This window comes from Adiantum capillus-veneris, chromosome 4 (assembly GCF_014529385.1).
Source record: "Adiantum capillus-veneris isolate H3 chromosome 4, ASM1452938v2, whole genome shotgun sequence".
In the NCBI taxonomy this organism is placed as follows: domain Eukaryota; kingdom Viridiplantae; phylum Streptophyta; class Polypodiopsida; order Polypodiales; family Pteridaceae; genus Adiantum; species Adiantum capillus-veneris.
The window spans coordinates 137,481,943-137,770,300 of record NC_140934.1 but is presented as its reverse complement, the minus strand read 5'-3'; the positions used below and the strand labels follow the sequence as shown (position 1 = coordinate 137,770,300).

Genomic DNA, 288,358 nt, shown 5'->3' with positions numbered 1-288,358 from the left:
CTAGTCGTACATTGCAAACTTACCTTGGTCGCGCAACCCCGAGAGTACTCCCACTCTTCCTTAGTCACTTCGTCACCGCATTGTTGTGCGCTTTTCAATTGGTTGTGCAACCATCTTAAGCTCATGAATGTTGGTAGGCTCTCCAGAACCTTCGGATAGTGCATCGGTGGTCGTCTTCCCTGTCTCCACTCGATTCGTGCCCTTTGTCGCTCTTGCTTTGCATCCTCATATTGTGAAATCCACTTTTGCATCACTGGATTGTGAAGCATGCAAAATCGGTTGATTTTAGCCTCTAGATCTTCCGTCATCTTCTTCTCAATACCGAGATTGCACATGACAATCCCAGATATGCGCTCATCATCTATGGTTTGCCATAGTGTGTCCCGGGCTTTATCAAATCCGTCTAGCCACTCTCCAATGTACACTAGGGACTCTGATACCAACCAACCTTCTGCCATGCTACCCTCCGGACGTGCCTTTTGACGCACATATCCCTTAAGCGTTTTCATGAAACGTTCTAAGAAGAACATCCATCTGGAATGAACTGTGCCAACTATTTCCACCTCATCAACTATGTGAACAAGAACATGCACCTGAATGGTTAGCATGGTAGTAGAAAAATGTTTCTCAAACATGCACACAAGCTCCGCAGCATTTAGTTCGGCGAATGGTATGGAGTCTACGTTGATCTCCTTTTGTGAGATCCATTGCACCAGCTTTGCAAGTTTGTAGATTGTGTTACGGATGTCGAGAGACAAACATCCCTCAATGGCAACCGGTAAAATAAACTGTAAAGTATGTGCAGCAATGATATTAAAGTCCACATTTTATGCAATGATATTAAAGTCCACTATGAACGTACCTGACACATTTTATGCCAATCTTGTGACTTCAAACCGGTAAGCTTTCCTTCTTTAGTAAAACACCTTCGGAGCGAGTGCATTACGCCAGTGGGGGTCCGCAAAGATCGAATGGTCTCTTTTACTTTGCGTTCTTGGGCTCCTGTGAAAATCCATGGTGCTTTAGGGAGTTTTATCGATCCATCAGACGCTGTTTGCGGCCAATATTGCTCCATATGATCCACATTTCTAAGGTCAACTCTGGCTCCCAAAGTATCTTTCTTGCCGGTCAGATGGTCCCATAGTAGATTACCCACATTCTTGAATATGTACATTGGATCGAGCAAGTGATTGATCATGAGTCGGGGCTAGTATGGTAACTCGTACCATAGAGATAGTCTCTTCATCCCTGGAGGCAATCCGTCATCGCACATCTCCTTCTACTCTAACCATGCTTGTGCAGACATCCTTGGTGGCTCTCTTCCCAAAAAGCCGTCGCGTAACACATGATTCTCTGGAAGATATGCTTGATGACCTTCGTAGATTTGCTTCTTCAGTGAGGGCGCCCTACATGCATTCAGTCTAGGTCCACATGTGACACATGCTCTGTATCCGCTTGTTTGAAGCCCTGCATGTATACACATGATAATAGATCAACTATGGGAAAAAACAAGATTTACAGTGTCTGAGTGAGGAGTGTCAATAGATCACCTGAGCATTCTGTTAGCCCGGGATAGTCATGCATGGTCCACATTAGAATTCCTCTGATCAAAGCATTCCGTCGTCTTGTGTGTCGGCTCATATCCACCACCTCTATGCCAATCCACAATTGTTGTAGCTCTTCCAATAGTGGACGAAGATACACATCCATATTCTCCACTTTATATCGCCCTGGCACAATCAAGCTTAGCCATAGGTGCCCCTTCTTCGTAGTCAACCACGGGGGAATGTTGTAGTTGACGATGACAACGGGCCATACACTGTAAGATGTTGATCTTTGACCAAATGGATTTACGCCATCCATAGCCAAGCCTAAGCGCAAATTTCGAGCTTCCCTGGCAAAATCCGACCATGTTTCATCTATATGTTTCCAGGCTGCGCAATCTGCAGGAATTCGTAGCACACCATCCGAAGATTTATTCTCCTCATGCCATGATGCTAGGGCGGCCATGGACTTACATTCGAAGAAATGCTTGATGCGAGGAAGCAGAGGAAAATGTCGCAAAACCTTTTGTGGAATTTTTGTCCCGTGGAGATCTACTCGATATCTTTCGGAATCACATTTCAGACACTTCTCCATGTCTATGTATTCCCCTCTGAAAAGAATGCAGTCATTAGGACAAGCGTGGATAGAATTGTAATCCATCCCCAAGTTTCACAAAATCTTTCTTGCTTCATCTCGGGAATCTGGCATCACATTGTCAGCTGGTAGTATGTGCTCTTTAAGCAATCTACACAACATAAAAATACGATACAGTCTTGTAAAAATCTATCAGATCATTATACATTTAGAGTCTTATTCAAGTAAACTAATTGTAATAGATCACCTGAAAAGCGTTGTGACGCTAGTGTCACTCCATCCAAACTTTGCCTGCATGTTGAGAAGAACCAGGAGTGCTTTCAATCTAGACATACGTGCTCCATTATACAATGGCATATCGGCTTCACTTTTCATATCATCATAGATAAGCCTTTCTGAATCCATGATCGTCTCGATCATTTCATCAATCTCGGGCTCAAACATTGCCTCGTTGGGAATGTGCTCTGCATGATCATCCCCCGAGCTGTCAGAGGCTACATCTTGTGGCCTCACATATGCTGCTTGACCAAAGCGCCTGCGAACACGTCTATTGGGTTGCAAGATTGCTGCTTGTTGGCCAGCGTCAGAGTCCGACGAGTTATAATTGGCAATAACTCGATCTATAATAGATGGATCGAACTCGCCAAATTCGCGAACGTGCTGCAAAGAAACACGTCTTGTTCGTCGCACAGCATGCTTGCATTGATTACAAGGACATAAGACCCTCGTTGAGAGATAGGTGTTTCGGTTGGACGGTCCCACATCCTCGTCACTACTCATAATGAGGATAAAAATCTTATAACCTGGACAACAAATTTAATATTCTATTGGCATTCTTCGTCTTATCTCTCTCTCTCTCTCTCTCTCTCTCTCTCTCTCTCTCTCTACCTCACATTCTCTAGTCATGTCCAATCCCCGCACACCTCGGTCTAGAGGTGCACGGAGATCAGAACCACCGGGTTATAATCTCGTCTTTATTGGTCAATACCTATATTTGTGGGTACAAGAAATCTACAGACCCACGTCTACATGATACTGCATGTAGTGGACAAAACCCCTTTGCCTCTTCTCTAGCTGTACCACTTCACAACATCTTAACATCTTTTCACAGTAGATCTTTTCACTGTTCGTCTAACTCTAAACCCTAAACCGTAAGTAATTCTTGCGTGGACTCGATCTAACGTAAATAAGCGTAAATCTAAATAAACGTAAATCTAACTAAAAATAAACCTAAATCTAATTTAACGTAAGTCTACATCTAACCTAATCTTTAACGTCTTTTGGGATAGTTTCCTACGACGTTAAAACTCTCTTCTTCTTGTGTGTGTGTGTGTGTGTGTGTGTGGGCAAACCTAAATAAACCTAAGTCTAATCTAATATAACATAAATCTAAATCTAACGTAAATTGTGTTATATTAAAAACAAAGAACTAAACTAACAGGGATTATAAGAACCTTAAAATTGATTTAACACATAATTTTTCACATAACTCGGCAAGAGTTGGCATTCTCATCACTAAAGATGTGAGAGTTAACTTCCGACGGTGACGCTGTCTCATCTCCATCCACATCTGACGACAGCAATTGGCCCTTTGGACCGTTCTTGCTCTTGTTACTAACTTTGAAGTTGCTGTTGAATGACTAGAGGTTGTCTAGATGGTCATTGTCGGGGATGTAGTGACTCTTGTCGCCCTGAAGATCCACCTTCTTCCCTATCTTCTGAAGACATTTCACCAGTACTTTTGGATCGACGGAGCCCACCATGAGTGAAGGCAGCAATACCCTATATTCCATTGAGGGCTTTCTTCACCCGCTTCATGCAGGCATCGCAGTCTATGGAGACCTAAATCTAATCTAATATAACGTAAATCTAAATCTAGCGTAAATAAACATAAATCTAACTAAAAATAAACCTAAATCTAATCTAATTTAACTGAAATAAACATAAATCTAATTTAACGTAAGTCTACATCTAACCTAATCTTTAACGTCTTTTAGGATAGTTTCCTACGACGTTATAACTCTCTTCTTCTTGTGTGTGTGCGCGTGTGTGGATGTGTGTGCCAATAAAAAGAGATAAATGGTATAACCTTTCTATCACCCATGCCAAGTATGATAGATTGGTTATGCCATTTCCCTCTTGAATAATAGGTCTTGAGTTCAACTCCTCGTCGGCTAGATCTTTAGGTCTTTTAATTTTAATTAGTTTCCTACGACGTTAAATTAGTTTCTCTCTCTTTCTCTCTCAATGTGTGTGCGTTTTTTTGTTTATGCATGTTTTCTCTCTCTTTTCCTCTCTCAATGTGTGCGTTTTTTGTTTATGCATGTTCTCTCTCTCTTTTCCTCTTTCAATGTGTGCGTTTTTTGTTTATGCATGATCTCTCTCTCTTTTCCTCTCTCAATGTGTGTGTGCATTCTTTGTTTATGTATGTGTGTGTGCGTTTTTGTTTATGTTTGTACTCTTTCTCTCTCTCTCTCTCTCTCTCTCTCTCAAAAACACTATGTGTGTGTGTGTGTGTGTGTGTCTGTGTGAGAGAGAGAGAGAGGGAGAGAGAAAGAGGGGAAGGGAACATGAGAGTGAGGAGAGGGAAGGAGCATACCTGGCTCTCCTTCCTCTCCTCGTGTGTGTGTGTGTGTGTGTGTGTGGAGAAGAAAGAGAGAGAGAGAGAGAGAGAGAGAGAGAGAGAGCGTTACCTGCTCCTTGCTTGAGGGCGTCGAAAAACTCAGATCTAAGATCTGAGTTTTTGGGCGCTCTCTGTTATTTTTTTAGCCCAGCCGGCGTCGCTATGAGCGTCGCAAATTTACAAGTAAATTTGCGACGATTATAGCGACGCTCATAGCGATGCTCATAGCGACGCCGGGAATTTTTTTTTGAGCGTCGCTAATATGAATAACCTCTTGTAGTGATGTCAGCGTCTTGCATAGTGCCACATGCCTTCAAGATGCAAGTATAGGTGATTGCAACTAAAAATAGCCCAAAGCTTCCTCGCCCTCATTCTATTGGACATATCCGAAAATGAGTGCACTCCAAGAGACAACCTCCCAAAACAGAAAGCTCGTGATGCACTTTCTGTGCTTTTTGAAGTGCACCACATATGCCATACATGTTGACCAAGGCAGTGCCAAGTACTATGATTTTTCCAACGGTCCCCAATGGCTCTATATGGTTTTTGAAGTGTGTGTGTGTGTGTGTGTGTGTGTGAGAGAGAGAGAGAGAGAGAGAGAGAGAGGCAACAATCACCTGAGGTAAGCATATCCCTCAAGAACAAAGCTTAGGTGATTTCATATGGAGAGACGTCCTCACTTTGCATCATTGAAAACAACCTAGAGTTTTGTGGTCCTGCCTCTGTTGGACATAGCCAAAAATCACTGCAATCCAAGAGACGACATCCGCATAGGGGACTCCTTAAGCATCTTTGGGGTACATGTCGACTAAGGCATTGCCAAGCAGCATGATTTTTTCTCAACAACCCCCTGATTAACAAATATCCAATGCATCAAATTCTTTTGCACATGTGAGCGTTTTGGATAGTGCCACACACCTTCAAGATGTAAGCATAGGTGATTTCAAGTCGAGAGATGCCCTCAGTTTGCATCTATTGAAAACAACCCAAAGCTTCCTAACCTTGTCCCTTCTGGGAACATTCGAAAATCAGTGCCCGTCACTAATAATATGATCGTGAATTGCTGCCCATATTGGTGTCTTGCATAGTGCCACATACTTTGAGGAGGAAAGTGTATATGATTGCATCTAGTATTTCTTTTAGTAGCCCTTGACTAACAACATCATCGTGAACTCTGCTGCTCATATTTGCATCTTGAGTGGTGTGACATAACTTCAAGATGCAAGTCTACGTGATTGCAGCTAGAGAGATGCCCTCAACTTGCATCTGCTGAAAACAGTCGAGAGTTTCTTCGCCTTGCCACTGTTCGGCTATCAATGAAGTCCAAGATAAAACATCCTAGACTAGTAACTCTAGAAGCGCTTTCAAGCATGACCTTTTCTTTCAACAGCACCACCCCCCCCCCCCCCCCCCCCCCCCCCCCCGACTAACAATATCATAGTGAGTTATTTTGGTGATATCAATGTCTTGTGTAGTGCCACATGCCTTCAGAATGCAAGCCAAGGTAATTGCATCAGTACGAGAGATGGCCTCACTTAGCATCCTCTGAAAACAGCCCAGAGCTTCCTAACACTCTCCTTGTTGAGCATATCTTGCAATTAGAACACTCCCACGAGACGGCATACAGGGTGAAAACAACCCAAAGATTTTTGGCCTTGCCTCCATTTTGCATATCCTGCAACCAATGAATTCCGATATACAACATCACAGAAAGGTAGCTTCTCAAGCAATTTCTGTGTTTTTTGAAGTTTAGTACATTTGTCATACATGTTGACCAAGGCATTTCCAAGCACGTAGTCTTCTTAAAACAGACCCTGACTAACAATATCATGGTGAATTCTTTTGCCCATATTTTTGTCTTACGTAGTGCCAAAGGCCTTCAAAATGCAAGCGTAGGTAATTGCATCAAGAGAGAGGCGCTCACTTTGCATCCAGGCTAGTAACAGGCCCAACGCTTCCTGGCCTTGTCTGTGTGGGCATATCCCATAACCAAAAATCTCCAAGAGAAGCCATCCTATACAGGCAACTCCTCAGATTAGCCTTGATCAGGTGTTTTTGGCTGAAAAACAAAAATGGATGCATTGATTAGATAGCCGATGTGCAAGATGATCTTTATGTATGCTTTGACAAGCTTCAAGTTCCTTCAAGTTGTTGTAACTGGTGTGATTTTGATCTCAAGCATAGCATGGTTTTCAGTTTGTGGATGGGTGTGCCATATGGGTTGCACATTGTGAATATATGTGGCTATCATGGTATGCAATTGTCAGAGCTTGTTTTCCTTAAAGAAAGGCGTATAGACAAAGGCAAGAGAGGTAGATGCCTATGTCAAGTAACAATTGCTGCTAGACCGGAGTTTTAGGAGCGGGTGTGACAAAGATACAAAATACTTTGTTGCGACCCAATGTACAGAATAGGTGGGTGCTCGTGATGAAAAATTTCTCTTCTGTATAAATTTTATAGAGTGTGGCTTTTTGAGTATTTTTCCATTGTTGAGCATGAATGTTCTAGCACACTGGGGGTTTGGAAAACTATGATGGGAGTTATTTGGAAAGCGTTTTTTGTGGTTTTATTTCATGGTTGGATAATGAAGACCAAGAGTCACTATTTGATTTTCAGCCTACACTCGTTACTCTCATAGTACAACTTTCAATATCTGTGGTCATCAGAGTTTTTGAGTAACTACTTATATGTGTTTTGACATTGCATAATCATAAGGATGATGTTAATGGTTTGAAGGATATGTGTTGAATCTCCCCCATATCGAGTATTGATCTCATTGTTTTGAGTCTCCTCACCTACTGTGCTATTGGAGTTTGCTGGTGAACTTAGCTTCATATTCTTGCCGATGATTGATGCCATGTGAGATGTTTTGCATGATCACGATTCATTTCTTAGTGAATACATTAGTAATGCTGCAAGTATTTGATTTTTTATGAAAAGATGATGTCGTCTAGTATGAAGACCATAAGGGTGTAGTGATTGTAAGAGAAGACGAGAAGAGCCATTTTTAGAAAAGAATCTCCTTCTCCTAGATGTCGCAAGAGAGGCCAGCGGCCACTCAAGGACTTGAAGGTGTGTTGGTTGCTCCTGGGGAGAAAAGCAGCATGCCTAGTCCTAGTAATGGGGGGAGAGAGAAGGGCATCAACAACGAGGTCATATAAAAATCAGCAGAGGGAAAATGCAGAGAAAATGGAGCAGAGGAGGCTGCCCAATTTGGGGGACACAAATGCGTGTCTCTGTAGGCTCTGGTGTATGGCTACAGATCAGCTGATGCCTTCAAAAAGCATGCTAGTGGTGAGAGTGTACATGAGAAAGAATGTCAAGGGAGGAGACAACAATGAGAGCTAGCAATTAAAGGTAGCAGTGCAAAGATCAAATGAAGACTGAGGGAGAGAAAAGAGAGCGCCTCAGTGCTTGGATCAATGCCAAGGGTTTAAGGTAGATAGATACATGCACATTATGCAAGTCTTGAGGTGCTAGTGAAAGACCCATTATACTTTTATTGACAATAGACGAGTGTGTGAAGACATGGATCGCTCGTGTTGAGCAAGAAATGGTGCATCTTGGGATTGAGAAAGATAAGACAAAGGTGATGTATGCTACACAAGGTCTATCTAGCCACAAATTTATTTTCTTGCAAATCTTGCCTAAGGACTGGCTATACAGTTGGAAGGAAGTAAAAAGTTTCACTGCTTATGTATTATCATAGACTGCCATACCCTACAAATTTCAAAGAGAAATCATTGGTTTTTGCATTCCAACCTTTGCAGTGTGGGTCCATATTATGTTACATGCTCCATTTGAGCATTGTGATTGGTACGATTATGCATGTGATATCCATGTTGAGACATGTGCTTCTAGGGATGACATAGTGAGGGATGTAAGCGTCATAGATGCTTGTTCTGAGGAGATGCGTGTTGCAGATGAGGTTTTAGAGAGTGACTATGGTAGTGATTTTGAGCTTGTAGCAGTAGTGATGCTTCATGGTTTGAAGATGCTTTTTTGGATGGATATTGGTGTGATGAGGCCTCTTCTAAAGATGGATCCTCTCATAGTGACAGTGATGTATGATCTTACTCCATTCATGCTAGATGGTAGATGTATTTTTGAGACCCATGCTAGCAAGGACTTTACTAATTTTCAAAAAGATGAAGCTGAGAGTGTCGATGCTGATAAGCATGCATTTATGGCAGATTTTATGCCAAGTGTTGAACATAGTGATGCAAATTCAGCTTTTTTCTATGAGCATGCTTTCTTTTGCTGCGGCTGCAGGTGATGGTATTAAACAAGAAGGTCGTTCTCATACAAGCCTCGATCAATGTGAGTTTTTGTTGCATCGTGATCATCTTGCATTTGATTGCCATCAATTGGTCATTAATACAAGGTATGAAGAACATGATGGCAAATGAAGACCTGAATAATGGCATCTCAGACTTAGGAGTGCTTGTTGATACTTCTTGACAAAGATTGGGGCTTTGATAAGCCCACCCTTCAAATGGAGTCTAGTATGCTTGCATACATAGAACGTGCACAAATTGGAATAACAACATTAAGTCTCCAACAAGATGCCAATGATACTAGAATGATGAAAAGCCTTGTCTTGATGATGGTTGATTATGTTCTTGGATCAGCCTTGATCAAATGTATTTGGCCGAAGAACAAATATGGATGCACTGATAAGATAGCTAGTGAGAGGTTTACATCCAATTTGCAAGATGATCTTTATGTTTGCTTTGACAAGCTTCAAGTTCCATCAAGTTTCTATAGATCGTGTGATTTTGATTTCGAGCATCGCATGCTTTTCACTTTGCGGATGGGTGTGCCGTATGGCTTGCACATTGTGAATGTATTTGGCTATCATGTTATGGGATTGTAAGAGTTGGGTTTCCTTGAAGAAAAACATACAGACAGAGGAAAGAGAGGTAGATGCCTATGTCAAGTAACAAATTGGATTTGGACCGGTGTTTTAGTAGCATGTGTGACAAAGATACAAAATACTCTCTAACTTGTCGAGACCCAATGTATGAAATAGGTGGGTGCTGGTGATGAGAAAATTCTATTCTCTATAAATTGAATAGAGAGTGTGGATTTTTTAGTATTTTTCCACTTCTGAGCATGAATACTTTAGCAGACTAGGGGTTTGGCAAACTATGTTGGGTGCTCTTTGGAAAGTTGTTTTTTGTGATTTTATTTCATGACTGGATAATGAAGACCAAGTGTATCTATTTGATGGCTCTTGAATTTTAGTCTACAATAGAGCTAATAGAGCTGTTTTGTCAGTTTTGGGTGTCTCTGTTGCTAGCAGAGTTGTTTTGTCTATAGATGAGCAGTCTTGTTGGGGTGTTAGAGATTTGCAGGCTCATGCATGAATTGCATTATCTATGAAGCACACCATTACCACTCACATTTGCTCAACTAAATAGGCATGGGATATTCGAATTGGCCTTCATATATGTCGCAATGAGACTAAAATTTCATTGCTGTGTAAAGAGCTGGAATCAAAGATTATGCACGAGGAAGATGACATGAACCCTTTTGTTGCTGGTGTCAAGGATATTGATGAGCAACTCATTTCAGTAGGTGAAGTCATTCTCGACAGTTCACTTATGAAACTTATAAAGACTTTTCTTGATGGATTGCCATATTCTAACAAAACGTTTTCTAGTACTTGGAGACTTATGACCCAAGCAAGGAATCTTGATGTTGTCAAGTTTGATGCAATATGCACATTGTTGTTGCAAGAGTCAGTTTTAAGAAATAACATGACTAAGCAACATACACTTGAATAGGATTTTATTGCTGATCAAGGAAAAGGTAGTAATAGCAATGTAGTCACTTCTCATGGTTCTTTAGTGAGTGGCAAAGCATATGTTTCCAATGCTTCTGCTACTGGCAGTACCTCGTCTTGGAATCTTGGTGAAAAGGGCAAGAAGAAGATGTGTTTTCATAATTACAAAGCTAATGATCACTTGATCAAGCAGTCTCATAAATTGAAGGAAAAAGTTGCCAAGAAGAAAAAGGAAGGTTTCAATCCAAGTGCAACTATTTTAGAATCTTCTACAAAATGAGATTGTGATGCTAATGTAGATACATGCATTTTAATGTAGAGTGCACTTATGTTCCTTCTGTGCATGATGCATGTTTCTTAGTTTCTAATGATTCACATGTGTGGTACTTTGATAGTGGGGCTACAAAGCACATTACATCACATCATGACTTGTTTACATCTCTCAAGGGTGTCCCTCATGGTACTTTGATAGTGGGGCTTGCACATTGTGAATGTATTTGGCTATCATGTTATGGGATTGTCAGAGTTGGGTTTCCTTGAAGAAAAACATACAGAGAGAGGAAAGAGAGGTAGATGCCTATGTCAAGTAACAAATTGGATTTGGACCGGTGTTTTAGTAGCATGTGTGACAAAGATACAAAATACTCTCTAACTTGTCGAGACCCAATGTATGAAATAGGTGGGTGCTGGTGATGAGAAAATTCTATTCTCTATAAATTGAATAGAGAGTGTGGATTTTTTAGTATTTTTCCACTTCTGAGCATGAATACTTTAGCAGACTAGGGGTTTGGCAAACTATGTTGGGTGCTCTTTGGAAAGTTGTTTTTTGTGATTTTATTTCATGACTGGATAATGAAGACCAAGTGTATCTATTTGATGGCTCTTGAATTTTAGTCTACAATAGAGCTAATAGAGCTGTTTTGTCAGTTTTGGGTGTCTCTATTGCTAGTAGAGCTGTTTTGTCTATAGATGAGCAATCTTGTTGGGATTTTAGAGATTTGCAGACTCATGCATGAATTGCATTATCTATGAAGCACACCATTACCACTCACATTTTCTCAACTAAATAGGCATGGATATTTGAATTGGCCTTTATTGGTGAAAGCATGTTAACCTGTCATGCTTTTTCATGTCCCGGACAATGCTAACTAGCACAATTTTGACATATGCTAACTAGTACAATAACTTGAGCTACATCTCCAAGATCTATGACATATGATATATCAATAGAAAGCACTTGAAACAAGGAATCCAAACCGAATGCACAACTTTTTGAAGATGTGCTAACTTGAAACTGCTAACTAGCACAAAAAGCGCGACAGGTTAACATGCTTTCACCCTTATATATGTCGCAATGAGACTAAACTTGCATTGCTATGTAAAGAGCTGGAATCAAAGATTATGCACGAGGAAGATGACATGAACCCTTTTGTTGCTGGTGTCAAGGATATTGATGAGCAACTCATTTCAGCAGGTGAAGTCATTCTTGACAGTTCACTTATGAAACTTATGAAGACTTTTCTTGATGGATTGCCATATTCTAACAAAACATTTTCTAGTACCTGGAGACTTATGACCCAAGCAAGGAAATCTTGATGTTGTCAAGTTTGATGCATTATGCACATTGTTGTTGCAAGAGTCAGTTTTAAGAAATAACATGACTAAGCAACGTACACTTGAATAGTATTTTATTGCTAATCAAGGAAAAGGTAGTAATAGCAATGTAGTCACTTCTCATGGTTCTTTAGTGAGTGGGAAAGCATACGTTTTCAATGCTTCGGCTACTACTGGCAGTACCTCGTCTTGTAATCTTGGTGAAAAGGGCAAGAAGAAGATGTGTTTTCATAATTACAAAGCTAATGATCACTTGATCAAGCAGTCTCATAAATTGAAGGAAAAAGTTGCCAAGAAGAAAAAGGAAGGTTTCAATCCAAGCGCAACTATTTTAGAATCTTCTACAAAAGGAGATTGTGATGTTAATGTAGATACATGCATTTTAATGTAGAGTGCACTTATGTTCCTTCTGTGCATGATGCATGTTTCTTAGCTTCTAATGATTCACATGTGTGGCACTTTGATAGTGGGGCTACAAAGCACATTACATCACATCATGACTTGTTTACATCTCTCAAGGGTGTCCCTCATGGAAATATAGTCACTTATGTGAACAATGCCTCTTATCCGGTCAAGGGAGTTGGAGAGATTACGTTGACTGCTACAAATGGTAGTTCTTTCACACTCTTTGATGCAATTTATGTACCTAGGATAAAAAAGAACCTTTTGTTTGTATCTCCACTTGTTAGACTTGGTCTTGTCTCCAAATCTTTGGATGACATATGCACAATTCATGATCTCAGTTTTGGTGATGAAATTGTTGCATATGGCATTTTTTGCCATGGTTTGTATAAGATCACTTTGTATGACAAGTGTGGGCAAAATTTTGAAAATGCAATTGTGGATTCAAAGGATGTTTGAGATGCAAAACTTTGGCATGCACATCTTGGGACTTTGAATTTTGCTAGTTTGCTATGTTTGAAGAAATTGGATATAGTTTCTTCTTTCCTGCCTCAAGAAGCACATGTGAAGCATGTTTGTGAAGGTTGTATTTTGGTTAAGATACAATGTTCAAAGTTTCTAAATGATGGTTTAATTAGGGTTACATGCAAATTGAAGCTTGTGCATAGTGCTGTTTGTAGGCCTATGCAAACTCAGTCCTTAGGTAATTACCTATACTTCATGAATTTCATTGTTGATTACTCTAGGCATGCATGGGTGGATCCGCTTAAAGCTAACTTCGAAGTGTTTATTTGCTTCAAGCAATTTTTGGTTATGGTTGAAAATGTCTATAAATGTACTATGGGAACCCTCCATTCACATCAAGGGGGAGTATAGGTCTCACTAGCTTAATGCATTTATGGAAATCATGGGATAAAACAACAATTTATAATGCTATATACATCACACCAAAGTGGCGTTGCGGAAAGCAAAAACATGTTGCTTACGGAGATGGCATGATGTATGATCAAGAATCAAGCTTTTCCACTTTTGTTTTGGCTTGAGGCCATCATGTGTGCTACTTATGTACTTACTAGCTGTCCTACAAAATCTTTGCAGTCTATGACTCCTCATGAAGCATGGCATGATAAAAAGCCATCTATCGATCACATGCATGTTTTTGGTTGTTTAGATTATGATTTGGTGCCACAAAAGTAGCATAGAAAATTGGATGTTAAGATTGTTAAATAATTTTTTGTTGGTTACAATACTGAAAGGAAAGGTTACATGGTATATAATTTGCAAACAAAGCGTACCTTGGTTTCACAAGATATGTTTGTGGACGATTCTATTTAGCCTTTGTTGTCATGTACTACATATAGTAATGTAAGCCCATAGGACATTTACACCACAACACAACATGGAGATATCGACGCGCGTATATCGACTAAATTAGCGGGCATCGCTATACGCGTCGATATACGCGTCTCAATGTACGTCGATATACGCGTGGAAAGGCTTTACTTCCCACGCGTATATCGACGTCTATAGCGACGCGTATATCGACGCGTATAGCGACGCAAAAAAAATTGGGGGAAAAAAGCGAAACTCGCGAGCAGCAGGGGCCATTTTTGCCTGCGCTCTGCTCAAATCTTGGCCTCCACCTGCTGTGCAGGTATTATGCCCCCCCCCAACCCCTCTCTCTCTCTCTCTCTACATCGTGTGTGTGTGTGTAGGAAAGAGAGAGAGAGAGAGAGAGAGAGAGAGAGAGAGAGAGAGAGAGAGAGAGCGGTGTGTGTGTGTGTAGGAAAGAGAGAGAGAGAGAGAGAGAGAGAGATAGAGAATTAATGTATGCTTAGGTAATTAAAATTAAAGAAAAATAATTAAAGAGAGAAATGAAATGAAATGTTATATTAACGTCTTCGAAAGGCCAAAGTGACCTATGAGACATGAGACAAGAAAGTTACAATGTGATGGATCTGATACAGAGTAAGAAGATGACAAAATAAAATATTATGGAATCCTAAACTGCTGGGTATGGACTAAACGGTTAAACCAGCTAGCTGGAATAGGTAGATCATAGGAGATCCAGTAGTTGTTGCTGGCGGATCTCATCAATCTCCTCCATGGTCAGTAGTCTGACTGGGCGTTATGCATGTCGAGCCAAAGTGACCTAGCTAGATCCTCTGATGCAGCCTCTATCGATGTTGTGTAGTCCTCCGCAGTCGTGGATGTCTAGATCTCCCTAGCTCAGTCGCTCGTTCGATCAGTAGAGAGATAGGGAAGTAGAGAGAGAGAGAGAGAGAGAGGTAAGTAGAGAGAGAGAGAGATAGGAAATAGAGAGATAGAGAAAGAGAGTTATATATATATATATATATATATATATATATATATATATATATATATATAGAGAGAGAGAGAGAGAGAGAGAGAGAAAATAGAGAGATAGAGAAAGAGAGTTATATATATATATATATATATATATAGAGAGAGAGAGAGAGAGAGAGAGAGAGAGAGAGAGAGAGAGGTAGGGAAGTGAAGAGCGAGACAGAGAGAGAGATAGGAAAATAAGGAAATAGAGAGAGAAAGAGAGATAGCGAGAGCAAGATCGAGAGAGAGAGAGAGAGAGAGAGAGAGAGAGAGAGAGAGAGAGAGAGAGAGAGAGAGAGAGAGAGAGAGAGAAAGAGATAGCGAGAGTGAGATCGAGAGAGAAAGAGAGATCGAGATCGCTTTTTTGAGCAAGAACCATGCAAGGCTTTTGAATCTTTCTCAAGTTGCTCATCCATCTCGACATTATCTTCTGGCTTGGACATGGAGGCCCCGTCCGGTTTACAATCAGGTAGAAAACTTTCATTGGGCTGAGAACTTCCATGGCTTGTGCTTTCATCAAGTGCGGCATTGGAAAGCTTTCTCTGACAGGCTACCTCGGAATGGAGGCAGGTGGGTTCGTAGACAGAGAAGAAACTATGGAACTAAAAGAGGCAAAGGGGTTTTGTCAGCTACATGCATTGCCATGTACACCTGGGAGTGCACGTATGTGTCTACCCATATAGGATTTGACCAATAAAGACGAGATTTTGACCCGGTGGTCCTGATCTCCGTACACCTCCGGACCGAGGTGTACGGAGATTGGGCAAGACTAGAGAATGCGAGGTAGTTTACATTGTGAGGAGTATATATATATATATATATATATATATATATATATATATATATATATATATATATATTAAAACAACATTCATAATCATCGTAGATGGCAACGTCATCAACTAACATGGAGGAAAAGATTGCATGCTCGTGCACGCTCTGCAAGTATCAAATCCTACGCAAGCGTAGGATATGTAATGAGCATGTGCACAAGTACAGAGAGTTTGCTAGAGAAACCGTAGAGAATCTGCGATACGACTCCTACGGAACGGGCATTGATTTCTGCGACATAGCACCTACATCTGAGAGAGAGAGAGAGAGAGAGAGAAATAAGATTATGCGTGAAGGCCGACCAATATAGAGCCACAGATGGAAGCAGAAAAGGGCTTACAAACAAAAGACGACGGCATGGAGGAGATGCTGGATGCCTTCTTCCAAAAAGCGCGTCCAGAGGGGAGCATGGCAGAAGGATGGCTGGTGCAAGAGTCTCTTGTGTTGACGACCGAATTTCTATCCATTTCTGACCCAGAAATGCCTCGACTGTGGAGCGATGAGGAGGATGCAAGACTGGTGGGAGAGGAGCCGCAAGGGCAAGGGGTGCCGAAGAAAATGAACCTGGCCATGCAAAAATGGCTTGAAAGGTACGAAGAAGAGAAAGAGAGACGCAATCTAGAGGGACAGAATTTCAGGCGAAGTCGAACGACTAGAGGCTTACCCTTGCCAGACTATCTCGCTCCTCTACCTGAATTCCCTACAATGGCATGGTTGGACAAGACAGTGAGAGCAGCTCGACAGATCGGAGAACCCATATCTCTAGAAGAGGAAGAGCTGGCTATTGGATGTGACTGGAAGTATCATACATACATGGCACTGTGGTCGCATGGAAATCATTTCAGAACACAACAAATTGACAGCAGAAGAAACACGTTTGACAGTGGGGTAATGGTTAGTTTCATGCAAAAGAGCAGGGCCAGTGCTAGAGACACGAATGAGAGCACTAGCAACCTGGATTACTGTGGTCTGGTGTCAGATATCCTGAAAGTAAGCTTCAGGCGGTTTGAGATGTTTTTGTTGGATGTGAAGTGGTTCAAGGTGATTACTTCTGGTCGCAATGCAACGGTACGCAGAGATGGAAACAAGCTTGTGAAAATAGATTCTACAAAGACTTGGACAGATGCGAGCGACACATTTGCTCTCCCCGAACATTGCGAGCAAGTGGTCTTTGTACCGGACCCTCGAGAGCGACGATGGTGGTTTGTGGTTCAGGTTGCCCCAAGAAATAAACAAGTATTTGAAGGGCAAGATCTCCTGGAGGAAAGTCAGTCAGACGACGTCCATACTACTGTGACATTAGATGAGATGGACGAAGGTATGGCAGAGGAAGCTGACAGATATACGAGGGATGACACAGACGATCCAGAGTTGACACTTGTAGATAAAGATGCAATGGATGAAGAAAATTTTCCAGAACGAGTTGGGGCAGAGTTATGTTTGCAATTAGAGATAGACGATGATACAGTGCAAGATTTTATCGATGATGCCTCACTCGTCGAGGCCTAGGCCTGTAAGTGTTTGTGTGAAGACTTTGATTTAAAATTAAGCTTAAAGTTAATTTAAACAACTGTGTTCTGATGCTTTATTTTACTTTCTTTGTGCAGTAAGAGCTGCCAATGCACATAGAAAATGCCCAGTTTTTCATACGACAAGTGGGAGAAAAAATCTCTTCATAATCTATGCCTTTTTTTGGTGTATAACCCTTTGCAACAAGTCAAGCCTTATAAGTTATAGTGATCAATCTCACCATCCAGTTTGCGTTTCAACTTGTAAACCCACTTCGTACCAATTGCCTTTTTGCTAGGAGGCAACTCACACAAAGTCCATGTGTCATTTTTTTATAAGTGCATCATATTTTGATTGCATGGCAGCCATCCAATTTTTTGAATTCTGTGCTTCATCAAAAGACAGAGGTTCCTCAACATCATGTAAGCTAGACACAACCAAAGCATAACAATTTGATGCATAAGATGCATGGTGAGAGCCTGAACGAGTATGACTAGACAAACATGCATCCAATTTACTGTCACACAATGTATGCACAACCATTTTGGCATACCTCTAGCCTACTCATTTCGAGCCCTTTCCTCATCAAGTACATCATGTACATCTACATCAGTAATAGGCTGATATGTAACGTTTTTGGAAACCCCCATAGGCTGTACATCTGCCTCATTGGAATTTACATTCAAACTTCCACCACTCAAAAGAGGCAAAAAAGTGTCATAAATTTCCTCCGAGCTAACATTATTGATCTAGTACATGACAGCAAGGGGTAAACATAATCTTCCACAAATACGACATCCCATGAGACCAAGATACTTTTTTGTGGCAAATGATACAACTTGTAGCCTTCGCTTTCAGCACTATAACCAACAAACGTACATTTGATAGCCTTATCATTCAATTTTTTGCATTATGTTTGTGGCACCAAAGCATATGCCAAACAACCAACAACACACATGTGCTCAATAAGAGGGTTTCTATCATTCCATGCTTCATATGGAGTAATAGACTAAAATACCAAAACTAGATACTATAGACGATGAGACACACAAATCTGCATACCTGGCAACCATCCTTGCACATAATCAAGATACACGAGCAGAGAGAGACAGAGAGGGAGATAGAGCGAGAGAGCACGTGCAGGCGCACCTCCTAAAGCGGAGTGCTACGCCGGCACGACGAGAGAGAAGAGGGAAGGGGAGAGAAGAACAACGCAAGCACTGGGTGAAATCTCCCCCCGTGCAAGAGTGACCATTTCCCTCTTGCACGTATTTAATTTATAGATTCTTGAATGGTCAAAGTGAGTACAAACTGGCCGGCCGGTCATAAATGGCCAAAGCTCATAAAGAGCACTTGAATAATCAAATATACATAAAATATAATATCCTTCTGCATAATCACTATCTGCTAATGATTTTGCCACTTGTCAGCTGTAATAAATGGATAAATATGAATTCCATAACATACCTCTCCGTTGGAAAGCAATTGTCCTCAGTTGCGAAGATAAAAATCTACAAACAATACTTGTCAAGAACAGTGATTAGTATGTTGTGTCAAAAATATCACATAATAAAATAAAGATTTATGAAACTAAACAACATTAGCTTATGCCTGCTGACATCCACATACTACCTATTCTAGTGTCCCATACCACTAGAATAAGCAGTATATGTCATACCCTGATGAATAAGGATATCATTGGTCACACTCATCATTCAATAATCATTTCTCATCAATCTCAAATCCAATTTCATAAATACTGTCATGACAGAAAAGCATCGACATATACCAATTTTCAATCCAAATCCAAATCCAAAATATCTTTCATTTTCTATACCCAGGTAACAAAATCATACCAGTTACAGTGGTGGCCAGCCACTGCAGCATGATTTCGTGATTGGTGTTGCCTAAATCGGTGAATCTACACCAATAATACGTGCTGCCTAAATCGGCGAATCTGCACTAATGCTACCTAAATCGGCAAATCTGCATTTGGTAAAAATCATGAATCTGTAATTTTCCATGTGCTGCCTAAATCGGCGTATCTGCACCAAGATGAGTATCGACACACTGCCTAAATCGGCAAATCTATGTGTTGGTGACCAACGGACTAGGCTAGACATAAAAAGGACAAAAAATGTACTACCTGTGTGACACCACATTGAAGTATAGTTGAGTAGCAGAGTACTTACAAATTGTTGTTCACTAACTCAAAGTACCGCGGCTCATATGAGTAGTTGCATAGCTTAATGCAAAATCCTCTCAATAGAAATTACATGCAATGCAACCACAAGCCAGAACTTTAGGGATTCTTAATTTGATATGCCATAAGAAAATGCAAGGAAGTAAAAGATCTTTTTGCTTTCAAATTTTCCAATGGTATTATCCTTATTGCAAACTGCTTGACGTTGTGTCCTTAAATATATGCACCAACAGTATAAACTTCCAAGCAAGTAGAGAAAGCGAGTATTATTGTAGGCATATTTTAAGGGATGTCATTGCAGTATAGGCAGACGAGATATGTTGCATAAGTGATGTGATCTAAAGAAATATGATAGACGTAGATATATATAGGAATGGATTCATTAAGGAGAATTTAAAATACCGTGGAAAACAACGAGAAATTACGTACCTGGAGGTGGTTTGCAAGTGTGACTAGTATCCAAATCAGCAAATGCTAAACAATTTCTTGAAAACAAACAACAAAATTCATCATGTGAGTAATGTTATGCAATTTAGAACAAACCAAAATTCAAGTCGTACAAATGGATGTCAAATATCGGTGAGGTGGACTGTACCATTGATTTTTGTCGCAAGAAAATTAGTAAAATTTGACCAATGTTATTGAAACTAGTTAAAATAGCAAAACATCGGCTAGATTTCATGCTTTCCTTCACGTAAATCGGCAAAGTTTTATAAGTTTTAGAGTGAATACTTGAAAACCTTTGAGTTTTGACCTAAAAACAAAAAATCTTTAGGTGTGCCCTTATTGTCTTTAGTTAGAAAAATTGTTTTTGGCAAGCCCTAATTCGATCAACAAACATTGCTATGAGTACTCTGATCCAAAGAGAATTTCTCATGAGAAATTTTGTAGGAACTACTTTCGATGGTCATCTTTGAATGGATACAACAAACACTAAAATACCAAGAGACATAGCAACGCTTATTGCCACCTGAAATATAATCACACAAATCTCACACCGTGTAGCCACAAACATTAACTTCAAGCTATGAAAGACCATATAGAACACGTACACTATGTGTGTGTGTGTTTGGACGTATATCATTCGAATTGACAAGTGTGTGTGTGAGTGTGGGTGCGAAAAAAAAAAATCATCGACTTATGCCAATTGAATACAAGGGTAGGGCCCGCAGTTTGGTTACGGGGAGAAAAGAGAGAGAAAAGAAAATGAAATGTTATATTAACCGTCTTAAAAATGTAAAATTAAGTGTGAGAACAACTGATACAGTCTTTGTGTATCTATTCCGATGCTTGGGTACAAATAAAGATAAAACAAATTGAAGTACACTTGAAAGCATAAAACCTAGAGCCTAATATTGTGATGAAAATCAGTATCATCATCGCCAATGCGTGAGAATGCTCAGTAATGGGCGTGTGTCGGATAAAATATTGCAGCAAGCACTGAAGAGCGTCGTTAATGTCCACCCCTATACGTAGGCGTACTGGAGAAAGAGAGTGAAATGAAATGAAATGTTATATGAACCGGCTTTACAAGGGGGATGGGAACTCATAGAATTTATGGATTTTATACCATGTCTCAATACAAAATGAAGTAAAATAAAAGTTGAGGATGGTTGACGTGGTCCGAGGATGTATTGCATCGATCGCTGCTGCAGAGATTCGTCAATATCCAGGACTGTACGCAGTCATAGTGGAGGAGAGAGAGAGAGAGAGAGAGAGAGAGAGAGAGAGAGAGAGAGAGAGAGAGAGAGAGAGAGAGAGAGAGAGAGAGAGAGAGAGAGAGAGAATTTGTTGTCCGGTCAGTGTACAGGCCGATGTTGCAAGGTAGTGCATGTAGAGAGTTGAGGAAGACGTAGTGGCTACATGGCCGCCACTGCTGTGTACCATATCTAATGTGAGGTGGACCATATGGCGCTGCAGTTTGGTGCATGGAAGAGAGCTGCATAGCGAAATGAAGCTGCCTAGACTAGGGCGAGGGGGGTTGCATGGTGCGTTCTGTGCTACAAAATTGGAGGCTTGGTTGTTGATCTTGCAACCGCTGAAGGTAGAGAGACACGGTTGATGAGTGAAGGCTTGATGGTGCCAGAGCAAAGGATGTATCAACCATCGGTAGCGGGCAACGAGGACACGAATCCCTTGGCCTGATCTAGTGCTAGTCGAGTCATGAGGTGACCAGGAGGAAGAGTTGTATGAGACTTTGCAGGTTATTGGTTTGTGCACATAGAAAGAACGGGTTCAGGCTTTGCATGCGAATGTGGTGGGTAGCCCACCCCTCGTAAGATGTTGTTGGAAGCTCTAGCTGATTGCGACGCCACTGCTGGGGGCGGGGGGGGGGTTTGCTCGACATCAGGGCAGATAGAGTGAAGTGGTTGAGAGACAAGAGGCTGAGATCAGATGGAAGCAGCTCTATCTCTTTCTTTATATTGGTGGCATGCAGCAAGCCTTAAATTATTATTTTTTTGGCTATGGACGTAGGCGGGTGGGCAAAACAACTCGTGGAGGATGATCAGTGGTTGACAGAGATCTCGGGGTACTTACTGTGTAGAGAGAGAGAGAGAGAGAGAGAGAGAGAGAGAGAGAGAGAGAGAGAGAGAGAGAGAGAGAGAGACCGAAGGAGCTTAGCGCCGACATGCAAGAGAGAGAGGGAGAGAGACTAGCTGATGTTGCTTGTGAAGTGACCACAACCACAAAACTGCATGGCGGTAACTGGTGCAAGGAAAAAAGCAACTAGACGGGTAAGGGTAAACCAAAATAGTGTGGAGGAAAAAGGAACGAGAGACGAGAACTGCAGATAGCAAGTTCGAAGCCGCCAATTTGCTAATGGTTGGAAAGCCATTGGGTATGCATGAATGTGGGGTGTGGTCGAGAGTTGCTTGCAAAAACACAGGTGGGGGACAGGGTTGGAGGGTTCGGTGATTGGGAAAGTTCAGTCGAGTTGATGGCGCATGCAATATGCTACATGGAGAGGAGTGAGTGTCCATTTGGCTCAGAGAAAGAGAGAGACACCGACTCCCAATGGATTGAGAGAGAGAGAGAGAGAGAGAGAGAGAGAGAGAGAGAGAGAGAGAGAGAGAGAGAGAGAGAGAGAGAGAGAGAGAGAGAGAGAGAGAGAGAGAGAGAGAGAGAGAGAGAGAGAGAGAGAGAGAGAGTGAGTGAGAGAAGATAAAATTGCCGTGGTTTCTGAGCAGATGGAGAGACCTCCGCCATATGGGCTTGTTCGCATGGTGGGCGATTCTGGGAATCAGTTGGTAGGAGAGATAAGCTGGTCGGCACAAGCTTGGCCGCTAAGAAATAGAGAGAGGGTGGGTGGGATGATGGTGTCACCAGAAACAGGGGGGAAAGAGAGAGAGAGAGAGAGAGAGAGAGAGAGAGAGAGAGAGAGAGAGAGAGAGAGAGAGAGAGAGAGAGAGAGAGAGAGAGAGAGAGAGAGAGAGAGGAGAGAGAGAGAGAGAGAGAGGCGAATGGTTTCTTGCATTATCAGCTGCTACTGTTGTTCATAGCCAATACCATCAACAATGTCAGCATCGCTCTTGCAGATAGTGACATGATGCACGCCTAGCTGCTCGATGTTGATCCATGTCACCAGCTAATTTTGATTTATTAAAAAACTCCCGTTTGATACTATGTGGAAAGTCTCTATGGTTGTCCATGATGCCCAATCACCAAGTGTGGTAAATGGGTTTTCCAGTGGGGCTCCAATTCGAGAATTATTATGCAGGTCTTTGAGCTCTCTTATAGACACCGAGAGCTTCTTCTTCCACTCATTACATCAATTGTCTCGATCTTCTCGACTAGCAGGTCACGAGTTCAAAACTCACCAAATAAATCTTGGAAGTCTCTCTTGATATCCTTGTTCTGGACAAAAAACACTTCTCTATTTCTTCTTCTCTTATCTTTGAACTACTTCAAAAGAGCATCTTCTACTTCTTCATCATCATCTCGAGGCCACTCTCTCCTATTGAGTTTCTTCTGATCAAATTTTTAATATTGAATTATGCTATTACATCAGCCATTTGAGATCAACTATAGACCTAAATCAGCATGCAACGTCTATATTGCGCATGTTTGTACACCAATTATGTATCTCTTTTTTTTATCGGAGAGAAAATAAACACACCAATAATTTTCACTTAAGTACGCATAGTAATTTTATTCTTAAGTACACATATAAGAAAACATTTTCACCATGTAGGAGTAAAACTAAGACACAAGAAGAAAAAGGAACTTATCTCTATCCCTTGGAGCTCTTCATAGATGTACTTGTATCGTTTGGAACGTAATCCTGAGCTCTGATACGACTGCTACAAACGGGAGCGCGGAGAGCCCTGCAAAATACCAAAACTAGATACTATAGACGATGAGACACACAAATCTGCATACCTAGCAACCATCCTTGCACATAATCAAGCTACACACGAGCAGAGAGAGAGACAGAGAGGGAGATAGAGCGAGAGAGCACGTGCAGGCGCACCTCCTAAAGCGGAGTGCTACGCCGGCACGGCGAGAGAGAAGAGGGAAGGGGAGAGAAGAACAACGCAAGCACTAGGTGCAATCTCCCCCCGTGCAAGAGTGACCATTTCCCTCTTGCGCGTATTTAATTTATAAATTCTTGAATGGTCAAAGTGAGTACAAACTGGTCGGCCGGTCATAAATGGCCAAAGCTCATAAAGAGCACTTGAATAATCAAATATACATAAAATATAATATCCTTCTGCATAATCACTATCTGCTAATGATTTTGCCACTTGTCAGCTGTAATAAATGGATAAATATCAATTCCATAAATTTCCATCTCCCAGAACCGGATAAGAGGCATTGTTGGCACAAGTGACTGTATTTCCATGAGGAACAAACTCAAGAGAGGTGAACAAATCATGATGTGAGGTAATGTGCTTTGTAACACCACTATCAAAATACCACACATGTGAATTTTCAGCAATTGACATGCATGCATAATGGACATCAAGATTATATGTACATGTTGAGAGAGAGAGAGAGAGAGAGAGAGAGAGAGAGAGAGAGAGAGAGAGAGCACAGAAATAGAACCCCAAAGTGTGTAGAATACACACATGAGATTATGTATATATAGCGGGGACCTGGGTGCCATATATAGAGAAGGCATATATTGAGTAGCTTCATATATAACCTCAACACCCCCACTCAAATAAGGGTCCCTAACTGTGGATGAAAAAACCCTTGGGGGATCAAGGGAAAAACCCACATCTCTATATACACCCACCATTATATTATAAAAATCATTGAATATACAAATGTTCATGAGGAGCTACATCACTCCTTTTACAATGAATATTTTATGAGGAGCTACATCACTCCTTTTACAATGAATGTTTTATGAGGAGTAACATTACTCCTATCCTATCAAATACAATAATGAATACAAAGGTTCAATAAAGAGGTGTAAAAGTTGTCGATTAGCTCGTAATCAAAAGTGTCTCCATGAATCTGCTGTGTAGCTTGTCAACACTATCGCATCACCAAACATATCTTCATAAATCTTTTATTGTTACCAAGTTTGTCTTCATGAAATCAATTCTTTGATCAATCCTACATAGATCATAGACTCAAAAAACATAGTCATGAAAATTATTAGCATCGTTAGTGAAATAATTACGTTCACAATGCCATAAGAGATGGTTCGCGATGCCACTCTTTTGACGACATATATACGCACGACAGCATATGTGGACATAAAGTATGAACATAAAAAGTACAAGATGCATGATACGTGATGCAAATGACATGTGTATATACTACATAAAACCATATTTATCAACGTAGTGATATCAATGAGTATCATCAAAGTATTAACAAAATATTATCATTGTATCAATAAAAATATATAAATCATCATGGTATCAACAAAAAGCATCATAGAATAATCATTGTATCAATGAAACAACATCATGGTATCACCGAGAATAACCATGGTATCAACGAAACAACATCATGATATCACCGAGAATAACCATGGTATCAACGAAAAAACATCATGGTATTACCAACAATAACCATGGTATCAATGAAACAACATGATGACATCACCAAGAATAATCATTGTATCAACGAAACAACATCATGGCATCACCAAGAATAACCATGGTATCAATGAAACAACATCATGGTATTACCGAGAATAACCATGGTATCAACGAAACATCATCATGGTATCAACGAAAATCACCATGGAATCAAAAAAATATCATCATGGTATCACCGAGAATAGCCATGGTATCAACAAAATATCATCATGGCAACACTGAGAATAACCATGGTATCAATGAAATATCATCATGGTATCAACGAAAATCACCATGACCAAAGTACTAACAAAACATCATCATGGTACCATCAAAATCACTATGGTATCAACGAAAAATTATCAATAAAATGATATAATCTATATCTCTAGAAGAATAATTATACGAGAACCAATGAACGAGTATATCATATAACAAAAGATCATGTACCAACAATAGCTCGATAGAATTTGGACGATCATCAACTGCTCGACTGAATCGGAACGATATGTAACTAGCTTCTGCAGCAAAGTTACGTCAGTAACAAATATATGATTAATGAAGAAAAAAATATAATTGAGAAGTTTTCAATTATGAGAAAAATCAAAAGCAAAAAGTAAAATTTTGCTTTTCAAGCAGTCCAAGACGATAACCCAAAATCGGTGCAGAATTTAGAGAAACTTTCTTCTGCAAAGTTGTAGACCACATCGATTCCGATGGCTCTAGCAAATAGTTTCTGCAAAATCATTCTCAATTATGAGAAAAATCAAAAAACAAAAAATGAAAGTTTCTTTTCAAGCATGTATGCAATCCGCCAACGATAACTCAAAATCGGTGCAGAATTTGAAAAAAAAAACTTTCTTCTGTAAAGTTATAGACCACATCCATTCCGATGTCTACAGCGGCTAGTTTCTGCAAAATCGTTTTCAATCAAGAGAAAAATCAAAAACAAAAAACGAAGTTGCTTTTCACGCATGTACGCAGTCCGCGAACGATAACTCAAAATCGGTGCAGAATTTTGAAAAAACTTCTTTTGCAAAGTTGTAGACCACATCAATTCCGATGCCTGCTTTGCGTAGTTTCTGCAAAATCGTTTTCAATTAAGAGAAAAATCAAAAACATAAAATGAAAGTTACTTTTCAGGTATGTACGCAGTCCGCGAACGATAACTCAAAATCGGTGCAGATTTTGAAAAAACTTTCTTCTCCAAAGTTGTAGACCACATCGATTCCAGTCCTTCTCAAGAGTAATTTCTGCAAAATTGTTTTCAATTAGAAGAAAAATGAAAAACAAAAAGCGAAAGTTACTTTTCAGGTATGTATGCAGTCCGCGAACGATAACTCAAAATCGGTGCATAATTTGAAAAAACTTTCTTCTGCAAAGTTGTAGAGCACATCGATTTCGAAGCCTCGTGCAAGTAGTTTCTGTAAAACTGTTTTCAATCAGGAGAAAAATTAAAAACAAAAAGGTACTGCTATGATACCATGTTGAGAGAGAGAGAGAGAGAGAGAGAGAGAGCACAGAAATAGAACCCCAAAGTATGTAGAATACACACATGAGATGATGTATATATAGAGGGGACCTGAGTTCCATATATAGAGAAGCCATATATTGAGTAGCTTCACATATAAGCTCAACAGTACACTCTACACTAAAACCCCATTTTGCATCAACATCAGCATCACAATCTCCTTTCACAAGAGACTCAACACAGAAGACTCAGCAAGTGGAACCATCATTTGCAGTGGAACCACCCTCTTTCTACTTAGCCTCTTTGGCCTTCAACCTAGGACATTGCTTGATCAAGTGATCGTTAGCTTTACAATAATGGGAAGGCATCTTCTTTTTTCCCTTATCACCAAAATTTCCAAACGAATTTCTGCTAACAAAAGCATTAGGAACATGTCATTTTTCAGTTTTTCACTCGCTGAAGAACCATGAGAAGTGGCTGCATTACTGTTACCACCTTTTCTTTGAGCAGCAATAAAGGCCTGTTCAACTTCACGGTGTTTAGTCCTGTTTTTTCTAGAAAGGGACTCTTGCAACAGCAATGTGGACAATGCATCAAACTTGAAAACTTCAAGACTTCCTTGGGTCATAAGTCTCCAAGTACTAGCAAAAGTCTTGTAAGAATCTAGCAAGGCATCAAGAACAGTCTGCACAAGGCTACTGACTGAAATGACTTCACCTGCAAAAATAAGTTGCTTATTGATATCCTTGACGCCAACAAGGGAAGTGTCCATATCATCTTCCTCATGCATAATCTTCGATTTCAACTCACTACTCATCATCAATGAAATTTTAACCTCATTGCGACTTGCATAAAGACCGACTAGAACATCCCAAGCCAGTTTTGTAGATTTTGTTGAATGAATGTAAGCAGTAATGTGCAGTTCAGAGACAAAAGACAATCAGCGCATGAGCCTGCACATCCTTTACATCCCAACGAGCTTGTTCTGTTGTGGGCAAAACAACTCTAACAATAGCAATTCTTGAAAGACCTGCAACATCCTCAACATTGCCTACATTCTTAGAACTAGGACGTACATCAATGCCCTGCACAATATTCCAGACGCCCTTAGACACAAGAAATTGTTGCATCATATAAGCCCACATAAAGTAATTTTCCCCATCCAATCTGTCCTCAGCAGAGCAAACATCTTGAACACATCTGTGTTGTTGTCACCCATGATAAATGCTCCACCTGATATGAAAACTACCTGAAAAGAGGAGAAAACGAAGCGGGAACAACACGTGCTATTTAGCAAAAACCTTAGATGACAGTAAGGGACCTATTACAACACTGACAAAAATTTTACACAAAATGATGAAATAGCCTATGCAGTACTGCCTGTAGTGGAAACGGAAGCCAAAATGAAAAAATAGCATCATGTGCAATACTGTCTGTAAAGGAAACGGAGGCCAAAATGAGCCCTAATAAAAAATTGGAGCAGACCAAGCTCTTTGAGCTATCCCAAAATTTTTGTCGACATGCGAACGCTCGCCAAAGCTCACATAAATCGGAGAAAGTGAGCAGGTGTGTGCTGAAGCTCCTTGCAAGTAATCCTGGGAGGACGCAACCTACTCCGATACCAATTGTTGGAATAGTAGGGCTTCACGAAAACACACATAGCTTGGAGAAGACAAAGGAAGCTCAAGGCACACAAAACTGAGTGTATTAGTTAGTGTGCAATGGAAAGATGGATAGCCCTAGAATGATGGGCATATATACAATGCACAGGGGGAAAAACCTTCTACTGAGGAAAAAAATGCCCCCGTGGTCCTAAGTGTGTTCACACACGTCACTACCACATGTATATAGTAACAGTCATTGTTCCATGCAGGTAGGGCCCGATGGATAACTGTGCAGTGGCAAGGTGCCTTGTGGGTTTTTTGAACCTCTATGTACCCAATCATGTGAGCGCTTGGGTATAGTTTTGGTCCCATTTGCTTGATGCACTATCACAACAGAGCAATTGTGCATTGGGGGCGACTTCAATATCCTTGAGAAACCCTTGGATCGGGTAGGAGGTAGCCATATTGCAATGCATGGAGCTGAGTGCGATGCTTGGGAGAGGTTATTTATGACCTTAAGGGTCACTCATGTATGCCACCATGGATGCTTTACGTGAGCTTAGGAGAGCCTGTTTTCTCTCAATATGACATGCAAGTAGAAGGGGTGAACCTTGCACATATTGACCATTTCTATGTTAGTGAACAACATATGTGTTGTGGGAGGTTAAATGGTTATCCTAGTAGGGACCACATTCTTTGATCATGCACCAGTGATCTTGTCCTGATGGACATCTTGAGGAGCACTAGCTCTATGCTCAGGATCCCAGAGAGAGCGCTTTTGGATACATAAGCACATATTGAGTTGATTTGGTAAGGGAGGACAAGCATCAACTCAGATGAGGGATAACATCTCTATAGAGGATGTAAGAGAGATACCTAGAAATCCCTTCGATGGAGGGATAGTTATGGCAAGCCAGACAAGAGCTAATAGCCATCAAGAAGCAATGACATGAGCTTGCATTTCATTGTCAGGCATCTCACTGATCCTAGGTAGGGGACTTAGTGACTGCGGAGTTTTTTGAGATTTTAGGACCACACTATGTCCATACTAGTATACGTTAGTTTAGGAGACCTGATGGGAACCTCTTCACTGATCCCGAGGTCATGCATTCAAAGGTTTCAAAATTTTATTGAGGGCTTATCTCAATTGATCCTCAGACAGAGTATAGAGAGTCCTTGCAAAGAGAGGGCCTGGGCTCATATGCCTTGCTTGCCTTTCCTAGTGGATTTGCGAGATGCATTATAGGATTTACCTCATGGTGGCAGCTTCCCTAGTGAGGAAGGTTTGACACCCCCCTTCTTTCTAGGGTATTGGTATGCTATGGGGGAGGGACTATGAAGAGATTTTCATTAAACTCATGGCCACAAGAGACAAGCTTGACAACTTGAATGAGTAATTGATCTATCTTACCCCCAAGAGGAGGCCTACAAGATTGGCCCATTATGATTCGCAATTCAGCCTATAAAGTTATGGCTAAGAGGGAGATAGTTGATGGATCCTTATTAGGAGCTTCACATTGTGGTTCGTATGGAGAACCCGTTTCTTTCACATCTTTGAGGCTCGAGCAATCCCACCAGCAGAGACAATATAGGATATCTGGCTAGAGCTTATACACACCTTGAGCGGCCAGTTTGACCAGCTCTAGGGGTGGCTCAGACAACATGAGGGAGCATCAACATGCGCTCGTATGGCTATGGCGTGGGACTTGGTGCTGGCACTATCGGCCACCTGTATGGTTGTTTACCCCTCCCATATCTTGATTTAGCCCACAATTGTACATATCTTTTCATTTAGAATAGTCTCTCCCTTTGCAGCCTTTCCCTTTTAGGGGCGTTTTAGCCCAATGGATTGAATATGAACTAATTGAAGGCATTACGGGCTCCTTAGGTCTCTTGGTAGAAATTGTGTACCATTTGATTAAGGTTGATAATTAGTGTCCTATGTGGAAAATTTAATCATGGCAGACAATCCTTTTTCTTATTTTTGACCCTCATCATCTAGTCTTATGTAGATCAAATTTACTTACCACTTTGTCTTTTGGGATAGGAGGGGTGTCCAAACACACATATACTCAAACTGGTTGTGCACGATTGAGCGGCTAGTCTTTACAACACCTAAAACCACTACAAAAGAAAAGATAACTCCACTCACAAATTTTCTCAAGCTGATATACACACAACTTCAACTAATATCGACTAGCTTCCCCTTGCACTGTTACAACTTTCACTTAACTCAACTACACTCAAAAAGGCAAAACGGTCAATAAAATCAAAGAGAAAACTTGAGAAAAAAATGTAAACCTATGCATATTTGTGCGATTTGTGAATTATCAAGACTTTTTTTAGAATAGAGATAGATGGTTTTAGTGTAAACAACCATGCCGAACAAAGGTGCATCTACTAACATAATATGGCAGAAAGGGGAGCCCTTTACACGTGTCGCAATCTGCGACCTGAAGGCTAAAGTTCAAAACTAAAAAAATCCCCCTTGCACATGAGAAAGAGGGAGAGAGGGGGAGAGACAGAGGCCGCCGAGGGCGGCCACCCATACTAGTGTTTAGAATGTGTGTCGAGATTACGAGAGAGAGAGAGAGAGAGAGAGAGAGAGAGAGAGAGAGAGAGAGAGAGATCTGGGTACTTTGACAAAAATAGGACTGGAGTTGGGAGCAATGAGAAAAATAGAGTGATGAGGGATGAATATGGCTACAGTGGTAGTTCTAAGGTGACAAGTGGGAGGAGTACTCACTTGAAAAGAAGTGTGCCCATTGAACAGTGCGGTCCTTTTGTTAATGGTAGTCGACGTCTGCCCTTGCGGCCAACTACGAAGATCAATTCAGAACATTAGCGTGGCAAACAAGGAGGGAAATATGTATGGCTCCTTCAACACGTCTATGCAGATATTTAGAAAGCTCTCCCCTCCTCCAGATCTCTCTCTATATATATCCACACTTAAGTAGCTCTCCCTCTATATATAAATAAGCACCTTACACTTGTTGATTTAGCCATAGTGCCCTCATCACCACATATATATCCCCTCATCAGATTTTCCCAAACAATCCTCCCTGTATTATATCTATCTACATACAGCTTGTATCGCTACCTATAAACTGGCAAGTTAAACACTATAGAGGAAAATTCGACATATTTCAAGGTTAATCTCGCACAACCCTCCCACGGTGGTCCTTACAAATGGTTTCAAATGGCCAATGTTATACAGTTTCTCAAGCTCAGTCATGAGCACACATGAAAACGCTCACACTACATATCTCATTTTTCTATTCTTTCGGATGTCTTTATGCATCATGTATGCATGTACATATGTATATATGCGTGTCTGTACAAAAGTGCATATACATATACATTTATGACATATGTCACATTCTCTCTATCTCTTCCGAGCTTCAATTCAACATCCCAACTTCTACCTTTCCATGATCCTAGTAAGCATGACATGAATGCCTTTAATTTTTGAGCTTAATAGTCTTACATGTACGTCCACTTTGCTCGAGGTTGACGACGCTGAAGCGGTCCGGGGCGGGCAACAAGAAGAGCAACCTCTAGACACCCTTCAAGGCTCCCGTGCTGCTCAATGGGGCTGGGGCACAACACAACACAAACCAAAACAACAAACCCCCAGACAAATCCCAACTACACAAGGGGCACCACCTAGTTTAAGAGCGAACTAGGACGCAAAAGAGGAGAATCGTTAGAGCAACCCACAAACAAGCAAGGAATTTACACTAACCCTAACACCAATGAAATACTCTCACACACTAAAACACGAAAGAGAGAGAGAGAGAGAGAGAGAGAGAGAGAGAGAGAGGTGGGGATGATGAGTGGAGAAGTGTGTGTGAAAGAGGAAAATGATAAAGTGGAAGAGAGAGTGTGGTTGCATAGCATGGGAAAACTGGGGTCCACTAATAAAATCATAGCTCACAGCTCGTAGCTCAAAAAAATATGAAAAACTTTGAGGCAAAAGTTCAGCCCACGAGCTACACCTTTTGTTTGTATCACCTTTTCAAATTCGGAGAGAAAGTGAACTTTAAAAATTCAGCAAAACCGACCGTTTTTTTCCACTGCACAAGGTCCTTGTGGGGTCCTTCTTTGGATGATTCTTTTGAATACCTCCAAGAGTGAGCCCTCCATAGTGCATGTATGCATGCCACCTACCCTTGACCTTATTTGGTAGGTCTATAATTGAAGATATTGATGAGATCATGATATAAGTGAATAGTAGAACTAAGTAAATCAAATATTGAGGGGTCTAAAAAATATGTACATGTCAAATATAAATAATATAAGTGGAAAAAATATAAAGGGGTCAAAAGAAATCTCTCTCATTATGAGGCTACCATAAAAAGATAAATATTTTTGGTGTTCTAATTTTTTTAGAAAAAAAAAACAAAATAGATGTAGGAAGGGAAAAATCACAATAGTGAAAAAATATACACATAAATAAAACTAGTTTTTTTGGATTTTTGTTGGGGTGCAGTTACACCAAATATAAGAGAAGCTTACATGAAAATATTTCTATATGGAATAAAGAGTATGAAAAATGGTAAGAAAAATTGTGGTAATGGTGAGGCAATGTACAGAGCATAAATAACACACACCTAGGTAGAAATATTTAAATAAATACCAAAATAATTATGAAAAAATATTTTATTTAGGCCCTATATACAAAGAAATATTTACATATGCATGGGCCATAATATACTTATATTTTTTATTTTTTTTATTTTTTTGGCTCAACTAGCCCAATGACTAGCTAATTGAGGGTTTTTTATTTCAGTAAGGAGATATAGGAAAAGTCCCCTAACTCACACGCACCTATATACAGTGAAAGGGTGAGGGTAACCACAGTGTTTGAGTGATTTGATAGGGGGGGATAACTCACTATGAAAATCACAAAGAGCCGAAAAACGGCTATCATTAGCCCTCCCCCAGGATGATGGTATATTCATGTACCATCATAAAGAATCTTTTCCAAAGAGAGTGCTTCAGAGTCCTTGACAAGATCTTCATTGTTTGGCCCCTTGGAATTTTGGTTTGTGTTACACTCATGCTTCATGTAACAATACTTACATGAGATAGTTGCCTTTTGCTCTGGTAGATCCTTTGGTAGAAGGCGACTCAAGTAAGGCTTCAAGCGATAGCCGTTTACCTTCCTGGAGTGCTCTTTCCCATTCAAGTCCATAAGTTGATAGTAACTTGAATTGAAAGCCTTCTTAACTATGTATGGCCCTTGCCATCTTGTTTCAAATTTGGTATCAAAACGATTATCGAGTCGATTGTCATATCTTAGCACAAGATCTCCTTCATTGATGCCTTTGTCCTTCAGTTTCTTGTCAAGCTTCTCCTTTGTCTGTGTGGCTTTCCTCTTATAGCACTCGTATGCTGCTTCTCTTTTCCACTCAAGCTCAGCTAAGGTAAGAAGTCGATCCATCCATGCTTCTTGATCATCTTGTGCTAATTTTCCATGAAGTCGCATTGTTGGAATGTTTAGCTCAATTGGCTGTAAAGCCTCTTGACCATAGACCAAGTGAAATGGTGTGAACTCCGTGGCTTCCCTATATGTGGTTCGATATGCCCACAAGGCACCATCCAAGAAGTCATCCCATAATTTTGTCTTGTTTTGCACCATCTTTCTAATGATTTCTGCAATGACACCATTAGTCTTCTCCACCAAACCATTTGACTGTGGGTAGTATGGTGTGCTATGACGATGTAGAATGTGAAGCTCTTCACAAACTTCTGTGAGCAAGCCTTTCCTAAACCCTGGACCATTATCAGAAACAATCTCCAAAGGTGTGCCAAATCTACAACAAATGTGAGTGTAGACGAATTTGCTCACTGTCCTCTCATTTACCTTTGCCACACTTTGTGCTTCCACCCACCTAGTCATATAGTCTACAGCCACTAGAATGTAGAGTTTACCATTTTTTGTCCTAGGCAGAAGACCCATAGCATCAATGCCCCACTTTTCAAAGGGTCCATTTGCAAGCACGGTTTGCCTTGGACCATAAATCAATCTTCTATTCCCATTTACCTGACAATTGTGACAACTTTTACACCAATGTTGGACATCCACATGTAGACTTGGCCAAACATACCCCGCAAGCAAAATCTTCTTCACAGTTAATTCTTGGGAAAAATGACCACCACATGCCTCTTCATGCAAACCTTTTAGAATGGCTGGAATTTCCGCGATAGTTGGTACTCTTCTGCACACTTTATCCTTCCCTCTTTGATAGAGGGAGCCTTCTAGGAAGAGATACATGCTTGCCTTCTTCATGAGTCTCCTCTTCTGAGCTTTCGTGAAGTCTGGTGGAAACTCACCCTCCAAAATGTAGCCAATGATGGGAGCCAATGACTCCAATCCCTGGTACCTCGGTTGCTTCACAGCTGCTACCACCATGATGACCAGCACTTCTCTCTCAACACATGTAATTGCTTGTTGTGCAAGTAAATCGGCATCTTCATTTTGTTTCCTCGGAATATGATATAGTTGCACCTCCTCAAATTGATTAAATAGCCTACGGATGGTATGAACTTTGGCCCTTAGTCTTTCATTTTTGCATGCCCAAATGCCTAAAATCTGCTTCACAATGAGAAGTGCATCCCCTTTTACCATGAGACGTTGTATACCATGGCCAATGCATATTTTTAAACCATGAAGTAGTGTGTCATATTCTGCTTCATTGTTGCTAGCTGAACTTGGTAGATTGAACTTCTCTTTCATGACCACCTCTCCACTTGGGTTGAGCAACACTAGCCCTCCCCCTGCTTTTCCTGTGGCTCGACGAAAAGCTCAATCAAAGAACAAGGTAAAAGCATTAGGAATACTTTTTGGTGGTGGCAATGGTAGGGTCTTTACTTCAGGCATCTTAATCTCCTTTTCATGCACCCTATAAGTGAGAATCCCTGCCAATTGTGCATGCAAACTATCTTCTACCTTGAAAGAGTATTGAAACTCTTGCAACTCCATAATCCACTTTGAGATCCTAGTACTAAGATTCATTTGAGATGACACCCAAGGGAACAAATTCTCTGCGGTGAGGATTACAAAAGGTTTTGGGAGCAAGTAGGATCTAAACTTCCTTATCGCAAACATGAGAGAAAGCATCATGAGTTCTGCCTCCGTGTAGCCTCTCTCTAAAGCATTCATGACCCTACTAGCAAAGTAGATGGGCCGCATCCTGGTACTATAGGGATCTTGTTGTAACAAAACTGCACCAATTGTTTCTTTCCCAGCACTAGAGCTAACAAAGAATGTGTACTCCCAACAAGGAGGCATGAGTGTTGGTAGCTCTGACAAAATGGCTTTAATGTTACAAAAGTACTCTTCAAGCTCATCAGACCATGCAAATTCTACTTGTTGTGTTAACTTTTGCAAAGGGTGAAGTAACTCCGAGGCTAAGTGAATGAAGCGTGACATATACTTCACCTTTTGAATGAATGAGATGACCTCCTTAAGACTCTTGGGTGATGGTAGCTCAATAAGAGCCTTTGCCTTTGAAGGATCCACTTCAATGCCTTTGTAAGAAACTTTATGACCAAGCAAGATTACTTCATCCTCACCTATATGGAACTTGTCGGGGTTGAGTTGACCTCCCATGTCGTAGAGCTTCTTTAAACCTTCTTCTACCCTTTGTAGATGCAATGATTTTGAGCTATAAATACAGAAATCATCAATGAACACCCTAATTGACTTTCCAAAGAATGCTTGAAACACCATATTCATGAAACGTTGGAATGTTGCAGGAGCATTTGTCAGACCAAATGGCATGACTTTAAAAGCATAACAACCCCAAGGAGTGATAAAGGTTGTTTTCAATTGATCTTCCAATGCGATACCTATTTGAAAGTAGCCTGAGTAGCCATCAAACATAGTGTACTTCTCATGACCAGCTACCCCATTTAGTATCTCATCCTGAAATGGGAGGGGAAAGTGATCTCTTTTTGTTGCCTCATTGAGTGGACGGTAATCCACACACACCCGAATTCTCCACTGGATAAATGAAACCTGCTGTTAGAAGCTTTCTTACCTCCTTGAGTAGAGCCCGCTCCTTTATAACTCCTAGCCTTCGTAGCTTCTGAGCTTTAGGTGTGGCCTCAGGCTTTAACTCAATCTTGTGTTGAACAACATCTACCCCACACACGTCGGTGTAGTCTTTAGCAAAAAGCCTAGGAAAATTCCTTAGCACACATTTGAACTCCTCTCTTTCATCCTTTGTAAGTGTTGTTGATAGCATACCTTCCAGCATCCCTTCATCTTGAACACCTTCGTTCTCTTGAGGGCCTACCTCCTCCAAGCCTTGACAAGAGGTCTCTTGGTTGCTTGGCTTAAACCTTACCCCCATGACTTCGATGGAAGACTCCTCTTCAGTAATGCTGCCGCTACTTTCTTCTTCTGAAGTGCTATCGGTCCAACCTTCTTCCGTCTCACTTTGAGATGATTCTTCATGGAGCTCCTCTTGGCGTTGCTCCTTCATGTCAAAAACAACCTTCTTATGATTTTCATTCCTGCAAATTAATTTCCCACTCTCCCAATCCTGCAAAGCTCGCATTTTCATTAGCCATGGTCTTCCTAGGATAAATGGATAACCACTTCCCTTGGTCGACATAACATAAAAATCCACCGCTTTCTTAATGCCAAAGGCCTCTACAAAGACATTTTTACAAACGCCTACACACCTAGCCTTGCTATTGTTTGCCATCTTGACTTTGATTTCAGGTGTCTCATGGATGTGCATGCCTAGTTTTTTCATGAGTCCCTCTGTCATGATGCAAATTTGTGCACCCCCATCCACTAGACCTTTCCTAACCAATCTCCCTTTTATGTAACAATCTAGCACAGGTGTAATATCCTCATCCATTTCAGCTTGTGCAATTTTTACAACAGGCACACTCTCTTTCACCTTTCTCCTAGTGCTAATTGCCCTTGTTAAATCCCTCCTAACTTGTGGACATAATGCAAGAAATTGAGGCCATGAAATATCAGAACCCTTACCTCTCATGTCTTCCAACAAGTTGTACGAAGCCATACCATGTCCAAGAGGGAAGTCTTGGAGGTTGATACGACGTCGAGTCCTCTTGGTTTCCTTGGTTTCCTTTGCCTTCTTGCCTTGTCCATGGTCACTCTGTGATGTGACTCCTTCTTTCTCTTTACCTTTTCCTCGGCCACGCTTAATGCCATTGGCTTCCATGTCAACCTCATTTGAATTTGTCACCTCTACCACATGCACATTTGGATCTGGCAAAGGTGGAACTCCTTCTACCCCTTGTGGAGGTGGTCTTGGTCCATTTGGCCTTTGTAGAAGCCTTGGTTGTTGACCAGCTCCTTCTCCTGCATTCATCACTGGGTAATTCAAGTTAGGTCTCCCTGGCTCTCCACGAGGCCAAGGACAATTATACATCCCATGTCCAGACTCTCCGCAATTCCAACATTGCAAGACTCTCCTAGTTCGTGGCTCTCTCTCTTCTGACTTCTTTGCTTGTCCCTTTGGACCTACAGCTTGTGCAAAGTGAATTGACAGGCTGCTTAAAGATTCATTAAACTTCTCAATCACTTCAGCCGTTACCTCAGGAAGCTCCCTAGATGTTGATGCTTGTGACTTACCTTTGGGTCTAAGACCTTCTATTGGAACCTCTCCCCTTAAGCACTTGAGTTTCCTATACTTCTCAGCAGCCCTAGTTTCAGCTGCATCAAAAGTAGTAGGTGCACACGCCTCAACTTTTACCTTAAGGTCAGGAAAGAGTCCGGCTATGAACCTCTCCTTCTTTAAAAATTATGCACCATCACCAGGGTTAGCAACATTTCGTATCCATAGAGCCCAAAGACGTAGAAAATCTTGCTTGTACAAGTAGTAGTCATCTAAGTCTTTTTGCTTATGAGAAACAATGTCTTGCCATAGTTTTTGAGTGTTTTGGGGATCAAATAAGTATCTCTTAAAACGATTCAAAACTTCTGTGTAATTCCCCTTAACTTCCTCAGGCAAAGAGTCAAACCAAGTACTAGCATCTTTCCTAAGGACCACCTCAAACATTTCTACACGTTCTTGATCGGTTACTATCCTCTTGATACGGCAAGACATCTTGAAATTTGCTAAAAATAATTCTGCATCCTCTCCAGGCTCTCCAAAGCAAAGAGGATATCCAGACATTTGGCGTTGGCTCTCCATTATTATGAAAGATTACAACACGAGTTACAATAAGGGATACAATAAAGATTTAGAACCACTCGCCTGCAAATGAAAAAGTAAGAAAATACCACTCTAGGTTTTCTTCTTCAGCTATCCAAGCTTCAATGAGGTCTCGATTTGTTTGATCAAAACAAAAAGGTAGACTATTGATGAGCTCTAAGAAGGGTGAAATTCTTCAAAGCTAAGGTGATAAATAGAAATCTCTAGAACTTCATTTTCTGGATCCAAAAGAGCAACCACGTCCCAAGTGATAAATTGCACTTGCTCTACAATTCCCAACGCACAAGCGGTTTGTATAAAAACTAGATCTTCATGCTCGACGAAGGCCGTGAGAAAGTAGCAATTGACTAGGAGCTCCTTTCCTTCGAGTTCCACACAATCGGAGTGAGGGAACCTTCTCACAATTTCATAAAGAACATCCTCATCAAGTCCAATCAAGTTTGCAAGATTTAAAGACTCCACTTGTGCTACAAAATTCCTGGACAAAAACTCCTTAGGATTATGGTTAAATCATTCAAAAGCATAAAGAGATTTACAATGTCTCTATGAACAAAGTGTCATAGAAAGTAGAGAAGGATGAGAATTTATACAAATTTGCAATCTTCTCTATGCTCTCTTTATTAAGACAAGCTCTGAATAGCTCCCTATCTCCTTTGTTGAAAGCGAAAGGAAGACTATTAATAAGACGCAAATGAGGGAAAAATTCACCAAATGTGAGTCTATGAAGCATGATCTCTGGCCGCAAGTTTCCTGAAGAGTCTTCCTCAATGGTGAAATGCACTCGCCAAACGTCAAATTTCACTCTATTTACCAATCTTAGGGCACACACTAGTTGGATGAATGCACGGTCTTCCTTAGTGCTCAACAACAAGAGGAAAATGGAATCCACGCGTAGGACCTTCCGTCTTAACTTCACCACCCTCTTGTTATGAGGGAGACGCCTTACTACTTGCTCCTGCAACTCAATTGGTAATAGAGCTAGATCTCTAAGGATTGAACTTTCACTGCACACACATTCCCAGTTAGAACAAATGATCGTTTTTTTGTTTCTTGTAACAACTTGGACAAAGAAAAAACAAACATACACACTATTTTGTCAGGCTGCACTTCATTTTAAAATAAAATGAACACATGTACATCAAAAGAAGTGTGGTAGTTGATGAGAGGTAGAATGACAGGGTTTGGTGATGCAAGAATTTCTCCTACTCTTTGGGCACCAAACATGAACACCATTCGTTGTTGAAAATGGATCTTTCTACTAATTGCAACGTTTATTCTAATGTGTGGAGTAAAATGAAAGGAAAAAGCCTCTATTCCTGGGCCATTATCCATGGCCTATGCATGTCCTAATGCTTAAAATAACACAAAAATATAGACGTCCAAGCTAATATCGTACCTAATGAGAGGCAAAATAAAAGGATTTACCGAAGTGTTTATCTCGGCTAACCTAAAAGGATCTAAAATTCTACAAATTACTCGCTGAAATTGCAACTTAGTACTAACAATTATGTGTACCTTTTGCCTTGCAATGGGAATGAAGGGATCATACAAATTCTCGTGATTCATGCAAGCTACTTGATTATGCTAAAGGTTGAGCCTTCACAAAACATACACAAGCCTGTCCTCAGTGGGGGCACCAATTTGAAGCGGTCCGGGGCGGGCAACAAGAAGAGCAACCTCTAGACACCCTTCAAGGCTCCCGTGCTGCTCAATGGGGCTGGGGCACAACACAACACAAACCAAAACAACAAACCCCCAGCCAAATCCCAACTACACAAGCGGCACCACCTAGTTTAAGAGCGAACTAGGACGCAAAAGAGGAGAATCGTTAGAGCAACCCATAAACAAGCAAGGAATTTACTCTAACCCTAACACCAATGGAATACTCTCACACACTAAAACACGAGAGAGAGAGAGAGAGAGAGAGAGAGAGAGAGAGAGAGAGAGAGAGAGAGAGAGAGAGAGAGAGGTGGGGATGATGAGTGGAGAAGTGTGTGTGAAAGAGGAAAATGATAAAGTGGAAGAGAGAATGTGGCTGCATAGCATGGGAAAACTGGGGTCCACTAATAAAATCATAGCTCACAGCTCGTAGCTCAAAAAAATATGAAAAAATTTGAGGCAAAATTACAGCCCACGAGCTACACCTTTTGTTTGTATCACCTTTTCAAATTCGGAGAGAAAGTGAACTTTAAAAATTCAGCAAAACCGACCGTTTTTTTCCACTGCACAAGGTCCTTGTGGGGTCCTTCTTTGGCTGATTCTTTTGAATACCTCCAAGAGTGAGCCCTCCATAGTGCATGTATGCATGCCACCTACCCTTGACCTTATTTGGTAGGTCTATAATTGAAGATATTGATGAGATCATGATATAAGTGAATAGTAGAACTAAGAAAATCAAATATTGAGGGGTCTAAAAAATATGTACATGTCAAATATAAATAATATAAGTGGAAAAAATATAAAGGGGTCAAAAGAAATCTCTCTCATTATGAGGCTACCATAAAAAGATAAATATTTTTGGTGTTCTAATTTTTTTAGAAAAAAAAAACAAAATAGATGTAGGAAGGGAAAAATCACAATAGTGAAAAAATATACACATAAATAAAACTAGTTTTTTTGGATTTTTGTTGGGGTGGAGTTACACCAAATATAAGAGAACCTTACATGAAAATATTTCTATATGGAATAAAGAGTATGAAAAATGGTAAGAAAAATTGTGGTAATGGTGAGGCAATGTACAGAGCATAAATAACACACACCTAGGTAGAAATATTTAAATAAATACCAAAATAATTATGAAAAAATATTTTATTTAGGCCCTATATACAAAGAAATATTTACATACGCATGGGCCATAATATACTTATATTTTTTATATTTTTTATTTTTTTGGCTCAACTAGCCCAATGACTAGCTAATTGAGGGTTTTTTATTTCAGTAAGGAGATATGGGAAAAGTCCCCTAACTCACACGCACCTATATACAGTGAAAGGGTGAGGGTAACCACAGTGTTTGAGTGATTTGATAGGGGGGGATAACTCACTATGGAAATCACAAAGAGCCGAAAAACGGCTATCAACGCCGATACCTCCTTCCTTTTGTCCCGAGTTCTCCTATTCACATTGCAGGATGTACATCCATAGGAAAATATGCTTAGTAGTTGTAGTATGAGGTATCCAATCTTTTGTCATGTGTCATTGGATGCGCCAAGAAGGGGCCTCAAACTAAGTCAAGAAACCAAAACCACTACTCAAGATGAAGCGCCTCCAGGGTTGATCCAATGCATCAATGAGATCCAGCTAAATGTGGGTTGCATATGGCCACCAAGGAAAAGATCTTGGGCTGATTCACATAGTCAATATGAGTGGAATCAAGGGTTGAACCATCTATTGGGACAATGACACGTCGTCAATGTGAGGTAGAAGACGCATACAAGAAGAAGAGCCAAAGATGGCATGATTGGACATAGAGGATTGTGCGAGATGTGCAAGAGCATCCAGACATGTTCCAGTACAGTGAGATGTAGCTAGAGCATACTAGAAGTCTGTAGGATCTTCTCATCTTGGGAGTGGAGGCTACAAAAATCTCCGACATGAGTTTGTAAGTGTCATACACTATTTAAATAGTGTGTGTACATATTTTTCTCTAATGTTTATCTTATGATTAAGTGCTTATATTACAAGATATTTCCATGAAGCATCCTCTGGCCGATATGTAGAGAAGAGAAACATGGATTCAACCATAGACTATCAGCTCTTCTCCTATAACTTCAAGACAAGGGAGAGGTTATCAACTGGGAGGCCTTACCTTGAACAATATGTTCTATGTATATGTTTTCATCGATACATGTTGATGTATAGCTAGTTATGTTTATGCTTTTGGTTCATGTATACTTTTAGATGGTAGCCCCAAGGGGGTCACCTAAGAGTTTTGTGACTCATCACGTGAGTGCAACAGAAGGGGTTATTCAATTTCATTTTTTCTCTCATTTTCATATACATATACAAGGGTACCATAAAATAAAACTAGAAAAAAAGATTTACAGATTGAATAGAAAAAGGGTATATTTTATTTGTAAAAAATTCACACATAAGAAGTTTTAAAAATAGTCTTTGAGTGCACACAATATACACAATTTATACATCATAACCTCCCCAAGATGGTAGTCATGGTTCTTGATATATTCATGTATGTTTAGTTTTGGTTTTGGCTTTGATTATGAACATTGTTATGTTTATGGTTATGTTTTTAATCATGTTATGGTTTTGGTTAAGGTTTTGACTTTGGTTATGGTTATGGTTTTGAAATCATGTTATGGGTATGGTTGTCGTTTGAGCATTTGGTTATGGTTATGGCTTTGAAATTTTCTTAAGGCTATGATTATGGTGTGAGAATTTGGTTGTGGTTATGGTTTTGGAAATTGCTTAACACTAGAATGGTAACCTAACAGGACATAAAAGTGTCCTTTCAAGGTTTTGGGAAAAATTTCCAAAACCATAGTAGATCCACTCATTTTGAAAAATCCTTTCATGAGCTTATAGTTCAATAACCACTACATATAGAAAAAATGAGAAACTTGTAATTTTTCTCATCCCTTGGTCACTACAAGCCTCCAAAGTTGATGGACCAGTGCATTTTGCCCAAAACAGCAACTTCTTATGGTTGATTGCATATAAATAAGAGTGGAGATTTTTGTAGGACATGAGATAAAATGCCCCGTTAACTTCAATGGGTTGGTGACCAAAACATATGGTTGCTTTTACCTCACTTATGTTTTTTTGGGCAAAACAATAGGTACAAAAAAGTTGCATTTTTTCCATTCTGCGGACCTATTATCAAAGTTTCTATAGTCATGCTCAATACAGATACTATATATATGTTTTCTTACTTCCCTTTGGGCCTCTGGATTCAAAAGGAGCCATGGAGCATGTCAAAAGGATAATGGATCTCTTACAATTGGAATCTTGGGGGCAATGATAAAGTGCTAAATACAGCAAACATGAAAAAATTGGGTTTAGCATTATGACCTCTAGAAACCCATAGAAACTACTCAATATCTAGCCAAGTTTGTAGCCTATGATTAGATATGGTCACTACCTACAAAATACACACAATTGGCCTAAGAAACTAGCAATATTGAGAAAGTTATACTTGCTACTCTAAAATGTATCGTATTCTTCAGCAATCAAAAAACTTAACCATCATTATATACTATGCTATATAGCATATTCGGTCCCCCAAAACTCAAGGAAGATTAGCTTTATGTTATACATTACACTTACACAATCAAAATTGAATTTGGATATCAAGAAAGCCACCAAAAAAATCATAAAAGTGCTAATTTTGGCCAAAAAACAGGATTATGCAATTCTTATAAATTGGTCAAAACTTTCAATTTTAACACTTAGCTCTCCCTACAAGCATCAAAACATGTTGAGAACTATGAAGGCCTAACGTGTAGCCATCTAAACCTAATAAACATGAAGTTTAGAGTGGTATAGTTGCCAAAAATTGAAAAAAAACCAAAAACAGGACCCGTTTTTTCACACAGTTTAGGTTCAAAAATGTTGTGCAAGAGTAAAGTTAATGGTGAGATCGATACTTCAAAAAAAATGCTAAGTTTTTTTCAGATCATAAGGCAACTTTGTGGATATATAGCACCTAGAAATTCATTTTCATACTCTTCAAATAATTCAAGCAAAATGGTCACTTAACAGCACACAAAAGTGTCGCTTAAAGTTATGGTTATGGTTTGAGAATTTGGTTATAATTTTAGTTTGGAAATCCGCTTAAGGTTATGGTTATGGTTTGAGAATTTGGCCATGGTTATGGTTTTGGAATCCACTTAAGGGTATGGTGATGGTTTGAGAATTTGGTTATGGTTATGGTTTTGGAATCTGCTAAAGGTTATGGTTATGGTTTAAGAATTTGGTTATGGTTATGGTTTGCACTTTTTATGGTGGTTATGGTCTCGGGGGGTCACTATGATAACAAATTCATATCATATGGGTTCAATGATAGGGATTATTTTATTCTATATTTTCTCGTAGATTTATATACAAAAAGGATGTTGAAAAAATAATCTTGAAAGAAAAATACAGATTGAACAAAAAAAGGATTCCTTTAATTGATGAAAATTTCACAGCTAAGGGGTTTTAAAAATAATCCTTGAACACACGTGATATATATTGAGGCTATGGTTTGAAAGTATTGTTATGGTTATGTTTTGAATCTCGACATGGTTATAGTTCCAAAATCTTGTTATGGTAGTGGTTGCATTGTCAATATGTACTCACACATTTGCTCAATCTTCAGGTAAAATGAAGGTGGAGTGCGGTTGCTTTTGCATCCTTTCCTTTGAGCAGAGAGGGTTTTTTTTTGGTGCTATGGTATATACAACACCAATTCCCAACCCTCTCTATTCAATTTTCTTTTGCAGGTTTTCACATTGTTATACATACCTGTATGGGTGTTTGTATGCCCATCAATATAAGCGTCGATATGTGCAGTTTATAATTTAGTGTGTGTACAGATGTCTATATTGATAATACAATATTGACGTCTATATCGATGCCTTGGATCTTTATAAGCTGTTTATTTATTGCATTATAGTCACCCATGTCAGGCGACATGTTGTAGTGTGAGTGAGGGATGGAGAGTATGATTGGGTGTGTGTATGTGGAAGTATATAAGGAGTGAAAGAGATTATGGTGACTCCTTCTATGAGCGTATGGAGAGACTGGGATCCATCAAAGACCAGAGGGGAATAAACCATGCAAATCTCTATTCAATCTTACTATATATAGACTCATAGCCTGCTAAAATATAGCACCCCTTGATCGCATGTCCGTCTTGGCCCTTGGCCTGCCTAGTCTTACCCTAGGCATTACATTACTTCCCCTTGGAGAAGCGTTTTCTTCTTTGAAAACAAAAGTGGTAATATCTTCATAAGAAGACTAATGTTTTGTAGAATGGCATCCTTCATGGATCCAACTCTCCATTTAACCAAAATACAATTCAGTAGGAGGTACAATGGAATCAAGAAGAGTATCTTAATTTTCCACATTGTTCCCTTTGCAACTGTTGTTGGGCAAAAGAAAAAGTGGGACACCTCTATAGCTTTATAGCACCAAAAAGTATACCAAAACCACTTTTAGTAAACCCCAACCAAAAGGGCCTATTCTCCCTTGGGAATTTACAAGCACACTCCCACCTAAACGACAATAGCACACATGAGAAAAACCCTGTCAAAGCACGTATTTATAGCACATGCTGACCAATGCATATGAATACAAGGCCTCTCTTTTCATAATTGAACATCATAGACCTAAAATTTCAACATCAACTCCATGATTCATAGATACATGCCCTCCCAATGTGTCTACACATAATTTTCCACTAGGTTTCCATAGCCATGACCCTAAAGAGAACTAGTCATAGCTTCAAGAGAAAAACTCCAATTGGGTCACTTTAAATCTTGGAAGAAATCCTGCAGAATGGCTGACAAAAAATGTGAATATGATAAAGATTGATTCTACATGCCACTATGCGAAAAATTGAAGCGAACAGAGAGCTATCCCGGTATGACTACATGTATAGAAGGCAAGGCAATGGCAAAAAACTACATTCAAAAGCATCAAGGAGACACAACAAACTAAAACCTACAATTTTTTCAACTTTGTCTAAAGAAAATTGAGTTTGTGCATGAGTTTTAGTTATATACAAGTCTCCCTTCAAAAAACTCACTTTCGGGCACTTCATCCACCTGATAGCTGGTACTACCCTAGCAACTTGCCCTGCATGTATTTGTGCTTGCTAAATCAAGCTAAAAAACCCACAAAAATAAATCCCACACACCATTTTTACATTTGGCATCATGTCCATATGTACAAATTTACAAAAAACAGGGTGTCAAAAGTGTGCCCAACATAGTTTGCCATACCCCAAATTGCTAGATCATTCATGATCAGCAACAACAAAAAAGAGATCGTTTAAACCGCATGAGGGAGTCTTTATTTCATATTTGTCATTATCCACATGATCATCAAACTCCTTGAAATAAGGCTCATCCTCAGTTACAATCATCAACCTTGCAATATAATTCTTCAACCTATAGCCATTAACATGTGCTTTATGTGGGGTATCATCCAAGTCAACAAGCTGATATGTGCCATTGGGAAACTTGTTTAAGACCAAGAAAGGACCTTTCCACTTGATTTGAAACTTGTTGAAATTTTCTATCAAGCTTACTATCGTAAAAAATCACCATGTCACCCTTCTTGATGTCTTTGTCCTTCACCTTCTCATTTAGTTTTGCTTGATTGTTCTTCAAGACCTGCTCATAATGCTCAAAATCCAATTGTACACATTGAAAATATATAAGCCTCTCCTTGAGTGCATCATTAGGATCTTCTTCAAGATTTAGCATCAACCTAAAAGCTGGTATCTCCACCTTAATGGGAAGTAAAGCCTCTTTGCCAAAAACTCGATGAAAGGGAGAGAAACCAACACCTTGTTTGATGGAAGTCTTGTAATCTAACAAGGAAGCTCTAAATCCCAAGTCTTCACATTATTTCTTGTCATATTTGTAAGCATCCTTATGATTTCTCCATTAACACTAGGTTGGTAATGGGACACATTTATGTCCTGGGACACTTTTATGTCCTGTTAAGTGACAATTTTCCTTGAATTATATCAAGAGTTTCAAAATGTATTTTGAGGTGCTATCTGTCTAGAAAGTTGTCTCATGAGCTGAAAAAAACTCGACATTTTTTTGGAATATCAATTCCATCTTTAACCTTGTCCTTGCACAACATTTCACAACCTAAACTGTGTGAAAAAATGGGTCCTGTTTTTGGCTTTTTTCAACTTTTTGCAACCATAACACTCTAGAATTCATGTTTGTGAGGTCTATAATGCTAGAGATCTATCTTTAGTAGTCCTCAATATGTCCTGATGCTTCTAGGGAGAAATAAATGTTAAAGTTGTAAGTTATGACCAAATTACAAAAATTGTCAAATGCTGTTTTTTAGCCAATTTTAGCTCTTCTATGATTTTTTTGGTGGCTTTCATGATATCCAACTGCACTTTTGATTTTCTATGTCGCATATTGTAACATAAAGCTAATATTCCTTGAGTTTTGGGGAACCTAATACCCTATTTTTCATAGTAGACAACGATGGTTGATTTTTTCAATTATAGAAGAAAACGAAACATTCTAGTATATCAAGTATAGCTTTTTCAATATTGTTAGTTTCTTGTGACAACTACATGCATTTTGTAGGTAGTAACCATATCTAGTCATAAGGATCAAATTTGGCTAGATATTGAATAGTTTCTATGGGATTCTACAACTCATAATGCTGAACCCAGTTTTTTCATGTTTGCTGTATTTAGCACTTCATCTTTGTCCCCAAGATTCCCCTTGGTAAGAGATGTATTATTCTTTTGACATGCTCCATGGCTCCTTATGAGCCTAAAGGACAATAGGGAACTAAGAAAAGATGCATATATTATTTGTATTGAGCGTGGCTATAGAAACTTTGATGATAGGTTTGCAGAATGGTAAAAATTCAACTTTTTTGTACCTATTTCTTTTGGCAAAACAAAAAATAGTGAGTGAGAAGCAATCATATGTTCTGATCACCAACCCATTGAAGTTAACTAGGGAATTTATCTCAAGTCCTACAAAAATCCCTAATCTTATTTTTATGCAACAAAACGTAAGAAATGACTGTTTTGATGAAAATGTACTGGTCCATCAACTTTGGAGGCTTGGTGTGACCAAAAGATGAGAAATTTTACAAGTTTATTATTTTTTCCATGTGTAGGAGGCCTTGAACTATAATCTCATGAAAGGATTTTACAAAATGAGTGGATCTACTATGGTTTTCGAGGTTTTTTTCAAAACCCTAAAAGGACACTTTTATGTCCTGTTAGGTTACCAACCTAGTGTTAAACCTCTCATTTATTCCATTGAATTGGGGATAATATGTAGTAGTAAACATGCGATGCATATGAAGCTTCTCACATAGATAATCCAATAGGTCTCCTCTAAAACCTAGATCCTTGTCAGAAAGTATCTCCAATGGCATGATAAATTTACATCAAAAATCTTCATATAGAAATTGGTAAATATCTCTACTCTTGATTTTCTTGATAGCTTTGGCTTTGACCCACCTGGATAAATAGCCGACAATAGTAAGTATGTAGCATTTGCCTCTCACTATCATAGGTAGAGGACCTATTGCATCAATACCCCATTTGTCAAGAACATCATCAGACACAATGGTTCCTCTAATTTTGGATTTGAGAACCCTAGTTTCCATGCTTTGGAATTTTTTACAAGACTTGCACCAATGATGAACATCATGCATGTTGAATGCTTGCCACACATACCCCTCCTGCAAGATTTTATGCAAACTGATCTTTGAAGCAAACTGACCACCACAAGAAACCTCACGATATTCCTCTAAAATTATATAAATTTCCTATTTCCAAGGAACTTTTCTCATCACAAGATCAGCCCCTTTCCTATATAAGGCATCACCAAGTAGCACATACCTTTTGGCACGACGTACTAAGACATACTTCTTTGACTTATCCAACTCTGATGGAAGCAAATCTATTTGTAGCAACTCTTCTTCAATATCCAAATCTTCCCTTCCCAAATAAAGAGGAGAATTATCTCTTATCACATACAATTGGCAGGTTGAAGCTTGTGCTACACCATGTGCTTCTTCATTTTTGAAGACATATCCACATGCCTTAAACTCCAAGATTCAAATTTTTAAGCAAATTCTCACTTGAAAACACATATTTTCCTCTAAAATTCTATAAATTTTCTCTTTCCAAGGCACTTTTCTCATCACACAATAAACCCCATTCATATATAAGGCATCACCAAGTAACACAACTTTTGGCACGACGTACGAAGACATACTTCTTTGACTTCTCCAAATTTGATAGAAGCATACCTGTTTGTAGAAACTCTTTTCCCCTCTCCAAATCTTCCCTTCCCAAATAAAGAGGCGAATCATTCCTTATCACATAAAATTGGCCAATTGAAGCTTATGCTACACCATGTGCTTCTTCGTTTTGAGACATGTCCACATGTTCACATGCCTTAAACTCCAAACCTCAAAATGCTTAAGCAGATTCTTCATTTGAAAACACATATCTTTTAGCCTTGGATTCTTACTTTTCCACACCCCAAGTACTTGCTTAACCACCAAAAGAGAATCACCTCTTACCCTCACATGATGGATGCCAAGCTCAAGGCAAAGGTTGGGTCATTTCTGCAAAGTAACATACTCAGCTTCATAGTTTCTTTGTGTTGTAAGCTTCAAAAAAACATTATTTACTAAGGCACATTGAGAAGCATAAATTACAGCACCTCTTGAAGATTCACCATGCGCTTTCTTGTAAGAACCATCAAAAAACAATAGATAGGCATTGTGTATGTCAGAAGCTTCCATGTGTTGCTGCTTCACCATAGACTCCTTACGAAGAAGAGGGGTTTCCTTATAAGGTAATCAAATCATACAATGTGTCCCTTGCACTCTCCTCAACAAGAAAAGAGAATTGGAATTATTGTAGCTTGAATCCACTTCATGAGCCTCTTTGACAAAGTACGGCTATTCACCAATTGAGGTAGAAGAGTGTAGCTAGTGAGAAACATGAATGGTTTGGGGAAAAGGTAGTTCCTAAACCTTCTACATGCATAAATAACACTTGCAATGATGAGATTCACCTCAATATAGATATCTGGAAAAATTGAAGAGCCAAAAAGTGAAGCGAAAGCTGGATTTGGGTTTGCTGAAGCCTGCAAATTATGTGCCTTTTACAAAGATAGCAGATTATACTATGGTTCAAATGAGGGTGGTTCCAATTACTCAAAATTCAAAGCGTGTTGAGGTTAGGCCCATGGTCAATTATGCTCCTTGGAGGTTTATGGTTTCTAGAGTACCTGTGCTAGTGGTGAGCGAGATTGTCAATGAGGATGAGCCCCTTGTCAAAGAGAACATGTGTGCAAACGAGGTAGCTGATATCGCGTGGCAAGAAAAGCTTGAAGAGGTAGAGCTTCTTCTTTTGAAGCAAGTGCATGATGTGGTAACAGAGTGCAATTAGGTTGTCGATACCAAGAACTTGGAGGGAGGTGAAGAAAGTGTGCAAATCCTAGATGATGGTCAAGCTTTTGTGGAGCGACAGGAGAATGAGGGTGTTGATACAGAGTCGGAATGTAGTCCTGATGAAGATGAAGATACAAGATTAAGTCTTTGAGAAGAAGGTGAAGAGGATAGAACGGATGAGTCCACATCCTATGGCGAGGAGACCGAGGCTGATGAGCAAGTGCTAGTAAAGGTAAAGCTGCCTAAATATGTGTCTAATGATATGGTGATTTCCAATGTGAGAGAAGATCAAGTTGAAGTGCCAAAGAAAATGAAAGAGAATATGCTACCAATTAGGGCATGCAATGCTATGTTGGTAAAGATGTTGATGGGAGTTGCGGTGGCAAGTGTTGGTGCAGTGCAAATGGTTCGGAGCTATGCGGAGAAGGGCAAAGTTGCACTTATGGATAGCCAAGGTGGCCCACCAAGTCGATAAGAGGATGATGATGAGGTGGAAACCAAAGGGGTTGGGCATCTTTCTGATGCTCATGATGTGATGGATGTTGAACAGAGGGTGAAGCAGCTGGAGGTGCATATGGATTGTATGGACAATGCTATGGACACAAGACTTTTGGACTAGGTATCCAATGAAGATGAAGTTTGTTGGGGATATTATAATGCAAAGTATTCAATGGATGAAGATATGAAAATTCTTGTGAATAAAGGTTTGACTAGGATACATGTGATGCAAGGGCTAGCCCCTCCAAAAGAAGAGATTTTGATGGATGGGCTCTGCCATGGTTATGCTGGTAGAGGCCAATGGGGGAGTGTTTGGATCACCTGTAGTTCTACCTTGAGAAGGTTTCTTGCATGGAGGCCTCTACTTTCTATGGATGGGAGGGAGGGTCAGAGAAGTGAATGCATGTGCATAAAGAGCTAATCATGTGGGTCTTGGTAGTATTTTTAAATTGGCAATCTCAGCCATGGATGCCAAGTTACAGTGGTTTGAAGTTTTGGCGAGGACTAGAATTGTGCTAGTTTTCTTGCTTTGGACCCGCTTTGGAAAATGTGTCATTCGGGTTTTTTGGATCCCAATAGGGTTTGCAAGTATAACATGCATTGTATGGGTCTCATTGGAAAAAACGACATGTCATTTGGAGCTATGGATTCCAAGATAAGCTCTGCTAAAGTGTATGGATGATTTGTGGAGCATGGAAGTCTGACTGTTTTTTCCATTTTGGGGTGCGTGGTTCGAGGCCATGTGGAGGTCAAAAAGTGGAGAGCACAAGTGGATTTGAAGCCTGATATGTAAGCTTAGAAATGGTTTTGATGGCTCAGTCATAGGGGCTTTGAGAAAATTAAGAGAAAAAGAGGCTTTTTTCGGATTAAGTTAGGGAGTTTTTTGGTTTGGTGAACTTTGGAGGCTTTTAGAGGAGATCTCGTGTAGGCTGCCATGTGGGGAGGCTAAGAAAACCCACATGCACATTGACAGATGATGGGCACATAGTATAAGTCCGGGAGGGAAGTGCCATTGAGATGCATCTTGGAGCTAGAGAGCTCCTTGGCTATGGCAGATGAGGCTCTGCTCTACGTGGGCATTCTCGCTATCGGGGATGATGGTGATGCTACCGCTAATTGACAAGGCTGCTATTGGTGAGGTCTACCGTCTGTTGCCATTGATAGCGTGCACGAGTGACAATGTGTCCAGCTTGGTCGGTGTCCCCACGGTGTCTTCAATGGACATTCCTTTTATATGGGGGGTGCTCCCACTGCCTTGTCACACCGCCGTGACAACGGTGGTGTCCCTTCCCAGATGACTTGGAGAGCACGTCAAGCCAAAAATGGCTAGGGTGCATGCGAGCTTGAGCCGTGAAAAGAGAGGTGAACTCAAAATAGACAAGGATGCACATGCCCTTGATAAGGGCCAATTTTTTTGGGTTTTGGAGAAGGAGAAGCTCGGAGGAGCTTTGGAGAAACAACTCGGACCCAATGAGGGAATCAACAACATTGTTTTTTTTCATCACTCTCAAAGAGGAGGGCCGCACAGAGGTGAAGCCATCGATTGATAAGGTTTTTTTACGCTCATTGTGCTCATGCCAACGGAGCCTTTGTAGCAAGTTTCATGGTTGTTGTACATGATGTTCTTTGCCACAGTTGAAGCAAAACATATCGAAATTTTGTGCCGTTTCTTCTCCCTTTCCCCCTTCTTCTCTTTGCTCTATTCTGATCATCTAGTGCCGATTGTTGATATGTGTGTGCCTCCTCGGACCTCTGGGTGTGTGAGTGAGAAACAATGAGTAGTGTCTGTTGTGGCATGGTCGTAAACGGGAAAAACTGGTGTGGGTTAATGTCGATTGTGTGAGTTTTGAACGTGCAGTAATTATCATGGGCTATAGAGAGGCGTGTTTTTTGTGTTTCGGGTGTGTTCCCCTTTCCCCATATCCAACATTAGAGGTGTTTCATTAAAATAACTATAAGGCTAAGTATCTTACATAAAAGTAAATTAAATGAGAATATTAAATTAGGAGCTTTTTGTATACAAAGAGATGATGTAAGAGGTGGCCTAGAAATCCATAGCAGGATCATTTAATTTTTTTAAAGGATAATATCACATCAGTGTACTAGTTACTTAAAAGAGTTGTTCAATAATGAGTGATTAATAAATTTACAAATCCACAAATGTTTGGAGCTAGACTAGCATTGGGTTAGTTTTAAAAGAAAAACAAAACCTTGATGTTCACAAAAGTGATAATGGGTAGCCCATTTGAGGAGAAATTTTCTAAAGTTGATTGCTTGTGGTTATGTTGTGCTTCTTTGGAATGGGAAAAGGAGTCTAGTCTACTAGAGATATAGTACACACAATAAAATTCATCTCTAAAATAGTAAATGAACAACAACCAAGAGATTAATGGAATAAACTAAACAAATAGTATCTAGAACTTCAAACAATTTATTATAAGTAAAAGAAATGAATACCCATTGGTGAATGTCTACACTAGCCGAAAGATGTTCGACGTGAGAGAGAGTTGAAAGATTTATGAGTAGTATCACACAAATAAATAGTGAGAGGATATACCCAAAAAACAAAATCCTTCGTTATTAGAAAATAGCACTAAGGAAAGTATAAAAATGGGTGACAATATGTTCATAGTTTCAGGCTTTAAGGTAAATTGGGTAATGGTACTACCATTTCCTAGCTACATCTTTTAATGTTTGTGGAAAATATTTAACCCATTCATCTTGATCTATGCCTTTTAGTTCAAAATACTGTTCAAAAGCTTGTATAAGAACATCATGATTATCGTTCTTTCTTCCTTTGAAAATGGGAAAGAAGATCACTAGAATGCTCCTTGGCTGTGCTGCTTTTAGCTTTACCTATTGGTTTCTTCCCTCTTGGCTTCTTCTTGTCGTAATGATAAATATTAGCCTCACAGTCCTCCGTTTCCATCTCTCTCACCGTCTTCTCAATTGCTTTCTTGGTTCCCTTGTGTGTTGAGTGATGAGTTCTTCGGCTCCTATCACTCTCATCAGTCTATCGCTAACTTTTGGATCCTTGAGTCCTATTGCTTCTAGCTACTATTTTAGCTCTTCGATGCCTGGAATGACTAGAATGTTGTGAATCTCTTGATTCCTCAGCAGTACCACCCCCTTTTGGAGCATCCTCAGTTTCATTCCTAGTTTGTGGATAAGTTTCAGAGCCTACTTTGGTCTCTTCTAAATTGGACTGACTCTATCTTGATTTTGCAGTAAAGAAAGTTGTTGGCCTACGACCTCTTGTGCTTGTTCTTGGTGGCATTGTGGACGTACAATAGCTCTAATACCAGCTAGGAGATAGTTCGTCTATCTCAGAGCCTCTAGTTCAAACCACCATGATTGCCAAAATGGAATGAGCTAGATATATTCACATCTATTCTAGGCTGGTACATAGAACTAAAGATGTTAGAATCAGAGATTTGATGATTACTGAAAAACAAGATTGGAATTGGAAAACACCAGAAGACTAGAAAGTGAAATGCTAGAACTGACACTGAAATTGTATTTTAGATATACGGAGTACACTGGAGCATTTGATAGTCTAGAAGTTGACTTTGTCGTAAGAGAGAGAGAGCACCAAAATGATACAAGAGCATAATCATCTCTAGACAGAGATTAGTGTAGATTCTAAAAAAACAAAAGCTATACAAAATGAGTAATGGGTCCTATTTATAGGCTGTAAATCTGACTAATTGTGTGCTATCAATTAGTGTGATAACTCACTGGTTACTACTTCTAGGAACTTCCTTCATCCGCCAGTCCATCTTGGAGTTGGTTCGCGCCTTATATAATCACTTGGGATTGATTCTTTCTTCTTCTATCCTTTGTTCTTCTTTTTGACTTCTTCTCTACTCTTAAGGTCCTTCTGATTGGTTGGGGTTGTCTAAACCGTGTTAAAAAATCATTTACATCTTCTACTCAAATCCACTACACATACTTGGCTATTAGTTAAAACTTCTCTTAGATTTCTTCTTTGTCAGGCACCATTGCGTGAATTTCACACCCCATATTCTTTCTTGATTAAAAGTTATTAGCAAAACTACAATCACATACAATCTATTTACATATGCTCCTTCTTAGTAAATTACAACATATGACTATCAAAGCATGTATAAGAAATCAACTACAATGAAACAAATCAATGCTACTTAGCTTTCGTTTTGCCAGTAGATCTTATTTGATGCAAATATACCATTAGGAGCATGACCATGAGCTCTGATACCATTGCTACAAATAGGAAATGTGGCATCCTTGGAAATATACACAAAACAACATGTTATAAGAAATAAAACCAACAATTCTACATATCTAGTGAATAACACATGCACCATAATCAAACTATACACAATATGAGAGATAGCGAGTGAGCAAGAGAGAGAGAGAGAGAGAGAGAGAGAGAGAGTAGAGAAACATGTGCAAGTGTATCTCCTAGAGCGGAGTGCTACACTGGCCCAAAGAGAGAGGGGAGATGAGAAGAGAGAAGAAGGACACAGATATTGGGTGCAATCTCTCCCCGTGTAAGAGTGAGCATTTTCCTCTAGCACATATTTATTTATAGATTTCTTGAATGCTCAAAATGAATACAAACTATTTTCCTATACATAAAGTAACCATAGCTCATGACAAGCTCTTTAATGATACAATATCGATAAACTTAATATCCTTTTGTAAATTCCATTGATGGCTTATGATTTTTCCACCTACCAGCTACAATAAATAAATATTTTATAATTTTCATTACATATGAGTGGAGAAACTTCTATATCAAACACCATTTTTGGAAAAGTGAAAGCTATTGAGACCCTTTCGATGTCACACATGCTAGATTTTCTCTTGGAAGCAGCTATTGAACTCATTTTTTTGCACTGCATGATTCTCATGGAAAATTCCTAATATACATATAACATGTGCCATAATGTTGAGATGTAGAGAGAAAGAGAGAGAGACGAGACAAGAGACACACCATATACGCTCCCAAAGACTGATTCATATTGAGGACAAGATACAAATATATAGGTGAGACCAAGTTGAGTAGAGTGAGCCATATATAGCTCCAACACCCCCACTCAAACAAAGGTCTCTAGCTTTGGATGAAAAAACCCTTGGGGAGTTCAAGGGAAAAACCCAAGCCCCTATACAATGTAAAAATATGAACCAGTGATGATGATGTGAAAGTGAATTGTGCATCTATGTACAAATATTCAAGTGACTCAGAGATCACAATGTGCAAATGTAGAGTGTGCATAGTGCATGGTACCTAAAATATTACAATGTCATATGTACAAAGCTATTACAATAGCAAAGAAGCTAATCTAGAAAGAGTGAGGCGGAAGAAACTCCAAGCTCCGAGCGCAAGAGGATGAAACGTGACTCGTTGAGGCCTTTGGTCAAAATGGCTGCAATCATCTCGTCACTCGAACACTGTTCAACCATAATGGTTCCTTTGCGTACTTCATACTAGACATAATGATAATGGACAGCAATGTGCTTTGACTTATTATGTTGAACATAATCTTTTGTAATACTAATATCACTTTGGTTGTCACACCGCAAGGGTGTGCTAGAAAAAGGAGAGTGACCAATATCAACAATCATTTGTCGAAGCCAAATCAACTCACGAGCTGCAAGTGATGCCGCAACATATTCTGACTCAGTTGTAGAAACTGCAACACAATGTTGTTTCTTGTTGGTCCAAGAAACAAGACAACCATTTATAAAGAAGCAATTTCCACTAGTAGATCGCATAGATAAATGTGAGCTTGCTCAGTCTGCATCTGTGTAACCCAAAAGAGAAAGATATTGCATAGAATCCGATGTGAGTTGACGTCGATAGACTAAACCAAAATCTGTAGTGCCTTTCAAGTATTTCAATACACGCTTTGCAGCAGACCAATGCTTAAGAGAAGGACATGCAAGATGTTGTCCAAGATAATTAGCAGCAAACAGAATATCAGGACGAGTGTTCATGCCAACAAACTGAAGACATCCAATCAAGTTAGGATAAGGTTGATTTGTAACAAGTTGACCTCCATTGTCAGAAGTGTTCTTCGTAGAGCTCGCAAGACAAGGTGTGTTGGCTGAATGTGCAGATTCCATATCAAATTTTTGAATAGTATCTGCAATAAACTTTGACTGTCGAAGGAATAATATACCTTTTTTACGGTTCCGTTGGACTTGAATGCCAAGACACGAGTGAATCTCTCCAAGATCCACCATATCAAATGCAGAAGACAATAACTTTTTCACTTGTTGAAGAAATCCCAAACCATTGGAAACAAGGATGGTATCATCCACATAAAGAGCAAGAATCACAAAACTGCTACCTTGGCGTTTTATGTATAAGTTGGGGTCTGAAGAGCAAGAGATGAATCCTTTAGAGGTGAGAAAAAGATCAAATTTTGTATACTAGGCTCGCGAAGCTTGTTTGAGACCATATATTACCTTATGGAGTTGAGCAACAAGGTCTTCTTTACCTGGAATAACAAACCCTTCTGGTTGTTCCATATAGATTTCCTCTTCCAAGTCACCATTAAGAAAAGCAGTTTGCACATCCATTTGATAAGATTCTAAATCAAATTGAACAGCAAATGCCAATAAAACTCGAACACTTGTAATGCGAACAACTGGTGAAAAAGTCTCTTGAAAAAGTCTCTTGCAACTAAACGTGCCTTGAACTTGTCAAAAGATCCATCTGCTTTTACTTTTGTCTTATACACCCACTTACATTTAATAGTTGTACGACCACGAGGTAATTCAGTTAGTATCCATGTACCTTTAGAGATAAGAGAATCGTACTCTGCTTCCCTAGCCTCCTTCCATTGATCCTTCTGTGGTGAAGAGACAGCTTCATCATAAGTAACGGGATCTTCAGAAGTAGAAAAAGCATTATCAGCAATATCGTCATCATAAACATGACATGAGCCATTTTCAAAATCAATAGGAAGATCAACAAAAATATCAATATCATCATTGGAAACATTCAGAATGGATGGTTGTGAAGAGGAAAGTTGATCTATAGGAAGAGTTTCATCATCTGAAAGAAATGGAAAAGCCTGAAGCAATGGCTTGGTATCATCAGAATCATCCATGGACCATGAGCCTCCCATAAGCTGTTCGTTAAAAGTAGCATCACGATTCACAATTACTTTCTTGGAGGAAGGGTCATAGAATTTGTAGCCTTTGGAAGCGTCAGAATATCCAATAAAAATAACTTTAAGACCAGGAGCATCAAGATTTGTTCGTGTTTATTTGGGAGCATGAATATAAGCAATACATCCAAAGGTTAGAAAATGAGATACAGAAGGAATGTCACCTGTCCATGCTGTGATGGGTATCTTACCAGAGGGTGCAGTAGTAGGAAGATGATTCTGAATAAATACTGTTGTCAAAGTAGCTTCAGCCCAGAAAACACAAGATAAGCCAGAATGAATCAACATACATCTTACAGCATTGAGAATAGTGCGATTCTTTCGTTCAACAACGCCGTTCTGTTGAGGCGAATATGGAATAGTGTGTTCATGATGAGTTCCACTGTCAGCATAGTAACTCACAAATTCTCGAGAAACATATTCGCCTCCATTGTCACTACGAAGCTTCTTAAGGTGACGACTAGTTTGAAGTTCCGTAGCCTTGTGGAATTGTTTGAAAACAGATAAGGCTTCAGATTTTTGTCTAAGTAGAAATACAGTCGTATACCTTGAGAAATCATCAATGAAAGTAATGAAGTAGCGATATTGTGATCTCGAAGAAGGTAGAGGTCCACATATATCCGTATGAACAAGATCCAATATGTCATGAGAATGAGTTGTATTTGAAAGAGGAAAGGGTTTATGATTGTGTTTTCCAAAAGCACAAAATTCACAAATTCCCATATGGGGATGGGCTTTAAGATCCATGCCATGAACAAGATCACGACGCTGAAGATCAAGGAGTTTTGAGAAATCAGCATGAACAAAACGGTGATGCCATACTTTGCAATCATGATCACCTGGAGCAGTGACAACATTTGCTACAGCATCGTTGAGAGAGAGTTCAAACAAATTACCGTTTCGAGGAGCAATGGCTATAGTCTGTCCATCTTTCTCAATTCGGAATTTGGTATGATCGAATCCAACAAACAGACCAAGATCAACAAGTCTAGCAACTGAAAGAAGATTATGTTGAAGATCTGGTACATGTAATACTCCTCGCAAAATTCGAGTGGAAGAAGATAAGGTACCAAGATATAAGTCTCTAATACCCTTTACTTGACAAGTAGTATCATCAGCAAGATAAACAACACGTTGAACTGGTAGTGGATGATAGTTATGTAGACACTTAGACTGATATGTCATATTTTCTGTAGCACTAGAATCGACAATAAAAAGTGATTCGTCATGTACATGAAGTATTTTTTCTGGAGCAACTGGACAGAGGAAGCATCTCAACGTTTGTGACACTTATGGAGAATCAGAGTGGCAAGAAGCTTAAATGCTTACGCACTGACAATGGTGGAGAGTATGTTTCAAAGGCCTTTCAGGACTTTTGTGAGTCAAAAGGTATAAAATGTGAACTTACTGCTCCTTACAATCCTCCTCAAAATGGTGTTGTTGAGAGGATGAATAGGACCATACAAGAGAAGGTCAGAAGTATGTTGTCTAATGCACAACTGCCAAATGGGTTTTGGGCTGAAGCTATATCAACAGTTGTTCATCTTATAAATAGATCTCCTAGCAAGGTTTTGCAGAAGGATTCAGTGGCAGAGATAGGGCAAAAAGGCTCTACCTTGTAAATGGGTTTACAGGTATAAAATCACCGCTCATGATAGTCAGCCAAAGTACAAAGCAAGGTTTGTTGCCAAGGGCTTTAAGCAAGAACAAGGCATTGACTTTGATGAAGTCTTCTCTCTCGGTGGTCAAGATGACTACATTGAGATGCTTTCTTGCATTGGTTGCCATATTAGATTTGGTGTTGCACAAAATGGATGTCAAGACAGCGTTCTTGCATGGTGATTTAGATGTGGAAATTTACATGCAGCAGCCAGAAGGGTTTGTTGAGAAAGGCAAGGAATATTTGGTATGCCAGTTGTTTAAGAGTCTTTATGGCTTAAAACAATCACCGAGGGCATGGTACCATAAGTTCCACAAGTTTATGCTTTCTCAAGGCTACAAACGTAGTGAGTTCGATCACTGTCTATATACAAAGAAGGCTAAGGATGGCAGTTGGCTGATCCTTATTTTGTATGTGGATGACATGTTGATTGCTGGAAAGCACTTGGAAGAAATTTCAGCTTTGAAGTCAAGTATGCGCATTCAGAGGGACAGATCAAAGGGACAGATCAAAGAAGTTGATTTGGTTATCTCAAACAGAGTATATTGACAAGGTTTTGCAACATTTCAATATGGAGAAGGGAAAGGCATTGAGTGGTCCATTGCCACCATATGTGAAACTTAGCAAACAAGATTGTCCGGTGTCTGAGGAAGAACAGGATGAAATGGATAAGATTCCATATGCGTCTGCAGTGGGTAGTTTGATGTATGAAATGATTGCTACTCGCCCAGACATTGCATTTGCAGTGGGAGTAGTAAGTCGATACATGTCAAACCCAGGCAAGAAACATTGGGAGGCAGTGAAAGGAACATTGAGATACCTGAAAGCTACAAAGAGTATGCGCATATGCTATGGGAGTCAGGAGCTAAGTGTAAAGGGTTTTACAGACTCAGATTATGCAGGTGACTTAGACAACCGAAGTTCTACGTCACGGTATGTCTTTACATTGGCTGGTGGAGCAGTATCATGGCGTTCTAGATTACAAGATTGTGTTACTCAGTCTACTACAGAGGCTGAATATGTTGCAGCATCAGAGGCATGGAAAGAATCAATTTGGCTTAATCGACTAGTAACAGATTTGGGAATCAAAGAAGAGATGCCTCTGTTATATTGTGATAGTCAAAGTGCTATACAATTGGCTCGCAATCTAGTTTATCACTCAAAGACAAAGCATGTGGATGTGAAGTATCATTTCATCAGGGAAATGCTTGAGGATAAGCAACTTTATCTTGTCAAAGTTCACACCACAGAAAATCTTGCTGATCTACTTACAAAAGGACTTCCCTCAGAGAGCTTTGCGCATTTTTGCAAGCAGTTAGGTGTAGGGTAGTACATCACTTCTCTACATCTCTTGTATATTAGCTTGTATAGTAGCTTCTCTCACACTTAAAGTACCACATTGGACTTTAAGTGGGAGGTTGTTGGGGTATAAAGCCCAATGTGGTCGCCTAGGTAAGTGGGCGGGCCGCCAGGTATGTACACATATTCTTTTGTAAAAACCTAATAAGAACTCACTATGCTCTACACATTACAACAGAGCGAGTTCACCATATCGTCGTGCTCTTCTTCTCGCACTCTCTCTCGTGTCGCACTTCCGCTCTTACTCCTTCAGGACTTGAGTATCCCAGACTTCGGCATCATATCCATTCATCATTGCTACCTTGTAGCGGTGGGTACTCGGAGTTTGAGGCAATTAGAGTTTTTTCACCAATCCATAAATGATAAAATTGTGACTAGCACCGTCATCTACAAAGATGCGCACCTTGTGCCCTTGCAAAGATCCGTGCATATTTACTAACTCATGTGGAAGCTGTGAGACAGCATTCATGCACCACCTTGGTGTGTGTTACTTCCACTGTAGCGAATCATGAGGAAGACTCAAGAGACAGCAGTTGAACTGTGTGCATTGCTTTCTCCTTGCCATGAGCAATAGATTTCCCCTTGGGACAATCCTTTTTGCCATGACCGCTTCCCAAGCATTGGAAACATAATTTCTCTCTCTTAGCCTTATCTTAGCCTTATCGATGCTTCTGAATTGGCTACTATAAATTTCCATTTATTGTGCCCATATGGTGTGCGTGTCTTACCATGTGTATTAGCAGGCACGTGATTATTATGTGATTTCTTTTTATCTGGATCATCATGAATGCGTGCTTTCACTATGGCTTCCTCAAGTGCTTTAAGTTCTTGAGTCTTGATGTGCTTCTTAATCTATGGCGTCAGACCACAGATAAACCCACGTACTTGCTGAAAGGTGTCTAATCCTTCCAACTTGAGGATAACATCCTGATACTGAGATACATATTCAAGTAATGATGGGTATTGGTGCACGGAACACGTGTCCCAAGCCATCCAATTCCGATCTACCTCATTTGTAGGCAAGAATTCTTTGCAAACCATAGTTTCAAAAGCTGTCCAGCTCTGTAGTATGATATTCTTCTCCTTCAGAGACATCCACCATTCATAGGCCATGCCTTCCAGAGTTAAGCTTGTTTGCAGTGCTCTAACTATGTTCAAAGTACACCGTAAGGCATGAATTCCATCCCACTTGCTGAGAAAGATATTCACTGCATCCTTATTGCGATCTCGATCTTCTCCCTTAAAAGTCCGTGGTTTGGTGTTTTTTGACAACTCATCCACCTCTTTTATAGTGAGAGTGTGCAAAGCATCGGCACATGGACCTTGTCCATGATCAGAAGGGCCTGACCCTTGTGTAGCAACGTGCTCATGCATGTGTATGGCAATAGGGCCCTTGGCCTAGTGCTGTGTAAGTTGTATCATTAATGTAGATAATTTAGTGAGGTTTTCATTTAAAGCTGCAAAATTTCCTTCCATGACTAGTATGTGTGTCTGAAGTGCACGAAATTCTTGAATATCAAGCAGTTCATATGCGTCGTCACCCGTCGTAGCGTCGTGGACACTCTCCATGAGGGCATCCGTGGTCGCGATCCATCACGGGCAAGATCAGGCGTATGATGCTCGAAATCAAAAGTCATATTGATATCCGAATCCATGGCGACACACTACAGTCAAAGGAATAGCAAGAAAAATACCTCATGTTGAGAAGATGTCACGTAGATGTTGAATGCAACGTAACCGGTAATTATCAAGAAAGAATCCCGTAAACACCGGTAATTATCCTTGCTAATTTCGTTCGTTCTCCAAGCTTGAAGTAACCGGAAATTTTGTTGGTAGTCCAAGCTGCTTGAAGCGACCGACAATATTGTTGGTAGTCCAAGCTTTATTAAACTGTAAATATACCTATTGAAGGGCACCAAGAAGATTTGACGCAGTCGGTGGAAGGTTTCAAAGCCAATATTTGTAGTTCTACACCATTATGACGTTATCACTAACGTGTAGTGCCTGGAAAACAATCCCACCTCCTCAGGAGCAAAGGGGGAGAACCCTACTGTGGGTACCCTCCCTTAAGCTTCAAAACAATTTTGATATTCCAATAACCCTAAGTTTTGGGCGTCCACAGTATGGAGAAAACTCAACTGCAGTGCTCTGTCGCGATGGGAACAAGCAGGGGAGAGATGTAGCATGCCCGGCGTTGCTCGGTGGGGCTCGGTCCTGTGTCGAGTTCGCCCCAGCAGGCCAGCACGACCCCAATCGGTTAAAACTCGGCCTGTTTCGGCGTGGTCGACCTCTGTGTGTTTTCCTCGCTAAGATCTCTTGCACACTCCCGTGAGGGTCATCTCCTTTTTTGTGTAGAGATCTTCATGGCCTCATGCCCCCATGCACATGCAAAAAGCTCTCCCGCCTATTTTTGTCCTCCCAAAAAGTAGCTGGTTTTTTATACCAATGTAAGACTAGGGGAACTAGTGACTTGGAGACCACCTCCCAACCTCCCACTATATAGCAAGCTCCTAGCTCTTTGCCCTAGTTGGACTCCCTTTCGACACTGCCTAGTCCGGCCTTGCCCTTGTCCATACAGGAAAGAGGAACACACCCGAAACACAAACAACACGCTTCTCTATATCCCAAGATAATCATTGCACCCCAATCCACTAGAGCTCACCTTCAAAACTCACACAACGAATAGCAATCCACAATGATTTTACCTGCTCACGACCACGCGACAGCACACACCATTCTCTCTTTCTCTCACACACACACAGAGCTGCGGGGTTCAATCGTGGCAAAGAACATTATCTACAACAACCATGAAACTGCTACAAAGGCTCTGTCGGCATGAGCACAACAAGCGCAAAAAATTGTGTGGCCCTCCTTTTTTAGAGGGGCAAGAAAAAAAACAATTTTCTTGATGCCCTCGTTGGCTCCGACCTATTTCTCCAAAGCTCCTCTAAGATTCTCCTTCTCTAAAACCCAAAAAAATCGGCCCCTATCAAGGGTGTGTGCATCCTCCTCTATTTTGGGCTCGCCTCTCTTTTCTTGGCTCAAGCTCGCATGCACCCATTCTATTTTTGGCTTGATGTGCTCTCCAAGTCATGTGGGAAGAGACACCAATGCTGTCAAGGTGGCGTGATAAGGCAATTGGAATCCCCCCTCATATAAAAGGACTAGCCCTTGGAGGCACCAGGGGAACACCGACCAAGCAGACCACATCATCACATTGGTGTGCACCGTCAATGGAAACAGATGATAGACCTCACCGGTAGTAGCCTCGTCAATTAAAGGTAGCATCATCATCATCCCGGTAGCAAGAACGCCCGCGCAGAGCAGAGCCCTGTCTGCCATAGCCAATGAGCTCTCTAGCTCCAACGTGCATCTCAATGGCACTTCCCTCCCAGGCTTATAATGTGCACCCCTCCTCCGTTAGTGTGCATGTGGGTTTTCTTAGCCGCCACATGGCACGCCCGCATTAGATCTCCTCCAAAAGCCTCCAAAGTTCACCAAACCAAGAAACTCCCCAACTTAATCCAAAAAAACCCTTTTTTTCTCTTGATTTGCCCTACTACCAAGGAGTGCTCAGAGATCCTATCACCAAGCCATCAAAACCACCTCAATGCTCCCATATAGGGCTTTGACTCCAACTGGGCTCTTCCCTTTTCAACCTTTTCATGGCCTCGAACCAAGCACCCCAAATGGAAAAAAAATTGTCAGACTCTTGTGCTTGGCAAATGGCCTAAACTTTAGCAGGCCGTATCTTGGCGTCCATAGCTCCAAATGACATGTCGTTTCTTCCAACCAAACCCATATAGTGCATAATATACCTACGAACACTGTCAAGATCCAAAGAAAACCCAGTGGCACATTTCCGAAAGCAAGCAAACTGACACAACCCTGGCCCCCGGCAAAATTTCAAACTATTGTAACTCGACATCCACGACTCAGATTGACAATCTGAAAAGATCGCTAGGCCCACATGATTATCCCTTCATGGACATGTATTCACTTTACCTCTAATGCTTCATCTGCAACTTCCCAATCCGGTACGGATCTGCAAACACTCCCATATTCAAACCCAAATATCTTGCACTATGTAGCTCTGCCCTTTTTTTCTCTTGATTTGCCCTACTACCAAGGAGTGCTCAGAGATCCTATCACCAAGCCATCAAAACCACCTCAATGCTCCCATATAGGGCTTTGACTCCAACTGGGCTCTTCCCTTTTCAACCTTTGCATGGCCTCGAACCAAGCACCCCAAATGGAAAAAAAATTGTCAGACTCTTGTGCTTGGCAAATGGCCTAAACTTCAGCAGGCCGTATCTTGGCGTCCATAGCTCCAAATGACATGTCGTTTCTTCCAACCAAACCCATATAGTGCATAATATACCTATGAACACTGTCAAGATCCAAAGAAAACCTAGTGGTACATTTCCGAAAGCAAGCAAACTGACACAACCCTGGCCCCCGGCAAAATTTCAAACTATTGTAACTCGACATCCACGACTCAGATTGACAATCTTAAAAGATCGCTAGGCCCACATGATTATCCCTTCATGGACATGTATTCACTTTACCTCTAATGCTTCATCTGCAACTTCCCAATCCGGTACGGATCTGCAAACACTCCCATATTCAAACCCAAATATCTTGCACTATGTAGCTATGCCCTTTTTTTCTCTTGATTTGCCCTACTACCAAGGAGTGCTCAGAGATCCTATCACCAAGCCATCAAAACCACCTCAATGCTCCCATATAGGTCTTTGACTCCAACTGGGCTCTTCCCTTTTCAACCTTTGCATGGCCTCGAACCAAGCACCCCAAATGGAAAAAAAATTGTCAGACTCTTGTGCTTGGCAAATGGCCTAAACTTCAGCAGGCCGTATCTTGGCGTCCATAGCTCCAAATGACATGTCGTTTCTTCCAACCAAACCCATATAGTGCATAATATACCTACGAACACTGTCAAGATCCAAAGAAAACCTAGTGGCACATTTCCGAAAGCAAGCAAACTGACACAACCCTGGCCCCCGGCAAAATTTCAAACTATTGTAACTCGACATCCACGACTCAGATTGACAATCTGAAAAGATCGCTAGGCCCACATGATTATCCCTTCATGGACATGTATTCACTTTACCTCTAATGCTTCACCTGCAACTTCCCAATCCGGTACGGATCTGCAAACACTCCCATATTCAAACCCAAATATCTTGCACTATGTAGCTCTGTTTGATGAGCCGTCTAGACCTGCTCTTTTAGAACTTGAAGCTCTACATTTCCAAGAAAAAAATAGCACATTGAACCTCCTTCACATTTCATCATAATTGGCCATTTTCTAGAGTCCTCTTGGCCTAAGAAACCCATAAAGCATACATCTCTGCTGCAACTTGCCTGGCCACGCTCTTCCTATTTTCTCTAGGAGTCTTCCATGTACTTGTCATCATATATATCACTGATTTTTCCCTCTGCTAGGGTCAACGCACTTTGGCTACACCAACGTCATGGCTTGTACTTCCACTAAATGCAATTTCTACTAAGATGATCGTCATTCAGCTATACATATTTCCACATGCATACTTTACTATTCCAACCTACACCAATTTGGTGAGTAATAGGTGGTAATTCTATTGTCTTGTATACCTTGCATAATCATCGGTCACATCCACACAGATTCCTTGATTTAGGCAGTGTGTGTATGCTCATCCTAGTGTATATTCGTCGATTTAGGTACCATCAATTAGCCTTACAGATTCACTGATTTAGGCATTAAGAGTATAGATTTGCCACTTTAGATAGCACACAAAAAATTAATAGATTCACTAGTTTGAAGAATATTAGTGTAGATTCATCTTTTTAGGAAGTACGAGTGTAGATTTGTTGATTTAGATAGCATGCCTCATTGGTGTCAATTCATGAATTTAAGCAACATCAACTAAAAAATCTTGCTGCAATGGCTAGCCCCCATTGCCCATAGTATGATTTTGATATATATATATATAGGGTTTGGAGTTGGAGTTGGATTTGGTTTTGGTTTATGATGATTGGTTTTTGACGTTGTTTATGAAATTTTACTTGAAATTTATAAATTGATTATTATAGGATGATTATGATCAATAATATCTCGATACATTAGGATATTACATATACTACATATTCTTGTGGTATGGGACACTAAAATATGTAGTATGTGGATGACAATAGGCATAGGAAAATACGTTTCTTTAAGTAAATGATTTTTTGTTTTGATACATGATATTTTTTACACATAATTTTAACCATCGTTTTTGACAAGTATGATTTGCAGATTCTTAACTTAGCAAACTGAGGACAATTGCTTTTCTAGCGGAGAGGTAGATAATGGAAATGGAAAAATACATATTTATTGCAGGTAACAGGTGGCAAAAGCATAACCGGTCAATGGAAAATGCTAAGGATATCAAGTTTATTGATATTTTATTATTAAAGAGCTCATTATGAGCTATGGTCACTTTATGTCCAGGCATATAGTTTGTGTTCATTTTAAGCATTCAAAAAATCTATAAATAAATATGTGCAAGAGGAAAATGCTCACTTTTGCATGGAGGGAGATTGCACCTAGTATTTGTGGTCGTTTTCTCGCTTCTCATCTCCCCTCTCTCTTTGTGTTTTTGTAGAACTCTACTGTAGAAGGTGCACTTGCATATGTTTCTTTGGTCTCTCTCTCTTACTGTATATCTCTCAAATTGTATATAGCTTTATTATGGTGCATGTACTACATGTCAGCTAAGTAGATTTGTTGGTTTTATTGCTTGTAGCATGTTGTTTTGAGTATATTTGCAAGGATTTGGTGTTTCCAGTCTGTACCATTATCTCTCTCAATGCTCAATGCATCAGTGTGCTTCAAACTCTCTTCTTTACTTCACCAAACTTATAATGCATAGAATTTGACTCTTATGCTCACGTATACTAGCATGAGCAACACAACTTAGTTAAGCTAACTCTTTCACCTTTAGCAATATGTAGAATAATTAAGAATCTTAAACCACCAAGCATATTACTTGAAGATTTGGGACTAGTGCCCTACTCATTTATTGGCTTGGATTTAGGATTCTAACTATGCTGAAGTATGTTCTTTGTATTATAGCATCTTGATTCAAATTCTCAAGCTTACCACAAACATGTCATCAAGAACTTTTAAGCTTGAATCCTCAAAAGGAGGATTGGGGAAGGACAAAACTCTCAATAGGTTTCTTTTTTTATATTTGTTTGACTATTTGCAAATATGTCACTTGCATGGTGGTATGAAACTTATTTTGCGATTGCAAGAAGAGGAGGTGGAATTTTAGAGCACCATAAAACTTTTTAGGACATAAGCCAACTTTGAGGATACAAAACACTTCAAAACACATCATGTGTTTCTTGGGATAATTCTAAAACTTTGCTCAATCAAGAGGACATAAAAGTGTTGATCCTATTCTTACATGTCTAGTGTTAAGTCAAAGCCAAAGTGAAAATTCCAAGCACCCAAGTTATGTTATTTTCCATGATTAGGACCATATGCTACTCTAAATGAGGCAATGATGTGTGTGTGTGTGTGTGTGTGTGTGTGTGTGTGTGTTGCAAGAGGATGCCTCTATTCAATGATTTTTATTATATAAGAACATGCTTATGATTGTTTCATACCTATGCCAGGCCGTTGTTTCTTACCCAACAGGTAGGTCAACCTAATATAGGGTCCTTCACCAAGTGTTAAGAAGACCATAATTTTAAGCTTTTAAGGAACCATTCATCCAGTATTTCCGGAGGCTACCCTCCTTCAATGTTGAAACAACCCAAGCTAATGACAGGACCATATATATGCATCGACAGAAAAACCCTACTGCTGGGAGGTGTTGTACCAACAACCTAATCGCAACCCACACAAAATTATCAATCCATGGATCGGCAACCCGGCTAGGGCTTGGAGGCACGAGCATCATAGGATGCATCGAAATAGAGGATTCAAGATAATACCTCACCAATGAAAGTAGAGATTATCCATGGCAAGACTAACTCTAATCATACTCTAATCACTAATCAATCAACTCCTACACACATCAAACCCATTGCAGTCCGACTTACCATAGATTAGAAACCCAAAACACACTAATGATAAGCACACACTAATTGCATTGATGTTGGTCTCTCCAATCACCACATGCCACTCAAGGCACTTCATCAATAGCTACACACACGAGGTGAATGGTGCTAAAGTTTCATAATTTCATAAAACCTATCCACATACAAGCAAACAATAGGGCACACACACTAATTACAAGATTAAGCACCAACTTAATCAACCTAATTAGTGATACTAAATATCACAAAGCGAATGCTCAAGGATAAGAGTGGTTAATAGCAAGAAGTCATCACACAAACTCAAATCTAGAATAATGAAACCAATGAAACTACTTCATGACATAATGGATTAGAGAAGAAGTAGACTAATGAGAAAGTGGATCCATAGAGTGAATACGAGAGAGAGAGAGAGAGAGAGAGAGAGAGAGAGAGAGAGAGAGCTCAAAGTGGATCCTCAAGAGTGGATACTCAAGAATGAAGCCTCCTTGCATAAAGGCTTCCTTATAAAGGCTTTCACCACAATCCCTTCTACTATGGGTTTAAGTTTGAGCCCTCTAGCTAGCATATACAACTTTGGAACTCCCAACGAGCCCAAGACTTATACAAAGTAAGTAGGAAATAGTGAGTCACATCCATAGCAGATCTCCCTCTTGATGCATATTCATTGTAGCCTGTGTTAGCCGTTTCTAACATTCTCCCCTTCTTAATTTGGCGCACATCCTCGTGTGCCGGTGAACCAAAATACGGTGACATGATAGAAAGCCAATCCATGGAAGAAATATTGACCTACAAATCATAAGAACAGGTATTGAGCATCAAAGACCAACAAGAATGAATAAAACTTGAAGTACAATGAACAATCGTGCAAAGTGGTTTTTGCTTCTAAAAGATGGGTGAATCATAGTCAAAAACTAAACAACATAAAGGAAAAAAACACCTAAACTATTGTGAAGATTAAACCACTTGAAATTTCAATTTTATGCTTGAAACACAAGTAATCAATTAAGAGCTTAGGCTAATGCAAGTTCATAAACCTACTAGCCTAAAAACTATGTGACAAATCTTAATAAATCATTCAAGTCTATCATGTTTATGGGCTATAAAAAATCTTTTAATCTATTAGTACATTGTTACATCTTTTTTGAAGCTCATGGAAGTTTTTTTTTTGTCATTCATAGAAAAACGTAAAGTGCAATACAAGGTTACCACCCCAAGGCAAATCTAGGTACAACTCTCGGCTCCTTGAACCCTCAAGAAGGTGTTCCGAAAGCCTACTAGTCCACCAAGGTGATGGCTAACCCCTATCAGCCGAGGGCATCGGTTTAGGGCCTTGACCAAGCGAGCCAAGGTGATTCTCTTGCCTTCCAAGTGCCAATAAGGCGCTAGGCCTCACAAAGACACAACATAACATAGAAATTTTCTTTTCATGTATCTAGTAGCATTTTTGCTACTTTTTTGGACACTTTTTTGCTTCATTGATTCATTTTTTAGCACTTTTTATTTCTTCCATCATGAGATGTTTATGGAAAGTGGACTAAAACACTAAAGCCTAATCATAGCCCTAGGTCATGTTAAAAATGAATGGAGTATTAAGACTATCATTAAGAGTCTAGGACTAATGAGAAATGAACCTACATTAACCTAAGGTCAAGGCCAATTACCTATGATTAGCACACATAAAACCTAATTTTTTTATGAGCTAGTATTCACAAAGCAAAGTGTTGAAACTTTAGTATGCCTAGCTTTTTAAAAATAAAAGAACCAAAGCTTAAAAACAAAAATTACTTAATCCAATCATACAGAATGGAGAGATGAACAAAAGAGCAAAATTATGGAAGGATTATACCTATTCATACTCTTTTGAGCATCCTTGAGCAAGCATCCCCTTTGTAGAGAAGTCTCTTGATCCTTTTATTCAAAATCCAAGCTTCTTGAAGCTAAGTGTAAACACAAGCTCCAAAGGGCTTTTATTTAAAGCCAAAAAGCACACAAAAAAAACATTATTCATGAAAACATAAAGCTAGGGTCTTGCATACCCGAATTTGCCAAAGTAAAAAAACCCAAGGGAAAAAAGTGCCTTTGGTTATGCACATGATGCTCTTTAATAGCAAATTTATGCATACATGACTACCATGAGAGATAAAATGCTTCTACATAAGCACATTTTGTAATTTTAAGTCTCTCATGCATGATTCAAAACTTGATTAGTTTCTAGCTCACAGTATGGAATTTAAAACAAGCCAAGAGCTTAAAATAATGCAACTTTGGTGAAATGAAGTGGCTCTTCAAAGCCAACTTTTACATTTTTAAATCTTTTCAAAAAGTTGGCTAGACACTAGCTCAAATGAAGTTTTACAATTTTAGAGCAAGCTATGAGCTAGAGATAACTGCAACTCTCAATAGCCAAATTCTGTACTTGAAAGCTCTCAAAAAAGTTGGGTAAACACTAGCTCAAATGAGAACATTTTCACTGTTAGACCAAGCTATGTGCTAGCATGTATACAAATTTTAGTCAAAAGAAGTGGAATGGCTCTAACTAGCCACATTTTGCAATATATTACAATGATGACCCCTTCTTGGATCAATGAAAGTTCTTGTTTCCCACAACCCTTCAAAACAACTCAAATCATTAGTGCTTTTAAGCATTTGAAAATTAAACACAAGCACTAAAACTCATGCTCAATCACAACTCAAATTTTAATTCTTTCTCTTGGCCATCAAACAAGATCAATTTTAGTGCTTTGCATGGTTTTCACATTCAAAGCAAGCTTTGAATTGCAATAAGCAATACCAAGCCCAAATTTTAATGTCTCGATCAAGCATTATTGCATGTGCAATGTAGCTCTCAAAAGATGCCCAAATGCATATCACAAAGAGTTTTTTTCATTTAGTGCAAAGAGAATTTTTCAATTAAGCCAAGCACTTGATCATGCATAAGCCAAAAGCAAATTGCGTACTCATGTTCATTATGCATGGAAATCCTCACACCCACTATCCGTGCCCACACCTTTTTCTTGCATAGAAAATATGGTATTCATAGCATAACTGAAGAGAGAGCATAAGATGAATTGAAATGTAAGGTCCCTCTAGGCATCATAACATGATTTTGTGTCATTGCCCATCACCCCTTCAAAACATCTCTTACTAGTGTATGAAAAATTTAACGTTTAAACCAAGCACTAGACTATGCATAAGCCAAAATCATTGATGTTCAACTATGCATAGGAGTGCTCACATGCAATATCTTCATACACATGACATACATATAAGAGAAACAAGTATACAAAACTCTTTCGACTGGGCCCAAATAGTGATTGATAGAGTCACGTCGATCATGGTTATTGCTACTTCAAGTGCTTTTCACAAGATCCAAAAATTATTATGTCTCCTTTCTAGACTCTCAAGTTTGAGCCAAGGCATTGTTTCCCCACTTAAACTGCCCGATTTTGTTTTTTGGTTTTCTTTTTAAAATTTTACTCATGCTCCCGCTCCCAATGGGCTCAGGCACAGACATGGTGGGAACCTCTTTGTGAGAAAAATACAACCACTTTTTTTATTTTTCTTTCTTTTTAAATGTCTGCTACGCACATCGTCGGCAGATGGGGCTGTAATGAGCGGGAAGGATTGGGAACATGGATGGGGTAGTGTACTAGTAGGGTGGGCATTCATGTGTGCTGAGGTTCGCTACTCTTGGGGACTCTACAGGGATTAGGTGAGCGCATTTCACATGATTTCCCGAGAAGGAGGGTGATGGGGGCATCATCTGAAGCATGAGAGAGGTCCTTGCTTAAAATAGAGATATTGATGGTGGGTCAACAAGGTAGGGCCGCAAGAGGTCAAACTATAGCAAGCTGAGGTAGAGACTCGGGGGGTCCACCTCTATGTATGTAAGTATACCATGAGAGTTCAATAGGAGGGGTAAGTTCATAAAGAAAGAGGGGTTGTTATATTAGTTTAAGATTCACTAATAAGGGGTTTTTTAAATACCCTTTGAACGCACGTTGTATAGATGGTTTACATATAGTGAACCCCTCGAGGGTAGAGAGAGGAGGATATAGCTGTAACAATCCAGCCTGGCAAGATTGTTGACGGATTCCAGGCGAGAGTTGTTGGCTGAGAGTTTGGATTTATTAATGCGGCCTTATTGAGTGCACGCATGTGTGTGTGTGTGTGTGTGGATTTGACACTGCCAAAGTGACAACGTGTGTAGTAAATGCAGCCCATATAGCGTAGAGCAACAGCTAGTAGCTTGGAAATGAGGCCAAGCAATTAGCATCACGACTCACTCTGTGTGTGGTGTGCAATGCATACTTAGTAGAAATGTCCGAACGAATCTGCTGAAAGCATTTGAGGCGAGCCATTGGTGGGGGCGGGTCAGCTATGAACCTGAGAAAATGTGTGTGTGTTAAGTGAAGCTGCGGGATATGAGGTCAATAGGACTCGAGGTTGAGAGCCCGTCCAAGGCGGCCTTGTTTTGTGCCTTTTCAAAGTGTTGCGGGCCAGGCAAGTGGGCAGAAGGTGGGCATGTTTGTGTGTGTGCATGCGCCAAGCCAGCAAGGTCAAAAGACACATGGCCACTAGAAAGGTGCGAGCAGTGCCAAAAGATGTTTCTCTTCTTCTTTTCTGAAAAAAACCTCACGTAGGGGGCATTCCCATGGTGGATCACGAGAGAGAGTGTGTGTGTGTGTTTTTTGGTCTTGAGCCTTTGGTGCCAGTACCCCAAGAAATGGAGACGAGTAAGCGTGGCGATTTAGTGGGAGAGTAAGAAAGAGAGTTTTCGATGGAGAGGTATACAAGGCTACGGAATTGTCTCCCTAGACAATATGTAAACCTATCTTACATTAGGAAAGCAGAAAACCAACATGGGTCTTCGTAATTTTGTTCTCCATACACATAAACGATTGGCAAGAAATAGACTACATCCCATTTTTCATTTCTCTGGTAAAAAATGATGGAAAACTCTATAGATTATGGTCATTCCTTCAATTTCAATGCACTTTTATGCCCAGCTTGATCACTCATATGAAATCGAATGTACAATTACCCCATTTCCATTTTGAAACTAATGCAAACTAATGCAATCTACATACACAATTAAATGTACAAGTCCATACATTCTCTCTTTTGCCATCCCATCCCCTATTATCATCATTGCAACTTGGGTTGCTCAATTTCAATATCCCCAATCATTCAAACCCAATGAGGCTTGTTATTTTGGTTTTTACAAAGCTTCACACTCGTGATTATGGCACCTTATGGACGCACAAATTAAGAAATTCTTACCATATCTAATCATATAGACATACACGACAATGGTATTACCCAAAATCATCCCCAATTGCATATCAATTGAGTCATCAACAATGCACACACCAATCTTTTGTTGGTCTACTAATTTTCATAATTGGTGACCGAGACCAATCATTCATCTTCAATTTGGATATCTAATGCCATTGAGTAGGCACACACATTAGTGCATGTTTTCCATGTTCATCAAATTGATTATTCATTAGCATGGCAATGCACTAAAAATCTACACCATTGAGTATCAATTTTGTGATCCATCTCAATCCTCATGCCAACTTGTGATAGACATATCAATTATTTGGCCAATCCATCATCATAATTGATAAAAATACCAATTATTCATTCAAAAATTGGATTGTACATGTCATTGATTGGCACACACACCCAAACTTAGACCATAATTTTATGCAAATAATCCATCAATTTCTCATTGCAATGTTAAAATTTGCACACTCGATCAAGCATAAATGAATGCAGCTCTACAAGTTCACTTCGATAAATAAATGAATGCATGCAGCTCTACAAGTTCACTTCGATAGGATTTCAAAATGGTATGCTACCTAAAGAATGTCCTTTCTGATAGAAAATGTAGGGTATTGAACTATATTTGTCTATCTTTGAGTTTGGCATTCATGATTGTTGTTTCTTGAAAGCCTTTGTATGACTCTAAGAAAATGAGATAGATGGGGCTCCTTGAAAAGGTTCTACCCATCGATGATGCTCATTCAAAAGAAAAAGGTTAGTAAAAAGTACTTGAAAAATCATAGCAATAAAAGTAGACATTATTGTCAATAGGATCCTATCATCCATTTATAAATAGATAGGCACTACCTACAATGTTGCTTGTGTCAAACGTTAACCAAGGTTGACAACTAAAATGTGCCATCAAAATCTAGACATATAAAGTGTCAATAATAAGGACTTACCAAGAGTGCATTGATTTCTAACAAGTGTTCTTGCTTTTTCCCAGATCTTAGATGACATGCGTCCGTTGGCATAGATGCAGTTGAGCTTTTATCATATTGTTATTGCAATCCTTATCGATGATCTAAAGTTTGGGTATAGCTGATGGTGGCCCCTTCAATTTTTTGCAAAATCATCAAAAGTTTGATATTCTATGTTCTTGATTACTCTATGAGTTACAAGTGTCCTCATATATTATGTGCAATATCTTTTTTTAGGCTATCAATTTCAATTTAATGAAGAGGTTTGTGATGGTAATCAGTAACTACACTCATGAATCACCAAAATAAAAATATGGTATGTTGAGAGTAAAAGGGGAAGAAAATAATCAATTAGGAAGTTTAAATTTTTTTATATATAGCTTGAAGTTAGGATGTTTGAATTTTGCTACTAAAGGGACCAAGAGAAATGACATCTCTTTGGAGAATCCACTTCTCCTAAATGCTGACTCAAACAATAGTACCAAGGGCACCAAGTTTGGTTTTGTTGTTTTGCCCCTTTGCTAATGGGGTCATAATCTACTAGCTAAAGAGTATCTTGAAGTTTTGGGTTGTCAAAAATAAAGGCACAGGTTTGATTCCCATTGACATCTCAAGCTCCTCCATATTAAACTAGAGTGAAATCACCTAAGAAACTTGCAAAATGGATATGCTCTCTTGCTATCAAAAGCAAACACACTTTTTGTACTGTTGTTGATCTATTATAATTGAATTAGTAAAATCTATCTAAGGTAAATCATTTTACATGAAAATCCACTTGAATCCCTTGCACAAAAAATTTAATTATAGATTATATTACAATTAATTTCACACAAGGTAAACTCTATGCTTTATATCCTGCTCATTAGTCTGCACATTAGCCATCGTCGAAAATAGTGTTTGGACATAAATATTTTCTCAAATCGATAGTATTTTTTTTACATTTATTACTTTCACGCCATGAACATGCAATAAAATTGACCTAGTTTTCCTTTTCCCTTACTGTGAAGTAGGCATTATTGAATTTCTAGCTAGCATGGTTGTCAGCCTCATGAGATACACTTTTCTTAACCATATTTGATAAGAAAAACTTGATTATTTTCATTGTAATGTATGAATGTGCATGTACTGCACCCTCCCAAAGACTTTACCAACTCAATTTTAGCCTTGAAAACATGAAAAGGTAGACTGAAATGGGCGATCTATGTGGTGCTCCATCCTTCTTCGCTAAAAATGGGTATGGCTAAATGGGCATTGCTTGGAAAGAACCTAAGTTTAGTCGAGGGTTTAATGTAATCCCATCTAAGGGTTGAAATTCACCTCTAAATTTGAAAGGATTGATTAGTGTGCAAACCTTCACATATAGGCAGCTTTACCTCTAAAAATTTTGATATGTAGGTTTTTGAAGTTGTTAGAAAATTAATAGTTAATGTCTAGTTGTGGTAAGGGGGCTGAGTTGCACTCATTTAAGGTGGTGGGTTCAAGTTCTAGGGTTGTTTTATGATGGGCGCCCTTGCCCTTGGAATTTCCAAGATTTTATGATTTTTCAAGCATTTTAGTGTATGTTTTCTCATGTTTTCACTGTTAAAAAATGGACAAAATACCCCAAAACGGTTAAAACGCATGGCCGGGGTTCAACCCTCACCTCAACCATCTACAATGCAAGAAAGCTGGAAAGGTAGAGAAGGAGGCGGGTAGATGCGGATAAGAGGAGGTGCTGCCCCAACATGCAGGACGAGTTATGGATTGAAGGGGGGATCGAAATGCACCTGGTTGCGTGCTAAGCGGTCAAAAATATGCAGCTAGCGACAAGTTGGCCACGTTACGACGAGGCCACTTTTTGTGAGGTGAGCTAATCAGCAGACGCCTACTTTTGGCGGAAAAGCTACTCTCATGTCGTGAGCCCGCAGACTTTTTGCTCGTGTCTTACGCTCGCACTGGCCGAATGTTCTCAAAGCTGGCGGGTGCGAAACCCTATACTCTTAAACAAACCCTTGGGCCATTTTTTTTTTTAAAAAAAGGGGCAGCCTTTGCAAGAATGGCCGTCTCGCTTTCACACCTGCCTCCTGCTCTTCCTTTTTATCTTCACACTCCACACTAAAAAGCACCTTAACCCCCTCTCCTACAAACGTAAAGCCATTCCTCCCCTTAGCCTCTAGCTAATGCCATCTCCCATTCCCATACAAGACACCTTACTCCACACCCTCCCCCCTAAAGGCACATGCCTTGCAATGCAAATTCACACTCCTAAGGACGCAAGACAAGAATGTGGTGGACCCCTCTCCCCATCAATAATGCAACATTCTCCTTCGGTGGCTCAAATACTTACCTTCGACTCATCCTATTGTAGACAAAAGTTGTCCTCGCGTCACACGAGAGTTCTCCATACTCTTTGTGCTCTAAATAGATCAATGATCTACATCTTGGCATAATATGGACTATGTAAGAGTTAGCCAATCTTCCAAAACTAAGATACAGGTCTACCTACTTGAAAAAGGAGCAACGCCCACAATTACTAGTCATTACAAGCTTAAACTGGCTAATTAAGAAGCCATGTGGTAGGCTTCCCCCCACTGCAGAATGGCAATTAACATGGCCTTTTTTCCTCACAAACATACTGACCAACCACCAAGTTGCTAACACTATTGCTAAAGCAAGAGATGCCGATGACGTGGAGACAGAGTTTCTCCTCGTCATTACTCACTAGTGGTCATGTAATCTGATGTAGCTTTTGAATATCCATCCACAAAGCTAGATACAAGCATTGAGCATGTTAAACTAGTTGGTTATGGGACCACAAACTATCCCACGAGTCTACCTATTTGTTTAAAGACCAACTTGGCATTAATCATTCTAAAATCATACAACAATAAGGAGAAAGATCGGTGCCAAGTACTTTATGGCCAAAAGGTGTGCATTATGGCTAACCTTTGTGTATACATTTTTTTTTTCGCAATAAACCAAAAGAAACCATAAATGTTTTTGCACAAAGTGGAAAAAAAGCATGATGGGCTCATCATTTGGTATGACTTCTTAGTAAAATCTAGCAGGGCTTTGGTGACTGGTCGATGTCATACTAAGGAAACAACAAATCTTTCACTTTGTAAACAAGGACTTTGGCCTTGTCATCTTCCATGAATTTTGAAAGGTTTTGGATGCTTGCATTGTCATCACCAAGTAGCGCCGTGCTTTCAACACCTTTACATTCTTTTGTTCCAGTAGTGTCTTCAAATAAATTCTCTCTCTCTCTCTCTCTCTCTCTCTCTCTCTCTCTCTCTATGTGTGTGTGTGTGTGTGTGTGGTTTGTGTGTGTGTGTACGTGCACACACGTGCATGCGTGCGTGCATATATATATATATATATATATATGTATGTATGTATGTATGTATGTATATACATATAGTTTTGTGTGTTTGTAGTGCACTAATCAATCGGGAAAAAAATTGAATACAATCAATGCTTCTGCCAAACATTCAATTAGAGAGATATTAAGCATATGATTGCATGTTTTCTCACTTCCACTTTGAATTTAGAAAGTAAAATTCAAATTTTGTAGGTTTTATTAGAGCATTGATGATGTGTGCGAGCATGTGTGTGTGTTGATGTGCCCCCACAAGGATGCAATCAATCAATGAAGGTAGCTAAGGCTTTACAAATGTGTCCTTCTTGTCCCACAGACAAAGGAGTTTCTTGTCCTAATACCTCATGTCACTTATTTGAAAGGCACTTTCCCACATTCTCTTGGCTAGATGTTCCCTTTGCATCATCCTTCCTTATCAATGGTCCTTCCTTATCAATGGAGATAATTTTTATTTCAAAAAAACCATAAAACTTCCCTGCTAATGTTAATCAAGGCACTTCAAGAGAAAGGTTATAGGCTAGGTTTATGAGGCATTTCGAACGTCCTCAAGAATGAGTCGAGATTAGGCACATCAAGTATAATTGCATCGACAAAAGATTCTAAACCATTATTGTCAATAGACATTTCAAATCTCTTTGATGGACTCCTTAATATATTTTAGCCTCTCCTGCACATGTTTTTGAGGTGGCTCTTTTTGGTCCAAGAGATCTAAAAGGGTTTTAATGATATGATGTATTTTTTAATATCATATTTTGAATAAGTATGGTATAGACCACAGGGTGCACTATTGAAGAGACCTCCCTCTCACCTAAGAAGCTTATATTTCCTTTGATCAGGGAATCATTTTGTCCTCGTCCAGTTATAGGTTGTGCAAATAGTGAAAAGATGCCAATAATATGCTATTTGAACACTTTTGAAGGACTTGCATAGTGAATGGATAGGCCCGCCTATTTAATTTTGTCCCATTGACACAAAGGGCTCAAAGAAGGTGTCCCACAGGTCCAAATCTATACAGACACAAGATGATATGACAGCTTTAATGAAGGAGAACACTTGGATTTGTGCACCCGTGATTTGTCTTTAGAAAAAATAATATGTACGTCTTTTTGCAACTATGCCAAGTTTGGCATTGATTTTATTAGTAACAGATTACTGATAACTGGCACATAACTGACCACATCCTTAGTTATTCCATGATTTGATCCAATTTTTCTCTAAGCAAGCAGTAAGAGAGATGGTTTACCATATAGTTGGCACTAAGAGAAATACAACTTTTGAGGCTTAGTGATTTTAAAGAAAATATTATCTATTTTAAATAATTTTTTCACATCATCTTGTGAAAGCTAGATTTAGCTTGATTCATGAATGGGCCAACAATGCAATGTGTCCTTCTCGATTGGCTTTCGCTAAGGTTTATGAATAAAATTGTTGTATGCAGAGTAAGGCTATATATGGTAAATTCTACATTTTTTCATTTCATGTTGGTTTTATCAAAACTGCTTCACCTTCTAATTCTCTAAACCATAGATTCGCCATAATTAATTGTTTGCACAATACTAATTAGCAATAACTATAGAAGAAGTTTGTAGCATATTTAATCTAAAGCCCTCATCACCATAAGTGGTTAGAATTAGTGGGGTCATCTCTTTAGATGCTTCTAATGTGGAGTGGGACAAGACGGGCCACATCTAAGATTGAAATGTTGTACACTCTTGATTTCATGACAATGGTGGTTTGATATTGAGATGCTCTGCCTACATCTAGCATAGGAAAGCACACTCCTAACTACAAGGTTAAATGTGGTAGAAGCTTGTATAGGATGTAAGTGTAAGAAGTGGAGTCCATTATATATCCATATATGGTCGAACCTTCATATATCATAGGTAACCGTCTCACTTTTCGATCAGACTCCTCACTTATAGAAAATCGGGATGACTTCCAAGAATGCTTTTAGCATATGGGATCGAATAACTTAAAACAAGATCTATTAGATTTTTGACATAAACAATGTAGAGAGCATCATAATTTTGTATGTGGAGGTTCTAAAAGGTTCATGTGAGCTTTGTTAGAAGTTACAAGTTACCAAGATGCCAAAATTAGCATACTAGGGCAAACAGGAGGTGTGACTGGGGACTCGTGCAATCTGGGTCCCTCAAAGGGCCACATGGTATGTACGAACGTGAGAAGAAACCTTTATTCCTTCCTTCCTTAGTGTTGTCCTTTTGTAAAGGTGATAGTAATACACATGAAAGAAGGTTCTTGGGACGGTGTAAAGAAAATAAGGGAAGTAAATTTCTCCAAAGGGGGGCTTATATTCATATGGCGCCTGAGGTAAGGGAAAAGTAGACTTCGACCAATAATGCCCCTTCGTGGAAGGAAAATGGTCAAATTGGGTTTGCAAGCTTTGGAGAAAGGCAAAGCGTGAATTAGGAATTATTAATGAGAGAAAGGGGCAAGATGCTCTTTCATTTAGCCAATAAGCATATAAGCGCAAAAGCTAATGTGGTGGCTATAAATACTTGAAGCTTTGGCTATGGTTGCTTCCTTCCCTTGCTAATTATTTTGAGTTTTGTGCTGTGCTAATTATCTGCATGCGCTCTCTCTCTCTTGTCATCAAATATTCACTTCCCTTTGCATGATCAATACAACAATACTAAGCTTTGCATGCATATCCATGAGACAGTAGTCTCAACCTCACTAGCAAGTGATGCATCACTTCGACATGCTTTGACAAAACCATTCCAACCCATTGATCACCTCCTTTTCACTTGTAGTGATCAAATTAGTCAACCGTTAGCAAGATCACGTGTGCCGTTGTTGGGTAGGGTAGCTAGGGTGAATGATCCGCTTGCAGACAAATTAGCCCTAAATGCATTCAGCCCTAACAATCCAGTGTGTGTGGATGCTTCTAAGAGTATCAGATACCAGTTGCAGAGGCGCCATAGCTTAATCTTCTTAAGCTAATTGCAATCCAACCTCATTCCCATAGCACTGCAATTACTACTTCATACATGCGTTAGTACAATATATTGGTTATAATCTGTTGCAATATAATCAAGTGACTCTTCACTGCAACGCATTCTCATAATTAATTCAAGCTCGCAATGCTAATTACATTACTGAATCAAGGCAGCCTCTCGTGTTGCATGCTCTTAATTACATTATATTGCTGGAGGGCTAATTATTAGATGGATATCGTGTGTGACCATTGATTGGCCGAAGCGGCTGTGGGTTCAGAAATAACGTGCTGTCAGAGCGAAGACAATTACAACGCTGATTATTACACAATTAGAAGAGAGCAGGCTCGGTAGATAGGGATAACGTACATGCACCAAACGACGCTAGTTACTCAATCGGGAAACTAGATCTGGCCATCCGCCAACTTTCCCAACCAGGAAACTGCAACGGCCTCCTCTGCACCATATATTTTATTGCTGGCAGCCGCCTCCGTCGGCACCCCTCAAAAAATTCTATTCGGAACCAAGGCTCAGTCGTTTTGCAGCTGTAAGTTCTCTCCTCCTACTTACTCAAATTCTCCACTTATATTTATATCACAACCTGTGTAATTTTGGAAAATTCTTTTTGCAACCACACATATTCCTTTTTACTAGTGTGTGAGAGAATTAGTAGGAAAGAAATGCTAGATAACTGGCGATTAGCTTCAGCAAGAGTGAAATCCTCTCCCAAAGCTACTCCCATTTCAGTTATTGAAACATCCTGGTCCAAAATATTAACCCCAATATTAGGAAAATTTAATAATACGATGAACTTAGTTAGATGGAAACGCTTAATTGTTAGAGGGTGGAGATGCATTAAAAACAGAAGAAGGGATTGAAAATTAAGGTTTAGAACTTTCTTAATGTGTGTGTTAGGGGCCCGAAGTTGGTGTGTGTGTTTGGGGGTGGAGGGGAGAGAGATAAATAGATAGATTGAATTATCGTCCTCGGAAGTCATATATGATCCATGTGACCAAAAACACAAAACATTACAATGGTTCCATCTAAACAGGGCGTGACGATAGAGTTAATTAGGACTGAGGGTCCATCAAGAGGGTAAAAAGAAAAAGGGAAAACAAAACCTAGGGAGGGTCAGTTGTGAGTGGAGAGAGAGAGAGAGAGAGAGAAGAAGAAGAAGAAGAAGAAGAAGAAGAAAGAAAGTGTGTGTGTGTGTGTGTGTGTGTGTGTGTGTGTGTGTGTGTGTAGGAATGGGTACCACTCTTAACTGACCATTACAAGTGATATAAATTAGATAATATATAGGCTTTCCAAGTTGTTGGAAAACAGCTTATGTCGAGTGGCTGAGTTGCACCCTTGTCTATCAAATCTCCAAGATTTTATGAATTTTCAAATGTATTTTTGAAAGTTAAGCTCGCGTTTGCATCGTAAAAAATGGGCAAAACTGTTAAAATGACCGACTGAGGTTCAACCCTCACCTCAACCTATTGAATGCATCTATGGTTGCTGGGAGACGTCATGGCTCGGCATGAGCATGATTAGAATTTGTAATTTTTTGGTTATGCCTATATAATTCACACAATATTGTGAGTTTTGCAAAAAGAAAAAAGGAATGATTTAAGTGAGAGAAAGGGCCAAGATGATCTTTTATTAGCCTATAAGCATATAAACGCCAAAATCTAATTTGGTAGCTATAAAGTCTTGAAGCTTTGGCTATGGTTGGTCCTTCCCTTGCTAATTATTTTGAGGTTTCTGTCGTGCTAATGCGTAGGATCTCTCTTATGGTCAAGTATTTATTTCCCTTTACATGAATACAACAATACTGAGCTTTGCATATCCGTGAGACAATAGTGTCAACCTCACTAGCAAGTGATGCATCAATTCAACATGTTTTGAGAAAACCCTTCAACCTACTATTCACCTCCCCTTCACATGTAGTGATCAAAGTCCCTAGAGTTTTCATGGCCGGCTATAGCAAGAATATCACGCCGTTGTGTGGTAGCTAGGGTGATTGATATATGGCGATCTGCTTACAGGTGCATTAGCCCTAAATGCATTTAATCCTAAGAATGTAGGGTGAATGATCCACTTATAGGTGCAGTAGCCCTAAATGCTTCAATCCTGAGAATCTAGTGTGGATGCTTCTAAGAATATTAGATACTAGTTGTAGGCACCATAGCTTAATCTTCTTGAGCTTGCAGGCCACTACCTTGATGCAGCCTTGTTATCATAGTACTACAATTACTAGTTAATGCATGTGCAATATTATGTAAGATATAAATATACTCTCAATACTTACTACAACTTGGTAATATATAATGTTAGTCTGCTTCTAATTAGACTAATTGAAGTTATAACTTGTACCTCATTAATTACCATAGTTAGTGTATGTATAACATTGCATTCTAAGACACATAAACTCATCAATCATTATTGAAATCCAAAGACAATATATTGGTCATAGGCTAAAAGCACATTAACATTGTATGCTATATAAGCTTTCTAATATCATATAATGTGATATGCATATGTATAATAAGCATATCATCGAATCCAATTAGCATATTTCCATTTTATGCTAATTAACATTGTCCACGGACATGGTTTTTGGTAAAAGTTAACATGCTTTCACCTTATAGTCTGTTACGTTTCACAATCAAGTGGCTCTTTACTACAGTGCATTCTCATAGGTTCACAATGCCAACTACATCACTGGGGCAAGGTAGCCTCTGGTGTTGCTACAGCTTCTTCTCGTATTGTTGGTGGGCTAATTATTAGATTGATATTATGTCACAACTAGTGTAATTTTGGAAATTTTATTTACATTTACGTCACAACCACTATAATTTTGGAAATTTTAATTTTGCAACCACACACAATTCCTTTTTATGAGAGGAAAATTTGAAACTTTGAGCTAAGCTTTACAGTACACTGATTTTCTTGAAATTTAGGCAAGATTCTTCTTCCTCTCAACCTGTAATTTTTTTATTTGCAAAGCGGCACAATGGTAAGGAAATTATAGAAAATTTTCCCGCACTCTAATCACAACATTTTCTAGGCCAAATAATACTTGCATTGAACTCTTGCAAGCCTTTATAATCCATTTGGTTGAATGAAGTAAGATTTAACATGGCTCTTTCTCTTACATTTCTCATGAATTAATTACATCACCAACTTAAATAAATAGGAATATAATGGCCCTTTTCTTCACCTCAAGTGGCAACATAGCATTGCATGTGTACACAGCCCTATAGTCTGTTACATTTCACAACCAAGTGGCTCTTTACTATAATGCATTCTCATAGGTTCACAATGCCAATTACATCACTAGGGCAAGCTAGGTAGCCTCTGCTGTTGCTACTTCTTCTCGTATTGTTGGTCGGCTAATTATTAGATTGATATTATGTCACAACCAGTGTAATTTTGGAAATTTTATTTACATTTACGTCACAACCACTATAATATTGGAAATTTTATTTTTGCAACCACACACACAATTCCTTTTTATGAGAGGAAAATTTGAAATTTTGAGCTAAGTTTTACAGTTATACACTGATTTTCTTGAAATTTAATTAGTCAAGATTTTTCCTTTTCTTCTTCCTCTCAACCTTGTATTTTTTTCTTTGCAAAGCGGCACAATGGTAAGCCAATAGAAAAATTTTCCGAACTCTAATCACAACATTTTCTAGGCCAAATACATACTTGCATTGAACTCTTACATGCCTTTATAATCCATTTGGTTGAATAATGAAGTAAGATTTAACATGGCTCTTTCTCTTACATTTCTCGTGAATTAATTACCTTACCAACTTAAACAAATAGGAATATAATGGCCCTTTTGTTCACCTCAAGTGGCAACATAGAATTGCATGTGTATTGATCAAGCAAGCCCCAATAGAGTGCACTAGTCACAATCCTTTGATTTTAGAGAGTAAAATTGATCAAGCAAATTGATCTGATCTACTATATATATTAGTATGAAACCTAGGTTGAAGCACCATCTAATTCTCTTATTGACAATCGTTAATAGTTGTTTAGTAGTATAACAACACTTGGTATCCTTAGTTAGGAGATACCGAGATTTGTTGGCTCTTAGACTACTAATATATTGAAGTGTACTAGCCCATCAAAATATATGAAGCTTTATCAAAGGCCGGTTTATATTGCATCTTTAATGGCACATTCAACAAACAAGATCCCTAGAATCCTTTGGAGACTGGTATTGCACCTCTATTATAATTAGCACTTGAGAGAGGACTTATGGGAAGAGCTTTGCTACTTTTTGGGACATACTTAGTCTCATCGAGTGTTTGATGTTACCTCATTGTATTGAAAGATAGGTTAATACGAATAATCAGAATGATTGGCTAGATTACCACTTCCACATTAGTCTAGTTCAATTCAATTTCGACAGCATGAACCTATCTAGAAAATATATATGCCTTTATCTTTAATTCCTATTGTAGCAACATGGATGTTTGCCAAGTACTTAACACCTCTTAAGTAGTACATAGACCTAATTCAATTCAACCAAAGAGCATGATATAACACTTCTACACTAAGGGCTAGCTCAATCCAGCTAAGAACAAAAAATCTTTCTCAAAATTCATACATTTTCATATTGTATTCAATATGGTGTAGCCTCGGTGAGTCCAATGTATAAGCATGTTCATACGACATGTGAGTCTAGTGGGAGGGCCATTTTATTTTTGAAAATTAATTTTAAGCAATTCAATAGATATACATTAGCAAGAGGTACTTTTTAAAGCCATTTTGAAATAATTCATCAAAAAATAAGGGTCAATGTATTCATGTCCATATTTTAACAAAGGGGTCTTAAAAGTACCCTTTAAACGCACGTTATATAGACAGGTTCGTAATAATGGAGCTTGTAATAGAATAGGCTTTGTATAGCATAAGATATACATGGGGATGGGAATTTAACATGTTACAAGAAGGAGATGAATTGTGTTTTTGTGAACTTCCACCCCATTAAGCAATTTAATTAATTCTAGTCACATTCATTTTGGTGAGTGTAGACGAAGACAATAGGAGAGTCGTATGTGCATGTGATAAGTAATAGATTGACTATAAGAGGTAGAAAGCAAAACCATGCATCCTTATTTGGATCCCATGCAATGGGTTGGTAAAAATGCCTAGAGAAATAACTACTTTAGGACTCCTTGTTAAAGGTTAGCCTATCTATGCACTTATTATAGTATGGGTTTAAACAATAAGCTAGCCGCACATAGATAACACATGATAGTCATCATACATGAAAGTTGTTGAACCTAAGTGTCATAACCATAACACAAAAATCATGCATTAATATACATCTGACAGTTCTAACTTCAACCTGCAAGCCATAGAAAATATAAGGTCGTGCATTAGAAGTAGAAGTAAAATATTGAATGGGGCAGCTCATGATACACATCCTATTATCTAGGATGATGGTTATTAATAATAGTCATTAGGATATTGAAATGCAAAACATTTAATCCTAGTACAAACGATGCCATTGCAGAGCACATTATTTGTGCCCTTGTGTATATTTTCCATGGTTTAGATTGAATATGCATCAAGACTGCACAAAATGTGTCTCCAATCCCTCCTTGTACATGCCAAATACATGGAAGCTGAGATACAGCTACTCTTTTGAACAAAAATTCAACATCTATACTGTTATAAAAGAGGGAGGGATTCCGGTGCCCTCTCTCAAACAGGTGGCAGGGTTTCCTTCAACATGCGAGCTTTGTGGTGTGTGCTCCGCAGCTTGACTGTTGTGTGAGAGAGAGAGAGAGAGAGAGAGAGAGAGAGAGAGAGAGGGAGGGAGGCAGCCGATAGTACTAGTACATATAATAGTAGGTACTCTTTTCAAAGTTAATTCTAAGCTTTGCCTAGCTAGTCAAAACAAGTTTGAATCCTGAAAATGTGTGCTCGAATGGAATACAAGTGTTTAAAGTAGTGGAAAATAAATGCTAGATTAACTGCCTGCTTCTAGCTTTAGCAGGCATTTTCCTATCCCAAAGTTGCTTCTATTTCAATTATCTAAATGCTTGGTCCAAATCAACCCCAAGATTAGGAAAATTTCATGGTATGAAGGGGCCTCCATGGGAGAGAGTAATCGACGCAGGAGGGAGGGTGATTAGACCCTTTGAAAAGACAAGAAGGTACCCACACACCAAAGCAGAGGGGGGTAAGAAGCTGAAATGTAATTGGAGTTTGTGAAGGAAAGGGGGATAACTCAAACCACTTATCCTCTCCTATGGAGGCCCTTCCTATGATGAACCTAGCTAGTAAAATGGAAACGCTCAATTGATAGAGGGTGGCCATGCAAAAAAACAGGAAGGGATTGCACATTAAAATCTCTTTTATTTTGTGTGCGTGTGTGTATGTGTGCGCGCACGCGCGCGTGCGTGTGTGCGTACTTGATGCCTTAGGACTAAATAATAGAGAACATTCGATGAGGGGTGGTTGGGATTCATGGCCCACAAGTCCACGCATGAAAACTAGGGCAATCGCAACCGTGAACATCACATTAAAACTAAACCTAAGCACGAATTAAACCCCCTAAACTCGGGTAATGCATGTTGGGTCACAATAAAAGATCACAAAAACGGGGATGGCTACATTATGTGTGCATAGGTGAGGTGGTTAGAAAGCTCTGGATATGAGGTTGTGAGTTCAAAACTAGTTGACAGAGTCCTCATACATCCTCAATTTTTACGTTGCCTTTATGTTGACCAGGTTTAGTCTGCCTCGAAATCTCCCCTTGCAACAACCACCCCCCCCCCCCCCCCCCCCCCCCCCCCCCTCTCCTCTCTCGACAAACCCAAAAAAATAAAAATAATCAAGGTGAAGAGTTCACGGTGGCCTCAAGAAGGCATCATTTTTTCCTCTAATAAATGCTTATTAGAACACATTTGACATGGTAATTGACATGGTAATGGACCTTGTGTTCATGAAAAATGTGTCTCAGCTTAATATTGTGTCGTTTTCAATTTCAAAAATGTCAATTGAGAGTAAGGGGAAAAGGAGAATTTTTGTCCCAAAATAGAGAAAAATAATATAAAACCTGAAAAATAAATATAATTTTTTTAAAATTTCTCTTAAAAATTCAAGAAAAAGAGTTTTATATGTCTGAAAAAATGATATTTTTTGAACACTTTAATGGAGAGAGATTAAAGAGAGAGAGAGATGCACGAGTACACACACACATGCTCATTTTCATAATGAAAATATTCAAATGAATATAGTAAGACATGAAATGACTTGAAATGTCACCTAAAAAAGTTAATGTGAGGGTGACCATTTGATAGTGAAGGCGCATGTGTGCTTTTGTGAGAGAAAGAGAGAGAGAGAGAGAGAGAGAGAAGGAAGTAAGTACCACCCTAAGTGATAATTACATACATGTGATGCTATAGGTAAAGTTACATGTACCAATGTTTTGTCCCAAGCGTACAAAGGCTCATAGATAGATAATGATAAGAAGCGCTCCTTGGGTTCTTGGGTTCATAGATACAAAGGCTCATAAGTAGATAATGATAAGAAGCGCTCCTTGGGTTCTTCGGTTCTCGTTTTGTCAAAACTGCATATGTGGGTTTCCTCAAAAGAGAGGCTCGTGCATTGCCTTTCGCAGCCTTTTGTATGGCCACCAGGTAACACTATCATCTTGCATGCGCTTTTCTTTTGACAAAATCAAATTCAAACATGGATCTTGACATGTTCAAATTACTATACAAAAATGATCTCTTCGCGTGCATTCTAAGTCTTTGTCATCCAAACAGGACCTTTGCAAAACCTTGAGATTTATGCAAATCGCTCGATTTTGGTTTGAAAAACAAAAAATTACCTTATTAAGTAATTATAATAAGCTAAGGGTGGTTCAAATGGTCGAACTATCGTTATGTCGGTTGCAATTTCATTACACTTTCATTTTCAAGGTGAGAAACTAGGAATATTAGTTAAAAGTGTAGGTTAGGTATTTTTGAAATGTGAAACCCTCGAGACTACGCCGCATCTTATGACTCGTTAGCTTAATGATACTCATTAGCTGTAAGGCATGGATTTTGTCAAAAGTGTTGCCTATCAAACAAAAGATTGCCACCGCATCAAAAGAGATCATGCTTTTTTAAAAGAAATATTGCATGGTTAGAGCACAAGAAGATTTAGGATTTTTCACATGTAGGAAAACGGAGTCTTTATCAGTGTTTTTCATACAATGCATAACATCATGAGCTTCTGTTCGAGAGGCACCGCATACCTAGCTAGGTATGCAGTGCCTCCCTCACAGAAGCTCATGATGTTGAGGTAGTCACAATGTGGGAATTACTGTGAGAATTTGTCCAAAACTTCTTGTGGAGGAGAGCATCATGGACTTGTATGCAGTACTCATCTCCCTTCTTTGTTTTGTGATCAAGTGTGAAAAGGAGAAGTCTGAAAATAAGGGTATTTGAATGACTTTTTTGAAAAATTGGACCTTTAATGGGCACAAGAAGTTTTCCATAGAGTGATCAATAGTAGTTCTATTCTACCTTTGAAGATTTTGATTTTGAGTGCTTTCCAACATCATTTTACATACCCAATGCAATGACAAAGTACAAAGCCATTCCCGCTTTCACTTTTTAGAGTTTCCACCTTTCAAACTTGACACTCGAATTTTGTTGTTTTTCTTCAAGGCAAGTTTATAAATTTACGACTAACATGCACAAGAAAAGCCGTTTTTTTCATGAAATGTGGAACCCTCGAGACTAAGTCGCCGCATCTTATGACTCGTTAGCTTAATGATACTCATTAGCTGTAAGGCATGGATTTTGTCAAAAGTGTTGCCTATCAAACAAAAGATTGCCACCGCATCAAAAGAGATCATGCTTTTTTAAAAGAAATATTGCATGGTTAGAGCACAAGAAGATTTAGGATTTTTCACATGTAGGAAAACGGAGTCTTTATCAGTGCCCACCGGGCCGGCGGTCCCCTACCTCCAATCATACCTAGCTAGGTATGCAGTGCCTCCCTCACAGAAGCTCATGATGTTGAGGTAGTCACAATGTGGGAATTACTGTGAGAATTTGTCCAAAACTTCTTGTGGAGGAGAGCATCATGGACTTGTATGCAGTACTCATCTCCCTTCTTTGTTTTGTGATCAAGTGTGAAAAGGAGAAGTCTGAAAATAAGGGTATTTGAATGACTTTTTTGAAAAATTGGACCTTTAATGGGCACAAGAAGTTTTCCATAGAGTGATCAATAGTAGTTCTATTCTACCTTTGAAGATTTTGATTTTGAGTGCTTTCCAACATCATTTTACATACCCAATGCAATGACAAAGTACAAAGCCATTCCCGCTTTCACTTTTTAGAGTTTCCACCTTTCAAACTTGACACTCGAATTTTGTTGTTTTTCTTCAAGGCAAGTTTATAAATTTACGACTAACATGCACAAGAAAAGCCGTTTTTTTCATGAAATGTGGAACCCTCGAGACTAAGTCGCCGCATCTTATGACTCGTTAGCTTAATGATACTCATTAGCTGTAAGGCATGGATTTTGTCAAAAGTGTTGCCTATCAAACAAAAGATTGCCACCGCATCAAAAGAGATCATGCTTTTTTAAAAGAAATATTGCATGGTTAGAGCACAAGAAGATTTAGGATTTTTCACATGTAGGAAAACGGAGTCTTTATCAGTGCCCACCGAGCCGGCGGTCCCCTACCTCCAATCATACCTAGCTAGGTATGCAGTGCCTCCCTCACAGAAGCTCATGATGTTGAGGTAGTCACAATGTGGGAATTACTGTGAGAATTTGTCCAAAACTTCTTGTGGAGGAGAGCATCATGGACTTGTATGCAGTACTCATCTCCCTTCTTTGTTTTGTGATCAAGTGTGAAAAGGAGAAGTCTGAAAATAAGGGTATTTGAATGACTTTTTTGAAAAATTGGACCTTTATTGGGCACAAGAAGTTTTCCATAGAGTGATCAATAGTAGTTCTATTCTACCTTTGAAGATTTTGATTTTGAGTGCTTTCCAACATCATTTTACATACCCAATGCAATGACAAAGTACAAAGCCATTCCCGCTTTCACTTTCAAACTTGACACTCGAATTTTGTCGTTTTTCCTCAAGGCAAGTTTATAAATTTACGACTAACGTGCACAAGAAAAGCCGTTTTTTCATGAGACCTGTCATTTTCTTCTTTTTGTCACGTTGTCATGAATTGTTACTTTCCGGTTTCCACGTCGCACGATTTCGTGTTTTTTACACGTGGTTTCTCAAAAACTATTTCATTTACTTTCCAATGTTCAAGATAGCTGACATTTTTCAAAACATGCATGCTGTACCTTTGTTTTGGTCGTAGCTTTTGTATGAGAATCTTCACTATGTTGACCATTACTTTGTCTTGAATCTCTACTATTTTGTATGAGAATCTTCACTATACTGACCACTATTTTTTCTTAAATTCTAGTATTTATGTATGACTTTCAAGGGGAATTTCCCATCTTTCCTTGTCCTCAAATGAAACATTCCAATTTCTGTACTGCACTAGTGTTGTAAATCGAGAACAAAATTTTGGAAATATCGTATCGTAATTGTGTATTGAGAGACAAATTTTGGAGATATTGTACCACTCCTCCATGCTTTCAAGAAAATTTGGTCTATCGGCCGGGCATTCCTAGTCCTCAATAGTTAAGTAGAGGATTAAGACATAAAGCAATGTTGTATTTAAAATCAACATGGCATAGTGAGAACTCACATGCACTTTTCAAAACAAAGGGAAGCTTTCAATGCTTCAAATGAGGCTACTGGATGCTACAAAAATATAGGAAATATGCCTTGTCAAACTAGAAAAATCTGAAAATAATAGATGTTTATCTATTTCCCTTCCCAAAGGGATATCTTAGCATGTCAAAAATCATTATCAAAATTAGTGATTAACATGATGTATTTGGTGGTATGATAGGTTGTCTTGTAAATCAAGAATTAATTTTTTGGCATTCTGCAACAGATATGGTTCAATGAAACTAGCGAGCTTACTGCAGTAAGCACCCATACAAAGGAGCCAGCTACTATCTTCTTCACACATTAATGTTTTTCGTGCGCATGCATTATCTCTTGATGAACAGAGACCTTTCAACTTTTGTTTAATTTTTGTTTCTTTTTCAATTTTCAATTTCATGAATTAAAGAAAAGTGTTTTTTGAGACACTAAGCAAGCCTTGTGATTTTTCCACTTGTTTGAAGTCGTTTTTTCCTTATCTTTAATCTCGCTTATGTTACAAGTGTTGAAAAAATAAAAGTTAAGGTTACACTTGCTTTGATTTCCTTATATTTTAGACCTTGCCTGATGAGATGATTGTAGACAATATTGATAAAAGAGAAAATAGTATAAAATGTCTTTTCTCTATGATTTTCTTAGTTTCTCTTGATTTCATTTGTAAGATTTTAAAGCAAACTCGCGGGTTTGTTGTTGCAGGTATTAGGTGCACACAATCTACATAAAAGGAGAAATATGGCTAATGATCACTCAAATAGCGGTGGTAGTAGTAGGGTGCCTCCAGGGTTTCGCTTCCATCCAACTGATGAGGAGCTTGTTAATTACTACTTGCGAAAGAAGGTCAACATGGAAAAGTTTGACCTTGATGTCATTCGAGATGTGGATCTCAACAAGCTTGAGCCTTGGGACCTTCATGGTAATTTCAAAACTACTTTTAGTGTAGCTTGTCGTACTCAATTTATTTTGGCATTAATGTGCAATGGTTTGACAATATCTTCAGAGTAAAGGGTAGGAGTAATTTGTAGGTGGTGTTGTGCTTATGACTAATACAATAGCAAAACCAATACAATCTCAGATGAATGTACATCATTATAACCTAGCATCAGTTGCTAGAATATTTTCTCAAAACATGGAAAACCTACTAATGAGAAGTATTAGAGGTGAATTGGCTATATTTGAAGATTTTTAGGCAAATTTTGTAAGAAAAAATTAGGTTTTATCACTTCAAGTTTGAACTTCAAAAGTAACTCTCAAATTTTGTAGGTGGGACTACACTAAAACTTAGTTTCTTTTAGCACTCACTAGCAGTAAAATTGATTGCACGGGTGCATATACACTTGTCTTGATTTTTGTAAGTATGCAAACTAATACTTAAATACCTGAGGGCTCACTATATATAAACTACCATATCACATGCATTCAGGACGTTTCTAAAACCCCAAGAATATAATGTGGCCTTTTCTTTTAAAAATTTGTAAGTTCTTTTGCAAATTAGTTGAAAAAAAATCTTATATATATATATTTCTTTAAATTTTAGAAACTTTAAATACCCTTTTGTTGAACTCATGTGATAGGTTATCTTTTTATAGGTGACCTCCTCGAGCTTATACTTCGCATCTGCAAAATAAAGAGTGATATATAATGACACTTTAAGAAGCATACCTTATGAAATCATAATGAAACCTACAATGACATTTTATCTTAAGGAGAAATGTCAGTAGTAGTCTTATATATAGACCACATGATAAAAATAGAAACATGATTGTAAAAATTTGCTCCGTTTAGAATGTTGTATTTGTAGGATATCTAAAGTATGTGCATGAAACTAGAGGATAGACGCATTGAGCAGATGTAATGTGTGCCTTTCCCAGAAAGATGCAGGATAGATGCAAGCCAACAAGCAGAGTGGTACTTTTTTAGTCACAAGGACAAGAAGTACCCAACCGGAACACGGACCAACAGGGCAACTGCGGCTGGGTTTTGGAAAGCAACTGGTCGCGATAAGGCTGTGCATTCTAATTTCAAACGCATTGGGATGCGCAAAACCCTTGTTTTCTATCGTGGTCGTGCACCCCATGGACAAAAAACGGATTGGATCATGCATGAGTATCGCCTTGATGAGAGCTCTGAGGTTAACGGCAATTCCTTTGGTAACAATGTAAGTCCTTACTTGCACACAATTTCTATTTTGATGGGTTTTTTGTCACACGTGTAGTCTTCTACTTTGTGGTTTCAATTCTTTACTAGTGAGTGATGGGAGGTGCTGGAAGGGATTAACAAAAAAATGAAAATCATAATCGCTTACAAATATTTTTGATCAACATCTAAGATGTATATGTTAACCATCAAGAAATTCGGTGTCATACTATAAATCCTATACTATAAATTCGGTGTTATACTATAAATTCGGTGTAAATCCTTATACTAATTAATTTGTGAGTAAGACAGAATTCTAATGTGGAAATTGAAAGAAAGTTCTATCTTTCTACTTTATAAAATTAATGTGAATTTCCAAATTTATATGTGGGAATCAAATAAGGGTTGATTTTTGACGGGCATTTTACACATTTTTGGGTATGTGTTGTTTTTCATGGGTGAAAATGTGAGTAAAAATTACAGTAGATTTATGTAGAACTCTCTAGACTTATGTAATATCTCTATATTTCTGTCTAGATATTTATGTAAAAATGTCTTGAAATTTGGAAGGTAAGGCTGCCCACAAAAATTCATTGTGGGATTACAATATTGAAGCTAGGTGTTTTTTTTAGGAAGGGGTTGAAATGAGTGATAATGTATATAAGTATAAATGTTGCAGGAAGATGGGTGGGTAGTGTGCAGGGTGTTTAAGAAGAGAATCCACCACACCCACACCGCCTCTACCTCCTCCGCTCACCTCAACAAAGCACGACGGGATGCCATCACATTCCATCACCACCAGAATACGACTTCCGAGGAGGACCAATCGAGCCTAGTCGACACCCCTGCATGCACCCTTGACTACTTCACAACCCACCAGGTACGTACGTGGCTAGCTTTCTTTCATCCACTACTACAATTTTGGGTCCTCTTATAAGCGCCACATATTGTCCATGCCTTGTTGCATGTGTGTTGTGGATGTGTCTTTGGGAAAGAGAGAGAGAGAGAGAGAGAGAGAGAGAGAGAGAGAGAGAGAGGAGAAGGATACAAAGATGAGTTTTTTATTGTCGTAATTAGAAATCCCAAAAGAGCTCAAACATCTATCCCATGGGGCTTGAACTCAAGAGTTGTTGTTGTTGTTGTTGTTGTTGTTGTTGTGTGTGTGTGTGTGTGTGTGTGTGTGTGTGTGTGTGTGTGTGTGTGTGTGTGAGAGAGAGAGAGAGAGAGAGTGAGAGAGAGAGAGAGAGAGCACACATATTACAAAAACCCCACCGTGGTCTTCATCTTACATAGCATTCTTCTGTATCACATATCACAGCATGAATAACCTTGCTTGACATGACTAGAGTCCAATATTTTCAAAATGACTTTTTTGACACATTAAGGGGAAACTAAACATATTTACAAAATGACTTTTTTGACACATTAAGGGGAAACTAAACATATTTACAAAAAAAAGTGATACAGAGAGGGGAATTTCACAAGAATTTTTATTGGTTAGCTCAAAATGCTGCAAGATAATAATATTTTTGTCACAAATGATATTGTGCCATGTGGAAATTCTTACCACTAGTTGTCCAACAAGTGGGATAATTAGTAATTATGGGAGTCTTGTTTTCAAAAGCTCCCTTCCTATGCTGCATTATAATAACATAGGATGATCAACAAATATGTTTCCCCTTAAATTTTGTGTATTGGATTTTAATAGCATAAGCACAATGTATTAATGACAATGCTAAACACGCCTCTCATCAATGGCATTAAATGGATACTCTTTTCTAACTACTACATGCTTATGTGAATGGCAGGGAGACCATATGATTGGTGGGGCAAGACGAGCATTTTCTTGCAAGGAAGAGGTAGACTATGACGATGAGTACGACAATGATCAAATGCCCTTCTTGCATTTGCCGCAGTTGGAGAGCCCAAAAGGAAAGGAAGCCATTTGTTTGGCCCCCATTTCCTATAATGATTCCGCATTCAATGTGGTGACAAATGAACCTCAACATCGTCAAGATATATCTATGAACAATATGAAGTACATCAAGAGACCCACAAGTAGCTGCCTTCACCATTGCACAAGCTCTTTGTCTTTCATGCAAGAGCACACCAATATGGGCACTTCTCCTATAGCTAACCTTAACAACAACGTTGCTTTCAACAATAACAACTCCTCATGCACCTCCACCCTCAACAGTGCTATATTTGCATCTACATGTGCAGATGATGATAGCTTCATGATCAACACAAGCTCACTTAATCTTGCAGAGTTTATATGCCCCTCTGATCAATGGACCCATCTCTTGGAAAATCTCCCCAAGGACTTGAGACTATACCACCATACAAATGCTAACACAAGCATTAGTGATCATGTATTCACTAACATCACTAACTCTTTGTCGGTAAATGCCGACCAGTCGCCCACTAATGTATCACTCCTCACTCAAGCTTCACCTAGTAGACCATCCTTGTCTCTCACACATCAACAACTCCAAGACCAACCTCTCGTGGCTAGTAATGCTGATGTAGATATTTGGAGTAGCTTCACAACAAGGTGACTAATGTGAGCTCTTAAGAGAGTTTGCATAAAAGGTGACTAGCTTTTGAATTAACCACTCAATCCTTAGAAGGGACCACTTTCTCTCCAACAATTTTTGTGAATACAGTTAGCCCACTAATTGATAGACATTCTTTAGCTTGACAAGCTCCATCCTCTCTTCATCTCAATGCAAGTCTGCTGCCACATTACAAAAGGCTAGCAATATGCTTCTTGTAATCTGTTCTCAAGGCACTCTACATGTTCCAATTGTATCGTAGAAATCAAACACAAGCTTACCAACCTACTACCCTCGAGCTACCCTCTTTGCACCATTTCTTTGTTGTTATAACCAACACTATAGCATAATGATAATATACATTTTCTTTTCTTCCCCTAAATTGTGTGCATCTTTGTTTGAGCCTTTTGTCATGTATGCTTTAAATGAAAGTTCTAGTATACACCACTTGGCCATTTTATAATATTTTAGGGCACCTTTATATGGCCAGTGTGTCTCTTGGGTTGGCCACCCTATGCATTAGCATTTAGGCTGCATCGGGTCTTGGTCGGACACCTCTAGTCTACTAGCCGTTATGACCCGTCACCCACATCTAGGCCTTCTCTTATAGGCATCCCATTTATTTCAGTTTATGGGTTGTCGATGGCTTAGGTGAACATTTCCTAACCCACCCTTGACCTTGTAAATAGTAAAGGATTGGTAGTAGTTTCCATAATTGTTTTTCTACCTCCTTCATGGATATTCATGCTCGAAGTGGTCTTGACTATCAACATCTCTACCTTAACTTTGCACACTACTTTTTCCAAAATTTCCACAACCTCCTTGACTCCCCTACCTCTACAACACCAACCAAGCTTCTTGCCACACCAAATGTGAGAATTGCAAAATCTCAAAATTTTGTGGTATTGCATGCAAACACACTGGAACTCCAGAAAGGTGGCCGAAATGTGCTTAAAATTAAAATTTGGACCCACACAATTCCAATAGAAATCACCAAAATTGAAGATTGTTATTGATGCCTCCCAAGAATCCCAATGGTGAGTGTAGTATCGATCCATGGCGGAGAAAAAGGAGAAATCCTTACCCTCAACCACCTTTTTTTCTACTCCCACTTGCCACTCAGATCTTTTTAGCCACAACAATGCTTTGATACCATGTAAAGAGATAGAGAAGGAGAGAGCTTGAGCTCTTGCAAGCACACACATACCTAACCAAGAGAGCACACAAAGGAGAGATGGAGGCACAAGGCTATTTCTTTTTCTTCACTACTCAAAATAATGATAGTATCTACAAAAAATAAGCAAAAAATAAATCATAATAAGGGCTATGTACAACGGTCAATGCGAAACTGCTAGTGAGTAAGTTGGCCATCACTCTTGGTAGGTAGAGTGTGGCAATGAAAACCCTGACTAACGATGATCCTCTTGCCAGGTACCTTGTGCTAGTGATAAATGTAGATGAAAATTCATCCAAACTTACCATATGTTGAGCTTGATATCTCAACACTCTTCTCATAGGCTCCTGACACATAGATTGCTTAGTTTGTCTTTCTCTCTTCTTTGAGGATGACCCTGATGCAGACGGCTTTATTTAGCCATCCCTCTTCTCAAAAGATGACCACAATGTAGACTCCTATGTTGAAATTTTTCTCCTAGAATGGAAAATAATTACTATAAAATTGCCTAGTCTAAATCTCCTTCATCTTGAAGGACCTGATAGAACACCATCTAATGGTAGGCACTGTGGTGGTATAGCATGTGATAGCTTGTATAGCACAGGACGCTAAGTCTATATTACCTAGATATGGAGGAATTTTGAAATGTAGACTTCTTGAGTTCTTGTGAATCAAGTTTCTTGTCCACTTTGGGTTGCAGTTTCTTTCACTTTTCTTCAAATAAATGACCACAAATCTTCATTGGCAGGGACTTCACATTAGGAAGACTTCTAGCACTCCTTTGGGCATGTTAAATCTACATCAAGAGTAGTTTCTACACTCAGCTTTGGACCTACCTCATGGGGAGAATTACATTTCTTGTATGAAGATGGACAACAACATTTTTCTACATTGCTTGTGATGGCATCCAACTATGAAGATTTCTTTGCAGTTTTCATTTCCTAGATTTTTGTTACAATCATGGTGTATTGTCCTTCAAAAAACATCACAATATTCATCTTCATTGCCGGACTCACTTCTTTGCAATTTTGTTTAGCATCGTGTTCTGAGAGATTTTTTTAGATTATACACCACTCTACTATTTCACTATGGTTTAAGGCATGCTTATACAGCTATTGTGTCTCCTAGGCTAGCCACCAACTGCAAATTAAGCAAACACTTACCTAGACGTCTCCATGGTACTATGACTTTTGGCCCATTTTCTTTAGTTTTGGTCATCCCATTAGGCACTCATTATGATTTTTTTGGCTTATCCATATATACTATTTACAACAACAAAAAAATGTCTAAACTTTTAATCTTCAAGGGGCCAATATACATCTTTGAAGCTTGGCAAGTTGACTCCACCATGCAATGACACATTATAAATGAATAAGTCCACAACTGTGAGCATAGCCATGAGATAAAAATATAAAGCAAAGAAATAAAAATATTTATACTTTCACAGCTATAACAGTGGTTCTCCACTATCAATCGTATATGAATACTCTTTTATATATCATCACATATATCCACCCACATAACTTCTTGTATAGTTGCATCTATACATGTGCACATAGAAATTCTTATAGCTCTCATAGATGTCTTTTTGAAAAACAAGGATACCTATTTGGATGGCCACCAAATACACCGTCCAAACAGGTATCCTTATTTTCAAACCTACAAATAAATAATACAAATTATAACATAACATTTAACAAATCACAAAGACGTATGATATCACAAGTAAATTGAAATTGAAAAGTCTCATCAAATTAAATTGAGTTTTTACAATAGGTTGTGTGCTTGCAATACATCCAAAGTTGAAGGACTTCCAAAAGGCACTAAAATAAAATACTATATCCATAAAGGGTGGGCGCTAAGTAGCCTCTTGATCAAATCGAAAAAGATTGGAATATTTCTCATCACACAAGTGTCTTCATATCCTAGCACAAATTAAGGCACTTCATGGTTTTATATCAACAACAAAGACAATTAACAAGTTATAACAACAACAAAGAACTAACAGGTTTTACCGATTAAGTTACAAAGTTCTTTAGACAAAGGTAATGTATTTACTACTTATAAATTTTTCTAGACTCTTCATACTACTCATGGAAAATGGCCTTATTCTCATACATCAATGCCCAAGTCATGTACACTGACTGAATTGCTCTATTATTCACCATCTCTCTTGAGGGTTGCATGCCTATGATATTCCTCTAATAAAAAAATTCAAACGTGTGCTATGCTTTACCATAAATTAGAAGGAGTTAGAGATATAAGTTAAATTACTTACCTATTTATCCTTCCAAGTAGCCTTGCCTCCTGAGCCAAAATGAGTTGGAATCTGACTTACACATGCCTCTTATTGTTGTTTATGGCTCGAAACTTTTGTTGGTTCTACGGTCTTGTAGTGGACATGGATGTCGTGTCGTAATATGTTTATAATGTAAATATAAATTTTTGCCTCACTTCATATGAATTTTGTTATGTGAGACCAAGTGCTATGATGCACATAGTGTGATATATGTGAAAACCGATGCCACGGTCGTAGTCATGTACATATCTTAATGGTGAGACGAGGACCTGAATATGGCATTGATGTGTGTTTAATCACATTAAAGCATGCTTAATTTGGTTTTAAAATGTACAAATGTCAATTTTTTCAAAGTGGCATGCTCGGTTTGTCTAGAAAGTTCAATGCAGGCGATCTCAACCAAAAATAGAAAATTTTATCCGTGGCCATTAAAGATGTGTCCAAAGTGCTTGACAAGTGGAAAAAAAGAGATTGAGCATGTATTTTGAGCTAAAGTAATCTTTCTATAAATTTAGGGATTTTATTTAGCTTGCTTGGGCCTTTTGTGAACAAAAGAGGGTATTTTTAGTCTATCAATTGCTGAATGGCCATAAAATGGTCCAAAAGAACCTAGACATAGCAAAAACTAGCTCAAAATTCCACATCAATGATGGTTCTATCCGTGGACAAGCTGAGGAGAGTTCATAGAGACAAAAATAAACTCTTTTGATATCTAAGGAAGGAGACACTGCAGCTCTAAGTGAAGGTGCTAGTGCATACCCTTACTGTTTCTACCCTATGTTTAAGGCTAAGACCACCAATTAGGGTATTCCCTCTTCAAATAATCATTTTGCCTTGTCTAATGAAAGTTTGAAGCTTCCATGAAGGGATCATGACAACGAATTTAAGTGTTAATTTAGGGCTTTTAAGAGGATGAAAGAGCATTATATCTATGCAATTGGGAGCGAGATAACACCAAATCTTCACACACGCAAGAGTTTTAAGTTGAACTTGGTTGTTTTATAGAGTGAGGTTTTTATGGCTAGAGTTTTTTTTTTCAAGTGCATCCTTGTCTTCAAAGGTTCTATGATTCACTTGATTTTGCTCTGAATCCACATAGTCACAGGCCTGGCGCTTTCTTAGCTGCACTGCGTACCTCTTGACACAAGTTTGGTGAACCCAACATGAACTAGGCTAGGGTGATGGTTCAAAAGCTTTGTTGAAGGTCTCAAATCAAAAATTCAAAGCTATGTAGAAATAAGAGCAACAAGGGATGTGGTTCGATCCACTCACAATGCAAATGTTTCAAGCCTTTGATCTATTCTTTTAGTAGCAACAAGCTACTAAAAAAAGAAAACTTTTAACCAAACCCCTTCAAAAAATGGTGAAGAAAATGGACCAACTTGATGGTAAATATGTAACAAATTATCTTTTGTGGGTATATAAAGGAGATAGAGTTACATCAAGTGCTTGAAGTAAAGATGTTACAAAGTTTTGGGCTAGTTGTGGTTCATGAGAGCATGTATGTAAGGGGAATTCGATATGAACCTGTGAGAACTTGGGACGCATTTGATTAGATTTGAAGGAAGATTATTTCATGGAGGACTTTGAAAGTGACAAAGAGGATATTTTTAGAGTCGGTAGTTCGACCCAAAAAGGGACTTTCACCTGTCAAACTTCTAAGGGAGTTTGAGCGATGCTATGATCAACTGTCAAAATTTGAAAAGGCCACCCTAAACTCAGAGAAGAAAGAGCTCTTTTTGCAAGCTATACGAAAAGAGATTCAAGAGAAGTTGGAGTTACTACTTGAGGATGAAGATCCTGAATAGAGCCTAGAGACTGATCGGAATGAGGTCGAAGATGGACTCGTACCACTACTAGCTCAACGACAATGATGAAGAGAAAAGATGATATTCAACCTTAATCGGGCCCCAAGCATTCTTGAGAGTTCCATAAATCCTCTCATTGTGGTTCCAAAGAGCAAAAAAAAACATTATAGATGATATTATTAAAGGAATGCAAGAGCTAAAGTTAAAGCTTGCAAGGCTAGAAGGAAAGGTGAAACCATCACGTCCATCTATTAGGAAAAGACCTCAAAACATAGAAGGCTTTGTGCATATACATAACTCCTACATACGATCTCCGATTTGAGTTTAGATTGTAGATTTGTAATCTATACACCGAGCTCTTTCCATAGATATGTTACATGATATGGTTTTTTCCACTAGATTTTAAATTTCATTTTGAGGAAAAAAAATTTGAGTTCAAATAAATTGGCTTTTAGACCTATTTGAATTCAAAAGTTGCTCTTTCGTTTCTTTCTTAATACAAGAGGTTTGACTCCCTTAGACTGCCAAATAAAGAGGCCCTCCTAGACCCATTCTCTTCCTAATATAAAGATGACAGGATTCACTTAAGTGAAGTGGGTATGCCCATTGAGACAAACTTTGGCAAAGAAGGGATGAAGAAGCTAGTTGAGGACATGGTTACTAGCCATACCATCTCAATGGTTGAGGCCACTGCCTATCGGCTAATGGTAGAGCCTATTAGCCAAAAAGGAGTCAAGGTTGGAGAAGAAGTATTTATTGATATTGGAGAATTGTGTCCATGCACAATAGAATTTGTTATGAAGGGTAAAATTTCAAAAGAGGTTTTTCATGAAGTTAGAGATTGCATTCTGCTAGAGATAGGTTGAGATGACACCGTATACTCTTTATCAATGCATGCGTATACCAAATTTCAAGACAATGAGGCCATTTTTGAAGAGAAATTCACACGTGAGAATGGGGATGAAGGACCTTCAAAAAGGGCCACAAGGAGTGGGGAAAGAAACAAAACAATGCCTCTTTGGATCATCTTCTCCATAAGAGATGCCTACACCTGAAGTACCTATGCAAGAAGCTTCTAGAAACAAAAGAAGAAGGAAAAAAAAAAGGTAAATCAAAGAGTTCATATTAAGAGCTTGATCTAATATAGAGTTTGTGACAAATCTAAAAAAGGTTTCAAAGGAAAGGCTTTTGAACAATAAGGTTGAATTTACCTTGGATGAGGTCCTTGGCATAGCAAAGCAAGAGTTCCATGAAGAAATCATTGACATTATCGAGAGAAAGTGGAAATCCCTTACTAAGGTTATCCATGTACATGGTCAAGAAAAACTTTAAATGCACAAAGAATACAAGCTTATGGTAGGAAAGGTGTTGAAACCATTGTTGGAGATTACAAGTCTAGAGGAGGCAAGTTTGCTTCTTGTATGATGAAGATGAATTTGAGACCACTCACAAGATTTATTACCCAAGAGTCATTAGGCAAGAGCAACTATTGCAACCCTGGTAAAATTAGGAGACTTAGAAGATCCATACATTGCATTGATAGATCATGGGTCAGAGATTAACCTCGTGTCCAAGAGTCTATATCAAAAAGGCAAATTGCCAATTCATATCAATCATGGATGGATGATTCATGCAGCAAATAACTCATCATGGGAGCTTTATGGAGCTTATCCAAATATAAGGGTTACTATAGGGAATGTGAAATATGGCCAGAACTTCTTTGTACAGGAAATGTCTATATACCCTCTTATCCTTGGGCAGCCATACATCACTACTACTTGTATGCCCGCTTGTATGGAAGCAAAAACTTCTTTGACAGAAAATGTCTACATACCCTCTTATCCTTGGGCAGCCATACATCACTCCTACTTGTATGGAAACAAATTTTATGGATGATGGATCGGCTTATGCTAGGATAAGGAGTAACAGGGATAGGAGGCATGCGGCAAAATTTTGTACTGTTTTGTGTGGATCATGATAGGAATCGTGACACTATTAGAGATAACCTTGCCAAGAATTTGAGGACTACAGGGATATGAGGGGTTTTGGTCATGTACCATTGTAGTACAAGAAGATAAAAGTTATCACATGATGTATATGCAAAGGAGGTGCTTTCTACAGGAGTTGTAGGATTAATATTCTATGGATCTATCTCTTTTACAAAGTGTGAAGGCTTAAAGCGGGCTGAATGACAACATGTAAATTATGTATAAAAAGGTTTGAGGAACAAAAGTCTTTTAGAAGATAATGAATGAATTATAGGTGTTTTTCATGAGTTCTCATTTGTGAAATTATTCAAGCCTTGAAGTCTTTATTGGATTGCAATTTTTGTATGCGGAATGAGGTTGTGAATGTATGCTCTATAGAAACATACAAAATCATTGAGGATTCTATAAATTCTCAAGGTGTTGTGGAGACCAAGTGTAAGTCTATGGCAAAGAAAATGAAACCAGTGGCATTACCTCTACCAAAAACCTATAGGGATAAGATGGAGAAAGTTGCTTTGCAACCTAGTATTTGTGACCCAAGTAAGATTGGGCATGAGTTTATGCATGATTCTTTGAGGGAGTTAAAGGTTCGTTTCAAGGACAATTTGACAAATCTTGAAAGAATATGTTTTGAAGAAATTGTTGTCAAGCATGGAAAGGACTTTGCATTTGAGCTGCATGAAATAGGGTGTGTTTACCCTTACATTGTTGCTCCTATGGTAATCCTCACTATCCCTCTTGTACCTTGGAATTTGTGGCCGCTTCTAGTTCCAAAGTATCATTTGCCAAAAATCATTGAGTTGCTTAACTAAAATCTCGAGATGGGTATTTTGGAGCCTTCATGTGCTCCATATTCAAACAGGCGGTTCATAGCTCCAAAGAAAAATGGTTCTTTATCCTTTATCCACTGTATGCAATCAGAAATATGGATACATGGCATTTTTTAGATGAGTTTGTAGAGGCATTTTTAGGAAGGGCGACATATTCTATGGGGGATTTGGAATGAGGGTATGATCAACTTCAACTAGAAATGGAAAGGAACGACTTGATTACCCTGAGGACACCTTTGAGCTTGGTAAGGATGTGCACCTTAGGGAGCAACTAATTTAGTTCCGCATATATGATAATTGGTATGAATAAAGACTTAGGTGCCTTCATACCTCAAAATACGATGCCCCTTATTAACGATGTGCCAATTAAAGGATGTGATGTAAGTAATATAGATGTGTCTCTATACTTGAAGGTGTGCCACAAGAATGTGGCAAAACATATCAATGACTGTGATATTTTTGAGATCTTGTCAAGGCTGGAATAAGTGAACCTTACCTTGTATGGGCAAAAGTTAGTTTCTTGTATGAATGAAGTTCTTATTGTAGGACATATGTGCAGGCCATATGGTAGCAGACCTTGTTTGACAAAGATTGATGTAATGCAAAGAATGAAAGAGACGTGATTAAATGGCTTTTAAAAAGTCTTATGTGACTTCATATCTCAAACTACAATTCCCTTTCTTGATGATGTGCCAATCAAAGGATGTGATGTAAGTGATATAGATGTGGTTCTAGACTTGAGGGGGTGTCAAAAGTATGTGGAAAACCATATCAATGATTGTGATAATAGCTTGTCAAGGTTATACTATTTGCCTATCAAATGCACTTGAGGCATTTACAAAGGACCTATATCAAGGTGATTGGTTGCTCATTGGATGATATCTAAGCACTTTGACAAGGCAAGATGGGTAAAGTGATCAATAGCTCAAAAGAATACGTTAAAAATGCTATGGATACTTTTTAAAAGATGAATACTTGTGAAAGCATCCAAAACAAATAAATGGGATGCCATTGAGAGTTGTGAATGATAAGTACACTCAAAAGGAGCTTATCAAAAAGTTACATGAGAGTATATATGCTATACATAGAGGTATTTGGGCCACATATACTAAAATCAAAGAGGTACTGGTGGAAAGGTATGCATAAAGATGTATCTAACTTTGTGGAGTCTTGTGAAACCTATCAAATGTATTCAAATGTGCATCATCATGATGGGATGCACCCTACTTACCCATTGGCCGTGCATTGTAAGATTTGGTTACAATGTCATTGGGATAATGGAAAATGAAATACATAGTGCTTGCACAAGAAGATTTAACTAACTAGGTTGAAGCTCATGCTCTAAGAACAAAAAGCATGGAAGGTGTAAGGCTCTCCTCCTAACCTTACTCTTGATCGTTGGTGCATCTAAGCCTGAAGCCATCGACTTTTAAAAAAACAAAAAAAAATTGGGTAAATTTGAACCCGATCCAAGTACCAAACTATACTCACGAAACGCTTTTGATTTATACCATGGGGACATGGGCATAACCAATGTTATTTCTCTTTTATGCACTTTACGTTTGACATGAAAATTGACATACACATGTGAGTGTGTGTGTGTGTGTGTGTGTGTGTGTGTGTGTGTGTGTGTGTGTGTGTGTTTTTTGAGGGGATCAACCTTAGACCAAACAGCTTATTTTAAAGTTCAAAATGTTGAGCTCCACCTCATTGCTACCCAAGTTCTCAAAAGAAAGATTCAAAGTGAAGAAGTGGCTTTGAAAGTTGAATTTCATAGTGCTTTACAAGTAGATTTGCTTGTATATGCAAATCAATACATGCAGCATAGGACCCCCTCAACTTTTTACATATATATACCTTATCAGCATTGGTTTTATGTGCCGTGGAGTTGAAGAAGCCAATAAAGAAAACTTTTGCAAGTCTCTCTCTCTCTCTCTCTCTCTCTCTCTCTCTCTCTCTCTCTCTCTCTCTCTCTCTCTCTCTCTCTCTCTCTTCCTTACACCACAAACCCCAAAACTTTTTCACTTGCATCAATCCAAGAGCCATGTCCTGGCTGAGTTCGAGCATCACAAATTTCCATTTTTTTGTGTCGCTTGCAAGCAGTGAATAAATGATATTCATTAACACATTCATTGGAGCATTTCATTGTACATAGCATAATTTTACTATATATAGATCATGCTCTCTAAAAACCTAGTAGAGCCTACCAACTTCAAAATTCATTAGATGATGGGATTTCCTTGAATACTGTCATTACTTTGTCAAACTAAAAATTGTCCATCTACACAGACCCTCCATGGCCTCACATTGGTAGGGCATAGAAGAGTGGATGATAGAGATCATCAACAACGATATGACAGAGGAAGAGACCTGGACAATCTGGACGATCCTTTCATGCGCTATATTGTAAACACTGTAAACATATACTAGGGAAAAATCTTGTGTCTCAAAATGCATTAGGCTCTAATATTCTCACAATAATCATGACCACATGAGGTCTCTGACCAGATACACTTCTAACTGCCTACACCCAAACCAAGTGCTATCTCAATCATTTGAACGCAGATACAACGATGTAAGCAGTTATCTACTGAAAACAAGAAAATTGCTCACTCCTCACTTTTTGTACGAGCCATTATCTCAATAATGAATGATTATACCTATTAACAATGATGTATTGTAATAAGATTTTCACTTCGATTACTCTACAACAGGGATTTCATATTCACGTGATCACGTGTTTTTTTTGTGATCACATTATTAATTAACAAGATTCTCAATTCACAAGTCTTCACATTCACAAAAAATGGCATGGTGATTTGAAGGGGACCTAGAGGTCAGGTGAGATTTTTACGTCGGGCTACCTAGACAGCTCGACGGGCTGCGCACTTGGTGAGCTCGCTCTATAGCCCGACGGCCCCCTGGGTATCTATATATAGGGCCCCTTGGGGGCCCATTTTCTTCACAATTCCCTTCCCCTTCCACCTCAGAGTTTCCTAGGTATCCAAATATTTGTCACGATTTCCAAAGCCCTCACAATAAAGACAAAAAATTACGGTATAAATTTAGCTTAATCTGATAATATCTTTATCTTCTTTGTATGTGAGTTGTTATACTTTTTTCAATAAATGTCTTTTTTTGTAGGTTTTAAAGTATGTTGATTTTGCTTTTCACGTCAGCATCTGTCTCACTATTGGACCAAAAGTGTCGTTCTAAAAGGCTAGACTAGCAGACACTATTTTATAACATGTCGATTGTGTTCACTTTGGCATCGGTTCTATTTTGGACTGGAAGTGTCGTTGTTGAACATGGTTGGTTATGTTAAACTTATGAGTTTTATCTGTTGATCTTGATTTTCACATCGGTATCGGTCCTAATATTGGATCGAAAGTATCGTTGTAAATGTTAGACCAGCAAAAACTGTTTTACAACGTGTTGATTGTGTTCACTTTGGCATTGGTGCTATTTTGGATTGAAGGTGTTGTTGTTAAACATGGTTGGTTACGTTTGATTTATGTAGTTTTAAGTAAATGTTTTTTGTAGCTTTAAATGTATGCTGATCTTTCTTTTCACGTCAGCGTCAATTTTAATATTGGACATGGTTGGTTACGTTCGATTTATGTAGCTTTATGTAAATATTTTTATAGTTTTAAAAGTATGTTGATCTTGCTTTTCACGTCGGCAACAGTCCTAATATTGGACCGGAAGTGTTGTTGTGAAACGCTAGACCAACAAGCATTGTTTTACAACATGTCAATTGTGTTCACTTCAACATCGGTTCTATTTTGGACCGGAAGTGTCGTTGTTGAACATGGTTGGTTATGTTCAATTTATAGGTATTTCTATTAGTTTTGTCATTGACAGCATTTCTATTATTGGATTGGGAGTGTCGTTGTACAAGCTAATAGGTTGCTTTCTATGTTTTATATGTGATATATGTGCTTTTGGGCTAGTTCAGTGTTTCTTTTGGCTCAACTCTACTCTTTAAGCTAGTGTTGTCGTTAGTTTCAATGCATGAAGTATATATTTGTTTTAAAATTTCAAGTTATGTTGTTTTTTTTTTAAATCATGAAATACGTTATCGTTGTAGCATAGATGGATCCTGTGGAAACGAAGGACTTAAAACAAAGATCAGAACTTTTTTGGGCGCATGTATATGTGTCCTGACCATAGAGGAGATCACCTCTACATTGGAGAGTGAGACATGCAGAGATCATTTCTTTGATACCATAATTGAAGCAGTTCGGACACACTTCTCAGTACGCTAATAGATAGTATTGTGGGCAATATGTCATAATGCTTAAGTGACTTGGGTGTTGATGCGCCAACGGATGCGGATCCAGCCAAGATACAACATTGGACTACTGCATGGCGTGCAGAGAGGTCAAAGTCAAAAAGAGTGCACAATATTGATGCTCAAGATGTCCATAGCCACAAAGCTAGATCCATCTAATTTTCAGCAGCGTCCTCTCAAGATGCAGTAGTAGAAAGGTCATATGCAAAAGCTGGGGCGGACTATGAGCACTTATTATGTATCCGCTTTATGTCCTAGTTTGCCTTTGATGTTTACCTCACACCCGAAGCTATCAAACTTGGTCAGAAGCTTGGGAAAGGATGCTACGGAGTTGTGTCAGAGTGCACAATTGAAGGAGTCCTTTGGTTTCCACCAGAAGTGTAGTATGTGGTCAAAGACGTCAAAGGAGATGAAGCAGAGAGCCACCAATCTTTTGCTTTAGAGGCAAGCATGCAGTTGTTCCACTGGGGCATCATTAGATACATAGCACAAACACACCAAGAGCCATGGTCCCTGGTTTTTCCTCGGTTCAATGGAATGGATCTGGGTGACTTATTTGAGTGTGTTCCACCACCCAAAGGTAGATTTTCTAACATACTAGCATCTCAAAAAGAAAACCCTAGATGCCCCCCCACAGCGCAAGAGTTAGAGAAGTGCAAGCATATGCTCAATTGGGCGCCTTCTTTTATGGATGCCTTGGTGAAGACCATGGCACATGCACACATCAAAGGAATTATACACTGTGACTTGCACCCATGGAGCATCATGATTGATTTCAATAAGGAGGGTCTGTTGCGTGTGGGTGTCATTGATTGGGGGTTGACACTGCAAGTGGGCATTGAGAAGCAACCAACCAACATCAAAGACCCCACAGAACATGCCCTGCGTCCTTGGAGGGCCCTCGAGCTTTGAAACCCTAAATCATCATGTTGTCCGTATTTGAAAGCCATTGGCACCTATGCAATTGCTTTCTGCATTGAGCAACTTTGTGATTGGTGCAAATATTTTTCAGAGCTACAATGTGCCATGGCAAAAGCAAAAGCAAATTGATTGCGGCATGATTTTTCAACAACCACCTAGGCAGAGAAAGACATTGCAAAATATGAGTGCGCATCTGGATATATTAGAGCTCAACTCGGAGGTGTGTTTGCGTTTGCTTAGTAAGATGATGCTTAGATTCTAGTTTAGTTTGGTCAAATCTAGTTTACTTTGGTCTTTTTTGAATTATCTGACAAATGTAAATGGAGTTTTTTGTATAGTCATGGATCATTGCATTATATTGTATCTTTTTATAATAGTGGAGTCACGGTGCCTCCACGATTAATACACAATGTGGAGTGTTGTGATTTTTTTTTTTGAATTCTTGAAGTTGTATTCAAAAGTAGAGTTTTTTTTATAATGATGGAGTCATGGTGCAAAGTGATTAATACAGAATGTGGTGTGTTGTAACATTTTTTGTTGAATTTTGGACATCATATTTGCAAGTAAAGTCTCCTTATAATGATGGAGTCATGGTGCAAAGCGATTAATAGATAATGTGGTGTGTTGTGACAAATGCAGTCGTTATGGTTGCTCTGCTTCTTACTCATAAAAGTTAGCACAAACAAATGTCTCCAAAACATCATTTTTATTTTACAAAAGACTTTCCACAATGTAGAGTTTAGTGCAAAATCTTGTTTCACACGGAAGCTTCAATATTGTGGACATACGTTGCCGATACATGCCTATCACACATTGTCTCTTTAAAATAAACTTCACCATCTTCCTTGCTTTATTTATAAGGATTTTGAACCAATCAGTGTTCTCTTTCTTATACCAATTCTGCAACACAAGATTCAAGATATGAGCATTGCAACCAAGCGTGTACAAGCTAGGAAAGAGCTCCTCCAAGAGACGACCAACTACTCTACAACTTTTGGCATTGCCCGTTATCACCTGTAATACATTTTGGACACCAGCTTGATGAATTGTTTCTGTGATTATATCAGCTATATAGCTCCCTGACTTTATCACACCCGAGTTGTCAATCGATTAAATAAAACACTCCCCTCGAGGACTTAATCACATTAATTAGAGGCCTACATTAGACATTTGACCAGCCATCACTGACTATAGTGCATCCTATTTGATCAGTTGATTTCAAGATCAATCTATCAACCTCTTTTTTGGGTGTCTACAAAGCATTTTTCCGAGAATGTTGTGCTCATCTGTTGATGATATGATAGTAATGGTAATGGCCTATGAACTTTGAGAATATCGGAATTAAGAGAATTAGAGTGAGCATTTTCATGAGACTACTCTGAGAACATAGAGGGTGAACTTATTTAGCGGTAGCAACATAACCATTATACTTAATTAACTTGGCATGAACAATACTTTTTCAAGAGAGAGAATAAGAAAACATAGACAAGAATTGAGGACCGGATTTATGTGGAGCCGGTCCCCCCTCCAATAGCTTTTGTTTTATAGATTCTCCCATCAAGAGAGAGACTTGGTACAATACAATATTTGTGTTCCTTGTGACCTATGTGATGCAATGAAGATGGGAAGCTTCATGCATCATGAGCATAACATAAAATTGTAAAAGCATTAGCCATCCTCGACCTCGGTCCCAAGGCCTCAAACACCATCGAAGGCGGAGAGAGCTAGCGGGGAATGAGGGTAGGGAAGAGGAAGAAGAAGTAACATACGAGAAAGAGATAGTTCCTCACTTATCATCACTCTTTTTGCATTGCATAGCATAATAGCATAATAATGATGATGAAGAAGGTGGCAAGCTTAAGCATTGAAGCATGGCTCTTGGTTGGATTTGCATTCCATAGCCAAGAGTGTTGGTGTTCTCAACTTCTCCACCATCTTGGAGAAGGAGATGGAGCTCTTGCACTTTGCACCTCACACAATGAGAGAGAGAGAGAGAGAGAGAGAGAGAGAGAGAGTGTGGGAGAGTGTACCCCCCAAGCTAGCCCCTAGCTTCCTTGGTCTGATGAGTGCACGTGTGCGCGGATGCGTGCGTGTGTGCGCGGTGCAGTGCATGCGGGAAAGGGGGAAGAGCACAAGTCGGTGTGGGTGAAGCAGCCTCACAAGACTTAAGATGAGGAGCTCCTTATTCTCATATGTAATGAAGAATTGTTGGGTATGCAAGACCGATATGGTGTCTAGCCTGTTGTGGGGAACTCCCCTATAGCATGCAAGGTAGTTTTAGTTGGAGATCAGTTAAAGTTAGAGTCTTGCATGTTTAACATATTATATAGTTGTAAGGTTGTTTCAAAACAAATAATCAATCAAAAAAGTGTGTTCTGTATCTAGCTCTCGCTCTCTCGTTCAATTCTCTGCAAGCCTCTTCGACGCCATGGCTTGCCTCAGGTGGCATCCCCCATAGCCCATACCCCAACACATGGTATCAGAGCCTTAGGGCATTGCAAAGGCCGCCGGGTAACTGTATGAAATTGGTGATACAGCAGGACCATACGGGCATCTCAAACCGGGGTTGATCTGCTCGCACTGCTTCATAACAATTGTCTGCATTAGCATATTGAAACATTGGCCCAGGTGGTCTCCTAGGCAAGCAAAGTTTCCCTACACGCATTCGGCAACCGTGTTGAGAGAGCTTGACGAGAGTGCACGAGACAAGGTTGAAGCCTGCATAACCTGTGTAGCTCTTCGAGGTGCTCTAGAGAGCCAGCCGACTCTATTACAGGTCGTTATCTTTGTTTTTTTTTAATAAAAAAGGTTGGCTTAACACATCAACATACCTCCTATTAAAGTAAGGTTCACACATAAGGCCAATCACACCCTCAAGACACGCCATCTGTGCTTGGATCAGTAGCCTATTGACTCGAAAAGTTGAAGGCATGTAGCTCGGAAATAATAAATTGTGAACAGATCTTGTCAACCCTTCTGCCTCTAAAGCCTATTTCTACAATAGCTTAATACGTGCAAGCAAAGATAGAACTGGTACTGAAGATCTATTCGAAAGATTCTTTACTGGCTTCACAGGCATAGCAAGGTTTATGACCTGCTCAACCACATCGACATCCACAAGAACAAAGAATCTTTGTTTTCAAGAACTTAGTCCATCACCAATCTTCAAAGTTCAAATACATGTTCAATGTCATAGGTTTATTTCAAATTTGGTATGTTGTCAATATCAATCTCAAAGCCTTGTTTTAGCCTCTCAGTTGTCAGTTACTGTCATATGCTAAAAACTTTGTATGGGTTATAGACACTGCCACATAAAAAGTGGTAAGACCACCCTTTATGTTTGATCGGGTTCTAGTATGTCTCACACTGATGGTTGTTTGAGGGAAGTACACACACACACACACCTATGTTATAGTCAAGGGGGGGACTCCTACTCATGGTTTCAGGTGATTGAGCTCTGCCATGGTATGTCTTGAGTCCATTGCTTTGGGCTTGAGGGGGGGTTGTTGGGTATGCAAGCCCAATATGGTGTCTAGCCTACTGTGGGAAACTCCCCTATAGCATGCAAGTTAGCTTTAGTTGGAGATCAGTTAAAGTTAGAGTCTTGCATGGTTAACATATTATATAGTTGTAAGGTTGTTTCAAAACAAATAATCAATCAAAAAATCGTGTTCTGTATCGAGCTCTCTCTCTCTCGCTCTCTCGTTCAATTCTCTACAGGCCTCTTCCACGCCATGGCTTGCCTCAGGCGGCATCCCCATAGCCCATACCCCAACAAGAATAAGGGTATGTACACACGTGGATGGGCGGCCGGACACTGGACGTTCAAGTGGGCAAAAGGCGGAGCGTCTTTAACCCAACAATCTCCCACTTAAAGGCGATGCACCGATAAGTGATTCCTACTAGCTAAACTACTGGTATGTACAAGAAACTAGGTGAGAGACTCTCTCAACCTACGTCCACTAGCTCACTCTATCGATCTACACACAATCGTATCGACTCTGGTGGTTGGCGAGTGTGTGTACCCATGCTAGAGCCTGCATGTAAATCCCGTAGACAACTATGTATGGTCTGCAAAGCTGGCTTTAGAATCTTTGTCCTTCCACTTGTGCAACATGCTTTGGCAAATTCAAGGCGATTTGTATCTTACAGTTGTGTGAATTAAGCTTGTTTTGAGAAAGCTTCATTGCCTAATTCTTGTCCATTGTAAGAGGGTATTGTGGTGAGAGGTGTTCCACAACCCTAAGACAATGTGTGTGTGATGGCAATGTTTAGCATTCACTAAGTGTTGGTTTAGTTTTATGCAAGCTCTGTGATAGCGTCATAACAAACAACATCACTTTGCAAGTTGCAAACCAAGTATTGCACAACCTCCATTCCTCTCTCTCCCCCCTTTGCTTTCTCTACATTATTCTTGCTCCACTTAATGCGTGTCTTTGTGTGAGATTGCTTGTATGTGTTTTTGTTGTGCCTTCTCTCGGTCGTGACGAAAAAACACTTGCATCCTAGTTTGCATCCCATAACTAGGTGGTGCCCCTTTTCTTGTTTGGGTTTGGCTGTGGATTTGTTGTTGTGTTTTGTGCTTGTGTCCCCAGTCCCAATTGTGTAGCACGAGAGCCTTGAGGAGTGTTTAGAAGTTGCTTCTCTTGTTGTTAGCAAGGACTGGCTCAATGAGTAGCCCTTGGAACCCATCCATTAGGTGGATTTTTACAGAGATGCATCGAGTTGGCTTGAGGAAGATTTGGAAGGACAATTTTTTTGCAAGCCTGCTTAGGTCCATGGAGCCAGTAAGTGGAGTGGCCTAGAGCATCACCAACCCACATGCATGGAGGAGCGAATGAGATAGCCTCCTATTTGGAACCCCATGGTTAGCACACAACAAGGCCACTTGGTTGGTAGTACATGCCTCACATTTCTTGGGGTCTCATGGTAGAGGGTCCAACTTGCACTCTCGATGACTCACTCTAATTTTCACGCCTTCCTGAGGAGGCTCAAATCATCCATCTACGAGGCATGAGGGGGGTGCAAAGCATGTGTCATGATATTACAAAGGCTATACCTGATGAGTGTCATCCTCCTCTTGAGGCAACAACTCCCAAATGGATGGGGGACCTCATTGCAGTTAGGGCTTGCTCGGAGTCAGTACCCTGCATCTTCTTTGAGGTTCATGGAGAGGGTCACCTTCAGAGAGTCTCAATAGAGGCACCACAGGTTGCTGAATGTTGTTTCCAGAGGATCCGAGTTGTGGGCACCTGTGAAAGGACTTGTGTCATATATCCTGACCCGACAGATCTTGAGTCAGGACACTAGAGACTTGGGCTTCAGAGAGCCGTCTTTTGGTATGAGTGTAGTGGACACGGGAGAGTAGTTTTGACGAGATCCTTTCTCTTCAACTAATCACCTAGGAAATCTTTCTTCCAATACATAGCTTGTTTTGGGTGCCACATACTGGCTAGTTGAACATAGAGCTAATGCACTTAGGAGTTGGTTGGTACACAACGGCTTCTTGGAAGGATGTGTAGCTTGTGGCCACCCTTTGGAGGGTCAGTGTCAGTGTCTATGTCTGTGGGATTTCCCCATGGCACAACAAGTTTGGCTTTGGATTCTTCAATTGATGCCAACACTTTCCTCACCCCAACAGTACACGGTGTCATAATAACTAATATCTAGTTCTCCTAAATGATTTTCTCATGTTAAACTGATCATTTAATATGGGGAAGTGCCAGGGGAGAAAAAGCTAGAACATTGGTTAAGCTTGCAAACCGGCCACAGTAGGGATCCGAAGGAGGGAAAATAGGGATCCAAAGGTGGGGCCATCTGCAAAAGAGCAAGGTGCAACAATGGGCTTTAAAGACCCTAAGGTTCAGCCCATTAAGACTTCCAAAATGATAAGGTTCCAAAATTCAAAGATTGTGTCCAAAGGTCAAAGCTTAGGAAAATTGGATGCTTGGTGTGTATACAAAAAGTCTTCAATGAGTCCTACATAGGAGGGGGCGAGCCTTGGAAGTAGGGAATGAGAGAGAAACACACACACACACACACACACACACACACACACCACACTCACAAGCTCCTTTATACAAAGGGAATGAGGGACACATGTCAGCTCCCTAGCCCAGATGCCCAAACAAGGTGTACTCAAATCCTATTGGATGGCCATGGAGGTGGACCGATGAGAACTAGGCTAGAGTCAATCTAGTTTAATTAATTCAAAAACACTTAATAAAATAACCAATAAGAATTAAGCTCTCTGGAAGACTATTGGACAGTCTCCCAAGGGGTCCAATGAGCATTCAACAGCCCAATGGCTTGCCTGATTCCTATTGGCTAGGAGACAAAGGGGTTTAGTTGCATTAATTAATTACCTAAAGCTCTCAAAAAAGGGGAAAGGGGTACACATGTCAGAAGACTATCACTTATGCTCTTAAATTCCTATTGGCTAAGCTTGGAGAGGTCCAATGGGGTGTCAGCAGGAGGAAATAGCAAGAGGGGTTGACCAAGAGAGAGAGAGAGGGGGCTGATTTTCTCAAGTCATTATCACACACACACTCACACAATCTCATGTGTGGAGCAAGAAGACTGTCTCTCTCCTTCTCAAGCTTTAATGAAAAGCTTATCACCTAATTCAAGCTTGTGACAAGGGAGGCCGAAACCAACAACACTTGGCTTTTTGATGCAAATCCAACCAAGAGCCAAGCTTCAATGCATGCTCATCTCCTCTACCATGCTAATTACTAAGCTATGCTATGCTAATATGAGTGATTATGTGAGGGGATGTACATCTTTCTCGTAAGACTACTCCTTCTTCCTCTCAATCTACTTTCATACCCCGCTAGCTCTCACCATCTTCGAAGGTATGTGAGGTCTTGGGTCTGAGACCGTGAGGGAATTGATGTTGTGTTTTATAAGTGTTTTTCTTAGTGCTTGAAGTTTCCACCTTCATTGCACTAGCTAGTATTGAAGGAACACAAAGAATTGTATTGTAAAATGTCTCTCTTGATGGGAGAAACCTATAATAGAAAGCCCTTTGGAGGGGGGACCAGCTCCATGTAAATCCGGTCCTCAATTGCTGTCAATACCTTAATTTCTCGCTCATTTGAAGTATTTTTTATTCTTTCTAACTAGGTGTTATGCTTTTTGTTGCTCTCTCCACCCAAGCACTCTTGTTATGCTCATTAGGAATCTATGCTAATGAAATGCTCACTATATTCATGTTATTTTCCGCTACACACAAGTTACTATGCCATTAAATGTTACATTGGTATCAGAGCACAAGGTTTCTCTTTTCTTGCTCAAGAAGGGAGGTCCTCAAGCTAGCTATAAATGGTTGGTATTATTAATTTCATTTGAGTAAGTAGAATAGGGATTTTTCAGACTTGCAGTGCGACTGCCTTCATGCAGAGACGGGGAATCACCGTCGAGAGCTATGGTCTTAATAGTGGAGTCCTACGGGGCTTGCCTACTGCTTAACCACTATTGAGCTATTAGAAGCTTGACAGGAGCCGGTGCTTTTTGGTGATGAACGACCCTCTATTCTATTCCTTGCAATTAATGGTATTCGAGCCACGGGTACAGTAGCTTGAGTGCTTTTCTAAAGGGGTAAAGAGGAGTAGCAACTAGGACTTGAAGTGCTAAAAAACACCTAAAAATTTTACACCTAAAAGTTGCTAGAATGGCTGACAATAGTAAAGAGAGTGAAATTAATGTTGATAGCTTTGGATTTGCTAATGAGCAGGCTACTAATGATGCCCCTATGCTTGTTAACTACCTTGTTTCTAGGCTTCAACAAGCCTGCAATGGCAGCTTCATGCTTGTGGGATTCTCCAAGCTCCCCACCATGACAAGAGAGTACCTAGGAAGCCTCCTTCTGAGACTCCCAAAAGAGGCCTCTCTCTGATTCGGGAAGAAGAAGAGGATCCATACGAAGGGCTCAGAAATTTGCTTCTTGATGATGCATCTCCTTCTCAAAGGAGAACTCAAGAGCCCCCACCGAAGGAACGAGAAAGAAGTGAGTCTCCTGCCTCCTCGGTGGAGATGGCTCCACGAAGACGGGGGGCTAAACGCTCTCCATCACCTCCTAAACGGAGAAGACCATCGCACACTTCTCCACACCATAATTCAAAGTGGGATGAAAAAAGGCAAGAGAAGAAAAGGGCGAGAAATAGGACACCCTCTTCTCCATCTTCTTCATCCTCTTCCTCTTATGAAAGTGATGGTGCAAACAAAGAAGCTCAAGCCAAAAAAAAAAAGGCAAGAAAGAGGTCACCCGCTTCTCCATCCTCCTCAAATTCTTCAACTTCTGAAGAAAGCGATGGTGCAACTTTTGAACCATCAAAAATAAGAGGCCTTAGGAAATCCTATGCCGCGTGGAAGAGGTCATCCTCAAGCTCAAGAAGTTCAAAGAGGGAGGAAGGAGCATCTCTTTCCTTACCTATGATAGCACCTTTGGTGCTACGAACAAAGTCTTGGCCTTTATTCAACAATTCGATGCGGCGTTTGGAGATGAGGGCTTCACGGAATCCTCTAAGCTATGCCATGTAGCTATGCACTTTCAAAAGTCCACCAGGCAATGGTGGTCTAGTTTACAGGCCAACGGTGAAGCTCCACGAACATGGGAAGCCTTAAGAGCTTCCATTATGAAGCAGTTTTTGGACACCGATGCCAAAGACAAAGTACTCACCAAATGGCGAAGCTTGAAGCTCTCTCCCTACGAATCCATTCACAAATATGTAGACAAGTTTTGGGACTTACATCTCAAGACATTGTCTGCAAAAAGATGGATTTTGGAGAGCAAAAGCAACAATTTTATGTGGGCTTAACTGAAGAAATGGCGGAGTATGTCAACTCCCAAAGGCCACGCACCATATCGGTGGTTATCACCATACTATGGTGGCTTCTTGAATCAATTTCCATGGGCTAAGAGAAATTCTAAGCCCACCGAAAACAAGGGTTCCAATGAGCCTAAGGGGAAGGATAATGTCCAAAAGTCTCCTAAGGGCAATTCCAACAAAGCTAATGAGACGGGAGTTTACAAAGGCAAAAACAAGCTCTCTCTTGAAGAGCTTGAGTGTTATCGCAAGGATAACCGTTGTTTCAAGTGCGTCGAGCAAGGGCATGTGTACCGCGCTTGTCCCCAAAAGAACACCCGCCATGAGCCTCCTAGAGCTACCTTTGTCGAAATCCAAGAAGAGGAAGCTCACCACAAAGGATCTTCTCTAGGCCATGCTTGGGGAAAGGTAAGAGAACATGATGCTTTTATTCTCTTTGACCCTGGTTCTACTCATAATTTCATATCCACAGAGTTGGCCACCAAGCTAGGCATCCAAGTCTATGAGATGGGAGATGTCCTACTCGCAGAAGGTGCTTCCAAGGGGCAAGAAGCTTCAGTCACTCCCTTAATCGGGAAATTGAGGCTCCATTTCCAAAGCTATGTGGACAAAGAGGACTTCTTTATCTCTCCTCTCAAGCACGAGGATGCAATCCTAGGGGCACCATGGTTTGATCGCATGGCTACCAATGTTAAATTCCTTGAAAGGAGAATCTACTTTAGGTTCAGGGAAAATGATATGTACATAGATGCTAAGGAAATGGGTAACACCATACCCATTGTACATACGCAAGCTTTCAATAAGTCAATAAAGAGCTCTATTTCCCTGTACATGATTTTTGTTTGGCTGAGACCTACAAGAATATTTCCAAAAGATTAAGGATGCTATCTCTATCTTACAACAAAGGCAAAAGGCTGCTGCTGATAAGCACAGAAGAGTCCAAGCCTTTAAAGAAAATGATTGGGTCTTACTTAGATTAAGGCACACGACGGGAAAGAATCCTAAGGGACACCAAAAGTACTATGCTAAGTTAGCAAAAAGGTACTATGGTCCCTTTCAGATTCTTAGGCCAATCAATGAGATGGCCTATCAACTCAAGTTGCCCAGCCATTGGCTCATACACAATGCTTTCCATGTGAGCCTATTAAAGCATTACAAAGGAGAGCCACCTCAAGAACCAACTATTGAAGACCCACCGGAGATCGAGGACCAAGAAAAGGTGCTGCAACCCGAGTCCATTCTTCAACATGAAGACAAGGTACTAAGAGGCAGTAAGATTATCCGACGCTATCTTATTAAGAATTATCCTTTTGAAGATGCTAGATGGATGCAAGGCATACAACTAAAGGATAACCTAAACCTTGTCAATGCTTACAGTGCTTCCCTAGAGTAAGAAAATGTACAAATGTTAAAAATGAGCAAAGTTTTTGTTTTATAAGACTCTCTTTTTCTTTACTGTGCACAAATATTAAGTAGTATGCATACTTAGATCACGTTTGCGGAGACGACGTCTCCCAAACACCAAGTAGAGCTTGTCACTCTACTATGGAAGATTGATAGGACTAACTGTGCAGACATGCTTGCGGCAGCTTAAAAGCTCTCAAGCGCCAAATGGACTAGTCATCCATTATGGAATGATGTCGTAGGGTAACATAGGGATCCTCTACCCTCTAGAAAAAGGACTAATGAATAGGCTTTATCTTCTCTACCCCATAGTCGAGGACAACTATGATTTCAAGAGAGAGGTAATATCATAATAACTAATATCTAATTCTCCTAAATGATTTTCTCATGTTAAACTGATCATTTAATATGGGGAAGTGCCAAGGGAGAAAAAGCTAGAATACTGGTTAAGCTGGTAGACCGGCCACAGTAGGGATCCAAAGGAGGGAAAATAGGGATCCAAAGGGGGGGGGCATCTGCAAAAGAGCAAGGTGCAACAATGGAATTTAAAGACCCTAAGGTTCAGCCCATTAAGACTTCCAAAATGCTAAGGTTCCAAAATTCAAAGGTTGTGTCCAAAGGTCAAAGCTTAGGAAAATTGGATGCTTAGCAAAAAAAACAATAAGACAGCTTTCTGTAAGTATAAACATATAAATTATAAAACAATACAACAAATAGAAAAGAGTAAACCCTAATACTAACCATGCCATCACGCGAACTCAGAATGTCCATCAGGGCGTTTAAGCCCTTCCGGCTTGCGTACTCGCGCTCGTACGGTGTGGGGTCACGTTTTGTCATCATCGACCACTATCAAAACATACAAAGAATCCATTATGTTAGAATTTAAAAACCCCTAAACCCTAAACTATCAAACCTAGAGAGCAATACGAAAACACTTACAAAATCAGCCTCAACTGATGCCCACCCGCCGCTCCCCAAGTGGTGTGAGCTCCCTACCTCTACTCGCACTTTGGCTGCCTCCTTTTGTTGCTTCCACTTGTCGGGATTCTTGCGCGCTGCTTTCTTCGCATTCTTCCAATCTTCTTTGGCCAGCCAATCTTGTCTGTTCCACCCATGCTTAATTGCTTTTTGCACTTCGGAACGCTTGTGCTTGCAGTATTCGCGCATTCGAACCTTCATCAGGTCTTCATTGAAGCGGTCATCCCATGTTGGAATGGGAAACTCGTCATGAATCATGTTGATGACTCTGTCTTTTAAATCACTTGGTACTTCACTCCAGGTGTTTAGTATGTAGTGTCTGAACACCTGAGAGCAAAGACCGCACATGCGCGAGATCACCTTCTTGCCTTCATCATCCAAGATGATGCCGTCGCTAAAGTCGACGGAGTAAGGCAAGCCCTCTCGCCAGGGGTCTCTAGCGGCGTGTCCACGGGGGTACGGACGTCAGGTGTCTCCACTGGAGTCTGGGCCCCGAAGCGAGGAGTGTCGACGACTGGAGTGACTCCTGGAGGAGTAGCTACTGTTGTGTAGCCGCTAGGAATGGCCATCAACCGCGCAAAACCTAGTGTAGATGGTGATGCCGTGGTTGGTGTGGGGGCGGACAAAGAAGGGGAGGGTAAAGAGCCTTGTCGAACACGAGGCGGCGTCGAGGCATCGACGGTGGCATCCCCACAACAACCGCCACCGCCACCACTAGAGCGTCGGTGCCTAGACGAGTGTGAAGATCGTCTCCTCGACACCGAAGCTTCGAAGTGCGCTGAATGCTCCTAAACAAAGGGAGACGCTAAAGGAGAAGGAACGTGCGATGGTGCACCAGAGCGATGACACTCCACATACCACTGTCTCTGCTCGGGTGACAAAGAAGAAAGAAACTGCTCATCGTCCCTGCATTAAACACACGAACATTTAAACTCAATATTGAATGAATGGAGAAGAAAACATGGACAAGTAGAGAGAGAGAGAGAGAGAGAGAGAGAGAGAGAGAGAGAGAGAAAGAGAGAGAGGGGACTCATAAGGGGGGAGGGATTCCTATGTAGAGAGATTTCTTTGAATTTCTATGAATTTATAAAAGCACTGCGCTCCGGGTGCGATGGAGAGTGAAGCTGCATCGCAAAGGTCTGCTCATAGAAGTTGCTTGCCCCACCACTAAATCTAATTGATTGGGTGAAAGAGATGCTGAGAAGCAGTAGTAGTGCTTTTTAGTCTCTTTCACCAGATCAACTAGATCTAGCGGTGGGACGAGCAGCATCTATATTGAGCAAACCAGCTTCGCGATTGCAGCTTCAGTCTCCATCCCACTCGGAGCGCAGTGCTCGTCGTCCCTGCTTGTGAGAACATACCTAGAGCATACGTACCTGGAGTGGACGCAAAGACCATTAAATACAATGACACAATGATGCGATGACCATTAAATACAATGACGCATATAGACAAAAATGGACAAAAATCCACGTGAATACAATATACATTATAAAATGGAGCTAAATTGTTCAAATACAATATTTATGGCTTTAAGAGGTCTATCTCTCATCCTCGCAAAGCTCAGCATAACTTCCTATATCTATATAGAGCTCTCCATTTAAACAGATGTCCTCCATTTCATTTTGTAGATCCTCTGCATGCACCCCATAGAGAGTAGTAGCTTGATGCTCGTCTGGCACCACCTCAGCGGCTTCTGACTGAGCATCTTCTCCGATCTCCTCCATTGATGTCACTGTGATTGGCACATGGTAGCCTTCATACGTCTGTGCACTATGAGGGGCTACCTCTATGACGTACCACCAGTTTGATGCAGACTTTGTAGGATGAAATATCACCTGCCAGAGCCACATAACTTACATGAGAGCTTTCAAGCACATAACTTGTAAAAGGGGGATGTTAACTATTTACATACTTACTTGTTCACAATGCTCGGGTAGTACGAAAGTGTCTCTTAGGTCAGTCCATTTCTTAGTAGAATCCACCTCAAGAAAACCAGACTCTCCTCTACGCACAGTAGCGTTGCGACCCTCCATGATTATCTTGAACCATTGCACGTCGAACAAGTCGACAAAAAATCCTCTGTAATCGATCCTCATAATCTCTTGTAGCGTGCCGAAGTAAGTGAGTTCCGCCACTACACAATCTGCATCAGAGGACCGTCGACTAGACTGTTCAAATTTTGCCATGATTCCACAATCTTGAGTAAAACGCTTTTTGTCGATCCGTTCCACCCTAAAATGTTGACCTTTACACCATGCTGTTGTGTATGACTTATACTACAACCAACAAAGATTATGAGTGGCTGTTCAAACATCTAGAAAGTCACTAGTCGTACATTGCAAACTTATCTTGGTCGCGCAACCCCGAGAGTAATGCCACTCCTCCTCAGTCACTTCTTCACCTCACTGTTGTGCGCTTTTCAATTGGTTGTGCAACCATCTTAAGCTCATGAATGTTGGTAGGCTCTCCAGACCCGTCGGATAGTGCATCGGTGGTCGTCTTCCCCGTGTCCACTTGATTCATGCCCTTTGTCGCTCTTGCTTTGCGTCCTCATATTATGAAATCCACTTTTGCATCACTGGATTGTGAAGCATGCAAAATCGGTTGATTTTAGCCTCTAGATCTTCCATCATCTTCTTCTCAACACCGAGATTTCACATGACAATCCCAGATATGAGCTCATCATCTATGGTTTGCCATAGCGTGTCTCGGGCTTTATCAAATCCGTCTAGCCACTCTCCAATGTACACTAGGGACTCTCATACCAGCTAACCTTCTGCCATGCTACCCTCCGGATGTGCCTTCTGACGTACATATCCCTTGAGCGTTTTCATGAAACGTTCTAAAAAGAACATCCATCTGGAATGTGTTTGCCAGCTATTTCCACCTCATCAACTATGTGAACAAGAAGATGCACCTGAATGGTTAGCATGGTAGTAGGAAAGTGTTTCTCAAACATGCACACAACCTCCGCAACGTTTAGTTTGGCAAATGGTATGGAGACTATGTTGATCTCCTTTTGGGAGATCCATTGCACCAACTTCGCAAGTTTGTAGATTGTGTTACGGACATCAAGAGACAAACATCCCTCAATGGCCACTGGTAAAAGCAAAACACGTGCAGCAATGATATTAAAGTCCACACACAAATTTGTTACACAATTCCCACTATGATATATTCCACTATGAACAAACCTGACACATTTTATGCCAGTCGTGTGACTTCAAACCGGTAAGCTTTCCTTATTTAGTAAAACACGTTCGGAGCGGGTGCATTACGCCAGTGGGGGTCCGCAAAGATCGAATGGTCTCTTTTACTTTGCATTCTTGGGCTCCTGTGAAAATCCATGGCGCTTTAGGGAGTTCTATCGATCCATCGGATGCTGTCTACGGCCAATATTGCTCCATAAGATCCACATTTCTAAGGTTAACCCTGGCTCTCAAAGTATCTTTCTTGCCGGTGAGATGGTCCCATAGCAGATTACCCACATTCTTGAATATGTGCATTGGATCGAGCAAGTGATTGATCATGAGTCCGGGCCAATATGGTAATTCGTACCATAGAGAGAGTCTCTTCGTCCCTGGGGGCAAACCGTCATCACACATCTCCTTCTGCTCTAACCATGCTTGTGCAGACATCTTTGGTGGCTCTCTTCTCAAAAAGCTGTTGCGTAACACATGATTCTCTGGAAGATACTCTTGATCCGCTTGTTTGAAGCCCTGCATGTATACACATGATAACAAATAAGCTTGAGAAAAACCAAAATTTACAGTGTTTGAGTTTAAGTGTAAATCACTTGAGCATTTTGTTAGTCCGGGATAGTCATGCATGGTCCACATTAGAATGCCTCTGATCAAAGCATTCCGTCGACCTGTGTGTCGGCTCATATCCACCACTTCTATGCCAATCCACAATTGTTGTAGCTCTTCCAATAGTGGACGAATATACGCATCCATATTCTTCACTTTATACCGCCCCGGCACAATCAAGCTTAGCTATAGGTGCCCCTTCTTCGTAGTCAACCATGGGGGAATGTTGTAGTTGATGATGACAACGGGCCATACACTGTAAGATGTTGATCTTTGACCAAATGGATTAACGCCATCCATAGCCAGACCTAGGCGCAAATTTTGAGCTTCCCTGGCAAAATCCGACCATGTTTCATCTATATGTTTCCAGGTTGCGCAATCTGCAGGAATCCGTAGCACACCATCCGAAGATTTATTCTCCTCATGCCATGATGCTAGGGAGGCCATGGACTTACATTCGAAGAAATGCTTGATGCGAGGAAGCAGAGGAAAATGTCACAAAACCTTTTGTGGGATTTTTGTTCCGTGGAGATCTACTCGATATCTCTCCGAATCACATTTCGGACACTTCTCCATGTCTATGTATTCCCCTCTAAAAAGAATGCAGTTGTTAGGACAAGCGTGGATCGAATTGTAATACATCCCCAAGTTTCGCAAGATCTTTCTTTCTTCCTCTCTGGAATCTGGCATCACATTATCAGCTGGCAGTATGTGCTCTTTGAGCAATCTACACAACGAAAAAAATACATTACAATTGTGTAAAAATCTATCAGATGTCACTCCATCCAAACTTTGTTTGCATGTTGAGAAGAACCAGGAGCGCCTTCAATCTAGACACACATGCTCCATCATACAATGGTGTATCGGCTTCACTTTTCATATCATCATAGATAAGCCTTTCTGAATCCATGATCGTCTCGATCATTTCATCGATCTCGGGCTCAAACATTGCCTCGTTGGGAATGTGGTCTGCATGATCATCCCCCGATCTGTCAGAGGCTACATCTTGTGGCCTCACATATGCTACTTGACCAAAGCGCCTGCGCCAGCGTCAGAGTCCAGCGAGTTATAATTGGCAACAACTCCATCTATAATAGATGGATCGAACTCACCAAATTCGCAAACCTGCTGCAAAGAAACGCGTCTTGTCCATCGTACATCATGCTTGCATTGATTACAAGGACATAAGATCCTCGTTGAGAGACAGGTGTTTCGGTTGGACGGCGCCACATCCTCGTCACTATTCATAATGAGGGTAAAAACCTTATAACCTAGACAACAAATTTAATCTTCTATTGGCATTCTCCGTGTTTTCTCTCTCTCTCTCTCTCTCTCTCTCTCTCTCTCTCTCTCTCTCTCTCTCTCTCTCTCTCTCTCTCTCTCTCTCTTTGTTCACACTGTAAAGAGTTTCCGTACCTCACATTCTCTAGTCATGTCCAATCCTCACACACCTCGTCTTATTGGTCAATGCCTATATTTGTGGGTACAAGAAATCTACACACCCATGTCTACATGATAGTGCATGTGGTGGAAAAAACCCCTTTGCCTCTTCTCTAGCTGTAGCATTTCACAACATCTTAACATCTTTTCATAGTAGATCTTTGTTCGAGGGATTACTTAACACATTACATGTTGGCCTCCAATCTGAGTATCATGCCGTTGAAAGCTTTCCAACTTAAGGTCGCATCCGTAGAGAGGAAGAGAGGGATCACCGTTCGTCTCACTCTAATTTTTTTACCTTAATCTCGAAGGTAGACTCTAATATAAAAACTCAATCCAAAATCTAATCTTAAATCTAACCTAATTGAACATGTGGTGATTCGCTCCATTGAAGGGTAAAAGACATACCAATGGGGCTACTAGCTGCGTAGAAGTGAATGGGCCTCACTTGATAACACGATTTTAAATTTCAAATTCGTTATTTGCTCTCGCGCTGTCGAGAAATTTGCGGTCTTGCCAGGAAAGCACCGGGCTTATGGCTGTGAGAGTTTGTGAGAGAACTCAACAAAAACTATATGAAGGAGTTAAACCATAGATGCCATGAAGACTAGGGTTTGGAAAGAAGTGCAATCAAAGAAGACTCACCCTTTCTCTCTTGCACTCACACACACACAAAGAAAGAACGCAAAAGAGAATGTCAAAACAATACGAAGATGAAAACATCAAGGCTATGGTCATATCGTATCATGGGTAATATGAAAGGGTTAATGGATGAGTTAATGGCATTCAATCTTGGCTGGCCAAATAGGCTACGAATTGTTCTTTGGAATTGTAGTTTTGTGCTTACCATAATATATATATTTTGTCTAGTGATTGGGATTAATTGTGTGTACAAATCCTCTTGGTTCATAGCAAGATAACTACGCTTACGTCAAAAGAAAAGTTATAGTCTATGAGAGGTAGTATGATGGGATCCGGTGATAGAAGTATTTCATTGAGCCTTTTTGGGCCAAAGAGAAACACTATACGTTGTTGAAAGTGTATTTTACGGCTAATCCATACGTTAATTCTAATAGATCGTACAGAGTGAAAGCGATAGAAATGATCATCATGTGGGTTATTCATCTAGGATAGTATGTGAGAAATGTAGATATGAGAGAAGTGAAGAGATGAGAAGTTTCCCTCCCAAGCCCTATTCTTGCCCGTAAGCAATAAGGATACTGCGGGGAGAGATGTACCTGTAGCAAAGAGAACCTAGAGAGGATGAATTACTAAGAATGAGAGAGATAGGTTTGGTTAAGGAGATGAAATTAGATACATATATATATGTTGGATTAGAGATGAAAAATGAAAACAACAAGAAATCAAGAAAACATCAATGTAGAACACATCTTACTTGAAACCCTTCGGCACCATTATTGATGGGAGAGAGAAGAAGAGTGGATAATTCCACTTTGATTGATACACCAAGTGCAAGACCTTCTTTCCAAGGTTAGCTTGTTGCAAGAATGGCAAGTCTCCCTCTAGGAGAAAGTGTAGGCTTGGGCTTATGTTAATGGCTAAGTACAATTAGGTATTACTACTCACTCCCTCGAGAATTCCTCTCATCAATGGCTTGAATGCTTGAGTTCCTTCCAAGGAAGAAGAGGTCCCCTTTTATAGGTGAAGGGAACCCACAAGGGTTTACACAAGAAGAGAGGAGCCAGTGTGAACATGAATTGGAAAAGTTGGAAATGAGTTGTCCTTGCATGATGTGGGCAGACTGGGGTCCAGTATTTTGATCATATCTCCTCAACCGTGGCTCCAAATAAAAAAGTAAAAATATGGGCAAAAACTTCAGCTCATTAGCTACGATTTTCATTTTAAAACCGTTTTCCAATTCGGATTGGAACCTTGTGTAAAAAATTCATCAAAATAGGGTCCATTTATGGCAGCAAAAGTCTTCATGTGGTCTCCTTAGCCTTGACTTTCATTTAATTCCCAAGGACACCTCATGCCATATGAAAGCATGACATTTCTCCTTGACAAATTTTTGTAACCATGCTTGCAATAATGCATTAAAATAAGTGTATCTTTGAAATCATGCCACCTAGTGTCCCACTAGGATTTGATTCTCTCCTAGTAGCTATTTAAAAAGAAATATAAGAAAAGCATAGAATATATATATATTGGAGTTTACCCTAGATATAGGATCTAGCTAGGATGTGAGATGATAATGAAATAGTAGAAATAAAGAATCAATGCTTTTTGCCCCAAGTTAAAGAGGCGGAGCTATTAACACTTTTCCCATAGTATTTTTTGATGGTAAAGTAAGAATACATTACCCTTGAGATAAATAATAAGATGAGATAGAAAGCTTATTTTTATACTTACATATGCATATGTACATTATAGGAAATATAATTATGTATCTAAAAAGTTACAAGATAACTCTTGTAGCATGTGTTCCCACTATGTACATGTCACAGCACGACAGCGCTCTCTCTCTCAGTAGCAGCAGTCGAACATGTAGGTGGAATTGCTGGTCCGCATGATCCATCAAACATAAATCTAGATCTAATTTAATCTTAAACTCAAAATAAACCTAAATTTAATTTAATCTAACGTAAATAAACCTAAATCTAATCTAACGTAAATCTAACTCAAAATAAACATAAATCTAATCTAATATAACCTAAATAAACCTAAAGCTAATCTAACCTAAATCTAAATCTAACATAATCTTAAACTCAACATAAACATATAACCTAATCTAATTTAAATTTTAACATAATCTCTTTCTCTCTTTGTTTTCTCCCCTTACCTCTCTCTTTCGTCTTCTCCCCCCTCTCTCTCTCTCTTTGGTTTTTTATTCTCTTTCTCTTTCTCTTTGTTCAGCAGGTCTTGAGTTCAACTCCTCGTCGGCTAGATCTTTAAGGTCTCTTGGGATAGTTTCCTACGACGTTAAAACTCTCTTCTTCTGGGGTGTGTGTGTGTGGGTGTGTGTGTGCGCCAATAAAAAGAGGAAAATGGTATAACCTTTCTTTCACCCAAGTGTGTAGATTGGTTATGCCATTTCCCTCTTGAATAACAGGTCATGAGTTCAACTCCTCGTCGGTTAGATCTTTAAGGTCTCTTGGGATAGTTTCCTACGACGTTAAAACTTTCTTCTTCTCCAGTGTGTGTGTGTGTGTGTGGGTGTGGGTGTGTGCCATTAAAAAGAGGAAAATGGTATAACCTTTCTATCACCCAAGTGTGGTAGATTGGTTATGCCATTTCCCTTTTGAATAATAGGTCTTGAGTTCAACTCCTTGTCGGCTAGATCTTTAAGGACTCTTGGGATAGTTTCCTACGACGTTAAAACTCTCTTCTTCTCGTGTGTGCATGTGTGTGTGTGGGTGTGTGTATGCCAATAAAAAGAGAAAAACCTTTCTATCACCCAAGTGTGGTAGATTGGTTATACCATTTCCCTCTTGAATAGCACGTCTTGAGTTCAACTTCTCGTCGGCTAGATCTTTAAGGTCTCTTGGGATAGTTTCCTACGACGTTAAAACTCTCGTCTTCTTCTTCTCTCTTCTCTCTCTCTCTCTCTCTCTCTCTCTCTCTCTCTCTCTCTCTCTCTCTTCCTCTCTCAATGTGTGTGTATGCATTCTTTGTTTATGCATGTGTCAAGGCTAGGGACTTGCTACGCGCCGTGTGCGAGCCACAAAGGCTCCTAGCACACAGTCATACAACAGACAAGCTCACAAGGAAGAACGGTGTGTCACTCACCTTCCTGCGTAGTGAATGAAGGATTCCCGCGCCGCGAAGAAGAGGGAGACGCCGCTACGCCGCGCTCAACCGCCTCGCCGCCGTCGTGCCACCGCAACGCTTGATCGCTCTCTCTCTCTCTCTCTCTCTCTCTCTCTCTCTCTCTCTCTCTCTCTCTCTCTCTCTCTCTCTCTCTCTCTCTCTCTCTCTCTCTCTCACGCACACACACAAGGAGATGGTGAAGGAGAAGGTGGAGATGGAGCAAGAGCAGCTTCTATTGCACAATGAGAGAATGACTCAATTTTAGGTTTAATTGGCTTTTATGTGAGCTCACCCCATTCACACTTGGGCGCCCATGCTTAGCCAACTAACCCTAGCATGTTCGTGTTAGAGTGCGCCTCTCATCGGCGATCACTCTACCTTTCCCTATTGGACCGACAAGCCGAGGGTTAACATTGCCCCCCTTCCTGATGTAGATTCCGTCCTCGGAAGCTACTGAGTTGAAGCTTGGTATGTCCATGTTGTAGAGCATCTAGATTTGAATCTGCAAGGCAAAGTCACTGTTTTAGCAAGCAGAATTATATTGCCATAAATCATGAGGGGAATGTAAAGTACATGTGGAAATGAGTAAATGCAAGATTTATGAAATGTTAGACTGCCATTAAGGACAAATAAATTGCACTTTGAGTAAATTAATTAATCAAGAGTTTTGAGCTTATGGGTGAGTCTATCAATTAGTTAGCTATGACTAAGGTTAAAACAACTACTCTAGTACTAGCTAAGCTAAGAAGATTATCTAAATGCAAGATTCCCTAATTATGCTTTTCAGCTTTGATTAGCCAACTCGCTCTCACAACTGCAAACAAAAGCTTGAAATGTTAACTGTAAGCTCAATGGAAGTCTTTTAATTTTTCTTTATTTTTTTATTTTTTTTATTTTATTTTTTAATACTTTTTTACTAATTTTGCCATCTTTACCACAATGTTAGTAACACTGAGGCGGGGTTTTCCCATGGATTCCCAACAATCTTTTGTAACGATGCTAACTCCCGCACCACCATCAAGAATTCCCTTTATAGTTAATCCCTTGGTAGTGATGGGTAGGGTCGCATTAGACTCGTCGCCTTCAAAATACTGCCCTAATTCGTTAATGGGTACCTCGATCACAGACTCGTGTCCATCTAAGTCAAGTGATTGCACATGATTTTCCTCATCAATCATAATCGAGTCAGGCCTATTTGGTTGCGCAAACTGCGGTAATCCCGTTCGTAGCTCTCCGTTAAGGAATGCTCGAAGTGCAAGGAATAACTCAGGATCTCCATACAGCTTTGCTATGATCGTGGTTCGGACCTCAGAAGACATGAAGTCCACTAGTTTGCCAACATTCATTGGCATTTTGCAGGGTGTAGGTCCTTGACTAGGAACTGGTGAGGATGGAATCTCATATTCCTCAATGGGATCAGGTATTCCTTCGTTAAACATCCTTTCCAACAAGAAAGGTGTATGCTCACTTTCTGATGTCCCGTCCTCACTCCCTTCTTGGATGATACTAGATATGGCTAACGGTCTATGGTTCATGTGGGGTGGATGAACTTGCGTGGGAAACACTGTGTCATGAATTTTGACATGCATGGGTTCTGGTTCTAGTTTCCTTTGAGTCTCCTCCACTAAACCTCTTAGATGTTTCACCTGCTCAATCTCGTCTACTGGGTTTGGGTACATCCCAATCTTCTTTTTACGATTCTTCCCTTTTTGCCCCTGTGGTTTATCTTGGGGGTCTTGGATTGGATTTGGAAACACTTGTGGTGTTTTCAGAGGCTCTTTATGGTTTTCTCTTATTCGGTTTTCATTTGGTTCCATGTTACAGTTTTCTTTGTCGGTCTTTCCCTTTGTGGTATTGGTTCTAGTCTCCATTGTCTCGATTGAATCTGAATCATCCTCGAGGTCATTCATATACACGGGGTCATCTCCTGTTCCTATGTTTGTTTTGGAACTTGGCTTTGAATTTCCCATATTCTGCGACCTCTTCCTTCGTGTCTTCTTTTTCTTTGCTTGGATAACTGACGCGGTATCTCTCTCTTCGAGGATATGGCCTAGCCTTTGAAGCATGGACCTTGTAATCGCATAAGCGGGTGCGACGGGTGGTATTGGCGATGTCACACTAGCAATTTCGACCAAATTTAGGGGTGTGATTTTAGGCACATTTGGGTTATAGGGGCATTGGGCAATCAAGTGATCTATGCCACAACGATTACATGTGAGTATTGGCATTGCAGACGTGCTCCCTTGATTCATTTGCATCTGTGCAGCATTCTTTTGCAACCTAATAGGGCACTCCGCTGCCCGATGTGGTCCACCACACTCGTAGCATTGAAGAGGTGGCCTCCTAGCCTGGGTGTTGATATTTTGACCTCTGGATGCGAGGGCAGCAGCTTAATAAACCGGCTTGACTTGCCCCCAACAATCTTCCATGTAGTATATAGGACACTCTTCCAATATATCAAGTCCGTAGGCAATACTAGTGTCTATTTCCTCCTCACAGCCATCTGCATAAGCATTAGATGGCTCGCAACCCACTTGGTTCATAGGGGCGACTCTTCGATGCGGGGGCTGCGGTCCTAGCACAGGAGGTGGTAGCGGTGTAGCTTGTACAACATTTTGAGATCTAGGGACCATGTGTTGCGGTAGTTTCTCAACAGGTGGAGCAGGCATCAATACAGGAGCTCGAGGTGCATCCGTCCAGGCTACAGGTGGTCTATTTGCCATCATATGTTTGATCATTAAACAATCCTTAGCTTGGTGACCATACCTACCACATGCGTTGCAAGTTCCATTAAATTTTACTCTAAACGTAGGGCACTCACTAGTGCTATGTGGACCTAAGCAAATGGAACACCATTGTTGCTCCCTTCTTGGATACATGTGACTATTTTGAGGGGGTCGATTATCCTTAAGAGACTCTTGGATTGCCTTGGTGAGGTCTATCAAGAATGTCTCAAATACCTTTGGCTCATTGGCAATGGGCTTTGCAGTCATGGGTTCATACTCAATGGCTTGTGAGCTAGTGGATCTCGTGTCAGTAGACACCCTCATGCCTGCTATCATCAAGTTGTCCTCTAATTGGATTGCATTGGCAGTGACATCTTCCCAGATTGTGATACCTCTAATCACTAGTCCATTATAGATTCCTTCATTCCTCAACCCTCGAATGAATCGATCAAGCAATTGGTTATTGTTGAAGCGCTCATTTACAGGGCAGCGAGAGTTTAAGTGCTTTAGACGACTAATGAAGTCCCTTACTAACTCTCCTTCCTTACGTTCGGCCTTCTGTAGCTGAGATGCTACACCCCAAAGCACACCTTCTCGTATGTACTCCTTTAGAAACAACCTTCGAAGGGTAGGGTAGATTGTTTTCTCATCCACCCTTAGGGTTCTATACCAATCTCCAGCCTTCCCACTTAATGTCAAGCTTAAGGCATTGCACTTATGTAGTTCGTTGCATTCCCCTAAGGAATCACATACTTGTTCAAACACTTCAATGTGTTTTCTAGCATCTTCGTCCCCATTGAATTTTTGCGTGAGTTTGGCAATTTGTACTGCCTTACTTCTAGGCTCTCTATCAGATGCATGACGCATATTTTCCGCGATAGATCGACCTATGGTTTGAGCAAACGCTGCCAAGTCACCTATGTGAGGAGGCAGGGCCGGTGGAGGTACTCTTGGAATCATATGTGGGAGAGGGATGGGTACCGGTCTTGGCATATGTGTGGATGATGCAGGATACGGAACATAACCGGGCATAGGTCCACTCGGATAAGGGCTAGGGAGCGGCACTCGAGGAGCATAAACAAGTGGTACAATTGGAGGTGTGGGGACCATGTGTGCATAAGGGGCTAGAGGCACATACGGTCGAGGCCCCATATTAGGTACTACGACACTAGGTAGTGGCACTGCGCTAACCGTAGATGTCATCGGTACATTCTCTGTCAGGCTTATCCCTAGAGTGAGCACTGTGTTTTCCTTAATAGAGGGTTGAGCCAAGTTAGGGAAGCTAAAGTTGTCACTCGGAGGCTCAGATTGCATAGAGACCCCAGGTGAAATGACATAAGATGGGTCCATGGGACTCATTAGAGGAGTCTCCATTTGTGATAGAGTAGGCTGTTGAGCCTTGCTCGTATCCAGAAATCTCATGGGGCCAGTTGAGAGTATATTTACCCCTCGGTTTTGCCTTTCTGATTGAATAATGCCATGGATAACATTATAGATCATTTTCTGTTGATCTTCGAGGCTCGTGGCACTAGAGGTGGATCGTACAATCTCTATCCATCCTACATGGTAGGCGTGGCCAGAGTGTAGATCCGTCAACACCTCAGTGTGGAGGTCGTATGTCCAATGATCATTAATGAACAATCCTTCTAGAGTCGACGTGTTAACGGTTTCTTGTGAGGTAGAAGCAATGTTGCTCCCCGTGGTTTTACTTGTCACCAACGGTACTCTAGAGGGAACTTCTGAAGGAGGCAGCTCAACAGGGCCTTCTTGGTAAGAAGTTGGCAGGATATCCACATGGACACTCTTTGGGGGTGTGGGGTCCACGTGCGATGTGAAGGGAGAGTCCACTTCCCCACCCCCTTCGTGTGCTTCATTTGCATCAGGTTCCGAGCGAGTAGCTCTACCTAATGTTTCCATGAAACGGCTAAACATACTAATACTAGGCTGTGGAGCTTCGGGAGGTGCATGGCCTTCTCTCTCAGTGTTTTGGGTAGGGTATGCTTCCATGATTTCTGAGTCAGAGGAGGAATCACTAGCAGCTATTTTAGGGTCTTGGGTGGTGCTACCTTGTGTCACCGCTGAGGGTCTAGAGCCTATCGTGGATGGTTAATGGGTGTCCGTATGAACAGAGGCACACTCAATATGCTCGTGTTCTAGCACCCGCCCAGAGCATAAGTGCATGTGCTTTTGATACCCTAAGGTGTCAAAAAGCTGCTCTAGGAGGCCTTGTGATTAGTTTTTTGCGTGTTTTTTGTTTGTTTTTTTGCTAGATTTTTTAGAGCGTGTCGTGGAATGGGCCGTGTGATAGCTCGAAACGAGTGTATCGCTAGGAGGGACGCGCTGTGCTTTACAGCCCACCGTTTGGTTCTATTTTGCTCCAGAAAAGCCCAAAACAGTCTTTTCCTAGCTGGGGAACTATGCTCCAAATAGCAAGTCTAAGGGTGCAAGTGGGAAGAGAAGGGAGGAGAGTGGAGGACTTGTCCCACATGCTCTCATTCCCTCTTGAGGGGGTAGGGTATATATATAAGAGTGAGTTTAGTATATATCATAAGATTGAGGACTGAGGCCTGGGCTTGGGCTTGGGCTTGGGCTTGGGCTTAGGGAAATAATCCCGATCCCGATCTAACTTTTATACAAACCAACCCGTCCATTTTTATAACTCATGTTTTTTATTTTCGAAAATCTAACCTCCCCCTCGTTTTTTATTTTCGAAAATCTAAACTCCCCCTCACTCACGTTTTTATTTTTCGATTTTTTTTTTCGAAAAAGATTTTTTTTTTTTTTGGGGGGATATTATTTGGTACGCGGTTTGGTGCGCGTTGACCTCACCTAACTATTTATTGTCCCACCTACCTACTTACCTGCTAATCAGTGGTTCACCTAATTACTAACCTGCTTAACACTAGGTTGGTAATGGGACACTTTTATGTCCTGGGACACTTTTATGTCCTGTTAAGTGACCATTTTCCTTGAATTATGTCAAGAGTTTCAAAATGGATTTTGAGGTGCTATCTATCTAGAAAGTTGTCTCATGAGCTGAAAAAAACTCGACATTTTTTTGGAATATCAATTCCATCTTTAACCTTGTCCTTGCACAACATTTCACAACCTAAACTGTGTGAAAAAACGGGTCTTGTTTTTTACTTTTTGCAACTATACCACTCTAGAATTCATGTTTGTGAGGTCTATAATGCTACAGAACTATCTTTAGTAGTCCTCAACATGTCCTGATGTTTCTAGGGAGAAATAAATGTTTTTACGTTGTAAATTATGACCAAATTACAAAAATTGTCAAATCCTATTTTTTAGCCAATTTTAGCTCTTCTATGATTTTTTTGGTGGCTTTCATGATATCCAAATGCAGTTTTGATTTTCTATGTCTCATATTGTAACATAAAGCTAATATTCCTTGAGTTTTGGGGCACCTAATACTCTATTTTGCATAGTAGACAACGATGGTTGATTTTTTCAATTATAGAAGAAAACAAAGCATTCTAGTATATCAAGTATAGCTTTTTCAATATTGTTAGTTTCTTGTGACAACTACATGCATTTTGTAGGTAGTAACCATATCTAGTCATAAGGATCAAATTTGGCTAGATATTGAATATTTTCTATGGGATTCTACAACTCATAATGTTGAACCCAGTTTTTTCATGTTTGCTGTATATAGCACTTCATCTTTGTCCCCAAGATTCCCCTTGGTAAGAGATGTATTATTCTTTTGACATGCTCTATGGCTCCTTATGAACCTAAAGTACAATAGGGAACTAAGAAAACATGCATATATTATTTGTATTGAGCGTGGCTATAGAAACTTTGATGATAGGTTTGCAGAATGGTAAAAATTCAACTTTTTTGTACCTATTTCTTTTGGCAAAACAAAAAATAGTGAGTGAGAAGCAATCATATGTTCTGATCACCAACCCATTGAAGTTAACTAGGGAATTTATCTCAAGTCCTACAAAAATCCCTAATCTTATTTTTATGCAACAAAACGTAAGAAATGACTGTTTTGATGAAAATGTACTGGTCCATCAACTTTGGAGGCTTGGTGTGACCAAAAGATGAGAAATTTTACAAGTTTCTTATTTTTTCCATGTGTAGTAGGCCTTGAACTATAACCTCATGAAAGGATTTTACAAAATGAGTGGATCTACTATGGTTTTGGAGCTTTTTTTCAAAACCTTGAAAGGACACTTTTATGTCCTGTTAGGTTACCAACCTAGTGTTAATTAACTAACTATGCGCCTAACTGTGCACAAACCAGAAAACACAGAAAATGCAGAAAATTGAAACTTGACAGAACTGTGCAGTGCAAACCAGAAAATGCGAAAAACGCAGAAACGCAAGAAATGCTAACTGTGTAAGCTGAAATCGGAGCTTAATAGAACTAACAAAACAGAGCTTAACAGAACACAGAAAACTTGAATGCATTCAACAACATTGTGTCTTTCTCTACTGTTTTTGCATAACAAAAATGATCAAACTTAAGCCGCGCCTTTCCTACATAAAAAATAGCTTCAATACAATTTACAGGTCGCCATTGGAGCTTCACGCGCAGCAGCTCCCCGGCAGCGGCGCCAAAAATGTCAAGGCTAGGGACTTGCTACGCGCCGTGTGCGAGCCACAAAGGCTCCTAGCACACAGTCATACAACAGACAAGCTCACAAGGAAGAACGGTGTGTCACTCACCTTCCTGCGTAGTTGCGAATGAAGGATTCCCGTGCCGCAAACACTACAAGAGGTTGTGTGCTCTTGTGACGCTGTTAGCGACGGAAATACACTGGGTTTTTATAACCCCCGGCGTCGCTATAGCCGTCGCTACGAGAGCGTCGCTATATGCGTCGCTATAAGCGTCGCTATATAGCGACGCATTGTTAACCCTCACGGCACACGGACACCGATCACCTACGACGGACGTGTATTATGTATTTGGTAGAGTCAGGTACCGGGCTTGTCGGACCAATAGGGAAAGGTAGAGTGATCGCCGATGAGAGGCGCACTTTAACTTGGACATTCAAGGGATTAGTTGGTTAAGCATGGGCGCCCAAGTGTGAATGGGGTGAGCTCCTATAAAAGCCAACTAAACCTAATTTTTACTCATTCTCTCATTTGTGCAATTGAAGAGTGCTCTTGCTCCATCTCCATCTTCTTCTTCTTCACCTCCTTGTGTGTGTGTGTGTGAGAGAGAGAGAGAGGGAGAGTGTGTGTGCGATCGAGCATTACGAAGGCACGACGGCGGCGAAGCGGTTGAGCGCGGCACGACTGCAGCTTCTTCTTCATCGCGGCGAGGAATCCACCACGAAGGCGAGCGTAGAGCGGTGAGTGACACACCCTTTGTTTTCTTGAGCTTGCTAGTTTAGGCTTGTTGTGTGCTTGGAGCCGTTTGTGGCTCGCATACGGTGTATTGGCAAGTCCCTTGCTTCGACAGTGCGGCAAGGAGCGCACATTTTTGGCGCCGCTGCCGGGGATATGCCCTACACTAAGCTCGGTTAGCACTTTACGCTTCCTTGTGGTGCAATTTCTATCATAGGAAAGGCAGGGAAGGGTGTGTGGAGATATCTGTTTTTTGCGTTTTCTGCAATTGCTGTCAAATTTCAATTTCTGCTATTGTCTGCGTTTTTCAATTTCTGCAATTTCAAGTTCGGCGTTTTCAATTTCTGTCAAGTTCTGCAATTTCTGCGTTTTTTCTGCATTTTCTGCGTTTTTTCTGCATTTTCAGCAATTTCTGTGCATTTTCTGCGTTTTTCTGTCAGTTTTCTGCAATTTCTGTTTTTTGCGTTTTTCTGCATTTTTTTAATTGCTGCGTTTTTCTGCATCAAAAAAAAAAAAAAAACAGGAAAATTTTTTTTTGGGAAAAAAAGTTTCCTGAGAAAAAAAAAAAAATCCGGAAAAAAAAAAAAAAAAAAAAAATAAAAAAATTCGGAAAGAAAAAACGCGAGTGAGTGGGCGGCGAAATTTTTCGAAAATAAAAAACGTGACTCTTAAAACGGACGGGTTGGTTTGTATAAAAGATAGATCGGGATCGGGATCATTTTCCCAAGCCCAAGCCCAAGCCCAAGCCCAAGCCCAAGCCCAGGCCTCAGTCCTCAGTCTTATGGTATATACTAAACTCACTCTTATATATATACCCTACTCCCTCAAGAGAGAATGAGAGCATGTGGGACAAGTCCTCCACTCTCCTCCTTTCTCTTCCCACTTGCACCCTTAGACTTTCTAGTTTGGGCCTAGTTCCCTACTGGAAATTGACAGTTTTAGGGATTCCGAGGGCATAGAGTGACCAAACGGAGGGCTGTAAAGCACGGCACGACCCTCTGACCGATACGCTCGTTTTGAGCTATCACACGGCCCATTCCACGACACGCTCAAAAAAATCTAGCAAAAAAACAAACAAAAGACACGCTAAAAACTAGTCACAAGGCCTCCTAGAGCAGCTTTTTGACACCTTAGGGTATCAAAAGCACATGCACTTACGCTCTGGGCGGGTGCTAGAACACGAGCATATTGAGGGTGCCTCTGTTCATACGGATACCCATTACCCATCCACGATAAGCTCTAGACCCTCAGCGGGGACACAAGGTAGCACCACCCAAGACCCTAAAATAGCCGCTAGTGATTCCTCCTCCGACTCAGAAATCATGGAAGCATACCCTAACCAAAACACTGAGAGAGAAGGCCATGCACCTCCCGAAGCTCCACAGCCTAGTACTAGTATGTTTAGCCGTTTCATGGAAACATTAGGTAGAGCTACTCGCTCGGAACCTGATGCAAATGAAGCACACGAAGGGGGTGGGGAAGTGGAATCTCCTTTCACATCGCACGTGGACCCCACACCCCCAAAGAGTGTCCATGTGGATATCCTACCAACTTCTTACCAAGAAGGCCCTGTTGAGCTGCCTCCTTCAGAAGTTCCCTCTAGAGTACCGTTGGTGACAAGTAAAACCACGGGAAGCAACATTGCTTCTACCTCACAAGAAACCGTTAACACGTCGACTCTAGAAGGATTGTTCTTTAATGATCATTGGACATACGACCTCCACACTGAGGTGTTGACGGATCTACACTCTGGCCACGCCTACCATGTAGGATGGATAGAGATTGTACAATCCACCTCTAGTGCCACGAGCATCGAAGATCAACAGAAAATGATCTGTAATGTTATCCATGGCATTATTCAATCAGAAAGGCAAAACCGAGGGGTAAATATACTCTCAACTGGCCCCATGAGATTTCTGGATACGAGCAAGGCTCAACAGCCTACTCTATCTCAAATGGAGACTCCTCTAATGAGCCCCATGGACCCATCTTACGTCATTTCACCTGGGGTCTCTATGCAATCTGAGCCTCCGAGCGAAAACTTTAGCTTCCCTAACTTGGCTCAACCCTCTATTAAGGAAAACACAGTGCTCACTCCAGGGATAAGCCTGACAGAGAATGTACCGATGACATCTACGGTTAGCGCAGTGCCACTACCTAGTGTCATAGTACCTAATATGGGCCCTCGACCATATGTGCCTCTAGCCCCTTATGCACACATGGCCCCCACACCTCCAATTGTACCACTTGCTTATGCTCCTCGAGTGCCGCTCCCTAGCCCTTATCCAAGTGGACCTATGCCCGGTTATGTTCCATATCCTGCATCATCCACACATATGCCAAGACCGGTACCCGTTCCTCTCCCACATATGATTCCAAGAGTACCTCCATCGGCCCTACCTCCTCACATAGGTGACTTGGCAGCGTTTGCTCAAACCATAGGTCGATCTATCGCGGAAAATATGCGTCATGCATCTGATAGAGAGCCTAGAAGTAAGGCAGTACAAATTGCCAAACTCACGCAAAAATTCAATGGGGACGAAGATGCTAGGAAACACATTGAAGTGTTTGAACAAGTATGTGATTCCTTAGGGGAACGCAACGAACTACATAAGTGCAATGCCTTAAGCTTGACATTAAGTGGGAAGGCTGGAGATTGGTATAGGACCCTAAGGGTGGACGAGAAAACAATCTACCCTACCCTTCGAAGGTTGTTTCTAAAAGAGTACATACGAGAAGGTGTGCTTTGGGGTGTAGCATCTCAGCTACAGAAGGCCGAACGTAAGGAAGGAGAGTCAGTAAGGGACTTCATTAGTCGTCTAAAGCACTTAAACTCTCGCTGCCCTGTAAATGAGCGCTTCAACAATAACCAACTGCTTGATCGATTCATTCGAGGGTTGAGGAATGAAGGAATCTATAATGGACTAGTGATTAGAGGTATCACAACCTGGGAAGATGTCACTGCCAATGCAATCCAATTAGAGGACAACTTGATGATAGCAGGCATGAGGGTGTCTACTGACACGAGATCCACTAGCTCACAAGCCATTGAGTATGAACCCATGACTGCAAAGCCCATTGCCAATGAGCCAAAGGTATTTGAGACATTCTTGACAGACCTCACCAAGGCAATCCAAGAGTCTCTTAAGGATAATCGACCCCCTCAAAATAGTCACATGTATCCAAGAAGGGAGCAACAATGGTGTTCCATTTGCTTAGGTCCACATAGCACTAGTGAGTGCCCTACGTTTAGAGTAAAATTTAATGGAACTTGCAACGCATGTGGTAGGTATGGTCACCAAGCTAAGGATTGTTTAATGATCAAACGTATGATGGCAAATAGACCACCTGTAGCCTACACGGATGCGCCTCGAGCTCCTGTATTGATGCCTGCTCCACCTGTTGAGCAACTACCGCAACACATGGTCCCTAGATCTCAAAATGTTGTACAAGCTACACCGTTACCACCTCCTGTGCTAGGACCGCAGCCCCCGCATCCAAGAGTCGCCCCTATGAACCAAGTGGGTTGCGAGCCATCAAACGCTTATGCAGATGGTTGTGAGGAGGAAATAGACACTAGTATTGCCTACGGACTTGATACATTGGAAGAATGTCCTATATACTACATGGAAGATTGTTGGGGACAAGTCAAGCCGGTTTATCAAGCTGCTGCTCTCGCATCCAGAGGTCAAAATATCAACACCCAGGCTAGGAGGCCACCTCTTCAATGCTACGAGTGTGGTGGACCACATCGAGTAGCGGAGTGCCCTATTAGGCTGCAAAAGAATGCTGCACAGATGCAAGTGAATCAAGGGAGCACGTCTGCAATGCCAATACTCACATGTAATCGTTGTGGCATAGATCACTTGATTGCCCAATGCCCCTATAACCCAAATGCGCCTAAAATCACACCCCTGAATTTGGTCGAAATTGCTAGTGTGACGTCACCAATACCACCCGTCGCACCTGCTTATGCGATTACACGGTCCATGCTTCAAGGGCCAAGACATATCCTCGAAGAGAGAGATACCGCGTCAATTATCCAAGCAAAGAAAAAGAAGACACGAAGGAAGAAGTCGCAGAATACGGAAAATTCAAAGCCAAGTTCCAAAACAAACATAGGAACAGGAGATGACCCCGTGTATATGAATGACCTCGAGGATGATTCAGATTCAGCCGAGACAATGGAGACTAGAACCAATACCACAAAGGGAAAGACCGACAAAGAAAACCGTAACATGGAACCAAATGAAAACCGAATGAGAGAAAACCATAAAGAGCCTCTGAAAACACCACAAGTGTTTCCAAATCCAATCCAAGACCCCCAAGATAAACCGCAGGGGCAAAAAGGGAAGAATTGTAAAAAGAAGATTGGGACGTACCCAAACCCAGTAGATGAGATTAAGCAGGTGAAACATCTAAGAGGTTTAGTGGAGGAGACTCAAAGGAAACTAGAACCAGAACCCATGCATATCAAAATTCATGACACAGTGTTTCCCACGCAAGTTCATCCACCCCACATGAACCATAGCCGTTAGCCATATCTAGTATCATCCAAGAAGGGAGTGAGGACAGGACATCAGAAAGTGAGCATACACCCTTCTTGTTGGAAAGGATGTTTAACGAAGGAATACCTGATCCCATTGAGGAATATGAGATTCCATCCTCACCAGTTCCTAGTCAAGGACCTACACCCTGCAAAACGCCAATGAATGTTGCCAAACTAGTGGACTTCATGTCTTCTGAGGTCCGAACCACAATCATAGCAAAGCTGTATGGAGATCCTGAGTTATTCCTTGCACTTCGAGCATTCCTTAACGGAGAGCTACGAACGGGATTACCGCAGTTTGCGCAACCAAATAGGCCTGACTCGATTATGATTGATGAGGAAAATCATGTGCAATCACTTGACTTAGATGGACACGAGTCTGTGATTGAGGTACCCATTAACGAATTAGGGCAGTATTTTGAAGGCGACGAGTCTAATGCGACCCTACCCATCACTACCAAGGGATTAACTATAAAGGGAATTCTTGATGGTGGTGCGGGAGTTAGCATCGTTACAAAAGATTGTTGGGAATCCATGGGAAAACCCCGCCTCAGTGTTACTAACATTGTGGTAAAGATGGCAAATGGTACCATAGCCAAACCTATGGGGATGCTCAAGGATCTTAAGATCAAAGTTCTAGGATACAAGGTGCGACATACGTTCATTGTAATGGATTTCTCTAAACACCTTATGTCATATGAAATGATTTTAGGACGACCATTCATGAGGGAAGCACAAATGGTTCACGATTGGTCTAAAAATCATGTCTATTTGCAATTCCAAGACTCTGTCCTTAGAGTGGATTTGGTGACTGGTAAGGTACACCCCTTAGGGAGTAAAACCATTATTGATCATCGCTCTGACACCACAGTTCACTCGGCCCCACTACAATATTGTTACACTTGTAAGAAGGATACAGACATTGGCCAAGATTCTCCTTACATGGATGTGTTACCGGTATGACGGAATCAGACAATGTGGATTGGGTCCACCTAGCATCAACCATAGACACTTGGGGAAATAGGGGGACGACCTGGGTAACACCTGAGGGGGATGAAATGCCTATACCCTTAAATATGCTACAAGCAATGCATATCGCTTCCGACAAGACTCATCCTAATGTAACGAAGAAAACATACAAGTGGGTCCCTAAAGCTTCTTTAGTGACCATATCTAGTGCTAAAAAACAGAATCCTTGTAAGAAACGTACCAATCGCTCCAAGAAAAGTAAGAAAATGTTGCGATGGATCCCTAAACGACTATTGGAAGCCCAAGGCTACTATCAAGGAAATGATCAAATCTGGGTGCCAAAACGTAGATTGTGCTCTTACCTATCACCTGACCCAAGTGAGCCCAATCCCGTAGCTCCAAAACGAATCAATGATCGTGGAAATGAAAAAATCATGAATGTTACACACCCATTCTAGAGCTAGTTTGGGTACCAAAGAAAGAACGATTTGTTCCACCTAGCTCAGGAAGGGGGGAGTCCCAGGAAGATTCTAGCTCATCATGTAATACATCCATAGAGGTAAAAGCTTCTACACAGCCTCCATCTATAGTAGTGGACCTCCATGAAGCTACAAAAGAATCCACACCTCCCAGTGTTCAAGAATCACCTGATGAACCACTTCAAGTTCGATCCTGGGAGAGTACCTTACCACCCTTGCAACTTGACGAGGCACCTAGGGTAATAGAAAACTACTGGCAAAAATCCTCACCTATTACCAACTGGAACAATTGGGTTCAAAGGGTGACAAGCTCATTTCAAACGGTATGATCTACCCAAGGAAGGGGGGAGTGTTTGTTGACAGTCATTATTCACTTGTTTCCCTCTCAACCTTTTCCCCTGACCTCTCAATTCCAATCTTAGGGAATGTACCTATATAGCTTTATACTCACAAAAAAAAAAAAAAAAAAAAAAAGAGCAAGAGCAATTAGCAAACGAGTATGCACAATAAAAATCAAAACATTGACTCAGACCTACACATGTCACATCTGGTACAGTGAAACAGAAACCTATGCCATAAAAAACCTTTGATCCTCATCACTTGAGTGATGGAGGGTAGGTAAGATTAGTACGATAGAGTGTTTCTGTTTTAGAGTTGAGTGATTAGCAAAGTTCTCTTTTCCCACTGATGTGCCTCCTGGAGGTATTCCTTTTGTTTCATAGTGTGTACAGGAGCGTGTTGCTATTGATAGGATTTGGACCTTCATGGAACCTTTCTCTCGTTTACACTTCATATCAAGCGCGACCATCGACACAAACAGGTGTTTCTTGTCCATTAGCATTGCCCTTATCTTTTTTGCATCCATGTTTGTCTGCTTTGATTGTGATTGGTAGCGTACTATTCAGCGCATTGGCTTGGTATCAAACATTTAATTCAATGTAATGTTTTGTCATAATCACTTGTTTAGGTGTAAAAATCAAGCAGTCCGACTAAGGTAGTTTGACCAAGCTAGGTATTAGAAATCTTCTCTTAATACCACGGGGAATGCCTTCCTAATAAGCAATGGTTACTTAGGTTCTTAATCCGATTTAGGCAGCATTGTATGAAATGTACTAGGGCTTTCTAGTGGGCTTAACCCTATTGACCTTTAGCTTAAGTATTATAAAGGGAGTTTACTAATGTGATGAGCCTGGGGAGGGTAACAGTGTTATATGACCCCCAAAGTTACAAAATTAAATGCTGAAAATGAACAAGCAAAAAATCAAAGTGCCACAATGTAAAATTTTAAGCTGGAAGAGAAATCTCAGCTTGATTTGGTACTTCACTCACATGTATTGCCTATGGTACTAGAGCCCTAGAGGTTCCCAGTGTGGGCGCTTTTCCTTGAAAAGCAAAAAACCCAAGGCATACAAAATAAGCACACACATCATAATTGAATCACTGTGAAAAGACCTTGGGGGGTCAAAGAAAAAGTAATCAGCCAGGCGATGATTTCATGAGAAATTCCTTTTATGGTAGCTTAACTACAAGGTTTTCTAGATATAGCCTCTAGTCAGCCCTCGAACATGAATACTTGGCTCTCGCGATTAAACAACTTAATTGACCACAGAAAATTAAGAAGCTTACCCATGGTATTAATATTCGATCTCTAGTGCTTTTCGACCGTCAAATTAGTGACCCCAGACTTGTTTAATTTTTTACCTTTACATCAGTTTATGCATTTGATTACATTGCAATTTAATGTTCATTGCTAACAAATTGTTTGAAATTCTTTTACCAATCAATGTGTCTACCTAAAACTGCATATGCTTTTTAAGAGAATGCAATTACTGTGCCAATGTTGTTTGATTTTGCAGTGACTGAAGAAGGCTAAGGACATTCATCTCAAATGCTCTTCCACCTCGACGAACCAGCTTCAACTCAATAGCTTCCGAGGACGGAATCTACATCAGGAAGGGGGGCATGTTAACCCTCACGGCACACGGACACCGATCACCTACGACGGACGTGTATTATGTATTTGGTAGAGTCAGGTACCGGGCTTGTCGGACCAATAGGGAAAGGTAGAGTGATCGCCGATGAGAGGCGCACTTTAACTTGGACATTCAAGGGATTAGTTGGTTAAGCATGGGCGCCCAAGTGTGAATGGGGTGAGCTCCTATAAAAGCCAACTAAACCTAATTTTTACTCATTCTCTCATTTGTGCAATTGAAGAGTGCTCTTGCTCCATCTCCATCTTCTTCTTCTTCACCTCCTTGTGTGTGTGTGTGTGAGAGAGAGAGAGAGGGAGAGTGTGTGTGCGATCGAGCATTACGAAGGCACGACGGCGGCGAAGCGGTTGAGCGCGGCACGACTGCAGCTTCTTCTTCATCGCGGCGAGGAATCCACCACGAAGGCGAGCGTAGAGCGGTGAGTGACACACCCTTTGTTTTCTTGAGCTTGCTAGTTTAGGCTTGTTGTGTGCTTGGAGCCGTTTGTGGCTCGCATACGGTGTATTGGCAAGTCCCTTGCTTCGACAGTGCGGCAAGGAGCGCACACGCATATAGCGACGTTTACACAGAAGACTATAGCGACGCTCATAGCGACGCTACAGAGCCATAAATAGCGACGCTTATAGCGACGCCCGAGAGAATTTTTTTTTGGTGGCAGGGCATTGAATGCCCTGCCACCCATCAACCATATTGTACTTGATTCACTTTTTAAAAAAAGTGCAAAGATAGATAATAGACCCAAAATAGTCACCCACAAGACGCATTGTTTGCAAAATTGAATATTGTACACATCATAAGCAAAATGAATTGATTGGCAAATGTAATAATGACAATTGTACAACATCATAGGCATAAAGAATTGATTGGCAAAAGGAACTGCGGTGACAAATGTAATAATATACATGGTTCAAAGAGACGTATAAAATCCGTCTCATGATACATAAGCTATGAGAAACCCTAAACTAATGCTATCTAGCTACGGCTAAACTGACGTCGTCTAGTCAGACGTCTCATCGCGTCCAAGCGGCGTATCTGTCGGATTCTGCAAAAAAAGACAATAAGACAGCTTTCAGTAAGTATAAACATATAACGACATTTATAAAACAATACAAAAAATAAAAAAGAGTAAACCCTAATACTAACCATGCTGCCGCGAGAACTGAGAATGTCCATCAGGGCGTTTAAGCCCTTCCTGCCTGCGTACTCGCGCTCGTACGGTGTGGGATCACGTCCTGTCATCGACCACTGTCAAAACATACAAAGATTTCATTATGTTAGAACTAAAAAACTCATAAACCCTAAACTATCGAACATGCATAAAGAGCAATGTGAAAACACTTACAAAATCGGCCTCAAATGATGCCCATCCACCGCTCCCCAAGTGGTGCGAGCTCCCTGCCTCTACTCGCGCTCTGGCTGCATCCTTTTGTTGCTTCCACTTGTCGGGATTCTCGCGCGCTGCTTTCTTCGCATTCTTCCAATCTTCTTTGGCCAGCCAATCTGGCCTGTTCCACCTATTCTTGATTGCTTTTTGCACTTCAGAACGCTTGTGTTTGCAGTATTCGCGCATTCGAATCATCATCAGGTCTTCATTGAAGCGCTGATCCCGTGTTGGAACGGGAAACTCATCATGAAGTATGCTGATGACTCTATTTTTTAAATCACTTGGTACTTCACTCCATTTGTTTAGTATGTAGTGTCTAAACAGCTGAGAGCAAATACCACGCATGCGCGAGATCACCTTCTTGCCGTCATCATCCATGATGATGCCGCCGCTGATGTCGACGGAGTAAGGCAAGCCCTCTGGCCGGTGACGCGTGAACCTGGGTTCCCGGCAGGGGTCTCTAGCGGCGTGTCGATGGGGGTACGGACGTCAGGTGTCTCCACCGCGTCTGGGCCCCGAAGCGAGGAGTGTCGAGTGGGGTGGCCTGCGGAGTAGGTAGAGGTGTGTAGCTTCTAGGAACAGTCAGCCGTGCAAAACCTGGCGTAGATGGCGATGCTGTGGCTCGTGTGGGGGCGGGCAAAGAAGGGGAGGGTAAAGAGCCTCGTCGAACACGAGGCGGTGTGGAGGCATCGGTGGCAGAATCCCCACAACAACCGCCACCGCCACCACTAGAGCGCCGGTTTCTAGACGAGTGTGAAGCTCGTCTCGTCGACGCCGAATCTTCGGAGCGCGCCAAATGCTCCGAAAGAGAGAGAGAGATGCGGATGGAGTAGGAACGCGCGATGATGCGCCAGAGCGATGACGCTCCACGTACCACTGTCTCTGCTGCGGTGACAAAGAAGAAAGAAACTCCTCATCATCCATACCTGCATTAAACACACGAATATTTAAACTTAATATTGAATGAATAGAGTAGACAATGACGCAAAGACCATTAAATACAATGACGTAATGACGCATATAAATACAATGACGCAATGAATCGAGTGATAGAAGAGGCAGGTCGAAAACTCAGAATTTTCAATCAAAAGATGTGAGCGCGAGTAGAAAAGAGCATTATACACCATGGAAGGTACTTAGAGATCCAGAGCTTTTACAACACGGAGCAAAATTGTTCAAATACAATATTTGTGGCTTTAAGAGATCTCTCTCTCATCCTCGCATAACTCAGCATAACTTCCTATATCTATATAGAGCTACTCCGTTTAAACACATTAGTAGCATCTTGATGCTCGTCTGGCACCACCGCAGCGGCTTCTAACTGAGCATCTTCTCTGATCTCCTCCATTGATGTCGTTGTGATTGGCACATGGTAGCCTTCATACGTCCTTGCACTACGAGGGGCTACCTCTATGACGTACCCACTTTCCACCCAAACCATTGCATTGGGGATGGTATGGAGATGAAAATCGATGTTGAATCCCCAACTTTTCTACTAGGGCATGCACCAACTTACTTATGAACCCTTGTCCTCGAGTAGATATAAGTACCCAAGGTACTCCAAAACGACAGCATATGCAATAAAAAACAAACCGGGCAAAATATGTGCATTTATCTCTTGTACTGATTTAGCCTCAACCCACCTGGTGAGGTAGTCTATGGCCACCACAACATACTTTTTACTGTTGGCTGACTTGGGCAATGGACCAATAGCATCCAAACCCCACTTTTCAAAAGTGTCATATGCTATGATAGCCCCTTGCTGCTCGGCTATCAGTCGTCTTTCACCCATTACTTGGTACTGATGGCACGTCTTGCACCAATAGTGCCACCAAACCCACTTCTTAAAATACGAAACAAGACCTAATCCTTACCGTGATGTCTGCTCTCTTCATGGCATTGCTCCAATACCATTCCAATCTCCTCCTTGTAAAGGATTCCATGTAGCACCCCATCTCGACCGTGTATCATAAGATCTTCTCCTGCCAGAGAAAAATTTCAAGCTCTTTGAAAAATTCTCCTCTTTTGCAGCTTGGAAAGCCCTTCAAAACATTTACCTATACTCAAGAAATCATCAATGTCTTTTAAAGTCTCTCTTCCTACATAAGTAACCAATGCCACATACAAACTCGACACATGAGTTTGAACACGACTGCTAGCCAACCGATCTGCTTCCTAATTGTTCCCTTCTCACATGTTTGAACTGCACCTCTTCAAAAAACTTCAATAGCTTCTTTATAGAGAAAAACCAATTCTTGAGAGAATCCCTCTTTACCTGCCATTGGCCCAAAAGTTGTCTAATAACCAATGGAGCATCACCTTTCACTACTAACCTTGATATGCCAAATTCCATACACTGCTTTAGACCCATATGTAAAGTAAGATACTCTGCCTCATTGTTGGTATGCACCTCTTCCAAGTTGTAAGCTTTGGAAAAAATGATTGTGCCGTGTGGATCTTGACTGACCACACCTCTACCTGCTTTTTGTGTTACCCTTCTGTAAGAGCCATCAAACCACATAGTGAAGGCCCCTTCCAAGCCTAGTTCCTCTTTATCCTCTTCTCACACTATCCTTGTATAAATCGGTAATTTGACCTCTTTGTCAACTAGAATATCCGCCAAATGAGACCAACTCGTGTGATCTACTTTGAACTCGAACTCAAACTCCTGAAGCTCTATCACCCATTTCATGATTCGCTTCTCTGGCTTCAAGTGTAGCACCACTTCAGGCAAAAGATTGTTAGTTGTCAACACATAAAATTTACGACGAACGATCAAATACATTTTGAACTTCCTGTAGGCAAAGACTAAATCCATCATCCACTATTACGCCTCGTATAAGTAGTCTCTCCTGGACTAATTACCCTGATTTTGAAGTAAATAGGCTTATAACTTCTCCCCACCTTTTGTAGCAACACTACTCCAATGGCCACTGTACCCACCGTCATAGTAATATAAAAGTCATCCTCTTGGTTGGGAGGGCACACTGTAAGTAGCTAACATAGAATACCTTTCACTTTGTCAAACGTCTCTTGAGCTTCATCATCCCATTGAAATCCGTGCACCTGTTGAGCCCTTTTCTGAAGATAGTAAACATACTGAGACAACATCCAAAAGAAACAAGACAAATACTTTAACTTATGCACGAATGATGCCAACCCTATCGCACTGATGGGAGGCTCCATGAGAACCAATGCCTTCACCTTCTCTGCATCTGCTTCTATTCCATTCTATGATACCACATGACCCAACAATTGAGCCCTTGGTTGCACCAATTTGCACTTCTTTGAGTTCAATTGCCCTCCTTCTTCATCTAGCCTTTGAAAGCACAGCCTCGGCTTGGATAAATGTTCCGCCCTGGAACTATAATAGCCAATATCATCCATAAAAACCCTGATGAACTTACCCAAGTATGGCCCGAACACCTTGTTTATCCAGTCCTGAAATGTAGCATACACATTCACTAGTACAAAAGGCATCTTGCGATAGGCAAAGCACCCCCATGGGGAGATGAAGGTAGTCTTCAGCTGATCCTCCAAAGCAATACCAATCTGAAAATACCTTGAAAAACCATCCATGATAGAATAGAGTTCGTGTCCGACAACCTGATTTAGAATCTCATCCTGAAATGGTAGAGGGTAGTGATTCCGCTTGGTCGCAACATTCAAGGGCTTATAGTCTACACATACCCTCCATTTTCCATTCTTCTTTGAGTAATGAAACAGGAGAACCCACTCAGACTCTTTCACTGGATAGATAATACCTGCCTCAAGCAACTTGTTGATCTCTTGCCATAGAGCCTCCTTTTGAATATCCCCCAACCTCCTTAGCTTCCGTGCTTTTGGCCTGTATCCGTCTCTCAAATCTTTATACTTCGTCGCAAATAAATCGGGATAGGATGCACATAGGTCCATATAGCCTTCCTTCTCCTGCTTGGTTAAATCTGTACCTAGCATATCTTCTACCTCTTTAACCTTCAGACAACAGACAGGGGCTTGCATACCTTTACTTGCATTGGCAAAATCTATGGTGACTCTGAATAACTCTATATCCAACTTCAATAATCTTCATCGCTCTCTTCCTCTTTCGACACTAGTGGACCCTTCATCATACGTCGACTCGGTTTCATACTTGTAACTGGTGATAGAATCCTTGTTATCACCCCCGGTTGACGGATGAAAGCGGCTTTCCCTAGTCTTCAGATCTAGCACAATCTGCACTCCATTTTCTTGATCCGGCAAGGTAAATACCCCCTTTTCCCAATCTTGCTTGGCCCCAATTGCTGACAACCATGGCCTCCCCAATATAATTGGATAAGCATTTTCACCTGCTTTCATGATAAAAAAATCAAGTAAGCATTCAATTCCCATGACCTTTACCTTCACATCCTGTGCCACTCCTAAACACCGAGCTTTGGCATGGTTGGCCATCCTCATTCGCACATTGGACCCGACGACAACTTTAATACCAATATCCCTCATAGTAGACTCTGTGATCCCACAGACCTGGGCACCACCATCAATATAGTCTTGCACACGCTTCTTCTTTTCAAGCAAAACATCCACCATTGGAAGCACATCAGTCGGACTCCCCACCCTCAGGGCTATGTTCTGTACCGCATGCACATCTCCTCCTACTCGAGGAAGCCTCGTACTGACACTGGTTGAGCACTGCCTCCTTAATTTAGGGTTTAATGCGAGCAGCTGCCCAAAAGTGATGTTGTCTTTTTTATTTTGGACATCTCTTACCAAATCATATTCAGGATTACCGCGTCCCAACTGAAAATCCGTATGTATAATTCTTCGTCTTTGCCTTCTCTTGCTTGGTTCTGGTTGCTCTCGACCTTCGTTCACTTTCTCTTTACCTTTCTTTGCTCTAGTTTCACGTTCCGTCTCGGTCCCTCTTTCGCCTCTTGCTCTTTTGTTAGCCATAATATGAACCTCCTGCCTATCAACACCAATAATATTAACCCTTTGCACTTCATCATTACCTGATGAAGCCACCTATATTTGGTTTTCTACTGCTTGCTACTCCCTTTGACCATTAAACTGCGCCTGACCCCTTCCTCGACCAAACAGAGGATACATACCGCCCCTTTCCCTCAGTGGGTGAGGGAAATCTGGAGCATAATGGCCTTACTCTCCACAATTGTAACATTTGCGAGGCAATTGCCTAGCTTTGCCTCTTCCTGTCCTTGCCTAGCCTCTGTCCATAACACTTAAACACAACTCTTGCATTTGCTCAGACAAAGCTTGAACTGTACGTGCCTATTGTTGAGGAACGGTTGCTATCCCTCGACTAGGTTGATTCTCCACTTGAACTTCTTCCCTCGGACTTGAGGTAGGATTGGGAACCATTGCTTCGTATCCCAACACACCTTGCTCAATCTTCTATTTAATTTTTTGGCTCTTTGACTGTGCAATAGCAATAGCCCCGTTGTAATTCTTCGAGCCCTCGAAATCCACCTTTTCATGAACTTTGGGATGCAAACAAGCCATAAATTTTTCCAATTTAAAGTACTCACCACCATTAGCTGGCCAATGCAAAGTCCCTCCAGCACTCCTCGAAACGGGCGAGGAAAACACCGAACTCCTCATTCACATCCTACTTCAAATTCTTCAACTTTGCGTTCAGATTGACAAGAGATACCTCTTTACGGAAATCATGCAGAAAACGGGTCCGCAACGCCGGCCACATAAGTCTTGGCTCTCCTTCCAAGGCATAGAACCATGTCTTTGCTCTTCCCCACATCAGTAGTGGAATCGTTTGCATCTTGCTATCTTCATTTGGCATATGTAGTGATACCATATACAACTCAAAATCGGCCATCCACTCTTCCAGATCTTCTTCTCCGTGAAAACTAGTCCGTAACTGTGTGCTTCCATCTCTCGTTGATGGAAATAACTTTCTTTTATCAAAACCGACAAGCAATCAGTTGCTTCTCAGTGGGGGCACCAGAAGATGGAGAGGGGGAATGAGGTCCACACTCGACACACAACACAAAGCCCCTACAACTCAGGGTATCCACAACACCCCTAACCTATCAAATAACACCTTCAAATTGGCTAATTTTCACTAACAGACCCACCTTAGCACACATAACAACTATCTCCTAACCTACAGAAACACCTTTCAACACAAATGCACTCACACTGCTCAACTCACCCTTTCCAACTCACAAAAAACCCGATTCTACCCTCTTGGTAACACACTTCAAGCTGCAGGCATACCCTTCCGCAAGCATTGACAAGCACACAAAGAGCGAGAGAAAAGGAGGGGAACGGGGAGAAGCAACACGAGAAAGAGGGGAAAAGGCTTAGTAGTATTGCATAGGGAGATATTACAACCAAGTCTGCAGCTCCAATGGAAAGCTTCCAATGCACACAGGCTTGCAGGCCTTCAACAACTCTCTCCAGCAAAAAAGCCCTTCAAAATTCACTTATATATATTTTTAAAGGGCTTGTCTAAGGATAAAAAATATAAAAAAGGAGCTATCCAACTCGTGCAATCAACTGAAGCTTTATTTAGAATTCTCTTGCATTGCTACCACTTGGCACATTTTTATTTTTGGTAACTGTCACATGGTACACCTCTTTGTCCGCCCGACTCGGTCGCCCAGCTTGACCCTTGCATTATCCGCCCTCTTTCTTTCTCTCACTACCTTTTTCCCCACTACTTCCTCCACTGCTTCTCCACTGACCCTTGTGGCGAGACCCTTCCCCTTAAATTGCTTTGGGCTTGGGGCGCCTTAGAACTTCTCGAAATGCTTTATATCTCTCTCTGACTCACTGCTCGCGGGACCCCTCCCCTAAGTAAGCAATAGCGACATCCCTATTGGGGGGGGGGGGGGGACTTACTTTGTCCTCCAAAAGGTTTTTGGGCCCTCATCGTGAGAACCGACCCCTGACGGGCTTGCCAAGTCATTATAATGCGCCACCAACCGGCACAGGCCATTGCCCCGCCACCCTTCACCATCAAAATCCGCCGCCTGGACGGTAGCGCCGCCGTCCTCAGGCCAGCGTGCAACTGCCGCACAGCGCCCTAGTGGGCTGCCATATCCACGCAACACGAGAGCTCCCACTCTATCCATGATCAAACTTACGATGCGCCTCTTATACTTTGCTTGCCGTTACCACACTACGCATATGGGATTGCCCAGTGCCACATGGCAGCCACCACAGACCCCCAAGCCTCCAACGCCCTTGCAAATTTTCAAAAAAATCCTCATACATTGTTTTTTTTTTTTGGCCCTCCTTCCCTAGGCTCCGATCTATGACTAGATGGGCGGAATCTCAAGTTACCAGGCCACGTTAGAGCTCCATCACGTCAGCTACAACCGTGCAAACCTCACCCCCTTTCGCCTTCTTCAGGCTCGTTATCTGAAGCCGCAAAAACCCAACAAAATCATTTGTATACTCTCCGTCTGCAAAGCATCCCCAACTTTGACCTTCAACATCTCCACCACCGCTATTCCCGTCAATTCCTGTTGAGTCCGTATGATGTATACCTTGCTCTAGAACCTTGTTGTGCTCAAAAGATGTCAAATGGCACGATTCCCCATGTGGTTAGGCGGGCACCAACCTAGCCCCCGACAAAACTTCAACTGGCCATAAACTGCAATGTGTAGCTCTGATCTACAATATGAAAATACAGGTAGGCTCCATAAATTGAGCACTATGCGCCTTTACCCTGACATCCACTTGGGCCACCTGTCCCCAGCTGCCCTGTCCGGCAAGAATCTGCTACACACAGTACCTTCAAACTCCAATATCCTGGGCTCCATAGCTCAGTTTGATGAGCCATCTGGACCTGCTCCTTCAACACTTCAAGCTCTACATTCTTGGATCCAAAGACTACACCTTGAATCTCCTTCACCTGCTCCTCAAATTAGCCCCTTCTAGAGCCTTTCTTGGCCTATCAACCGCATCACTCATACATCTCCGCTGTTGTCAGTCCATGATCCTTCTAGGTGCTCCAACCTTTTTCCATGCTTCTGCTAACCTACACATATCTGCCCATGCCATCTTCTATGGTCGACACACTTTGGCTGTACCAACGTCACTAGGAACGACACCCTACAATATGGTGTTTGGTCTTAACGCAATACTAACAGAAATTGACGACATCGAGTTCTTTGATATGCTCATGCTAGATGTTGATGAGGTGATGCCAAGACATGGGATACCACCTATGGATGACAGTGACGTAACCATCCCAGTTTCGGCGATGACAAACCCCTACGAGATGAGTAATCTTGATTTTGCAGTGCATGCAGATAACGTTGAGGTGACTAAGAGAGTGAGGAATGCGCAGATGGCGTCTCATGTACAACCTGTTAGTGTTGAGGCCCAACTTAGCGGCTGTAGTGGGAGCATCTGCAGTATTAGGGATTTTTCGTATTGCAATGATTAACACTAGCATGACAGCATTGTAGACCATACAGAGTTGTTTGCGAGATTTGCATGCAAGCTCTTTCATGGATTCACGCACTCGCCTAGAGCCGCTACAAGTGCATGTAGATCAAGAGAGTGAGCTAGTGGGCATCGGTGGAGAGAGTCTCTCACCTATTTCCTTGTACATACTAGTACTTAGCTAGTAGGACCCACTTATCGGCACACTCGCCTTTAAGTGGGTTGCTATCCCTTACCCCGGGCCAAACATTCGATGTCTGACCGCCCATTGACTCTACTAACCCTTACCTATTCTTTATACATATAGGGAATAAGGGGTTGAGGGGATAAACCTTTGAGAGCTCCACCCAAACCCTCTCCCCTTGCACTCGCCTCTCACACATGCACGTACGCTCTGCGCACCCCGGGGGGTTCACCTTACATACTATGTGACCTATCACGTGAGTTCAACAGAATTTAAATCCCTAAAAACTTACAAAAATAAAGTTACATAAGGATGTTTTTTTTTACAAATCTCAAAAAAATTTACAGAATTCAAAAGAAAAGGGTTCATTATATTTCCTAGAAAATTCACAGAATAGGGATTTTAGAAAAAGAGTCTGAACGCATGTGATATAGTGGTCTTAAATATAGTGAACCCCCCAGGCGCGCACCACGTACTCACATTTACCAACATCATGCATCTAACATAGCAGTTGTTGGCCATGGCGACATGTACCAATGCTTGCAACCAAGTCTTGTTCTTGAATCCTCTCCAGAAGCTAATGATCAACCTTGTGATGTAGGGTGCATGTTCAGGCGCTTCAGCATAGATAAACTTTCTAGGTCTCCTATGATCCATGTCCTAAACCAACTTGTCAATACTGTCTTCAAAAGACAACACATCGTGCTACCAATGCTCCGATCCTCTCACCTATCTTAATGGTTGGTGCTCTTGTAGGGATAGGGCTTCCAACAATCCTAGCTTCATTTGCTGCATCAAAGTGCTCTTCATTTGCACTATGCAATCCACTAGAATCATTGGAGAACTTTGTTTCAATGCGTTTTGGGATTGCAATCACTAGATCTTTTTACTGCTCTTCATTTGCTGCATCAAAGTCCACTAGAATCATTGGAGAACTTTTTTTCAATGTGTTTTGGGATTGCAATCACTAGATCTTTTAGTCAGGGCTTTCCATGTTATTTCTAGGGAGACTCCAACTATACTTCATCTCCCATGGTGTTTCACCTTAAAAGAAGCAAATGTTACAAGAGGTTATAAGTGCTCAAGCATCACGAGCATTTAACCATGAAGCATAGGAGTTCTCTCTAGATTATCCCTCTTGCAAAAATGAGTGTAGGAGTGGTTTGGCCTTTCATACGGAAAGGTGTTGTATTTGTTATGCATTGACTCAGTGTTGGTTCCCGGTGGTGATGGTTTTCCTTGTAATTTTCTTTTAATGAGGTTGACGTTGACCATTTTTAAATTAGTGCTTGATCCCATAGAAACCACTATGTGTTCATAGGTGGTTTTCGAAGTCTTATCCTAGAAAGTATTTTGTAGCATTCGTAATATCCACCTTGATGCTCAAAAGAAAGCACAAAAAATGTCCCGTTGTATTTTTCATGCATCACAATTGGTTTCCATTTGAACCATCAGATTTGAAAAACAAAAAAATGATTACCATCATGGAAAGCAAGTGGTAGAATCCTCTTAGGTGTTGCAAATCTTATGTGGTTTGTGGTCCCTTTGGAGAACAACTTTTGTAGCAGCAACGCGTTTAATGCCTGTTTTGGAGTTGATTCCTCCAATATAATAGCCCAAATATGATTGAATTGTTTTAAATGCCATGAAGACTAGGGTTGAAGAAGCCTTTCCATGGTTTGCTAGCTTGTAATAATACTCCACATAGAGGATGTTTACTCTAGGATCACAACCTCTCTCTCTCATATCATCATAACAACTCTCTTCCCCTTATGTATCTTATTATGGCAGGCCTACCTAGTGATTTTATCACCTCGTTTGATTTAACTCTATTGCGCAATGCTGCGGGGAAAACCAAAAGAAAAGGATTTGCGAGAGCGAGAGAAAAACTCTATATATGAAACACTCAAATGCCCTGCGCGTTTTCGCAAAGGTTGGCTGTTTACAGAAGCTGAAAATGGATGAGGTTCAGGTAAAGCTAAAGATTTCTGCTTGCATCGCCAAAGCTTCTGAAAGCCTGAGATGTCGACATGATTGCGCCGGCACGTTTAACACCTTTGAATGGAGAAGTTTGAAAGGGAACCTAGTGAGGTCCAAAAGCGTATGGCATGCAAAGTTATTCATATCTTACGGAAGGAATTCCTTCTGGTTTTCAGGACCATGGGAACGGCAAGGTGAGCTCTCTCTCTCTCTCTCTCTCTCTCTCTCTCTCTCTCTCTCTCTTTGTGTGCATGTGCGTGTGCGTGTGCGTGCATGTCCATGGGAGTGTTTTTCAATCTTTCCTATGATTTTTCACAGGATCAGTATTAACTGGTGCTGTTTTGCATCATAGGAAGGCTCAGGGTCCTCAGACTTTAGGCTTTTACATACAATGGAACCGTTATCGATAAACGATTGGCACAACCCGCCTAATTGGGTCAGTGAGGAACTCCAAAAAAGAGGCTTGAGTAATGCGGGGGACAGGCATGGGTCTCAAACCCATTCTGCTTTATTGGACTTGATAAAAACTTGTGGAAAAGCGAAGGACCTGCGCCTGGCCTGCAGAATACATAGAGATGTTGCCAACTGAGGCTTGCTTCAAACAGATATTTACCTCAGCAATGCCCTTGTCAGCATGTATGTCAAGTGTGGTGCACTTCCAGTTGCACAACAGTTGTTTGAAGAGCTTCCTGCACATAATTCTGTCACTTGGAATGCATTGATTGCTGGATATGCGCAGCATGGACTTGGCCATGAGGCTCTGCACTGCTTTGTTCGGATGCAAGATGAGGGTATATCTCGTACTGCAGTCACCTTTATTTGTGTTTTGAAAGCTTGTGGCAATGTCAAAGCAATTGAAAAAGGTGAGGAAGTACATGCTGAGATTAGGAGGCTGGGTTTGGTAGAAAGACATCAAGTACTTGGCACTACGTTGGTGGACATGTATTCCAAATGTGGCGCTATTTTAAAAGCACAAGTCGTGTTTGAGGAGCTTAAGGCGCGAGATGTAGTCACATGGAATGCAGTAATCACTGGCTATACCCAGTATGGGAAAGGTGATGAAGCTTTAAACTGCTTCAAACTGATGCAGGATGAGGGCCTCTCCCCAAACACAGTCACATTTACTTGCATTTTGAAAGCCTGTGGCAGCGTAGGAGCAGTTGAGAAAGGCAAAGAGATACATGCCGAAGTCAGTAGGCAGGGGTTATTAGAAAAAGATATAGTGTTAGGAAATGCATTGGTGGACATGTATGCAAAGTGTGGTGATCTTGCACGGGCTCAAGAAGTGTTTGAAGAGCTTCTAGCACGGGATGTTGCTACATGGAATGCTCTGATTACTGGTTACGTACAACATGGTCTTGCAAATAAAGCTCTTGGGTGCTATGTGCAGATGTGAGAGGAAGGCTTTGATCCAGATGTAGTGACCTTTATTTGCATTCTGAAAGCTTGTGGGAGTATTAAAGCAATAGACAGAGGGGAGGAGATACACTATGAAATTGACAAGTAAGGCTTCTTGAAGAATGATGTTAGGGTGGGCAATGCTTTAGTGGACATGTATGCCAAATGTGGTGCACTTGGGAAAGCACGAGCACTCTGTGGTAATCTTGCAGCCCGGAATGTGGTTACGTGGACTGCTTTGATTGCTGGATATGCAGAACATGGGCATGGTAATGTGTTTTTCACAAATGCAGAACGAGGGCCATTGTCCAAATTCAGTCACGTTTGTTTGCGTCTTGAAGGCTTGCGGTAGCATAGGAGCATTCGACAAGGGCAAAGAGGTGCATGATGAGATCCAAAGTCGGGGATTATTGGAGAAAGTTACTGTACTCGGCACTGCATTAGTGGACATGTATATCAAATGTGGTGTGCTTGCAAAAGCGCAAGAAGTATTCGACATGCTTGCAGTACACAATGTAGTGACATGAAATGCATTAATTGCTGGATATGCTCAGCATGGGCTTGGTGATGAAGCCCTGTGCTGGTTTGAACGTATGGTAGATGGGGGCGTCTCCCCAGATGCAGTCACCTATATCAGTTAATTAAAAGCTTGTTGTATCCTGGGAGCATTCAATAAAGGCAAAGAGATACACGATTATGTGGATAGGCAGGGTTTACTGGAGACTGACATCAATGTTGGCAATGCATTGGTGGATATGTATGTGAAATGTGGCAGCCTTCAACAGGCCCAAGAAGTCTTTGATGAGCTTTCAGCACGGACTGTAGCCACATGGACTGCATTATTTTGTGGATATGCTCAGGTTGGGCAGGTCAAAACGGCTTATTCTCTTTTTTGTAAAATGGTAGAGGAAGATATAGAGCCAAATGAAGTCACATTTGTTGTTTTACTCACTGCTTGCTGTCATGAAGGCCTTGTAGAGGAAGCGGAACTCTTTTTTCATATGATGAGCAGCCTTTACCACATCATTCCAACTTAAGAGCACCAAACTTGCATGCTTGATGTTTTCAGTCGTGCAGGGCTATTTGACAGGGCTTTGAATGTGATGAAGCACGTTTCTCCTTGTGACAGTCTTCTGTTGTGGTCAGCATTCATAGCTGCTTCTCGTAATTGGCCAAGTATAGAGCTTGGCAGGTGGGCCCTTGTTGCTTAAAGATAGATGGGCAAATTGCAAGGCTTTGAAGGTTAAGGAAGAAGGGCATGGTACTTTGAAGAAGGGTGGTAAATGACTACATTGAGATGCTTTCTTGCATTGGTTGCCATATTAGATTTGGTGTTGCACATAAATGGATGTCAAGACAGCGTTCTTGCATGGTGATTTATGTGTGGAAATTTACATGCAGCAGCCAAAAGGGTTTGTTGAGAAAGGCAAGGAAGATTGGGTATGCCAGTTGTTAAAGAGTCTTTATGGCTTAAAACAATCACCGAGGGCATGGTACCATAAATTCCACAAGTTTATGCTTTCTCAAGGCTACAAACGTAGTGAGTTCGATCACTGTCTATATACAAAGAAGGCTAAGGATGGTAGTTGGTTGATCCTTATTTTGTATGTGGATGACATGTTGATTGTTGGCAAGCACTTGGAAGAAATTTCAGCTTTGAAGTCAAAGATGGCAAAATCGTTTGACATGAAAGACATGGGTGAGGCAAGTCATATACTTGGTATGCGCATTGAGAGAGACAGATCAAAGAAGTTGATTTGGTTATCTCAAACAGAGTATATTGACAAGGTTTTGCAACGTTTCAATATGGAGAAGGGAAAGGCATTGAGTGTTCCATTGCCACCATATGTGAAACTTAGCAAACAAGATTTCCATTCCCTTCTTGGACATATGTCCTAACCGGATATGCCACAAAGAAACGTTCGGCTGCTCGGTTACATTGATTACATTTTTAGAGACATTTGATACATAAATCATGTAAAGTCCTCCAGACTTTACTCCATGTGCTACTGTCATAGAACCCTTGGATATCTTCCACATGTTCTGTCCAAAAGTGGTGACGTAGCCAGCATCATCAAGTAAACCTGTGCTGATCAAGCTCTTTGTAATTGCGGGAACATATCTCACATTCTTCAGCGTGAAAGAAGAGCCATTCTGAAACTTCAATTGAACATCTCCAACACCTAAGATCTCACATGTCTACCCATTGCCTAGCCGAACATGATCTTTAGTGGTCACATAAGAGGTAAACCACTCCTTGTTTGGAGACACATGAAGTGATGCCCCTGAGTCTATAATCCAGTCACTCAGTGCATTTCCATCAGATGCTGTAAGAAGAGCTGAGTCCATTGTATTCTTCAAGAAGTAGATGTCTCTTGACACTAGACTGTCATCCTCTGCAACAGTGTTTGTCACATTTATTTCTTGAATCTTCACTGAGGACTTGTTCTTCTCACCATGGTATTCAGCTTTCTCTTTGCCTTTTTCTGCTTTCCATTCTCTGCAGTCTCTTTTCATGTGACCCTTCTTGCCACAATGGTAGCATTCTATGTCACTCTTGCCTTTAGCACTGCGGGACTTGCTACGAGACTGATTCCTCTTTCCACCTTTGTACTTTTCTTTGGTCCTTCCCCTGACAACTAAGGCTGTTCCTTTACCTTTGTCCATTGTCTTTCTATTGGTTTCTTCAGTAAGCAGACTTCCTTCTACACCTGCTATGTTCAAACCATCTAGAGGTGCAGAATTACTCAAAGATGTGCGAAAAGTGTCCCAACTTTCCGGCAATGTGATCAACAGGAACATAGCTCTAACAGGTTCATCAAACTTGACACCTTGAGCTGACAACTGACTATAGATTGTGTTGAATTCATTCAGATGATTGGACATAGGTGTCCCTTCTTTCATCTTCAAGTCAACAAGCTTCTTAAGCTAGTATACCTGTGAAGCTGCACTCTGCATCTCATAAAGATCACTCAGCTTTAACCATGCTTGATAAGCTGACATCTCGTCTGCTACATTGAAGTAAACGCTTTCTGCCAAAGTCAACATAATGGTAGAAAGTGCCAATTCATCCATTTCACTCCATTCATCTTCGTCCATATCTTCTGGTTTTATCCCCTTGAGCTGTATAGGTTTTATCTGCTTCTTTTGTACCAACACGTGCCAAATCTGCTTCTTCCACAATGGGAAATTGGTTCCATCCAGCTTCTTGATATTGTAAAGAGCAGTGTCCTGTGATCCAGCCATAGCTACGTTTCACAGTAGTTTACTTTCCTGGGAAAAATTTGGCAGAGTTTCCCCTGTAAACTGACCTCTGAACCAATATCAACCTGTCAAATGAACCAAGAAAGCTTTAGATTCTGCAGAAATTTTGGCAGAGTCTCCTTTGTAAAATGGCTCTAGTGTACTAAAAACAGATCAAAAAACAGCTCAAAAAACCACTGTCTCTCTAACACTGTAAGCTGTGGGTAAACCTGCCCTGCACCTGTACTATCTCTGACTGTCCTGTCACTGTCCTGTAAGCATAGACTGCGACAATGCCTCAACGACAGTAAAGCAAAGATGTAATCCCAACTGTCTAACTCACAGTCAATACATCCTAGCTGCCTATCTAAGGGTGCTCGAGGGATCGCTCCAAGACCTGTATCACCGAAAGGATCTCAACCTTCGAGAATCCCCCAGCTCAATAAAACCTCACTTGACCCTCAACAAAGGCTGCAGTAAATCTGACAGTACATAGACTTCCCACAAAGTCATACATCCACAAATTTCCCACTGTATGCTGTAACCGCTACAGCGGTTGTTTGCTGCGTGACTCACAGCCAGCAAACCCTCAACATACATACATCATCTCTGACAATACATCCCATGTGGAAGTACCTGCAATGTCAGGATGAAATCTGGAATATCAAGCAGCAAACACAAGCTACCTGATGAACTAGTGGATGTCGCCTACAGTCTGTGTGTAGATGCGCCCGTGTCGTATGTGACACGCCTCCAAGAACTGTGAGCCGTCCTTCGATGTGTAGACAGCCACAAATCAACACTCTGGGAGTGTCGATATCCTCAGCACCTGCAGTCGTAGGCCGAAAACCCCAAATTTGCAGAGTCGGATCTGCACCCGCTGAGACCACGTAGTCGAAAATGACCTGCGCAGAGCTTTGTCGAAGCCGAACGGTGACCGAGATGACCTCAGAATGAAATTCTGAGCACACCAAGCCCTATGGGCTTCCCCACAAGATTTGGGGCAGTGTCTTTGCCTGTCGAATTTCACTCCAATCTGAGCTGGTGACTCTAGCCTCCTGCAGTGCTGCCCCGAGCCTCGATCTGAGCTCTGATACCGGTTGAAGGAGTACGAGCGGAAGTGCGACGCGAGAGAGAGTGCGAGAAGAAGAGCACGACGATATGGTGAACTCGCTCTATTGTAATGTGTAGAGCATAGTGAGTTCTTATTAGGTTTTTACAAAAGAACATGTGTACATACCTGGCGGCCCGCCCACTTACCTGGGCGACCACATTGGGCTTTATACCCCAACACACCCCACCCCTTCCCCCTCTCGAGCTACAAAAATCCCTGAGATGGCAGGTATGGAAGGTCAAAATGTCTCTAGTCTACTCTACCATAAGATTTCGGATGAGGGATTCTCTCCTCCTTTAGCTATTCCTTGTTGGGGTTTCCCTCCCCCTATCTGAGGGTTTATTGTACTCTTTTCTGTTTTTGCTCATCTAATTTACACTTTTCTAAAAAAAAAAAAAGTGTTAATAATGCCTAACACTGTTTTCGCTACGATAACTCACAGAACGTGTGACACGGGCCTTTGTTCCTTGGGGACAAAAAAAAAACCAGGAGAGTACTGTCGCACTGTCGGGTGTGAATGCCCGCTCCTTTTGCGTAACTGCGTGAAAGGAAGCTTGCCGCCTGGCTCGCTGAAATGATTTGTTTAGTGCACCTTTTTTGCGACTGACAAGAGCTTCCACGAAAATGCGCGCGGTGCTGGATTACGAACATCGATCAAGCGCAGGTAAAACACACACGCACAGAGAGAGAGAGAGAGAGAGAGAGAGAGAGAGAGAGAGAGAGAGAGAGAGAGAGAGAGAGGCCTGCTTATTGCCAAGAGACCGGACCTGGAGCTTTGTCTCTTCTTTTGTTTTGGGGGGGAATGTACAGGAGCAACATGTGTGGCTCGCGAAATCCATCCATTCCCTTTCGTCCATTGTAGGAAGCATTTGAGTCTCGAGGAACGATAAGAAGGCTGGGAATTGCCTTCTTTTGGTTTGTTTCCTTTTTTCAGGCATACTGCTGATGTAATTTAGAAGGATAGAGCATAGAAGACCGATTGGAGCCACGATGCTTGCATGTTTTTTTTCAGGTTTTTATCCATTTTAACGGGGCCATCAAACATTGTGAGCCTATCAAGGAAGGCCTTAAATAATAATGGCTGTATAGTAGCATGTAGGGATCTCTTTTTTATAATCTATGGCTGAACTTGAGTCCAATATTTAGAGTTGAGGCATGGCCATTTCTATTGTAGCTTTTTGTAAATTTAAATAATTTTAAAGACTGATAGTCATGCCATAGCTCATTCCGTTCATCTAATCTCTAACATAAACACGTTCTCTTGTTAGTTTGAGATAGGAGATGATGATTAGTGGGGGTTGTCACATGCAATGCAATTGAAATGGTGAAGATCTAGACTTTATACTTCCACAAATCTTTACTTCTTTCCTTGCTTTAATGATTTGTACTCAGCATGAATGATAGTTTCTTTTATTTCCTTGAAGAGAGGGAATGAGAGACAGAGGTAGAGATGTATAGAGAGAGAGAGAGAGAGAGAGAGAGAGAGAGAGAGAGAGAGAGAGAGAGAGAGAGAGAGAGAGAGAGAGAGACCCGATGGGATCCCAACCAACCCTGTCAAGGCCCCCCCACACTGTTGCCGATGTGGTGTTTGCTTTTGATGCGAAAACGCAGATCTGTCTGCTACAAAAATGTAGCCAATCGCTGTCGTGTAAAGCAGGGCTAAAAACGCAGATTTTGATGGATTCCTATGATGGGCAGCAATGGGAGCACTTGATGCGGCGAGGGAATGACTAAGAAGAGGCTCAATGAGCTACCGAAATACTGGGCTACAACGGAGAGGCTAGTGTTAGCAGATCTGTTCCGGTTCTGACAAGGAAAAGGGTTGAAAACTGAACGTTGGGCTGAATTTGCTGCTGAAGCAAAACATTGGGCTGGTTTGCGACTTGGGAGCAAAAACGTTGGGCAGGCTGATACAAAGCGCTAGGGCTCCCAGAATATGTAATCTGTTGACCCAAATGCTCCTTTCATAGGACTTTTTAGTAAGGTCAAGAATTTTAGGATAGGTCGGGAAAATGTGCAAATGTGTGCACATTGGAGTTCTCTGATAGTAACTCACTATTTTGTGACCCATTTGACAAACCGGTTAGACTGACGTGTTCCTCTAACCTAGACCTACATGCTCGTCATGTCAGATGCCCACCGAAGTGTAATAACACCTGTTAAAACGTTTGTACAAACCATTTATGCAAGAGGGTTCCAAAACTTGAAGACCTAACCTATTGGGCTCGTCCGGCCATGTAGGTCCTGCGAATAGGCTTACAAAATTACCGGTACTAATCCTCCAAGGATTCTAAACATTCCTATCTAGGGGTAGGTGCAAAATTGGCTCTAGAAGTCGATGAACCATGTCCATGTGGCACACAGAGCCATGTGTACGTGACATCCCCTCCTGCCTAAGGTGAGGTACGGGTACCGAACTCCATGCATGTCATAAGATAGTCTTGAATGAATGGCCTTCTAGATGATGTCCTCCACGGCTACTTTTGAGAGAGACTTCCCAGAGTGATGTGGAAATGTTCAAAGACAGGGATGATGATGATACCTCTACTCGCAACAGTGGACTGCCTCTTGGATCAACGATTCCCTTGTTGGTTATGAGTCAGCCTTTGCTACAGTGTATCCCAACTTGGATGGTGTGAACTAAAGTGTAAACCAGATGGATGCACGTAGAGCGAATGGTTGGCTATGCAAACGCTTATGTCCACAATGTGAGGAATAGTGATGCTAATAATATAATTAAGACTAAAACTTCATACTTAAGATTGAAGTGAGACTCAAGAGACGAGAACACTTGTTGTTTGATTGATTGATTACATGAAAACTGAGTACAATAGGCTTTTTATACAGGAGTCGAAGAGTCACAATTGAAAAGATACGTCTCATGGTGAAAAGACATGACTTTAGATGTAAAGACACATCCTTTGGACAAAGAGTTGCAACCATTGGTTGAAGGGGTGTGACCAGTCGTCGAAGGAGTGTGGCTTTTGGTGAAGAGGCATGTCTCTAGAGCAAAGAGTCGTGACCATCCAAGCGTAGGGGTCCTCCTTGGCATGTCACTTCTCAAACTGCAACTAGGACTAGATGTAATAATGTAACATACTTACAATTGTGACATTCCCTCCTATTTAAAATGAGAGCCTCCGTTAAAGAAATGACTTTTGATGTTGATAGAATTCTGGAAAAGCATTGAATCTTTGAAAATCTTCAGTCTTTGAGTTATTTGGAACTTTTGTCTTGAACTTTTACTTCTTGCAAAACCTTCTTGCTTTGACTGCTAAATCCCATGTCATTGCATCAGTCAAAAGGAGGGTGGCTGCCTGTTAGGTGCAGCGGAATGAATGTTTGTGCTTTGCTCAAGATGAGTGATCCGAACTGTGCTCAAGGTTCCTTTTGTTCTTATGGAAGGGAGAGCCTTCCGTTCTTAATGATAGAATGCTATGATTACAAACAAAGTGAATGGACACTGTGCGTGCTAGTGTATGGGACTGAGAGATAGAGAGAGAAGAGAGATACGACACCAGAGACGTTGTAAAACCCTCCTCCGAAGGCCCCACTCTCGTCGGCGGTCTACTTATGATTGCACAAACTGGTACAAATGGTAAGCATGAGACTGATGCAAGTCTAGGCTATGTCTACGACGATGACGGGGATGACGACACCGACATAAGGGCTGAAATCTGCAATCTGGTATGTGTTGTCCAAAAACGCTATGGGCTGAAATCTGCGGCTAGTCCAAAAACGCTGATTTCGGGGGGCTGTTTTTGTGGGTCTTTGTCGCTGAAAATCTGCAGGTTTAGGGTTGAAAACTGAGGTTTCTTTAGGCTGAAAACTGATGGTCTTTCTGGGCTGAATCTGCTACGCTTTAGGGCTGATCTTGCAGGTCTTCTAATGCTGAAAGTCGCTGGGCTGAAGGCTGTAAAGGCTGGAGTCTGCAAACGTTGGGGAAATCCAAAACGCTAGGGTTGAGCATTTCCAAAAACGCTGGCCTGTTGTCTTGTCAAAACGCTAGCTTGTCTGGGCTTTGCTGGCGAGGGTGCTGATGCAAAACGCTAGGCACTGGGAGCTATGGCGATGATGTGCTGGTGCAAAAACGCTATGTCTGATCTTGCTTCCGGCAAGGATTTGCTGATGAGAAAAACGCTAGGGCAAGGGTTCTTCTGGCTTGGAGGGAATCCACCAAGGGTCTTGTTGGAGAAGTTGCCTGTTGAGCTTGGCCCCTGTTGCCTCTTCTGCCAAATAGTGCTAGCTCTAGTTTGCCTATATACAAACTTAGCAAAATTGCCCTACCTACTTTCCAACAAAAGTCACTTAAAAATAATAAGTGAAAAATGTCAAAAATAGGTAAAATAGGCTAAATGCACTTGAAAATTCCCTTGAAGGATTCTGATGGGAATGCTTATGATCATGCTGTGTGCAACCGGAGGATATGCATCTACACTAAGTGATTGGACATGCACGGTCTACGAATAGACTCACAAAAGTGCCAGATCACTTCTAATATAGATGACTGGACTGACTGAACCTTGATCATGCTGTAACTTGCCCACGGACACATAGGGTTGGATGTGTCACGTGACATCCCCTCCTTTTCAAAGTGATGTACTGGTACCGAACTGTATGGCGTCGAGGGAGATCGCCAATAGCATCCGGAATCCTGGAAGGGACTCTTTGCCGGCCCACTCTGATGTGTGGGTCGTGCGATACTTGAACTTCATAAAGGTCTGCAACGCTTGCTTCTTTGGGCCGCGCCGAAAGCGACACAGTCTTCTGTGGCTCCTTCGATGCTTCAACTTCGTCGAGAGTCATGCTTCTTTCTTCTTCAAGAATCTCCATGGCTGAAAATTCCTGAAATCATTTCCAACACAAAACCATGGACATACCATTCCATGTAAAGTGAGTGGAAAAAATCTCGTCTTCCTCAAAGACTGTGCGTGCAATGTAGATGAACAAAGAGACGGAGTGCTAATCCGTTCACCATACACACGCAAACAATGAGATCGAATCTTGTCATTCTGATCCAAGTCAATCAACTTTGGCAATTCACAACAGAAATGCCCATGCTTGGTGCTCATACTTTCATGTGCTCTTTCTCCGAATGTGTCATGCCAAGGAAGAGACATGCAATGTACTTCCTTGAACCCATACTTTTCATCTTTTCATGAACAATCCGCATACATCCGTGCTCATTCATGAGTGAAACGTGGCTCAACGTACAATATGTCATGCCTAGTAAAAGGGATCACATAAAGACGCTGATAAAAATACAGGAAACGATCACGAATGAAACACTCGAACAATGCGTGCGCATGAATCATGCGAACACATAATACTTCCTATGAGGGTTCTTTGGACCTAAGCTCGAGAGCCAAGATCGGTTCTTCCTGAATGATCGAATCGTCCTGTGAGGGTTCTTTAGACCTCGACTCGAAAGCCAAGATCGGTTCTTTGTGATTGATCGAATCTACAACGAGGTTAGCTTCGCTAGAAAAAGCATCCACTAACACATCATCCTTGTGAACAATCACATCATCTTCATGCAAATCATCATGCTTGTCATTGTCATCCAAATCATCATGTAAATCATTGGTATTTAAATTATCATGTTCATCATTATCATGCAATTCATCATGCTTCTCATAATCATGCAACTCGTGTGTGTCATGCTTTGGAGAAGAAGAGACTGAGAGAGTCTCCGTCTCCTGAATCTCTTGCATCTGTGCCGGCACTTGAGAAAAGAGTCGCAAGAACTCTTGCTTGTGTCGCTCGCTCTGTTCTTGTCTTGCCTTTCTTTCTGTTTTGTCTTCTGCGTGTCTGCGTTTCATTTCTGCCATCTTTTTTGCATTTCTTGCTTCGCGTTCTAAATTCTGTTCCAGAAATATCAGCTCCAACTCCTCCATAGGAGTTAGTGCAATCGTTGTCGTAGATGGGGAAGGGGGAGGGTCGGACAAACCTCTTGGTGGGGTAAATTCTTGTTCGCCTCTCTCATGCTCATCACTTCCAAGCGAAGTATCCATTCCGCTTCGAGTGATGACCATTCTGAAGTCGTGGGTTCTTGTGGTCTTAGGTTCTTAAGTTCACGAGGAACTTGGGTTCTTAAGGGTCTTGGGTTCTTAAGTTCATGAGGAACTTAGGTTCTTGAGGGTCTTGGGTTCTTAAGTTCACGAGGAGCTTGGGTTCTTGGGTTCTTGAGGGTCTTGAGGTTCTTGAGGTTTTCTTTCGCTTGCAAACCGTGTTCAAGAAGGATCTTCTCTTCACCCGAGTTCTACTCTTTTCCGCGGGCGCACCCCTTGGCGGCCTTGCGCTCATACCAAGGTTGCTTTTTCCCACCTCACGTTGATTGGCCGGCCGCTAAGTGCATGGTCCGCTCTCAATGAGTGAAAAGAGACACAAGGGGAGGCTGGACAAGCCCTTCTTTCTTTGGATTCCTGTCACTCTTCAAAAACACGATTAGGAATCGACACGCCCAAGCGAACTTGGGTTCGTGCGACCGCAATAAGCAAAAAAAATTCTTGTGGTTCTTTCCTTGAGCAATACAGAACACTGCCAAAGCTTTGATACCAATGTTAGGTGTAGCGGAATGAATGTTTGCGCTTTGCTCAAGATGAGTGCTCCGAACTGTGCTCAAGGTTCCTTTTGTTCTTATGGAAGGGAGAGCCTTCCGTTCTTAATGAGAGAATGCTATGATCACAAACAAAGTGAACGGACATTGTGCGTGCAAGTGTATGGGAGTGAGAGATAGAGAGAGAAGAGAGATACGACACCAGAGACGTTGTGAAACCCTCCTCTGAAGGCCCCACTCTCGTAGGCGAGAGTGGTCTACTTATGATTGCACAAACTGGTATAAACAGTATGCATGAGATTGATGCAAGTCTAGGCTATGTCGACGAGGATGACAACACCGACATAAGGGCTGAAATCTGCAGTCTGGTAACTGCTGTCCAAAAACGCTATGGGCTGAAATCTGCGGCTAGTCCAAAAACGCTGATTTGGGGGGCTGTTTTTGTGGGTCTTTGTCACTGAAAATCTGCATGTTTAGGGCTGAAAACTGAGGTTTCTTTAGGCTGAAAACTGACGGTCTTTCCGGGCTGAATCTGCTACGCTTTAGGGCTGATCTTGCAGGTCTTCTATTGCTGAAAGTCGCCGGGCTGAAGGCTGTAAAGGTTGGAGTCTGCAAACGCTGGGGAAATCCAAAACGCTAGGGTTGAGCATTTCCAAAAACGTTGGCCTGTTGTCTTGTCAAAAACGCTAGCTTGTCTGGGCTTTGCTGGCGAGGGTGCTGATGCAAAACGCTAGGCACTGGGAGCTATGGCGATGATGTGCTGGTGCAAAAACGCTATGTCTGATCTTGCTTCTGGCGAGGATCTGCTGATGAGAAAAACGCTAGGGCAAGGGTTCTTCTGGCTTGGAGGGAATCCACCAAGGGTCTTGTTGGAGAAGTTGCCTGTTGAGCTTGGCTCCTGTTGCCTCTTCTGCCAAATAGTGCTAGCTCTAGTTTGCCTATATACAAACTTAGCAAAATTGCCCTACCTACTTTCCAACAAAAGTCACTTAAAAATAATAAGTGAAAAATGTCAAAAATAGGTAAAATAGGCTAAATGCACTTGAAAATTTCCCTGAAGGATTCTGATGGGAATGCTTATGATCATGCTGTGTGCAACCGGAGGATATGCATCCACACTAAGTGACTGGGCATGCACGGTTTACGAATAGACTCACAAAAGTGCCAGATCACTTCTAATCTAGACTGACTGGACTGACTGAACCTTGATCATGCTGTAGCTTGTCCACAGACACATAGGGTTGGATGTGTCACGTGACACTGCCACTAACTCTTTCATGAGGTGTAAGACCTTAAAATCTTGTAATAAATGCAAAACATTTGGTGAAAAGGAGACTTCTCAAGGCATTCTTCAAACTGAGCTTGGCTCCTGTTGCCTCTTCTGCCAAATAGTGCTAGCTCTAGTTTGCTTATATACAAACTTAGCAAAATTGCCCTACCTACTTTCCAACAAAAGTCACTTAAAAATAATAAGTGAAATGTCAAAAATAGGTAAAATAGGCTAAATGCACTGGAAAATTCCCCTGAAGGATTCTGATGGATTGTGGTGGGAATGCTCATGATCATGCTGTGTGCAACCGGAGGATATGCATCTACACTAAGTGACTGGGCATGCACGGTCTATGAATAGACTCTCAAATGTGCCAGATCACTTCTAATCTAGACTGACTGGACTGACTGAACCCTGATCATGCTGTAGCTTATCCACGGACACATAGGGTTTGATGTGTCATGTGACATTGCCACTAACTCTTTCATGAGGTGTAAGACCTAAAAATCTTGTAATAAATGCAAAACATTTGGTGAAAAGGAGACCTTCTCAAGGCATTCTTCAAAGGGGGTAACTTCAACGTTACATGTCACTGGAGAGGATGTTGGATTGAGACCGCAATCATCTCCCAATAATGAATCCCAAAATTCTTCAAGATTGTCTTTAGAAATTGTCACTTCATGACAAGACTGAAGCCTGCAGTCCTGACTCTAATAAGTAGTGACTACTACAAACCGCACACTGCACTCAAAGCTGGCACCTGTAAGAGAGGAGCACACACTGCACTGTACCTGTATCTGTGCTAAAAGTATCTGTGCTAAAACCACTTGCTCTCGGTTGCATTAAGGCGTTTTTCGAAAACAGAGGCCTAATCGGCTGAAATAGAGCAGCCCCCTCCCCCCCTCCAAAAAAAAAAAACACAAAAAAAAAAAGGTACGAAACTGATCCGTACATACTGAATCGTACGGTAGGGCTGTACTGTACAGATAGAATCCGTTGGATTATCATGATTCATTATGTATTTATTTGATGCTCTTAGTTTTATGTGACCATGACAACAGACATCTGACACTATTTGGTTAGCTAAGCTCAGCTTTGTGTTTTCATTGTTCGGTTAGAGTCGTGGACTCTAGTTTTTGGCATTTGCAATGGTCCATGGTTGATTTGCTAGACTTTATTAGAAGTTTTGGTGAATGTATATATAAATATATGAAGTACTCTCAGTTTAGGCTTTGGGGAAAAAAGTACGAATTTTTACGTATCTGAAAACTCAATCCATTCTGTACTATGAACCTTACGAACCGAATTTGTACCGAACACTATGTATCTAACTACCTTGTTTCATGACTTGCAATTGGCATATCATCATCCAACAAAGAATCAAAGAAAGCATAATCATCTTCTGACTCAAAATCTGTAATTATATCCTTATCTTCATTTAGTAACGAAGCATCACTTGGAAAAACATCTTGCTCTAAATCTGTCATGTGCGCACTTCACTTGCTCCACGTGGACATGCTTCTGCCATAGTCTAGCATGAGTCTTAGCTTAGGACTGAGCCGGGCACCTTTGTGAGCCTCTAGCAAGACGTGCATGCCCATACCGGTCACACTTGCATACCCTCTCTTGCACAAGAACATTCATTTCATGATGCAAGCATTTTATCGCGTGAACCACCTCTTATAAGTCATTTTATTGAAAGTGACTCTTGAAATTCTTTTTGTAAGTTTGTTGGAAAAGTAGGTAGGGCAAATTGCCAAAGATCTATAAAAGAAAACCATTGGGCACTCAGTAGAAGCAGAAGAAGCAGGGACACAATGAGGCAGGTACCCAGCAGGCAGGCAGCACCTCAGCAGGAGCCCTAGCGTTTTCTCAAGAAGAAGAAGACCCAGATCAGCCTGCAGTTTTCAGATTTCAGCAGACAGCCAGCGTTTTCAGTTTTCAGCCTTGACGCCGTTGTCGTCGACACCATCATTGTCGTCGCCATCGTCATCGTCGTCGAAGTCCCTATCTTGACGACGACACCATCGCCATCGTCATCGCAAATCCCTATCTTGACGATGTGAGTGGGATGGAAACACACATAACGCCTCTATAACAACCCGACACACACACTCTTGGAAAGATACACACACTATGGGGCACCACTTGGCTTACACAACCCACCTGGCCGAGACAGGGAACACACCGATGGAGCGAGAGGAGAGAGACTATCCATTTACCCACTCCACACAGAGAGAGACACACACACACACCCAAAAACTCAGCTCAAAAGAGGAGAATTTCTGATGTTTGGATACAATAGAGCTTGGGCCAACACCAATGGAGTCACACAATATGGGTAAAATATGCCAGATACAATCACAAACTGGAGCAGAAGCTTCGCTTATAGGAGAAACTTACACAGCCTAAACAGCAGAAAAACAGTGAGGAATTTGGCAAAATGGATAGTGCCATTGCGTCCGAAACGGCCCAGAACCCCACTCTACAATGTCAAAGTGCTCAAATCCGACCTCGGATGAGTAGTTTACGGCCACAACAGGCTCCAAAATGGGCAAAAACACAGTTGCGGCTGGTCCTCCTCTTCTCTCCACGTTTTTTCTGGTCTTCTCTCAGTTTTTTCAGTTCCCACACTTAGCTTTTTTAGTTGGGCACCCTTGGCCTTTTAGTTGACCTTAAACGGACCCCGAACAGGCCAAAAACTGACCTCGCAGTGCATAGTTGTCACCTTTTTGCATCCATCCGCACACCTGGCACTCAACTTTTTCCAATAATGCATCCCGCCACCATGTGAAGTGGACCCAAAAGATGGTCCTCATGATGACCTTTCTGCATAATTATGACAAGAAAACACCCACGTTGTGTCCGTACTTCTCCACATGCAAGTATTGACCCCATTCGACCTCTTGACGCCACTAGATGCCATCTGACGCAACTGCTTACCTTATGTCGTCGGCCCGCAGATAGCTTCCTCGAGAAGTTTTACGCGCTACCAACCCCTCATTATTATAGAAAAAACACACTGGTACTGGTGATAGTGAAAATCGATGCACTATGTATATGCTATTCTACTTGTACACATGTGGACCCCACGCAACCACCTGGCTCTAGAAAATGGGCAAATCTTTATTCGATGCACCATGCATGTGTATGTACATATGCGCAATCCCTTGCTCCAAAAAACTCCTGACATAATTTGCCCATCCCCTAGCCTGCTAGATCATTCATGATCAGCAGCAGCAAAAAGAGATATGAGACTCATCGCGTCATAGGTCTCCTCATCTCTCACACACATTACGTGCTCCACAGACAGCTCATCTTGCTCCACCATCATTAACCTGGCATGATATAATTTAAGACGCAATCCATTTACCCTTGACTTATGTAGAATCCCATCCAGGTTAGCCGACTGATATGTACCATTCGGAAAACACTCCACTACCTTGAAAGGGCCTTCCCACTTAATTTGAAACTTCTTTTGGAAGGTTTTGTCCAGCTTACTGTTGTAGCGTAAAACCAAGTCATGCTTCTTGATACCCTTACTTTTGACCTTTTCATTTATCTTTGCCAAAGCCCTATCCTGTATCTGCCCATAACGTTCCAATGCACTCATCCTATCCAGCTGAACCTCTTGTAACTGTAACAGCCTCTCTTTGAATGCATCACTAGGCAGCCCAAGCAACTTCTCTAGCATCTTTACTGCAGGCAACTCTACCTCCACAGGCAATAGTGCTTCCTTTCCATACACCAAATGAAATGGAGTAAACCTTGTACCTGTCTTCACCGAAGTACGGTAAGCCCATAATGCACTAGGCAATTCAAAATCCCAATTCTTTCCTTGGTGCTCTGTCACTTTTGAAAGAATTTGTACCAACTCACCATTGAATCTTTCATTTAAGCCATTACACTGCGGGTAATAAGGAGTGGTATGCTGGTGCCTAATCTTCATCTTCGCGCATAAAAAATCTAGCAGTTCAGCTCTAAATCCTGGCCCCTTATCTGAAAGTAGCTCTAGTGGCACCCCAAACTTGCAACATATTTCATCGTACACAAATTTTGCCACATCCTTTGTAGTGATTTGTTTTACTGCTATAGCCTCTGCCCATCTAGAGAGATAGTCCACTGCAGTCAAAATATAGCTTTTACCCTTGCTTGTGATAGGTAACGGGCCTATTGCATCAATCCCCCACTTTTCAACACATCAAACGCCATAATGGTTTTTCGTAGCTCTGGCTTCAACACTCTCTTGCCAAATGCTTGACACCTATTGCAAGACCTACACCAATGGTGAACATCCTTGTGCAAACTAGGCCATACATACCCCTCTTGCAAGATCTTATGTAAAGTGATCTTTAGAGCAAAATGGCCACCACATGCGCCTTCATGATTCTCTTCCAACACTCTGTAAAGCTCCTCCCGCCAAGGTACACGTCTCAACACGAGATCAATCCCTTTCATGTATAAGACATCACCAATCAATTTGTACCTGTATGCTCTACGCACAAAACCATACTTCTTAGACTTCTGAATGTCCTTTGGAATGATTCCTGGTAGCAAAAACTCCTCTTCTTGAGCCAAACTTTCCCGGCCATGATAAAGAGGTAAGTTGGTTCTCAACACAAATAGCTCCCTAAATCATGCCTTGAGCCGCTTCATGTGCCTCTCCATTTAGAGCACGTTCAATGTGTCTGATGCTCCATGCTTCGAACTTTTTTAACAGGCCTTTAATTCTGAAACACATTTCCTTCAATGAGGTGTTCTTGCTCTTCCACACACCCAGCACTTGCTTCACCACTAACAAGGCATCACCTTTTATGCTCAACCTTCTAATCTCATGCTTCAAACAAATGTGTAATCCGGCTTCCAATGTAGCATATTCAGCCTCATTGTTACTATGCGCATCCAATTTGAACCCTCTCTTGCATACTAGCTTCCCCTCTGGATCATAAAGTGCTATACCCCCTGAAGCCGCATCATGGCTCTTTCTGTATAAACCATCAAAGAACAACACATGTGCATTGCTGATCTGTGGCACTTCTTCGACTACCTTTCTCACCACCTCTTCCTTAACAATAAGGGGATTCTCCTTGTAAGTCAACAAATCAACTAGGGTAGCCCTTGTGCTGTCTTCCACTAAAAAAGAGAACTCAAACTCTTGCAGCTCAATTACCCATTTCTTGACTACATTTGACATGTTAGTACTACTAATTAATTGTGGCAAAAAGGCGTAACTCGTCAAGAAAACAAAAGGTCGTGGTAGCAAGTAATGACGAAATCGTCGACAAGCAAATATTACACTGGCCATTACTAGCTCTACTTCCGAGAACTTTCTCTCTGCTACCAACTTCACTCGGCTTGCACAATACACTGGCCTCATATAATGGTTGCCCTTCCCCTTTTGCAATAGCATGGCTCCAATGGCATCATCTCCTACTGATGGATTTACATAAAACACTTGCTCCCAATCAGGAGCCTGCATGGCTGACAAACTCCCTAACACCTCTTTCACCTCTTGAAACACTTCTTCACACTTGTCATTCCATTGCAATGGATCATGCTTTGCCACTTGTTGTAATGGATAAAGAATCTGAGAAGACAATGGAATAAACCGTGCCATGTACTTCACTTTGTGTATAAAGGTTGCCAATTGCTTTGTACTCGTAGGTAATGGAAGAAGAATAATAGACTTAACCTTGTCTGGATCAGCCTCAATGCCATTTTCTGACAGCATATGACCCAATAACTTCACCCTTGGCTGTGCTAGATGACATTTCTTGGGATTTAGTTGTCCTCCACATTCATCATATCGAGCCAATACCATCTGCAGCTTCTCATGGTGCTCAGCCCTACTATTGTAGACACAGAAGTCATCCATAAAAGCTTTAACACAACTACCAATGAATGGTTACAATACCCAATTTGCTCTCTCTTGATAGAAAGATGGTCCATTTGACAACCCAAATGGCAATACTGTGTAGCAATAGCAGCCCCATGGCGTAATAAAAGTTGTCTTTGTGCGGTCTTTAAGAGCAATCTTCAACTGAAAATAGCCTAAAAAACCATCACACACGCTGTACCTCTCATAACCTGCCACTGAATCCAAGATTTGATCTATGAATGGAAGAGGATATGGGTTCTTCTTAGTGGCTGCATTTAAGGGTTTAAAATCTACACAAATTCTCCACTTCCCATCCTTCTTTGGACTGACTACTACTGGACTCACCCATTCTGTGGTCTCCACTGGGACTATGAACCCTGCCTTCAATAGCTTGTCCACCTCTTCCCGCAAGGCTTCCATCTGCTCTTGACCCATCCTTCTTAGCTTTTGCCGCACTGGCTTAGCACCTTCCTTCAGTTCTATATGCATCTCTTCTTCTTTGAACCCTCTGATCTCTTCATATGAGGTAATGAACAAATCAGGAAAAGTAGCCAGTATGTGCAAATATATCTCCTTCCTTCAGTTCTATATGCATCTCTTCTCCTTTGAACCCTCTGATCTCTTCATATGAGGTAATGAACAAATCAGGAAAAGTAGCCAGCATGTGCAAATATATCTCCTTCTCCATAGCTGAGAGGTCTCCACTGATCATTTGTGTCATCAATTCCTATTTCTTTGACAATTCAACCTTGGTTTGCATCAGCCCTTCAATCACCTCAGAAGGCCCTTCACTTTCATCTTCAACCTCATTTGCAAATGCGACTAAATCGGACTCCTGGATTTCTTTGTCCATCAAAAGAAATGCAACATCAGCATCCTCATCACTGATGGTAGTACTATCACTGTCCTCATCAGTCACTGTGGAATAGTCTTCATCACTAGACTCATCCTCATCTTCATAAAGCTCCTCCAACCGTTTCCTTGTGTCCATATTATAAAGCTTTTTGGCACCTGTCTTTCCATAGAGGCTAATCGTACCACGTCTCCAATCTTGAACAGCTCCCACTGCACGTAACCATGGTCTGCCCAGTATAATAGGATATGCTCCCAACCCCGCTGGCATCACATGAAAATCAACCACTGCCTTTTCATCATATGCCTCCACTTCTAAGCTCTTTACAACACCCAAACATTTTACTTTCTGATGGTTTGCCAATCTAGTCCAGAAACTTGACACTCCAGTCACTGTAATACCCATCTTCTCAACGCATGAGTGTGTAATGACACATATTTGGGCTCCGCCATCCACATAACCTTGTCCCAGATTTTTTCTTTTATGCCACACATCTACTATTGGACAAATGTCTGGTAGCTCATCCATTGCCAACACCTTCATTGAACCCCTCTCTGGCTCTTTCTCCATTGGGTTAACCATCCTCTTCCACTGTCGCTTTAACTTAAGCACCATCTCTATAAGGTGCCCAAAAGTAACATCTGCCTTCCTGCTTGTTAAATCCTCCTTCAAGTCATAGCTTAACTGCCCATCCCCTAGTGGAAAATGTGACACATGAAACTTGCGACGAGCCCTTCTTTTCCTCTTGGCTTTGACATCCTCGCCTTCATGGCTCTTTCCTTTCTTTTTACTAGGACCTGGGACACTTCTTCCTTCCTTGTCCTCTGTGGTTCTCTTCCCAATAGGCATCACTAATGTATCCTCTAGCTTTGATGCCTTCTCCAAGGTGACTACACTTAACACTTTTGTCTTTCCCTTTTCCTCTTGGGTTAATCCATTGGTTCCTTCTTCTCCCTTAATTTCAATGCCATAACCATTGGACCTAGTTAGCACCCGTTTTGGCAATGGATACATGTCTCCCCCCATCCTTGGTGGCTTATCACATTGTGGGCTGATGTGGCCCAACTCTCCGCAATTATAACATGTGGGCGTCTGTCTCCAGAACCTGCCATTGCTTTGTCCACCACCATGCCTGGGTCTTTCCTCACCTCCTGGCTGATTTGCAAACCTCTCTCGACCTCGATTGTTTCCCACTTGACCTAGCATGTTTAGGCTGAGATTCTTCATTAAATCTACCACTTGCCTCATGTCTTACCTTAGCCCATCATCTTGCACTGCTGTAGTGACCACTGCTGGCATAACCTGAGGAGTAACAGAAACCATTGGTTCATGATGAACCCCTGACATGCGACCTTGCGAAGAATTCATAGGCTGAAATTCAGACCTCATGGGCAAAGATTCCACCCCTAGCTGGCTCATTTTCCTCAGCTTCCACTCTTTGTTCCTTGTTACCTCCAATGCATCTTCATATGTCCTAGGCTTCTTTAGCTCCACTCTCCAACGTATATTCTCCCAAAGACGAGCCAAGAACCTGTCCTTTTTCATCATGTCAGGCGGGGGTACCTGTGGTGCTAAGGCCTTGCACATCCGCTCCCATGCCAGTGAGAACTTACGTATGTACGCATCTACTGGCTCACCTTCCTTCTGCACCAAACCTTGTACTTCTTGCCACACTTTGTCAGGATCTTCTATCTTCACAAACTCCACTTCTAATCCATGCCTTAGATTGTCCCAACTCAATCTTATAGGTGGATCAGCCACACGCAACTCCTCTTCAAATGCTTTGGACCAAACTCGTGCATCACTCTTCAAACAAATTTGGAGAAGACGTAACATCTGTGCAGGATCGTGAATCTGATTGCTAATGCATGCAACCTCCATCTTTTCTAAAAAGTCTTCTACATCTTCATCACTTCTTCCATGAAATTCCGGATAGAAGAAAGCGATGGTTACCCAAGTTTCAATTCTTTGAGAACCCCTTCGAACACACGTGCAAGAACCCAAAACTTTTCACCACCCAATCCCCAGAAACTTCAATGGAGCTCATCTTTAGATAAGGACAAACACATGCACATCAAATGAGTTTTCATAGTTAATCATTGGAATTACAATAGGCAAAGGACATTTCAGAATCTCTCTTAATCTTCTTGGCCCGAATATAAAGACTATGCGCTGTTGGAAAAAAATCTTCCTGGACACATGAACATTTATCTGGATTCTCTGAGTTAAATGAAAAGGAGTGAAGTGAGGGCCATTTTGATCATCCATTATAGTCAACCATGCAGCTCCCAAGAAAGCACACCTGTCTTATCCTCTGATTTTGCCAAAATTTCAGCAGCATAACAGCATAAATGGCTTAAAAGACCAAAAAACCAGCCATCATAACCTGAAAAAATTTGCCAGAGTTTCCCCAGAAGTAGAGCCGTAAGAACCCAAAATATAGACTGTATATGTATGCATAAACTGCCAACAATAGAACCCGAGCATCAATTAGGAACCACTAGTACATAGCCTATGGCGAGGTCACGAAAAGGGTGCTCCAGCTACCTATATCACCGAAAGGATCTCCACATTTGAGAATCCCCCAACTCCATAAAACCTCACGCTATCCATCCTCACACAAAGGCTTATGCAAATCTCGTATAGTCAAGTCTCAGAAATGACTATCTTCCAGACCAAGTCTCAGAAATGGCTGGGATTGCCAAATAAAACCAAATATGGCTCCACAAAGGCGTACAATGGAAGTTTCCACAAGTCACGTACAATCCAACAGACAAAGTGCTCAAACAGGCGCCAAATGATGCATACCCACAACAACTGCAAGTGACACCACTGCTAGTATATCACTGTACTCCAGCTACTTGTACCTGTGTGAATCACCTGTACCTCTACTTGTCCCTGTAACCTGTAACCTGTAGTCTGCAACCTGTAATCCCGAATCTCGAAGCTTGAAGCTCGATTAGTAGGTACTCGAAGAAGATCCTCTGTGGGGGCGCCAAAAGAATGTGAGCGGGGTGGAAACACACAGAACGCCTCTATAACAACCCGACACACACTCTTGGAAAGATACACACACACTATGGGGCACCACTCGGCTTACACAACCCACCTGGCCGAGACAGAGAACGCACCGATGGAGCGAGAGGAGAGAGACTATCCGTTTACCCACTCTACTGAGAGAGAGAGAGAGACACACACACACACCCAAAAACTCAGCTCAAAAGAGGAGAATTTCTGATGTTTAGATACAATAGAGCTTGGGCCAACACCAATGGAGCAAATAGCTCACACAATATGGGTAAAATATGCCAGATACAATCACAAACTGGAGCAGAAGCTTTTCTTATAGGAGAAACTTACACAGCCAAAACAGCAGAAAAACACTGAGAAATTTGGCAAAATGGACAGCGCCATCGCGTCCGGAACGGCCCAAAACCCCAGTCTACAATGTCAAAGTGCTCAAATCCGACCTCGGATGAGTAGTTTACGGCCAAAACAGGCTCCAAAATGGGCAAAAACACAGTTGCGGCTGTTCCTCCTCTTCTCTCCACGTTTTTTCTGGTCTTCTCTCAGTTTTTTCAGTTCTCACACTTAGCTTTTTAGTTGGGCACCCTTGGCCTTTTAGTTGACCTTAAACGGACCCCGAACAGGCCAAAAACTGACCTCGCAGTGCATAGTTGTCACCTTTTTGCATCCATCCGCACACCTGGCACTCAACTTTTTCCAATAATGCATCCCGCCACCACGTGAAGTGGACCCAAAAGATGGTCCTCATGATGACCTTTCTGTATAATTATGACAAGAAAACACCCACGTTGTGTCCATACTTCTCCACGTGTAAGTATTGACCCCCTTCGACCTCCTGACGCCACTAGATGCCATCTGACGCATCTGCTTACCTCATGTCGTCGGCCCGTGGATAGCTTCCTCGAGAAGTTTTACGCGCTACCAACCCCTCATTATTATAGAAAAAACACACTGGTACTGGTGATAGTGAAAATCGATGCACTATGTACATGCTGTTCTACCTGTACACATGTGGGCCCCACGCAACCACCTGGCTCTGGAAAAAGGGCAAACCTTTATTCGATGCACCATGCATGTGTATGTACATATGCGCAATCCCTTGCTCCAAAAAACTCTTGACAACGACCACACCTTTGTCGTCGTCATTGCAGTCCAGACTTGACGACGACACCATTGTCGTCATCGTCACAGTAACCATCGTCGTCGTCGTTGACATAGACCAGCAGTACCCGGCGTCGACATCAGCGTCTTCGACATAGACCTCGTCGTCGATGTAAGGTGCAACGGAATGAATGTTGTATTTTCTCAAGATTAGTGATCTTTATTGCTCAAGGTTCCTTTTAGTTCTTAGGGAAAGAGAGAGCTTTCCGTCTTATGGAGCGTGCTATGATCACGAACAAAGTGAATGGATTGTGTGTGCAGAGATACGACACCCGAGAGGTTGTAAAACCCTCCTCCGAAGGCCCCACTCTCGTCGGTGAGAGTGGTCTACTTGATTGCACAAAGGTGTACAATGCGAATGCAATGGACTGATGCAATGGGACTATGCCGATGATGACGACAGTGACGACGACGACGACTCGATGGCTGAATCTGAGATCTTCTAATCGTTGAATTTCGGGGATTGTTTCAGTGGCTGAAAATGACTGTTTTGGCTGCGTTTTTCTAGGCTAAATTTGGGAAACAATCTGCAACCTGATTGGGGCTGATCTGCTACTGAGACATGGCTGAAAACTGCTTTTGTAAAGGGCTGAGATCTGCGTTTTTACCCATGCTGAAAAACGCTGGACAGACTGAGATTCTGCTGGCGTTTTTGCTGTAGAAAACGCTGATGAAGGGCTGGCGTTTTTGCATTGAAAAACGCTGGGCTGAGGGTGCTTGGGCGATCATGCAAGGGGAGGAATGCGGGGGAATCTGATGTGGTAGGAATCGCCAAGGCTACTGGAGGGTTGGCGATGGTACTGCTAGAAAATGCTAGGTGCTGCAGGGGGGTACTGCTGAGAAGTTGCCTGTTGAGCGGGAAGCTCCTGTTGCCTCTTCTGCCAGAAAGTGCTAACTTGGGTTTGCTTATATATTAACTTAGCAAAATTGCCCTACCTACTTTTGTTGGAAAGTCACTTAAAAATAATAAGTGAAAATAACCAAAAATAGGAAAATAGGCTAAATGCACTGGAAAATTCCCCTAACTGATGCTAATGGATTCTGATGGGAATTCCGATGATCATGCTGTGTGCAACCGGAGGATATGCATCTATGCTAAGTGACTGGGCATGCACGGTCTACGAACAGACTCACAAAAGTGCCAGATCACTGCTAATCTAGACTTGACTGAACTGACTGAACCCTGCTGTGGTGTAGCTTGTCCACGGACACATAGGGTTGGGATGTGTCACGTGACAGTCGACATCACCGTCTTTGACACAAAACCGTCGTTGACTTCACCGTCGTCGACTTCGTCGTCGTCGACAAAGACCCTTAGTATCTCGTCGTCGACTTCATCACCTTCGACATAGACCTCGTTGTCGACCTCCCCGTCTTCGACATAGAACCCGTAGTAGGCTCTGTGTGCCACGTGGACATGCTTCATCGACTTCGAGAGCCAGTTTTCCCCTTCTTCCTAGATAGGGATGTCTAGAATCCTGGGAGGATTAGACTTTAGTACCAACAATTTTGTGAGCCTTTTTGTGAGCCTGTTCGCAGGGCATATCCGGACAAGTCCATTAGATTAGGTTTTCTAGTTTTGGAATCCTCTAGCATAAACGGTTTGTATACGTGTTTTGACAAATGTTATTACACTATGGTGGGCAGCTATGACGAGCATGTAGTTCTAGGTTAGAGTAATCCAACGAGCCATTCCCTGCGCTGATCAATTCCCAGGTGAGTGGATGTGCGACAATTTCACCCAAATGGACACTACCTGGCTCAATTTTTAATAAATCATTTTTATGATTTATTTGTTGGGTGACCTAGTGGACAGTTGCCCTACCTAATTCTTAACAAGTTCTTAATGCTAATTGTCACATGCACATCTAACCCTATGTGCATGTGGATAAGCTATCTCAGGTCTAGGGTTTAGGTTAGCCTAGGAAGTGTTCTGGCACCCTTGTGAGCCTGTACGCAAGCCGTGATTAGTTGCATATCCTTTGGTTGCACACATCATGTTCATTAGGATGGCATTCAATACCCCACATGAGCATTTTACATAGCATAGGACCCTTCTTCTCAAAATACACATTTTTCACTTATTTATTAATAAGTGACTTTTGTTGGAAAAGTAGGTAGGGCAAGTTGCTAAGGGATTATAAAAGAAACCTAGCGCTATCAGTTTTAGCAGAAGAGGCAGAAGAAGTTCCAGCAACTTGCAATGCACTTTCTCAGCAAGACCGACAGAAGGCCCTAGCGTTTTCAGCCAACAGTTGTAGAGCGTTTTTGGGATTCTCTCCCTTGGCGTTTTCATCACCAGATTCTGCCTAGCGTTTTCATCAACATCAGATTCAGCCTGGCGTTTTCCAGTTTGTAGACCTAGCCTAGCGTTTGCAGATGCCAGCGTCAGATCAGCCCAGCACATCAGCGTTTTCAGTTTTCAGCACTTAGCCACATCATATTCAGTCCCTAGCCTCGCAGATCTCACCTACCCGCAGCAGATCCTCGCCGTACCGTTGAGTCAGCCAACGTTTACAGTTTCAGCCCGCTGTTTTCAGTGTTCAGCATGTGTGTTTTCAGTGCATCGTCGTCGAGTCGTCGTCATCACCATCCTCGCCGACAGTGTCAGAGATCAGCAAAAAGTCAGCGTTTTGCAGATTTCAGCATTTCAGCCCTAGCGTTTTCAGTTTTCAGCCCGTACTCGTCGTCGTCATCATTGTCGTCAACATCGTCGGCAAGTCCATTGCATCTAGATCATTGTACCAGATTGTGCAATCTATAGCATAGACCTCTCTCGCCATAGAGAGGGGGCCCCTTGGAGGAGGGTTTGAGGACCGTCTGGTGTCGTATTCTTCTCTCTCTGTCTCTCTCAGTCTCTTTCACATGACATCTAACCCTATGTGTATGTGGACAAGCTACTTCATGACATGGGTTCAATTCAATTCAGTCAGTCTAGCTTAAGAAGTGATCTGACACTTTTGTGAGTCTGTTCGTAGACGGTGCATGTCCAGAAACTTAGAATAGATGCATATCCTCTGGTTGCACACAACATGATCATTAGATTTCCATCAGAACTCATCAGGAGCATTTTTACAGTGAATAGTTTCCCTATTTTTAACATTTTTCACTTATTGTTTTTAAGTGACTTTTGTTGGGAACTAGGTAGGGCAAATTCAACAAGCAAGTATATAAGTAAACCTAGCGCTAGCACTTTCTGGCAGAAGAGGCAACAGGAACACGGCGTTCAACATGCAGCTTCTCAACAACACCCCCCACCGGTGGTAAATGTAACAGACTTGGACTCTCCAAGTCAAGAATCAACCGCGACAACACCAAATAACCACTTCAAAACAAGTCACAGATCACAATAGATTTACACTGGCCCGGCGGAGTTTCGTGCCTAGAGTTATTGGCCCCAAAGACTGGCGCCCCTTTCGGTATTTCTTTTTATATTGATCAAATCAAAGTACAAGAGAGTGGCTAGGGTTTCACTCTCAGACTCTGCGTCCAGATGCACTGAGAAGTGAGGCCCTCACCACTAATTTAAAGATTACAAGGGATGCCCAAAAGCAGAGCCCCAAAAGCTTGAAAGCAAAAGCAGATTCTCTCTTTCTCTCTCTCAATGAGAGTCAGTAAAAAGCAAGTTCTCTTTTTCTCTCTCTTTCTCCCAAATCATAGCAAAAAGCTGAGATTTGCGTCGCTCAAAATTAGGGTTTGCAGGAATTTTAGGATTTCTAGCAGAAATTAGGGTTTCTGCTGTGCGTCGCCACGTCATCACTTTGTGACATACCCCCCTCTTGAAAGCATTGTAATCGACCGCGATTACGCATGCAAAACCAACAAAAGCCATAAACCGTCTTAGCAGACACTGACTGTTAGTACCTATGTACTAGGAACACACATCTAGCACATGTACAAAATCGACAGTCACATCACACGACATCACAGAACATCACCAGACATCACAGGACATCACATGACATTCAACATTCATTCGGATCTTAGAGCATGATTTATCGGCAATGTACATCTAGGTCCAATCGGGACCTCATCGATGTCCGATTGACTAACCTCTATTGCAACCATGTCTATTGGAGATCAAGTAGACCAAAATGCTGCAGTCATTTCGTCTATCAGTTCCTGCACTCAAAAGAAGTGAAGAAACAAATCAGTATCATTATCCGGAATTCCATTTCATAAAGTCATCCAGCAGAATACTGTCAGCTATCAAAATCCCTGAAGCTTAAAGAGACATCAGTGACTTTAGTATCAAAATCGAGGCATCTGTGGACAAGGGAGCGGAGTGACTCCCCTCTTTTGCATCCCACTGCACCATATCTCCAGCCAAGCTGAATTCTGGGTTCCGTTTGGAGTAGACTATGCTAAACCAAAACATCGAGGTAAAGTTTCACAATCCGAGGAGTATCTGCTAGGTCCTCCTCCTCCATCCACTTCGCATCAAATGCAGGAAAATTCTTGAACTTAACCAAGAACCGCCTTCGGACTTTACCTTTCTCCGTATCGTTATGTGCCAAAATCTGTTGAGGAACAAGGATCTCCTCGTTTTCTTCCACTTCGGGTTGCTCATCAGGCTCCCCATCATCAAGCAGATCACCCTTAATAGGTTTCAAGAGACTCACATGCAATGCATTGTGAATCCTCCAAGTATCTGGCAGTTTCAATCGGAAGGAGACATCATTTATCTTGTCAGTGATCTGGAAAGGTCCGTAGTATCGCATACTAAGCTTTGGAAAAAGCCTCTCCTTTCCCTTTTTCTTTCTTAGGCGTACCTTCTCAAAAGTAAGAGCACCCAATCGTCCTCCTTTAATTTCAAGTCGCGATGATGGCGACCCGCTGCCTTTTTCTGTCGTTCTTGAGACTTCTGCAAAGTCTCGCGAACCTTGGCAAAAGCCGTATCCAAATCTCGCGAATATTCATCCGCTTCAAATATCTAATCTTTCGTGGTCAGGAAGGATGGAACCTTTGCAGCACTTTCAACAATCTGAAATGGCGTCTTCCCCGTCGAAGGTGTATCGTGTTATTGTAGGCAAAATTCCACCAAAGGTAAGTTCTTTTCCCATCGAGTCTTCTGATCCGAGATACAAGACTTCAATAAATCTAAAACCACTGAATTGGCAATCTCAGATTGCCCGTCAGTTTGCAAGTGGAACGATGACGAGAACTCCAACCGCGTGCCAATGTTCTCCCAAATTGCCTTCCAAAACAAACTCATAAATCTGGGGTCTCTGTCTGAGACAATCGTCTCAGACGTGCCATATAATCGGAAAATCATTATGATCATTCCGTGTTCTCAGGAGATCAAAAATGAAATCCATTTCAATATTTTCCCAGGGGTGGGTGGGTATGGGTAAGGGCTGTAACAATTCCTGTGCCTTATGCCTGTCAAACTTGACCTTCTGGCATACTGCGCACAAACTCTTCCACATCCTTTTTGAATCTCGGCCAAAAGAAGTATCTCTCTATCCCTTCATGGTGGTAGCAATGCCGCGGTGACCCGTAAAAGGTGGACAGTGGCATTCAGTCATAACCTTTTCCTGCACAACATAGTCTTTCTCATCAAGTAGCCTTTCCGAAGGGAGTATCTAGCTACTGTCTCCCCATCCCGTATCCGTGTGAGAATATCTGCAAAATCTGTATCTGTGGCATACTGATCGACCATATCCTTGAAGCTCCTATGATACGCGGAAATAGCCAGAACCAACGGCTTCCGAGACAAAGCATCTCCCACCACATTCTTCTGTCCCTGCACATGGACAATTTGGAAGTGAAACTGTGACAAGATGTTCGCCCACCACATCTGCTTTTCCGAAAGCTGCTTCTGTGACAAGAAGTAGCGCAAACTTTGATGGTCTGTAAAGACAGTGAAATTCGCTCCGAGTAGGTAATGCCGCCACTAAGTAAGAGCATGGATAACCGCCAAAAGATCTTTCTCATATATCTATGCTGTCATCTCCGGCATAGAGAACAATCGGCTCTCGTAAGCAATGACATGGAATTCTTGCATGAAGACCGCACCCAGACTACGACCATAAGCATCACAAAATACTTCAAATGACTTCTGCAAGTCCGACAAAGTCAAAATTGGTCCTGTAGTCAATTTCTCTTTCAATGTTTGAAAGGCAGTCACCTCTGTGGATCCCCATGAGAAAGGGACTCCTTTCTGTATCAAGATATGTACAAGGGGAAGCAACCTCTGCAAACTTTCGTATGAACCGCTTGTAGTACGAACACAGTCCCAAGAAGCTTCTAACTTCATGGACATTCTTCAAATCGGGCCAAGCACAGATAGTCTCTATCTTGGCCGGGTCCATTTGCGCTCTTGTTGCCGAGACAAAGTTTCCCAAAAAAAATGTATCTCTGAAGCATATGATCTCTGTGTTCTGCTTCATTCTTGGAGAAAACAATGATATCATCAAAGAAAGTGCCAACAAATAGCCTGTACTCTTGAAAAATCCTGTCCATCATCCGGTTAAATGTCGCAAGAGCATTGGTTAAGCCAAAAGGCATCACCAAAAACTCAAATAACCCAAAAGTCGTTCGAAAGGTTGTCTGGTAGACGTCTCCCGGCGCGATTCAGATCTGATGATATCCACTCTTCAAGTCAATACTGCTAAAGCACGAGGATCCCTGTAACCTGTCGAGTATATCATCGATCCTAGGAATCGGAAATCTGTTCTTGATGGTGATTTTGTTGAGAGCGCTATAATCGATGCACATTCTCCAAGATCCGTCTTTCTTCAAATCCAACAACAGTGGAGAGCAATACGGTGAAGTACTATGCTGGACAAGACCCTTTTCCAAGAGGTCTTTCACTGGGTTCATAATCTTTTCATTCTGTACTTGGTTCACACGGTAAGATGGCCGGTTCGGTGGTGTGCTTCTAGGTATCAGATCAATGGTATGATCTTCAGGCCCTCTAAAAAGCAATCGGCATGAGTGCGGAGAAAAATCTTGGCGTTCTTTTGTTCAGGTCAAAACATATTCAACCTTTATCCATCGTTCAGTTCTCTCCCAAAAGAGTGAGTAAGAAACTGAAGTTCATCAAGTACAATCTCTAAGCCCTTCATTTATCAAAGTCGCTTTCTCGGCCCGGTAGTCAACCACGGCGTAGTTCTTGTGGTACCAAGGGATCCTGAGTAGAACGTCACTCGCGTGCCCTGAACACCCCTGTCATTGCAAACGAAGTTTGCCAATGCTCGGTGTAATCGCAACATCCCATCCGGGTGCCAGTCGAACGGGTGCCAGTCGAACTACCTCCGCCTGTGGCGTCAGTCTGTCGGGCGTAATTCCAAATTGAGCCGCCAATTCCAAGTGAAAAGAAGTTGGCCTTGGCTCCTTCAAAAGAGCTTCCTGATCCTTCACTTTGCCCCAAAAAGCAGCAAAGTTTGTACTTCCATTCATTTGATGCGGTGCAAGTCCCACACCATGTGGTACCAGTTCTGCTTTTCTATCTGCCTTTTCTGCCACGTTCCTCAGCTGCTCTCGAACTCTCAGGCCTGTCGTCGTTCTTATCATTCAATTCTTTCTGTGCCTTTTTAGGGCACTTCGCGGAGATATGTCCATGTTCCCCGCATCCAAAGCACTTCCCCTCTCTAATGAAGCGAGCTCTCTCCTCAGGAGTAAGCTTGGGTCATGCATCCTTTTTCTCTGGGTTGCTCTTTTTCTTTCTACTTTCATTCCCAAAAGTTTGTTCGGCTCGTTGTGTCATGGCCTCATCTGTGGGGTAGGTCAGACTGCCAGAGTGAATGGCAAAGCCCCGCTTCGCATGACTCATCAAATCCTGAATAGAAGCTGACTTCTGTTCCAAGCAGTGATCTTGGATCTTTGTAGGTAGACCCAAGGTAAACTGCTCAATCTGTTCTCTGAACGAGATCTTCTTGAATGAAGAGGCGGGTAGAAAAGAGCTCCAGAATCTTTCACAATAAGCATTGATTGTATCTTTCTTGGTCATCCGAAGATGGTTCCAAGCAGCTCGTACATCTCGTTCATATTCTTGCGTCAACCAAGAAGAAATAAAAAGCTTCTTAAATTTCAGCCATTTAACTGGCGCAGTCTTGTTTAAAAGAAGAGTGGACCACCAAGTATGAGCATTCCCCTTAAAATAAGAGGTAGCTCTCCGAATCTTGGAGTGCTCTGAATAGCGTTCTCCCGCGAAAGCGATGTAAAAGTGCTCTATAAAAGACAAAAGCCTTCGAAGCATCTGAGTATCCTGAGAAAGTATCAAACTTGATCGAGTGGCCACCTTCCTTAAACTCTCAGACTTTCTTGCTTTTATCTTCGAGAAAGTCATACTGGTTGGCTTTGTAAAAATTCTTCTTGCTCGCATAAAAGTTTCCGTCATCGGAATCTGAGCTGTCTGTAGACGAGTCCTCGGTAGAACTGTCAGTCTCTGGGCGAGATTTAGCCTTCTTTGCCTTTCTCTTGCCCTTTCCGAAGCGTTGCTTCTTGCTTCGCTTTTTACCTTTTCTGCCTTCTTCGCTCGAATCCGAGGAGCTAGAAGAACCGTCAGAAGAAGAAGAAGAAGAACTGGGTTCTCCTTCAAATCGAACACGCTTCTTCTGCTTCTTTGCCTTGTCAAAAGTCGACTGACGACCCAAATAACCTGGAAAGTCAGTGCTTTTCTTCTGCTTTTTGCCGTGCTTTTTGGCTTTCTTCTATGCGTCAAAAAGCTGAGCAATCCGTGCATCAACCACCTCTTCTAGTTCCTTCTCTGAATATTGTTTGGGATCAGAAGGTTTCTTGAAAGCAGATTTCGGGGGTGGTGTAGTGGTTTTCTGCCACTGTGCATGCACTTTCTGAAAAGAAGTCTCGCTCATATATTTTGCCAATTTCGGATCCTTCGCAAAACTGAGCATCATCTTTGTTGCATCGCCGATCAATTGATGACGCTTCATCTCTCGTTGCTCCGCATGAGTAGGCCGAGGCGGGCCATACTCTCTGTCTGAATCTTCGTTGTGATCCCAATCCGCATCTCCAGATGCAGAGGGAGTCGACTGATCCTTGCGTGAAGCCATAGGTGCCACGGGAAAAAATTTGGGGATTGGATTTCCGGTAGAAGAGAAATCGGCCGTGCTTTGATACCACTGTAACAGACTCGGACCCTCCAAGTCAAGAATCAACCGCGACAGCACCAAATAACCACTTCAAAACGAGTCACAGATCACAATAGATTTACACTGGCCCAGCGGAGTTCCGTGCCTAGAGATATTGGCCCCAAAGACTGGCGCCCCTTTCGGTATTTCTTTTTATATTGATCAAATCAAAGTACAAGAGAGTGTCTAGGGTTTCACTCTCAGACTCTGCGTCCAGATGCTCTGAGAAGTGAGGCCCTCACCACTAATTTAAAGATTACTAGGGATGCCCAAAAGCAAAGTCCCAGAAGCTTGAAAGCAAAAGCAGATTCTCTCTCTCTCTCTCTCTCTCAATGAGAGTTAGTAAAAAGCAAGTTCTCTTTTTCTCTCTCTTTCTTCCAAATCATGGCAAAAGCTGAGATTTGCGTCGCTCAAAATTTTCAAACAAAATAAAAAATAATTTTTTTCTCATCTCCGCGTTAGGGTTTTTGGCAGAAATTAGGGTTTGCAGGAATTTTAGGGTTTCTGGCAGAAATTAGGGTTTCTGCTGTCCGTAGCCACGCCATCACTTTGTGACAGTAAACCTTGCATTTTCAGCCATAGACCCAAGATCAGCCCAACGTTTTTCATCAAGGACAGCCTGCAGTTAGCAGAGACAGTAGACCTGCCCTACCGCTAGCAGTTTGCAATAACTGGAGGCTAGTGTTTTTGCAGCAAAACACAGTTTCAGCACTAGCGTTTTTGATCATCAAGAGACCTAGCGTTTTTGCAGATCTTCGTGACAGAACCACATGAGGAACCAGCGCTTTCAGTTTGTAGCATTCAGACATCGCAGAAGAAGTCCCAAACCTCGCAGATCTCACCTTCCTGCAGCAAATCCTTGCCGCACGGTCAGATCAGCCACAGTTTGCAGCTTCAGTCCGGAAAACGCAGAATTCAGCATCTGCGTTTTCAGCGCGTCGTCATCGGATCGTCGCCATTGACATCGTCATCGACATAGAGTCAAAATTCAGATTTGCAGATTTCAGCCATTAGTGTTTTCAGATTTCAGCCCGTCTCGTCATCATCATGGTCTTCAACATCGTCGGCAAGTCCAAAGCATTGTAGAGATTTGTGCAATCAATAGTAGACCGCTCTTGCCATAGAGAGTGGGGACTTCGGAGGAGGGTTTGACAACATTCTGGTGTCGTATTCTCTTCTCTCCTTATCTCTCAGTCTCAGCACCTTCATTCACAGTGTTTATCCACTTTGTTTTCGATCACTTGCACTCTCATTAAAGGACGAAAGGCTCTCTCTTCCATAAGTAAAAGGAACCTTGAGCATAGTTCGGAGCACTCATCTTGAGCAAAGTTCAACATTCACTCTCGTTGCACCTTCCATTGGTATCAGAGCTTTGGCAGTGTTCTGTATCATTCAAGGAAAGAACCACAAGAACCACATAATTTTTCTTTTTTTTTTTGCTTGTTGCGGTCGCACATAACCCAAGTCCTCTTGGGCGTGTCGATTCCTAATTGTGTTTTTGAAGAGTGACAGGAAACCCAAGAAAGAAGGGCTTGTCCAGCCTCCCCTTGTTTCTCTTTTCACTCATTGAGAGGGGATTGTGCACTTAGCGGCCCGCCAATCGACGTGAGGTGAGGAAAAGCAACCTTGGTGTGAGCGCAAGACCGCCAAGGGGTGCGCCCGCGGAAAAGAGAAGAGCTCGGGTGAAGAGAAGATCCTTCTCTAACACAGATTACAAGCGAAAGAACCTCAAGACCCTCAAGAATCTCAATAAATCCAAGAACCCAAGACCCGCAAGAACCCAAGTTCCTCGTGAACTTAAGAACCCAAGACTTCAGTGGATGGTCATTACCCCAAGCGGAATGGATACTTCGCATGAAGGTGGTGAGCATGGGAGTGGCGAAAAAGAGTTGTCCCCACCGGGAGGTTTTTCCAATCCTCCCCCTTCTCCATCTACGTCAAGGATTGCACTAGGCTTTGGACCATATGTTTATGGAAAGGAAGTTAGAGCGCGAAGAAAGAATGGCAACCATAGCGCGTGAGTGCGAGCAAGCACGCTTGGAAGCCAAAATAAGAGAAGCAGAATTTGATCGCGAGAACAAAGCAAGAAAAGCAATGAACGACCGACACATGACAGAGATGTTGCGATTCTTTTCTCAAGTGCATGCACATATTCAAGAGATTCGGGAAAAGGAGACTCTCTCCGGCTGATTTTCAACATTACCTCGCTGTTGTAATTCATTTTCAGCATGTTGGTCATGTGGTATAACACCATTTTGTGCATCTATTTGTTGTCCATGCTCTTCTTGCTGTTGCACAATAGGTTGCTACTCATTTTCAGCATAAAAAGGGATAAAATTTTCAGCCAAAGGTGGCTTTATGGCTGGTTGATTATGCTAAAAATTGACGTTCTTCTTGTCAATGTCTACATGTGTAGCATTTTTTAGCAACTTAACCTCATTGAAAACTACATCTCGGCTGCGTATTATCTTCTTGTACTGAGGTATCCAAACTTGATGACCAATCTCTCCCTCATCTCCATATCCCATGAAGATGCTCTTGATAGATTTAATGTCAAGTTTGGTCCTCTTATCAACAAGTACATGCACAAATGCATCGCAACCAAAGACTCGTAAATGGTCATATGAAGCTGGTTTGCCAGACCAAACCTCTTCAGGGATGCCATTATGTAACGCATGATTCGGAGAGCGATTGTGCACATGAACTGTAGTTTTAAGAGCCTCTCTTCAAAATTCTTGAGGGAGATTAGCTGTGGACAACATGCATCTCACTCTCTCACAAATTGTGTGATTATTTCTTTCAGCCACACCATTACATGCATGATGGAGCTGATGGTTATATTGTCTTGTGAGTGACTACCATGGGTCTATACCTTGCACTTTCCTTTAAGGGTGAATCTGGGCTTACCTTGGATTCATCTAGGTATATATATATATATAAGGGGCTGTCGATTCCCGCTTAATGCCATACATCTCACAAAAGCTGTTAAACTCACGTGATACATACTCTCCTCCATTATCCGTCCTGGTAGCTTTTAGCTTAAGTCCTTTTTGTGTGGTCACAAATGCATGAAATTTCTTGAATGAATCAAGCACATCACTTTTACTCTTTAGTTCATACACCCATGTCTTTCTACTGTGATCATCATGAAAGACACAAAGTACCGTGCACCTCCATGTGAATTCACAGGCATAGTGCAAACATCAGAATGTACTAAATCAAGAACATGCAATTTGCGAGCGACACCAGAGGAATAAGAGAACTTCACTTGCTTTCCATAGATACAATCATTACAAAAATCAAGGCCAAGGCCTTTTACATCAAATTTCCCCAAAGAGGAGAGAACATCAGGCCCTTTTTCACTCATATGACCAAGTCTTTTGTGCCAAAGCTCCTTGTGAGAGTGAACTTCAGCTACAACCAAAAACTTGCCAGGTAATGAGCATTGAGCCTTTAAGAACTTTCCAAGAGCCACCATCAAACATAGTGTGATAACCCTTGATATCTAGTTGCCCAACTGAAAGTAGACTTTTCTTGATGCCAGGTACATCAACTCTTGACCATTTTCAAGCGCCAAGTGTATGGTGCCAACACCCTCAATCTCATATGCATGGTTGTTGCCCAAGTAAACTTTATCCAGACTACCTGTAGTATATGAAGCAAAGGACTGCAAAGATGGAGTAACATGAAAGGAGTCACTACTGTCTACTATCCATGATTGTGACAAACCATCCTGTGCTGAAATTAATGCATCAATTACCTCTTGTTTTGTGATATACATGTCATTGGCCATTGCCACACTACCATCATGAAGGCATGAGTCAACAAAAAGTGCAACATCCGTATCAGCAATTTCTTCAATGACAACACTCGAAGCAACATTTGACTTAGCAACTTCCTTGGAAGAAGAGTCATGATCATTACTTTAAGCATCATTAGAATCCTTCTTCTTCTTACCCTGCTGTTTCTTTCTTTCAAGTTCCTGCTTGTAGTACTTGCAATCGGGCTTTTTATGCCCTTTGCGTCCACATTGATAGCATGTAACATCTTGGGACTTACCCCTGCTCTTGCCTCTATTGTTTGCATTATTCTTCTTTTTCAGACTTTCCTCTTACATTATACGCTGACCCGCTGTTTTCATCGCTGATCTTTCTTCTAATCTCTTCATTGAGAATAGAACCTCGTACACCATCAAATGTCGAAGCAACATTGTTGCTCAAAGAGAAATCTAAAGCTACCCAGTTATCAGGCAAAGTCATCAATAAGAAAATAGCCTTTAGCTCATCACCATATGGTTGCAAACTGGAGTCTTGCAACTGACTCAAGATACCTTCGAAAGCCCTCAAGTGTTCAGATGTAGGCTTAGACTCATCTATCTCCATGTTTACAAGCTTGCGCATAAGATGCACTTGATTCATAGCAGTTGTATTCTTATACGTATCTGTCAATTTCTTTCAGATAGCATAAGCAGTGTCAAAACGCTTAATGTACGTGAGCACGTCATTAGACAACCATTTTGACGTAAGCAATAGCTTTCTTGTTAAGACTAGCCCAATCATCATCTGACAAAGCTACAGGTTTCACTTCCAAAAGTGTATCATCACAGTCTTTTAGAAATAAGATTCCTTGCATTCTATCCTTCCACAAGTCAAAGCCAGAGCCGTCAAACCTCTTGATTTCTAGGAGAGACTTTGACTCACCACTCGTAGATGCACTAGAGGCCATTTCGGTGCAAAAGAACCCAAAAATTCAGTGCTGTAATTTTATGACAGCAGGTTGAAAACTGAGATTTTAGCGTGTAGAAGAGAAAGAAGTAGTAACACTGCGTTACCGACACTTCATCACAAGTGTACATTAGTAAAGAAGGATAAATTTCAACTGTAAAAGCTGAACTTTTAGCACACAGATAGGACATACAATGTTTGCATGAGTACTCCCACTTCAACAGTATAACCAAAGTGCATATGCAACAACCTCAAATTTGCAAATGGATTAAAAGTTGCCGCAAAATATATTTTCAGCGATTAATTCGTTGCTGCTGTCTCGCTCTCCCCTCCTCCCCCCCCTTTCCAGCTCTCGCGCTGCCCCCTTGCCTCAACCCCCTTCCCTTCCCCTCGCGCTCCCATGTTCCACCCCCCTTGCTCCAGCCCTCCCCCCCTACCGCGTTGCTCCCTCGGCTTCTCCTCCCTCGCGCTGCCCCTCTTGCTTGCTTCCTTCTCCCGCCCCTCCTCCTCGCTTCCATCCCCCCTTGTTCCATTCGCTGGTTCCTATCCCCTTGAAAGCGCCTCACGACTTGCTCCGAAGGGATTGACCTCCTGACATTGCTTGTTTGGGTTTCCTTAGAGGGCCGTCTCCTTCCGTCTCGCGTTCCATCACAGCAGCAGACACAAATGGAGGCTCATGCTCCACCCCAGAGGGACTCTCAAGAAGCCCCCTCGCCCGACCCTGCAGAGCCCACCATCCGACTTGCTCTTTCACCGACAGAGCAAGCGAGCCTCGCAACAGAGACAGAGCGCTTCCAGGCGACCTCCATTATCAACAAGATCATCGGCACCTGCCCTAGTAGAGGAGAGGTGCGTGATCTTCTCCAGGCCTGCCTTTTAGTAGACGTGGGCAAGATACTCGACGTTCAGCTTCTCGGGCATGACTATTACCAGATAGAGTTTGAGACTCCCAAGATGGTGTCCAAGGTCATTGCGATGAGCCCCCTGGCCATCCGAGCAGCTCGAGCTCATTTTCGACAGTGGCGCCATGGTTTCGACCCAGCTAATGATGCTTGTCGAGGAGGGAGACCTTCCCATCTCAATCTGCTTCCCCGGCCTGAGGAGGGAGTACCTTCCGTTACTATCCAGGATAGGCTTAGAGATTGGGACTGTTCTGCAGACACCTCGCACGGCAGCCTCCGTAGCTGCCAAGGCAGCTGGCATTCCCACACTACGTGTTCTGGTTCGGGACACCCACACCCTCTTGAAGGTCATTCTACTACCTAGGGTGAGTGGTGGTTGGCTCTGCCAGAGCGTGGAGTATTCGGGCCTCCTGAATCAATGTTTCATTTGTTGTAAGATGGGCCATTTTGCGAAGGCCTGTCCACGGAGGAGGCCTCGACCTTCACCTCAGGCTCAGCCCCAGCCTCCTAGGACTGGCTATCAACAGTAGATAGAGTCACAGGGTACTCATGTAGACTCACTCTCCGAGCCTGGAGTCCAGGCAGAGGAAGGCTGGCAGCAGGTTCATGGTCGGCGTCAACAGGGGCCTCCACTCCAGCTTGGCCCTCCGGGTGGTCGCCAAGCTCAAGGCCAGCAGCAGTGGGTTCCCACAGGGAATTGTTTCGACCCTCTTTAGTAGGATGAGATCCTAGCTCCACCCCCACCTCAGCCTCACCTTTGACAACCCCTCCTTCCCTCGAGTTTTCCCTCCCCCTCCCCACCTCGCCCCTCTCCTTTTGCCGCTCCCCGTCCCAACACTCCTCCATCTCCCACTAGTCCCCCTGTTTCCACGTCTCCTCCCTTTCCTACCCCGGAGCCGCGACCCATGGGGTAGGACCTTCCTCGGTTGCTAGAAGATCTCTTGGCAGTGCTTTTTCCACGAGTGGCGAGAGAGAGACAACCCTTCTTGCGTATCCCCTTTGGTGCAGACATCTCTCTATGCAGCAGTTCCTCGTGGATTGACATGCTTCGACATTCGTCGCAGGTGGGATTTCTTTGCCTACGATTTCACGCGGTTTCTTGACGACCCTTCACCAGACTTTGAGGCAGCTTGTTTCGAAGTTCATGTACTGTTCTTGTAGCTAGAGGAATAGAGGCCCTGGACTCAACGGTTGGCTTCTCTTTTCCCTTATGTGGCAGGGATCAGGCCGAGTGGACCTTGGACTCAATGATGGAGTAAGTTGCAGGTATAGGCCCTTGAGATCTCTCACCACACCGGAGACCTGGGGGTTACAAACCTAGTACAGACCTTGTGGCCGTTGGCCAAGTTCTCAGTGACACCTCTAGACTCGGTAGGATGTAGATACAGTACAGTACACTTCTTTGTTGATACGCAGAGCCCATCATGCTATGTATACATACATGAGGACTCTTGGACAGAGAAGGTTGCCCTGCGCATGGCATGCTCTTCTTGGGCCTGGGCTAGACAGTCTTTGCAGTCACGCCTATCTTGGGGACGCTCGAATGCGGATTACTCCCCATCTAAGCCACAACCTCGAAGATAGCGCGGTTAGCTGCTGCTGCAACATCGATTCTCTCTCGTTTCCCATGAGGATTGTCTCATGGAACGTGTAGGGATTAGGTGGGCCCCAGTTTCAGCGTTAGCGGGGTCGATTGCATCAGGAGCTTTAGCGATGCCTTGTGGGCGGAGAGATTGATATTCTTATGCTGCATGAGCATCATCTTTGTGAGAGTCGCATTAGACGATGTGGCCAGCTTTTGCGTGGGCGATTTGAGACATTTTGGTCAGCTACATTTAGACCTGGTGGTATCCAGGGAGGGGTATGTATGACTATTGCGGACTCTTCGTAGCAGGCCATTGTGGGCAGAGGTATTATTGTGCCTGGCAGGGCTCAATGGATCACTATGCAGGTTCAGGGTTGCCTCTTGGGTTTCCTGAACATCTATGCGTCCAATGTGGCAAGTGCACGTGCACGTGCACGTGCAGAGTTTTGGTCTCACATTGTAGAGTCTGTGCCGCATGCAGAGCAATGGTGCATTGGGGGTGACTTCAACATGTTGGAGGACCCCTCAGACAGGATTGGTGGTAGCCATGTTACTATACACGGAGCTGAGTTGGCAGCCTGGGAGAGGCTATGTATGGCTTTGAGGGTTTCAGATGTTTGGGAGCACTATAACCGGCCTATACAACGTAGAGGGCGGTAGTATTTCAATTACCTGTTAACTTTACATAGAGCACTGAGAAGGGAAGAGAACACAGTTGCGTCCAGCGACTAGAATGTCACTGCGCACACGAGACCGACACCTTGTAGGTCCCAAACACTGGCGTCCCTTTTGGTATTTCTTTATTCAAATTAAAGTAGACGATCCGACCACTTCGCATAAGCTTTCACAAAGCTGTCCAAACCTGGCGAGGGCTGAAAACGCAGGTTTTTGACCGGATTTCGACAGCATAACGACGCAAAAACCCCTGTAGGTCAAAAACACCTATCTAGGACAGATTCCCTCGATATCTGGAAGCTTTTTGGTGAGCTGTCACAGAAATTCAGCGGGCTGTAATTCTCTGTTTTTCACTGCCGGGAGCCCAGAAGCCTGTACACGCATCCCAAGGCTCTCACGAGGCTCCCCCGATGTTCCCTTGCAGTTTAGGTGCGAAACCCTAAACCTGCAGAAAAACACAGCAGGCTGTAATTCCCTGTTTCGGATTGTTTTTAGTGGAGCGAACACGCCTACGCGTGTCCCAAGGGCTCCCGCACGCAATGGGACAGTTCCCCTGTGAATTGGACGAGTTTTCATGCGAGAAAACTCTCCAAACTCGCAATCTTTCGTGATGGAGCTGTGCGTACCTGTGGGGGATTAGCAATTAGCTAATCCAGTTCCTGTTCAGAAGGCTCTTGCCTTGGCAAACGCGCATAAACCCCCAGAACTGTACATAGGTCAAATGAGAAGCCCACTAGTGGGGCATAACATACTGTACGTAGGGGAGAAAGAGAGCAGTATGTAGCGTGCGGGGCATCACTCCCGTCACCATACTGTGCATAGAGGGCAAGGTAAGCATTCCATAGCTTCTGTACCTGCTACAATCCACCTGAGGCCGAAAATGGCGCCCCCTTTGTTGATATGCAGCTCGTTTTTGCGTCCGAGAGTGGCATAATCGCTCACAGGCTGACACGTCGCCGAGTTTCCGAGTTTGGGCTTTCCCTGCTAAAAATATCTCAACTGGTGCGTCAGTTGACTTGGCAGCAGAGCAATAAAATGTTCCCCTTGTCATTCCAAAGCTAATGACGCGAACACATTTTCCGGTCAAAAATAGCAGTTCCCTAAATTTTAGGAGATGCTTCCATGGCGTCCCTATCGGTCTCCTGACCATCATTGAAGACTACCATTTGACCACCATCTACAATGTGGGTTAATTTACTGGCCCCTTTCAACTTATAAAGTTGCAGTGACTTGACGAGTGGCCCAAATTCCAGTTTGGCGCACACGAGCTTCCATACTCATCAGAATTCAGTGCTAACTGGCCCGGGCAGTCCCTGCCTGACCGACCTAGATCCCCGATGTGAGAAACCCATTTGGCTGCAGCCGTTTCACACTGGCCATGCAATGTCCACTTGCACCTTTTCAAGGGTTCCGAGACAAACAAGTAAAAATAAAATAAATATATCTAATACTTATTTACGGAAGGCAACAGGAAAAATACACCTCCTGGTGACACACCCCACCCTTGAAATACTGCAAGCGACCTCGCTTGCATGCCAATAATACATGCAGATATCTCTTGATAGCACATATATTCTATGATGGGAATCCAAGATATACATGCTTCTGGAAATGTAGCGTTGGACGATTAAACAATCCCACCAACCTGGCTACGACACATATATCAAGCATAGAAGTCTTCTAGTGTACTCTTGAGCACAAACTTCTCTAGCGAAATTCTGTATGGAAACAGTAGATACAATTGCTTAACTACTCTCTTGAGCATCATGAACCATGCTCTTGCCTTGCTCCAAAAAGGTTGCATCAAGTCACTGTGGGTTCCATTTGAAAGGCTTCAAGATACAATTGCAATAGCTGAGGTGAATCAAGCAATTCAGACTCTTCCATCTATTTGGAATCTAATGATGGATAGTTCTTGAACTTCACCAAATAGCGTCTTGCAACCTTTCCTCTAACCTTTTTTTCTTTATGTGCCAATATCTGTTCAGGAACAAGGATTTCATCCAATTCTTCCACTTCGGGTTGTTCCTCATTAAGCATATTCTCTGGCACATCACCAACAAAGGGCCTTAGAAGGTTGACATGAAAAGAATTATGTATTTTCCAGCCTGCTGGTAGCTTTAACCTGTAAGCTACATCGCCGATCTTTTCTGAAATCTGAAAAGGACCATAATATCGCATACTGAGCTTAGAAAACAAGCGTTCCTTGCCTTTCCTTTTCCTTAACCTGGCCTTTTCAAAGCGCAAAAGTACCCAATCACCAAGTGAAAATACAAGTTCACGACGGTGACGATCAGCAGCTTTCTTTTGCTTAGCCTGAGTCTTCTCAAGAGCAATCTTTATCTTCCTGTATGTTTCATCCATATCTTGCACATACTTGTCTGCCTCAAATATCTTGTCCTTAGTCTGCAAAATGGGCGGGACTTTCTTTCCTCCTTCCACTATCTCAAATGGTGCCTTACCTGTTGACATATGCACAGTGTTATTGTAAGCATATTCAACCAATGGGAGATGGTGTTCCCAAGTTGCCTTGTGCTCTGAGACATAACATTTGAGCAGGTCCAAGACAGTAGAATTTGCCTCTTCTGAATGTCCATCAGTTTGCGGATGAAACGAAGAAGAGAACTTGAGCGTAGTGCCCATGTTCTCAAACAATGCCTTCCAGAAAAAACTCGTCATACGTGGATCCCTGTCACTGACAATTGACTGAGGCATCCCATGATATTTAAAGATATTGCTCATGAATATCTTGACCATGTGTTCTGGCTTTATCTTCTTCCTAACAGGAATGAAATGGGCCTGCTTACTGAACCTACAAATGATAGTCCAAATCCCATCATTTCCTGTTTGCGTTCTTGGAAGATCAAAGATAAAGTCCATTGCTATACTTTCCCATGGCCTATCAGGGATCGGCAATGGCTGCAACAATCCCGGTTGCTTTTGTCTGTCAAATTTGACTTTTTGGCATACTAAGCATGATCTTACAAATGTGTCAACATCTTGACGCAGAGCTGGCCAATAGAAGAATGCGTCAACCCCTTTCACTGTCGCATCAATTCCACGATGCCCAGCATAAGGTGGAGCATGACTTTCCATCAAAATCTTTGGCCGTAACTGTTTAGTAACGCATAACTTTCCATGCATCATGAGAAAGTCATTCTTAAGCATATAGTGCTCATGATGTTGCCCATCAACAAGCTGGTCATAGATCCTTGCAAAATCTGAATCTTCAGCATATTGTGTCTTCATTTCGTCTAGTTCACAATGGTACGGAATTGACACTGCTGAAATTTGGGGCTTTCGTGACAACGCATCAGCCACCACGTTCTTTTTCCCTTGCACATGCACAAACATTGACAAGATGTTTGCCCATCGCATGTGCTTCTCAGAAAACTTCGTCTCTGTAAGAAAATATCGCAAGGTTTGATGATCCGTTTGGACAACAAAATCAGCCCCTAGCAAATAGTGTTTCCAACTAGTGAGAGCATGAATTACTGCCAGCAATTCTTTCTCATAGACTTGCAAGTTCCTTTCAGTCTTCAAAAGAATTCTGCTCTCATATGCGACTACTCGGCCATTCTGCATTAGAACTGCACCAAGACTATGGCCACACGCATCACATTGAACCACAAAAGGTTTAGAAAGATCTGGCAAAATAATTACCGGATTTGAAGTCAGCTTCTCTTTCAAGTGTTTGAACGCTAAAATTTCCTTGGCTGTCCACTTGAAAGTAACTCCTTTTCCTTGCAGTGCATGGAGTGGAGAAGCAATCTCAGCAAAATTTCGGATGAACCTCCTGTAATAGGAACATAAGCCTAGAAAGCTTCGAATGTCATGTACGGACTTCAAGTCTGGCCATGACCTAATTGCTTTCACTTTAGCGGGATCCATGCATACCCCATCCTTTGAAACAATGTGCCCAAGGAAGTGAATCTCTTGCAAAAAGAACTCACTTTTCTTCGCATTAATGAGTAGTCTATTCTTGCGTAGCTCATTGAAAACTGTGGTCAAGTGATCCCTATGCTCCTCTTCAGACTTTGAGTAGACAATCATGTCATCAAAGAAGGTACCCACGAAGTTTCTATGTGGTCTAAAAATTCTGTCCATCATTCTATTAAATGTGGTAGGAGCATTTGTGAGACCAAATGGCATGACAAGAAACTCATAGAGACCAAATGTTGTCGTGAACGCAGTCTTATGGACATCTTCTGGTCTAATGCGTATCTGATGATACCCGCTCTTTAGGTCTATTCTTGTAAACAATGACGCTCCCTCAAGCCGATCAAGAATGTCATCTATCCTCGGTATGGGGAACCTGTTCTTGATGGTATTCTTATTCAAGGCGCGATAGTCAATGCACATGCGCCATGAACCATCCTTCTTCTGCACTAAGAGTACAGGCGAACAAAAAGGGGATGAACTGGGCTGAATCAGCCCCTTCTCTAAAAGCTCGTTGACCTGACCCATAATCTCTTTCTGCTGGGCTGCACTAACCCTGTATGGTGGTCTATTCGGTGGACTAGAACCTGGCACAAGATCTATAGTATGATCCTCAGGTCTCTCAGGAGGTAACTCCCCTGGCAAAGAGTCCGAAAAACAATCACTGAAACCACTCAAAAAAGTTGACCTGTCTTTATCTAAGGTAGACAAATTAGATACAACTTGAGGTACTTCTTTTGCAAAGATCAAGTACGCAAAAAGATGATTCTTTATTACAGATGAAATAGCAGAAGCAGAAACAACTGGAACAGACTCGCCTTTAAGCTTTACATCAAGGACATTAGTCTTTCCTTTATGTACAAGGGTAATCTTTTTGTTGTAAGTATCCACCATAGCATGCAACCTGTAACACCATGGGATACCCAATAACACATCACAGCCCTCAAGCGGCATAATATGAAATTCTTCCGCATCCACATAGCTCTGAATGTGCAGTCGAAGCTTTCCCAGAATGGGAGTAACAGGCTCTGAATGTCCTGGGCATGCCAAACCTGCTTCGCCTGTCATACCCATCTCCTCTGCACGAATGCCCAACTTTGATGCCAATTCTGGTGATATGAAATTTGCACGGGCTCTTGGATCAAAGAAAACCAGCACTGTCTGGTCTCTAACTTTGCCCCAAGCTCTGCACAGCTCCGTGGCATCTGTGTTTGGCTGATCTCCAACCAAATCTGGAACAAGTCCTGCACTCGGCTTTGGCTTCTTCCCTTTATGGTCTGACTTGTCATCCTTATCTTGTGACTTCTTCTGTGGGCACTCATTTGCAAAGTGTCCTTCTTGTTCACAAATGTAGCATTTCTTGGCCTCCCTAAGAGCTTTCCTTTCTTGAAAAGTTTTGCCAGAAAAATGCCTTTTTTGTCCTTGTCCTCGTTCCGAAGAAGATTTAGACTGCTTCTTGGACGTATCAGCTTCTTCAGTGGAAGGCTTCTTTGCGGGAGGCTCAGAAGGCTTTGCTGCAACATTGCCCTTGGCTGAAAACTGTTTGCCCTTGGACCCTTTCTTGTGGCTATTAAATCCATCGGAATCTCCCTTCGACAGATTGCTGGCCACTCTTGCATTCTCTATCAACTGAAACATATTCATGACAGTAGTCTTTGTGCAATAGTCTCTGATCTTCTTGGGCAATCCGCAACAGTACTTCTCAATTTGTTCTGACAAAGGCATAAACCTGTAAGAGGTGACTGGCAACAGTGCAGCCCAAAACCGTTTATTGTACTCTTCCAGATCCGCACACTGTTTAGCATTCAACTCGTGCCATTCCGTCATCACATCCACTTCAAAAGTGTTTGTCAACCATGCAGGCGCAAAAGGTTGTTTGAATTGGACCCAAGTTGTTGGGGCTTGACCTTGGTTCAAGAATGCGGTCCACCATTGAAGCGCATTCCCTTTCAAGAAAGTGGCAGCCTTGCGTATCTTTGAAGATTCCGTGAAGTTGCCTCCAGCATAAGCTGCATCGAACTGCTGTATGAAGGTCAAAGCCTTTAATTGGTCCTCAGTTCCTCTGAAAGTTTCAAACTTCACTCCCTGCCCACCTTCCTTGTAATCCTTAGGTTGACTCAAAGGAGCCACATTATCATAAATAGGTGCCTGTAGCAGTGGTGCTCCATGAGTGTTCATTCCAGCAATTGCATCAACTGTTTTCCCTGTCATATCTGCATTTTGTACGTATGGCTGCGAAAAACCAGCCATACCAAATTGTGTTCCAGGCACTCGAAACTGGCCATAGGCACCCTGAAAACCTGGTTGGACACCCATGTTCGCGTACATAGGGTTACCCATGCCTGTTTGCATTGTCCCGAACACATTCCCTAGCATATAACCTGTGGAAGGTCCAGCCATAGCTTGAAACACTGAACCACCTCCAAAATAACCAGGATAAGTATTAGGTAATGGAAGGGTCTGACGCATAGCCTGTTCATTGCTCCCTTGACCATTCACAAACGGTTCCTGTCCAGCTAAAGCAAGTTGCTTTGGATCATTGCAAACCGCTAGTTGCTCAACCACATGGGCTTTCCCTCGAGCATCATGAGTCCTCTACGCATTGGAAATCTCCTTTTCCTGCAACGGCTCAGTCATTCCCTGTGTAGGAGGCTTAAAACCCTATGTCGGAGCCTGTAAGAAATCCTGCATCCTTGGATTGTTAGCCAACTGCTGAAACATGTCCATGCAGCAACGCAGTTGAGTTCTAAACAACCTGTCCTCTTCTTGAAGAGTTGAAGGAATTTTCTCTGTGCCATGTGAGGAAGATCCCTCTTCAGGTACTTGGTCTCTCTTCTCTGCCATATCGACAAGCTCTGTGTTGCTTTCACCCACAACAATCCATGCTGCACTTTTTGAAGAAGAAGTGACTATCCTGTCGATGGAACCATATAACCGGCCTGCACAACGTAGAGGGCGGTACTATTTCAATTATCTGTTAACTTTACACAGAGCACTGAGAAGGGAAGAGAACACAGTTGCGTCCAGCGACTAGAATGTCACTGCGCACACGAGACCGACACCTTGTAGGTCCCAAACACTGGCGTCCCTTTTGGTATTTCTTTATTCAAATTAAAGTAGACGATCCGACCACTTCGCATAAGCTTTCACAAAGCTGTCCAAACCTGGCGAGGGCTGAAAACGCAGGTTTTTGACCGGATTTCGACAGCATAACGACGCAAAAACCCCTGTAGGTCAAAAACACCTATCTAGGACAGATTCCCTCGATATCTGGAAGCTTTTTGGTGAGCTGTCACAGAAATTCAGCGGGCTGTAATTCTCTGTTTTTCACTGCCGGGAGCCCAGAAGCCTGTACACGCATCCCAAGGCTCTCACGAGGCTCCCCCGATGTTCCCTTGCAGTTTAGGTGCGAAACCCTAAACCTGCAGAAAAACACAGCAGGCTGTAATTCCCTGTTTCGGATTGTTTTTAGTGGAGCGAACACGCCTACGCGTGTCCCAAGGGCTCCCGCACGCAATGGGACAGTTCCCCTGTGAATTGGACGAGTTTTCATGCGAGAAAACTCTCCAAACTCGCAATCTTTCGTGATGGAGCTGTGCGTACCTGTGGGGGATTAGCAATTAGCTAATCCAGTTCCTGTTCAGAAGGCTCTTGCCTTGGCAAACGCGCATAAACCCCCAGAACTGTACATAGGTCAAATGAGAAGCCCACTAGTGGGGCATAACATACTGTACGTAGGGGAGAAAGAGAGCAGTATGTAGCGTGCGGGGCATCACTCCCGTCACCATACTGTGCATAGAGGGCAAGGTAAGCATTCCATAGCTTCTGTACCTGCTACAATCCACCTGAGGCCGAAAATGGCGCCCCCTTTGTTGATATGCAGCTCGTTTTTGCGTCCGAGAGTGGCATAATCGCTCACAGGCTGACACGTCGCCGAGTTTCCGAGTTTGGGCTTTCCCTGCTAAAAATATCTCAACTGGTGCGTCAGTTGACTTGGCAGCAGAGCAATAAAATGTTCCCCTTGTCATTCCAGAGCTAATGACGCGAACACATTTTCCGGTCAAAAATAGCAGTTTCCTAAATTTTAGGAGATGCTTCCATGGCGTCCCTATCGGTCTCCTGACCATCATTGAAGACTACCTTTTGACCACCATCTACAATGTGGGTGAATTTACTGGCCCCTTTCAACTTATAAAGTTGCAGTGACTTGACGAGTGGCCCAAATTCCAGTTTGGCGCACACGAGCTTCCATACTCATCAGAATTCAGTGCTAACTGGCCCGGGCAGTCCCTGCCTGACCGACCTAGATCCCCGATGTGAGAAACCCATTTGGCTGCAACCGTTTCACACTGGCCATGCAATGTCCACTTGCACCTTTTCAAGGGTTCCGGGACAAACAAGTAAAAATAAAATAAATTTATCTAATACTTATTTACGGAAGGCAACAGGAAAAATACACCTCCTGGTGACAAGCACTCTGCCTTGTGAGGCCCCCAGATAGCTTGGCCTTCTCTCGCTCGAATCGCAGAGTGGGAGGAGTGTATTTATCTCGGATAGATCGCTTCTACGCTAGTGACCTCATCTGTGACTTGGGTGTGTCAGTTTGCATCTTGGCTGGGACATCTTTTTCGGGCCATGCTCAAATAATCCTCACAGTGACAGATAGTCCCTGAGAGGATCTTATTGGACTCAGAGCTCAGAGAGCGAGTGGTGGCTCTTTGGGGACTGAGGGCTTGGACACGCAGGACTCTTGTTGATAGAGTGGCCTGTGGACTTGCTCAGCTTAGTCATTTCTTTCTTCAAGAGTCTACGGCCCTCCTGGCTGCAGCGAGAGAGGAGCAGCAGCAGCTTTGAGCTTGAGGATTCAGCCACTTCTAGAGAGCATTAAACATGGATCCAGACAGGTTTTGTAAAGGAGCACAGTATCCTTGACAACATCTGCACTTTTTGGGAGGCGTCGGCCCTCGCTCGCCCCTGAGGTGAGGATCTGGTGATACTTCTTCTCGATTTTGAGAAGGCCTACAACAGAGTTGACTGGGACTTCTTGGAGGGTACTCTATGGAGAGAGAGAGAGAGAGAGAGAGAGAGAGAGAGAGAGAGAGAGAGAGAGAGAGAGAGAGAGAGAGAGAGCACAAACGCTAGATGTAGGAAGAGGGGGCGATCGGCCCCCCACTGACTACGAGAGCAGAAGACCCTCAATACAATACCAGATGAGATTTGTGATCTGTGGAAGTGGGTATCCCCCTAGCCCGATATATAGGTGCTCAAGGGGAGGTAGGGAAAAGCCTGGAAAAACCCTCCATGACCCAACAAGAAATAAATGAAATATGAGAAATATGTGAGGGCGCCCGGACAAAGTGGGCGGCCAACCTCAAAGTCGGGCAGCCAGACCGGGAGCAACCTAGACTATGGGTGGCCAGCCCAAAGGCACACTAGCCGTATATGTATGCCCTAGATTTGTGAAGCAGCAGAGTGGTGTAAGTCTAACACCCCCTCTCAGCACCGAATGCTGAACAAACCGCGTGAAGCCGAAGATGTGAGGCAAATGATGAAGATGTCTGCTGCGATGTCTCTTGTAGTGAGGGGTGTCACAACCTCCGAGAGATCTCCGTGGTAAAGTGCCGTCACGAGCAGTGTAGCAAATTGTTGTACTCTGCCGATACATGGTAAAGATACTGCATGAAGGTCCCAAACTAAGTGTGAAAACAACTCCTTGTCGTAAAAGAAGTGCCAATAGACCTGCAAGTGTCCTGCCCAATAGGATCTGTGGTGTCTGTAGTCAAACCGTCTGGAGAAAATGTAGAAGCCCAGGAACCGTCATGAGAATGACCATAAGCATGTCAATGCATGAACCTTTAACCGAGTGTGGCCAAGTGGCTAAGCTATGAAAAACTCCAGGAAGGCCAGATGTAGCAATTTGCACCGTAAACTCCTCCGAATCAAGAAAAGCCAGACTAAACAATCTACACTGTAGAAGATACAATAAGCTGCAGCAGTCACCGATAGACGACACGGACCACCACCGGATGGTGTCCTGTCAGTAGGTAGGGTAATCCAAGATGAGGGGAAAGCCAGACTCAACAGTCTGCGCTGTGAAGGGCCTTTGAGAAGAGGTGTGGTCAGACCAAGTTGTCTGCACTTCGATCATCTTGTAGAAGTAGGGAAGCGAGATTGAACAGTCTGCGCTGTGAATATCCTCTTAGAGGAGGAAAGGCCAAACCAATCTGTCTGCACCATCTTGCCTGTATCTCCTGCCTCCAATCCTCCAATGTCAACCAAAACAGAATCCTCGCCAACGCCACCAAACGGCAACTTGGTGTGGCTCTCAACGTGAATGAGCTGGGAATGGCCTATTGCTCAAGTCGGGGGATAAGTCTGATGTAAGGTTACCGAGGGTGAGTGTAAGCAACTTTGAAGGTAGCAATCCAAATGAGCAGGAGTGTAGCAGAGTAACTGCACTACCATCCAAGCCAATCTCTGGGTGACTCCAGATTTAGTCGCGGGATGCTTGATTTCCCGCATCTCGCGGGTAAACTCTCCAAGAAAGTCCAAAGCACTGAAGTCCCACTCCAGTCTATAGATCCAAGCAATGAACCTGTCTAGGAAGAGATCCAAGATCACCTCCCTAAGTTCATGTATATGCTCCTGTGTAAGCAAGTGATCTGACATGTTGAGGTCAAGTGGTACGTGTCTTGTCTACCCAAGATGGTGGTGTCTTCTCTGGGAATGTCGGAATCCCATATGCCATGAGCATGGCAATATCTCATGTGAACTCCTCTGATAAGTGCATAGGTGTGTCCATAGCAACCACAACTCACCATCTGTGAGGCAAATGATGAAGATGTTTGCTGCGATGTCTGCAGCAGTCTGGGGTGTCTAAACCGCCGTGAAATCTCCGTGGAAAGATGCCGTCTTGAGCAGTGTAGCAAACTGCTGTCCTCCGCTAATGAAATGTGAAGATACTGCTTGAAGGTCCCGAACTGAGTGTGAAAACAACTTCTTGTTGTGAAAGAAGTGCCAATAGACCTGCAAGTGTCCTGCCCAATAGGATCTGTGGTGTCGGTAGTCAAACTGTCTGGAGAAAATGGGAACCGTCATGAGAATGATCGGAAGCCTGTCAATGCATGAACCTGTAACCCAGTGTGGCCAAGTGACTAAGCTGTGTAAAACTCTAGGAAGGCCAGATGTAGCAACTTGTGCCGTAAACGTCCTCCGAATCAAGGAAAGCCAGACTAAACAGTTTGCACTGTAGAAGCTACCGTAAGCTGCAGCAGTCACGATAGATAGCATGGACCACCACCGGATGGTGTCCTGTCAATAGGTAAGGTAATACAAAATGAGGGGAAAGCCAGACTCAACAACCTGCGCTGTGAAGGGCCTCTGAGAAGAGGTGTGGTCGGACCAAGCTGTCTGCACCGTAAACGGTAATCATCCTGTAGATGTAGGGCAGCCAGACTGAGAAGTCTGCGCTGTGAAGATCCTTTCAGAAGAGGAAAGGCCAGACTAATCTTCGTCGTCTTGCTTGTATCTCCTGCCTCCAATCCTCCGGTGTCAACCAAAACAAAATCCACGCCAACAACGCCACTAAACCGCAACTGGGTTTGGCTCTCAATGTGAATGAGCTGGGAATGGCCTACTGCCCAAGTCGGGGGATAAGTCTGCTGCAAGGTTATCGAGGGTGAGCATAAGCAACTCTGAAGGTAGCATTCCAAATGATCAGGAGTGTAGAAGAGCAACTGCACTACCATCCAAGCCAAGCTCCGGGTGCCTTCAGATGTAGTCGCGGGATGCCTGATCCCTCGCATCTCGCGGGTAAACTCTCCAAGAGAGTCCAAAGCATTGAAATTCCACTCCAGTCTTTAGATCCAAGCAAGAGATCCAAGATCCTCTCCTTAAGTCCATGTAGATGCTCCTGTGTAAGCAAGTGATCTGACGTGTCGAGGTCAAGTGGTAAGTGTCTGTCCACCCAAGATGGTGGTGTCTTCTCTAGGAATGTTGGAATCCCATACGCCATGAGCATGGTCATATCTCGTGTGAGCTCCTCTGATGAGTGCATAGGTGTGTCCATAGCAAACCACATGTCACCACCCCCTCTAGAGTGCGCAATCGCTGAATGATGGCTGGAAGGAATGGATCTCCCAAGGATCGTATGCCCGTAGATGATCAAGCCGACGTCGAAGATACCGTGTACTGCAGTAGTCATTGAGAGACCGCACGGACCACCATCAGATGGTGTCTTGGCAGGAGGTAACTTCATCCTCTATGAAAAACACAAGCCAAAAGTCTGCTGTCCACCCAAAAAACGCAATGCGAGGTAATGAAAACGCTGCTGTCCAGCGATTTTCAGCATGCTCGTACGCTCCCGGCAGGGTCCGGAGCGGTGCAGAGGGTCTGGGGAGGGTGGGGAATCAAAGTAACAACCTCTAACAGGCTGAAAACAGAGAAAACAGCAGGTGTAGAATGGTTGAAATCTGTAGTAGATGAGGAGGATTCTCGACGGCAACGCACCGGATGCGAAGCCGTGTGGGAAAGCAAGATCCAATTGGCAAGGCCCAACGCTGCCCCCTCTTGCAAAAACACTGCACTGCTGTCCCAAAAACACTGGCATTTCAGCCCCAAAAACCCAAGTAGAGGGAGGGGTGTTCCGGCGACGAAAGTGCCCAACAGAGGTAGCGCTGGCAGCTAGAAGCAAAAACGCTGGCCTGATCTGCAAAAACTCAGTTTGGGGGGGGGGTCCTCCGAGATGAAAAACTCCAGATTTCGTCGCTTGCCTGGCTTTTTGCAAAAACGCTGGCAGATTTTCAGAAAATGCTGATTGTGCTGATCCCTTGGAGGAAACTTGATGCGGAGATGCGCCTTGGACATGAAGAGCCTGAAGCTGCTGATACCATGTGAGAATGCGCGTGTGCGGAAGCGTGAGAGAGGAGAGGAGAGAGATAGTAGACCACAAACCAAAATATGGTGAAGAGGGGGCGATCAGCTCCCATGGCTACCATGAGCAGAAGACCCAATACAATGTGTCAGACCTGGCGGCTACGCTAGGGAAATAATTTTAGATAGGTAGCTCATTTCAGCCTTCGGCTTTAGGCCTACTTTTCTAGTTGTCCCTAGTGAGGGATTTCGTTCATTCTATGTACTAGTTTGGTCTCATAGGCTGTGTTGGCTTTTTATAGATGTGAACACCACCCCCCCCCCCCCCCCCCCCCCCCCCCCCCCCCCCCCCCCGCTCGTAGGTGTGTTTAAACAATTGCAACTGTCAATTTTCATAGTTAAGGTAGCCTAGGAATAACTCACAATTAAGATAACATCATGTTTTAGAATCAGTAGGTTTGGGATAGAAATTGTCCAAAGCAAGACAAATTTTCCTAATTGTTTAAAAACAATCAACATTATTGCACGAAACTTGCACCTTAACAACATTTAAATTTTTTTGTGGTACGTTTTATGAATTCAAGGAGAGGAGTTTTCGTTCATGCATCACAGGTGTGCTGGTATGAAGAGCATATTGGCTCCCTCCAATCTTGCTGTTTGTATCCTTAGCTTTTCGTTCCTTTAAAAACAACGTGAAAGGAAATACAAAAATTGACTTATGTTTCTGTGTTGCAAAAACAGAGTTGGTGAAAGTGGATGAAAGAGATGGTCACACCTGGTCCCTGTGGATGCTTTCATGACTTGAGCTCGTCATCAAATTTTCTGGTTTTGCATGGTGTATACAAATTCAGAAGAGAAGGGCCTTGTCAAGCTATCTGAGGGGCACTCAATGAGTCAACATATACAGATGCGCGTGCATATGTGTGCATACATGCTCCCAGGAACCAGTGCACGTCCACAGAAGTACATGTTTATGGCCACACACATATGCACGTGGAGAGCCGAGACACATTCCTGCCTTTATGAACTGTCTCTGAATGGTTGACTTGCGTGAGCATTCACACTTAGTACTACATGACACTTATAGACTGACACACATGAGCATGCACACACACACACACACACACACACACACACACACACACACACCGAGGTCACTTTACTCAAGTTTGGCAGAATGGCCATCAGTGTCTCTGTCATTTCACATGCCTTCCTTACAGAAAAAGGGGCTACGAGAGCCCGCAGTCGCTACCTATGTCAAGGAGTTTCAAGTGACAACACCTCTAATCAGCAGGTAGATCTGAAGATAGACAACATTGCTTGTGAGTGCATGCAAAGCCATGATGTGCCCTATTTGGCAACAACTTCACAGATACAGATGGCAGGTTTGAGAATAGCAAACAGTAAGACTGCTCCATGTTAACTTCTTGTTCAACCTTAAACCCTCCCAAGTTTCCTAACATTGGTCCTCTCTGTCCTTTTTAACTTTAAAGGCTTTGTAGATGTACGTGTCAAAGCTTGTTTATATGTGCATGTGATTGTGGATGCATATTATGTGCATGTAGTAAGTCCAGTGTGCCAATTTGCATGGGTCTGTTTGTGTAGCAGTGTTTAATCTTTTCTGTATTTTGAACAGGTTGCTTCAGTTGCACAGATTTTTTGACATCGCCAAGATCGGCAATGGCAGCAAGTCCATCACCAAGAACGATAGTAGGGGCTAGCCCTTCACCAAGGTTGATGGCAGCTGCAAATTCCTCACCGCATGCAGGAGGTGGCAAATCCAGAAAAAAGGGCCACAAGAAACGAGGAGGACGTAGGCGGGGCCAGGAAGGGGGAGGCGAGTCGAAAGAGGCCAAAATAATGCACATTGAAGAAACTAGCATAGAAAGTGGCAGCAGAGAAGGGGCACAACCTGGGGCTCCTCTGTCTTGTGGAAATAGGGGCTGTGGTGATGATACCATACTAGCAGGATCCTGTAAGCTTGGGGCACTTGGTGATTTCTGTGGAAGTCAAGGTGTGCACACAAACTACATGTGCAGTCGAGGCATCAGTACAAGCAATGAAAGTGTAGAAACACAACATTGGGATCTGGATGTGATGTTACCCAAGGTGAGAGAGGAGTGCTCCTCTGCCCTAGGAATTGTGAAGGAGGATCTGGAGCTGTTTGGGCTTTGCCATATTCCTTCCTCTGTTGATAGGGCTACCCTTCTCAAGGACAAGTCTGGGATAGTGCACCTTGGTGTTATGGTCCGCAATTCAGGTTCTCTCTCTCTCTCTCTCTCTCTCTCTCTCTCTCTCTCTCTCTCTCAATATTTCCCATCAAGAGCCACCTTGATGGCATATACACCAATGTCGCTTACTTTAAAATAGAAGGTTACAATGAAGTTCAACTACATAATACAAATTACAACGATATTTCAACTACTAACACTTGGGATTTGAATCACATTAAAATATTTCCTAGGGCTCAAGGTTTATGTGATTTGGCAGAGAGGAAATTGTTCCTCATAGGAGGGCCCTATCCCTATCCAGCCCTGTCTCTAGGAGGCATAATAGATGAGTATATAGTATTTGAATTATCTGCAGAATCCAGATGGAGGAGGAACAGTGGAGGTCCGTTTACAGGAGGTACTCTACGCCCATATAACATAATTTTCCTTGTTTGTTTGTGTCCCCTCTTTAGCCCCTCACCTTTGCGGAAAGCTGCTTATGCTCCTCTGCTCCGTGCAAAGCCCCTTGTGTGCAGCATGACGCCGTCGCAGCTTGTGTGCAATTCAATTTGCAGTTCACGGTGTAATGACATCATGGGAACGGATGCTATGAATCATTTCTATATGCATGCTAACGTAGCCAATAATATACATCGGTGTCACTTAATGAAGTGTGGTATTTGGTGATAAATACTTAAAGTACAGCCATAGAATTCTCTCTCCCACCCACTCATGTACTTATAGAATTCTCAAAGTAAGAGGAAGATGAAAACATCCAAGCTTAGATCATATCTAATCAAGGGTAAAATTAAAGGATTTATTGATGCATTTATAGCGGCTAACCTTTGTCGCCCAAACAATCCTCGAATTGTTCTTTGAAACTGTAATTTTGTGCTCACAATGATGTATATATTTTGTCTAGCGAGTGTATATAAGTCTTGAAAATCAAGCAAGACTCACCCTCTATAGCAAAATAAATATGTGCACATCGAATGAATTAGAAACTAGAATAATTTAGGAGTGGTAGAATAATGGGAAGTCGAGAGAGAAGAATTTCTTGTAATCTTTCAGGTCCAAAAAGAAATACAATTCTTTGTTGGAAGTGAATTTTATGACTTAAATTCACATTAATCCTAAGAGATTGCACAAAATGGGAACGGTGAAGGTCGGCATTGTGTGGGTTATTCATTCAAGATAATGTAAGTTATGGCCGATAGCTAGGATATGAGGAAGATAGATGGAGATAGAGAATGACAAAGAATGCAAAGGAGAGGGTGATAGATTTGGTTAGAGAGCGAGATAGATGGAGAGATAGAAGAACAACGAATGTAAAGAGTAACGCTTTACACAATACGCCCACAAGTATGTTGTTGATTTGTCGAAGAGGCAAACGATTAATAGCCTTTGACACTTTCTTAGTACAATCAAATTATTTTATTGATGAGTGAACGATGTGTACATTAGACTATCATAGTCTTGTCAAAATATATGTGTGCTTGTAACTTTAGCTAGAGCTTCCTCAAGGCATACGTAGCAGTTAGGGTCCTCTCTATGTCTCACTCCCTCCCACTAGCATCACTCCATTGACTAACTCTTGATTGCTTTACAAGGGAGAAGAGGTTCCTTTATATAGATAGAGAGAACCCTCAAGAGTTTCGCTTGATTCAATGTAATTAGGAGATGAACAGAGTTGAAATGACCAGTTCTTTTGGTGTGGACATGCAAATTGGGATCCACCATTTTGATTATATCTTTTCGGCTATATGTGCAAAATTTATGAAAAAATTTCAGCATAATTTTTAGCTCACAAGCTACAACTTTTATGTTGAACACTTTTTTAGATTCGAATGGAAAATGGACGCCAAAAATTCTACAAAAACGTGTATTTTTGTCTGTGCAAAAGTCTTTGAGTAGACCCCTTTTCGTTAAACTTTCTTATGGCTCGAAGAATAGACACATCATGGTGTATGTAAGCATGACTTTGAACCTTGAATTTCCTTATGGCTCCAAGAATAGACACATCATGGTGTTGGATTTACACCACTCTGCTGCTTCACATAGGTCTAGGGTATACTTGTACGGCTAGTATGCCTTCGTGCTGGCCACCCATAGTCTAGGTTGTACCTGCTCCGGCCGCCCCACTTTGTTCGGGCGCCCTCATATAGTTCCATATATCATGTTTTTGTTGGGTCGTGGGGATTTTTATCAGGCCTTGCCATACCTCCACTTGGGCACCTATTTATAGGGGCAGGGGGGTACCCACTTTCACATATCTCATCTCACAGAGATCATATGATTGTATTGGGTCTTCTGCTCATGGTAGTCATGGGGGGACTGCCCTCCTCTTCACCATATCTTGCGTTTGTGGTCTACTCTCTCTCTCTCTCTCTCTCTCTCTCTCTCTTCCGCACACGCACACTCTCACATGGTATCAGAGCTTCGCCTTTCCATCGTGTGGGACTAGCGCTTCATCATCGCATCAGGTACCCCTCCCAAGATCAGATCTACCACTGTGTCTGCAATTGGAGCCAAATCTGCCAGCGTTTTGCAAAAAGCCAGGCAAGCGGCGAAATTGGGAGTTTTTCATTGCGGAGGACCCCCCTTCCACCTGTGTTTTTGCAGATCAAGTCAGCGTTTTTTCTTTTCGCAGCAAGCGTTACACTTTTTGGGCTCTTTTGTTGCGGAGAAACACCCCAACCTATCTACGTTATTCGGGGAGCTGCGTTTTTGGACAGCTGCCGCGTTTCCAGCACAGACAAGGAGAGCGCTAGGCCCTGCCCACCATTTCAAGCTTGCTTTCCCAAGCGGCTTCGCATCCGGTGCGTTGCCATTGAAAATCCTCTGCATTTCCACTGGATTTCAGCCATCAACACCTGCTGTTTTCTCTGTTTTCAGCCCACATGGGGTTGTAACATTGATTCCCCACCCTTCCTACACCCTCTGCACCGCTCCGGACCCTGCCGGGAGCGTACGAGCACGCTGCAAATCGCTGGACAGCAGCGTTTTCATCACCTCGCAGTTGCGTTTTTGGGTGGACAGCAGCCTCTTGGCTTGTGTTTTTCACAGAGGATGAAGCTACCTCTTGATAGGACACCGTCCAGTAGTGGTCTGTGTGGTCTCTCAGTGGCTGTTGCAGTACACAGTATCTTCGGCATCAGCTAGATCATCTACGGGCATACAATCCTTGGGAGATCCATTCATTCCAACTATCATTCAGCGGTTGCGCACTCCAGAGGGGGTGGTGACTTGTGGTTTGCTATGGATACACCTATGCACTCATTAGAGGAGTTCACACGAGATATGGCCATGCTCATGGCATATGGTATTTTGACATTCCCAGAGAAGACACCACCATCTTGGGTGGACAGACACTTACCACTTGACCACGACACGTCCAATCACTTGCTTACACAGGAGCATCTACATGGACTTAGGGAGAGGATCTTGGATCTCTTCTTGGACAGGCTCATTGCGTGGATCTACAGACTGGAGCGGGACTTCAGTGCTTTAGACTCTCTTGGAGAGTTTACCTGCGAGATACGGGAGATCAGGCAAGATGCGGGAGATCACGCATCGTTACGCGACTACATCCAAAGTCACTCTGAGCTTGGCTTGGATGGTAGTGCAGTTGCTCTTCTACACTCGTGATCATTTCGATTGCTACCTTCAACACTCACCCTCGATAACCTTACAATAGACTTATCCCCCGACCTGGGCAGTAGGCCACTCCCAACTCATTCACATTTGAGAGCCACACCGAGTCACAGTTTGACGCGCATTCTATTTTGGGTAACACTCGAGGATTGGAGGCAGGAGATACAGGCGAGACGGAGCAGACAAATTGGTCTAGCCTTTCCTCTTCTTAGAGGATCTTCACAACGCAGACTGCTCAGTCGCTTCCGTTCCTCTACAGGATGATTACGGTGCAGACAGCTTGGTCTGACCACACCTCTTCTCAGAGGCCCTTTATAGCGTAGACTAGTGAGTCTGGCTTTCCTCTCATCTTGGATTACCCTACCTACTGATATGACATCATCCGATGGTGGTCCGTGTGGTCTATTGGTGACTGCTACAGCTTACGGTAGCTTCTACAATGCAGATTGTTTAGTTTGGCTTTCCTTGTTTCGGAGGACGTTTATTGCGCAGATTCGTACCTTCTTGGAGTTTTACAAAGCTTAGCCACCTGGCCACATTGGTTTTCAAGTTCATGCATTGATAGGCTTCCGGTCATGCTCATGACGGTTCTTGGGCTTCTCCATTTTCTCCATACGGTTTGACTGCAGACACCGCAGATCCTATTGGGTAGGACACTTGCAAGTCTATTGACACTTCTTTTACGACAAGGAGTTGTTTTCACTCAGTTCGGGACCTTCACGCAGTATCTTCACCTTGTATCGGCGGAGTACAATAGTTTGCTACATTGCTCGTGACAGCACTTTACCATGGAGATCTCTTGGCGGTCAGAACACCCCAGACTGCTGCTACACTCGCGGAGTTCGCCGGAGTATTGCCCTTCTGTGGACATTGCAGCAGACATCTTCATCACTTGCCACATCTTCGGCTTCATGCGGTTTGTTCAGCATCAGGTGTTGAGAGGGGTCTTAGATTTACACCACTCTCCTGCTTCACATAGGTCTAGGGCATACTTGTACGGCTAGTATGCCTCCGGGTTGGCCACCCATAGTCTAGGTTGTACCTGGTCCGGCGGCTCGAGTTTGGGGCCGCCGGCCGTCCTCTTATATTTCCATATATCATTTTTATAAAAAGAGTGTCTAATTGTTTGTATGTATCACAAAAAGAAATAATATTAACAAAAAGTAGAAAATAAAACATGATAAATTAGAAAATAGAAAAAGTCTAGTAAATCATGGTAACTATATGATCTAGATATAAAATTAAAGCAGATAAGTAAAATTATGAAACTCATAGGCTACAGCCATTAAGGCTTTATATCCTCATAAATTTTGGCAGTAAATTTTAGAAAGGTAAACGAAATAGGTAATTTAGTCTTATAACACACAAATTTATTTATATTATAAAAAATGTTACCATGCATATAAAAATGGATCATAGTATCCGTTCCTATGACGCCCGTGCCACGGTACGACATCCATCCCCTCTAAACCTGCACATCTTCCTGTATGTGTCTCACTTTGGTTTTTGTAGGTTTAATCATTTATGTCGTTCTCACTTTCGTCTTTCTTAAAATCACTTGACATATTTCCTCTTCATCTTCCTCTGCAAAAGAAATGGATCATTCTTACCTTTTCTTTTGAACATTTTGATTCTTTTCCCAGCAATAGGAACCTTTAGCTCTGTCCCAGGGTATAAGTAGCATTTCCGTTCACATGCTTTACTACGTATGGTCCAAACTATCTTTTTGAGAGCTTTCGCATAATAGTATACTGGTTCTCAAGACTACTATCATACATCAAAACCCAATCACCCTCTTCAATTTCCTTTTTTCTAAGCCTGTGTGTCTTATCAAAGTATTCTTTGTTCTTCATGCTTGCATTCTCCAAGCGCAAATTTGCAAACTCAATGTCTTCAGGCCTTCTTTTGAGTTGCCTTATATGTAAGGCAAGAAGCTCTTTCCTGCTAATCCCATGCCAAGGTAGCACATTCCATGTGGAAATTGCTTCTTCAATTGACATGACATGTTTTTGACCATACATCTACTTTGTAAGCATATAACCGGTTATAGAGCTATTTGTTGTGTGATCAGTAATCCATAAAGCATATGGCAACAATCTTGGCTACTCACCAAGTTTTCGCTCGGAAGCCTTAGCCAAAGCTTTGATGATTGGAGGATGCACTTGTTCACTCTTCCCATTACCTTCTGTATTATAAGCAATGACAAAAAGCTTGATTTCAATGCGGAAGAAGAATTTCTTTGCTTCTATAACAACCAATTCATTCCTATCTGTTGTTACTTTCCTACACAACCATAGCCACAAATCACATCATCAAGGAAGAATTTACATACACCTTTTGTGCTTTTTGTTCTCAATGCTGTCATATTCTCTAATACTCTTTCTCTTGCAAAAGTATTGTTCATGCCAAGTTAATTAAGTACTATGTTTATGTTGCTACCATCAATTAAGTTCACCTTCCAAGTTCTCAAAATAATCTCACAAAAATGCTCACTCTAATTCTCTTAATTTTGCTATTCTCAAAGTTCATAGGCCATTTCCATTACATTGGTATCAGAGCATTTAGTTTCTCTTTTCTTGCTTAAGAAGAGAGGTCCTTAAGTAGCCTATTAATGGTTGATTTTGTTAATTATATTTGGGTACGTGGGACTAGGATCTATTATCGTTTTGTTGAGCCCACTATGTGGGATATGGTGCACACCTCGGGAGCTTTGGTGTTTATAATGGAGTCTTCTTTCAACTTGGTTAATCAAGTCCTCTCGTGCAAGGACCGAGTACCTCATCTGCCAAAATCCCAAAGGCATTGTGACTAAATCCACAACCCATTTGTAGTGCACAGCTAGTGAATACGTAAGATGCAACTCATTCCGTTACTTGATGTTTGAATACATTTGACATGTCTCACAGGTTTCCAGAAAGTGTGTTACATCTTTATACATAGCTTTCCACAAGTACTTCTCCTTCAATTTGGAAAAGGTTGCCCAAATGCCTCGATGACCAGCCCAAAGACTATCATGAAACTCTTTTAAGAGCTCCATTTGGGTTTTCCTATCACATATATGTCACGTGACACATCCAACCCTATGTGTCCGTGGACAAGCTATAGCATGACAAGGGTTCAGTTCAGTCAAGTCAGTCTAGAATAGGAAGTGAGCTGGCACTTTTGTGAGTCTGTTCGCAGACCGCGCATGTCTAGACACTTAGATTAGATGCATATCCTCTGGTTGCACACATCATGACCATCAGATTCTAGTCAGAACCCATCAATAGCATTTTTACAGTGCATAGACCTATTTTTCCTATTTTTGACATTTTCCACTTATTATTTTTAAGTGACTTTTGTTGGAAACTAGGTAGGGCAATTTTGCTAAGTTTGTATATATAGAAACCTAGTGCTAGCACTTTCTGGCGGAAGAGGCAGCAAGAGCACTTGCTCAACAGGCAACTTCTCAGCAAGACCAACCCTCGCAACAGACCTAGCGTTTCCAGCCCATCTGAGAAGCTAGCATTTTTGCAAGACAGATCAGCCTTGGCGTTTTGTATAGCAGATCAGCCCCGACGACAACAGAAGATAGCAGATTCCATGGTCACACAACAAATAAGCCCAACGTTAGGAGATTTCCACCGCAGGAAGACATTCAGCCCTAGCGTTTTTGGATTGAAGTTCAGCCCTTATCATTTTGCAGCTCCATGACGACGAGATCAACAAGTAGAGCAGCGTTTTCAGTTTTCAGCAGTCAAGCATCATAGTAGAACCCCCAAACCTCGCAGATCTCACCTTCCCGCAGCAGATCCTTGCCGCACGGTGAGATTCATCAAGGTTTACAATTTCAGCCCGGAAAACGCTGATTTCAGCATCTGCGTTTCAGCGCGTCGCCGTCGCATCGTCGTCATCGACATAGAGTCAGAATTCCGCAAATAAAGATTTGCAGATTTCAGCCATTAGCATTTTCAGATTTCAGCCCGTCTCGTCGTCCTCATCGTCGTCGACATCGTCGGCAAGTCCAAGCATTGTAGAGATTTGTGCAATCAATAGTAGACCGCTCTCGCCATAAAGAGTGGGGCCTTCGGAGGAGGGTTTGACAACTTTTCTGGTGTCGTATTCTTGTCCCTCTATCTCTCAGTCTCAGCACCTTCATTCACAGTGTTTATCCACTTTGTTTGTGTCCATTGCACTCTCTTACTAAAGGAACGGAAGGCTCTCCCTTCCGTAAGTAAAAGGAACCCTTGAGCACAATTCGGAGCACTCATCTTGAGCAAAGTTCAACATTCACCTCTGCTGCACCTTACATTGGTATCAGAGCTTTGACAGTGTTTTGTATCACCCAAGGAAAGAACCACAAGAACCACATATATTTTTTTGCTTGTAGCGGTCGCGCGTAAGCCAAGTCCTCTTGTGCGTGTCGATTCCTAATCGTGTTTTTGAAGAGTGACAGGAAACTTAAGAAAGAAGGGTTTGTCCAGCCTCCCCTTGTGCCTCTTTTCACTCATTGAGAGCGGACCGTGCACTTAGCGAATCCACATGTGGTGGGAAAAAGCAACCTTGATGTGAGCGCAAGGCCTCCAAGGGGTGCGCCCGTGGGAAAGAGAAGAGCTCGGGTATAGAGAAGATCCTTCTCTAACATAGATTGCAAGCTAAAGAAGAACCTCAAGACTCAAGGACCCAAGAACCCAAGAACCCAAGACCCTCAAGACCCCTAGAACCTCAAGAACCCAAGAACCCAAGTTCCTTGTGAACTTAAGAACCCAAGACTTCAGTGGGTGGTGATCACTCGAAGCGGAATGGATACTTCGCTTGGAGGTGGTGAGCATGAGGGTGGCGAAGAAGAATTTCCTCCGCCAGGAGGTTTTTTCGACCCTCCTCCTTCCCCATCTACGCCAAGGATTGCACTAACTCCTATGGATGCTTTCGTCAAGATGATGATGGACAGGGAGCTAGAAAGCGACGATAGTATGGTAGCCATAAAACGTAAATACGAAGAAAGAATGGCAGCCATAGCGCGTGAGCGTGAGCAAGCAGACAGAAAGTACAAAGAAAGCCTAGTTGAATTGGATCGCAAGTGCGAAGAAAGACGGTTAGCGTATGAAGCATAGAGCACCCAACACATGAAAGAGTTGTTGCGACTTTTTTCTATTGTGCAGGCGCAGTTTGAAAAGGAACAGGTGAAGGAGACTCTCTCAGTCTCGTCTTCTCCAAAGCAAAACACACAGAATTTGCATGATGAATTGCATGACGATTTGAATGATAATGATAAGCATGATGATTTGAATGATAATGACAAGCATGATGATTTGCATGAAGATGATGTGATTGTTCACAAGGATGATGTGTTAGTTGATACTTTCTCTAGTGAAGCTAACCTCATTGCAGATTTGATCAATCACGAAGAACCGATCTTGGCTCTCGAGTCGAGGTCCACAGAACCCCCACAGGAAGATTCAATCAAACACGAAGAACCGATCTTGGCTCTCGAGCCTAGGTTCAAAGAACCTGCACAAGAAGTATCATGTGTTTGAGTGATTCGTCAGCACGCATTGTTCGAGTGTTTCATTCCTGGTCGTTTCCTGTATTTTAGTCAGCGTCTTTATGTGATCCCTTTTCATGGGCATGCCATATTGTACGTTGAGCACGATTCACTCATAAATGAGCACGACTGTATGCGGATTTCTCATGAAAAGCTGAAAAGTGTGCATTCAAGGAAGTCACATTCCATGTCTCTTCCTTGGCATGACATAGTCGTAGAAAGAGCACAAGAAGGATTGAGCACCAAGCATTGGCATTTCCATTGTGATTTGCCACAGTTGATTGATTTGGATCAGAAAGTCAAGATTCGATCCCATTGTTTGCATGTGTTTGATGAACGGTTTGACACTCCGTCTCTATGTTCATCTACATTGCATGCACAGTTTTTTCGAAAGACAAGAGCTTTTCCAGTCACTTTACATGGAATGGGTATGTTCATGTTTTTATGTTGAAAGTGGTTTCAGGAATTTTCATCCTCGAAGATTCTTGAAGAAGGTAGACGTATGACTAAAGACGAAGTTGAAGCATTGAAGCAGCCGCAGATGACTTTGTGCCGCTTTCGGTGTGGCCAAAAGAAGCAAGCGTTGCAGACCTTTATGAAGTTCAAGTATCGCATGACCCACACATCAGAGTGGGCCGACGAAGAGTCCTTTCCAGGATTCCACACGCTGTTGGCGATCTCCCTCGACGCCATACAGTTCGGTACCAGTACCTCACTTTGAAAAGGAGGAGATGTCACGTGACACATCCAATCCTGTGTGTCCGTAGACAAGCTATAGCATGACCAGGATTTAGTTTAGTCAAGTCAGTCTAGAATAGGAAGTGATCTGGCACTTTTGTGAGTCTGTTCGCAGACCGCGCATGTGCAGACACTTAGATTAGATGCATATCATTTGGTTGCACACAGCATGACCATCAGATTCGAGTCAGAACCCATCAGTAGCATTTCTACAGTGCATAGACCTATTTTTCCTTTTTTTGACATTTTCCACTTATTATTTTTAAGTGACTTTTGTTGGAAACTTGGTAGGGCAATTTTGCTAAGTTTGTATATATAGAAACCTAGTGCTAGCACTTTCTGGCGGAAGAGGCAGCAGGAGCACTCGCTCAACAGGCAACTTCTCAGCAAGACCAACCCCCGCAACAGACCTAGCGTTTCCAGCCCATATGAGAAGCTTGTGTTTTTGCAAGACAGATCAGCCCTGGCGTTTTGTATAGCAGATCAGCCCCGGCGACAACAGAAGATAGCAGATTCCACGGTCACACAGTAGATCAGCCCAGTGTTGGCAGATTTCCACCGTAGGAAGACATTCAGTCCTAGTGTTTTTGGATTGCAGTTCAGCCCTTAGCGTTTTGCAGTTCCATCACGACGAGATCAACAAGTAGACTAGCGGTTTCAGTTTTCAACAGACAAGCATCACAGTAGAACCTGCAAACCTCGCAGATCTCACCTTTCTGCAGCAGATCCTCGCCGCATGGTGAGATTCATCAAGGTTTATAATTTCATCCCAGAAAACGCTGATTTCAGCATCTGCGTTTTCAGCACGTCGTCGTCGCATCGTCGTCATCGACATCGTCACCGACTTAGAGTCAGAATTCAGTAGATAAAGATTTGCAGATTTCAGCCATTAGCATTTTCAGATTTCAGCCCGTCTCATCGTCGTCCTCATCGTCGGCAAGTCCAAGCATTGTAGAGATTTGTGCAATCAATAGTAGACCTCTCTCGCCATAGAGAGTGGGGCCTTCTTAGGAGGGTTTGACAACTTTTCTGGTGTTGTATTCTTTTCTCTCTATCTCTGAGTCTCAACACCTTCAATCACAGTGTTTATCCACTTTGTTTGTGTCCATTGCACTCTCTCACTAAAGGAACGGAAGGCTCTCCCTTCCGTAAGTAAAAGGAACCCTTAAGCACAGTTCGGAGCACTCATCTTGAGCAAAGTTCAACATTCACTTCCGTTGCACCTAACAATATAACTCTTTGTGGTATAGTATCCCTTTTCTTTGGATGCTTCCACAAGTATCCATCCTTTAGAAAATAACCATAAGCTTTTTTACGTATCCTTTTGAACTTTCATACCAAATATATTGTTTTTTCAATGTGCTTAAGTAGCGTCCAATGAGCAACACTCACATTCCTACAACCCCTCTAAAAATGACTCAAGTGCATTAGACATACAAGAAGAATCACCCTTGACGTGAGAAGTGGAATAGAACTTTGAGCCTACATTATCGCCTTCATCAATTATCTCTTCTTCATCTTCGTACCTTGCCCTGGACAACATATCTGCCATTGCATTGTCTCTACTTGCAATATGCTTAAATTCAGTATTTAAGGTCTTAATGTAGGCAATCCATCGCAATTCACAACAAAATCTGGCGTCGAACAACTTGTGATCATTCCAAGCAGTGATAGACAATTTGTTTCTACAACTACACATGCAACAATTATGTATTCTTTCTCATTCTATGTGGTAACCGCACCCCACAACTCTCTCTTTATTTGAGGATAGTTCTTTTAGCGAGGACTTAGTACCTTAGTTCCAAACCTCACCGTATACCTGTGGTCCTCTCATCATTTTGGCCTATTGCCTATCCAATCTCTGTAGAACCGGTATCCATATTTACAATGACCGACCTGCCACATTCGTAGTTCACCTTCTTCAAAGTTGGTGTTGACTTTAGCGACTCCTATCGGTCATGTAGCCACATTCTTGCTTGTGATCTTGTTTACAGGTTGCATGTTGTGAACTAAGCCTAAAGTATCATTCTTCTTTTAGATTGTGAACCACCTATTTGAATATGGAGCACAAGAAGGCTCAATTTTCTCATTCAAAAATTCTCCTAGCTTTGACAAATAAGCCTTTGGAACTGGAATAGGCGGTAGATTGCAAGGTATTGTAACTATGTCAGCCTTTGTAAATAATTAATGTATTTACGAGAAAAGAATTATCTAATTAGTTGTGTACACATGAGAATAGATCTAGCAGTTTCTGGGGCCTTAGGTGCGCCCAAGTTTGGGCCAGAGCACCTCAAGGAGACCCTAGCAGAAAATACCCTGAAGCCGTAGTGATTGGGAAATCGGGTCTTCAATGAAGGGGTAGATAGTAGCCTCAGATTTTAGGATCAGAAAATTACGCGCGCTAGTGCAAGCACAAGAATGAGATGGGGTCCTTAGAATCCGTTTCATTGGATTGTATCTATGTGTGCAGTTGTGGTTCAATTTGCACATTTCATTAATAGTTTGTGAACTTTTAAAGGTGAAAGTTGAAGGGTTTTTAAGTTATTAATGGCACACTTATCAATGCAAACTAACTCACTCTCACCCTCTCTCTCTTCCTAGCGCCCCCTCTCCCTGATGGCTATTTAGGAGCCCCCTCTCCCTCATTTTCAGTGTTGGCAGTGCTCCTATCCCCCCTATTGTGAGTATGCTCTACGCATTGGAGCCCTCCATGGAAGCTTGAGAGCTGTCCCTTGCGACATATGTAGTGGCCTCGTACTCCCATTGTCTAGAACAAGGGTTCTCATAGCCATAGCCAGCTTTTGGTGAAGTTTCATCGCGAGAAGTTGCAGCAGGCACTCTCTTCGTAGAGTGTGGTGGCTGTAAATTCTCTGTTTTTAGCCCTTAATCACCTCCTTTAGGGTGAATTTCAGCAAAATACATATAGAATCTAGTTCTTCTCTACCTATACTACGCGTACACAAAGTTTCGTGCAATTCCATCGCGGAAAAGGTCTCTATTTCGGCTTTGAAAGGTGCTCAGGTAACATTTTCAGGTTATGTGCAGAAAATTACAGCAAGCATGTGTGCGTGCATTTTGCGTGTTTCTCCCTTGTTTTTGTTGCAGGAATGATTATGCATTAAGGGACTAAGTTAGCGGAAGGTAGACTCTCATTTTCGAGAGCTTCCGTTGAGTTTTGTGGAAGATAGACTCTCGTTTTCGAGAGCTTCCCAAAATCTCATAGCAGAGGGAAAATCCTCTCAGTATTCAGAGAGTAGCTTTCGCACTCTCTCAGTCAGAAGCAGAAAAGAACAAGGTAGGATCCGTACGTACGTACGGATCTGTACGGTACGGTACGTCCGTACCGTACGGATTCATATTGTACTGTTTTTTTTTTTTTGGCTGCAGTGCTGTTTGTAATATGTGGAAATAAACCCTATTGTGGCAGGGTTTTTTGGTTTGCCCTTCTTTAGCTTTATCTCAACACCTAGTTTTGTAAACATTTCGACACAACTTGCATTTATAGAGCACACACGAATGTCATTGCGGTGGTGAATATAGGAGGGCAAGCACGATCAAGAACTCGTATGAAAGCTTTGCCTTGGTTTATAGAATAGTGAACTAACATCCTTGGAGTGATACTTATGAATTTTTTATCAAGTATAGACCGTATTGTAGGTTTTTGGAATTAAAAAAAAAAACATACGAATTTTACGTACCTAACAACTCTATCCATTCGGTACTACGTACAGGTCGTACCGAATACATACCGTACCTTATGTACCTTACCACCTTGGAAAAGAAAGAATAGAGGACGGGCTATTGACCTGTTCTTGTGCTTGTAAAGATTCTCCCTTAGTAATAAAGAAAATCTCTTTATGGGGGGGGGACCAGCCCATCTTCTGGTCCCCAATGAAGTGTCGAGCTTTCTCTCTCTCTCTCTCTAATTCTCTTGAGTATTTGAAGTACAATTAAAAGTCAGTTTATGCTTCCGTATTTTTGTGACAGTGGTATCAGAGCAAGGTCATCTCTCTCTTCCTTAAGGGATTGACGACTCTTGGCAGACTGCAGAAATGGGAGGACGCGAGATAGAGTTCTCTCATCTTCAACAGCAGGTGGAAGAGTTGCAAAAAGCTCTCTCCCATCCAAAAGTCCAAAAGATTCTCCATACTCTTGAGAAAGGGAAGGAGAAAGTGCTGATGGGGTCGCGAGAAATCCCGCAGAACCCAAAGGCGCCAGAACCAAGGAAAGATCCTTTGATTGGAACCTCCCACATGCACGAGAGGCGAAGGAAACCTCGAGAACGTCATGTGCGGTTTAATCCAAAGGTTCAAGAGCAGGATCCCCCTGATTCCCCTTAGTTCTCTTTCATGAAGGATCTGGATGACATCGTCGCTCCAGAGGACATGTTTCTGGACGACCCGTTGCAGCAAGAAGTGCATTCAAGGGAAAGGACTCCTGTACTCAAGGAGTGTAAGCATAGAAAGAAGGAGCACCATAAGAAGAAGCACCACAGACAGAAAACATTCAAGTCGGGAGACAAAGATGTGAAATTCGACACCTACAATGGACGGCGTGATAATGACAAAGCTTTGGCTTTTGTCCGCCAATTCGAAGTTTCATTTGCTGAAGGGAATTTTAAAGAAAGATCCAAGCTTCGCCATGTGAGTATTTACCTGAAAGGCATCGCCAACAGTTGGTGGTTAACCCTTATCCTGGAAGATCGCAAACCCCAAGATTGGACTGCTTTCAAGGAGTTCTACGCAGAGTTCCTTCCTCCAGACTATGAGGAAGAGGTAAAGAAAGAATGGGATCGACTCTCACAGTCAGAGAACGAAACCGTTCCATGCTATGTGGATAGGTTTTGGGATGTTCTCTTGAAAGTCACTCCATTCAAGAAGATTGACGATTCGGAAAAGATACGCAAGTTTGAAGCAGGATTGCATGAAGCCTTGCAAAAGGCTATGAAGCTTTACCCTCGGGGTAACTTGCAGATACTTATGGAATCAGCTCGCATAGCTGATGGAATACATGACAAGGGTACTCCCAGGAAGATGGAGCAAAGCACTTACCATGCCAAGCAGAAGGCTCTCCATGAGCAGCCTACCTCTACTTCTTCTTCGCAAAAGAAGAAAAGAACTGCCTCCGAAGCAGAAGCAAAGCCAAATAAGCCCAAGAAAGGGAGATATCTCTCTCCTATTTTTGACATTGTTCACTTATTTTATTGTTGGGAACTACGTAGGGCAATTTTGCTAAGATAATATATAAGCAAACCAAAGTTAGCACTTTCTGGCAGAACAGGCAGCAGGAGCACCTTGCTCAACAGGCAACTTCTCAGCAAGACCAACCCCGCGACAACTCTAGCGTTTTCAGCATTGCAGAATGCCTGGTGTTTTTGCACCAGATCAGCCAGCGTTTTTGCACTTGCAGGTTCACGGCGACAATAGACAGAAGATTAGCCCTAGCATTAGCAGATTCCCTCACAACAGCAGATCAGCCCTAGCGTTAGCAGTTCCATCAGCAAGGACAGATTTCAGCCCCTAGCGTTTTTGGTTTGCAGATCAACTGTAGCGTTTTTGCAGACCTTCGCGACTAGGACATTAGGAACACCAGCGTTTTCAGTTTTCAGCATAGACACATCGCAATAGAACCCCCGAACCTCGTAGATCTCACCTTTCCGCAGCTGATCCTCGCCGCACGGTCAGATCCTGCGAAGTTTGCAGTTTCAGCCCGGAAAACGCAGATTTCAGCACCTGCGAGTTTAGCGCGTCGTCGTCGCGTCGTTGTCATCGACATCATCACCGACATAGAGTTAGAATTCAGTAGATAAAGATTTGCAGATTTCAATCATTAGCATTTTCAGATATTAGCCCGTCTTGTCGTCGTCCTCATCGTCGTCGACATCGTCGGCAAGTCCAAGCATTGTAGAGATTTGTGCAATCATAGTAGACCGCTCTCGCCATAGAGAGTGGGGCCTTCGTAGGAGGGTTTGACAACTTTTCTGGTGTTGTATTCTATTCTCTCTATGTCTCAGTGTCAACACCTTCATTCACAGTGTTTATCCACTTTGTTTGTGTCCATTGCACTCTCTCACTAAAGGAACGGAAGGCTCTCCCTTCCGTAAGTAAAAGGAACCTTGAGCACAGTTCTGAGCACTCATCTTGAGCAAAGTTCAACATTCACTTCCGTTGCACCTTACATCATGTTTCCTGGGGTTCAATGGTAGATGGTCCAGCACGCACTCTAGGTGACTGGCTACAGTTTTCAGGCTTGTTAGAGGAGCTTCAGGGCATCCAGCTACATAGCATGAGAGGGGTGCAGAGCATGTGTTAGGACATTTCTGAGGCAGTACAAGCTGAGTGGCTCACACCTCTCGAGTCAGCAGCGCCCAAATGGATGGGGACCTTCACGCGACTGGAGTATCTGATCTCAGTTCGGGCTTGCTCAGAGACTGTACCCTCCCTGTTTTTCGAGCTACAGGGTGGGGGACGCTTACACTGAGTTGTAGTAGAGGCCCCACAGGTGCCAGAGTGCTGTTTTCAGAGGATCTGAGTGGTGGGCATCTGCGGGATGACTGGTGTCATAGATCCTGACCCAGCAGCTCTTGCGACTGGCCACTGGAGACTGTGGTCTTGGGAGAGCTATCCACTGGCACGAGTACAGTGGGATCCTAGAGAGTGGTTTTGGAGGGATCAGCAGACCATCAAGGTGTCCCTTTCTTTCAGTACACTGTTCGATTGGGACGACACATATTGGCAGTGCAGAGAGGCTCGTCCTGCTGCAGCACCTCATTGGCAGGAGGAGACAGGTGAGTTCTTGGCAGCTTTTTTGGAGAGGTTGTGGGACTCCAGAGAGCCAAGGCGAGTCACTTTGTTCCAGTGGCTGGTTGCACACCGAGCCACAATAGTCGGGAGCTGGCTTGTACATAGTGGTCTCTCGGCAGCATGTGCAGCTTGTGACCATCTTGTGGAGGTCAGCGTCACTGTCTTTGGGACTGTCCTTTGGCACAATAGCTTTGGCTTCGTGTTCTTCGGCTGGTGTCAGCTCTTTCCACTGCTCGACAGTACACTTGGGGGGCAGCTGCTTGGTCCACTCGCACGGGCCCGACACTTCAGTTTGAGCTATCCTCCACCAGCAGGATGATAATGATGCAGGGGGGTCAACCTACACTCCAGCCTGCTACAGAGCTTACGCCACAGGAATGGTGCAGTGAGGGAGAGGAGTGTTGGGAGCTCATCTGCGGCCTGACACTGTGGTTCATCTGGCGGGCCCGTTGCTTCCGCATCTTCGAGGCTCGTCCTGTACCACTAGCAGAGACTGTTCGGGATCTTTGGCTAGAGCTGATCCATACTCTTAGAGGACAGTTCGAGAGACTCCAGGGCAGCTCCGACCGCATGTGGAAGCGCAGAGAGGCTTTCCTTCGACTCTAGCGCCCTGAGCCTTTCTTCACCATGTTCCAGGGTGTGCTCAGATGACACTACCGACCACCTGTGTAGCTTTTCTCTCCTCCCATCCCCTGATTTAGCCTCATTGTACATATGTTGTTTTTCCATTGGGAGAGTCTCCACGTCATGATTGTTGTAGCCCTCTCTTGTAGAGGTGGTTGTCGCCCCATGGGCAGTTTCATTAACTAATAGAAGGATCTTTTTTCCGGAAAAAAAAGCGGGAGTACAATGGTATAGGAAGAAAGGTTCTCGCCTGATCCAAAGGGAGACAAAGCTTTTTGTACAGGTGCCCTAGTAGCAAAGGATGGATCAATATCTTTTACAATGCTTGGAGATTTAAAGAAAGGACAAAAAAAAATGTAATTAGTGTACAGAGAAAATACAAAAAATTCCTTTAATTTCAAGTCGCGTCAATGTACTGCCTTCTTATGTCGTACTTGAGACTTCTCTAAAGCCTCACCGACCTTCGCAAAAGCAGTGTCCAAGTCCCTCGTGTACTGGTCGGCTTCAAACATCTTGTCTTTAGTGCTGAGAAAGGTTGGAACCTTCTGAGCACCTTCAATTATTTCAAATGGCGCTTTTCTTGTTGAAGTGTAAACCGTGTTATTGTAGGCAAATTCCACCAAAGGCAAATTTCTTTCCCAGTAAGACTTGAACAAATCCAAAACAAGTGAATTTGCGATCTCAGATTGCCCATCTGTCTGCGTGTGGAATGGTGGTGAGAACTGTAACCGCTTGCCAATGTTCTCCCAAATAGCCCTCCAAAACAAACTCGTGAATCGTGGATCTCTATTGGGGACGATTGTCTCAAGCATGCCATGTAACCGAAATATCTGTGCAATGAACAGTCTTGCTAAATGGTCCGGCTTGACTGTTTTTTTCACTGGAATGAAGTGAGCTTGCTTGCTAAATCTGTCAATGACAGTCCAAATGCCATCGTGCCCACTCTGTGTCTTCGGGAGATCAAAAATGATTGCAATACTTTCCCAGGATGGGTGGGAATGGGTAAAGGCTGTAGTAATTCTTGTGCCTTATGCCTGTCAAACTTGACCTTCTGGCATACTAAACAACTGCGAACAAAGTCGTCACATCCTTCTTGAGTCTCGGCCAAAAGAAATAACGCTCCACCCCCTTCAAGGTGGTGTCGATGCGAAACAAGCAGCCATCGAATGAGTCCTCCCAACTAATACCTGAAGCGGCTTTTCAAGAAGTAGAGATGGAGCAGATGTTGGACGCGTTCTTTGATATGGATTCCAACATAGAAGGCGAAAACATTGAACGTAGTACTGTGGACCAACCTCAGCTATCCCGTTCATATCGATGGCATGATAGCAACGATGAGGAGGGCGAGATGATGCAAAGTCTTCCACGCATGCCGCTCTACACTGGTGCAAAAATCTTAGTTCTCCGTACCGCTTAGCAATGCTTAATTCGCAGTCTGTCTACGGTTGGTTTGACGCCTTAGTCACAGAGTTTTTCAGGTAAACATACCGTCGTTGCGGGCTTCTTTGCAAGACCGCCTAGTGGCAAATAGAGGTTCTTCTGGTAGAGATAGTTTTCAATCAGCATCTGCCAATGTTGGTAGTTTTTGCCGTTGAACTTCTCAATCTTGAGCTTCCCTTCCTCCGCCATTACTCCCACTCATTTCAAGGAATCCTTTCCTTGAGATAAATTTATCTACGAGCAAACTTTGCTCTGATACCAATTGTTAGGAAATATGACGTAGCTAAGTAGATAATTGAGTAGATTACTGAATGGAGAGAGATAATTTTCACACACAAGATATTATAGAGTAGAGTAGAGAGAGAGAGAGAGAGAGAGAGAGAGAGAGAGAGAGAGAGAGAGAGAGAGAGAGAGAGAGAGAGAGAGAGAGAGAGAGAGAGAGAGAGAGAGAGTACTTGCTTCTGTGATGTATCGCGGAAATAGCCAAAACGAGGGGCTTTTGAGACAATGCATTTGCCACTAAGTTTTTTTGTCCCTGAACATGGACAAACTGGAAGTGAAACTGTGACAAGATGTTAGCCCATCACATTTGTTATTCCGAAAGCTGCTTCTGTGACAAGAAGTAGTGTAAACTTTGATGATCAGTAAAGATTGTGAAATCGGCTCCGGGTATAGATAATGTCGCCACTGTGTAAGAGCATGGATCACTGCCAATAGCTCTTTCTCATAATCTGTGCTACCAATTCTGGCCTTGAAAACATTTTGCTTTCATAAGCAATCACATGGCTTTCTTGCATCAAGACCGCTCCCAAACTACGACCACAAGTGTCACAATAAACTTTGAATGGCTTTTGCAAATCTGGCAAAGCCAACACTGGTCTTGTAGTCAATTTTTTCTGAAGTGTCTGAAAAGCAGTCACCTCTGTCGGTCCCCACGAGAAAGGGACTCCTTTCTGAGTCAATAAGTGCAAAGGCGAAGCTATTTGTGCAAACTTTCGAATGAACTGCTGGTAGTAAGAAAACAAACCAAAAAAGCATCTTACTTCATGAACATTCTTCAAGTCAAGCCAATCGCGAATTGTCTCAATTTTGGCCGGGTCCATCTGTACTCCTGCTGCCGAGACGATGTGTCCCAAGAAATGTATCTCCGGCAAGAAAAACTCACTCTTTTTGGCATTAATAACCAATCTGTGATCACGCAATGCCCGAAAGACTTGTAGCAGATGGTCTCGATGCTCTGCTCATCCTTGGAGAAAACTATAATATCATCAAAGAAAGTGTCCACAAAAGATCGATGCTCTTGGGAAATCCTATCCATCATTCATTTGAAAGTTGCTGGAGCATTGGTAAGTCCAAAACGCATCACCAAAAAATCGTATAAACCAAAGCTTGTCCGAAAGGTTATCTTGTAGAGATCTCCCGGAGCGATTCTGATTTGATGATATCTGCTTTTCAAATCAATCCTGCTAAAACAAGAGGATCCCTGAAGTCTGTCAAGAATATCATCGATTTTTGGAATCAAGAATCTGTTCTTGATGGTGATTTTATTGAGAGCTCTATAGTCAATGCACATTCTCCAAGATCTGTCTTTCTTTAGTACCAATAAACCCGGAGAACAATAAGGTGAAGTACTAGGCTGGATGAGACCCTTTTTAAGGTCTTTCACTTGGTTCATGATTTCTTCATTTTGGGCTTGGCTAACACGGTAAGGTGGCCGGTTCACTGGTGTGGTTCCAAGAATCGGATCAATAGTGTGGTCCTCAGGACGAGATGGAGGTAACTCGCTTGGCAGGCCTCCTAAGAAACAGTTAGCATGTGTGTGCGGAAATTCTTGTCGTTCTTTCTCCAATTCAGACATGTTCATTCGGTGTTCATCATTCAATCCTTTTAGATAGATCGAGTAAACCAAAAGACTGGATTTCATAAATTTTGAAATGGCCGAAGCCGATATAATAGGGACAAACTCGCCCTTCAATTCTACATCAAGTACAATTTTCTTGCCCTTCTCATTAGTCAAGCTCGCTTTCTTGGCTCGATAGTTGACCACGGCGTCGTTCTTATGGTACCAAGGGATTCCTAGTATGACGTAACACCCTTCCAAATGCATGATTTAAAAGTCCTCTTGCCCTAAATACCCCTGACAATGCAAACGAAATTTGCCAATCACAGGTGTAATGGCTACATCCTGTCTGGTCGTCGCTAGAACTGCCTCCGCCGGTGGCCCCATCTTGTCGGGTGTAATCTTGAGTGGAGCCGCCAATTCAGGTGAAATGAAGTTGGCCTTGGCTCCTCCATCAAAGAAGATGAGGGCTTACTGATCTTTTACATTGTCCCATGCGTGGCAAAGTTTCGTACTTTCATCCATCTGGCTTGGGTCGGTTCCCATGCAATCCGGTATCAGTCTTGCTTTCATCTTGCCTTTTTTGCCATGCTCATCCGCTGCTCTAGAACTCTGAGGCCTTTCTTCAGTCTGTTCTCGTTGTGTCTTTTTGAGGCATACTGTGCCCTTGTTCCCCGCAACCAAAACACTTCCCTTCTTTGAGATAGTTGGCTCTCTCTTCCGCAATCAAACAGGGTCGTGCATCTTTCTTTTTCTGGGAGTTCTTCTTCCTTCTTTTATCGCTGGTCGAGGTTTGTTCGGTCTTCTGAGTCAAAACTTCATCAATGGGGTAGTCAAATTATCGGAATGTATCGAGAATCCCTGTAACAAACTTGGACACCCCAAGTCAAGATTCTACCGCAACACAACAGAGATTCACTTCAATATAGTTCACAATACACACTTGAGTCGACATGGCCCAGCGTAGTTCTGTGCCTAGAGATATTGGCCCCAAAGACTGGCACCCCTTTCGGTATTTCTTTTTGTATTAATCCGTGTTCAAAGTACAAGAGAGTGGGTAGGTGCTCACTCTCAGACTTTGCATCCAGATGCTCTGAGAAGTGAGGCCTTGTCCACTTATTTATTGTTACAAGGGATGCCCAAAAGCAGAGCCCCAAAATCAAAAGCTTAAAAGCTTTTTTTAAAATAAAGCAATTTATCTCCAAAAGCCTCACTAAAATCAGCCAGCGTAAAATCAGGGATTCCGTACGAACGTTGCCATGTCATGAGCATCTCCGCAAAAAGAGGATTTTCGTACACTGTGCCACATAATCTTGTCAACGCATTTTGTGTCGGAAATTTCGGAAATGTTTTACAGGCTGTCACGTGTGCTGCCGGCCAGACTAAGCAGACTTGACTCTGTGAGTGTGTCCAGGGCCATGCCACATCACCCATTTGTGACATACCCCCCTCTTGAAAGCATTGTAATCGCCCTCGATTATGCTTGCAAAGCAGACAGAGGCCATAAACTGTCTTAGTAGACACTGACTGTTAGTACCGACGCACTAGGAACAACACATCTAGCACATGTACCAATCGATAGTCACATCACAGGACATCACTTGACATCACATGACAAATGACATTCAAAAATATATTCCAAATCTCAAACGATAATTAATCGGTAACGTATTTAGCAATCGCATCTAGAACCAGTCGGGACCTCACAGATGCCTGATTAACTAATCCATATTGCAATCATGTCTATAGAGATTTATGAGACCGAAATGCTACAGTCATTTCTTCTATCAATTCCTGCACTTAAAACAAGTCAAGTACAAATCAATCAGTATCATATTCATTATCGGGATCGGGAATTCCAGTTCATAAAGTCATAAAGCAGAATACTGTCAGCTCAGTAGTATCCCTGAAACCCAAAGGGACATCAGTGACTATATAAAAAATTGGGGCAACCTGTCGACAAAGGAGCGGAGTGACTCCCCTCTTGTGCAAACCCGCTGCACTAGATTTGCCCATGTTGAAATCAGGGTTCTATCGGATTAGTCTATGCTAAACCGAATGCTTCTAGATAAAGTTCCACAATCTGAGGAGTATCTGCTGGGTCCTCCTCCTCCATCCACTTCACATCCAATGTAGGATAGTTCTTGAATTTAACCAAGAACCGCCTAATCACTTTACCTTTAATCTTTCTATCTTTATGTGCTAGTATTGTCACGTGACACATCCAACCCTGTGTGTCCGTGGACAAGCTAGAGCATGACCAGGGTTCAGTTCAGTCAAGTCAATCTAGAATAGGAAGTGATCTGGCACTTTTGTGAGTCTGTTCGCAGACCGTGCATGACCAGTCACGTAGAGTAGATGCATATCCTCCGGCTGCACACAGCATGATCATCAACATTCCCACCAGAATCCATCGGGGGAATTTTCAGTGCATTGAAACCTATTTTTCCTATTTTTGACATTTTTCACTTATTTATTAAGTGACTTTTGTTGGGAACTAGGTAGGGCAATTTTGCTAAGATAATATAAAAGAAAACCAAAGTAAGCACTTTCTGGCAGAGGAGGTAGCAGGAGCATTGCTCAACATGCCCACTTTCAACAAGAACAAGAACCTCAGCGTGGCGTTTTTTCCAACACACCAACGTTTTCAGCTTAGACACATCAGAGTTTTCACCATCAGGACCCTGGCGTTTTCAGCCCTTGGAAACCTCACCCCCTTCAGCGTTTTCAGCCCTTGGTAACCTCAGCCTTCAGCGCTTGTGAAGCCCAGCAAGATCAACGTTTTTAACACCAGCAACTTAGCGTTTTTAGCAGCCTCAGACCAGCGTTGTTGTAGCAGCAATACAGCCAGCCACATAGCGTTTTTCAACAAGGGATTTTCAGCAAGAAATTGACCAGCAAGACAGCATTTTCTGCAGCGTTTTTGGATAGCCCATCAGCAACGGAAAGAAGCCTCTAGTCAGCATGTTTCATAAGCTATTAAGTCAGCACTTCAAGCATTCAGTTTTCAGCCATAGTCCCGTCATCGTCGGCACCACCGTCGGCCTCGACATAGCCCCATTAGATTTGCATCAACATCTTGGTCAATTTCTTGCTGAAAATCCCTTGTTGAAAAACGCTATGTGGCTGGCTATATTGCTGCTACAAAAACGCTAGTCTGAGGTTGCTAAAAACGCTAAGTTGCTGGTGTTAAAAACGTTGATCTTGTTGGGCTTCACAAGCGCTGAATGCTGAGGTTTCCAAGGCTGAAAACGCTGAAGGGGCCGAGGTTTCCAAGGGCTGAAAACGCCAGGGTCCTGATGGTGAAAACGCTGATGTGTCTAAGCTGAAAACGCTGGTGTGTTGGAAAAAACGCCAGGCTGAGGTTCTTGTTCTTGCTGAGAGTGGGCTTGTTGAGCAATGCTCCTGCTGCCTCCTTTGCCAGAAAGTGCTAACTCTGGTTTTCTTTCATATTATCTTAGCAAAATTGCCCTACCTAGTTCCCAACAAAAGTCACTTAATAAATAAGTGAAAAATGTTGAAAATAGGGAAAATAGGTTTTAATGCACTGAAAAATTCACCTGATGGATTTTGATGGGAATGCTGATGATCATGCTGTGTGCAACTGGAGGATATGCATCTACTCTACGTGACTGGTCATGAACGGTCTGCGAACAGACTCACAAAAGTGCCAGATCACTTCCTATTCTAGACTGACTTGACTGAACTGAACCTTGATCATGCTGTAGCTTGTCCATGGACACATAGGGTTGGATGTGTCACGTGACAAGTATCTGTTGTGGAACGAGTATCTCCTCGCTTTTCTCCACTTCGGATTGCTCATCTGGCTCCTTATTGAGAGGCGAAAGTGAAAAATAGACCCGGTGGCCTCTACACCAAGACTATGCATAATGGCCTCATCATGGGGGATACACAATAGGGGCACCACCTAGCAAGATATGCGGCTAGGACGTATACATATACACAATGAAGCATGCCATGGAAAACAATTTCAAGATCCACGCCCAAATGTGGAATGGGGTGGTCGGAGAATAAGGTGAGAGGAGTGGTGAATGAGTGAGTGGGCTTGCTACTTGTGCATGTTAGTAAGGAAGATAATGAGGTAGGGAAAACTTGCGAGTATGCTTACCTATCATACAAGAGGTGGCGAATCCGCACACCTCAAGATGGAAGTAGCAAGATGATAGGAATATGAGAGGGAGAGAGAGAGAGTGTGTGTATGGTGGCGAATCCGCACACCTTTACATAAGCAAAAAAAAAAAAAAGGCAAGGAACAAGCATATACCATACTCACAATGAGATGTATCCAAAGCGACACAAAGTATGGCACCAAGATGGAGTGTGTTGATTGCTTGTAAAAGATGAATACAATAGGTAGCGTATGGCAGGAAAATGAGAAGGGAACAAGATCGTAGGAGGCATAATGGAGAGATGGGAGTTGATGGCGAGGAATATCATGAGTGTGTCCACCCTTCTTCTTCTTGAAATTGTGCCTTCAACCCTTAATTACAAGTGGTGTGGAGGTGTGGTGCTCATCTTTTGTGCATGGTGATGGTGATGATGATGGTGTTGTGATTATGTAATTAGGGTTCATGCTACAAGCATGTAGCACAAGAGTGTGTATGGATAGGTGTGTGTCCTTTTTTTAAGTGAGCTCTCATGGCCTCCTTATATAGGGAAGGAGGGGAGGATTTAGCAATATTTTTATTTGAGGTAAGTGTCCCACTTCGGTGACTAGGAAAATGGGGTGCATGTACTTTGGCTCCCATCTTGTCTCCTCATTATTTAAAATACCAGAGTCAATAGAGAGAGAAGATGAGAGAATGTGGGTAGGATGTAGAGGATAGGAGATATTTACAATAGTCTAGCTTTGGCTAGACATAAGCTTATTAGGGAGAGAAGAGAGGTAAGAAATTTACAAGAGAGATTGTCAAAGGTGGATAGTTGTTGATGAGGATGGATCCTCCAAAAATGGTGATAGAATCACTCTAGACTTGCCAAGACCTCATTAAAAGAGCCTTGTCTCTTGTAATCATGCTTGAAGACTTGTAGAACCATAGCCATTATAGAGGGAAAAAAATTGGGAATGGCCTGTGTCACCATTACACGAGAAAACTGGGGTCCACTACAAAAATCATATCTCTGTGTTCATAACTCCAAAAATTCTGAAAAAAATTGAGCTAAAAGTTGAGATCACGAGCTACATCTTTCATGTTGAACGCTCCTTCAGATTCGGGGTTCTTCTTTACTTAAAAAATTCAGCCAAATAATGTATTATTTGTGGCTGCAAAAGTCTTTTGGGGGTCCCCTTTGAGTGGACTTTTCTCTTGCCTTCAAGTGTAAGATCCTTCATGTGTATGAAAACATGACCTAGAGTTTTGAAAAGATTGGCAATCATCTAGATGGAGGTATTATTGAAATTTGAAAGTGGGGTTGAGGTTTGAAAATGAAAACTAGTGAATAAAATATTTGGTAGGGTGGAATAATATATATACATGAAAAATATATTAGAAAATACTACACTATATAATGTAATTTAGAATATATATATTTAATATTTAAGGTCAAAAGAGAGATCAACAAAGAAAGCTTACTTATTTATGCTACATTGTGATTGATTAGCATAAGTCTTATTTATTTAATAAAGGCTAAAACGTTTGTGAAAAAGGAAGAAAAAATCAAAAGTAACTTATATAATAGGAAATATTTTGGTAAAAGGGTAAAAATATATAGGGGGTTCCCATGCATGGAAAAGCTTGCCTCACTATCATCGGGCACATCGCCTTTAAAAAGCTTCAAGAGACTCACATAAAAAGCATTGTAAATTCTCCAAGTATCGGGCAGCTCGAGTCTAAAGGAGACATCATTTATCTTTTCTTTTATTTGGAAAGATCCATAGTATCTCATGCTAAGCTTTGTAAAAGCTGTTCCTTTCCCTTTTTCTTTCTCAGGCATGCCTTCTCAAAATGTAAGAGCATCCTATCGTCTTCTTTTAATTTCAAATTGCGATGGTGTTGATCTGTTACCTTTTTGTGTCTTTCCTTAGATTTCTCTAAAGCCTCCCGGACCTTGGCAAAAGCAGTGTCCAAGTCTCTCGTGTACTAGTCGGCTTCAAAAATCTTATCTTTCGTGCTTAGGAAGGGTGGAACCTTTGTAGCACCTTCAATAATCTCAAATGGCGCCTTCCCTGTTGAAGAGTGAATCGTGTTATTATAGGAAAATTCCACCAAAGGCAAAACCTTTTCCCATTGAGTCTTCTGATCTGAAATGTAAGACTTCAATAAATCCAGTACAACTAAATTTGCAATCTCAGATTGCCCATTTGTTTGCGGGTGGAAAGATGACGAGAACTGCAACCGTGTGCCAATGTTCTCCCAAATAGCCTTCCAAAACAAACTCGTGAATCGGGGGTCTCTGTTAGAGACGATTGTCTCAGGCATGCGATGTAATCTGAAAATCTATCTGAAAATCTGGGCAATGAACAATCTCGCTAAATGATCCGGCTTGACTGTTTCTTGCATTGGAATGAAATGAGCTTGCTTGCTAAATCTGTTAATAACTGTCCTGATACCATCGTGCCCACTCTGAGTCTTCGGGAGATCAAAAATGAAATCCATAGCAATACTTTTCCAGGGATGGGTGGGAATGGATAAAGGTTGTAACAATCCCTGTGCTTTATGCCTGTCAAACTTGACCTTTTGGCATACCAAGAAACTGCGTACAAAATCGTCCACGTCCTTCTTGAGTCTCGGCCAAAAGAAGTATTGCTTTACACCTTTGAAGGTGGTATCAATGCCGCGGTGACCTGTAAATGGTGGACAATGGCATTTGGTTAGAACCTTTTTCCTCAACGGCTGTGTAACGCACAACATCGTTTTCTTCATTAAGTAGCCATCCCGAAAAGATCCCGCTACTACCTCCCCATTCTGTAATCGAACGAATACATCTGAAAAATCTGGATTTGTGGCGTACTGGTCGACCATGTCCTTGAAGCTTCTATGATGAATCGCGAAAATAGCCAAGACCAACGGCTTCCGGGACAAAGCATCTGCCACCAAGTTCTTCTGTCTTGCACAAGGACAATCTGGAAGTGAAACTCTGACAAGATGTTAGCCAATTTCTCAAGGCAGTCACCTTTGTGAGTCCCCATGAGAAAGGGACTCCTTTCTGTGTCAAGATATGCAAAGGGGAAGCAACCTCTGCAAACTTTCTAATAAACCGCCGGTAGTAAGAAATAAGCCCAAAAAGCTTCGAACTTCATGGACATTCTTCAAATCGGGCCAATCACTTATAGTTTCAATCTTGGCCAGGTCCATCTACACTCCTGTTGCTGAGACGATGTGTCCCAAAAAGTGCATCTCTGATAAGAAAAATTCACTTTCTTGGCATTGATCACCAACATGTGATCTCCCAATGCTTGATAGACTTGTAGCAGATTTCTCTATGTTCTGTCTCATCCTTGGAGACAACTATAATGTCATCAAAGAAAGTGCCAACAAAAGATCTGTACTCTCTGAAAATCCTGTCCATCATTCAGTTAAGAGTCGCTGGATTATTGACAAGGCCAAAAGGCATCACCAAAAATTCATATAAACCGAAGCTCGTTCGAAAAGCTGTTTTGTAGACATCCCCCGGTGCGATTTGGATTTGATGATATCCGCTCTTCAAATCGATCGTGCTGAAACAAGAGGGTCCCTGTAGTCGGTCAAGAATATCATCGATCCTTGGAATCAAAAATTTGTTCTTGATGGTGATTTTATGGAGAGCTCTATAATCAATGCACATTCTCCAGGATCCGTTTTCTTCAAAACCAACAACACCGGAGAGCAATAAGGTGAAGTATTCGGTTGGATAAGACCCTTTTGCAAGAGGTTTTCACTTAGTTCATAATCTGTTCATTCTGGGCTCGACTCACACGGTAAAGTGGCCGGTTCGGTGGTGTGCTTCCAGGTATTAGATCAATGGTATGATCCCGAGGACGAGCTGGTGGCAACTCGCCTGGCAGGCTCTCTGAAAAGTAATCGGCATGATTGTGGAGAAAATCTTGGTGTTCTTTATCAAGTTCAATTCATCATTCAACTCTTTCAAAAAGATCGAGTAAACAAACAGACTGGATTTCATTAATTTCAAAACGGCCGAAGCCGATACAATAGGGATAGACTCGCCCTTCAATTTCACATCAAGTACAAATTTTCGGCCCTTTTCATTAGTAAATATCGCTTTCTTTGCCCGATAATTGACCATAGCGTTGTTCTTATGGTACCAAGGGACTCCCAAGAGGACATCACAACCTTCCAAGGGCATTATGTAACAGTCCTTGTGCCCCAAATACCCTTGACAATGCAACCAAAGTTTGCCAATGACAGGTGTAATGGCCACGTCCGTCCTAGTACCGCTGCTTGTGGTCCCATCCGATCGGGTGTAATAATGCCGCGCCGCCAATTCAGGTGAAATGAAGTTGGCCTTGGCTCCTCCATCAAAGAAAATGAGGGCTTCTTGATCTTTCATTTTGCCCCAAGCTCGGCAAAGTTCTATACTTTCATCAATCGTGCCCGGGGAAGTACCCATGCAATCTGGAACCAGTCTCGCTTTCATCTTGCCTTTTCGTCCACGTTCCTTAGCTGCTCTCGAACTCTCTGGCCTATCTTCATTGTGTTCTTGCTGTGCCTTTTTAGGGCACTTCGCAGAGACATGCCCAATGTTCCCCGCATCCAAAACACTTCCCCTCTTTGATGTAGTTGGCCCTCTGTTGAAGAGTGAGCCGGGGTCGTGAATCCTTGTCTTTCTTTTCTTGGGGGCTCTTTTTCTTTCTACTTTCATTATTAGAAGTCTACTAGGTTCTCTGAGTCAAGATCTCATTAGTGGGGTAAGTCAGATTGCCTGAATGTATGATGGCAAAACCCCGTTTTGCATGAACCATCAATTCTTGAATAGAATTTGACTTTTGTTCTAAGCAGTAATCTCAAATCTCTATAGGAAGTCCGCAACAAAACCGCTCAATCTGTTCTATAAACGAGACTTTATTAAATGAAGAAGCTGGTAGAAAAGAGCTCCAAAATCTCTCGTAATACGCATCCATAGAATCTCCCTTGGTTATCCGAAGATGATTCCAAGCAGTTCGTATATCTCGTTCGTACTTCCAAGTCAGCCAAGAAGAAATAAAAAGCCTTTTGAATTTCAACCATTTAATCGGAGCTTCGTTTCTCAGTAGAAGGGTGGACCACCATGTTCGAGCATTTCCCTTGAAGAAAGAGGTAGCCCTCCGAATCTTGGAGTGATCTGAGTAATGCCCTCCAAAGAAAGCTATGTCAAACTGCTGTATGAAGGCCAAAGCCCTCGGAGCATCTCGAAATCCAGAAAAAGAGTCAAATTTAATTGATTGTCCACCTTCTTTGAACTCTCTAACTTTCTTGCTTTTATCTTCGAGGAAGTCATGCTGGTTGGCTTTATAGAAATGCTTCTTCTTTGCGTAAAACATGTGATTGTCGGAGTCCGAACTATGTGAGGATGAGTCCTTTGTAAAACTGTCAGAAACTGGGCGAAACTTAGGCTTCTTTGCCTTTTTCTTTCCCTTTCCAAACCTTTGCTTTTTTCCTTTCCTGCCTTCTTTGCTCGAGTCAGAAGAGCTAGAAGAACTATAAGAAGAAGAAGAAGAAGAACTGGGTAGTCCTTCAAATCGTACACGCTTCTTCTGCTTTCTTGCTGAGGCAAAAGTAGATTGACGACCCAAATAACCCGGGAAGTCAATGCCTTTCTTGTGCTTTTTGTCGTGCTTTTTGGCTTTATTGTTCGCGTCCAAAAGCCGGCTGATCTATGTCTGAACCACCTGTTCTAATTCTTGCTGTGTAAGCATCCTTGGAGAAGAAGGTTTCTTGAGTGCCGGTTTGATGGGTGGCTCTGTGGCCTTCTGCCACTGGGTGTGCATTTCTTCGAAGGATTGCCGAGTCAAAAATTTTGTAAATTTTGGATCCTTCGCAATGTTAATCATCATCTTTATTGCGTCGTCAACCACTTGTTGACGTTCCATCTCTTCAATCTCAGCCTGAGTAGGCCGAGGGGCCATACTCTTCATGAGAATCTTCTTCGTGATCTCCTTCCGCATTTCCAGATGCAGAAGAAGTCGACTGATCTCTGTTGGAATCCATAAGTGTCGCGAGAAAGGGATTGGATTTCGCGGTAGAAGAGAAATCGGCCGCGCTCTGATAACACTGTAACAAACTTGACCACCTCAAGTCAAGATTCTACCGCGACATAGCAGAGATTCACTTCAAAACGGTTCACAATTCACACTTGAGTCGACACGGGCCGACGTAGTTCTGTGCCTAGAGATATTGGCCCCAAAGACTGGCGCCCCTTTCGGTATTTCTTTTTGTATTTATCTGTGTTCAAAGTACAAGAGAGTGGGTAGGTGCTCACTCTCATACTCTGCGTCCAGATGCTCTGAGAAGTGAGGCCCTGCCCACTTAATTCTTTTTTTTTTCCAAGAAAAAGATCCTTCTATTAGTTAATGAAACTGCCCATTGGGCTACAACCATCTCTCCGAGAGAGGGCTACAACAACCATGATGGGGAGACTTTGCCAATGACAAAACAACATATGTACAATGAGGCTAAATCAAGAAATGGGAGGAGGGAAAAGCCAGACAGGTGGACGGTAGTGCCATCTGAGTGCACCCTGGACCATGGTGAAAAAAGGCCCAGGACGCCAAAGTCGGAGGAAGGCCTCTTTGCGCTCCCTCATGCGGTCGGAGCTACCCTGAAGTCTCTCGATCTGTCCTTTGAGAGTGTGGATCATCTCTAACCAAAGATCACGAACAGTCTCTGCTAGTGGTACAGGGCGAGCCTCAAAGATGCGTAAGCAACGGGCCCGCCAGATGAACAAGAGTGTCAGGCCATTGATGAGCTCCCAGCACTCCTCTCTCTCATTGCACCACTCTTGTGGAGTATGCTCTGTGGCAGGCTGGAGTGTAGGTCGCCCCCCCTGCATCACTATCATCCTGCTGGTGGAAGATAGCTCAAACTGTAGTGCCGGGCCCGTGAGAGTGGACCAAGCAGCTACCCCCCAACTGTACTGCCGAGTCGTGGAGAGAGCATGCATTAGCCGAAGAACATGAAGCCACACCTGCTGTGCCAAGGGACAATCCCAAAGACAGTGGCGCTGACTCTCCACAAGATGGTCACAAGCTGCGCATGCGGCCAAGAGACCACTATGCACAAGCCAGCTCCCAACTGCTGTAGCTTTGTGTGCGACCAGCCATTGAAACAAAGTGACTCGCCTCGACTGTCTGGAGTCTCACAACCTCTCCCAAAAAGCTGCCAAGAACTCAGCTGTGAGACCCTCCTCCTGCCAATGAGGTGCTGCAGCAGGGCGAGCCTCTCTCTCTGCTGCCAGAATGTGACGTCCCAGTCGAATAGTGTACTGGAAGAAAGGGACACATGGGTGGTCTGTAGAAGAGAAAGGGTCCCTCCATAGCCACTCGCCAGGATTCCACTGTACTCATGCTAGTTGACAACACTCCCAAGCCCACAGTCTCCAATGTCCAGTCCCAAGAGCAGCTGGGTCAGGATCGATGACACGAGTCCTCCCACAGATGCCCACCACTCGGATCCTCTAAAAACAGCACTCAGCCACCTGCGGGGCCTCTACTGCAACTCGTTGTAAGCGTCCCTCACCCTGTAACTCGAAAAACAGGGAGGGAACAGTCTCTGAACAAGCCCGAACTGAGATGAGAACCTTGAGTCGTGTGAATGCTCCCATCCATCTGGGCGCTGCTGACTCGAGAGGTGTGAGCCACTCAATTGGTACTGCCTCTGAGATGTGTTGGCACATGCTTTGCACCCCTCTCATGCCCTGCAAAACTGAAAGCCTTGTAGCTCCTCTGACAAGCCTGAAAATTGTAGCTAGTCACCTAAAGAGCCTGCTGGACCTACTGTCATGGGACCCCAGGAAACATGTGGCCGACTACCAACTAGGTGGCCTCTCTGAGTGCTAACCATGGGGTTCCAAACAAGGGGCTGCCGAAGGTGCTCCTCCGTGCAAGTAGGCTGCCGCTGCTCCAGGCCTCGCCGCAAGTGCTCCCAAGATCGAAGCAAACCCACAACGAAGCGGTCCTCCAATCTCCTGCTCAAGGTAACTCTGCGCATCTCTGTGAAGATTCATCTGGTGGAAGGTTTCTAGGGGCCTCCTGCTTGAGGCACCCTAGCACGAAGCCGCTGCAGCAAGAACTCCTCCCAGGGCTCCTCACCTGGAAGAAGTCCTCGGACGATGAACTTCCCAAGAAGGGCTTTGCTCTGCTGTGCTGGGTCTATGATCCCAAGCCCTCCCGTGAACAAGGAAGAGTGATGACTTGCCAAGCCACTCTGGCCCGGGATGTCTGAGTGTCACGCCTTGACCAAAGGAAGTTCCTGATCAGCCTCTCTACCTGGCTGATACAAGAACTCGAGAAGATCCAGCAAGAAGTGATGTACCACATAGTAGCCAAGAACACCGGGTTGGCCATTACAACTCTACCAGCCAAAGAAAGTCGTGCGGAGCTCCAATGTAGCAACTTCCTCCTGATAGACATGAGGAGGGGAGCAATCTGTTGCTGGGGAGACAAGTCTAAACCAACCTGACAGCCCAGGTACCGAACTGCTGTCCCTAGGGGAATCCACCTGAAACCCTCCCCTAGCATCTAATCGGGTACAGGAGCACTACCAACCGAGAAAGCCACTGTCTTTCTCCAGTTGATCAGTGCGCCAGATGCACAACAGAAGGTCTCAAGAGCCTGCTCACAACTATGAAGGTTGGCCTCCTGGCCATCCAAGTACAAGACTGAGTCGTCAGCAAACTTAGCGTCCAATAGCTCATCTCCCCGAATAGGAAGTGCTAAGCCCCGTAGACCAACCTGCTGCAACACCAAAAACCTGCTCATCGCCTCAGAAAGAGGGAAGGGGCAAGAGGGCAGCCCTGTCTGACCGAACGTGTGAGCATGAACCGATCACCTCTACCTCCTGACAAAAGTACCTGACTGTGTGCGCGTCTGTACAAAGCTGACACCCCTCTGATCCAAGCATTTGAGAAGCCCATCCTGCGTAGAGTGCCCTCCAGAAAGTCCCAGTCAACTCTGTCGTAAGCCTTCTGAAAATCGAGAAGAAGAATCACCAGATCCTCACCACGGAGCCGCGCTAGGGCAGAAGCCTCCCAAAAAGTAAAGATGTTGTCAAGGATACTGCGTTCCTTGACAAAACCTGTTTGAGTCCCATGTATAAGGCTCTCTAGAGGTGGCTGGATCCTCAAACTCAGAGCCTTGGCAAGAATTTTGTAGACTGAGTTGAGGATGGTGATGGGGCGTCACTGTCGAATCTCATCCAAGGAGCCACCTTCCTTGGGAATGAGATAGATGAGACCCTCACTCATGCTGTCAGGCATCTCTCCTATGTGCAAGATGTACTGAAAAGCACTACAGAGATCTGGGCCAAGCAAGTCCCAGTACTCCAAGAAAAAACTGGGAGTCAAGCCATCCTCACCTCGACAGCTACCACGGGAGAGTGCACTAAGAGCCGTGTCCAACTCCTCAAGCTGAAGTGGCAACTCAAGCCTCTGACGCATCTCCTCAGTCACAAGGCAAGGCATCTGTGCCCACACCTGCTCCCTGCATGCGTATTGACGCTTTGACTAAGGCTCTGCAGACAGTAACTCACTTTAAAAGTCAGTAGCAATTGCACGCATGTCCTCTGGCTCAGAAACAACTGACCCGTCGGGCCTTCTCAATTGATTGACCTTGGCATGCGTATGCCGAGGTCCCAGTGCCTCGAAGAAAGCACCAGTCACTCTGTCACCCACCTGTGTCGACTGAGATGCCTGTCGATGGAAAGCAAACTCATGGCGCCGCTCCTCTATGCTAACAAGCTCTTGGCGAGCCTGCTGTAACTGCTCCTCCAACCAACCAAGGACTGTCTGGATGCTGCTCCTCCATCCTCTGCAAGGAAGCAACGCCCCCTCCGAGACGCTGCTGCTTCTCTCTCGCTGCGGCCAGGCGAGCCAAAGACTCCTGGAGAAAGAAGCGACTAAGCTGAGCTAGTCTTGAGGCCACTGTGTCAGCAGGAGAATCCTGCATGTCCAAGCTCTCTGTCCAAAGAGACTCTACTCGCTCTCTGAGTGCAGAGTCCAGCAAGACCCTCTCAGGGATGCGAAGCATCATGCTCCCCCTCCTCTGTCTATCTGCCACTGTGAGGATCACTGGTGCATGGTCCGAAAAGGAAGTCCCTGCCAGAATGCCAACTGTCCCACCCAAGTCACAGACATGGTCACTAGTGTAGAAGCGATCTATCCGCGATAGATTCACTCCTCCCACTTTGCGGTCCGAACTAGAGAAGGCCAGGCTGTCTGGGGGCCTCAGAAAGCTAGTGTTAGGTGCAACGGAATGAGTGTTTGCGCTTTGCTCAAGATGAGTGCTCAGAACTGTGCTCAAGGTTCTTTTTTGTTCTTATGGAAGGTAGAGCCTTCCGTTTTTAGTGAGAGAATGCTATGATCACAAACAAAGTGAATGGACACTGTGCGTGCAAGTGTATGAGACTGAGAGATAGAGAGAGAAGAGAAATACGACACCAGAGACGTAAAAGCCTCCTCCGAAGGCCCCACTCTCGTCGGCGAGAGTGGTCTACTTATGATTGCACAAACTGGTATAAATTGAATGCATGTGACTGATGCAAGTCTAGGCTATGTCGGCGATGACAACGTGTTAGGTGCAGCGGAATGATTGTTTGCGCTTTGCTCAAGATGAGTGCTCCAAACTATGCTCAAGGTTCCTTTTAGTTCTTATGGAAGGGAGAGCCTTCCGTTCTTAATGGAAAGTGCTATGATCACAAACAAAGTGAATGAACAATGGGCGTGCAAGTGTATGAGACTGAGAGATAGAGAGAGAAGAGAGATACGACACCAGAGATGTTGTAAAACCCTCCTCCGAACGCCCCACTCTCGTCGGCGAGAGTGGTCTACTTTTTTGATTGCACAAAGTGGTACAATGTGAATGCAATGGACTGATGCAACTTGGACTATGCCGATGACGACGACGGTGATGAAGACGATGACTTTAGGGCTGAAATCTGAGATCTTCTAATCGCTGAAATTCGGGACTGTTTCGGTGGCTGAAAATGACTGTTTTGGCTGCGTTCCGATGGCTGAAAATGGGGGTCCTTCTGCAACCAACTGGGGCTGATTCTACTGCTGTCCCATATGCTGAAAACTCTGTGGTTCCGATGCCGCAAGGGCTGAAAACCACTAACGCTGATCTGCTGCTCTGATGGATGGAAACGCTGCCTCTTCTGCTGCGTTTATGGCTGAAAATAGCAAACACTGGCAGATCTTGATAGCTCTAGCAAAAACGCTGGGCTTCTGGTATGCTGGCGATGAAGACAAGGCTGAAACGCCAGGACTAGGGGGTGGAGATGATGATGATAGAAAACGCTAAGCTGAGGGATTCTGTGGCGATCAAGGCACTGCTGAAAATGCCAAATCTTGGAGGGTCACTGCTGGAACCAAAAACGCTAGCTACTAGAGAAGGTAGCGCCAAGGTTGGGGGGGGGGGGGGGGGGGGGGGGGTCGTGTGGGTTCTGCTGAGAAGTTGCCTGTTGAGCGGGGAGCTCCTGCTGCCTCTTCTGCCAGAAAGTGCTAACTTGGGTTTGCTTATATATTAACTTAGCAAAATTGCCCTACCTACTTTTGTTGGAAAGCCACTTAAAAATAATAAGTGAAAATAACCAAAAATAGGGAGAATAGGCTAAATGCATTGGAAAATTTCCCTGGCTGAATCTGGTGGGTTCTGAAGGGAATACTGATGATCATGCTGTGTGCAACTGGAGGATATGCATCTATGCTAAGTGACTGGGCATGCACGGTGTACGAATAGACTCACAAAAGTGCCAGATCACTGCTAATCTAGACTTGACTGGACTAACTGAACCCTGCTTTGGTGTAGCTTGTCCACGGACACATAGGGTTGGGATGTGTTACGTGACATCCCGTCCTTTTCAAAGTGAGGTACTGGTACCAAACTGTATGGCGTCCAGGGAGATCGCCAATAGCATCCGGAATCCTGGAAGGGACTCTTCGCCGGCCCACTCTTATGTGTGTGGGTCGTGTTGTACTTGAACTTCATAAAGGTCTGCAACGCTTGCTTCTTTGGGCCGCGCCGAAAGCGACAAATTCTTCTGTGGCTCCTTCGATGCTTCAACTTTGTCTTTAGTCATGCTTCCTTCTTCTTCAAGAATCTCCATGGCTGAAAATTCTAGAAACTATTTCCAACACAAAACCATGAACATACCTATTCCATGTAAAGTGAATGGAAAAAATCTTGTCTTCGCTAAAGACTGTGTATGCAATGTAGATGAACATAGAGACGAAGTGACAACCCGTTCATCAAACACATGCAAACAATGAGATCGAATCTTTCTCTTATGATGTAGAGCAATCAACTGTGGCAATTCACAATGGAAATGCCCATGCTTGGTGCTCATACTTTCATGTGCTCGTTCGGAAACTGTGTCATGCCAAGGAAGAGACATGAAATGTGACTTCCTTACGTACATACTTTTCAGCTTTTCATGAACAATCCGCATACATCCGTGCTCATTCATGAGTGAAACGTGCTCAACGTACAATATGTCATGCCTAGGAAAAGGGATCACATAACGATGCTGACTAAAATACAGGAAACCGTCACGAATGAAACACTCGAACAATGCGTGCGTATCAATCATGCGAACACACAATACTTCTTGTGAGGGTTCTTTGGACCAAGGCTCAAGAGCCAAGATCGATCCTTCGTGATTGATTGAATCTGCAATGAGGTTAACTTCGCTAGAAAGAGCATTCACTAATACCTCATCCGTGTGAACAATCACATCATCTTCATGGAACTCATCATGCTTGTGAGAAAGCACATCTTGATCATGCAAATTATCATGCTTGTCATTGTCATCCAAATCATCATGCAAATCATTATCCTTCAAATCATCACGCTTCTCATAATCATGCAAATCTTGTGTGTCATACTGTGGAGAAAAAGAGATCGAGAGAATCTCCTTATCACGAATCCTTTCAACCTTGTCCTGCATATTAGCAATGAGAGATGGAGAAGGAGCAATGTCCTCTCCATGAATGACAATAGGAGAATCACTGTCGGCATTGAGAGTTATAGTGTTAGCCGCAAATTTCATGAGAGCGTCATTATCACAAAACCATCGAATGTCCAAAATCATATCACATCCTGAGAGAGGAGAAACAACAAATCTTCTAGTGAAGGCAGTCTGTTGAATTGAAAACAACACATCAAGGCACTCCTCCGTGATGAGAGCGTCCATACCGGGACGAAAGCCAGAGACCTCGATAGGAGATCTAGGACTAACTTCGAGGCGGGCTCTCTCAACAAGAGAGGAAGTGATCACATCATGCATACTACTTGGGTCAAACAATATGACAAAACGGTACCCCGACATACGACCATAACATTTAATGAGAGAATCATCAATGGGAGGGTCCTGAGAAACTTTGGGCACAATCGTGTTATCATTCATCGCATTGACAGATGTAGGTGGTGCTGTGGGATCTTTAGATTCATTCGTTTTAAGCTTCGGACATGTTCGTTTTATGTGACTCTTAATGTGACAATGAAAACAACGACCTTCCTTAGAATAAGTGCTTTGTTCTTCCGACGTGATGTATCCTCCTACAATTCCTTGTGCTACCTTTTCATCTGGAGTAAGCTTAGGTTTAGCAATTGTGTTAGCCTTACCCTTAGATTCATTGGAAGAATTCTTTGATGAGAGACTGTTGGAAGATTGGTTAGAAGAGTTATCATTCTTACCATTCTTACCGTTCTTACCGTTCTGAGGGTTCTGAGAAGTCTGTGAGATACTTGTGGAAGTCTTGTTCTCCTTAGGCTTTCCCTTGTTGTGTTTCATCTCCTGTGCGAGAGCAATCGCTACCGCCTTGTTGAGATCGATTGGATCGAGTACCTCGACATCGTACTTGATATATTCGTCCAATCCAAAGAGAAAAGCCTCTTTGCGCTCATCATCCGATTTTCGTAATTGAGTGCCTAGCTGCAAAACACGATTAGAAAAAGACATAACCGCCATACCATTTTGCTTGAGAGAGCGCCAATCATCCTTCAATCGTGCAAGGTACTGAGGTGGCATAAACCGCACCTTGAGCTTGTCTTGGAAATCAGCCCAACTAAAAGAGAGGGGCGTGAAATCATCGGCTGCGTCTAGGTGCACGGCTAGTTGTGCCTCTTGCCATGCGTGGTACCAATTGATGGCATCACTAGCAAGGTACATAGCTGTCGTCAAAACTTTGCCATTTCCTGTCTTCTTAGTTGTCGCAAAATAAGCATTAAATTGATGCAACCAAGAATGAATAACCGTAGCATCCATCTTACCGTCATACTTACTGAAAGTCAACTTCTCTATGACTAGATGGTTGAAATCCGCATCGTGGCTTGCGCCACTTGGTGAACTCCCACGATCTTTGGGTGGTTCGATCTTCCAGGCTAGGACTTGGGCAAGCAATTCTTGAGTGCGTAGCTCCCTTCGAGCTTCACGCTCGGCCTCCAAGGCCGCGGCTCGTGCTGCCGCTTCCTCCTTAGTTCTTTTCTTTCTTTTCTTGCGTCGCTCTCGCGTTCGAAAGCAAGGCGCTTGTCTTCTTGTTGTGCGGCAAGTCTGGCGTTTCTTTCGTCGCGCTCGCGGTCCTTGGCTACTTGCTCACGGGCCTTAGCTTCTTGTTCACGGTCCTTAGCTGCTTGTTCTTCGGCAAGTCTTGCAATTCTTTCATCGCGTTCACGGTCCCTAGCTTCTTGTTGTTCTGCTTTGCTTGCGAGTTGTGCGAATGCAACTCGATTCGTTTCTTGTTGTTGTGCCATCATGTCCAACATTGACTTGACCATCATCTCCATAGGAGTGAGTGCAACTCGTGGCGTAGATGGCGAAGGGGGAGGGTCGAAAAAGTCTCATGGTGGGGAAAAATCTTCGCCGCCTCTCTCATGCTCATCACCTGTATGCGAAGTATCCATTCCGCTTCAGGTGACGACCATGCACTATGATATTTGGTTCTTAAGTTCGTTGAAATTCGGGACTGTTTCGGTGGCTGAAAATGACTGTTTTGGCTCCGTTCCGATGTCTGAAAATGGGGGTCCTTCTGCAACTACTGCTGTCCCATATGCTGAAAACGCTGTGGTTCCGATGCGGCGAGGGCTGAAAACCACTAACGCTGATCTGCTGCTGTGATTTCTGGAAAGGCTGCCTCTTCTGCTGCGTTTATGACGGAAAATAGCGAATGCTGGCAGATCTTGATAGCTCTAGGAAAACCGCTGGGCTTCTGGTATGCTGGCGATGAAGACAAGGCTGAAACGCTAGGACTAGGGGGTGGAGATGATGATGATAAAAAATGCTAAGCCGAGGGATTTTGTGGCGATCAAGGCACTGCTGAAAATGCCAGATCTTGGAGGGTCACTGCTGGAACCAAAAACGCTAGCTACTAGAGAAGGTAGCACCAAGGTTTGGGGGGGGGTCCTACGGGTTCTGCTGAGAAGTTGCCTGTTGAGCGGGGAGCTCCTGTTGCCTCTGCTGCCAGAAAGTGCTAACTTGGGTTTGCTTATATATTAACTTAGCAAAATTGCCCTACCTACTTTTGTTGGAAAGTCACTTAAAAATAATAAGTGAAAATAACCAAAAATAGGGAGAATAGGCTAAATGCACTGGAAAATTTCCCTGGCTGAATCTAGTGGGTTCTGAAGGGAATACTGATGATCATGCTGTGTGCAATTGGAGGATATGCATCTATGCTAAGTGACTGGGCATGTACGGTCTACGAATAGACTCACAAAAGTGCCAGATCACTGCTAATCTAGACTTGATTGGACTGACTGAACCCTGCTGTAGTGTAGCTTGTCCACGGACACATAGGGTTGGGATGTGTCACGTGACGACGGTGATGACGAGACCGACCTAAGGGCTGAAATCTGCAATCTTTCTACTGCTGTCCAAAAACTCAATGGGCTGAAATCTGCTACAATCCAAAAACGCTGCTTTAGGGGGCTGTTTCTGTGGGTCTTTGTTGCTGAAAATCTGCTGGTTTAGGGCTGAAAACTGAGGTTCTTTAAGGCTGAAAACTGATGTTCTTACCAGGTTGAATCTGCTATCCTTTAGGGTTGAAATCGCAGGATCTTCATGGCTGAAAAACGCTGCTCATACCTCTTGAAAATTGCCATGCTTGAACTGTCAAAAACGCTAGAGATGTGGGGATAAAAAACGCTAGGTATATGGTCTTCAAAAACGCTACGGGGTTCTGCTTCGTTGGCGAGGATGCCGATGCAAAAACGCTATGCACTGGGGTCTTCCGTGGCGATGATCTTCTTCAAAAACGCTAGGGGAAGAGGTATGGCGATGACCACTTTGATGGAAACGCCAAGGTGTTGAGTTCTTTGCTTGGAGGGGAGACCACCAAGTTCTTGTTGAGAAGTTGCCTGCTGAGCTTAGCTCCTGTTGCCTCTTCTGCCAAATAGTGCTAGCTCTAGTTTGCTTATATACAAACTTACTTTCCAAATATTGCCCTACCTACTTTCCAACAAAAGTCACTTAAAAATAATAAGTGAAAAATGTCAAAAATAGGTAAAATAGGCTAAAATCACTGGAAAATTTCCTTGACTGATTCTGATGGATTCTGATGGGAATGCTTATGATCATGTTGTGTGCAACCAGAGGATATGCATCTACACTAAGTGATTGGGCATGCACGGTCTGTGAATAGACTCACAAAAGTGCTAGATCACTTCTAATCTAGAGTGACTGAACCCTGATCACGCTGTAGCTTGTCCACGGATACACAAGGTTGGATGTGTCACGTGACAGCTAGAGTGCTGCCACACATCCGAAACCCTCAAAGTCATACATAACCTCTTCCAAGCTGCCAGCTCAACTCCATGCACAGTAGCATGGCTACCACCAATCCTGTCAGAAGGGTCCTCCAACATGTTGAAGTCACCCCCTATGCACCACTGCTCTGCCTGCGACAGAGATTCAACAATCTGTTTCCAAAACTCTACTCGCGTACTCGCCACATTGGGCGCATATATGTTCAAGAAGCCCACAAGTAAACCTTGAACCTGCATAGTGATCCACTGAGCCCTGCGTGGCACAATAATCTCTCTGTCCACAATGGCCTGCTGCATAGAATCCGCAATAATCATACATACCCCATCCTCGATGCCTCCAGGGCCAAAAGCAGCTACCAGAAAGTATCATAACGTCCACGCAAGAGCTGACCACAACGTCTAATGCGGCTCACATAGATGATGCTCCTGTAGCATAAGGAGATCAATCTCTCCTCCCACAAGGCAACGTTGAAGCTCCTGATGTAGTCGGCCCCTCTGACGTTGAAACTGGGGCCCACCTAGTCCTTGCACGTTCCATGAGACGATCCTCATGGGGAACGAGAAAGAACAGATGTTGCAGCAGCAGCTAAACGTGCTATCTTCGAGCCTGGCTTGGATGGGGAGTAACCCGCATCCGAGCGTCCTCTAGATAGGTGTGACTACAAAGAGTGTCTGGCCCAAGCCCAAGTAGCCCGAGCCGTACATAAAGCAACCTCCTCTGTCCAGGAGTCCTCATGAATGTATACATAGCATGGCGAGCACTGAGTATCAGCAAAGAAGTGAACCATAATGTGTGTACATCCTGCTGCATTTGGAGGAGTCACCGCAAACTTGGCCAATGGCCACAGAGTAAAAAGCATGTCTGTAACTCCTAGGTCTCCCATGTGATGAGAGAACACTAGGGTCTGTGTATACAGTCACTCCAACACTAATTCTAAGGTCCACTTAGTCTGATCCTTGTCGCAAAGGGAAAAAGAGAAGCCAACTGTTGAGTCCAAGGCCTCTAACCCCTTGGCTGCAAGGAACAAAACATGAATCTTGAAGCAGGCTGCCTCAAGGTCTGAAGAGGATTCGCCGAGAAAGCGTGTAAAGTCGTAGGCAAAGAAGTCCCATCGGCGCCGAATGTCAAAGCTCGTCAATCCTCGAGGGACTGATGCAAAGGGAGACGTCTATACCTGTAAAGGGGGTCGCAAGAAAGGCAGTCCCTCTCTCGCCAAGCAACTCGTGGCAAAGGCACTGCCAAGAGATCTCCAGTAGTTGGAGATGGCCCTGTCCCCTGAGCCGACTGTGGAACTGGAGCGGGAGGGGGGAGGGTGAAGGAGCAGGGGGAGGAGGGGGAGAAGAGGGGCGGGGGGGATCGACAAAAGTAGAGGGGGGAGGGGGAGAGGCGGCGGGAACAGGAGGCGGGGGGGAGGCTGATGAGGAGGGGGGGAAATCAGGGGAGGAGGGGCTGTCGAGGGTGAAGCTGAGGTGGGGGCTGGAGCAGGGATCTCATCTTGCTCAAGAGGATTGAATCGGTTCCTTGTGGGAACCCACTGCTGCTAGGGAGGCACCTGAGGACCACTCTGAGTGCTAGGCTGTCGTTGTGGTCCCTGTCGGCGTTGACCACGAACCTGCTGTCATCCCTCCTTCGCTGGAGCCCCAGGCTCGGAGGGTGGCTCTGCCTGTGTGCTTTGTGTCTCTGCCTGTGGCTGCTGGCCAGCCCTTGTAGGCTGGGGCTGAGTCTGTGGTGTAGGTCGGGGCCTCCTCCATGGACAGGCCTTCGCAAGATGGCCCATCTGTCGACAAATGAAGCACTGGTTCGAGAGGTCCGAATACTCCACGCTCTGTCTAAACCAACCCCCACTCACCCGAGGAAGGAGGATGACCTTCGGGAGAGTGTAAGTATCCCTAACCAAAACGCGAATTGAGGGAATGCCGGCCGCCTTGGCAGTTACCGAGGCTGTCGTGCGAGGTGTCTTTAGGACATTCCCAATCGCTGAGCCTATCCTGGAAAGAGTGGTAGGTACTTCCTCCGCAAACCAGGAAAGCAGACGGAGATGGGAATGTCTGCCTCCTCTACCAACACATGTGAAGTAGGGTCAAAACCATGTCTCCACTGTCGAAAGTGGGCTCGAACTGCTCGAATGGTCAAGGGACTCGTGGCAATGATCTTGGATGCCATCTCGGAGGTCTCAAACTCGATCTGATAGTAGCCTCGTTCGAGGATTTGAACGTCCAAGATCTTGCCCACCTCTGCAAGAAGGCGAGCCTGGAGAAGGTCACGCAGCTCTCCTCTACTAGGTCTGGTGCCGAGAATCTTGCAGATGACAAAAGTCGCTTGCAAGCGCTCTACCTCTGTGGCTAGGCTCGCTTGCTCTGTCGGTGAGAGAGCAAGTCGAATGGTGGGCTCAGCGGGGTCGGGTGAGGGGGCTTCATCGGAGTCCCTTTATGAGCCACCATCTAGCTGCTGCTGTGAAGAAGAAGCGGAGGACCGTCGACGAAAGGGGGGAAACCTGTTGGCCTGAGCATGTCGATGGTGCTGGCGAAGCCTGTCAAGCAAGAAGGGAGAGGGAGAGGGCTAAAGGCAAAATGCAGGCGAGGGGCGGACAGCGGGAAGCGGTGGACGGGCGGGATGGACAGTGGGTGCGGGCTGTCTACGAAGTGGGCAGCGGGGGGGGGAGGACGGCCCACTTATTTATTGTTACAAGGGATGCCCAAAAGCAGAGCCCCAAAATCAAAAGCTTAAAAGCTTTTTTAAAAATAAAGCAATTTATCCCCAAAAGCCTTGCTAAAATCAGCCGGCATAAAATCAGGGATTCCGTATACTGCCACATCATCAGCATCTCCGCAAAAAGTGGAATTCCGTACACTCTGCCATGTCATCTTGTCAGCGCGTTTTGCGCTGGAATTTCGGAAATGCCGTACAGGTTGCGACGTGTACTGCCGGCTAGATTGAGCAGACCCTACTCTGTGAGTGTGTCTAGGGCCATGCCACGTCACTTATTTGTGACAATCCTCGTTTAGCAAGTCCCATTAGTTGTTGAATAGACTCAGAATTTTGTTCAAGATAGTAATCTTGGATCTCTGTAGAGAGTCCGCAGCAAAACGACTCAATTTGTTCTTTGAAAGTGACCTTCTTAAACGAAAAGGTTGGTAGAAAAGAATCCCAAAATTTCTCACAATTTGCATCCAAAGTGTTATCCTTGGTAATCCGAAGATGATTCCAAGCGGTTCTCACATCTCGTTCGTACTCTTGGGTCAACCAAGAAGAATTAAAGAGCCGTTTGAACTTCAACCACTTGGTTAGAGCTTCTTTCCTCAGAAGAAGAGTGGACCACCATGTTTGTGCATTTCCCTTCAAAAGCGATGCTGCCCTTCTAATCTTGGAGTGCTCTGAGTAATTCCCTCCGGAGAAGGCCATATCAAACTGCTGAATGAAAGCCAAATCCCTCGGAGCATCTCGGAATCCAGAAAAAGATTCAAATTTCATTGATTGTCCACCCTCTTTAAATTCCTTTGTCTCCTTGTTCTTGTCTTCGAGGAAATCATACTAGTTGGCTCTGTAAAAGTGCTTCTTCTTTGCATAAAACATGTGATCGTTGGAGTTTGAACTGTTAGAGAATGACTCCTCCGTAGAACTATCAGAAACTGGTCGGAATCTGATCTTCTTTGCCTTTTTCTTGTTCTCTCCAAAACTTTGTTTCTTGCTTCGCTTCTTGCCCTTTCTATCCTCCTCCCTCAAGTTGGAAGAGGAGGAGCTAGAAGAACTGTCGGAAGAAGAACTGGGTAGTCCTTCAAAACGCACATGCTTCTTTTGTTTTCGTGCAGATGCAAAAGAAGATTGACGACCCAACTAACCGTCAATCCGCTGTCGACGTTACATCTCCATGAGCTCATATTCCGTGGGCTGGTGTGGCCCATACTCATTCTCTGCTAAGTGGCTTGAATTTTCCGTATTGTCTCCCGCCTCAGGGGTGGCAGATGGAGTCGTTTGATTCTCCATAAGTGCCGCGAGGTGGAGGATCGGATTTCCTGGTAGAAGAGAAATCGGTCATGCTCTGACCATTGTAACAAACTTGGACACCCCAAGTCTAGGTTTCGTTGCGACACAATAGAGATTCACTTAAAACGCTTCACAATTAATGAGTCGATACAGCCCGGCGTAGTTCTGTGCCAAGAGAGATTGGCCCCAAAGACTGGCGTCCCTTTCAGTATTTTTTTTTGTATTAATCTTTGAGCAAAGTACAACTCCCGTAAGTCCTCGCTCTCAGACTGTGCGTCCAGATGCTCTAAAGAGTGAGGCCCCTTGGGCTTATTTATTCTCACAAAGGGATGCTAAAAGCAGAGCTCCCAAAAGCAGTAAACTTAAAAGCAATGTTTTCAAAAACAACTTGGCCAAAATTTACCAGCAAAAAGTTGCAGGGCAAAAAGTGGAAATCCGTATAGCATTGTCTGCGCAAAAAGCGACGTCCGTATAGTCAGCCATGTCAGCTTGTCAGCGCGTTTTGTGGCTCCATTCAGTCAGCCACGTCACTGTCTATAGTGTTCTGCCACGTCATCAGTTTGTGACAATGTTAGTGCAAAACACGGAGGAATCCTTCCACGTGGCAGTCACGACTCACCATACATCACGAACGCCCATACAGTTTGCCTGTCATCTAGACACACAATTTTCGGTGAGTGTGTGCTTTATTTTTAATGGCCTTAGGCCCCATCAGACGGGGTGTCATAAGTTGGAAAGACTTAAAATCATTGGGCCACTCCATAAGGAAATGTAAGTTGGTGAAAACTTCTTCTAGTGCTTCTAGGTTTTAGGCCCCCCTATCGGGATCTGCAGGTTGGCTAGGGTTAGGCTCGGGGAGACCTAACCCGCCAAGTCCTCAGTGGCTTTAAACGTTTGTAGTTTGTGACAGGCAGGCAAAGTACCTAGCACCTCGTAAGCTTCGATCACGAGAGATTTGTCTCAGTCGGCTGCCCAGAAGTCCACACATTGTTTAGAGAAGTCTTGCTACAATTGAAGCTTACCGGATTGGTGTGCAGATTTTTGGCCTCGATAAGTTTTTGGGTTTGCCAAGTTTTGTTGCTCGGTCTTTTACACTATTCCTTCCTTTCTTCCACACACACACACACACGTGGAGAGAGAGAGAGAGAGAGAGAGAGAGAGAGAGAGAGAGAGAGAGAGAGAGAGAGAGAGAGAGAGAGAGAGAGAGAGAGAGATCTTAGAAGAGTTCTTGAAAGTTTTAGAAGAATCTAGAAGGTTCTAGAAAATTGAAAAAGATTCTAGAAGCATCTAGTAGATTTTAGAATGTTCTGGAACACTCTAGAAACATCTAGAATCTAAAAGATTCTAGAAACATTTAGAAGATTTGCAATCAAAAGCAAGTATCACATCTGCAATGTTATGGGGGACCCTTGAGAGAGCTGGTTGGGACCTCATCAGGTCTGTGTGTGTGTGTGTGCGCGCGCACACAAACACATCTCTACCTCTCTCTCACACCATCCCATCGACCTATGTACATTGTCTTCGACCATTTGCCTGACGCAGAATGTAGGTAAACTTTTCTCTAAGATAAAGAGAAGCTATAACCAGGTGAATTCTTGTTTAGGAGGCTCCACCCTTCCAAGGTGAGGTCTTTTTGGTTACTATTTCTCTTTGTTCGTAAGAAACCGAACTTATTTTATTTTTGTGTGGATTTCAAGGCACTCTAGACAAGGATGGTCTAATTCCGGAAGCCAATATCTCGCACGTCCGTTCCTTTGGAGCTCTATAGGAGGCCGCCACAAGGATGTTCTTCCAACGAGCCATCCAATAGAAGAACCACAGGAGATCATCATAGCCGAAGCATATTCGATTGCTTCAATTCTAGTTGGCAATAAGAAGAAAGCAAAACAATATTTCCTAAAGTTCAAAGATTGAGAGACACATGAAGCTGCTTGGGTAGACGAAGAATTTTTCATCGACTATCCAGATTTGCTAACCTCGTACAAGGAGGCCATGCAATACGGTACCCGTACCTCACCTTAGGTGGGAGGGGATGTCACGTGCTCATGGGTTTGTGTGCCACACGGACATGCTTCATCGACTTCCAGAGCCAATTTTCCACCTATCCTTAGATAGGAGCGTCTAGAATCGTAGGAAAAATTACTAACGGCAATTTTGTGAGCTTGTTCGTAGAACCTGCATGTCCGGATGAGTCCATTAGATTAGGTTTTCCAGTTTTGGAACCCTCTTGCATAAATGGATCGTTACAAGGGTTCTGACAGATGTTATTTCACTATGATGGGCATATGACATGACAAGCATGTAGGTCTAGGTTAGAGGAACGGGTCCGTCTAGTCTCTTCGTCAAATGGGTCATAGAATAGTAAGTTAACGTTAGAAACTCACATGTGCATACATTTGCACATTTTCCCAACGTGCACAATTTTCCCAACATGGTACCTCAAAGAGTCCTATAAAAGGAGTATCTTATCCAACGTTTTTGCATAACTTGGGAGCACCAGAATTCAGCCAGCGTTTTGTCTTGTCGTTTTGCTCCATCCACCCAGATCAGCCCACCGTTTTCAATCAGCAGCAAATTCAGCCAGCATTTTCAGATTTCAGCCCTTCCCCTTACCAGATTCGGCCTAGATATGCTAGCGCTAGCCTCTCTGTTGCTGCCCGGTAATCTGGCAGCCCATTGAGATGCTTCTAGGCCTTTTCTCTCCGCATTGAGTGCTCACATTGTTGTCCATCGTGGCCATCGTCATCATCATCTGCGTTTTCAGCCCTGCACATCTCTACCTCTCTCACACACCATCCCCATTGACCTATGGACATTGTCTCTAACCATTTGCATGATGCGGAACACGTACGTAAAATTTTCTCTCATTTACATAAACGGGATAAAGAGAAGCTAGAACCGGGCGAGTTCTTGTTTAGGAGGCTCCACCCTCCCAAGGTGAGGTTGTTTTGTTTACTAGTTCTCTTTGTTCGTAAAAAACCAAACTCATTTCATTTTTGTGTGGATTTCAAGGCACTCTGGACAACGATGGTTAAATTCTTGAAGCCGATACTCGCATTGCCGTTCCTTTGGAGTGTCTATAGGAGGCACAGAGAGTTTCCACAATGGACCTGAAGAGTTGCCGCCACAAGGGTGTTCTTCCAAGGAGCCAAGAAGAACCACAGGAGATCATCGTTTCAATTAGAGTTATTAAGCCGTTGCTTCAATTCTAGTTGGCAATAAGAAGAAAGCAAAGCAATATTTCCTGAAGTTGAAGGATCCAAGGATGCATGAAGCCGCTTGGGTGGACGAGGAATTTTTCATGGACTATCCAGATTTGCTAACCTGATACAAGGAGGCCATGCAGCTCGGTACTTGTACCTCACCTTAAGCGGGAGGGGATGTTACGTGCACATGGATATGTGCATGCACGTGGACATGCTTCATCGACTTTCAGAGCCAATTCTCCACCTACCCCTAGGAAAAATTAGTACCGGCAATTTTGTGAGCTTGTTTGTAGGACCTGCATGTTCGGACGAGTCCATTAGATTAGGTTTTTCAGTTTTGGAACCCTCTTGCATAAATGGATTGTACAAGCATTCTGACGGATGTTATTACATTTCGGTGGCATCTGATATGACGAGCATGTAGGTCTAGGTTAGAGGAAGGTGCCCGATGTCGGTCCATTTTGTTCGTCAAATGGGTCACAGAATAGTGAGTTATTGTCAGAAACTCACATGTGCGCACATTTGCACATTTTCCCCGACCTGTTACCTCATAAAGTCCTATAAAAGGAGCAGCTTATCTAGTGTTCTTGCATAACTTGGGAGCACCAGAATTCAGCTAGCGTTTTGCCTTGGTGTTTTGCTTCATCCACGCAGACCAGCCCGGAGTTTTCAATCAGTAGCAAATTCAGCCAGCGTTTTCAGATTTCAGCCCTTTCCCTCGCAAGAACCGGACCAGATTTGCTAGTGCTAGCCTCTCCATTAGGCAACCCATTGAGCCTCTTGTAGGCCCTTCCCTCGCCGCATGAAGTGCTCCCATTGTTGTCTGTCATCGGCATCATCGTCATCTACTTTTTCAGTTGTGCCCTTCATCGGGAGCTTAAATCAGCGTTATTGGGACAGATTTAGCCCTTCATCAAGAGCTTAAATCAGCTCCAGATCTATCCTTGGTGGCCATCAGAAACCCCTCATCGAGACGGATCCAAAGGTTCATCAAATAAGCCCCAGAGGTGCTTCATCTTGAAGAGTTACCGCGGCGACATTCCTCATTCGAATCTGTAGAGTCTGCGTTGAAGTATTGCATGTGTGTACATTCCATTTACGCAATCAAAAGCAAATACCACATCGGCAACGGTGTGGGGGGCCCTTGAGAGGGTTGGTTGGGACCCCATTGGGTCTCTCTCTCTCTCTCTCTCTCTCTCTCTCTCTCTCTCTCTCTCTCTCTCATAGGTCATGTTGGCCTTTTGAAGACGTTAATATTACATTTCACTTCATTTCATTTCTCTCTCTCGGTGCACATCTCTACCTCTCTCTCTCATTCCCTCCCTTCAAGGAAATAAAAGGAATCTCTCTTGTGGTAATTAGCACACATTAACGCAAGGAAATAAGTAAAGATTAGAGATCGCACTCGCTACTGCTGCTCCCTCCCCCCCCCCCCCCCCCCCCCCCTGTTGTGCCCCCCCCCCCCCCCCCCCCCCCCCCCCCCCCCCCCCCCCTTGCTGCCTCTCGTCCCCTGCCTGCCCTTGCGCGCATCTGCCCAGCCCAGCCCAGCCCGCCCGCCTGCGTGCATCAGCCAAGCCCGCCCCGCTTGCCCTTGCGCACAGCAGCCCGCTGCCCTCACCTCGCGCTGCCCCCCAGCCCATCCGCTGCCCCCTTCTCGCGCCGCCATCCCCCCCCCCCCCCCCCCCCCCCCCCGCCCGTTGGCCCTTGAATCCTCGCTCACTGCCTTATCCTTTCTCCCCCCCCCCCCCCCGTCTTCGTCATTCCCGAAGGTTCCTGCACTTGGCTCTGCAACACTGTTTCTTCGGACAGTGCTCGGTGTGCTCGGTTGCAGAGTCTCTTCACCGTCCGCTTCTTTGCCACAGTAGTAGACACAGATGGAGGCTCCAGCTCCGTCCAAGAGGGACTCATCCGAAGCCCCCTCGCCCGACCCCACTGAGCCCACCATTCGACTTGCTCTATCGCCGACAGAGCAAGCGAGCCTAGCTGCTGAGGTTGAGCGTTTGCAGGCGACTTCAGTCATCTGCAAAATTCTCGGCACCAGTCCTAGCAGAGGAGAGCTGCGAGACCTTCTCCAGGCCCACCTTCTCGCAGAGGTGGGCAAGATCTTGGATGTCCAGATTCTCGGACGGGGGTACTACCAGATCGAGTTTGAGACCTCCGAGATGGCTTCCAAGGTCATAGCTATGAGTCCACTGGCCATCCGAGCATCACGCGCCCACTTTCGACAGTGGCGACATGGTTTTGACCCGACTTCGGATGTACTAGTAGAGGAGGCAGACATCCCCATCTCAGTCTGCTTTCCGGGTTTACGGAGGGAGTACCTACCACTTCTCTCCAGGATTGGCTCCGCCATCGGGACTGTCCTGGTAACCTCGTACGGTAGCATCAGTAGCTGCCAAGGTAGCGGGCATCCCCTTAGTTCGAGTTTTGGTCAGAGATACCCACACGCTCCCGAAGGTCATCCTTCTGCCTTGGGTGAGTGGGGGTTGGTTTGGACAAAGTGTGGAGTACTCGGGTCTCCCGAACCAGTGCTTCATTTGCAGACAGATGGGCCACCTAGCGAAGGCCTGTCCACGGAGGAGGCCACGACTTGTACCTCAGCCTCAGCCCTAGCCTGCCAAGGCTGGGCCGCAGTCACAGCAAGTGGCACAGCGCATAGATGCAGAGCCACTCTCCGAGCGTGGGGCTCCAGCGGAGGAGGGGTGGCAGCAGGCCCGTGGCCGTCAATGCCAGGGGCCACAGCGACAGCCTGGCACTCAGAGTGGCCCTCAGGTGCCTACTCAGCAACAGTGGGTTCCCACGAGGAACCGTCTTGGTCCTCTTGAGCAGGAGGAGCCCCCTACGCCAGCCTCCACCTCCGCTTCACCCTCGCCAGCCGCCCCCCCTTCAAAGTTCCCCTCCTCCTCCTCATCCTCCCCCCCGCCCTCTGCTCCCGTCCACTCCCCACCTCGCCCCTCTCCCTCTGTCGCCCCACCCCGCTTTTCCTCCCCTCCCCCCCCTCCCCTAACTCCTTCTCCCCCCCTCCTGCTCCAGTTCCACAGTCGACTCAGGAGACTGGTCCCTCGCCGGCGGCTAGGAGATCTCTTGGCAGCGCCTTTGCCATGAGTCGCCTAGCGAGAGAGGGTCAGCTCTTCTTGTGGCCCCCTCTGCAGATTCAGACATCTTCCCTTGCAACTATCCCTCGTGGTCTGACGAGCATTGACCTCCGACGCCGCTGGGATTTCTTCGACTACGGGTTCACTCGCTTTCTCGGCGATTCCGTAGCAGACCACGAGGCAGCCTGCTTTAGGGTCCATGCTTTGTTCCTCGCCGCTAGGGGGACAGAGGCCTTGGACTCAGCAGTTGGTTTCTCCTTCCCCCTCTGTGGTAGGACCGAGACAGAGTGGTCCCTCGACTCAGTGGTGGGATGGTTGCATACATAGGTTCTCGAGTTCTCTCACCACATGGGAGAACTTGGAGTTACAGATTTGCTCCAGACTTTGTGGCCACTGGCCAAGTTTGTGGTGACACCCCCAGACTCAGCAGGATGTAGGCACATTGTGGTGTACTTTTTTGCTGATACGCAGTGTTTGCCTTGCTATGTATACATTCATGAGGACTCCTGGACAGAGGAGGTTGCTTTACGCACGGCTCGCTCTGCTTCGGCTTGGGCTAGGCACTCACTGCAGTCTCGCCTATCTAGAGGACGCTCGGATGCGGATTACTCCCCATCTAAGCCAGCCTCGAAGATAGCCCGTCTTGTTGCTGCGGCAACATCTGTTCTCTCTCGCTCCCCATGAGGATCGTCTCGTGGAACGTGCAGGGACTAGGTGGGCCCCAGTTTCAGCGACAGCGGGGCCGATTGCGTCAGGAGCTTCAGCGTTGCCTTGTGGGAGGAGAGATTGATCTCCTTATGCTTCAGGAGCACCATCTGTCTGAGAGCCGCTATCACAAAAATACGGAAGCGTAAACTGACGTTTAATTGCACTTCAAATACTCAAGAGAATTAGAAAATACTCAAGAGAATTAGAGGGAGAGAGAAAACTTGACACTTCATTGGGGACCAGAAGATGGGTTGGTCCCTCCCCCATAAAGAGAATATCTTTATTACTAAGGGAGAATCTTTACAAGCACAGGAACGGGGCATATGCCCGTCCTCTGTTCTTTCTTCTGTTCTGTTCTGACTACTGACTGAGAAAGTGTTTCCACTTTCTTTCTGCTTAGGGGATTTCCCCTCTTCTGCGAGACTGGTTGGAAGCTCTCGAAGAGAGAGAGTCTATCTTCCAAAACAGCTCCTCGGAAGCTCTCACAGAGGAGAGTCCATCTTCTGTTGTGTTGCCTTCATGCTCACTCATTCATGCATCGAACACAAAAGAGAAACAAGCAAAATGCACACGCACATACTTGCTGTAATTTTCTGCACATAACCTGAAATTCTTACCTGTGCACACCTCTACGCCGAAACAGAGGTCTTCTTCGCGATGGAATCGCACCAAACTTGATGTAGGCTTAGGATAAGGAGAGAGAAGAGAATTTCTATGGTTGATCTGTTGAAAACAGCCCTAATCGAGGTGATTAGGGGCTGAAAACAGAGAATTACAGCCGCCGCACTCTGCTAAGAGAGCGTCTATGGCAGCTTCTCGCGATGAAACTTCACCAGAGGGTGTCTGACTGTGAGATCCCTTGTTCTTGACAATGGGAGCACAAGGCTACCACATATGTCACAAGGGGCTGCTCTCAAGCTTCAATGGAGGGCTCCACCGCGTAGAGCACGCTCACATTAGGGGGGGTAGGTGCACTGCCAGCCCCTCTGGAGGGGGCGCTGATGCTCTTAAATAGGCTCCATGCATGAAGAGGGGGCGCTAGGAGATAAGGGAGAGTGTGAGTGAAAGCTTGCATTGGTAAGTGTGCCACTTGGCACACTTACTTTAAAAACTTAAAAACCATTCAACTTTTGACTTTAAAAACTTCTAGCTCATTAATTAAAAATGTGCAACTAACTAACAAATGCTACCAATGATTCTTTTATGAGAACACCAAAGGTCTGCCGGCGCAATGCCGCACTAGCACTGCACCGTCTTTACCTGTTCATACTTGTCCGGCCGCTCGTCCGGGCACGGACCGTTAAATTTAATTTAATGAAACTTACCCTAAGGCTTTATTAGCTTTATTAGCCTTAGGGTCACTGTTCTAAGGACCCCATCTCATTCATGTACTTGTACTAGCGCGCGTAATTTTCTGAGCCTGAAATCTGAGGCTACTATCTACCCCTTCATTGAAGACCCGATTTCCCAATCGCTAGGGCTTCACGGTATTTTTTGCTAGGGTCTCCCTAAGGTGCACTGGCCCAAACTTGGACGCACCTGAGGCCCCAGAACTGCTAAATCTATTCTGATGTGCACACAACTAATTAGATAATTATTTTCTCGTAAATAAATTAATTATTTACAAAGTCTGACTTAGTTACAGCCGCATTCGGCGATGTGGTCAGATTTTGCGTGGACAATATGATACCTTTTGGTCAGCTGCTTTTGGACCTGGCGACATCCAGGGTGGGGTATGTATGACTATTGCGGACTCATTGCAGCAGGCCATTGTGGGCAGAGGGATTATTGTGCCAGGCAGGGCTCAGTGGATTACTATGCAGGTTCAGGGTGGCCTTGTGGGCTTCCTGAACATCTATGCGCCCAATGTGGCGAGTGCTCGTGCAGAGTTTTGGTCACAGATTGTTGAGTCTTTGCCACAGGCTGACCATTGGTGTGTAGGAGGGGACTTCAACATGTTGGAGGACCCTTCTGACAGGATTGGAGGCAGCCATGCTACTGTGCATGGAGTCGAGTTAGCAGCTTGGGAGAGGTTGTGTATGACTTTGAGGGTCTCGGATACATGGCAGCACTCTGGCTTTGTGAGGCCTCCAGAGAGTCTTGCCTTCTCTAGATGGGACCGTAGAGTGGGAGTAGTGAATCTATCGCGGATAGATCGCTTCTACGCTAGTGACCACTTCAGTGACTTGGGGGGATCAGTGGGCATCCTGGCAGGGACATCCTTCTCCGACCATGTACCAGTGATCCTCACAGTGGCAGACAGGCAGAGGAGTGGGAGCACGATGCTTCGCATCCCAGAGCGAGTCTTGTTGGACTCAGCACTCAGAGAGAGGGTAGAGGCTCTCTGGACAGAGGGCATGGACAGCCAGGCTCTACCTGCAGACAGAGTGGCCTTAGGCCTAGCTCAGCTTAGCCACTTTTTTCTCCAAGAGTCTCTGGCTCGACGGGCTGCAGCGATAGAGGAGCAGCGTCTCAGACAAGGCATTGCTTCACTACAGAGGATGCAGGAGCAGCATCCAGACAGTCCATGGTTGGAGGAGCAGTTACAGCAGGCTCGACAGGAGCTTGCTTGCACAGAGGAGAGGCGTCATGAGTTTGCCTTTCACCGACAGGCATCTCAGTGGACTCAAGTGGGTGGCAGAGTGACTGGTGCTTTTTTTGAGACAGTGGGACCTCGGCAGTCGCATGCCAAGGTCAATCACTTGAGGAGACCCGATGGGTCAGTTGTTTGTGAGCCCGAGGATATGCGTGTAGTTGCTACTGACTTTTACCGTGAGTTACTGTCGGCTGAGCCCCAGTCAGAGCGGCAGGATGCATGCAGGGAGCAGGTTTGGGCACAGATGCGTTGTCTTGTGACTGAGGAGATGCGCCAGAGGCTAGAGATGCCTCTTCAGCTTGAGGAGCTGCAACTGGGACCTGCTTGGCCCAGATCTTTGTAGTGCCTTTCAGTACATTCTGCACACATGAGTGATGCCGGATAGCATGAGTGAGGGCCTGATTTACCTCATTCCAAAGGAGGGTGGCTCCTTGGATGAGATTCGACAGTGGCGCCCCATCACCACCCTCAACTCAGCCTACAAAATTCTTGCCAAGGCTCTGAGTATGAGGATTCAGCCACTTTTGGAGAGCCTTATACATTAGACTCAGACAGGTTTTGTCAAGGAACGCAGTATCCTTGACAACATCTTCACTTTCTGGGAGGCTTCTGCCCTGGCACGGCTCCGTTGGGAGGACCTTGTGATTCTTCTTCTCGATTTTGAGAAGGCATATGACAGAGTTGACTGGGACTTTCTAGAGGGCACTCTACGTAGGATGGGCTTCTCAGATGCTTGGATCAGAGGGGTGTCAGCTTTGTACAGACAGGCTCACAGTCACGTGCTTTTGGCAGGAGGTAGAGGTGAGCGCTTCATGCTCATACGATCGGTCAGACAGGGTTGTCCTCTTGCCCACTTTCTCTTTTTGTTCTATGCGGAGGCGATGAGCAGATTTTTGGTGTCACAGCAGGTTGGTCTGAGGGGCTTAACACTCCCTATACGAGGAGATGAGCTTCTGGACGCTGAGTTTGCCGACGACTCAGCCTTGTACTTAGAGGGCCAGGAGGCCAATCTACACAGATGTGAGCAGGCTTTGGAGACCTTCTGCTGTGCATCGGGCGCACTGATCAACCGAAGAAAGACAGTGGCTTTCTCGGTTGGCAGTGCTCCTGTGCCAGATTGGATGCCAGGAGAGGGTTTCAGGTGGATTCCCCCAGGGACTGCAGTTCGGTACTTGGGTTGTCAGGTTGGTTTGGACTTGACTTGTCCCCCGAGCAGCAGATTGCTCCTTTTCTCCTGTCCACCAGGAGAAAGCTGTTACATTGGAGCTCAACACGACTTTCGCTGGCTGGTAGAGTAGTAGTCGCCAACCAGGTGTTGTTGGTGACTATGTGGTACATCACTTCTTGCTGGATCTTCTCGAGTTCTTGTATCAGCCAGGTAGAGAGGCTGATCAGGAACTTCCTTTGGTCAGGTCGTGACACTCTATTTGCCCGAGCCAAGGTGGCTTGGTCGGTCATCACCCTTCCTTGTTCTCAGGGAGGGCTTGGGATCATTGATCCAGCACAGCAGAGCAGAGCCCTTCTTGGGAAGTTCGTCGTCAGAGGGCTTCTTCCAGGCGAGGAGCCCTGGAAGGAGTTCTTGCTGCAGAGGCTTCGTGCCAGGGTGCCTCAGTCAGGAGGCCCTTGGCAACCTTCGACCAGATGGATCTTTACGGAGTTGCGCCGAGTTGGTTTGAGTAGGAGACTGGAGGACTGCTTCGCTGTGAGTTTGCTTCAATCTTGGGAGCTCTTATGGCGTGGCCTAGAGCAGAGACAGCCGACGTGCACGGAGGAGCGCCTACGGCAGCCCCTCGTCTGGAACCCCATGGTTAGCACTCAGAGAGGCCACTTGGTTGGGAGTCGGCCTCATGTTTCTTGCGGTCCCATGGCAGCAGGTCCAGCGCTCTCTCTAGGTGACTAGCTAGAGTTCAGAGGTTTGTCAGAGGAGGTGCAGGGTTTCCAGCTACAGGGCATGAGAGGGGTGCAGAGCATGTGTCAGGACATCTCAGATTCAGTTCCAGCTGAGTGGCTCACGCCTCTCGAGCTAGTAGCACCCCGGTGGATGGGAGCCTTCACACGACTGGAGGTTCTCATTTCAGTCAGGGCCTGCTCAGAGACTGTCCCAGCCCTGTTCTTCGAGCTTCAGGGTGGGGGACGATTACAGCGAGTTGCAGTAGAGGCCCCGCAGGTAGCAGAGTGTTGTTTCCAGAGGATCCGAGTTGTGGGCATCTGTGGGAGGACTTGCGTCATAGACTCTGACCCAGCAGCTCTTGAGACTGGACACTGGAGGCTATGGGCTTGGGAGTGTTGTCCACTGACACGAGTACAGTGGGATCCTGGTGAGTGGCTATGGAGGGACCCCTTCTCTTCCGCAGACCGCCCAGGAGTCCCCTTCTTTTAGTACACTGTTCGGCTTGGACGTCATATACTTGCAGCACACAGAGAGGCCCGCCCCGCTGCAGCACGTCATTGGTAGGAGGAGGGCCTCACAGTCGAGTTCTTGGCAGCCTTTTGGCAGAGGCTGTGGGACTCTAGACAGTCGAGGCACGCCACTTTATTTCAGTGGCTGGTTGCACACAGAGCCACAGCAGTAGGGAGTTGGCTTGTGCATAGTGGTCTCTCGGCCACATGTGCAGCCTGTGACCAGTTGGTGGAGAGTCAACGTCATTGTCTTTGGGACTGTCCCTCGGCCCAGCAGGTGTGGCTACGAGTTCTTCGGCTGATGCCTGCCCTCTCCACGACTCGACAGTACACTTGGGGGGCAGCGGCTTGGTCCACCCTCACGGGCCCGGCACTTCAGTTTGAGCTATCTTCCACCAGCAGGATGATAGTGATGCAGGGGGGGCGACCTACACTCCAGCCTGCTACAGAGCTTACTCCACAGGAGTGGTGCAGTGAGAGAGAGGAGTGTTGGGAGCTCATCAGTGGCCTGACACTTTGGTTCATTTGGCGGGCCCGTTGTTTCTGCATCTTTGAGGCTCGCCTTGTGCCACCAGCAGAGACTGTTTGTGACTTTTGGCTAGAGCTGATCCATACTCTCAGAGGACAGCTTGAGGGACTACAGGGTAGCTCCGACCGCATGCGGGAGCGCCGAGAGGCTTTCCTTCGACTCTGGCGCCCTGGGCCTTTCTACACCATAGTCCAGGGGGTGCTCAGATGGCACTACTGTCCACCTGTGTGGCTCTTCCCTCCTCCCATCTCTTGATTTAGCCTCATTGTATATATGATGTTTTTTCATTGGGAGAGTCTCCCCATCATGCTTGTTGTAGCCCTCTCTTGCAGAGGTGGATGTAGCCCTATGGGCAGTTTTCATTAACTAATAGAAGGATCCTTTTCTCGGAAAAAAAAAAAAAAAAGTAAAGATTTGTGGAATTGTGAAGTCTAGGTCTTCACCATTTCAATTCCACTGTACCTGACACTGGGAGAGTCTCTTGGGGAGATTAGATAGTGGGAGACATTCACAGAGGGAAATCACCGACTTCTTAGCAGCAGTCAGATGAGCAGACTCCAAAGTCCACATACATGAGAGGTATATTGATTGACCTCATTGAGCTTGGGAGAGCTGGACGCCCATATCTATGGAGCCACTATGACATCGACGGAGGCTCCATTAAAAGATTCACGACTATTCTAGCACGATAGCACGATATGGGTGACGTCTTGTACGACTAGTTACCAACGTGGACATTGATGATACTCTTCAATGACCGATGCAATGCATTCTCGGATAGCGCCCGATGCCAAAACATCCTCGGATACTTCCTAGGACAGTGATGTTCATTTTAGCTTTTGTTTTACTTCATTTTGTTTTGTCCCCAGACATTGTATTAGATCCACCAGAATTATATCAGTTTGGTCACATGGCCTTTTGAAGATGTTTAATATTTCATTTCATTCTCTCTCTCTCTCTCTCTCTCTCTCTCTCTCTCTCTCTGCGATTGGGTCTTCTGCAAAACTGGGCCATGGCAACAAAATAAAGACAAAAAAGTTCTGAGGGCCGGGAGGTTAGGACCTCCTTGGCTGTCTTCAAAAGGACAATCACCGCTAACTGCGAGCAGCAGGGGGGGCTGACTGTTGGCAGGGGAGCGCAATAGTAGGGGCAGTATTTGATATCAAAGGGAATCTTCCGACTATTGATGGGTTTTTTCTAAATATAGAGAGAGTATGAAGTACAAAGTAAAACAGTATCCATTCTCAATAAAAACATTGTTAAGAGAGTGCTTGCTAAAGCTTTGCCACATGGGATTTTGCCAGATCTCAACCTGCAAAGTATTGAGGAACTTTTGATACGGAAGGAAAAGGCCGAGCAGGAAGCCGAGAGCTGTAAGACTTTCAGCAAAACCTTTCTGTTCTTCTCTTCCTTAAACCAAGAGCGTACTGCATATAAGTATATACTATGTAAAAGTTGTAAGCTAGGGGAAGGCAAGTGAGCTTGCACAGATACACGGTTCTAAGGGATACTTAATCCTTGGTCTTCTTTTTTTGCCTTAGCACTTCCTATGTGTGCCCCTCTCAGACCGTCTTCAAGCTAGCGAGAAATCCCAAGACTTTGTGAAGCTCAAGCTGAAGTATGAGAAATTGACAGATGAGGTTCTACGCCTTCGGTAATTATCCTCTTCCAATGAAATTCTTTCATCTTGAAGCAAAGTTGTTTATCATCTGAACCTTAACTTTAAAGCAGGACCATGGTGAATCGAGCAAACCACTTGAGAAGAGAGAGTGAGAAGGCAACTGAGGTTCTAAGATCCGAGTTTGAGAAGCTAGTCAAGGTGTGTACTAACTCTGATCTTTACTTGTTTTGGAAAAAAATATTTTGCTCCAGGTTATTGAATATTCTTTTCTTGTTAAACTCAAGTCTTGATTCTCTATGTACATTGTAGAAGGGACAAATTTTCCCTCGATGTATGCAATGCTTTAACTTTGAGTCATAGGGCAAGTCACTTGTTGTAATTCTTTATTGCAATTTATTGTATTTATCACGATAGGGGTTTGCATGCTTTTTACCATATGCGGTCAACGTGTACAACAGGGCTCTACGTGTACAACAGGGCTCTAATGTTATCTTTGTATGCATATGCTGCATATAGTCTGTTGGTCTGGAGTTTATGACATGTCATTTTTTATTTATTTTTCCTTCTGTCAGTATTGGTGTTGACCCAAATCCTACCTGAATCCCCGCATGCATGAAATTATTCTTTTTATTGAATTGTTTTGTGATTTCTGTTCTTGTAATGCAACCTTCAGTAGAAACCTCTAGGTTTTTCTCACTCTGTTCTTGTTTCCTACTTGCCCAGCTTTATAACATTTGATTGTTTTTTCTCAGCTCTTTGTTTTTCCCTTCTGATTTTTTAGTAAGAGAGACCAGGAATTAGAATTTTATTAAATTATGGAGATTAATACGCCTTTGGCATGTATAAAATTTGAGAGTGTAATGTATGAAACCAAGCCTCAGATAATTCTATTATCTGATGGAAAGGCCTTTATGTTTCTTTTGTATGCTTTGTGATATTTTATCCATCATATGGTGTTGTATGCTTTTGCACATATTGATCAGCAGGAAAAGACAGAATGTTTTGTTACGCCATCTTTATGAGCAGGAGCATGGGAGTACAGATGGCCTGCACAGATAGGGTGCACAAAGCACATCGCGGGTGCCATGGTTTTGGGGTGGAGTCCACACGGGATCTAAGGAGACCTAGACGGCCTGAGGGGTGTGTAGCACGGCACACCATAGACTTGGACACTCTCATCCAGCCAAGTGTGGACGGCCAGGAAGGGGACTACTACTGTTGGGTGGCGAGCTTATGTCAGTGCTCCTATGTCAGAGAGCTCTCAAGAGAGCCCTGCCAAGAGGTGGCGTCACAGTTTTGCCACTCTTACTGTTCCATACTTGTTGCAAGTCTGCATTTACCATGACTTGTTGTGCACGTAATTTTCGACTGTTTTCCTTAATGTAGTCTCTATAATGTATGAGTATTTTTTCTGTTAAGGACGGGCGTTTTTCTTTGTACTAGATTTAAAAGTGGCGAACTTGAATCTGTGTGTTTGCAGACACTATTCATGGAATGTTCCCATCAGTCCCATGATGAAGCAGAATCTGCCAATGGGTAGAGAAAGGGCAAACAATGGAGAGCAAGGACGTGCAAAGGGTTCCTGAAAAGGTAGTTAAGACTCATTACACTTAGTTATCATAGCTTTTTTATGCCTGCTCAAGCCCACCATAAGCTGGGATTTTAATTTGTCACTAGGTGACTCCACAGCCACCAAAGTAAAGGAGGTCATTGTGTTCTTTTTATGAGAACATCTGATTCTAAGGTTCATAAATTTATCCCTCTTATCTAAAAACATATTTGCATGTTTTGCCCTTGCAGTGTTTTAGCCTAAATTCTTTTGTGGAATTCAACACTCAAAAAAGTGCTGAGAGACGTTTCTTGTTTTCCTACCAACTTTTTGTATATATTTCGTTAAAAGCAAGAACAAAAATTTGAGGCCTTTTCATTATGTAGTTAGCCTAGAGACGATGGAAATTTAGGATTTTGTTTCATATCAATATGAATACTATATCGAGAGAACCATGATAAGTCCTAAATTGAAAGGTTTACCTAAACTTCATGATTTATTTCTCAAAAAGTTTGTCAAATGCATCTACACGTTAAAACCAAGAAAATGTAGATTCTTTCAAGATTCAAACTGGCACGAACTTAATAACAAAGTCGGATTTGAAACTGTCATTAAAAATGTATAAAATATACACGTTGGTCACCAAACAACCATTTGAACTTGTAGATGCTCGTATTTATGACCTCACAATGAAGTTAGCTATGGTTTGTTTATTTTGACAAAAAGACTTGATACATGCAAACACTAAGAGGAAGAACAACACAACGGCCAAAGTACCCCTAAGGAAAACCAAGGACATTACATAAAGTAAATTACCTCTGGCCAAATTTGGGAACACGCAGTTATTGTGATACATTAGTTTATGTAACCACACAAAGTCCATTGCATTGCAAGTAGGACACATGGTTGCAATAGTTTCATACTTGCCCTTCTATAATCCTCTTATCATCGCATATGGTACATCCCATCATGACTAATGATGACTAATTAGCCAGCATTATGAGCCATTACTATTATACTTTTAGGGCTTTGATTGAACCAGGGTAAGTGGGTAAGTCTTGAGTAAGGTCCCTCTGTCAATTTCTACCCTTGTTACCAGCTTTGGATTGCCCTATAGTCTCTCATGTGAAAATTCGAGAACTATATTAATATATAGAGTAGAGCAATGTAAGAAAACCTCTTATTTCTTTGCATAGTAATCATCTACGTAATATTAGATTATGTACATGTATACATATAATGTGATGTATATAAATAACTTAACATATGATTCAATGCATCGAGCTCGTGTATTACACCGATCCAAGCAATAATAATCAATTACAAACATTGAATAAGCTCCTAGTAAGTAGACTTATTTTTTTAGAACACCTATACTTGTGTGCGGCTATTTTTCATGGGTCCATTCTTTTTGTTACGGTAAGCTCTACAGGGAAAAAATATTTTTTAAAATTTGGACTAGTGTGTCAAAGGTCCTTACAGAGTCTTTTGAGATTCCTTTTGAGGATGCACATCACATTTTTTTCGAAGTAGCAAAACTGATACTCAAGTTTCCTAACTTAGTACAAAAAACATTGAAAAATTTGAACCTTGTTTTTCTTGTTGATAATCAAATTCACCTCAAATTTTGAAGTTCTACACATGCTGTTCTATTTACCAATAGTGCTATTAATGGAGAATGAAAGTGTTGCTATTGCATAAGTCTATTGATGTACTATGATTATGGCTAAAACGTTAAAACAACCAAGATGGTCTAAAGTTCAAAGCCTAGAGTGTGCGCTTTGCACCCCTCACACACACACACACACACACAAACAAACACACAAAGTACTTGAACTAGTAAACGCTCTTTATTTTTGGAAAATCTTAAATATGGCTGTGTTCTTGTTTAAAACCTTGTGAGGACTTTGACACAGGATGTACTTTCTATTAAATGTAAGCTTAATGCCCCGGATGGGGTGGTCATCACAACACATGGCATTAGTCTTAAGATTTGTTTCCATTGTTACCTATGGAAACTATTTTGAGAAAATTTGGAGGGATCCTCATAGGGAAATTGAACCCCCAACCCCTCTCTCTCTCTCTCTCTCTCTCTCTCTCTCACACACACACACACACACACACACACACACACACACATATATATATATGGAAACTTTTGTTTCTTGGAGACCTTGTCTTATGGGGTGACCCGACCCTTGGGTTTTTAGGGGGACCCCAACTATGTGGGAATCTAACCCCTATTGGGTTTATGGTTGGTGCTACTTCATTGAATTGGGTTTTGGAGTAGCAATACATATCTTTCCTTCTTTCTCATGGGTACTCAACCCTCTACTTGCTTTGCTCCATTGTTGTGGTCACCTTCTTTGGGTGCTTGCATATGGATGACATTAAGCATTAATGCAAGCATGAATGCAATACCTCTCTCACATCCATGCCTATGAATTCATTGGTATGGTCAGAATTGTTTACTCTTTCCACGATTTTCTCTAGATCTATTTCTTCTTCCCTCATAATTGTTTAAGAGGTGCCCCTTTTGTGGCATGTCCTTACACATGGTTGTTGTAGAAAAAAGACTCTATACTTGATGTTGGCAAGGGGGCAATTAACATCTAGCAGCTACAAGAGATAATATGCATAGCATGGAGAGGTGGAGGCTTTCCTTCATCTGTTTCCCACAACCCTTTTATATTTAGTTGACTGTCTCTTACCCTCACTTAGCTTTGGTTACCGTCATTGATTTCATTATTTTCATGCTTCACTTCCACCTTCACTTGAGAGAGAGAGAGAGAGAGAGAGAGAGAGAGAGAGAGAGAGAGAGAGAGAGAGAGAGAGTGCATCTGGTTATTTTTCCAAGAGAGGTAGTGCTCACCTGGAGGGCCTTGCTGTGGAGAATTGAAAAAAAGGAAATGGTTGATGAAGTTACTTCTTGCTAGATGGTTCTTTGCTCTTTCATACAATAAATTTGTTACCTTGGTTTTTTCTATACAACACATGAGGCTTCTTCTTTTAGTATTGCGACTTTGTAATACTGCTAATGAGTGGGCTTGTGATAATGTCTTCCTGGACCTTTTAAAAAAAAGAGAGAACACGGTTTTGGACTACTTGATTAGACTCTTGTGTCCTTTGACCAATAACCTTGGTGATAGGCATGCCATGGAAAATTAAGGGAGCTGAATCTTGGGATGTTATGCTTCTTTTCCTTTGAATGACTTAAACATGGATTTGGTGTTCTTTTGAAATGAAAATTGACGTTAAAATTTGAACACACTCGTTTTGATCTTGCTTTTAGCTATTATGGTTTGGTCCCGCCGGGGGGGGGGCACTTTGTAGATATGTAGGTGTATCACATGCGCTCAATGGGAGGGTATATTGTAGCTCATATTGGTTACAAATTTCCACTTACAAGAGCGGCATTTTAATTCAACTTTCATAAAAAGCTATAGGTTTATGAACTAAAGAGCGGTAGTTTTATTCCAATCCACAAAATGTATAAATGGGGTTTTTATTAAGCTTTGATAGCTTATAGTATTTTGGATTTTGTAAGGTGCACCCTCTAAAGGTTTGGTAAGACTTGGGGTTGATCGGGATTATTGAGGATGCCATAATGACATGGTTACTCATGTTTTTTTCACTTTAATTTTTTGATTTAATGTTAATACCCAAACCCTTTTGCTTTGGATTGCTTGGGACCCTTTGGGATGTTGTATCTCTTATATTTATTGGTTGTGACTTGATTCACCACTTAGAATTTGATACTTTCAAGTTACTAAAAAGAAAACATGGGGATATTTAATATTAAATATTAAATATTCTTAATATACTATTGTTGCATATCTTGGAATTTTCTTTCTTGTACTAGAAGCTGACTTTGTGCAATACCTTGTGGGAACATGGGGTTGCTTTTGTTTCTTAATGGTCTTGGACCTAGTGATCATCTTTTAAGGCTTATATCTTTTTAGGTTGGATCTAATTTGGGGAGCATATTTTGATATTTTAAGTTCGGGGGTTATCTGAGCTCTCTTATTGTTCCTTCTCTTCTTGGGACTCTACTCAAGGCTATGCCCTTAGAGGAACATAGGATGTTGGAAAAGTTGCTTGGATACAATTATACCCAAGAATTCATCCATTTTAGAAGAAATCTTGATAGTTCCTAGCTTGGCCAGGTTTTTTCATAGCCTTTGAAATATATTTAAATTTACACGCTAAGTGCTTATTTCCTAGCTGTAGTCCTTATTTCCTAGCTGTAGTCCTGGAAATTGGCATTCAGGAAATCTTCTTACATAATATTTATTGGATAGGTCAAGGCATGTAAGAAAAATTATATACATTCTTGAAACCTGGAAGTTTTTATGAGCTGCTCGGTCAATCCTTTGCATTGAAAGAAAAAACTCAAAAATCCTAGAGTGTGTATACTCACTTTGATGTTTTATATAAATAAGAGGGAAGGTTCTTTTTTTTTTTCAAAAAAGATTTTGTTTTTGTTTTATATAAACAAGAGGGAAGGTTCTTTTTTTTCAAAAAATATTTGGCATTGATGTAAATAGCTAAAAAATCTATTGGTGCTTTTTGACAATAAGAACATACTGCCATGCCCATCAAAAGGGGAGATGGTCTTCTGATGAAAATAAAAATAAATAAATAAAAAGATGAAAAATATCTAAAAAGTAACATTAATTGCTACCTTTGAGAATGTTATGGTCTCTATGCATCTCACTTTTTGTATTTTAAAAGATATACCAATACTCTTGCAATGTTAAAACTAGTAGGACAATAGGTGATCTAATTTTGTTTAGGATTTGACATGGATAGAAATTGATAGGCTCTTTGACACCTAATGTATCCAAGGCTATAAGATCTATTGTCCTGTTTATATATAGATGTAGCTAAGAGTCCTATCCTTGCCTGTATATGTTTAGATTAGACCTTCAAGATGGAAAACTAGTTCTTCGATAGATCTACTTCTTTTTTTGATGTATAGGATAATTGGAATGAATATTTATTTTGACTACATTGGACAAAAATGCTTGAATACAAAATTGTTTGCGTGGATACACTTTCCTATTGTCTAGAGCAAGCCATCTTTTGAACATGGTGTTCTTTTGTGTCTAAGTAATCTATTTTAAATAGCAACACACACATTGTCTAAACACAAGGCCCTCCTAGGAAATTGGGTTGGGTGGGACATTGGCTTTAAAGTACTTTTTTGTAATGGTCTTTGAATTGAACCACTGTCAATAATTCTTGCTTCGGTTGATAGGTGTTAGGCTTTTTTGACAAAGATGGGTTTCATAATCATTGTAGTCCTTTGACTTGAATGGTTTTAGGAGATAGGAACTACCAACTTCACTCTACCTTTTAGAAAACTTCCTAACCCTAATGTCCTTTTCAGAGAAAGACTACGTTTGAACGGACTAGTGAAATAAGGGTCATTTATGAAAAGAGCCAAAGTCATGGAAAATATTCTAAAATACCTTTATTAACAAAAATACACCCCTTAGATCTAGACCCTTTCTTGAAGAGAAGGCTCATAACAAAAAGATCATAAACTTTGAATAAATGATGGATTTGTAGCTAATCTACAACTTTTTGATGTAGGACAAGACTTGAACCTCTCCCGAGGTTTGGAGATTTTACTCTTAATCTCTACCTAATCTAGCTCATTTTTCTCAGATGTATTAATAGTTTGGAAGCTTTATATTTAATTTGAGGTTCCTCTTTAATCCAAGAAAAATAGCTTCTATTTAGCATAAAATACTTGCATCACTCGACAAAAACTTTGTAGATGATTGCACAATGATTTTTGAAATGATCAATCAACTCCTTGTGTTAGCCAAATAATATAATTAGAAACTTGTTACTTTCTCATCTTTGGTGGAGAGCTTGCTAACTTTTTGAAGAAATCCTGTGGTGTTAATCCGATCTTTGTCATTACCCTAGCCACCCCAATTGTCCCCCAATTTAGTGGACTATTTAGTAGAGACCTAACTACTCTCGAAGCTAGCCTTTGCATCTTAAGGAAGCTACCTTATTAGAAAAGCTTCCAAAGGTATCCAAAGTCTTCCCATTCCTATGCGTTAGGTAGATTGAGGTTAAGTCTTTCACTATAGAGCACCAGATTTGAATCTTACCAAACAATGTCTTTTTAGCTCTAAGTGAAACTTGGGTACTCTTAGCTAGCTTGTGTGCTACCACTATGGAAGATTACAAGCTCAAAGCTCTCAATGGATTGCAATTCTTTGATAAAGGGGAACTTATCAAAGGCCCCTCCAATTTGAACTTTCTAGACACTTGTAAGTGTGCCTCTAATGCTAAGCTTCACATTCAAACCAAAGGGGTTTTGGAGTTTGCAAAGAGTGATTCAAACCACTCCTCAAAGTCAGTTTGGAAAAGGCCCTACTTGAAATGGGCTTGTAAATTATTGGATTCAAAAGAAATTTGTGATATGATTTGTTTGAAGTGAAGCATACGATAAATCCAATAATCAAAGTCAAGCTTGAAGGTAATCAAGTGGAGGCCTATGAAATCCTAGACTCAGGAGCTCAAGGAAACCTTATTTCTTATAGCCTATATAAATAGCTTACACTACTCATGAAGTTTCGTGGCAAACGGACGCATCGCTTAGCCGTGAGAGCCAAATGACACTTTGCATGTCTGATTCCTGGCTCAATGTTTTGACCTACTTTTGGTAGTTTGACTATGGGGGAAAGTACATGGGCTTGTAGATAACCTTGAGGAGCACCTACTCATGAATTTAGGTGTCATTCTGACCACTTGCTCCAGATTAACTTCTGAAGGCTCCGAGAAGTTAGGGTTTTTCTTGTTGACCTAAACCATCATTGGAGGGCATAGACATGCTCATCTAGCCTAGGATTAATCCTCTTTTAAGTTTTGTAGATCGGGTTAGTGGTTGTTGAGTTACAATCCCGTTTTGGTCTCTTGCCGACGATGCCACATTGTCGCTTTCGTGGATTTTTCACATTGAAATTAGCATAGAACAAGAAGAGCACATGGTAATGAGCCTACCTCTCATGTTTGGTGCGGATTGGTGTCCCGTATGCGTCGTATGAATCCGTAGAAGATCCGTGCACTTTAGGTTTCTCGAGCTCTTCTCTCACCATGAATAGTAGAAATGAGGTAATAAGTGGGTCCAATATATCTTATATTTGGGGTCCCGGGGCCATTTGCCACAAAATTTGATATGTGCTCGTATCTCATCACAAATGCACTTTAGGCTCCAAAATTTCTCCATTTGGACTCCGTTTGTCCCATTTCCATAAAAATTGTCATTTCGTCCAAAAATTGGGGCCTTTCACAACATCATTAGGAAATTTCGGAGGTCATTTGGAGGGCCATATGAAGAGAGAGAAAAATAGAGCGCGTCCAATGAGCATGAAGGCTACGTTACGTAGGAAAGTACCTGGAAAGACTCAAAAAATAGGAAAATAGCATAAAACTTTCACGAAATTAGGATTGTAGCATAGTAATTTCCTTCCTTTTACCGAGCTTTTAGGTGCTTGCGTGTGGTCCCACTTCTGATATTCTCTCATGGTCATTAACGTACTGGAGGGTGACCATTAAGCCCGCACAAGATATTGGAATTTTAAAACACTTTCCCTCCATTAGAATGCTTTCAAAGTGAATCTCCCTCCACTAAAGCTTTTCTCTGAGAGTTATGGCATCCACGTCTTCTCGCCCAAGAGCCTCAAGGTGTTTACTGTCTCTCACACCAACAACCAACAACGACACTTTGCCTAGAAGACCAAGTAGTAGCATATCCTCAATTACAATACCAGCTTCAATAAGTGCAGACAACCAATGGGTTGGACAAAGGATAAACAAAGGTTCATGGGTCCTCATGCAACCAAGAAGACCCAAGAGGTCTAGTGGTATCAACGTTTACCGCTCAGCATGGAAGGCCAGGGTGTTGGATTTCAAAGTTGAGATCGGCAAAAGATCTGTAAAGGAAGTTCTTGTTCAGCATGTGTTTACCCATCCATAGGTGATAGCAAACGGTGGAAATGTATCAGATATACATCAACCACGTTGCAATTGTAAGTACTCTTGACATGTGAACTTACTGATACTCTCATTATAACTTTTCTTATATATTTTGCAATGTTTCTCCCGCTTGTTATGAGTAATGTCTCTACTCTTCACAACTCAATTACATTAGATTTGTCATTTGTACTTATTGATACTCTTAGTTTAACTCTTCTTATATATATTGCAGATGTTTATCCCTCTTCTTATGAGCAATGGGAGCCTGTGGAGTGCATAATAGGCCTCTTCCATGTTGTACATGCCCATATTGGTTCTCTACAGTACTCAGAGAGGAGCAGCAAAAGATTGGCTGATGAGGGAATCTTTTTTTATGACCACTTTTACCAACTCAGCTCAGGGAATAAGAATGGCATGTTGGTGAAACTGCCTCTACCAACCGATTGGAACACTGTGGATTGGCCAGTTCCCGAGGAAACAATGGTGGAGGCAATGCGAAGTAAGCTCTACAAGGATATACAAAGGTCTCTACGTAGCTCTATTCCTACCAAACTGGTTAGAATTGAAAACTTTTGTCCTGTTGCACTCTTCATAGAGCTGTTTCATAGCTACAACATCAGAGTTACAAAAACTATGTTCATGTGCAAGTCATTTCAGCAGTCATCCTGTGACAAACTTCTTGACAAAGGATGGTATGCAAAGGAAGAGATTGGTTTACGGTGCGAGGTCGCGCTTGATACTCTAGTTGTCAAGTACATGATTGCAAGTCAATCACTGTTACTCTCATTTTGGTATATGCGATCACAAATGCTAAACGGTAAGTACATTCCTATGGACCAGGTTTCTGCAGGTTTGGAAGATAATCCTACTGTGGATGTGGAAGTGATTGATAAAGAGCATGGCCTACTATTGGTGGTTACAATAAGGGAGCTATGCAGTCTTCAGCATTTGCGAAATGATATCATTGAAGAGTCAATGGATTGGGAACTATCAGATTTTTTCTTTTTCTTAGCTGGCCGTAAGGTGATGCGGCGAAGAGAAAAAGATATTTTGTGCAAAGAGTTGGATGGTCGGGTTGAAGTAGTGTCAATGTAACAGATATTCTTGTAAACCCAAGTGTATACAAATGACTTTCAAGACATGAAGTTTATTGATCTCATTTTTCAATTGTGCCCTTTGAAAAAGTGTGCTTGAAATACATTTCTTTACCACGTCAAATCTCTCTCTCTCTCTCTCTCTCTCTCTCTCTCTCTCTCTCTCTCTCTCTCTCTCTATATATATATATATATATATATATATATATATATATATATATATATATATATATATATATATATATATATATATATATATATATATATATATATATATATATATATATATATATGTTAGACAAGACAAAGACAGATAGAAGAATCATCTTAATTCATTAGAAAGTACAAACTCGTCCGTGAACAATGGACTGAGATACAATTTCTGTAAGTATGGAATCAAAATGTCTTCAAGGTAAAAATCGAAGGAATGCCCCTCGAAAGAAGGTGGTGAGATAGTTGTTCCCGGTGGATTTAGTTCTCCCTTTTCAGGAGTATCATCAATTAGTAGTTTATTAGTTGCATCAAAGGGTACACTGATTTGGCTAAACGGTTTGTACAAAAGAGGTAATCCTGGTTTTTTAGGGTGGTAGTGGCCCTCAACGGTAACGCATTTTCTTTGATCATACAAAAAGGCAAAATCTGACGTGTGAGCTTGGCATACACTGCAAACTATTGCAACTAGTGGCGATAAGTTTTGCCTTTGCATTGAAGACCATATGCCAACTCTGAAGCGCGGAAGAAGAAACTGAATAAATTCCTTGGCTCCTAGACGAACCACGACTCGACAAGTTCCCATCCGAAACGTTTGCAAATCCTCAAAGGGTCCTCTGTCACCGAGAGGCACCCGCATCAGCAGCAATCCATTGACGTCCAAGATAATCAACCTCTGTAAAAGTTGACAAGTACATATAAGTAGTTAAAAGCTGAACATATTTTACCATACTTGAATAGACATTACCGGAACAACCGTATCTACAGGTAGCAAGGGTCCATACTGGGTCTCTGTAGTGTTCATGTCGTTGTTGCTCTCCTCCGCTTTATCTTCATAGTCATCATTCAAATCTTCATGAGGGGTCTCCCCCATGGCCCTTTCTGCCTGATTCAAGCTTGATCGGGTTGCCTCATACATCCTTCCCTGATCCATATCATTTTGCTCATCCCTAGGCCTGATTTCCTCATCCATATCCTTTTGCTCATCTATAGGCCTGCTTTCCTCATCTTGGGTTTCAGCCATAGGCTCTGTTGGCTCTTCCACTGGCTGACTTGGCTCTTTCATTGTCTCCTCCGGTTGAACCTTAGCAGCTTCCATATGCTCATTTGTCCTTTCCTCATCCTCGACTCTTTGATCTTCTGCTGATATGACACCCTCGGCCCGATGCGATTCCACTGTATCGGATGTAGGGGTTTGTCATGGTGGCACGTCATGTTTTGTAAGATCAATAGTGCGCTCATCCAAGCCGCTATCTTCAAGCTCTCTAGGGCTAGACATAGTAAGCAGATGTTGTATTAAACTTACCCGGTATCTTTGCAAATAATCATATGTGTAGTTTTTTAAAGCACTCTGCAAAATTGAAAGACCACATGATCAGAATTCTTTTATAGACTAAACCAAAACTAACTGAATGCATTGCCAAATGGGTACCTTAGTCATGAAAGGTTTTAATGCAAAGTAGCTTTGCAGGACATATTCTGCATGGAGAAGACATCTCCAGCCACAAGAATTCCCATCGGTTTGATTTGGGACAGGTACTTCTTTGATTGGGGCCTTGTATAGTTCGTACCTTCCACATAGCTTGCCATAGGCAAGCAACAACCTCTTTATACAACTGCACAAAGCAATGTCAAGATGTTAGCATGAGGCTTCAAATTTACATGGATATCTATAATAAACACTTTTTGATACAAGACACTTACAGCCTAATTTCAGGGTGGGTTCCTTTTATTGAATTGAACACCCACACTGCTGGTTGGTCAACATCAAGGCATATGAGACTCCAGTGATGGTTGTTCTCATATGGGAAGATGATCACAGTAACTTCCAGCATAGCACAGTGGAGAAACCAGCTCTCAAAGGTCCCAGATGGACTATTCTTTTGTCTAATAATTATAGACATTTGTGGATCAAGGAGAAACACCTGTGTGTGAGTGTGCAATGGGAGTTGACTTTTGATCAGGCTGCAGAGACTCTACCTCAGTTAGCAAACCTATTATCTGAGTTTTCAAAGCTAGCAAGATAGTAACACTTACTTAAGACAAGCATAGATAATTGTGTCTGAAATCTCAGCATCTGGATTCTGCAAT

General features: G+C 42.6%; 2 protein-coding genes and 1 pseudogene across 12 annotated transcripts; all 3 read left to right on the top strand.

The window, feature by feature from the left end:
- The first annotated feature begins 81,657 nt into the window (after positions 1-81,657).
- LOC147460042 (NAC domain-containing protein 12-like) lies at positions 81,658-98,077 on the top strand. Of its 2 annotated transcripts, XM_086511201.1 has the most exons (6): positions 81,658-82,791; positions 89,666-89,899; positions 93,704-93,920; positions 94,876-95,162; positions 95,820-96,020; positions 96,949-98,077. In XM_086511201.1, exons 2-6 carry the CDS (start codon positions 89,783-89,785, stop codon positions 97,696-97,698), a joined length of 1,572 nt encoding a protein of 523 aa, XP_086367327.1. In that variant the 5' UTR covers positions 81,658-82,791; positions 89,666-89,782; the 3' UTR covers positions 97,699-98,077. The 2 variants fall into 2 exon arrangements, with proteins under 2 accessions (XP_086367327.1, XP_086367328.1); XM_086511202.1 differs by lacking the exon at positions 89,666-89,899 and having other exon boundaries at positions 81,660-82,791.
- Positions 98,078-159,054: 60,977 nt separating this feature from the next.
- Positions 159,055-161,844, top strand: LOC147460041 (pentatricopeptide repeat-containing protein At3g09040, mitochondrial-like; annotated as a pseudogene).
- Positions 161,845-165,497: 3,653 nt separating this feature from the next.
- On the top strand, positions 165,498-277,335 carry LOC147460040 (uncharacterized). Of its 10 annotated transcripts, XM_086511200.1 has the most exons (9): positions 165,498-165,654; positions 214,271-214,932; positions 215,166-215,789; positions 275,097-275,165; positions 275,359-275,446; positions 275,524-275,611; positions 276,894-276,909; positions 276,960-277,003; positions 277,091-277,335. In XM_086511200.1, exons 2-9 carry the CDS (start codon positions 214,707-214,709, stop codon positions 277,112-277,114), a joined length of 1,179 nt encoding a protein of 392 aa, XP_086367326.1. In that variant the 5' UTR covers positions 165,498-165,654; positions 214,271-214,706; the 3' UTR covers positions 277,115-277,335. The 10 variants fall into 10 exon arrangements, 5 of the variants coding, with proteins under 5 accessions (XP_086367326.1, XP_086367325.1, XP_086367321.1 ...); XR_015187929.1 differs by adding an exon at positions 276,440-276,695 and having other exon boundaries at positions 276,894-277,335; XR_015187927.1 differs by having other exon boundaries at positions 275,521-275,611; positions 276,894-277,003.
- Positions 277,336-288,358: the final 11,023 nt, after the last annotated feature.

Bases quoted from the DNA above. Each gene is read 5' to 3' on its own strand.
- LOC147460042 (XM_086511201.1), top strand. From the start codon at position 89,783: ATGATAAGAAGCGCTCCTTGGGTTCTTCGGTTCTCGTTTTGTCAAAAC. The intron at 93,921-94,875 runs GTAATTTCAAAA...TGCCTTTCCCAG, and splicing joins TGAGCCTTGGGACCTTCATG to AAAGATGCAGGATAGATGCA. The intron at 95,163-95,819 runs GTAAGTCCTTAC...TAAATGTTGCAG, and splicing joins GCAATTCCTTTGGTAACAAT to GAAGATGGGTGGGTAGTGTG.
- LOC147460040 (XM_086511200.1), top strand. From the start codon at position 214,707: ATGGCCATCAGTGTCTCTGTCATTTCACATGCCTTCCTTACAGAAAAA. The intron at 214,933-215,165 runs GTAAGACTGCTC...TATTTTGAACAG, and splicing joins AGGTTTGAGAATAGCAAACA to GTTGCTTCAGTTGCACAGAT. The intron at 275,447-275,523 runs GTAATTATCCTC...ACTTTAAAGCAG, and splicing joins GATGAGGTTCTACGCCTTCG to GACCATGGTGAATCGAGCAA.